Source organism: Tursiops truncatus, chromosome 4 (genome assembly GCF_011762595.2).
Source record: "Tursiops truncatus isolate mTurTru1 chromosome 4, mTurTru1.mat.Y, whole genome shotgun sequence".
NCBI lineage: Eukaryota > Metazoa > Chordata > Mammalia > Artiodactyla > Delphinidae > Tursiops > Tursiops truncatus.
Window position 1 is genome coordinate 110930327 of NC_047037.1, and position 288358 is coordinate 111218684.

Below are 288358 nucleotides of genomic sequence, written 5' to 3' on the forward strand. Positions count from 1 at the left end.
CTAATTACTTCCCAATGTCCCCACTCCAAATATAGTCACACTAGGAGTTGAGCCCTCAACATTCGAATTTTGGGGGAGACAACAATTGCCATATATGAATATTAGTTTTAAGGGTTAAAATGTTTAGTACATTAGCATGTTTTTTCTGGATAAATTATTATATATTTCAATCTCTGTTATGTCTGTATCTTTATGTCTCTATCTGTAGAGAGCCATAGAATACATCATTCCATTTATCTATATCTATCTTTTTTCGTATAAAATAGAATATATACAAGTAAATCATTAGAACTGAACTCCCAGACTCCCCTGAGAAAAATATATAAATCAGAATATCTTAGTTATTTTTTTCTTTAGTATTTTGTTTTTCCTATATATTGCCTAGGACCATTTCCTGTGTCACTGTTGTTTTGCTATTTTGAATATCACCTATTTACTGTTATGCTGAGAAACTCTAATCACATATGAAGCTATTCCTCACATGGTTGCACGTATTATAAATAATAAGTTACTCTTCATGGAAAGTCTTTAAGAACTGACAGGTTAAATCTCTAAGGCAGGTCTTTGGGACTACTGGAACTCTTTCATGAAAGTGTATGTTTGTGTATAAGTACATTTTTCTGAAACGAAGATTTATAAATTTCATCAGGTCTTATTAAAGGCTCTTGACTTAAGTCTAGTTAAAACTCTCTTTTCCAATAGCAGAAGTGGGCTTTCTGATGTGTTACTGGGAGAAAGACGATTGCATGGACATCTTGTCCTATGCCTAATATCACAATAAAGAGTATTTGTGCCTGTCTGTTCCTTTTAAGGATGGGACCTTTTTCTATTTTCTGTTTGTTGGTTAAATTACAGAAAAGCCATGAACAAGGTAAAAATAATGCATTTTTACCAAATTCCTATGAAATATAAAGTGCCAGTGATTAGAGAGTTAATTCTTTAAATCAGCATTGAAATGTGGCTCAGAGTCCCAAAGGAATTTAAACTATATTCCCTCTTTAAGCAGCTGTCACAATTTTGCAAAATGCTCATATGACCTCCCCTTAGACTGCATCTGTTTCTTCAGAAAGGTCCTTGGAGCATTTCTATAACTACTGAGAAGTGGAATTATCCTGTTAAATTTGCTTGCTTTTGAATTTATTTTAAGTATATTCAGAACAAAGGTCAGAGTAAATAGATCATGTGAGGTCAGCCACCTACCCTGGCTCTGACTAAATTACAGAAATTCTTCCTAGAACCATTTTATTAAACAGTATTATTATATTTATTTAAAAGTAAAATTAGAAAAATGATGGCCCAGCCCTCCTTTCTAACCCCAGTGCCTCAGTGTAAATCTATTTTATCAGCATATTTCTGGGATTTTATTATCTACAGAAAGACGGGACTTATTAAATCCTTAAAATACCATGATCGTTGTTTCTGACAAATCTGGTGTTATTATGTTGTTCTTTTTAAAATGCTGAAAAGATACACTGCTTCACACTGGTCCTGGTGCTTCCTAAATATTAGCTCTACCTGTTATTAATTTCTCAACTCGGTTAATTAATTAAAGACAGAGAGAATGAGAGAGAGAGAGAAAATAGTAAATACAGTGAGATATGTATTAGCTTGTTTGTGTTGCCATAACAAAGTATCACAAACTGGGAGGCATAAACAACAAACATTTGTAGTGTCACAGTTCTAGAGGCTGGAAGTTCAAGATCAAGGTGTTGGCAGGGTTGATTTCTCCTGAGGCCTCTCTTCTGGGCTTTTAGATGGCTGTAGATTTGTTCTCACATGGTCTTTCCTCTGTGTATGCACATTTACAATATACATGTGTCCAAATTTCTTCTTATAAGGACACCTGTCAGATTGAATCAGAGCCCATTCTAATATCCTCATTTTAACTTACCACTTTAGAGATTCTAACTCTAAATGCAGTCACATTCCAAGATACTGAGGGTTAGAGCTTCAACATATGAATTTTGGGGGGAACACACTTCAGCCCATAAGAACATATACATTATTGTACAAATCAAGATGCTTTTGCAAGTAAACGGGAGAACTATTGACAATTACACAGTAACAATATTGATTAAACAGAACTGTCCAAGGCTAACAGTCTGGTCATGCTTGCATTTAGGAACTATTTATGAAATGACTTCACAATCCAGAATTCAAATTATTCAGTGTACCTCCCTATTGCCTCCATTGTGACTGGAGAAATTTGTTATTTTCAGTAGGCTTCAGGTAGTGAAGTATCCACTTTGGCTGAGAGGCCCAGAACCTCAGAGTTCCTGCCTTTTCTATCGTTTCAGGCTGAGTGTAGGAAGCATATCAGTTCTCAGAGATTGGCCCTAAGTCATCTCTTGCTTTTTTTTTGTTATTACATACTGAAGTGTTCAATGTCTTCCTATGTCATTGGTCCTATAGGAAGTTGCAATAAGTCTTATTACAGCCACATTTGCAAACTGCTTTTATGTGTTTTCCATGGAGCTATGCTCTATCAAATGCTTGAAAGGAAAAATGTCCAATATAATGAATTTTTTTTAAGCTGCCACAGTCCAAGATGGGTTTTGGAATAGATAACTTTCCAAATTTTAAAAATATAAAAGCACATTTATATCATATTTTATGTAGCACCACCAATATAGTCTTAGGAGTACTCCATAATAAAAATACATTAACATTTATGAAGCAAAATGTACATTCTCCTTGAGTAAAAATTAAAAATTATATGAATGCACACATATACATGTATACATATGGCATATACATATATATAGCGCACACACACACACACACACAAATGTATACATGTAGGTCAGTTCAGGTCAAGTTCTGCTACCAAAACAATTTGACACACACACAGACTATGTATTACTTGATTAGTCCTAGGAAATCCTGTAAATTTACCTTTTGGGGGAATGTCCCACATGAAATAGGGCTTAGTTTCTCAAATTTGTGTTTTCCCTTCCTTTTCCTTTGCTCGCCAAATTCTCTAAGGAAGTCTTCTATATAAGATACCTGCTCTTCTTTATTTTTCATTCCTTCACTCTTAAACCCAGTTTCTCCTGCCTACTCTCTCCTTTGCCTAATCCCTACAGAACAATGAGGCATCATTATCCTGTGGGTGAAGATCAGGAATCTTAACCTTATTTATTTATTTAGCCATGTGGCTTGCGGGATCTTAGTTCCCCGACCAGGGATCGAACCTGGGCTACTGCAGTGAAAGTGCCAAGTCCTAACCACTGGACTGCCAAGGAATTCCCAATATCAGGAATCTTGAAGGTGGGGAAACTGTTCCTCAGATTCAAAATATCAGGATTTATTTATTTATGTAATTATTGGTTAAAGACCTCTATTAGACTGAATATTCTAGGAAGTCTGAGATTACGTTTGTCTCTCAGAATACTGTGTCACCTATTACAATGATTAGCACATTGCACTTTGGGGTCTGCAACCATGCCAAGTGTAAGTTTCTGAATGGCAAGGGAAAGGGAATCTTTTATACAGGGGGAAAGGAAGTTTGGAGGGCTATAGTAAGCAAAGAGTCATGGCTTTTCACTGGCTGTGTCCTTGGCAGGAAAGGGGTCTTTCTTCTTCCTCTTGGACTCTGCTGTTGGGACAGGTCATGAGCTCTTCCCCTTCAGGTCTCCCAACTCTGTTTAATGGAGGTTTCTGTTTACTAATGTTTTACATTAGGAAGCAAAAAAACAACAACAACAAACAAACAAAAAAAACTTGTAAAAGGGAGCAAGTACAGATGGATAGAAGATAGAATTAAGTGATGAAATAATGGAGGAGCCAAAGTATCTCTAAACCTTTAAGCCTTTTCCTTAACAGATAGAAAAACAAAGAAATAGTCAAGAAAGAATGATAAAGTGCATTCAAATACACCACATTTGCGATTATAGCAGAAAGTGTAAAACGATATGTGTATTCATTTCCTAGGGCTGCCATAATAAATTACCACAAACTTGGTGCCTTAAAATAGCAGAAATTTATTTTCTCGCACTTCAGGAGGCCAGAAATCCTAAATAAAGTTGCTGTGCTCCCCTTAGAGATTTTAGTGGAGAATCGATCTTTGCCTTTGCTAGCTTCTGGTGGCTGCGGGAGTTCCTTGGCTTGTGGCTACATAACTTCAATATCTGCCTGCATTTTCTCATGACCTTCTCTTCCATTTGTCTCTTTTCCACTTGTCTCTCATAAGGAAACTTGTCATTGGATTCAGGGTCTGCCTTGATAATCCAAGATGCATGTCATCTCTAAATCTTTAATTATACCTACAAAACCTCTTTTTCCAAATAATGTCATATTTATAGACTCTGGGTTTTAGGATGTGGACATATCTTTTGGTGGGGAGCAGGGGGGGTCATCATTTAGTCCACTATAATTTGTCTAATAGGAAATTAGATCTAAAATTTAGGAAATAGTTCAGGACTTGGGCTATCAATTTTGGATTTATATGCATATGATTATTAGCTTATTCTCCTCTAAGTATTAAAATGCAGAATTAACTCCTAATATTTATTTCTGAAATCCTTTATAATAAAACTAAGTGCTGACCTAAGGTAAGTAAGTGTCCAGATTTAGAACATACATTTTATCCAAGCCTTACTTGATTGGATTACTTTTAGCACAGTACCATGGGTGTTGGTTTTATACCTAAGCTGGTACCTTGATGGTTTGGATACTTTAGGTAGTCATTTGGGAACACAAAATCTAGGGATCTTTAGGAATCTGTCACTAGTAGATTTGGGAAACACCTTTAGCAACCAACTGAATAATAAAATCACGGTGTATATGATTGCAGCAGAAGATATGGTGGGTAAAAATATGAATTTGCAGGCAAACAGGTCTGGGTTTGAACCTAGTCTCCAGCATTATCACATTTCACACCTTGATAAGTCACTAAATACTCTTGAGTTTCCCTCCTATCAAACTGTAATACCCGTATCTCATGAGATTGTTATAAATTTTAAATGATTAAGATATCTTAGGGCTTCCCTGGTGGCGCAGTGGTTGAGGGTCCGCCTGCCGATGCGGGGGACGCGAGTTCGTGCCCCGGTCCGGGAGGATCCCACATGCCGCGGAGCGGCTGGGCCCGTGAGCCATGGCCGCTGGGCCTGCGCATCCGGAGCCTGTGCTCCGCGGCAGGAGAGGCCACAGCAGTGAGAGGCCCGCGTACCGCAAAAAAAAAAAAAGATATATTAGCATACTTTTTTGCATCTTGTATATATTCAGTTTTCCATGAGAGTTCTAATGGCTATATAAAAAGGACACAAACACAATTAGCAAAATATATAAGCGCATCCTAGAAAATTATGGGGTGAATGGATGTGATTTTTAAAAGTCCTTAGCAAAATTGTGAAGGAAGTGAAATGGGTCTTCATTGACCTAATTCAATAATTCCACTTTCCATCACATTCCCTCTGCTCTCGGGGTCTCTCTAGACCAGTCTGTCAAACCAAACCCCAACCAGTCGAATAAATCCATGCGAAAGTATAGTAGTACTATGTGTAAAAACCTTACCAGAGATGCTTTGGAGGGAGCAATCCTGAAACTGAAAGAATGCAGATAAAATGAAAGAAATTTAATCACTAACTAAGGGTATGTGAGTATAATATTTTCAAAGATGGTGACATTCTGCATAACCTGTACTGTGTTACATCATATGGTTAACTGGCTACTTTTAGGTATAATGTTAATTTCCATACAAACAAACTTCTTGTTCACCAACAGAACCTAATGTTTCTGGTTTAAGAGAACAGAAAGAAGATTGCATAAAAGAATATTAGGTAGCTCACTAAATCTCTGGGGGATATAGAGTCAAGCATAGCACTTACACAGTCGGGATCAATATCCAAACTACCCCCAAATGACTACAGCTAAGTCACTACTAATCATATTCCTTAGCATGGATGCCATGTGTCTCCCTTGACTCTTGGTCCACTAACAGCATAGTCTCTGAAAGTTGAGCCTCCCCCAGCATTTCTAGAAGAAAAAATTTCCACACATCATCCACTTCCTGCATTATTCTTCTGAAAAACAGGCTAGTGTGGATGCATGAGGTCCTAAGTCACATGCCTATACCTGGATCACAAAGAAGATTGAGATAGAACAGAAATTCATAAATATAAATGAGTGTAATTAAAATGGGAGTTGTTCTAGGTTTGCCATCTCCAAATAGACAGATATTTTGCTCAGTAAAATCCTAAACGGGGCCTGAATTGTCGAGAACTTTACTTTCCTATCATTAGTATTAACCAAATATGAAGTGGAAAATATATTATGATTAAGGGGTTTAAAAAAAAGAAAAACAACAAACAAAAACCCATTTATTACTCCTAACAATATTACTTATATTTTAAGAATTTCTTTGTAACAAAATGGAATTTTTTCTAGATTCTATATTTTACCCTTAGTAAAACCTCGTGTATTTAAATAATAAAATTAAAATCAACATAGGGATATATTTTACTCTTGTGCTTCTGTGTAAGTTATAAACTGCCAATGTGGCCTGCTCAAATAAACATATATATCTAAATAATCAACGGTCAGGTGCTGAAAAAAAAATCTGTTTATATTACCTAATAACTTCACCATGCCTCATAGTTACTTATTATAATTTTGATTGTCATTGGAAGAGATGTAATCTATTGAGATCACTAGAAACAGCTCCAGGGCTTCTGATAAGAGCACTTAAATGGAGTATCCATTATACATTAGCTCAAATAATTTATCTAATAAGGATCATCAAAATGTCTTTTAGGGTAAATTTCCTCCAGATTAATTTTTAAACTATTTTTAATTTTTCTGAACCATGTTAGAATTTGATTTTATCATGTTCTCTTCCCAATAAAATATATAATAATTGACAATTTCCCATGTCAGAATTGAAACCTATGTTCCCACAGCATTTCTTGGATGTCTCTAAAAACTGACCAATAATCCTCCAGCAGCATAATTGTAGAACATGCATTTACTTATAGAAGACAGCAAGAAATGGTAGTTAATAGAGTATACTGATTAAGAAAATGCAGACTGTAATAAATGAATATTCAGTCTTATAGTTTAATGTGATAAAAGTCATAAATACCTATGATGACAGTTTCAAAAGTTTTAAAATTAAATTATATGTCTCCAAAAATAAGAGAAAAATATATGCACATAGTTTGATGCAAGTTTATATTCTTTGGACATTTTCCAGGCACAGTTTTCCATTTGTACTAATAATCTGCCTGACATTAAAATACTCGCTGAGCCGCAAATTTTTACAAGCCATTGGTAATTAAACAGGAATCATTCCTTGTGATATGGGACTCCGAATGTGTTTAAGATGCAAGGGAAAGCCTTTAATTAACTCCTTATAAATTTATGATGTGACAAGATATTGTCTGTTTCGTTTTCGCAGGAGACCTCCCAGAGCCATGAGAGGCCCAGCTCGAGCTATTAGTTACCTTTCAGTGGCAGCAGAACTACCGGAGAGTTGAATGGAACCACAGCATCACGCTGCACATAAGAACAACTGCATAAAATATTAATCACTCCAGCTCCACATGTGAAATGTTACAAAAGAGAAAGTCAAAGAGTAAAGGGGAAAAAAATCACCACAGGGTGCCATACATTAGCATCAACAAACCACTAGTAATGGCTAAAGCAAAATGTGGTGGCCCGAGTCCCACATGCTAATAATTTTCAAACTTTTGTCATGGTTAAATAATGACCTAGCCACAGTGGGATGCCCTGATATAAAGGAAGGGGCTCTGTCCTAATGAAAACAGCCCTGGTGCCCATATAACAATTGAAACAATTCATCAAAAATGAAGCAAAATGCTAAGCTGAGCATGGTGCCTTCCTAAAGCTAGTATGGAAGAGAGTACTTTTTTTTGACTGTAGTAATGATGCTAGCTATTATCATTTTTAACAAATTTATCTCATGTAATCTGTATAACAAGCCAAAAAGGTTGATATTACTAGCCCCAATTTTCAGTTGAATAAACTTGCCGAAGGTTTATAAGTGAGAATTCTGTGATTCAAACACAGGTTTATCCAACTCTAACCCATAAGCTTTTAGCCACTTAATAGAAGATTTAGCTAAATCTTACCTCCCTTTTCTCTTCAAGGAGGTTTAATATAATTTTCACCTTATGAAAATTATGACTGCTTTAAATGCCATACTCATAATGAATATTATTACAAAGGGCCCACAAGCACTTCTGAAGGGATGGTTAGTTAAATTATATTCCAACACTGCTATATGATAATAATGTACAGAAGAAAGAGAAAAAAATATAGATTTTTAATAAAGTTTAAACCTGGTTTAAAAGTAAATTTGTTAGTATCAAATTTATATATTATAAATACATCAATATATAATATATGTTTCAAATATATATTACATTATATATTTTTAGGTTCCAAAATATTTATACATGAAAACTTTCTAATATGAGACAAAAATGACCATTAACAAAAAAGAAAGAAAAACGTTTAAATCAATAATCAGTCTACAAAATATATTGAGGATATATACCTGTTCAGAACTGCCATCCTAACCTCTGCATGAAGTTGCAGAGAGCAAATAGATTGGTAAATAGAGAGAATACCACATATAGAAAGACGTCTTCATAGGCACATGAATGTAAGCAAAAGTGAATTGAGGTTGGAAAGATAAGAGGGGTTGCAGTCGGGGTGGTGGTAAGGAGAAGGGATGTTACTGGGAGTGTTTAAGAATCAGGTTAGTGCCTGACAGCTGATGGGCTTGCTTTAGCAAGGCTTAATGGAATAAGGAAGAAGAGTTCCTTCAGGTCACAAAGCTATCAAACCTGAAACTCTGTTCCTGGAGTTTAAGCATCTTCTCTTCTGAGAATACAAGTCCGCTAGATTGTTGACTCAGTCTACTTAGAACCTAAAAAAAGATCTTTAACTAAAAGCTTTTCTTTATCAACTCAAAGGTCATATTTGGATGAATTGAAGCAAATACTGTTTGACTTAATGGGAATTAAGAAAAGAGATCCAGAGTTCTACAAATCAATCAGATAATATTCAACTGGCCAAAGCATATCTATTGGTATAATAACAATAACATAACTCAACACTTAAGTATTTGCTACTTGGAAAACACTGTCCTAAGCACTTTACTGGAATTAGCTCATTTAAATACTCATGTTATTTTTATTTTTTTGATAAAGTTAAATAATCTACCTGAGGTCAAAATGTCAATGTAGAGAGATGACCAGAATTCAAGTTCAGGCAGTCTGAACTTGATTGTACTTAGATTGTATTTTTAACCACTGTACTATACAGACTTCCTTGGCAATACCTTTTATAATTAGGAGTACTTCCTTCTCTCAAGCTACCTTACTATCTATATAGAAGACAGAATGACAACCCATAAATATATCCAGGTATCTTAAAAATAAAATAATTATAATTACTTTATGTTGGCAGAAGAAAGAATGGGTTAGGAGAAATAGTGTTTCTGATAAGAGAAAAGATTAGGATGGAGTCTGAATATGTAGGTCTGAAATTATGACTGAGTGAAACAAAGAGAAAATTCAATCTATATTAAAGGAAATTCATTCCTTTATAATTGTTAGATACCAATTCAAAGTTAGGGAGAAGGCATCAAGGAAAGGGAAGATTTCCTGTGATGAGGAAAAAAAAAATATCTGTCAATACTGTGGTATATATGGTGAGTTATAATTGAAGGAAAATTCCATTTTGACTCAGCATGACACTGTTTATGAAGTTGGAGACTGTTAGGTCTCTAAGAGAAAAATTAAGATTACATGAACACATTTTTTACACAGCGATTTTCGAATTGGAAAACATAGTCAATGTCTTTAAGGAAAAGGAATCCTATGTTAGAGGTTCTGGAATTAAAACTGTTGAAATCCCAATTGAAATTTGTTAGTATTCTACAATACAGAAAGTTGAATTTGAAATTTGGTACTTGCTTTCCATATTGGTAACAAAATGTACTTTATATAAAATTAAATATAAGTTTGGATCATATGAAATTGCCTCTATTCAACCAATTTGGTCTACAAAAAATGGTCATTTCCTATATTTCAATTTAATAGATGTCACAATATGCTTGTCAAACCTTGTAATAGAGACACATTTGAACATATGAATTGGATTCAAGTAAGAATGTGTTTGGCTTGGTTTTACTAATTTCTTGATAACAAGCTAATTTTCAAAAAAGACTAATAGTTAAACCATGAGGTTATAGGGTCACCATGTTCGAATTATTTTAGCTCTTGTCACCCAATAAACCCTGTGTTTATTGACTTAACCATAATGGAACTTTACTTCTTGATACAGAGCATGCAGGGCTCTGTTTGTGGGTAATTTTCTGTCACTTAAATATTCATGTATTCAGTCAAGTTCATCTTTGATTCTGCTACCACCCAGGCCTCATCATCATCTGGCCACCTCTTCCCAGAAGAGTATAAAGATAATAATATAACACACTTTTCAAAAGCACTGTCTTGGACATGATCCATATCACAGTGCTCACATTCTATTCATGAGAAATAGGCACAAAGCCGCACTTAAGTGCTAAGGAAACTGGGATATGCGATCTAGCTGAGTGCCTTGGAAGAGAAACTAGACCGTTGAGAGAGGCTAGGAGGACCTGCCACATAATGATGTAGAAAAATTACATATCTTATATATAATATGACATATCTTTCTTAAAGCATTTCCAAAAGTAATGAAATGGTTTTTACTGAGAATTATTAGAGGTTTCTTGTTCACACTGTCATTTAATCTAACTCTTAATTCACTAATGAAACTAGTTCTCTCTTCAACAATGTGTGTGATGGAGAATTATTGCCATTACCTTTCACTAGTGACTTTCATTGACCAAACTGTGGTGTGTAAACATTTCTTAAATCTGATATGCAAAATATGAAATTCATACTTTTTCATTTTATAAAGAAAGTGAATTTGAGAACATATACTTAAGCTAGTATTTTTAAAATAGTGTTGTTAGTTATTTATAATCATCATTTCATAATAAGTAGATTCAGATTCTTAGTGGAATATGTAACATGTAGTAATCAACTTAATTAATTAATTTATTTTTTGGTCATGCCTCGAGGCATGTGGGATCTTAGTTCCTCAACCAGGGATCGAACCTGTACCCCCTGCAGTGGAAACAAGGAGTCTTAACCACCAGACTGCCAGGGAAGTCACAGTAATCAACTTAATTTAGAGGGTAAATTAAGATTGGTAAATGATAAAAATTGCATGATAGAATGTCTTTCAACAGAAAAAAATTCATATGTATAGCCACTATCTTTAAATCAAAAACTCTTTTTAGTCCTCACTCTGTCTGCTTCTTCTACATTAAAGTGTGAAAACTTCATCCTCATTTAGTACACTAACAATTCTGAATTTTTTTTAAATTTCCATTTCCATTTACCCAGTTCTTCCAATTAGTCTAAAAAATCTAAACCCCAGAGAATACTTATCTTACAGAAACAAGTTACTTGCTTTTCAAATTATATATATTTATGTATTATATATTGCATATATATTCTCATGTATATTATATATTTCTCTTCTTACATATTCATATATATATATTCTTTCGTTAAGGTCAATTCCTGTTCTTCAGTCCTACACATTTTTTGTTGTGTTTGCTCTTTTTTGTTTTTAATTTTTGTTTTCTTTTACTTTGTACCAGGACCATTTATTTTAACCTCTGCGGTCAGGTTCTTTCTCATCTACTCACCTACCCTCTCTTTTTCAACATTTAATGGAGAAAAACAGATAAACAGCAGATCCATTACCATATACACATAGCATCTGATATACCTTAGGTGTTTCATTTTCTGGCTCATAAACACTTGCCTTTCCCTCTGTGGTCTTCCTGGAGAAGAACTGGCAATCAGAAAAGTAGGTAGCTAAAGGTAGAGCAAAGAAATGTACAGAACTCACAAAAAGTCATTGGTAATTCATAAATCCTGTTCTAAACTGTGAGTACTTTGGAGAGGCAAAAGCTTAGTCAGCTTTTTCCTGTGGACCCAGCATGTTGATTAGTACTTAGCAAGTAACATAATAAATGTATACTGGAGAAATAAATGAACAATTTGACTCTGAATAATTAATATTTAAGTGATAACAGAATACTGGAAAAAAATGACTCATGTAGAAATACTTTATCTTACTTAACTCTCTTCTATCAGATAATCATACTTATTTACATCACTGTAAAATATAACGTATAAAGAAATATTTGTCTTTTTTACCTTTGAAAATTATTATGATAAAGATTTTAGATCCTCTAAGAGGCTATACGTTCAATTTAATGAATTTTGTAAATGTAAGTTACTTAGCTAGAATATACAGGACTGATTTTGCTAGAAGGTTCTAACTATATATATTTCCTTAAAAAATGCTTTCTTAATCCAATAGTACTTTTCCATAAATGTATAAATTAAGCCAGCCATTGTTCGTGTTTTTGGAGAAAGTAAAAGATATATTTTTAGGAGTTTTAATAATTATAAAGACTGTTGTCAATTAGAATTTAAGTACAAAATATCACCCAAGATGTTGACATTGACCTTTAGAAAAAGAAATCTAACTAGGTCATAGTTATGGAAGTGTGTGTGTGTGTGTGTGTGTGTGTGTGTGTTTTATTTGGTTACTATCTTAATGACTTTAAACTATTTATTCTCTCACTATCATAGGTGTTGTCCTACATCCTAGTTTTCCCTCTAATTTTCTTCAGGTGTGCTCAGCACTCTTTGCCACACTGAAAGATCTCCATAGATAAATGAAGATATTAGAAAGGTCCTCTTGAATACTGTTATATGAATCAAATATTTTCATTAAGAACTATTATTATTAGCAAGAAAAGTTCTCCTATTTCCTGTCACTTGAAAGAATTTCATTCTTTCCTTCACTGTCTCCATCAATCTCTAATCAATGATGGAATTAAAGATTACTTTCTCCATAAACTGTAATCATATGTGATGAAATGATTAGTATTCAGTCAAAATATAAAATAAATTAAAACAGAATATGCATATACATTACTACATATGTGTACATATAAATATATATAGGAGAGAATATACACTTTAAATGCACTCTCAATATTAACTTCTTATTCCTTCTTCACCTCTAAATCAATCATTTTGAAATCTTAAATATTCTAGTGTTCCCTTCCCAAATTATTTGAATTAGTCTAAATTACCTCACCCATAGAAAAGAGTCACCATATGAAAACAAGTTGTTGCAGGATATATATTATTTTGCTAAGATCAATTCCTTGCCTTCTCTCGTAGCACTTTTTGTTTGTTTGTTTAGTTTTGCTATTCATCTTAATAAAGAACAGTCAGCTAGTGAAAAGAGTCTTGTGATTTTAGTAGAAATTAATTTCACAACTGAAAATAAATCTTTTTTCACTGCAAGTAGGTGAATGGCCAGAATTTTTTTCAGTGGAATGAATGAACTATATTGGATACACAATGCATTTATTCCTGCCTCAGCAGACTGGGATTTTTCTTTCTTTTCTATTTCTCTGTATGAAATGTAGATAAGGACGGGTGTAATAGGGCCTGGGCAAAAATTCAAGGTAGTTGCCAAAAACACATGTCTGTCCAACACACGAGGGAGACGATAGCCTTTATCTTTAAAGTCCAAAGATTGCCAGTGTTTTATTACAATCTTATTTCATCCTTATTCAATTATAATTGCATATTTTTAAAAATAATGAACTATATACCCACTGCCAGGCAATTATGCTTATTTCACATGGTTCTCAGCCCTAATTTGATCTCGCCAAAGAATGGTTGTAAGGTTTTATTTGATTTGGCTTTGTCTTGTATTCTTTTGTAAAACAGATTAAACAATACACTCCCAAAGCTTGATTTAATTATTTGCAAAAAGCAATCTCTCCAGCTAATGATAGTTTTGGAAGGAGGTTCATAATTTTTGGCTGGGCTATATTTTTTTTCCCTCTACAATTCTTGAGGAAAATGCTTCCAGTTCTGGACTTTAGATTCTTGAAATTGAAGTAGAACAATTTTTTCCACAGGATTCACAGCCAAAGGCAAAAATGTGGGAGCTAAATTAGAAAGAAAATAATCCCACTACTTAAATATCATAGGTAGATAATTCATATTCATTATGAATTAATGAGTAAAATTAAAGTATAAATGTAGGCATGCTACAATTACTTTTGTCGAATTAACCAAGAGAAGACCAAACATATAAACTATCTCGTATAAATGATAGTGATAATAATAATAAAACTTTTAAATAGTCACTATGGGAAAGGCACTATCCTCTATCCATATTTAATGCATTTAATCTCAAAAGCAACTTTATGAGGTAGATACAACTATTATCTTCACGGGGAAAGCAGGGACAGAGGGTTTAAGTAACAGTGCTAAGGTCTTGGCTTCTCATAAATTTGAACTAGATAGTTTGACTAAACTTTTAGCCACATTTCGAATGTTTCCACATTGAACCTAATGCAAGTAAACTTGTTCAAGTTGTGATTAACTAAAATTTAATGCAGACAATGACATGAGATGTTAACTTGATCTAGCAAACTTGTGGAGGTGTGAGGACTTTCTTCATGGCTGCAGAGACTGTCTCTTTTAGCTAAATATATAACTGTGGGGAGAAGACAAAGTCACTTAACACTAAGAACAGAGTTGGTCTATTCAGAGAAGGTCTGTGGATACACCTATCACTTTTCAACTTTCTTTTCTATCTGGTACTAGCCTAGGTATTGATGTGTATGGAAACAATATGAGGTTATTGATATCCACATAACTGTAGAGATATTTGCTAGTAACTGCAGAGGGCATTTTATTTCGGTGATAGGAAATTTTCCAGATACTGTTTTAGAGGGCACTTATACAAACAATGTAGATTGCCAATTTGTGGTATGTGCTGGAATGCATTAGGCTTCTACCAGGATCATATAAACCTTACATGGCCACTTCAATGACTCCTAAAGTCTCCTAAGAGAAGGAACTGATTCACACCCACTCAAGCCCTTAGAAGTGGTGAAGAACCATAAAGAATGAGGAAAGTGACAACTGTTAAAATCATCTCTGTGTATTGGCTAGATCCCTATATGTAAGAATAACCATTCCAGGGTGTTCCCAAAACAAATTGGCAGGAATGTCAGGCTTTCGTACATATATATCTTAATTGTATTATGAACCACTGTCACTGGATATCCTACCTTATAGGTGATATGCAGTCACTGGGAAACAGATATTAGCTGAAATGTCTATCATACCCAGAGCTTTTAGGGCACTAACTTCTTTATGAAATGAAACTATGATAGATGGTTAGCAAAATTTATAACTATGTGTAAGCCTTCTATAGTCTTTTCTCTGCTCTTCTGTTCTAATTTCAGAATGTCCCTTCTATCTATAAAATGTAATTTTAAAAGTTGTTGATAAGTAGTGGATTATATCATCTCAGCCCTCATGCACAATCCAATAACGAACGTGTGCCAGTGGTTCTCAAGAACTATGCAATCCCTGTGCATCCCCAAGAAAATTTCAGAGTCTGTTAGTTCAAAGCCAATTCCATAACAATATTACAGTGTTGTTTGCCTTTTCCGTCATGTTAGTATTTGCACTAAAGGTGGTAAAAGAGTGGGCACGTGGAGGGGGAAGGGTAAACTAGGACGAAGTGAGAGAGTGACATGGACATATATACACCTAGTGGGAGGCAGCTGCATAGCACAGGGAGATCAACTCCGTGCTTTGTGACCACCTAGAGCAGTGGGATAGGGAGGGTAGGAGGGAGACCCAAGAGAGAGGGGATATGGGGATATATGTATATGTATAGCTGATTCACTTTGTTATGAAGCAGAAACTAACCCACCATTGTAAACCATTTATACTCCAATAAAGATGTTAAAAAACATTAATTAATTAATTAATTAAAAAAAGAGTGGACACTTTAGCAGGAGTCAAGGCAGCAGTACCAAATTGTACTAAGGCATTGAATTCTTCACCAAACACACACACTAAAAAACAAAATTTCAGTTTCACTTAAAAGTGTTCTTGATGAAGCAGTAGAAATTATTTAAATATTGACTTTTGAGTAAGCATATTTTTAACGTTTTGTGTGATAAAATAGGAAATGCACACAAAACATTTCTGATGCATACTAAAGTAAAATGATTGTCTCAAGGAATACGATTTGGACAACTGTTTGAATTGCGAACTAAACTAGCTGCTCCTCTCCCACCCCACGGAATAACAGTTTACTTGTGAGAACATCTGTAAAACTATGAGTATTTGGACTTGACAACTACTTTCTCAAAAAAAGAACAGATTGAATCAGCCTATCACTTTAAAGAAAAAAAAACTAGCATATTGATTTCATGCATTTGGAATTTGTGGAATTTGGAATTTTCTTAACATTGAGTTTCCCATTATTTAAGGAATTTTACTATGAGTCTGGTGGTTATAATAACAAAGGTAATTTTATTTGATATTTATACTGAAATGTGCCAAAACTATAACTCAATTCATTATTATTTTCCAAATGACCAATACATGATGTTATACAGTTATATATGGATAAAATATTTATTAAAAAAACATAATATAGCAATGGATTTTATAGGAACAGAATATGAGAAGTTCATTTATGTGGTTTCAGATTCCACATTGAAATAAACCTTTAAGAAACTACTGTTTGTAGAGTTTTGGTATAGTATTAACAGCAAAAGTATTCATAATTATCTGAAAGTATTATGAAAATATTATTCACCTTTCCAATTATATATCTGCATGAGGCTGTATTTTCTTCATATATTTCAGTCTAAATAATACATTGTAATGCATTGGTTGTGGAAACAAATTTGAGAGCCCAGATAGGATCTACTAAGACTGAAATTAAAGAAATTTGCAAAAATGTAAAACGCTTTTGTCATCAATTTTTTTGGGTTTGCAAAATATAGTTATGTTAACACATTATGGGTTCTTTCCTTAAACATATTTATTGGAGTATAATTGCTTTACAACTGTGTGTTAGTTTCTGCTGTATAACAAGGTGAATCAGCTATACGTATACATATATCCCCATATACCCTCCCTCTTGCATCTCCCTCCCACCCTCCCTATCCCATCCCTCTAGGTGGTCACAAAACATCGATCTCCCTGATCTCCCTGTGCTATGTGGCTGCTTCCCACTAGCTATATATTTTACATTTGGTAGTGTATATATGTACATGTCACTCTCTCACTTTGTCCCAGCTTACCTTTCCCCCTCCCCATACCCTCAAGTCCATTCTCTAGTCTGCATCTTTATTCCTGTCCTGCCCCTAGGTTCTTCAAAACTTTTTTTTTTTTTTAGATTCTTCAAAACCTTATTTTTTTGTGTTAGCTGGGTTCTTACTGTTATTTTTTAATGAATTAATAGATATTTTAGAATATTAGTTTTCATTCTTAATCAGATATATAGAGATGACAGATACAAATATACATATAGGTGTAGATATAAATACAAATATAGACATAGGCTAGAAATAGACATGACTCACACAGAAGTTCTTTGAGAGTCCCAGTAATTTTAAGTGGGAAGGGGACCTGAGTGCAATGTGTTTGAGAAATGTAACATGTGCTTATTCCTCCATACATGGTGTCATAGTTGCCTCCCACAATAGATTTACATTTCTGTTCAAAATTAACTGACTGAGAGAGGCTTCCTAACACAACAACAACATCACATTGCATCTCCTTGGCCTTATTTTATTGTTCACCGTAGCATCCAACATTATTCAGGATTTTCTATTTACGTTTATGTTTATTTGTTTATTTTCTGTATCTTCCATTGAAATGTAAACTCCATGTGGGTGAGAATTTTATTTGTTTGTTCACCACAGTATCTGCAGTGTCCAGGACAGTGCTCAATAAATAACTGTTGTATAAATTAAGGAATAAATAAAAATTAATAAAATGGCAACATTCTCTCAAATTTTATCTTACTACACTCAACGTATTTTTCCCAGTTATGCATTTGATCATGTCATTCAAAAACTTAAAATATTTCATTGCTTTTCTGTCAAACTTCTTAACAAGACATTCAAAGCCCTCCATGGTCCATATGAAATCAGTTTAAATCCCCAGATTTACATCTCCCTACTCACTGCCTTATAATGTATGATCTAGTAACTTTTAATTATATGTAGTAACCCACATATCATATGGTTACTGGCTACACTTTCTAATGTTTATATAGCTCCTTTAATTATCCCCAAACCAAAAATGAACAAATGTTTCACTAGCCTTTAATAATGATGATTTTTAAAATCTCAGTTCAAGAAGTCAAATAAAAGTACAGTTAGATAGTAAAAATTTCTATGAAAACAATAAAGCAGAGTGCTGTGGGTATGGGTAGGTATGTGTGTAACTTGGGTAAGGAGGCTACTTCCTGTAGCATAATGAGGAAAGCTCCTCTTCCCTGAGACAATATGTCAGTTGAGTGCCGAATTACAAGAAAGAATCAAACATTTGAAGATCTAAGGGAGAATAAAGCAAAGTCATTGATGTGGGAAAAGGCTTGGTATACATATTCTCATAACAGAAAATGTTCAGGGTGGCTGGAGCCAGTGAGCAAGGAGGAGCATGGTTTGAATTAAGGTCAAAAAACTGGGTCAGGACAAGATGATGTAGTTGGATACAGACTTTGGGAAAGGATTTTATTTCTATTCTAAGCACAATTAGAAACCACTGGAGAGGTTTCAGCAGAGAAAGACATGGTATTATTTGCATATTAAAAAGTTGAAGGATTGGATGTGAGAAATGTGTTAACTGTGTTACTCTGGATAATGTAGCTGTTCATACTGAACAAAAGGATAAGGCCAGAATTGCTCATTTCTCTTTCTGCTTATTGAAGTATAATAGAGTATGTATTATAAGCATTCAGAGTTGAGGTGTTTGATGTGAAGTATATTCATTTAGGAGAACAGAGATTCACAGATAAGTCTGTTAAATTGCTTCTGAAAATATCTCACTCAGGTATTCAATACACACTGCTAATTTGTTATATATGGGAAATAGTTTATATATAATATATATTATATGTTAATTATATATGTGAAAACATGCAAGAGAAAGAGGATAAAGTTGCTTATAAGATAAACAATTTAGATAAATTTTATTTTGCTTTTTCAGTAATACATACTATACCTACTTTTAAGGTGTGTATGGGGCAGTTTTTAGAATAATTTTTGTAGTTTTAGACCTACCAATATTTATACTTAGGGATTCTAATAATATTGTGTTCCCCAAACTCACAGGCATTTAAATGAGAAATATGTGTGCTGTCATACATAAGGAGATATCCCTGGTCCCCACAGAGTCATACTCTTACATCTCACTTCTCACTGACATTCACTATTATATTATTGAAACAAAAGTGTCTTTCAGGAACACATCAAGAGGAACACATGTGCTAAGTACTCCCTGATAAGAACCCCAAGGTCCCTTTTGATCTGCTGTCATTTTCAACCTCTCACACTTTAGACTGTATGCAGGGACTCTTTCAAGCACCATCTGAAGTGAAGGTTTTCTATGAGACATGCTTGCATGTTATTCTACCTTGAGAAATCAGACTGGTCACATCTACTGTGGAGTTTTTACTAGTGGGTTTTCTCTCTCACTTCTCCACCCTTAATTTGAGTAGATTTTAGATACTTATTTTCTTTATGTTAGGGAAATTAGAAATTCCATTAGAATTTCTAATTTCTAATTCCATTAGAAATTCCATCCTTCCTTTTGGTTTTGTCTCTTACAGTCTTTGAGGAGGTAAAATTCTACTTAAACTCTTTATATATCTATCTCTTTGGTTCATTGTGAAAACTCTATATACTTTGATTCAGCCATGGTCTAACTTTTATAATAAAATTAAATTGTAAGAATCAAACTCAAATACGTTGTCTTTCAAGAGTCTGGATCTAACACTTTCATTTCAAAATGTTGTCTTGCCTACAACCTTAAAAACAAACAAAAAAATCTTTCACAAAAAATTGTGAAATTTAATGTTATTTTTTATTCTGTATAGATTCACTTTCTTGGTAAAAGAATAAAGGCCAATGACTCAATGGGTGGAGTGTCTTAAGCAACTAGGAATAAGAATTACTGAGAATAAAATATATTTATTAATATATAAAAATAAAAGCGTGCATTTACAAGGGAAAACTTTAAATCTAGAATTAGAAACAGAATATCTAAAAATATGACAATCTTATAAAGAACATCTTTTAATATTTGAAAATAATATGGAGATACAATGAAGAAAAATATTGAATGTAATGTAAATTTTCACCAAATTAACAACTTCACATCTAAGTAAAATAACAAAATGTTGTAGAAATTTATACTCGGTGGAGATTTTTTTAAATCTTAGACATTTTATATTAGAAGACATAATGATTATTATAAACCTCCAGTGAAACTGATGGGAATCCATGTTTCAGGATTCCCTTTTTATTAAAAAGAGAAAATCTCAAGCTTAATAATTTAATACAATTTTAAAGATACACAATCACTTTTATAGTAGAATAAAAATACAAAGAAGGAAAACATATGAATAAAAATAATAATGAGCACTATAGCTTCCTATAATGCAACAAAGTGTGATAAATCTTTTTATCATCAAAATTTTATATATTGCTAACTGCTTTATAGCTAGTAAGAGATTACCATTATGAACAATTATAAAATTTGTCACTTTGTAAGGCAGACAGTTCATTTTTACAGAGCATCCATCAAATTTCTTGTTCTTCATAAAACTTTTTCCCTGCCTTATGAATATTTCAGTTTTCATGAACATTTATATACCAATTATAAATGTAAATGCTTTAGAAAGAGAATATTATATAAAATGACACCCTATTAAAATGTCATATTTCTTTAAGAGGTCTTAGCATGCAATACCAATAGCACAAATTGTTTATAAATTCACTGTCACTAATATGTCATCTATCATTTATCTGTATACTTGGCCATAGAGTCTATATATTTTCTCAGTCATGTACTATGTATAGCATTATTTCTCTATTTGGAAATGTGGTTTTTTAAGCAAAAAATAATGTAACCACCTTTACACATACATATACTAAGATATCATTTATGTTGCCCCCAGGATTAAATAGAAATAGTTCAATCTGTTTTCCTGCGTTATTTTTTTAAAACATGTATTTGATCCTCTTGGCCTGCAGTAGTGTTTCTCAAAGAAAATTTATCACCAGAGTTACATGGAATGTTTGTTAAAAGCAATGGATTCTTTGTTCTATCTTAGATTTACTAAATAAGAATCTTTAATGGAAAAATCAGAATCTGAGAATGTATATTTTATCGTAACTTTATTTTTTCTTACATTGAACAAGGTTGAGTACCATTACTCTGGAGGGTAAGATACATACACCTTAGTATAGTAAACAAATCCTTTTATTCAGCCTCCAGCCTAGTTTCAGCAAATCAATCTCATATCCCCAAGTACCACCTACCCAAACTTACACAAGCTATAACATTCCATAACTGTCAACTTTCAACAGCTGTTCATGTTTCGTCCAAACCATTCATGTTTCTTTGGAAAGGTAAGTGACTAAACAATGTTCTTAGTAACAAAGTGAAGACAAGAATCTTTGTCTCCTAATTAAGTGCTCTGTAGTATATCTACCCTCCAATTTATTCAAAATATATAATAAAAAATGATGGCAAATGTGCACAGCATTGGAGGAAATTCAGAGAAAACCTCTTTCCAGACTTTTGAGAAATTTTGTTTCAGACCTGATTACAAACTGGAAAGCTTTCATTTATTGCATTTAAGGAGAGTTTTCTGAAATACATTAAACTAGATGTTAGTTTTACTTGTGAATATGCTATTTCTCTGAGTATTAAACCATAGCCCAACATTTATTTATAAACCTTTACTTTATGCTGATTTTATACTTTTTTGTTGCTCCACATGCATTAACCCTGGAATAAATTATTTAATTTTCAAATATGTTTGAGAATATTTGGTTGAACAGACTCAATACAATTTTTTAAAGTTACAAATTGTAAATGGAAACTTCATAAAATTAGGGTGTTATTAATTAATTATATAAAGAGGAAATAAAATCTGATTAATTTTCAGTGGAATAATTTGCAATCTTTATTTTTAAGAAGTTTCTTGACATTGAGTATTTGAATTTTCTACAAGAATTTTGGTTATAATCTTTCACTGCTATGCAAAATACTGTCATGTCAAAAAATATTTTTTCAACATTTTCTACACTTATTTTAAGGTAAGAGATTTTATGTGGCAGTGAGTGATTGCATGCATGGCAAGTGTTCACTTTTACAAAGAAAATTCCATGAACCCAACCAATCTCCATTGTTAGAATGCTCTAGAATGTGTAATTCCACAGTAAGAATTTGTCATTTTGACCTAAGTAATGCCAGTGCCCTGTTGACATTTTCAAAAATACATTAACATGTGAGAACAAAAATCTTATTATTATTAATTTTTACTTATGGGGTTTGACAAAAGAGTTTGGAGGAAGAATTTGGGGACATGGAGTAGAGGATCAGTAATTTGGAGAATGATGAAAGTGATCAGGGCATGAAAAATAAAGGCACTAAATAAAGACACTTGCAGAGGTTCAATCTGGGGATACAGGAAACACCAAAAAGAAGCTTCAAAATCTTTTAAATTTTGGTTAATATTAGCCTAGATTGTAGACAGATATTGTAGACACATATCTGCCATATTATGGAACTGTTTTTACATTTAGAGGAATAGAAAGCCACTGACAGTTTGTAAGCAGATGGGTAATTCTACCAGATTTGTATTTTAAAATCAGCAATCTGGTTTCAATGAGAAAAACTTCCTGAATACGTTTCAGAGTGTTGTGGTTAGCTCATTTAGTGAAATCCGGAAGTAATTCTGATGAGAGATGCTATTTTTGAACTAATAGGGTGAATAATAATGAAGAGTACTAGAAAGAGAAGAGCCATAATATAAAAAAGACTTGATTATGTTCCTGAAGTGGAACAAAGAGGATTCAACAGGCTGAATAAAAGTCTATCCAAAGTGCCCATTTTTACTAGAAAATATTCCTTGAAAAATTCATATAAAAGCAATATGTCTTCTCATGGTACACTATGTATTTGTGAAAAGAGTTATTTTCCTGGAACGAAATTACCATATTGATTTTTCTTCTGGATAGCGTAAGCCTACTGAATGATTAAACCATTCTAAAGTAGTTCAATGTCAAAGTATCACAAGCTATCTGGAAAAATATTTTTTAAAAAGACACAGAAACTAACAGCACAATCAAGTTAGGGCTACTTATTTCCTGATAGTGCTCTAACTAGTCATTAAAAAAAGAGAGTTCTGACCAAACCTCTCAACATTTATTTTTCCCATGTGATTATTAAGTACAGCCAAAGCTGTTATCCATTGTTTTATAAAATAAAACACATTTAATAAAATAATCATATCCTACAAACTATATACCTATATGTATGTAGATAGATATTACAGAGGGTTAAAAAAGAAGAGTCTGGTAGAATAGAGCATAAAAAAGGAATCAAGAAAAGAAACATTCCAACGTGACGTGTATCCTTATTTCTTTGCAGATCCACAGTTACTGGGGGGAATAATCTCCTTAAAATTAATATAGAAGTAGACTGGAGCAGATGAAAGACACATAGTTTTTTAAATTATCTAAGTTTTCATACATCACCAGGGAAATCAAATGTGCAAAAAGTCCTAAGAGTTCAACAAGATAGGAAATTTTTAAGGATAGGAAAAGCATTTGTTTTTTAAAATCTATATAACACAATTTTCTGTGAGTTTAAAAATGCCATAGCATATAGGACTTCTAGGTAAAGTGGGTAATTTGACTTAACTTCTATTTGAACTTTGGACTTGCAAAAATGGTTATAATTTTGAGTAATCTTTATTCAGCTGTTATGAGTTGAATAGTACCTGCCAAAGAAATATGCTGAAGTCCTAACCTGCAGTACCTCAGAATCTGACTTTATTTGGAAATAGGGTCTTTACAAAGGTAATCAAGTTAAAATAAGATAATTAGGGTGAACCTTAAGCCAATATAACAGGTGTCCTTATAAACAAGGAAAATTTGGACCCAAAGATAGACCTGCACAAAGGGAAGACTATGTGAAGAGATATGGGTAAATATTATCTGAAAATGAAGGCAGAGACTGGAGAAATGAATCTACAAAACAAGGAATGCCGAAGATTGCTGCAAACCACCAGAAGCTAGGAGAGAAGCATGGAACGGATATGTGTTATTTTTAAGCCACACACTTTTTTTTTTTTTTTTTTTTTTTTTTTGGCTGCATTGAGTCTTCGTTGCTGTGCATGGGCTTTCGCTAGTTGCAGCGAGCAGGGGCTACTCTTAGTTTTGGTGTGCGGGCTTCTCATTGCGGTGGCTTCTCTTGTTGCGGAGCACGGGCTCTAGGCTCGCGGGCTTCAGTAGTTGTGGCGCGTGGGCTCTAGAGCACAGGCTCAGTAGTTGTGGTGTACGGGCTTAGTTGTTCCACAGCATGTGGGATCTTCCCGGGCCAGGGCTCGGAATTGTGTCCCCTGCATTGGCAGGCGGTTTCCCAACCAGTGCACCACCATGAACTTTTTGGTATTTTATTACAGCAACCCTAGGAAACTAACACATTTACTCAGATGAATATATTTTCTTCAGAATATTGACAGATTGATGAAACACTTCCCTAACACCCTTGTGATATTTCATACTAATTGAACGTTATTATTTAAAATACTATTAATTATAGAAAATATAAAATATAGCCACCCCAGCCACCATTGAAAGCTTTGATCATATAAGTACTTAGCACACTGGAAAAAGTATTATAATTTGAATTTACTTAATACTAGAAAATTATGTTACCATCTTGTTCAAGCAAGCATATACACTTTAAACTCCTTGAATTTGAGATCTCTGAGTCATTTTGGAATCTTTGTCCAAATGTAGCACTGCATCTCATATAATATTTTAACAAATAGTTGTTCAATGTATCAATGTAGAGATACAAACAAGGATAAAAATATGCTATCCTTAAGTTTTGAAAAGTAGACTAAAATACAGTTAAATATATCTCTATTTTTTTTTTTTATTGAAGTATAGTTGATTTACAATGTTGTGGTACTTTCTGGTATACAGCAAAGTGATTCAGTTATACATATATATATACATATTCTTTTCCATTATGATTTATTACAGGATATTGAATATAATTCCCTGTGCTATACAATAAGACCTTATTGTTTACCTATTTTATATATAGTAGTTTGCATCTGCTAATCCCAAACTCCTAATTTATCCATCATCCATCTCTCTACTTTTAATTATATAAGAAACAGATACATAAAGCAGAACTAGTAAGTTACTGTTTCTGTAACTTGTAGTTCTGGTCTTAGAAAACATGTGTACAGTGGCATATTTTGTGGTAAAATCTGACATTTTCCCTTTGTTCTGAGAGATTTTAATCAGTGCATTTTATGCAATAAAAATATTTTTATAGTGAACACATATTTATATGATCTTATATTTGGATCTCAAAATCTATTCCTTTCAAAATAAAAAAAAAAGACAAACAAAAAAAACAGCTGGCTTTTCTCTGACTAAGGTTTAAACGCCACATTTTTTTTCACCCTTACCATGGGGAAGGGCTCCCATGAATCAGTATAAGTAGCATAGACATAAGCAAGTTCTTCCCCAGGATTTTCTCTCCCCAGTGTATTTTCTCTGAGGGTCCTTGAATTCTTTTGAAAATTAGCAGTCCCAGACGTCTCAGTTGAAAAAAAAAAAAAAAGGCAAGAAAACGAATATGTCTTACATTACAAAAAGTTTAGTACTGAAAAAAGTACAAGCCAAAGAAAAAAAGAAAAAGCAGTCAAAGCAAATATGCATTACCATGAACTGTGCTGATAAATAGTCTATGTCAAACAATTACTGAAATTAATTAGTAATGAAAAACGAACACTTGTTTCAATTTAAAACCAAGACCAACTCAAGGCCTTTCTGAACTGACTCAGACTACAATTACGATAATTCCTACTGCATGCATGGGGAGATTTTAGTGGGGTAGGATTTTGAATGAGGGTCCTAGGTTGTATAGATATGAGTGACGGACACATGGTAGGATGTGGCAGATACTGTGATATGCTGCGAAGTCACCTTTCATGGATGGATTTGTTGTCTCCGCTGTGGGAAGTGCTGTCAGCCTTCTCAGATAATGCCCAGAGGCAAGAGTTGCCTTGTCCAAAACCATGCCCCTTCCCAGGACAGTCACACCTGATAGCCACAAGCCTGACTAATGCAGGTGTTTTAAAAGCCTGGTCATTTCAGCCTAATTCTTGCTTCAAAGCTCCTGTATGGGGCTTCCCTGGTGGTGCAGTGGTTGAGAGGCCGCCTGCCGATGCAGGGGACACGGGTTCTGTGCCCCTGTCCAGGAAGATCCCACATGCCGCAGAGCGGCTAGGCCCGTGAGCCATGGCCGCTGAGCCTGCGCATTCAGAGCCTGTACTCCGCAACGGGAAAGACCACAACAGTGAGAGGCCCGCATACCACACACACACACAAAAAAAGTATAAAAATAGAAACAGTGTAAAGTCGCTCTGGTGGATGTGTCTGGGAACAGGTGGAAATCTGCCTGGGTAGAGGCACATTTATTTTGCATTTTTATATGGTATATATTGCCTTTTTATATTGTTCACATTCTAAAAACCATGATTAATGTATACTTATGGCTAATAAAACTTTTACTTTAATGTTCAAAGTAATTTTATTGATAGAGAGAAAAGAGGAATAACTCCTTTACATTTTTCTTTCCAATGTCACTGCTCGTTTGGCCACCAGATCATAATTTTATATGCACAAAACTATGTTTTCTGTTGCAGGGAATAAATAAGCCAACTCAGAATCCAATGTTTCTTTTTTTATCCCAGGGAAACTAAATAAAAAAGAGATGAAAAACATATTCACTACATCATCTTTCCGCTGAGTTTCTTTACCTACAACTAATATTTGAATCCCACTGGAAATCGTGTGTTTTTATCTGTTAGAGGAATGTGGGCTTCTCAACATAAAATTCTAACAGAATTGCTCAAATTCATAACAACTATTCTGTGCATACCTGTTAGCAATCACTTTACCTGATAAATTATACAAGGCAATCAATGACTCACAATTTTAGCCCCGAAATATTAGTAGCAATGACATTGTTCTCATATTCATTATTAAGAAAATGCACTTAAAATTTTTGCCTTTCTAAAATTTATCATACAAGTAGGAATGAAACGGCATATTATTCATTCTCACAAGTTTTAATGGCTCATCTCAGTAGTTGGACTTTGAGAGAGCAGTTCAGTGACAAATCCCAGAAGCTTTGAGAAATAAAATACTTAAATCTTATTTATAGGTTTATGCAATTATTATTACAGAAGTTGATCAATATGTTAATTGAGCTTGATTACTATCTTTTGCTTATTTTAGACAGCTCTGACTTTACTAAATTTATGTCATAGCTGAAATGTTATGTTTTAGCTGGTTTAACTTATAAAAACCTGGGAAATACTGCAGATGTCTAGGATTGCAAATCATTCTAGTAGAATGAATACATATGGAGTATTATATTCAGTTCTTCAGTCAGAAGGCAAACGAATGAATAGTGTTCAGTAAAAAGGTTCATGGCAGCAGTGTACATGTGGCATGCAGGCGTGTAAGTGTGTAATGTCTTGAAGGGATAAAAAAATGATGAAGAGGAAGTGTCACTAGGAGAACACTGGGGGATTTTACTAAAATCAGAATAAATTGAATACCATAAAATGCTGACCAGCAGCAAAAATTCTCTCAGATATGATATTTGCAGTTGGAAATTTTGAAATTTTTATAACCGCAAATTCTTTGAAGATAGGGTACCAATTTCATCACTTGGTTCATGAAAAAACTGAATAATAGGACAGTGGATACTATAGTTTTAAAATATAAAGTATATATTTTACATATAAGATATAAATACAAATTATAAAATGCTGTGCTCTTGCTGATAGATAATAGGTCAAATAAACTTCTCATTCTCTATTTGTTAGCGTCCTATGTTCTCTTCCAGGCATTACGTTTATCATCCATGGAAAATTTAACATACATAACAGTCACACAAATACAGAATCTTTGGCTCTGTGGAGTGAGATTAAGATTCAGTAGATAGCTATTTTTACCCAATTTCCTGCAACTAGGTTTCTCTCAAAACTTAAAGTATATACAATACTAAATCAGTAGGAATAGCAGGTTTGGGAGAAAATGTGATGAATTCGATCTTAGAAATTATTAATCTGAAATGCTTATAGAAATGGAACAGGAGCTTGGAAGGAGAATTTACTTGCTTAGACTAGACTGTTAATGACTTTACAAACTCTTCTATGGAAGAATGACCAAAGGTGTCTCTGTAAAGAAGAGGATAAGGATTAATATCTGTGAAGATATTTTCATTCAGAAGGTGAACAGAGAAAAAAGAGCCCAGATTAGTGACCACAGAGGTAGGAAGGCAAACAGAACGTAAGTTCTATGAGGTAACATAGAATCCAAGGGAAGAAAGTATCTAGGATGAATTGGACAATGTAAACAAAATGATGAAAATTGTGAAGGAGGAAGACTAAAAAGTCCACTGGATTCACCAACATGACAGTTATTGGTTACTCCCCTTGAAAATATATTCAGTGAAGTGGTAAGAGAAATACTAATGTTCCAAGTTGTTCAGAAGTGTCTCACTGAAGGACAAAAAGTAGAGATAAACATTGTACAATTAAAAATGTTACTGATGAGAGAGTAGTACAATGGTAGATCAAGAAATAAGGTACTACAGGACAGATATGAGTTTGTTTACCATTATAAAAGAAATAGTCCCTAGAGAGTGAGAATTTTAAATGAAATTGCAGAAGTTGGTTTATGTGGCATATATACTGAATGTAATATGATTTGGCCAGAAACATCAAATCAGGTAATAATAAGCAATGCAACGACTATTATTATATTTTAATTAATATATGGTTCAAAAGCCAATGGTTAATTAGGTCACTTAGCTAAACCATCAACACGGGTTTAATCTTTAGAAAAATCAAGACTGCAACAGTAATTCAATTCAGTTACATACATTTGACGGTAAGAAGAACCATAGAATGATGGTGATCTTCATAGCATAAGACTTCTCCATGTATAAGCCCTTTTGCATCAAGAATAGTCACGTCCAAGGGTATTTTAGTTCTAGTATTTACTTCTTTGCTTCAAAACCCATTTGCCATTCTTTGTCCATTCGACATTGGAATCTCCATACTATGAAGACTCCCCCAGCTAATGAGGCATATCCAGAATATACTGGATGCTTAGTTTCCCAGTTCTTTACAGTTAAAGTACAAACACCTGACTAAGGTTCTGCCAATCGAACATTGACTCTGAAACAGAAGCTAGTGACCTAAAGAAGAATGGGCATGACAAAATGCTTTCTGGTGACGGGTCTGGAGTGACGGCCACTAAATCCAGAGGCCAATCTCGGCATGGCTGCATCGCCAGGGGCAGTTCCTATGACTCTGTCTCATGAGGCATCATCTGGTTTCCAGAGATAAGGACAGTTACGTCTTTGGTTGGCCAGATCTACATAATGATTTGATAATTGTTTCTGGTTGCGTGGCCTCTAAACCTGGTTCTCTGGATATCTGGAGATACTATGGGCTGTCCAATACCTTTCTAATGAATTCATTTTCTAGAATCATTTATCAAGAATCAGCTGCTCTTTTTTTGTTATTATGATTTCTTGCAATCAACTCTACCTGAGTCATCAATTGGGGCCTTAATATTTTACATTATTTATAAATTACTTTATTCATTTATAGTGTAATAAATGTATGTTATCTGCATATCTGTTCAAACTGAAATGCATTATTTATTTTGCTTATTTTGTGTGACTTCCTCCCCATTCACCAATTTTTGTTCCGTAATACTCCACATTTGGGGGAAAAAGAAACAGCTATAGTTACATGGTGTCTTTTCATTCTCTATTGCTGTATTCACTTCACAGGTTGGCTACTCTAATTCTCATCCCGTCTTCATTAGTCATCATTATTGACTCAGAACTGTGCTGTGCTGTGTAATACATTTCTGCTACAAAAATCATTCTTCTTTGTTAAATCCTCTTCACTCGCAGCTGCCTGCTGAGCTTCACTCTCTGCCAAGCTGCAGATGCTGCATTTTCTCTGATTGTATTTGTGGCACATTCATGAATGCTTCTTGGGTAAAAAATCATTCCAAACCAATAAATCAAATCAGTAAATAAGTCAATACATCTCTTTTGCTCTACAAACATCATCACTCTTTAGCAGAATGAATCACTAGATCTTGTCCCTACATTTTGGACTCTTTGAAACTATTTCATTTACTATTAGAAGCTCTTTTGCTCCTGTGTTAACACTCACATAACGCACTTGACCTTATACAAGATCCAAAGACATTTGACCCTAGGAGTCAACTTCAGTGAACTCTGTTTTTTCTAAGTGATTTCCCATTGGGAATAGAATATATTGAAGAAACAAAATCGTATATATGTATGTGTATGTGTGTGTGTGTGTGTGTATATATATATATATATATATATATATAAAATGTAATTTAATTCTTGGAATATTTGCATTGTATATAATATGCATGTGCATAAATATATGTATTCTATATATTATACCTGAGAATGAAATTGGGATGTTATAGATATTTAATTTTCAGAATATTAATTTCCAAAGAATTAAATTTCATATTTTATGCCTATGATAAAATGTATGGTTAAGCCCATTCTTTTTGGAATTTTATTAAATTAATACAATAGAGTGGAAGTCAATATAAAGCTTTCCTTCTTATATATTAATCAAAAAGTTTAATGGGGCTTCCCTGGTGGCGCAGTGGTTGAGAGTCCGCCTGCCGATGCAGGGGACACGGGTTCGTGCCCCCGTCCGGGAAGATCCCACATGTCGTGGAGCGGCTGGGCCCGTGAGCCATGGCCGCTAAGCCTGCGCGTCCGGAGCCTGTGCTCCACAGCGGGAGTGGCCACAACAGTGAGAGGCCCATGTACCACAAAAAAAAAAAAAAAAAAAAAAAAAAAGTTTAATGACTCAACCACTTAATGATTCCAAAAGATTATTCTAGTTGGACTGGATACCTTTATTCCCACCTCTAATTTGCCACTCCCTACACATACATACTCTCATTCCTTACATCCTCTGCCTTATCACTCTAAGAGATGGATTCTTGCAAATTACATCACCCAGCCTCTCCTGTCCTCTGCATTCCAAGTGGATTTAACAAAGGGGAGGCTCAGACAAAAGATCTGAGGGTTTGAGGACAGAGTTCAGGATATTTCATCCCCATTTCCTCCCTGTTTGTTCCAACAGTGGTTGATCCCTCTAGGTTGGGCAAAAGCTCCTGTGAAACTGCTTCATTTCAGTGGTCTGGCTCTCAACTAGCTCTGGTGATATAGTTTTCTCTCCTTGTCCCTTCAGGGGAATGGGTGGCTTCCTGCTGCTGCTAGTGCCTGGAGGATTGTTGATGTGTGTGTGTGTGTATGCTTACATTACACACACACACACACACACATACACACACACACACACACACACACATTAGCTTCTCTTCAAAATTCCAGTTAAGCGTGGTTTCTGTTTCCTGCCAGGACTTTCACTGATGCAGACTGTACTTATTTTAAGAACCAGAAACAAGGATTTAAAAAATTTGTCAGTGGTTTAAAATTTGATCATGCTTTCAAGGTCTCAATGACCATTAATTCAGCTCCCAGCAATTCCTGACTGGCTGAATAATTCACCTCTTCCACCATGACTGTGTGTAATCAACTAATTATTTCTGAGAATCTCCTCATTCTTCTGCTTTTAATTTTAGTGTCTGTGGTTTTCCTTTCCTCCTCTGTGACCTGCTTCTGATTTCCCAAATGTCTCTGAATGGCAAGTGCACTCTAAATTTCTCCACTCTAAGAGGTATTGATTGGCTCCTGCCTCACAGACTGTAATTTCTCTAGCAAGCGGCATTTTCCAGCTCTCCCAGGAAAGTCCAAAAGCACTATCTACTAAGTTACGAGTTTTTCTTTTCTATAGCTTTTAGCTTGCTCAGCTGGATGCAAGAATTTTAACTTATCTACCTTATCATGCCTTATCATAAAGTCTATCTGCCTCAAACGTTGCTATAGTTCTAGAATAACTCTTAACAATGCAAGATTCTGTACCAATATGACCAAAGACACCTCATCAAAGACAGTTTCGCAGAGAATGAAGTCTTGTAGCTTGAACTCAAAAGGCAGGATGTGACTACAGTGGTATTCTTGATACCAACAATAATTTACTTGTATACATAGGAGACATATAGTTTTTAAATCGCCCGATCAAGAAACTGAGACCTACAGAGGCAAATCTGTTTGCTACTCAGTTAGGCAGACAGAAAGCTGAGACTAGATGTCATGTGTCCCAAGTTCTTAGTCTACAAAGCTGCATTATAAGAAATACATATTTTAACTAACAGTAAATTAACAAATGTGTGTTATTCCAAAATTAATAAACATTTGAGACTTACAAATGTATTTTTCTCGAGGTTTTTCTAAATGTTTTTGTTTGAATATTTTATAACTTAATGTGAGCAAAGTTCATGTAATTTCTCAATAAAGTAGGAAGTACTATATATATATATAAATAATTTCCCTATATACTTATTTTAAATATATCAAATTTTATGCATTAAAGAACTAGTGGGCTTGCTCAAATTATACTTACTATTCCATATTACATGTTTTAATTTTGTAATATACAAATTTGCCCAATGCCCAGAAAAATATATATTTATTAAATGTAGTTGCTAGCATGGCTATTCATTTCATATCCTTATAGTTTTACCCATTTCAGTATGAACAACTGATATTTAAAATAACAATAAATGAACAGATGCAAATTAAAATATCTTTAATTTTTCATTTTTTGCGTATGAAAAGTTAATGGAAATTTCAGAAGTCATAAGAAAAAGGAGACTCATGTTCTATTTTGTGGTGTTACAGCCGTGGGATAGTTAAAATCCTTGGGCAGTTCTGCTTGTGCAAACGTGAACACAGTTTTTAATCTGGTATTGCTGCTGTGGGTTTATCAAGTATTCATGATGTTCACAGATACGGTGGATTGACTTGTGTCCAGGGACTGAGCATAAACCTGTGTGCATAGCTAGTAGTTAACAGTGAGCGATTTTGTTACATTGTTTAATTTTAGTTCTCTCTCTCTCTCTTTCTCTCCAATGTCTTAGCTGTTTTTACAGCTGAGATGTCCTGAAGAAATCATGTTTTAATTAGTTTCATATTTTTTTCCCTTCTGGTAACATATTCTGCTGCTTTTTGTAAGAAAACTTGTAAAGAAATCCAATAGTAAAAAAAAAAAACCCAGAGATTTAGAAAAGGATGTACAATATCAAACACTATATCATGAAAATGTTTCCTTTGAATGACACTTGGAGTCTGGGACTCAAGCCAGGAGGTAAAAGCATTTTGGCTGTGTGGTTTCAAGATCAAAAGATCAAATGTTTTTCATAATCTATCATGCAAAAGTTATTTGTTTGATTTATAGTCTGTTTCCTCCATTCTCAGAGGGGGAAACTTGATGATATAAAGACACAAAATATATTAAGGGAAATGACTTGTTTGCATTATGGAAGTATCAGGATTTGGCGCTCATTTGTATAGCTTGATATCTCTGAAATTATGAAGTGTATGTGGTGCTTTGTCTTTAATCTGTACTCTTAATAATGCCCATAATTACAATATGTAGACAAGGTAAGCAAAAAAGGAATTCTATTCTAGTCTAAATACATTTTAGTGCATTTTACATCCTTTACAATCAACACAGACCTGGCATTAAATATTTTTTCATGGATTTTTTATGTAAAAATAGAATAAAATTTTAGGACTTTATTTTAAATTTTTCAATAGTTTTTTTTAAGATTCATTTCAAGATTATGAAGAAAATCATCACAATGGAAAAAAATAAATTGAGGATTAAAGGTTACTAAAAGAAACTATTGCATTTTGCTGCTGTTTATATCCAGCCTTCTCCCATTTCCACAATTTATTCTTTAATAAACATCTTTAAAAAAAAACCCTCACTTTAAAGTTGATATACAGATAAAGACTTGATAGTTTTCTATGAAAAATTGTATATTTAATAGCATACTATAAACAGCAAAGATTTCTTCAACTTTTATAGGTCTTACTCACATGGCACACTTTTACTTACATGACTAAGTAACTGAAAAATTTCAGTAAGGGAGTAAGAAAATCCATCAGGTCCTTCACTGATGTAACTACATAACTTGTCAGATTCTAAAACTGTCTGTTTAGAATAACAATAATTTTCCCAGAATATGGATGTGCACTGACATCATCTAGAATGATGATATTCTCTCTTGTCAATTTAACTACAGTCCCACTTTACCAGAATAGATTATGGTTTGACCATGCAGCAGCTATATCTTTTCAATAGCTATCATTCAGCAAATACTGAATGGATATGACTGAATATGGTTAAATGCAGTTAAATGGGTATGAAAAAAGTTATTTAATTTTATTATAATTAAAAGTGAAATACTACTAGAAATTTTTTTAGAAGCAATTGACTTGAGAATTTTACGTGGGATTCAGTGTTTAGTAACAAACAGTATGGGACATTAGGGTCCTGCCTTGAAGCTAGTTAAGTAGAATTAAATTTATTAAATGATTTAATTGATGTAATTAAAACAAAAATAATAGATATTATCAGTGTATTAATGCAGTCACACTATTGTTTTTATTATAACTGTTTCAAGTGTTAAGGAAACTGTCCCCAAAGTTTTGCTAAAGGAATTTTAGACTTGAATGCTTACTATGCTGGGCACTGGTAAAAGTACTTTATATGCCTTAATTCATTTAGGTTTCACGACAGCTCTATTAGATAATACTATTATTACATCTATTTTACAGATAGAAAAATTGAGACAAGAAGCTTTCCAAGGTCATACACCTAGTGAGTAACGATTATCAGAAGAGTTCTTTTCTACAAGAAAACTCTGGGAAGTTTAGAATGTTATAAAATGAATTTCATAAACAAATCTCTGTTGGCAGTGTCATCCTTGAATCCATACCCCTTACTACTTGGCTTTCAAACTTTCTATGGTTGAATTCATAAATTATTTACTTGGTTAGAGCACCTTTCGTTGCCCACAAGTAACATTAATCCCAGTAAAAAAGGGTGGTGTGTTTTAAAGAGACATCAGTGTCTCACAGAATACAGTAGCAAGAAGGCAGCTCAGTCTCACAGACTAAACCCAGGATGTGAAAATCATAGGGACCCCAAAGAGATGTTTCCCTCTCTTTCTCATTTCTTCCTTTTTCTGCATGTCTGATTCCTTTTGTATCTCTAGATAGATAGCTTCCATCTCTCTCAGGAACACTTAAAAACAGTGGCAGGATGTCAATGACGTGTATACAAGGAGCCCTATGGACTCATTCCTCTGGGAAACAACCATTACTCGTGAAAATTATAAAAATAACCAACACTTAAAGTCTCTGGAAGTTGTCATAAGGGCATACAGCAAATGAAGAAACATTTGTTTAGAAAATCTACTAAATCTCAGTAAGAACAGCAAGAGTCTATGGAATGTGAAACACAACCCATCCCCTCACTCTTCTCACACCAGCTCCTCACAGGAGTTTCACATTGAGTCAGTGTTGCCAAGATGGCTGTTCTTCTAAGAAGGAGAAGCAATCACACTCAAATACATCACATTAAAAATGCTGAAATTCGAAGACAAACAAAACAAAACAAAATAAAAATAACGTTTGAAAGTATCAAGAGAAAAATAATTCGTCACATAAAAGAATTCTGATTTTTAAAAAATAACTATTTTTATCAGAAGCAATAGAGACAAGAAGTCAAAGAGATTTCCTGATAAGTAAAACCTGAAAGAATTTGTTGCTTGAATATCCACCTTACAAGAAGTACTAAAGGAATTTCTTCAGGCTGATAGCAAGTCACCTCTGAAAACCAACTCCCAAAACAAAACAACAGCACCAGTAAAGAGAATCATGTGATTATAAAAGACAGAAGAAATGCATATTTCTTCTCCTTTCTTTTCTGAACTGATTTTACAAGCAATTGTATAAACAATATGTATATAATTGTAATGTTAGGCCTAAAACATAGTGAAATATAATGCATTTGGTAACAGAAATATAACACAGTTGGATGGGATCAAAACTGTATTGGGATAAGGAAATGACACCAGGTGGTGATTTAAATCTATAGTAAAAATAAAAAGAATCAGATATGGTAAATAAGAAGGTTAGGGCTTCCCTGATGGCGCAGTGGTTGAGAGTCTGCCTGCCAATGCAGGGGACACGGGTTCATGCCGTGGTCTGGGAAGATCCCACATGCCGCGGAGCAGCTGGGCCGGTGAGCCATGGCCGCTGAGCCTGCGCGTCCGGAGCCTGTGCTCTGCAACAGGAGAGGCCACAACAGTGAGCGGCCCGCATACCGCAAAAAAAAAAAAAAAAAGAAGGTTAATATAGCAAACTCTGTAAATATACATTTGTTCTTCCCCCCTTAAAAAAAAAAAAAAAACTTAAAAAAAAAAGCAAAACATAGTAGCCCAAATCTCCTGAGTTTATAGGTTAGATGTACAGGCCAAAACAAACAGATAACAACAAAAAAAAATTACTCATTAAAATTTTTCTGTATCCCCATTCCCCATTCATAGAGAAGGGATTTATTGACTTGGCTAATTCCAGATTCAACCCACCTCTTCTACCAGCCAAAGCAAGACTGACTCTGGAGGTTGGCTCATGTTTTCTGTAAGGAATTTGATTGAAGCAAAAGCCACTGGAGTCAGGGAAGAAACATCTTACCCAGGGATAGGGCTATTCTGAGGAACTGAGATGCCCAGAAATATGAAGACAGCCTTGAGCCTTATGAATATTGTAAGATTTCTTCTGGCAAACTATTTTCACACCTCAAACCCCAGTGAGTGCTTCTGTGCACACAGAGCAAGGGCAACTAACTCTGTCTGGATGAGGACTGGCAGGCTTCCCAGACAAAATGACACATGAGTTAAGTGTTGAAGGATGCACAAGAGCCAAGCAGGATGGAGATACTTTTTCTAGGAATGGGGAGCAGAATAGGCAAAACATCAGAGGAGACATGAATGAACATGTGCAAAAGGCAGGATATGCAATTGACTAGCTTGTTTCTGTATGTCCCTCAGATTAGACTATCAAACCCAACTCAATGGTACTTTAAGCTAGAGGCTGACATTAACAGATTTAAATTGTAGAAGATCACCCAAGCAGCATTATGGGGTATAAAATGGAAGATGACAGAGAAATCATTCCGGGGGCTGTGAGTGATCCCACTGATGTGAGATCATGCTCTCAAATCTCCATATTATGTGCAGGAAGAAGCCTGTGACTGTTTCCTAAGAGCCCACTGTCTCTAGTAACTAGGAACCACACTGGGATGGATATCTTAGGAAATGAAAATAAATATTCACTTCATTAAGTTTGTATATCCTATGTCATATAAGTTATACATTACTCTTGCTGAAAGTTTAATACTGCAAAAAAATTATATCTAATTTTATATTTTAACTACTGATTATTAATTGAGTTCAACATTTTTAACAGTTAATTTAGACCTATTAAAAAGAACTATGAGAGGCTAGGTAGAAAAATACACCTACCACAATTAATGCAAGGAGAACAAATATTTATCTTGAAAAGTAATTTTAGAAATCTATATAGAAAATAGCTTCAGGCTTACAAGAAAATTTTTACATGGTTGAGTTCTTTATGTAACTCACCTTCCAGCTTATCTACTGAGAATTATGTGAACAATTCTTACCAATTGATAGAGTAATTTCAGTGAAAATAAATTCAGATATAGAAATATAAAATGGCCTTATAATTTTCTTTTATTTCCTGTCTATACACAAAACAAAAAGAACAACTGCAAATAAAGAAATGTTCAAATTTTTGTTTAAAAATATTTGTAGTACTGAGCAGAAATTCATTTCAAATAATACTGGAAATACAGTTCTTATATATAACAAACAGTAAGAGCAATTATTGCACTAAAATGTTATGTTTTATAACATTTAAAGGATTTCTGCTTGATGTTTTTCTTCCAGTTTGATTCTTTATTATAGTGTAAATATTTAAAGAAAGAACACATTTCATAAATTGTTTGTATTCCTTAATTTTGAGACAATAATGTACTCATTGTAAAATATGTCACAACTAAAGACAAAGACACTTTAACTTTTATCATTTCTAATGAAAACTCTTGGAATTTACGTTATCGTGAATTTACTACTGTTTCAATAAACTACATGCAGACATTAAGATATCACTAAAATGTTAATATCTGTCTGAATTTTAGAGTCCATATTAAATCCTTTGTTGAATCTTGCTATGAAAACACATTAATCTAGGAGTCAACTATTATACAGTAGGTTATAAACAGAGTAGGGTATAAAATTTGAATGTGAGCACACATAAAAGAGCTGTACAAATCACGATTAGAAAGCAAGGTTCAATTTGTCTATTGCAGAAAATAATGGAACAATAATTCAAACTATGTAGGCTTCCACTTCAAAAAAATGAATAGGAATTTTTTTCAAGTGAAAGCAAAATGTGTAGATTTTGAAACATATTCTTCAGAAAATATTGTAAACAGTGGCTCAAATATTAATATATTTAGTTAGCCTTTTTAAAATTTATGAAACATACAAGGACAAGTTTTTTATCAAAGAAATTTAACTGTGTAAATTTTAAGGAACACTTACTTAAATATATTAACTGTGTGCTGAATTGAGTTGATTGGCCCTTGACATCCATTCCCAAATTATATTTTCAAACAAATTTAAGATTTTCTTCTCCTTCAATATATATTCAGAAAGGTTTATTGATTATATACAAAAAATGTTTTTTATACAGGGTGTCTTTAGTGAATTACATTGACAAAATGTTTGACTTAGGTCCAAGGCATGGCCTGAACTAACTCATTAAATCTAGCATACTCAATATGATCCACCAGTATAACTATTAAGATTGCTTTGGGAAATGACATCACTAAAATCAGCAGTAGTCATGTAAGCAAAGCCTTATTCTCATGGTATGATTTATTATAGATCCAATTATATTTACTCAAAGATTCACTAGGGGCTAGTTTTATATATCCCCAAATTGTAATTTGCTCAGAAAGGGAAGAGGCCATGCTAACCATGACATGTTTAAGCAGGAATGGCCACATTTTCTGCTTCATTCAGTACAAGGTTCCATTTATTGATCATCTCATCCTTAAAAAAAAAAGAGGGGGGAGCGGAACGTGGGCTGCAAATTTATGTCAGTTTTAACGAGTATACTTCCATCTCTTAACAATAACTGGTATTTTTAAATTGATGCACTATGTTATGAGCATAATCAAGAAATAGTTGAGAAAACCTGAACTCATCATATAGAATGAATTTTAAACAGTCCTATGTAATTACCATAAATCTGTGTATGGAGAGACATTAGGAATTGCTAATTTATTCCAACATGTAACTGATTAAAGCAACACTCACTCACAGTTACTGTTTTTTGGATTATTTTTTCCGGCACATTTTTTTTTCATCATATTTCAGAGGTAAGTAAAGGGTAAACTTCTATTCCAATGAACCAAAAAGTTGAAGTAAATTAGTTACTTTCTTTAACATAGCTTGTGAATTGTACTGTATGTATATTGTTCATTTATAAACTCAAGCCTTTTGAATAGGAATGGATGCTGCAACAGCTTGTACAGATTTTACCTCATCTCTGAAATGCTGAGATAAATGGTTTACACATTTTCCCAGTCCCTACTTCGACTCTACTGAATATGCTTTCTCAGCTTAGAGTGGCTAGACAGTGACTTTGTCCTAATTCTGATAAGGACCTTTTCTTTCATCCCTCTGGCTCTACCTTGTTTGGTTCTATAACTTGTGCAGTCCACACTAGGGCACACCAAATTTGTTGCATTCTTGATTGTTCCAAAGTAGTGATTATGAAGAGTATCCTATATGCATGTTACACAACAGACATTGGGCCTACCAGTCACTCCTCCTATGCAGGTCATAGCCCAGGCCCACTTTCTGTAGGACGCCTTCTCTTCCAGGCAGATGAATTGGGTGGCCTTCCTCTGAGTTGCCATGACAACCTATACTTAATTCCATCTAAACCCACATTTCAGTGTCTAGTGACTGTAACTATGCTCTATTGTTGCATCCACAATGGCAGGACCTGTGTATTTTATCATTACATGGATAGTTACTTGCACAGTATATGGACTGGAGCAGATCTGAGCAAATGTTTGTAAATGATTTTATGAATAAAGTGAAATAACACATCCTCTAATCTCAAATTGTTTAGCCTCGAGTTGACAGACAAGAAAATCAATAACAATATTGAGTGCTAATGGAAAAATGCACAGGTGGGAGCACAAAGAATGGGTACCTATCTTAGTCTGAGTTACATAGGCAAAGCTTCCCAGAGGACAGAAGACACAAACTGAATCTTGAAGGATAAGATTTATTCAAGCTGAGAAAATAGAAAAGAGTTTCCAGGTAGAAGCAGCAATACCTGCAAAGACATGGAGGGACTTCCCTGGTGACGCAGTGGTTAAGTAATCCACCTGCCAATGCAGGGGACACGGATTCGATCCCTGGTCCGGGAAGATCCCACATGCTGTGGAGCAACAAAGTCCATGCGCCACAACTACTGAGCCTGCATGCCACAACTACTGAAGCCTGAGTGCCTAGAGCCTGTGCTCCACAGCAAGAGAAGCCACTGCAATGAGAAGCCCACGCATCACAATGAAGAGTAGCCCCCGCTCACCACAACTAGAAAAAGCCCATGTGCAGCAACAAAGACACAAGGCAGCCAAAATAAATAAATAAATAAATAAATAAACTAAAAAAGAAAAAAAGACATGGAGGCTGAGAGACCACAGAGAATGGGCAAACATGAGACTCTCAAATATGCTTTTTTGTCCCATGTTAAAGAGTTTGAATGTAGCCCTTCAATCGGGGAGAATCATATTTTTTAAGATACAGAATATTATTAATCAGATTTTATGCTAATTAATTTTAATTAAATATAATTAGCCAGCAAGGTAGAAGCCTGGCTTGGAAGAAGAATGAGATGAGGATGGGGAGATCACATTCTAAGCAGGTGCCATAGGCCAAGTGGGAAATAATCAGGGTCTTGTACTAAGAAGATTGCATTGGGAATTGATGGTATTAAAACAGAATCAAATGGTCGCACTGGGGATCAAGATATTAAAATGGAAGAACTGATATTAGATGTACAGTAACTATTGGGTGGGCCAAAAAGTGCCTTTGGTTTTTTAAGAAAAAATAAAAGACAATTTTTTCATTTTCACCAAGGACTTTATTGAACAATGTATTCACCCTTTTGTTCCACTACCTTCTGCCATTTTTCAGGCAGCTTCATAATTCCATCTTCCCAAAACCTTTTATATTTTTGAGCAAAGAACTGTTCCAGGTGCCTTTTACAGTCTTCCAGGGAATTAAAGTTTTTTCCATTAAGAGAATTTTGTAAAGAATGAAATAAATGGAAATCTGAAGGTGCAATGCCTGGTGAATACGGCAGATGAATCAGACTTCCCAGCCAAGCTGTAATAGTTTTTGCCTGGTCACCAAAGAAACATGTGGTCTTGCATTATCCTGATGGAAGATTACGTGTTTTCTGTTGACTAATTCCAGATGCTTTTCTTTAAATGCTGCTTTCAGTTGGTCTAATTGGAAGCAGTACTTGTTGGAATTAATTGTTTGGTTTTCCAGAAGGAGCTCATAATGGAGGACTCCCTTCCAGTCTCACCATATATCCAGCATCAACTTCCTTGGATGAAGACCGGGCTTTGGTATGGTTGGTGGTGATTCATTTCACTTGCCCCACAATCTCTTCCATTCCACACTGTTGTACAATATCTACTTTTCATCACCTGTCACAATTTGTTTTAAAAACGGACCATTTTCATTTCGTTTCAGTAGAGAATCACATGTGGAAATATGGTCAAGAAGGTTTTTCTCACTTAACTCATGTGGAACCCAAACATCAAAGCAATTCACGTGACCATGCTAGTGCAAATGATTTTCAAAACTTGATCTGGATATTTTGAGTATGTCGCCTATCTCCCACGTGGTATAATGTTGATTGTTCTCAATTTTTGTATTGATTTGATCACTATCAACTTCAACTGGTCTACCTGACCATGGAGTGTTGTCCAGTGAGAAACCTCCAGCATTAAACTTTGCAAACCACTTTTGACACGTTCGATCAGTCACAGCACCTTCTCCATACCTGGCACAAATCTTTTTTTTGTATTTCAGTTGTGTTTTTACCTTTCTTGAAATAATAAAGCATAATATGATGAAAATGTTGCTTTTTCTCTTCCATCTTCAATATTAAAATGTCTATACAAAAATTCACTGATTTGATAAGTCTCTTTTGTTTTTAAATGCACGTTGCTATGACAGCTGTCACATACAATCTAACAAAATTGTTTCAAATGAAGTTAAATACAACTAAGGGCTACTAGAGCCATCTTACGGAAATAAAAACGAACATTTTGGCCCACCCAGTACAAGTCTGAAGACCTACCCACGCCTGACAATTTTGGAGTCTGGTTCAAGAGTACCAAGGGAGGGCTGTATATCCCATGTCTAAATATTTAAAAGCTTTAAATCAAGGTATAAAATCATTAAACACAATATATCTAGCCTTCTACCTTGGAAATATACCTTCATAATGACCAGGAAGACCAGGTTAAAGATTGAAATTCTAGTAGTCTTTGGAGTTCCATGCTGGAACCTGAAAATGCAAGGAAATCTTATCCTACCTTTGACTCCATCCTACATGATAAAAGGTCTCAAGCAGTCACATGTGGACCTCCAAGTTCTATCCAATCCCCTTTCCCAGAAAAACATTCTTTGGGCCCTCCCTTGGGCCTCAGAAGTCTACCCTCTGGAGGACTGCCCTGGAAAAGAGATCTGCACAGGCCTGGAGAGCAGAATCAGGGTTAATTGGGTGGAGGATTGGGGATTCCAGTTACTAAGAAGATGGTCTATAGGAGGGCTGCCGTACCAATGGGGTCATGTCTGTTGATCCTGCAGACCTTTTGTCCTGACCCTGCACACCATTTGTACTGTGGGGTGGTCTTGGATTTGGTCCAAATGGAGTGTTTTAACATAGAGAGCTTCTTAATAGTATTAAATAAATCTCAGTGCCTACATTATTTGTTTGTTTGTTTTCTCTTTCTGCCTGTTCATTGTCCTATTTTCTATTCTGGTAAATGCTGGCAGTGAAGCTGCCTAAGTATTCCATTTGAATGTGAGTGTTCTGTGCTAATGCTTTCTACAAAATTCCTTAAACAAAAACACTGCATCTCCTGAGAATGGCTGTTACTGTTGCAATGAAAAAAGTGAAAAGCTAGCCTGTTTTAAGCAGGTAACTATGATCTTGCAGCTTGTTTTTGTCCTTTTAATTCATTCCTGAGTCACTATCACATGTCACAGCTGCATAAACGGGGGTTAAAAGCCCTTGGCTTGCTTTCTCATTGTGTTTTTCCTGTTTAACTATCATCTAGTCAATTATATGTATGTTACATTAATCCAAAGATTTTTGTTTTTATTCTGATCTCCTTTATTAACTATCGGGATGACCTTGGACAAGTTACTTAATTACTCTGTTTTTAACCTGTTCTCTTATATCTGCTTAGTCTTGTCAAATAGTTACCATACTAGGAGAAAGCGAGATAGAAAACCTTACTTTTAGAAGTTTTATGAGGTATGTACAAATGCTGTGAAAATTGTAAAACACTATTCAACAAAAGAGTTTTTCTTTTTTTAAAAGAAGAGTCATGTCTCTCTATTGTGAAGAATGTTCCTATGCTAGATTTTAGATTTTCTTTTGCTTTATTTACTGAGAAGGGTGGAGATTCATACATACTATGGAATTAAAGCCAATAATATTATCCTGGTCTTGCTAACAAGAGTGGCTGTAATGGATTAGTATATTACTAAAAGCCAAATAATGATTACCATTGTTAATAATATAAACATGACTTAATTAATTTGTTATTTTACTAAAATTAAACTAATATAAAAGTGTTTAGACTTCACAGGAATTTTCTCCTATTTAAGCAGAAAAAAGTATATTTTATTGAACTAATTTTTAGAAATTCATAATTATCTTCAATAATAAAAAAGTCTAAAATAGAAACATTTAGAAACTTCCAGAGATTGTAAAGTCAAAATGAATGTTCCATTTTTATATTAGTTTTAATAATATATTCCAGGGAGCTTTATATAGTATATCAATGATTTCATCAATATTGATTCAAGCTATCAAAGAGATAAGTATGGACAATCAAAGGTAACTACAATTGTTCCAATCTCTCTAAAAATATAAAAACTTTGTAGGTACATAGGATTTTCCTGGTGGTGCAGTGGTTGAGAATCCCGCTGCCAATGCAGGGGACACGGGTTCATCCCTGGTCCCGGAAGATCCCACATGCCGCGGAGCAAATAAGCCCATGCACCATAACTACTGAACCTGCACTCTAGAGCCCGAGAACCAAAATTACTGAGCCCGCGTGCTGCAACTACTGAAGCCTGGGTGCCTAGAGCCTGTGCTCCACAACAAGGGAACCACCGCAGTGAGAAGTCCACGAACTGCAATGAAAAGTAGCTCCCGCTCCCCGCAACTAGAGAAAGCCCGCACGCAGCAATCAGCAATGAAGACCAAACGCAACCAAAAATAAAGAAAAATATATTTTAAAAATTTTTTAAAAACTTTGTAGGTACATAAAAAATATGATGCCATTTAAATTTTACTTATGCAGTCTCTCTCCCCTCCCCTATTTTCTTTATGGTTCTGAAATGTTTGCTGCGGGAGATTCCAGATAGAGTTTGAAATTAAAGTGGAGAGTCATGAAATGGATGTAGGTCAACTTGTTTGATAGAAGGGCGTCAGAGGTGAAGCAGTGGTCCAAAGTGCAATTCTCAAACATTTCAAGAATCAAGATCACACTTTGTCAAGGAAAAGAAAAGTTTGCACTGGTATGACTCATGACAGTACTTGTACTTTTAATATATATTGACCAAAACAAAACAAAAACCAAAAACAAAACAAAGCAGAAAAAGATATTTTTGTGGAATCTGAATTTAACACTTGACTCAGATGTGCCAAAATTAAATGAAAGAATAAAATAATTAAAGAAAGTTTTTTTTCACCTATAATTAATCTCATTTCTGATTTTACCCACAAATGCCCTTAGTGGGGTACAAAAAAGTGAAAAAACTTGTTATTACTATTTTTTTTTAGGGTGTATGCTCAGTCTTTCATGATTTTTCTTTCAAATAGCCTTCTTTTTTAAAAATTTTTCCTGTGTGGCATTTTGGTATAGTGAGAAGTTTATGCAAAATCATGGTGGGGTTAATCTGGTCTATATGTTGTCACCTGTTGTCTCTTCTGGATAGTCAGTGGTGAGGAAAGCTCATCTCATCCTTTTTTGGGCATTGGTATCTGTCCTATAAGCATCCACAAGGAAGTGCCTGCAGCTGGTGTGACTGATGGTTCTCTTGGAAGGAGAAACACACCATGACTACTCACAGAGAGCTCGGCTATTACCCCTTGCTGACTCTACTTATTTAACAAGCAAATACACAGCGCTTACCATGTACCAGGTACTATTCTGTGTGTTATAGTTATAATTGATTTAGTTTAATAACAGCCCTAAAAGGAAGGCTCTATTAATAATCTCACATAAACAATGGAATGGAAGTCTAGTGAGTTTAAGTAACTTGCCCAAAGTCACACAGCTAGTAAGAGGCAGGGCTGGATTTAAACCCAAGCAGTCACTCTTTTGAGTCCACGCAGTTAACACTCTGCTATGATATCTCTAGGCTCCTTTTCATAACCCTCTGGCACTGCTAAAACCAAAGACTCCATTGTGTTCTTCCTGTAAGTATGGCTTACATCTGCCCAGACAGGTGCCTCTGTTACGGACTCCTCTCCTCAGCCTTCAGCTGAAACCTGGGCAGACCCACCACTCAATCCTCAACTATTTAAAAGCAACCCCAGAGTTCAAGTGTTTATTCGATTTCACATGCAGTCTATTTGGAAACAGAACTCTTGTCTCAGGTCTTCTTTCTGCCTAAACGTGTCTTGTTATCACCTCTGTTTTAATGCAGCTACCCTCATGAGCTCCAAAGAGTAAATGGGACAAAGCCTCTCTCCTTTACACTTCCTCTACAACCTATATGGAAGGATGAGTGTAGTTGGTGTGTGCTAGGACCTTTCTCAGAGATTCTGGCAAAATCATCACCTGGTATCATCACGTCCAGTATAGGCTTACCTTTCAGGAATTATCAGGACGTCACACTCCTTCCTGTGGGGAAGAAACATTCCTTAGATTTATACTCTTCAACTAATGACATATAGCAAGATTTATTCTTGAAGATTTTTAAGAAAAAATATCTCTGTATATAAATAGCCTATTTTAGGGATCTATTATTTCTCAATTGACTCAAAAAAGCAAATGAAAATTCAAAGATGAGCAATTCTTTGTTTATAGTTCTAGCCACTTCCTTCAGCCCATTGGCATTTACTCAATGGTTGGGGGGAAGGTAGGATCATGAGAGTAAAATGTGTTGGTTTCATATCTCAAATATCTCTATAACACCATTGTATGTTAGGGATCACTTTTAAATGCATTGGCATATCGTATTTCACAAAAGCATCTTATAGTTGAGAAGGTTTGATACTAAATGGATGAGATAATACTCCTTTAGTCTATGATCAATATTTGATGGTTGCAGGTATTTGAAGACTCCTTATAATAACCCATGACCATCACCTTTACTCAGAGTCTAGTGCACAGGATGGAAAACTGGTAATGCATGAGCCTCAGCGGCACAAGGCAGCTTCACAGAGTGGGAAATTTGATCTTCTGTAATCAGGAAGAATGAAATGAGGGCAACTGATTGCATCCTTAAAGAAAAGGTAGAAGGATACTGGACTCAAGTTTACTTTTTATCCACATTTAGAAAGCTATATTTTTGGATCAGCTATTCCAAAGCTAGCCAATATATACTTAGGCAACTAATTGGTTTGGCTAAGAAAGAATGTAGAAATCATAGTTTTATATTGTCAGAAGGATCCTGGTAGGTGACAGCAGGGACAAAAGCAGCAACAATTTGATGGCAGTTCTCCAAAGATCTTGCTTTCCTGTTTAGAGCCCTCAAAATGTTCCACATGGTGTGAATGCTTTATTAACATTTATACCTCACAAGGTGGTTTCTTTCTGTGGATAAGAAACAAAGGCACTCAGGGATTCCAGCTTCATTCACATCTGTAGCTTCTGCTTTTGTCTAAATTTGATATTTTTGACAATACACCCTTTAGCAAAAAGCTTCAACAGCTTGTGTAATTATTAACATGAGTGTTGCAAACCTTTTGTACTGTACTTAAGAGTTGCCAGCCTTCACTGTCAGGAAAATCATGGAAAATTAAATTAGGACAATAGATGAAATAATGGATGTGAGGGAGTAAAATCTCTAAGTGCTTTGGTCATGCTGCTAATGAAGAAAGACTCCCCCGCTTTTCTCTCAGTTGTGAGCGTCAGATCTCAGCCATAAAATTTACCTTATACGCTGTTTTCTTTTACATATAAACTGTTAATGATTTCTTGAGTGGTTGATTTAAAATAGGCTCTTTACTAAAGCGTTTCAAAAACACTGTTGCATTAACAGACTGCTTTAAAATAGACCAAATTTCAAAAATAAATAAATAAAAAGCGAGAGAGAGACAGAAATAAAGACAGAAAGAGATGAAAAGAAAGCTATCAGATCAGGCCTGTCTTTAGAGTTTGTGTCTAAAAGCATTTTTATGTGACCCTCTATTAAAAATTACAAACAAAATGACCCAAACACAACTATGATCCTCCAATAACCTGCTGCATGAGACAATATATTACTGATTGAGTCAGGAATAAAAACAGAGCTTCCCACAGAAACACTGAAGGAAATAATTCATGTAATATTAAACATGATGATCAGGGATTACAAGCTCTCTTCTAGAGCTTGCTTTATTTATTTTTCTAATTTTATATGAGGCTTTATATCAATTTTATCAATTTCTAATTAATAGTGAAACATTAATATAAACAGAAAGGGACAGTTTTATCATTTTCCGAGTAAATGTGAACCATCAGTGAAAGGCAAGTGAATTCAGTTTGTGGTTGAGTTTAATAAAAAACTAGAGACATAATTGGAGAGTTCAAAAAAAAAAAGAATATGGATAAATGATTGAGGAGAGGGATAATATTCATGTTTGAGAAAAACAGACACATTCTGTCCATTACCAGCATGAACTTGAGTTAATATAGCATCCTGCTAAGTGTTTTTGATACCCCTTCCAGAGTGCTTAGAAGTACAAGCCTAGCTAGCACTCAGCAATATGCCTCTTTTGGCGTGTGGCACAGTGACAGGGGAGAATAGGGAGGATGGTGACAGAGTTGATGGTACAGCTTCATCAAAGGTGTGCATAGTCTGGGAAAAGAGTTCTCAGTTATCTCAGAGCAAAAGCCCCCTTTTAATAGAAAATATTTTGTAACACCTTATTTATTGCACACACATATCTTAAAAACACACTAATGTAAGGGAGATTAAAAGATAATGTAACTTATAACAAAATAGTTTCATTTATAAATGCTCTAGTCTGACTACAGTAGAAAATCTAATGAATGATGCCTGTACACACAGACACACACACACACACATTTATAGGCATCATGAAACCCAGCTACAAATACATAGAGGCACAGGAACGTTCTACTGAAAACTCAAGTTCCGTAATTACCATTGACTTCAAAGATGCAGTTTCTTGAAATGAACACTAATTCTTGGTAATTCTGAAAAATAACAACAGAATGCTATGTTCCCCCCTCAATGTATTTTGTAGTAGTCTACTCTTGAATTTTAGTATGTACTAAAAAGTCCAAAAAAAATAAACAAAACTTTATGTTTGAATACAAAGCATGCTACGTATCAGATAAGATTTCACATAAGTGATTAGCTGGGGGGAAATTTTAAATTTTGTGAAATCTGGAGTAATTCTTCATTATGAAGAATTGTCCCAGACATTTCAGAATGTCTAAGATACTTGACCTCTGCCCATTAAAAGCCTTTAGCGCCAAATACCTACCCCCCAATTCATTGTGGCAAGGAAAATAGTGTCCACAGATTTCCAAAACTTTCTTTAGGGGGTGGTACCTTCACTGTTGAGAATCAATGTTCCAGAAAAACGTGCAAAATACTTTCACTTGGAATTCAGTTCTATATTTCACACCATATGAAATCTATAGTGAGCAGATATTCTGGAACTGTTAGGCAGCTTCTCTTGGTAGAAGATATCTGCAATATGCCCTCTGACTGCACTTAATGAATGGATATCCAGTGCATGCCCACCTAGCATCCTCAAATTCTGTAAGAAGACCTGATCTCCATCTGCTGTTTACAGTACCACATCTGGGAGTTCTTGTCTTTGTTGTTATTGTGGCACATTCCTGTATGGTACAGTCATGAGGATCTTTGACCTTGTTCTTTAACTATACTATGTGTAACTGCACTAACAAACAGTGAAATCCCCTCCAATTAGGGGAGGCAATTCCCAGCGCTTCCTCTTGCTTTTCGCTTCTTCTTCTCCCTGATTCCTGGGAACCAGTGAAGTGAATGCTATCTAAACACAGAAACATGTCAGCTGTGATATATCAGATCCAGCTCTATTTTCTTCCCAGTTTCTATTTTACACACCAAAACATAAATGAGAGGCATGGTTGAACAATATACCCCAGGGTATCTGTGAAGTAGCAAATTCTAAACTGAAAATAGTTATAGTTGTTTCCCTGAGGCTGGACACATAACACAGGTAACCGTTATTTCTGACAACACAGCAATTTTCTCTGTAAATTTCAGGGTCATCATAAGTACACAAGAATAAGTGTAACATTATTCAGGCTTTCTGAAGCAAAGGTTATTTTCTATAGAATGAATAAGAGCCATTATATGTGGTTTGAACATTTACCAGGGATCAGTGAAGTGTGTGTCTTGGGCAGTGGGGCAGGAGAAATGTTTTCTATATCTCCGGTATTTTCCATACCTAGATTTGCATTCTTTTCCAAAACTTAGAAAAATTTCCCTAGGAAGATGCAGTTCACCATTCTTTCCACATCAGTATCAAAATACAGGATGCCTTTACTAAGGAGCTCCATGAACTCCAAGGATAAGACTTAGATTTCGATGCCTCACCGGCTTTTTCAAAACTGACTTGCTCTCTAAGGCTATTTTTTTTTCTCTTACAAGGGCAGTAATTGCTTTTCTCATTCTACTTCTTTCTGTATCTTTTCATTTTCAGATAGGTTCAGTTTGTTCCTCTCTTGATAACATTATTTAAATCAATAGGGAAATGAATTAAGTATAAGTCAGACTGACCCAAGGGGTAATGAAATCTTGAATTCCAACACATCACCACTTCATAGTTAAGTTTCTTCAAATTTTACATCACCCTTGTGTTTCTCAGTGTCCAAGATATTCCTTTCTGGTTATATTTGACTTTATTCAATAAAAATTCAAGTTCCTCTTCCCTTGGCTATGATCTGAGTTCTCCACAATAATTCTAATTACTAGTATCCAACAAGGACAGTATCATTTGTCTCATCACCCACACAAGACCATCTGCAATTTGGGTAAAAAGGCTGCTGTCAGATTTAAGACTGCTTAGGGCCTCTTATCATCTCTTCTCTTTTGTTCAGCTATCTACCTTCCACTTCTACAACAATTTAGCAACCTATCAAATTCTGGAACCCATAGTATTGGCATAACTACTATTTCCTATCAGTCATCATATCACAGTATTTTCAGTGGGAAGTCATCTGTAAAGGTTTGTCAATGCAAATAATCAATATACAATCTATAATAGGAATAGAAAAGAGTTTTATTCAAGCCAAAATGAGCACTATAGCCTGGGAGACACAGATTCAAAAAGTACTTGAATTGTGTTTTGCTGGACTACAGAATAGGGAAGGCTTATAGTGGCAAAATCCACAAAGTTACATAAATGTTTTGCCACGAATTAGGATTGGAGCTTGCATGAAGTGAAGCTGCTTGTTAAGTAAGGATATGTTGGGGTCCAAAAGTGTTGCATAGTTACAAGGGGAAATCTTAAGACCATAAGTTTGCAACTAGGAGCTTCTAGTAGACATTGTTTTGAGAATCGCTGGTGGTGTCATTGAGTTTGAAACAGTTCAGAAAATTCAAGTTCTCAATAATACAGGAATGTGTCTGAAATCATAACCACAATGGCCACCCAGCTCCATTTTGAATGCTAAACCACAGTTACTCCATTTTGATTTTTAAATTCATTATTTTCTTTAATGGTTAAAGCAGATCCACAATGAATGTTTGGCAGGCTGTAAAATAGGCTGTTCTATTTAGCATAAAGTTCGAGCCAAATCATGTATGAGACAGAAAGACTTCCCCATACCTCAATATGTGAAATTTTCTTTTGTCAGCTTCTCATGTCACATTACCAGATCTCTGGTTAAAACCTCTGTTTCTCAGTTAGATAATTTATTCCATAGAAGAGGAAATTTGAACTAGTTTTATGGCATCATTTAGTCCCCACTCACAGCCAGAATGATGACCAAATCAGAATGCCCACTTCCTTCCTTAAACCAACACTAACAGTATTCCCATTGATAAGAAAAGGTTACGGAATGGTACAAGCAAGCTCTTAATTCCTTCATCAAGCATCAACACCCATTTCTGAAGGATGTGCAAAAGAAACTTTATATAACAAGTATGCCTTGTATTTCACCTATTTAGAGCCCTCATGTGATAAAGAATTGGAAGTAGTGCTTAAGCCCAATTCTACCAGAGTCCTTGGCTCCTTAACAGTTTGGAACCTTAAGCAGTCTACATAACTACACTTATCCAATGCAATTTAAGTCTCTCTGATTCAAGTCAATTCAATATTCTTTCTTCCCCTAGACTGCTCAGTTTCTTTTCCACTTTTTGTCATGATATAGACCTGTGAATTGTTTGAGATGTCACTCTACTTGCCAGCTTACAAGTTAATGTGCCATGGTTCATGAATGCTGACGGAAGACCCTGGATTCCTGGATCAGAGGCAAAGGACTTTATTACTCTCAGCACAAGTTTCATGCTTGTGTTTGCTCCCTTGACCCCCAAGTCCCAGGTCCCAGTGTGGAGGGATACAGATGGATGCTGTGTGCAGAATGGGTTTGTGTCACTGTTGAAGAGCCTCAAGCTTAGGGAACACAAATCTTTTATAATGGGCTATACACCTTCTCGACCTATGCTCTTTAGAGAGACATTATCTTTAATAAGCGGGACAATAAAATACTTTGGGTTTGCTCCAGATGTTGGCACTACAAACGTTTTTGAAGAAATAGTCCAGAATAAAGACCACCAAGGCACCTACTAGCAAGACATACAGAAATGCAAGAGTCCCATGGAAATGTCCCTCCCAACAGAACCTCCTTGCTCTAGCTCTTCAATACTGCTCTCCATAGCCTTCTCCTGCTTCAAAATAGAGAAGTGCTTTTTATTCTGTAAGTAACAGATAATATTCTGCCCAGATTCTATGTCCATTAGAATATTCCGATTTGAAGTTATCCTAAAAAAGTTCCTCTTTTTCACAGCCTTAAGGAATGAAAAATAATTTTGTAATTTTGGAAATGTTTCATAGATGTCAAATAAAGTAGAATGGGTAGAATTAGCCTTAAATACAACAAAACTCCATTCCACTTTTGCTTTATCTGCATTCAACAAGTTCTAAAAGGCAATTGTTTCAATGTTGCTTATTTCTAAGAAATTTGAACTTTTATTATGATTAGTTCTTTTATTTTATAGAAGTATTTTGTTTTGTTTCTTTTTATTTAATTCTTTTTTTTTTTAAATAACAATCCTATTTTGGTTACTGTGTTCTGTAAAACACCGATTCTTTTATATTTATTGAGGTTATGTCAAATAAGTCCAGCTAACCAAAGACCACCAAAAGCACATTTATGCTCAAGCTAAATTAGAATTTTCAATTTGATACAACAAAGGAGAACACACACAGTTCTATATTTTTGTAAATATAATTTTTGGGAAAAAACAATGATTGCTTATTGCACAAATTAAACCAATACATAAATCTAGAAGATATAAATCATAGAAAATTAACCCCACTGTTGTACTAATAGAATATTGTGTTCACATGATTTTCACATGGTAAATAAAATGGTGTGGGGGGTATAAAGCTTTTTTAAAACTAAAACTGATTTTGTCAAGGTGGTGTTCTCTTTACCAAGAATACTATATAAACTCTTTTTTGGATAAGTCGAAATTGTACAGACACTGTAAATCATGCCAAAAGCTCTGAGTGTCTTGGTTTTCTTATCTTGTATCCTATAACAAAGGCCATTAATTAAACTCATAGATAAACTTTTCTTCCTATTTCTCAGTTGCAGTTTTGCCAAGAAAAATATTTATAAGAAAGCACATATAAAGAGAAGTTTCTGTTTCTTTTAGTTAAAATGGGGCAATTAATTTTCCAATAAGTCTAAGAAAAAGTCACAAAAAATTTAGAAAATATTTCGAACTGAATGATAATGACAACACAACTTTTCAAAAGTTGTGGGGTGTAGTTAAAGCAGTGCTTAGAGGAACATTTATAGCTTTAAATGTACCTATAAGAAACAAAGGAAGACTTAATATCAGTCTTCTAAACTTCCACCTTGAAAAATAGGCAAATTCAAGCAACATTAGTAGAAGGAAAATACTAATAATGGAAGAAGAAATATGTTATATAGGGCAGAAAAAAGCAATAGAGAAAAGTTAAAAAAAAAAGTTAAAAATGGGCTCTGTGATAAAATTAGTGAAGTTGATAAGCCTAGAGAAAGACCCATCAAGAAAAATAACACAAATTGCCAATATCAGGCAAATTACTACAGATCCAACAGCTAGTAAAATGATGATAAGAATATATTAGCAACAACTTTATTTCAATAAATTCAACTAATTTAATCAATTGAAAAATACAATTTATCAAAACTAAAACAAGAAGAAATAAATGACCTGAACATACCTTAATCTATTGAAAAAACTTAATTCCACAAAACAATTCAAAGCTCAGAGAGATTCACCAGTGGAATTACTCAAACATTAAAGAAGGAAATAATACCAATTTGAGAAAAACCCTTTTAGAAAAAATGGAAGGAATTATGAAGTCCGGCCTAACCCTGATACCACAGAACTATGACAGAGAAATGAGATATTACAAGAAAGAGGAAGGGAGGGTTGGAGAGAGAGAGAGAGAGATTGAATTATGGTCAAGTGGGTTTCATCCAAGGAATTCAAGATTGAGTTATTCTTTGAAAATCAATCAATGAAAGTTATCATGTTAGGAGAATAAAGAATAAAAATTATCTTAATAATGCAGTAAAAGTTATTGACAAAATTCAACACCCTTCCATTATAAACACTGTCAGCAACCTAGGAATATGAGAATTCCCTTAATTATTTAAAAAGTATCTACAAAAATACTACAATTAATATCATACTTAATTGTCCTATATTACCATAAAGTGAAGGTGCTTGCTCTCACTAACCCTATTCAAAATTGCACTAAAGATACTTACTTGCTAATGCAATAATACAAGAACAAAAACTTAATTACATAAATATTGGAAAGAAAAAAGTAAGTCTCTAGTGACAGATGGAATGATTGTCTACTAAGAAAATCTTAAGGAATCTACCAATAAAACTACCATAATAAACTAATTTAGTAAGATTACAAAGACAGTTTATAATTTTATTTATAGTTATAAACACTAACATAGAAGATTTACTCAAGATCTATGGCATAGATTAATTTTACTCAAGACAGTTTAAGAAATCGACTCGTAATACCCAACACTTTTAAATAACTCAAACGTCAAAGAATAGGGAATGAAAACAAATTTTGTTTTATTCATATCAACAAAACAAGAAATGGATTAGAGACATATACAGCACATGGATTAATCTCAAAGATATGTTAAACAAAAGAAGATATACATAAAAATTCACTCTAAGTGATTCCATTTCTATGAAGTCAAAGTCAGGCAAAATGAATCTATGGTAGTAGAAATCAGAGAGTGGTGACTTCAGGTAGTGGGATGGTGGTAGGAACTGGGGGGAAAGGAGAATGAGAAAACTTCCCTGGATGATAGAAAAATTTTAGTGATGGTTACCAGGTGTATAAAATTTCCAAAACTCATTGAATTGAACACTTGATATTCGTACATTTTATTGAAGGTAAATTACAGCTCATTAAAAAAAAAGAATAAATATCTGAGTTAAAGAGACTTTGAGTGACTCATTCAGTACCAGAACTATCATCCGTCATTCTAACTTTATTGTCCAGAAGAGTTTGAACAAACTACAAATTTATTATGTCCATTACTGTAAGGTTTAAATATGAAATATTAACACATATATTAAATGGCACTATCATACTTTGAAAGATGTCAAGTGCTGTACCTGATTACTTGATTACCTGTCAGATAAGAGGATAAGTGATGTGATTTCAGAACAGACAGAAGTCATGTAAGATAAAAAATCCTACATGGAATATCTTCATGCTGGAACAGAACTTTAAGTCAAGCTTTGAAAGTTGAGCATGCATTTGAATTGTTATCCAACATTTTAATTATTGTTATTGGTATACATTTTTTACTTATTATAAGCAATGTTTGCCATTTAAGTTGGTCAAAAATAAGCAAATTGGGTTAATCCTAGATTAAAAAAGAGTTTACATTATAGAAATTAAAAAATAATAATAGATATCATTGGGAAAGACTTGAAATAAAAATCTTAGTTTTCAATACCTGACATCTGCAAGTGATGTCATAACAGTGTCTACTAACATCAGTGAAAGTAACCATGTTTAAAAATGTAGCACAAACCTGTATGTGCCCAGAAATCACTTGACTTTCTCCATAGCTAAACAAAGAAAATATAAAACACAAACAAAACACAAATACGACCACCTTCAGTTTTTTCACTGAAACACCATACTTCTCTTTCCCTGACATCCAAATGTTATTACAGTATTAAATTTAACAACTGACTAAATACAACACTCACAAACTGATGGATGATAGGTAGTAATTGTTGAAGAATATCTTCAGAACAACATATTTTACAGGATACAGTATCCAATTTCCTGAAGTGACAGTTTTCAGTATCTTAATAGTGAAAGGACAGTAAATTGTTCACTTCATGAACATTTTTGGCACAAACTTTTAGAAGCAATTTTCAAAGGAGTCATATAGGATGAATGATATGATACTTAGTGTAGCACTTGAGTACAGCATTAAACAATCACTGGGTGCAGAATATGAATTGATATGACCCTAACTGCAACTTGTGTGCAAGGAGAGCAAGAGTTGCTCATATTACATGGAATAAGTTTTATCCCTGTGACAAGAAAAAAGAACTTCCAGCCACTGAACACTTCTAAATGTTAAGGCTGATATTTACCTGAAAGTTTACTTTCTGTGATGGGTGTTTTCAAATTACTTTTTTATCACTAACCAAACAAAGCTGTGTATCATGGAAAGGTAGAGGTGCAATGTGTTGCTATTGAGATGAGTCTTTATCTGCACATATGCCTTAAACACACTCAGCAGTGGGTCTGCCCTACAGGAGTCATTTCTCCTATTCTCTCTAGGAAACTCACCCCTCTAACAGCTTCAGTCTCCAAGGAAAATTTGTTTAAGCGTGTAAATTGTGGCACATAAACCTATCTTAGCTAGTAAGATATATATTCAGAGTGAAGGGGCTGAATGTTTTCTTTGAGATAAAAAAGACAGTATATTAATTAATATTTGGTCATATACTAATTCCCTTTTTACTTAACCTCCAATTTATCTGTTACAAAAAAGTAACTCTTTCAACATTACTTTCTATGCAACATGAAATACTTTGAGAAGAATAGGCATTTGATAATCTTTAGAAGGAGGAAATATGTGTAATTAAGAATTAGGGATCCAGAGTCATTTATCTAACATTAAATCCTAGATCTGCCATATATTATGCCTGTGATTTTGAGCAAGGTTATTTAACTTCTATGTGCCTTCATTTCCTCATTTGAAAAATTAAAATACTATTAGTATATATGTCATAAGCTACTAGGAATATTGGATATATTAACACATGTAAAGCGCATTCAAATGAGAACATCACATAGGAAGAAGTCAAGATTTGCTCTTATTGGGTAATACTTGGATCTTTTTCTCATCTGTCATGTATCAGAAGGGTTGTTTTGGAAAGCAAAATTTAAGAAATAGTGTAGATAATGGTACTTAACTTTATTCTGTTGGTATTATAGATTGGTGTGCTATTATTATTGTATTCAAATTGAAAAAAACTTAAGCTGAAATGCCATCAATAACTGATTCTAGAGTTCTAAAATTAGTTTTAAAACAAATTAAGTTGTAAATCAAGACATAAAGAATGGGGTAAGTGAGGGGAGCCAGGAATCAGAATATATTTCTTGTCACTTGGAACCCCTCACTCCTTCTGAAAGTCTAAAAATGTCACAAGGATCTGTGCAGATTTCTTGAGGAAAAGCTAATGCTTTTCCCTCCCTTACAGAAAGAAAGGGAGGTACCAGTAGGAGAAATTTCAAGGAAACTCCCTTGGACAGCTCATATGGGTCCCCCTAGAATTACCACATCATACTGGATGGATATGCAAGGAATGTCTAAAGAAACTCAAGATATGAGGATGTGGCTCTCAGCCTGAGACAGCTGGGCAGAGAGAGAACAGAAGCTTACAATTAGCAAGTAACTGCCTTTCCAACAATGGCAATGTAAAATATGTAACAGTGTGGCTCTCATGTGTGGGTCAAACATGGAAGTCAATCTAGACTCATTTAAAATAGGATTTAACCCTAGAGAGTCAGAGAGTATGAGGAAAACCCTTGAGAATGAGAAGCTAAGGAAGACTGGAGAGGTGGCTAAAGGGGAGAAACCCCCATCCCATAGGTGTATAGTCAGAGAAATCCAGCAAGCGACTTCTGAAAATTTCATGACATCACCAAAGAGCAGAGAGTGAGCTTCAAACATCTGCCATTTCCAAAGAGCCAAAGCCATCTTAAGACAGTTTCAGTTAGGATGAGTACATTCCCTTTCTTCTTTCCAGATATTTCCAAACCAAGAGGGATCAGTTACTGCACCAAGTGAATTCATGGATATGGGGTAAGGAAGGCCAAAGGCATCTCCTTCTAAAAAGTCAGGCAGCCCACCAACAAACAGTATCTCTATGAAAAGAGGATATTGGGAAGAATAAATATTGAAATGTTAAATACATTGGACTCAACATTCTACTTTTGGAATCAAGACTTCATTTTGTGAATAAAATAACCCTGGGATTCTTTATTACCTAAGGGTGAAAAAAAATCATGAGGCTTCCAGAGTTATCATTTACTGGCAGAAGAAAAATGTCTCCCCAACTGAGGGGAAGTGGGAAAATTACAGTTTCATTTTGATAACATCACACCATTTACACTTGTCCAAATCTACAGTCCCACTAATATTAATAATATTGTTTGCCATGGGCAAGTGTTCCTCGGGTCTCCCTTTTCCTTTACTCCTACCCACATGAACCTGATTTTGTGTGTGGGGGGGAAATGTGTCCTTCTCCCAGTCTTATTTGTGTTATTACTATGAAAATTATTTTATTCTCAGCTCAAAGAATGTGCCATGTTTGACTTAAACCAGTCAGCATATCACATTCTTCTGGTCATTGAGTGACAGGCAAGATTTGTGACTGTAGATTTCAGGAGCTATACCTATGCCACAGGTACTGCAGTTAGAGAGACGCATCTCTTTCCTCCAACTAATTGATGACATGGGAGAATGTGGAATATAAGATAGCTGTAGTTGCTTAGCTAACACACTGGAGGCCCCTTAGCTTGGTAACATGGGATGTGGGAATAGAGATGAATAAATAAGGTAAACATTGTTTGAGCTACTGTTTAGAAGTTAAGGAAGCTAGCTTTCTTGACCCTTGAGAAGATTGAAGCAGTAGATTTTACTTCTTATTTAATACAATTTGAGTTATCCTTGTGTCATTTGTAACATAAAAGGTCCTGATAAAGAATTTAAGATTTTTGGTTCCTCAATATGAGCCTAATATTTTTGTAATAACAAACATATTCTAACATGTCCAATTTTTTCAACCAAATTAATGCTATTAAATAAATGAAAAGTTTCACAAAATTTATATATTTGGAGGTATACATCTTGAATTACCTATTTCACTGCAAATAACTCCTATTACATTAGAGAGGTTTATTTTTACATATTTTACATATTTTTTAAATAATTAAAACAAGAACAACATTACAATTTTAACTTCATTAATGTTCTTGCAGGAAGTCAATTCTCTGAGGAAAACTGAGAAAAAAGTAGTCATGTTTATAATAAATTAAAATTTAGGTCATATGTTAAAGTAATTCAAATAAACTTTAGAAATAAAGAAAAATGTATGTGGATGAAATATATCTAAAAAAAAAAAAACCATTGATCATTCCTATACACTAATGATGAAAAATCTGAAAGAGAAATTATAGAAAAACTCCTATTTACCATTGCAATAAAAAGAATAAAATACCTAGGAATAAACCTACCTAGGGAAACAAAAGACCTGTATGCAGAAAACTATAAGACACTGATGAAAGAAGTTAAAGATGATACCAACAGATGGAGAGATATACCATGTTCTTGGATTGGAAGATGGTGTCAGATTATTTATCTCTTGTAAAAATAAAATACAGTGTGTGTGTGTGAGTTGTGAAAAAAAAAAGAAACTTTTAAATAAATAAATAAATAAAAACCATTGAGATTTGAAGGGAGAATTTACTGTAATTCTACCCTCCCACAAGTCTCTATATATTATAGAATTGTTTGATTTGTCACATTTGGTCCCTAGTCATTTATTTCTTCCTCATTACAAATTAACATAATTGCTGAATGTTTCTCAATTTTGGATGTATTACTTGATTTTTAAAGTTATTATTTTCTCAGTCATAATATCCAGCAAATGAATATTAATCCCCAGAAAGAGTACTGGATATCATTTTGCCTTCTTTTGAGACCGATTCCTGACCACCCAGCTCCCACAGCTTCAGAAAAATAGCACATTTTCTATTTGCCCTGATATTTATTTTGTTTTGCTCTGCTTTCTGGATCGAACATTAGGCCGTAGCTTATGGTCCTTGAGGGGTAACTTCTTCCAATTTCATGAATGGATAAATAATGCTGTATAGAGAATTTTAGCTTTTTTAAGATTAATTTTTATGTAGACTGTATTTCAATGGAAAGATATGAACAATATAACAACATGCCACTAGTTTAATGAATCCATAAAAATGGCAATAGCCTTTTTCTTAGGCTAGCAAGGTATAAATAACAGTATTTGAGAGATGATATTCTTAGGTTATTTACAAGGATTCTTATTTATCAGGAAACTGAAACTCATTTGGACTTGTAAACCAAAATAACCTATACATACTAATATCATTAGCCTAGAAAAATAGGATAGTGAGTTATTTCCCTGTCAGAGCCCATAAACTAGAGAAAGATGAAGTGCAGCAAAGTATGATTAGGAGGTTACTCAAGAAAAATACTTGTGAAATGGCCTTTGTATAAAACAAGATAGCTACTTGAAGAGAAGGTTTAAATATATACTGTTTCAATTTTCAACCCTATAAATATTTCAAAATTTAGACATGAATATAAATCTAACCCAGCTAAATTAAATATTAGGGAACACTTTGCTCTCCCTCCTTGAGGTCAAATTTACCAACTATTTGCTAAAAAAAATTGCCCAGGTTCATGATTAAAGAATAGGCTGGTGGAAGCCAGAACTTTAGCTGGCCTGATATTTAGGAGGTGATATTGGTCCTGACATCAATATGGCTTTCAGAGCCACCCAATATTGGGATGTCTCTGACAAGAGACACTATTCATGAAACTTTTTATGATCTACATATGGATTCTACAGTTGACGCTGTACATTCTAATTTTGAAACTTCTAACCAAGAATATTTTAATCAACTGTCGCATACAATGTTCTTCATAAAAATGAACAGACATCTTATCAAGTAATTGGCTATAGCACTTTTATTAATCGTCATATTTTCCATTTCTTCTATTATAACATTAAAAATAAAACACTGCTAACAAGAAAAAGGTTAAATCCTTAAAAGTAAATTAAATTTAGTGTGCTCAATGTTTATCCACTTTGTAGTATGTGACAGGATTTTCTTCCTTTTTAAGATCAAGTAATATATTCATAGTTAACACTACTGAACCTACACTTAAAAATGGTTAAGATATTACATTCTATGTGATGTATTTCATCACAATAAAAACTCAAAAAATAAATTAATTAGTTAAGATAAAAATAAAAAAGAAAGTACTTAATATTAAAATGGCAAAACATGTGACTAGAAGTTACTTTTTTCATAAAGAAAATACATAAAAGATAAATGCATCATAAAATATTAAAACTTATACATAACTCTTTCAATATCTTCTTAAAGAGGTGGTGATGCAATGAAATAATATATGCAAGTCCTTAGAACAGTGCCTGGCCTATTAAAACTGTTCATCAAGGTTAGATGGTATTGTTAGGAGTTGGATTTAGAACTGGAATAAGAGTGGGAGGACAGTGAAAAAATATATATACAGAGAGAAAATTGTCAGCCCATTGCAGCTAATCGAACACACACTCATGAACACACACACACGCCCTCTTATTATACCAAAGGTGCTGGCCACAGAGACCCACTCCAGTGAGTGCATGAGTGCACACATACACCCACACACACAGAGAAGCATACACACACGAACGCACACACGAGCCAGCCTGCATGTTGGCCAGAGCCTTGAAACTGCAGATTCCACTAGGAGATCGCCAGAGGCACCGAACTAATTAGTAATTAGTTGCCCCTACACTAATTATTACTTCCCCAAGCACTTTGGTGAAGAAATGAATCCCACCCAGCTCGCCAGTCCAGCTAGGTCTCTGTTCGGTCTTGCTCTGCAGACTCATTTTCTTCATGAAAGCCTGATCAAGGGAGAAATCAAGCCAGTGCCTGGCCTCGGACTCTGAGTGGAGTGCAGCTTTCTCCCCAGCTGGGGAACGCTGAACCTGCGAAGTGCTCCTCAACACTCCTACCAGGACAGGCCAGGGATATTGTAACCCAGGGAGGCAACTGGAGCTAATCCAATGGCAGCCATGTGACTGACAGGGTCTTGGTATTCCAGCCTGGGGTCAGGCCTGAGCCTCTGAGGTGGGAGAGCTGAGTTCAGGACACTGGACCACAAGAGACCTCCTGGCCCCACGTAATACCAATCAGTGAGAGCTCTCCCAGAGATCTCTGTCTCAACGGTAAGACCCAGCTCCACCCAATGGCCAGCAAGCTCCAGTGCTGGAAGCCCCATGTCAAACAACTAGCAAGACAGGAACACAACTGCACCCATTAGCAGAGAGCCTGCCTAAAATCATAGTAAGTTCACAGAAACCTCTAAACACACCATTGGAAACAGATCTGCCCACCAGAAAAACAAGATCCAGCCCCACACACTAAAACATAGGCACCAGTCCCCTCCACCAGGAAACCTACACAAGCCACTGAACCAACCTTACCCACAGGGGACAGAAACCAAAAACAGCAGGAACTACGAACCTGCAGCCTGAAAAAAGGAGACCCCAAACACAGTAAGCTAAGCAAAATGAGAAGACAGAGAAATACGCAGCAGATGAAGGAGCAAGGTAAAAACCCACCAGACCAAACAAATGAGGAGGAAATAGGCAGTCTACCTGAAAAAGAATTCAGAGTAATGATAATAAAGATGATCCAAAGTCTTGGAAATAGAATTGAGAAAATATAGGGAACATTGAACAAAGACCTAGAAGAACTAAAGAGCAAATAAACAACGATGAACAACACAATAAATGAATTTAAAAATTCTCTAGAAGGAGTCAATAGCAGAATAACTGAGGCAAAAGAACGGATAAGTGACCTGGAAGATAAAATAGTGGAAATAACTACCACAGGGCAGAATAAAGAAAAAAGAATGAAAAGAAATGAGGACAGTCTTAGCAACCTCTGGGAGGGACAATACTAAGCACACCAACATTCGAATTTTAGGGGTCCCAGAAGAAGAGAAAAAGAAATGCTCTGAGAAAATATTTGAAGAGATTATAGTTAAAAACTTCCTTAATGTGGGAAATGAAATAGTCAATCAAGTCCAGGAAATAGTCAATCAAGTCCAGAGAGTCCCATACAGGATAAATCCAAGGAGAAACACGCCAAGACACATATTAATCAAACTATAAAAATTAAATACACAAAAAAAAAATTAAAAGCAAAAAGGGAAGGCAACAAATAACATACAAGGGAATCTCGGTAAGGTTAATAGCTGAACTTTCAGCAGAACCTCTGCAAGCCAGAAGGGAGTGGCAGGACATAGTTAAAGTCATGAAAGGGAAAAACCTATAACCAACATTACTCTACCCAGCAAGGATCTTGTTCAGATTCTACAGAGAAATTAAAACATTTACAGACAAGCAAAAGCTAAAAGAATTCAGTACCACCAAACCAGCTTTACAATAAATGCTAAAGGAACTTCTCTAGGCAGGAAACACAAGGAAGGAAAAGACCTACAATAACAAACCCAAAACTATTAAGAAAATGGTATAGGAACATACATATCGATAATTATCTTAAACGTAAATGGATTAAATGCTCCAACCAAAAGACATAGACTGGCTGAATGGATACAAAAACAAGACTCGTATATATGTTGTCTACAAGAGAACTACTTCAGGTCTAGTGACAGAAACAGACTGAAAGTGAGGGGATGGAAAAAGTTATTCCAAGCAAATGGAAATCAAAAGAAAGCTGAGTAGCAATTCTCATATAAGACAAAATAGACTTTAAAATAAAGATTACAAGAGAAAAAGAAGGACACTACATAATGATCAAGGAATCAACTCAAGAAGATGTAACAATTGTAAATATTTATGCACCCAACAGAGGAGCACTTCAATATATAAGGCAAATGCTAACAGCCATAAAAGGGGAAACTGACAGTAATACAATACTAGTAGGGGACTTTAACACCCCACTTTCACCAATGGACAGATCATCCAAAATGAAAATAAATAAGGAAACACATTAAACACATTCAATGACATGTTAAGCAAGATGGAGTTAATTGCTATTTATAGGACATTCCATGCAAAAACAACAGAATACACTTTCTTCTCAAGTGCTTATGAAACGTTCTCCAGAATAGATCATATCTTGGGTCACAAACCAAGCCTTGGTAAACTTAAGAAAATTAAAATCATATCAAGTATCTTTTCCAACCACAGCACTATAAGAGTAGATATCAATAACAGGAAAAAACCTGTAAAAAATACAAACACATGGAGGCTAAGCAATACACTACTAAATAACAAAGAGATCACTGAAGAAATCATAGAGAAAATCAAAAAATACCTAGAAACAAATGAAAATGAAAACACAATAACCCAAATCCGATGGGATGCAGCAAAAGCAGTTCTAAAAGGGAAGTTTATAGCAATACAAGCCTACGTAAAGAAACAAGAAAAATCTCAAATAAACAACCTAAACTTACACCTAAAGCAATTAGAGAAAGAAGAACAAAAAAAAACCCAGTCAGCCGAAGAAATCATAAAGATCAGATCAGAAATAAATGAAAAAGAAATGAAGGAAACAAAAGCAAAGATCAATAAAACTAAAAGCTGGTTCTTTGAGTATATAAACAAAACTGATAAACCACTAGCCAGACTCACCAAGAAAAAAAGGAAGAAGACTCAAATCAACAGAATTAGAAATGAAAAAGGGGAAGTAACAACTGACACTGCAGAAATACAAAGAATCACAAGGGATTACTACAAGCAATAAAATGGACAACCTGAAAGAAATGGACAAATTCTTAGAAGAAGCACAACCTTCCAAGACTGAACCAGGAAGAAATAGAAAATATAAACAGACCAATCACAAGCACCAAAATTGAAACTGTGATTTAAAATCTTCCAACAAACAAAAGCCCAGGAACAGATGGCTTCACAGGTGAATTCTATCAAACATTTAAAGAATATTTAACACCTATCCTCAAACTCTTCCAGAGGAACACTCCCAAACTCACTCTACAAGACCATCATCACCCTGATATGAAAACCAGATAAAGATGTGATAAAAAAAGAAAACTACAGACCAATATCACTTATGAACATAGATGAAAAATCCTCAATAAAACACTAGCAAACAGAATCCAACAGCACATTAAAAATATCATATACCATGATCAAGTGGGGCTTATCCAGGAATGTAAGGATTCTTCAATATACACAAATCAATGTGGTACAGCTTATTAACAAACTGAAAGATAAAACAATAAGATAATCTCAATAGATGCTGAAAAAGCTTTCAACAAAATTCAACATCCATTTATGATAAAAACTCTCCAGAAAGTAGGTATAGAGGGAAGTTACCTCAACAAAATAAAAACCATATATGACAAATCCACAGCCAACAACATACTCAATGGTGAAAAACTGAAAACATTTCCTCTAAAGTAAGGAACAAGACAATGATGCCCACTCTCACCACTATTATTCAACATAGTATTGGAAGTTTTAGCCAAAGCAATCAGAGAAGAAAAAGACATAAAAGGAATCCAAATTGGAGAAGAAGAATTAAAGCTGTCACTGTTTGTAGATGACATGATACTATACATAAAGTATCCTAAAGATGCTACCAGAAAGCTACTAGAGCTAATCAGTGAATTTGGTAAAATAGCAGGATACAAAATTAATGCACAGAAATCTCTTGCATTCCTGTACACTAAGGATGAAAAGTCAGAAAGAGAAATTAAGGAAACGCTCCCATTTACCATTGCAACAAAAAGAATAAAATACCTAGGAATAAATCTACCTAAGGAGACAAAAGACCTGTATGGAGAAAACTATAAGACACAGATGAAAGAAATGAAAGATGATACCAACAGATGGAGAGATATACCATGTTCTTGGATTGGAAGAATCAACATTGTGAAAATGACTATACTATCCAAAGCAAGCTACAGATTCAATGCAATCCCTACCAAACTACCAAAGGCATTTTTCACAGAATTGGAACAAAAAATTTCACAATTTGTATGGAAACACAAAAGACCCCGAATGGCCAAAGCAACCTTAAGAAAGAAAAACGGAGCTGGAGGAATCAGGCTCCCTGTCTTCAGACTATACTACAAAGCTACAGTAATCAAGACAGTATGGTACTGGTACAGAAACAAAAATATAGATCAATGGAACAGGATAGAAAACCAAGAGATAAACCCATGCACATGTAGTCACCTTATCTTTGATAAAGGAAGCAAGTATATACAATGGAGAAAACACAGCCTCTTCAATAAGTGGTGCTGGGAAAACTGGACAGCTACATGTAAAAGAATGAAATGAAAACACTCCCTAACACCATACACAAAAGTAAACTCAAAATAGATTAAAGACCTAAATGTAAGGCCAGACATTATAAACTCTTAGAGGAAAACATAGGAAGAACACTTTATGATATGAATCACAGCAAGATCCATTTTGACCCACCTCTTAGAGAAATGGAAATAAAAACAAAAGTAAACAAATGGGACCTAATGATTTTGTATAGCAAAGGAAACCATAAATAAGAAGAAAAGACAACCCTCAGAATGGGAGAAAATATTTGCAAACAAAACAAGTGACAAAGGATTAATCTCCAAAATATATAAGCTGCTCATGTGGCTTAATGTCCAAAAAAAAACAACCCAATCCAAAAATGGGCAGAAGATCTAAACAGACATTTCTCCAAAGAAGGTATACAGATTGCCAACAAACACATGAAAGGATGCTCAATATCACTAATCATTAGAGAAAGGCAAATCAAAACTACAATGTGGTATCTCCTCACACCAGTCAGAATGGCCATCATCAGAAAATCTACAAGCAACAAATGCTGGAGAGGGTGTGCAGAAAAGGGAACACTCTTGCACTGTTGGTGGGAATGTAAACTGATACAGCCACTATGGAGAACAGTATGGAGGTTCCTTAAAAACCTATAAATAGAATTACCATATGACCCAGCAATCCCACTACTGGGCATATACCTTGAGAAAACCATAATTCAAAAAGAGACATGTACCACAGTGTTCATTGCAACACTATTTACAATAGCCAGGACATGGAAGCAACCTACGCATCCACTGCCAGATGAATGGATAAAGATGTGGCACATATATACAGTGGAATATTATTCAGCCATAAAAAGAAACAAAATTGAGTTATTTGTAGTGAGGTGGATGGACCTAAAGTCTGTCACACAGAGTGAAGTGAGTCAGAAAGAGAAAAACAAATACCATATGCCAACACATATATATGGAATTAAAAAATAAAAGGTTCTGATGAACCTAGGGGCAGGACAGGAATAAAGACGCAGACTAGAGAATGGACTTAAGGACATGTGAGGGGGAACGGTAAGCTGGGATGAACTGAGAGAGTAACATTGACATATATACACTACCAAATGTAAAACAGATAGCTAGTGAGAAGCAGCTGCAATTGTACAGGGTGATCAGTTCAGTGCTCTGTGACCACCTAAAGTGGTGGGATAGGGAGGGTGGGAGGGAGATGCAAGAGGGAGAGGATATGGGGATATATTTATACATATAGCTGATTCACTTTGTTATACAGCAGAAACTAACACAACTTTGTAAAGCAATTATACTCCAATAAATATGTTTAAAAAAGGAAATAGAGAGTGCGAGTGTCATACCCAAGTAAGTAAAGGTTTAAAAATTCGTGGTGCTCAGTGTAGAAAAGTGTCACCCTAAAACGTTGTTGGAAAAATGTAAATTTTTATAACCTTAGAAATTAGTTTGATAATGTGTTCTCAAAATCTTAAAGAGGTTCCTTACACTTTACCCAGTAATTCCATTGCAAAGATTCAATTTTAAAGAAGTAGTGAGACATGTAGAATATCGCTATTGTATTTGTATTATTAAAAACTTTAGAATATAGAATTATATTCCATGGGGAATAAGAATCTTTCATTTTACTTACATACATTTAATGCAGTCTAGTTGTCTGTCCAAAAATTTAGTTAATGATGTTGGTTACTTAATGTATTTAATAATACTATTCCTTAATATGTGAAAACAACTGATTAAAATTTTATTGGTTATAATTCAAAATAAAAATAAAGAAGAAACAAGTAAATGAAATACAGTAACTTTGAAATGTGGGTGACAGAACTATGGAAGATTTATTTTCTAAATGGTTATAAATGTTTAACATTTTAACAAGGAACATGAGTTAGTCACTTTGATATTAAAAAGACAAATAGTTACACAGAGGTTCATAATATATTTCTAATTAATTAATTACCCTCTTACAGACTGCAAAACTTAAAAGCTTAGGGCTATTAGAGGTATCATCTCTTTTTAATCTAAGTAATTATTTAATGAAGTTTTTACTCTGATTCTAGTTATTTAAAGGGTAAGTACTATGGTATTTCTAAAGGGAAATTTTAAAAAAATCCATGACTCACTGATTTTGTATCTTTCTTATAGTGTCATTATCATTTTTCACCTTTTATTGGTGTTTTTTATAGAATGGTTAGGCACTTTTATATTCATTCATTCAACATTTATTGACTAGTTTTGTACCGGAATCTCCTCAAGGTGAAGATGTTGAGTTAAGACCTCAGCTGAGTCAAGGAAATTCATAAATAAATTGACAAATATGTTGGAAGTGTAATGTAGGTATAAAGTACTTTGGGAATCCAGAGTAATTATTACTTAGCTTAGACTGAGCGAGAGGAGTTGTGAGTTTTTAACAGAACCTGGTGGAATATGAGTCATACTTTAAAATATTAGCTAAACATTTTAAGAAAAGTAAGTTTAAATAAAAATCCAGGAACATGAAATTATATACATTTTAAAGTTGTACATATCAATTATGTATCTGTATACACATATAGTACAATGAAATACAATGTCATTTCCAGTGAATAGTGGGGCCATTATGACTAAAACATAAAGCATGCAGTTGGAAAAAGTGATGGACAGATGCTGTGGTGATAGATGGATTTAAACCAAATAGTTGGAAATTAGAAGATAATTTTTTTGCACGATATGCTTAGACTTCTAGATATTATTCTTATGCAAACATTACCCAAAAATCCAACATATGCTTTCAGTGAAACAGAATAAGAATTAGAAAATTTTGTTGGTGATAAAAAACTGGAGACTGATGTGGAGATGAGAAGCAACTGGAAGTACAGGTACCACTTGAGAGACAGCTATGATAGCTATAATAAAAACATATAATATCCTGAGCCAATTTTTGTTGGCAGGCATAGAATGAAGAAAGTCTTTCTAAGGTATATAGGGCTCATTATCTGGCTTTATGTAGGTGGTAAGGAAGATAGAAAAAAATAAGGATGGTTCTGAGGGTATCTGAACATACTGTAGGCAATTGGGTGGATGATTGTGCCTTCAATTTAGAAATGAAATATTAGATTTCAATGAAAAATTGCAATGAGGAACAATTATACAAAAATATGTTGAAATGCTGCTCCAAATAAGTTTGTCAGCAATATTTGAGACCGTGTGCTGAGACCATGGGATTGGGACAGAACCAAAGATGTCAGTGGAGGAAAATGAGTTTTCTACTTAAATTATTCAGTTTCCAGAGTTTTATTTTTAAGGTATAGAATATAAGCTTTTTAAAATATTAGAATATTTACAGGACCAGAAGAAGAGCAAATTAAACAAAAAGTTGCCAACTAAGTAGAAATTAATACACTGAAATTTACCAATAGGAAACAATTTGAATGTACATTCTCAATATTAATGAAATGTTTAAATAAAAGATACTTATAAAGAAAACAGCCTTATTTTTTCCAGTTACTTACAATATCTTAAACTATGTAGCCGTGTAGAGTTGCCAACATATTGGCTAAAATTATATTTATGAACAGATATTTTGTCTAGTTAGCAAACAATTATATTCAGAATGATTCTAAATTTTTTTTAAATATTTGAAATATATTTCTGTTATGATTTGAATATCTCCCTCACCCACAAAAATATCTTACTCAGATTCTTAATCTACTTCGCAAACCCTTTCTTAATATGTAAAAGAAAGTAATATCATCCTAACCCTTTTCAAAATTAGCAAAAATCAAATTCTAGAGTTCAAATATATGTGTTATTCTAGTATCTTAGCATAATTACTAAAAAATGCAGAGAAAAAGAGCACTTATAGTAAGATGTGTTTATTCAGGGAAAGCCTCTGTATGGAATAAATTTAGATCAGATTTCTAAGGAGATTGCAATGATAAATAAATATAGCTGCCAAGATCTGGGGGAGGATGCGAAAATAAAAGAAACCAAGGAATCGCACAGTTTGAGTTTTGTAGTTCAGTATCTCACAACCCTCTTAAAATGGCAGTTTTTGAATCTATTACAACAATTGAGGCAAATGTTACAGTTCTTGTTTTGAGATCCCTTAGAACCCATGCTCAAAAATGAGACAGTGTATAGTCCCTTTAATGTCAACAAATATGCTCAGCCTCCCAGTGAAAGAAGGAAAATAACTGCAAAATGACACATCTAAAGATAGATTTAAAATACTGAAAAATGTTGGACTCGCCAGGTAAAGACTGAAAAAGAGGAAGTGAGAAAGCAGCCATTCCATAAGCATCTACTATGTGCCAGGCACTGTCCAGGTGCTTTGTGTATATTGTGGTATTTACTCCTTATAGCAACTTGCAAGGTTAGCATGATTGTCTTCATTGTACAGAAGACACTGAAGTTTAAAGATTAAATACCCTTCCCAAACTGACCCAAACGAGTAAAATTGGAATCTCTATCTGGGTCTGCCTCATGAAATCTGTTGGTTGTTCTCCACTACTTGCTGCAAATACTACATTTTACATATTGTTATTGCTTGCTTAATCTCAATGTTGCTTTCTACATGAAAAAGATTAGCCATTATATCGATATTATTGATGTGTAGTGATTTATAGTAAGCCATATATAAGTTTTGTTAGAAATCTTTTTTGGGATTCTATTAAAAATTATAAGAATCTTTTATCTCACAAAATTTCTTAGAGTAGAATGGTTTTAAATAGGGATGAACTAGATACATAATTAACAAAAAATATTATTCATCATCCATCCCCCACCTTTTAGTTCATATATCTTGAAATATTCTTTACCTTCAGTTACTTTACACTCAGCGTGAAATTATTCAGTTGCTTTGAAAACATCAAAGAAATAAAGGATTGCATTCACAAAATACAGGAAAGGGCATGCTGAAGGGAGTATACTTACTTAATCCTCAGAGCCAAATAATCATTAGCAGTGGTGATGGTTAAAGTCGAATATGTGATAGCTACAGGGTCAGTAATACATTTATTCAGATTCATAAATGAAAGTAAGGAGTAATCAGGCTCTGAGCTGATTACTCGAATAAAGGATAAAATTCGTAAGCCCATAAACTCTGACAATAATGGTGAAATCACATACTCCCTTTCTGTTATACAATTTTAATTTTAGTGCTTTAATGATATTATCTAGTATTGATAACTCATGTGAAGCAAAATCTAGATAAAATACTTTCACCTAGAAATTACGTATACTTTGATTCAACAAGTATTCTTTGAGTTCATTCTATGCACAGGTAAAGTTTGAAATAACACTTGTATTATGTTAACTTTAGATAATTCTATTTATTGCATGAAAATTCTAGTTTTGCTATTTCTTTTCACAATATACAAATGCAACACACTTACATCTATACAGCATGCCGATCTATTAAAACTCTGTCATCAACATTACAACTTAAAATTGTTTGTAAACTACAATTAAAAAATAGCATTGTGAAAAATTCACTTTGAAGTTCTGTGAAAGACAGCATACATTTTTCTGTTCCTTTTCAAAATCAAAAATTTAATATTAAATTAGTTAAATTTAATATTAGTTAATGTATTATTTAATAATACACTTCTAAATAAATTGGATTTCAGGCTGCCATTGCATAGTAAAATAGTTACAAATACAGGTTCTTCTATTTCAAAAATACATATCTATTTCACATAAAAGACTTTTTAAAAAAACTAACGTGTATCCTATTGTATAATGCAATTATCTTTAGTTTGAATTGTATAAATGGTCAGTAAATCTTCTCCTTCAGACAATGTATAAATATTTAATAATGTAAAGATGGTCAATAATTTAAATTCAAAGAGATTTGTACATTGATCTTCCAGATAAAATGCTATTAAGCCAAACGATTTCCCACAGGTTCAGTTCTCTCTGAGACCCTCTGTGTTATACATTCAGATGTTATATTTACAATGATAACTAAGGAACAAGTCTTGCTCAGTAGGTGAAGCAAATTAACTGAATGTTGTAGATTACTTCTGGTGCAACACTGATGGGATCATACTTACTGCTACCTGAGGTCAAATCCTGCCTTAGGCAAAAATCATGAAATAAACCCAGGTAATCAGTATTCCTCTTCTATACTCCTGATCTACCTCATTGACCCTTGTTTTCATTCCCTCTAGGTGGGATAGCTCTTCCTGGCTACATTTTGGGTACACAGTGCCTAACCAGGGGAACCCTCTTTGGACAAAGTTTCATGCTTCCAGCTTACTGATCTCCCCTGTGTCAAAATACACTGTGTTAGATATTAGTGATCAGCTGGAATGCAAGTCAATAACTAAATACAACTAAATAAAGTCATTAAATGGTTACAAAATGAAAAGGTTGCCTCCTCTGAGGGTATTTATGGTCCAGCTGAAAACACTTTTTAGAATGCAAGAAATGACTCCTGAGCAGTGAAATATCAAGTGACGGTATGAAAATATCTTCAGAAAAGTGAGTCTTTTCCTGTGCCTCTAGATCATAAAATCTATACACCAGTCCATTCAAAATTAACTCAATTGTATTCTACGGAGTTTTGTATTATATTTATTCCCTAGTGGTCTTGACAGTGAAACAATGAGACAATAAAATGAGATTCAGAAGATATATCATCAAATATGTATTTATATACTCTCATAAATCCTTAAAATCTGACTTCCAAATTAGGATTAAAATAGAGTTCTCAGTTCTTGATTATTTTTAAAGTGTTTTTTTTTCAGTTTTATTGAGATACAGTTGGCATATAATATTGTATTGGCATATATCAAATCATTATATGTACAACATAATGATTTGATATATGTATATATTGTGAAATTATTACCACAAGTTAACACCTTTCACTCATATAGTTACAATATTTTTTATGTTGAGAAATTTTAAGATCTACTCTCTCAGCAACTTTCAAATATACAATATAGTACTGTTAACTATAGTCACCATGTTGTACATTATATCCCCAGAACTGATTTATTTTATAACTCGGTCTTGGTTACTTTTAACCATTTTTTTAAGTCATTGACATTGAGACGATGAATAATACTTGGGATCCACAGTGGTTTTATAAACTAAATTACAATATAATGGAACTTGAAATTTATATTTCATAGAAACTACATTGCTAAGACTATAATTTATATTATTTGAAAATGTATTCTTTCTTATTACTAATTTCTAGTAAAATAGGTTGTGGGTGACATTTGAGAAATATAATTTACAGAGAGAGACCAATATTATTATAAATTCCTTACTACTTTCCTACACCTGGTGTTAGGGAACTACATGGTTAGGTTTCATATAATAATCATAACTATATCCCATGTTTCTTATTATTCTTGATAGATAAATAAAATTGAGACCAAACCAGATTTTTTTCAATCAATAAAATGGGACCGTTTTGTTGCCCTTAGGAAAACAGACCAGTAAATATATAGAATTTAAATAGCATTAATTTGAAAATTAGAAATGGTTGCATTAAATAGACCCTTTGTATAATCCTGGTCTTAAAAACTTAGTAACTAAGATGTTAAACATTTCCCCTTTGCTGTTGAGACAGTACACTATTCCATAGTATACACCCTCAATCTTCACTTGTCAAGATAAGGATAATCAATCTCAATTCCCCATAAAATGTAATTTCCATTAAAGCCAAGCAATAAACACTACCAATTTCTTGGTAGCATTGGACTTCTACAAAATAATCCCCTTTAAAAGAGACAAGGGGAAAAATTCTTTATTTTACCACTGAGATACTGGTATGTGGAAGTAGAAATGTCAATTTGTCTTCTTATCTACCTGAGATGCCTATAATTAATGTTTCTTTAGGTTTACTTTTAAAGGTTAAAATAGAATTCAGTGAAACCGATCTTTGCTAAGGAAAAGAGCAGCAGCATTCACAAAGAGAGACTATTTCATATTAAAACTGCATTCCATGTAATCTGGCATGCATCCTAACATCCCCAAACAACGGTGACTGTCAATCAACTCAAAACCTGGTCATTAATATTTTATTTTGTAAAATATTCTGTGAGGAATAAAAGTTATGGCCTCCATCCTCAGGAAGCTTATATTTTACTACAGTGTAGAAAACGCTACAATTCAAAGCAATGTATTTTTCTTTTTTCCAAAACATCCAACAAGGAAAGCATATTTCTAACAAAAAATTCAAGTGTTACTAACATAGACTGACACATGAGTGCTCACTATGGGTATTGCTGACGACTTTTCTAGAACTCCAATCTGGATATCATGTCCTTGTTGCAATCTTTCAGAGGTTCTGCATTGTTTTCAGGGTAAACTTCAAAGGATCATAAAATGATCTTCACTTGAACATTATTTAATTTTAGCACAATTCCCATTCCAGTGTCCTCTTTTCGTTTATTCAGGATCTGTAGGCATGTTACTCTCCCTTATTGCTCTGTCTCCCCTTCCCAACAGTGTTCTTTTACCTTATTGGCTCGCATGTATCTTGCAGAACTCATTTTAATGCCTCCACCCCCTGCAAAGTGCTAGGACCCTCCCTCAGGCCTCCACCAAGGATTGATTTCTCTCTTCCAAAATTCCTCCACTGTGTATCTTTTTTTTTTTTTTTTTTTTTTTTTTTTGCGGTACGCGGGCCTCTCACTGTTGTGGCCTCTCCCGTTGCGGAGCACAGGCTCCGGACGCGCAGGCTCAGCGGCCATGGCTCACGGGCCCAGCCGCTCCGCGGCATGTGGGATCTTCCCGGACCCGGGCACGAACCTGTGTCCCCTGCATCGGCAGGTGGACTCTCAACCACTAGCGCCACCAGGGAAGCCCCACTATGTATCTTATATTGTGCTATTTAATATTGTAGTAGCTTGTTTGTTGACAATCCTTTTTACTATCTTGTGAATTCCTTGGTGACAAGGTTGTATTTTAATCATCATATTATTCAATGTCTAACATGATACTTAACATATTTGCATGCAACAAATTTGTGCTTACTGAATGAAAACTTGGTCAAGCTTCATAAATGTTCCCAAAAAATACACTAACAACGAATAGAATTAAAACATATTGACATGGGTATTATTTATTAGAAATTTTAAAGATAGTGGTTTACCTTATAGGTTATTTGCAGTGTTTTGATTTCCACTTATTTGTATCAATGTTCTCATTTAAGATGGATTCCACCGTTATCAAAATAGTAACATTTTTGTTAAAATGTTTGTGTAATTTTAAAATGAATTGATGTAAACACATGGATAAAAATATTTCCCTAAATAGAATAAATATATGTAATATAAATCTTATATGTTACTGTACATCTTCAATTATTTTTATATTAATCCAGTATTCACCACCAACAAAAGGCTAATAAAAGGCAAGATTATTTATCTTAAATAAATTAGTATTGGATATTATATCCAATGGTGAAAATATATCCAAATGGTGAAAATCAAACAAAAAAAGCAGATTTGTGAAGTAGAGTATATAACAAAATGCTGAGGAAATAGATGAGTTACAGTTGCTGAGTACAAGAACATTTACAGTTTAATTATTATATCATACACCCTTTAATATAATAAAACATATCTCTTTCATTTTGTTCTATTCCTAGGACAATATCTTGTAAGCAATGGATCCTCACATAGTATTAATAATATTAATCAAAATTCTATTTTATTATAAGCATCACATAAAAAATATAAGAAAAAAAAGTCAATTAAATTGTGGCAATAAAATATTCATATTATAAGAGGGAACTCAGAAATCAAAAAACCTAAAGTGGGCTTCCCTGGTGGCACAGGGGTTGAGAGTCCGCCTGCCGATGCAGGGGACACGTGTTCGCGCCCGGGTCCGGGAAGATCCCACATGCCGCAGAGCGGCTGGGCCCGTGAGCCATGGCCGCTGAGCCTGCCCTTCCGGAGCCTGTGCTCCGCAACGGGAGAGGCCCCAACAGTGAGAGGCCCGTGTACCGCAAAAAACAAAAAATAAAACAAAAAAAAAACCCTAAAGAATAAGCTTATTCCAACAGGTTGCATCACTCAATATTTATACTTTTTAAATTCATTAAGTACTTCAAATGTTAATTGAAGAAAATTTAATCTGAAAAATTTTATACATTTAACTTTAAGTTATTCTTAAAACTTTTAAACTTAGATAACTTTGTTCCCTTTTGGTAATTTTCTTTATAGTTAAGGATACTATTTCCCAATTTGCACTATCAAATTACGATCCAAAAAGTATTTTAAAAGGAAAGCAATAACTTTTTAAAAAGGTCATCTAAATCAAATTTTATTACTTCAAAGTTAAAGCATAATCCTTTGGATACCTTGTTAATAATCTTATAATATTATTTTATTTTAATAACAGAACTATTATGGAATAGTCTTATCAGAAGTAGGAAATGCATTTTAGTAAATTATTCTTGAGAGTGCTATAACAAAGAAAAAGTACAAACACAAGCACACATATACACATGTGTATTTATATAGTTGTACTATATTTGCAATAATGTAGTATAGTAGCATCAGATATGCACAGATGACAGGGTGTGTGTGTGTGTGTGTGTGTGTGTGTGTGTGTGTGTGTGTGTAAGACAGAGAGAGAGAAGAGGGAGGTGCCAAATAACCAGCTTTCACATCACTAAAATGTAAAGCTGAAGAATGGCTTTTCCTTATAATTTAAGGTGTAAAATTCTCCTAAAGGATATTAAAAAATTATTCCACCTTCTGAAGTCCTTTTAGGTCAGGATTTTTGAGACATTTTAGTAAGGTAATAATTCTATATATCTACCAAAATATTCTACTTTATAAAAAGAACTTAGAAAATATAGAGGATAAAAAAAATCCTTTCTGTCTTATTTTCACAGTCTGGAATGCAGGCCTGGTTTATTTCCTACATTAGAATGAACACTCCTATTTTATTTAAGAGGGGAGCACACATTTCTTATATACTTTTGCCAAGCTTTCAGGAAGTAAGCTCTTAATATCATGACATATGATCTGTGGCATTTCCTTTAGGGAAGCTTATTCTCACAGGACAACAGACCTGTCTTAAAGATAACTTTATGTATTACAGCTAATATATCACCAAAGAGCCATAAAGCTTAGAAGATGAGAGAAAATGAACATCTTCTTTTGAAGGCACTCTTGAGTATTCATGTAAAGTGGTTTAAGTGTATTTTGTTAATCGTTAAATGTCACCAAGACTTTTCCAAGACAGGTCATTTATATATTACCAAATTATCATTATAATTTTCTGTATTTCTCTCTTCTATATAATCAAGTAATTACTGATATCTTAAGATTCCACAAGACAAATTTCTGGTTCATTAAAAAGGTGCTAAACCAAAGTAAAACGTTGTCTAGGGGAATTAGTTAAATCAGCTTAGCAACTGTTCTTTACATCATTGCCTATTTCATTTATGTCTCTTTCTTTCAGTTTCTGAGTCTCTCCCTCCCTCCCTCGCTCCCTCTACTCACCACTTGGATGGAATTTATTTTCAGTGTAATTCATATGTTAACGTGTAATTCTCCCCCATAATGTCATTTCATTGCTTGAATTCAAACCCTACTCACCACACTTCTGAAATTGACCCCAGGCATGGCTCCTACTTGCAACACTTTATAATGTTGCATTAAGTCAAATATGACATTTTCCAAATAAAGCATGCTAGTATGTATTGAATATCGTTAATGCCAGGCTTTATCATCTTTGTTATTGTCGTTTTCATCATTATGATCAATCAACGACCATTCCTTCAGCACCTCCATTTTTCAAGCCCTATGTTAAGTGTTTCACAAGTGGTATAAATGCTACTTTATTCAATTCACAAAATAATTCTAAGAAAGAATAATATGACTTGAATTCTGCTGATGGGGAAAATGAGTATCAAACAGGTTAACGAATCTAATTAATTAGTCCCCAAATTATGTGACGGGTTAATATTTGAATATGTATTTGCATGTCTACAAAATTCAGATTTCCCACTATTCCATTCTGAAACAAGGCATTTAGAAAGTCCATTTAAACAACAAGGAACTACTATATAGCACAGGGAACCATACTCAATATCTTGTAATAACCTATAATGGAAAAGAATCTGAATAAGAATATATATATATATATATAGTATGTATATATATATAACTGAATCACTTTGCTGTACACTTGAGATTAACAGAGAACATTGTAAATTAACTATACTTTAATTAAAAAATGAAAGAGTACAAGCTAAAAAATTAAAAACTAAAAATATGCTGTTTAAATGTTTTCATCAATTATATCTATTAACTGAAACATTTTACTTCTACCAATGGCTAATTTATAACCCAAATACACCATGATACTTCAAGAGGGAAAAGAAAAGAACATTTCTTTTCTCTGATTCCCAAAGCAATACCATCCATACATATGTTCTAAAATTTAACAAAATATCAACTTGTAATTTTTTCTAGTATCCCAAATGACTCAGTAAGACTGGAACTTCAGAGTACGTAAATGTGACCCAGCAGGGAACTGCTAACATGTTAGTAGGTAAACTCTTCAGTGCTAGCGTGACTCTTTCCCTATGGAAGAAGCCAGCTGTAACTCTGGGCTCGTCTGAACTTTCTCTGTTGGCTTGTGTTGAAAACTCACTTTGGTTAAGTCTCTGTAGAGAAGCTGGGTAGCACTGGAAAGCTGCAAACACCCATTTAGTTGTATGTCTCTGCACTTGCCTAGCTCACACTTAGTAACTGATTAGATTTTAAATATTTCAGAGGATAGACCAGATGGTTTTCATCTTTCTTCTTTCCTTCTTCCTTCCTTCCTCCTCTCTTCCTTCCTTTATTTATTTCTTTATTTCTGACTTTCTTTCTTCCACTTATCTTTTAATGTCATTTTCTTTATCTAGTCCATCTGTCCTCCCCTCTAGTCAAGCTCAATACATATACTAAGACAAAACTTAGCACACAATATTTATTTCTTAACAGATTAATTGAAGTCAACATAAGTAGCAGTAGAACTTAGCTAAAGTTTATATTTGGTCCACCTTACAATGGATCATTTTGATATATGCTAATTAATAAGCCAAATTTGTTTTCAAATTAAGTGTCCAAATTCAATCCATTCAGAACCTTAAATCATGACCTGTACAATGTCTGACACATAGTATGGTCTAATGATTATTTATTGAAAGTGGAGAAATGAAAGGAAGAAATGAATGTTTTGAACCTTGCTCATTTAACCATGTATTTAGTTTTCACTGTGCATGCAACATATATAAGCACAATGCTGGTTTTGAAAGTAAAAATCCTCCTCTGTACTACAGCCATCAATATTAATATTTTGTTTCAGTGACTGTTGAGCCAGAAAAGGGAAAGTGCATATATTTACCCTAAAGAGAGGAGAAGATGAAGAAGATACCGCTGAAGCATAATAGAAAAGAATAAGCAAAATATGTAAGGAACCATAAGAAACCTTAAGTATATGAGGAAATAAATTCAAAATATCAGTTAAGTATTAAGAATGGGTTTCCATTTGATATTTCTGTTTTGATTGTAACGGATTAAATATTCTTTAATAGGAGAATAACCTAAAGCAGACAATGTCTGTAATAAAAGATTAGTTCCCTAAATAAAAACAAGAAAAGTAGAAGTGAGAAAAGCCTGAAAGCAGTGTTACCTGTCAGTAAGTTATGGGGATTCATCCACTGGTGATGATGAGATTCTGACATAGAATTGATTATATATAATGAAAGGCATGAGTGCACCTAAAGCTAGTTTGACAGCATTGTCAAATTTAATTTGGTTTTTACTCCTTTTCATATTTTTCCTTTTTCTTATCTTCTCTAACATAATAACCTTTGTTTCTGCATAGCTGCATTGCAAGAAGAAGAAATGTGTATCATTTCTCATAGCATATATACATTCAAAGATTGTACTTATGTTGGGATTTTTTTTTCATCATTTAGAGACTAAGAAATTTTATGTCATTACACAAGATTTAAATTATTGTGTTAAGACAGTGAAAGTGTTTAAGAAAGATAAAAATCTGCCTTCTCTGTCTATATTTCAAATAACTATAGTCCAATAGAAGTTCTATCTTCTCTACTTCCTAAGGGTTTAGTTCATATGAGGGATCAATAAGGCTATATTTAGAAATTCCTATCAACATATGACATGATTATGATGAAAACTTCCTATTGCTGATAATGTGCCAACAAAAGTGTCAATGGGTTAAGGATACAAAAAGATTATAGTGTTAGCAAAGAATAGCACAAAAAGACTGTTATAATAATGGAATCCTTAACTTATACTCAGCCTCAGGATATGTGGATTAGCGATGAACACTGCTGATCATACCAAAATGAACACAGTTTTCCTGAAGAGCATCATTTGTATCTGAAAATGAGAAAAATCTTATTTCTGAAAAAAGTCAATAACTTACAATATAGGCTGAAATTGAAGAGTATGTGGGCTGGGCTGCCATCATGTCTCCTTCCCTTCTTACTTGCCTTCTAGCGTGCTTTTCTTATATTGAGTCCTAGACCATGTTGGTTCTACCAACACTGCTATTTCATTTAAACAGAGGATTACATTTTTTACTCACGTGGGTGATTTACAAAATTGCATATAAATATAAGTTGAATATGTAAGAGGCTGTTCTCTGAGAATGAAAATGAAATGAATCAGAAGTGCAAACATTTACATTTATTTAAGCCACACTTTTCTAGACTCTAACACTGCCTTACCTTGGTAAGCAATATGGTGCACTACAGAAAAGATATCATTTGATCTTGGAAACAAGCATATAGGAACATAGCCAGAAATATCTGCATAACTGTGTGGCATGGGGGTAGAGTCAAGTCTCCATTTTTCAATGATATATGCTTTATTGGCTTGGCCAGTTGTCATCTTTCTTTCCTATTGACTCCATCTCCCACCTTTACATCTCGCCCCACCTCCCTAATAGGTAAGCAGATAAGTAGGTAGTAGACAGATAGATGATAGATAGGCAGACAGGCCAATAGACAGACAGGTAAAGACATCCATGAATATGATGATGATGGAGCAGGGGAAAGTTTTCTCTTTTCTGTTTTACACATGGGAGCAGAAAAAGTAATTAATTTCACTTAATCTCCTTTAAAGGCAGAGAGATTTCATAGCTCAGAGCTAACAAACATCATTATTAAACAGAAGGAAATGGTGTCTTCAGAGTTCAGTGAGGGAAGATTAACCACAGGATGGAAGTTTAACAAACTTGCCTGCTTAGGAGATAACTAAACTGGCACCACATAGATGCCATAGGCTCTCATAAGTGATTAACTTTAGATTTTGATAGAAATGCAGATCACAGTTATATAATCATAAGCCTTATTTCAGGGTGACATCTAATAACATGTGATTCATGGAGTGCCCTGCAAGTTTCACCTTAAATGTTTTCTCCATTGAGTGATTTTTCCTGATTCATAGACTTTATTATTTCTCCCATTTTTATTTCCTATAATACTATGTATATTTCTTAAGTATATTTCCATATTAGAATATTATCATGGTTATGCCGTCATTTAATGCATACCTTTAATAATAAAGTCTACAAACTCTTAGAACAAAGACATTTACTTTTACTTCCCTGCAGTATTCCAGTACATACTAGAAATCCTGGTACATAGTAGGTTCTCAACTAATAGTTAGTGATCCAACACAATGATACAACTCAATTCATCCTTAATCAAAAATACATGTCAGGGCTTCCCTGGTGGCGCAGTGGTTGAGAATCTGCCTGCCAATGCAGGGGATATGGGTTCAAGCCCTGGTCTGGGAAGATCCCACATGCCGCGGAGCAACTAGCCCCGTGAGCCAAAATTACTGAGCCTGCGCGTCTGGAGCCTGTGCTCTGCAGCAAGAGAGGCCGCGATAGTGAGAGGCCCATGCACCGCGGTGAGGAGTGGCCCCCACTTGCCGCAACTAGAGAAAGCCCTCGCACAGAAACGAAGACCCAACACAGCCATAAATAAATAAATAAATAAAATTTAAAAAAGAAAAAAACAAAACATGTCAGCTATCACTTGGAAACAAGAAGCCTAGCTACTGAACACTTTCCTTCTCCCCAGTAGCTGTTACAATGCCTTTGATTTACCATTTTCCTCAAAAATTAATGATGTCTCTGTTGCCTCAATTCTCTTTATAATTTCTTCATTATCTCTACAAACATTTATCAATTTAGGGTTGCTTCTGATTCAAAACTAGAGACATTTCTTTATAGTTAATTAATTTTTAGACTTTCAAAACCTTTTGGAAGTTAGGATTCTACCAACCTATTTTTGCAAAGCATTTTTATGACACTTGTATTTAACCTATTGTTGGTTTTCGGTCATCTGTATTATCAAATCCAATTATCAGTGATGGAATTTGGGGAGAGTTGTTTCCTCAGGGCATAATGTTAGTGGAGAATAAAAAACTTTCCAATCATTCTACAAGAAAAATTCATAGGCTAAACTAAAATAATTAAGGGGGGTAAATGCAGCTACCAAGGTTTCCTTTCTGGTCACTCAGTATTAGGAGGGGGAGAAGAGGATGTAACGCTGGGAGACCAGCAAAAAACTTCAGAAAATATAACTTATTAATCAGAGTCTTAAATATTTACCAGATACAAAGCACTGCTTCTCCCTTCCTGGCACTCAAATCCTCACCATTTCCTTTTTCAAGCCTCGGCTAAGTTTACTACATGCCAGGACAGTGAAACTCTTGAAGATTAAAAAACAAAAAACAAAAAACAACTACAATTGTCAATGTAAGGTCGGATCTTAACAAACGGCACCGCGAAACAGAGGAAAGCTTCAAGTGAGCTTTATTAGGGAGCGCTCCCAGGCGAGGTTCACTGGTCCGAGAGAAAGGGGCCAGAGAAGTCACACCCGGGCGAGGGCTGGGCAAGATTTTATAGGGGAAGAAGGGAAAGGGGTGTGGTGAATCTGGGAGGGCGCAGGGTATTCCTTATTTGGTGGTCTTTTCGGGTATCCTGGGGGACCGTTAGTCCCGCCCCTCGAAAGGCGGGAAGGCTGGGCTGGGTTCAAAGTCCCCAGGTCAGTTCCTGGAACTGGGTGGTCCGGAATGTCTCCAAGGCAGTTTCTGGAACTGGGTGGTCCGGAGAATTTTGGTCTGATGCAACCTGTGAATCTGATTGTGTTCCCCTGCCTCGGGCCAGTTGGCCTTACAGTCAACTCTTTCGGTTCTCAAAGAATAAAGAGAGTCTCTGGCTATAAAAGTGTGGTACTATTTGAAGAACATAAAGAAAAGAAAAAGAAGGCACGAAAGCATCTTTTAAAGTTACTAGATTAGACCCAAGATGGAGTCACTCATGCTAAGCAAAACGAAATTTAACTGAATTTCTTTGTCCCACTCTTCCAGAAAAGGAAGGCCAAAGGCAACCCATCAGCTCTTGTCTGCTCAGCACAGGTTAGCTCCCCCTGCTCCAATACACTGCTCCAATATAAGGATAGTAACCCGGCTCTAACCAATCAGCAAATGCATAACCTCCTTGTTCCTACTCACTTTGGTCTATAAAAATCTCTCCTTGTATGGCTCCTTCAAACTCCTTTCTGTTTTTTAGACTGGATGCTTCTTGATTCATGAATTGCTAAATAAAAGCCAACTAGATCAGCAAATTTTTCTTTTAACAAATCTCATTAGTTCCAAAGCCAGATCACCTGGAGAATCAGAAATCTATTCTTTGCCTTTAAGAATAAAACAAATGTAATAAGCTGGAGAGAAATGCTAGTGATCCACATAAGCATTAGTCTTTCTACTCCTATCTTGCACTCTATCAGAGGGAGGGAAAAAAGTAAGGTCATCAAGGAATCTATCAATATATCCAGGCATGCTGACCACAGGATCACTTCAGGCTGCTGTGGTCCTCCACCAAAGGCCCTGTCCACATCTATCCACCTTTGGGATCCAATAGTGGGGAGCCACTTCTTCCCTGATTCCTTCTGGCCCAGAGTAAGAACAGCACCAAGAAATGGATTATCTTTTTCTTTCCCCCTGCCTACATCCATCCTTTTGTAAATAGTACTGTAACTCTATTGGCTTCAAATGATCCAAAGCCTTGTGCCAAGAGCGTAATGGAAATATGGGGCAAATGTTTCCAGGATACTCACCTAAGCTTTTTTTTTTTTTCTTTTCTTTTCTTTTTTTTTACGGTACGCGGGCCTCTCACTGCTGTGGCCTCTCCCACTGCTGAGCACAGGCTCCGGATGCGCAGGCTCAGCGGCCATGGCTCACGGGCAGAGCCGCTCTGCGGCATGTGGGATCTTCCCAGACCGGGGCACGAACCCATGTCCCCTGCATCGGCAGGCGGACTCCCAACCACCGCGTCACCAGAGAAGCCCCTCACCTAAGCTTTAATAAAAGCAATGCCATTCTCATCTGTTTTTCATCTTGGGTTTATGAGTACAAAGACTAATTTTAATAAAATGAGGAGTATGGTCTATAGCGAATATTTAGCTAGTAGTCACATATAAATCCTAATACTGTCTGTAATGTACACACCTGCAAGTATATTTTCCCTAACTATCCTATTAGGGAGCTACTTGAGGCTAGGTATCAAATTTTTGATACAATACAGCTCAAATATTTGTTCCATGAATACATAAAAGAAAGAATGAATCAATGGATATATTGCCTAAAAGTTAATGTTTCCAAGCAAAAGATTTTTTAAAAGGCAAAGATTTGATTTTTTAGGGTTAACAGAATGTAAAAGAGTTTGCTGATTATACGTTTTCACTAAGATCTTGAGTTAGCATGAGTTTTGTCCTCTTTAAACAAAATTTCTGTATTTCAACATCTAGGGAAAGCTATTAATTTCTTTTACTTTCCCTTTTCCTTTGCCCTGCTTTACTTATTAAATCAAGACCACACCTACATGAGAGAAGAGGGACAACCTATTTTGGAATCAGCATTTGCATTGACTGTTTGTAATGAAAATCCTGGTCAAGTCCAAAATTAAGGTCTGAGCAAGGGCACCATAATGAGGCCTCTCTATTCCATTCCTAGATTGCAATGATATTGATGCCCCTTATATATCATGAAACACCAACTATGATTAAAGAACACTTTAATCAGAGTAACATTTCATTAAAAAGGAAAAAAAAAAAAAAACATACAAAAATATATTACCGGGCTTCCCTGGTGGCGCAGTGGTTGAGAGTCCGCCTGCCGATGCAGGGGACACGGGTTCGTGCCCCGGTCCGGGAAGATCTCACACGCCACGGAGCGGCTGTGCCCGTGAGCCATGGCCGCTGAGCCTGCGCGTCTGGAGCCTGTCCTCCGCAACGGGAGAGGCCACAACAGTGAGAGGCCCGCGTACCGCAACATATATATATATATATATATATAACCAACTTTAGGGATGAAGTAAATTCTTTTGTGTTTGTGGACAAAAATCTATTTTTTTAATATGTTTTTAATTTATTTTTACTTTCTTTCCTTATTCAATCACATTTGAATGGATTTTACAAAAATTAAAATTCTACTTTTTCTAGACTGTTAGCCCCTTAAGGGGGCTGACACACGACTATACAACCAGCAGAGCACTATGCAGAGAGTTAAATTTAAAAAATCTTGACTTTAGATAAACTGTGGGTTGTCTTCAGGATTCCAAAGAAATTGGAGAAAAGCTATTGCATTTTAATAACCGCTGCCTCTAATCCATCCCAGTAGTGGAATGGAGATTCTCAGAAAAAGGAAGAGATTGGGAAAAGGAGCCTGCTTTTGATAAGAGGAAATGACTCCCATAGGGTGGAAATCTATCTCGAGCACTTCAGCAATGCTATAATAAGCTCTTTGATTGGGGATGATGGAGGTACAAAAATAGCAAGGCTGTGAGCAGTAAATGAAGCTAGAGAGACTTGACTAAACGCCACAGCCCCAGAGCAAAGCATACGTCTCAGGATGACTTATTAAAGAACATATTTACCAAAGCTGCAAATAAAATTGGGATTTGGAACAAGTTGGTTATAATGTTATAATGATAACTGTACTAAGTGATAATATTTGGTGTTTTTAAAATAATTTTATGATCAGTTAACCAATATTTATTGCTGAGGTACCAGGTATAATTTTCTTTTAATTAAAGAAAATTTCTGTGCATTGCTTTTGTCTAACACCTAATTAAGAAAAGCAGTTGGCTTCAACTGTGAGTTCAGTTTGTGCCTATGATTCTTTTTCAAAGTTTCTGCCTATTAAATGCCTTACTGTGCTTTGATCTTAGAATGCTTTAAAAATCTCATTATGTATTAAATGGTAGAAATTTTCTTCAAAGTTTTACCTCTTCAACTTAAACCACTACAATGGTAGCAGTAATTTCATAGTTATAAAGGTATCTGCTGAGTCAATGGAAATAATTCATTTTATATATAATGACTAAAAATACTTATAGCTACTAAATACTTAGAAACATAACTATTTTTATAATATTTGAAGAATACAATCAAGATGCATTTGTTATATATTCAGTATGTTACATTTGGGAAGAAAAGGTAAAAAACCTAGAAGATACATAATATTAAAAATGAATATATGAATTTTCAGACATAGTAAGTAGAGCTACTTCAAAAATATCTTACAATTTCCTTTGAAACTGTCTTAGTCAACATATTGCTCTTTGGTACATACAAAATATGAGAATTACTCATTCTGAATGATAAAGGAAATTTGAATTAGAAGGGGTAAAAATGTAATTGCAAAAGGTTCATGATGGCAATGCGACTGTTAGTGGTATAAGGCTTATATCTGCTAAATGATATTTTAAAGGGATTTATGTGCATTTGCTACTGTGATCTACACAGTATTTTTTTCCTTCCTTTACATGACTTCATTATTCCTCCAACATATAATCACAGTGGCTTTTCTTTCTCTGAGCTCCTGAGTGGCTGCAAGGCATAAATGTGTCTAAAGCAAATGTGATGAAGCCCCCTCGTAGACATCCGAGCTCTCACTCTTAGCAGCACTGGAATGCAAGCTTGCCTCCCGTGAGCCTTAAGGCCACAAATTACTCATTTGGAACTAAAACGATGATGCTGTTTTCTTTTGAAAACAAGATAAATATTACAACTCTAAACTGCACGAAACTATTTGAAAAACATTATTTCCTAGTCACTTCCATGTATTTATTACTCTGCGATCTACTTCTGAACAAACATTTTAGTTATAGTGCCTGTGATTGGATCCACGAAGATTCGTGGTCACGATGCTAGGATTTCTAGCATCTGATCTAGAAAGGGCCTTCTTAGAGTATAGATCTCAGAAGCCAGGGCTGGTTCAGCAGTAACAGCAACAAAAATGGGAGGACCTAAAGATGATGTTTATTTATTAATATTATCTCATTTTCTTTTTCCAAATAAAAACCATTAGAAAACTACCATCATTTACCTCCACTAATTTTTAAAATGAAAAGACAATATCAACATATAAATTTAGAGAGAAAATATTCTTAATTATTCTTATTGGAATGGATTTAGCTTATGAAAACTTGCTTCATTGTTTTTATGTTTAGGTTTAATATCTTATCTCTGTCAGGGGAAATCTTCGTGTTCAATCTAGTTGGTGTCAGGAGCAGAAGACTAGGAAAAATACTCAAGCTTTTCTGAGATTGCAGAGAGCATGATGTTCCTGTTTCAAGTTCCTTAAATCTTTAACGGAACTGAAAAATCACCTGATAGAACAGCTAGAGAGAAGTCTTTTCAGTAAAAGAGATACCTCTGTGTTAAGGAGATATTAACTATTTTTTGTAATATTTGAAGAATACCATCAAGATACATTTGTTAAATTTGTATTTAGAAGGAAAGTTAAAAACAGAAGTGACACAGAGATTAAAGAATAAATATATGAGCGTTGCTGGACACACCTAGGCAGTAGGTGGGGAAAGTCCTGCTATCATGATAATTAGACTAAGAGAACAGGTAAGTGCAGCGTGGTTTGCTGAAGGGGCCGATAGAGCAGGTGCAATGGATTTATTACAGGAGCCTGCATGCTACAGAGCATTTAGGATCACAGAAGTGCTTCCTTCTAAGTTCCAAAGGAGGAATTAGTGTCGCTTTCCCCCCACATGGGAGGTAAAATGAATTCCAGAAAGAAGGGACATGAGCAAACCCCTGAGGCTATAAAAAAGTAAGGTAAACTTGAGGAAAGTAGATAAAGTGCTCCATAGTCTTCCCTAGAAATTACCCATTCTTATAACTGGAATTTGGCCGATTAAATAGCAAGCTTGAAACGTCAGGCGGTCTACTCAAGTCAATGGCAGGTCAGACCAGCGTCTATGTACTTGATTGCCTACGAAGCATCATTGAGATGCTTGACCATAGCAAGAAGGATTTGTATTCTCCTTGGGGCACCCTCTATCTGATGACATTTTGCGTATATGACAGCACATCCTAACCTTCCTGGCCTCTTTAGATATGTCTATAGATTACAGGATGCTCTTTCATGGGGAAGCAGGATATGAGTAAAGGTCAACATGGGATTACTTACTACATGAGAATAATATAGAAAAAATAAAAATGGCATTGATATAAATGATATAAATTCTCTAAAGTGATTAGATCAGCTATCTCCATTAGTGACAGGAAAAGTAATAGGCAAACTGCAAACATTCTCCTCAACTTGTAAAATTTTTGCCAGCTTGAAAATGTAAATGTAAAAGAAATAAGTAAATCATTTCAAACATTCACATCAAAATATTTGATAACACTTTTAAAGAACATTTAAATATATTATTCTTATTATGCAGGGTATTTTTAGTATCAAGTATCCCTATGAGTAAGTAGAGTTGTTATGAGTTTATGAATATGTGTACCTACCTATTGACTATTTATAGAAAATAATCCTATCACAATTATGGATTTATGTTAGCAAAAAAATTCCCTTTTATATTTAACATAAAATAGAGTTTCTTATGTATCTCCCTCTTGTTTTCACTGATTCATTTTATGGCTAAATCCTCAAAAGGGCAATGAATGACAACCAAATTGATTTTTAGTTTCAAATCTGTTAAATAAAACATCTGGCACCATGTGCAGGTACCGTGTTTTGGGAAATTTCTACTGTTTTAGTGGTCATTAACAGTACCAAGTAATTTGTTAAACCAAGCCTGTGGAGATTTTTTAAGTAGATTATATGTTTTCCTCAGGATTTCTTTTTAAATATAACCTGAGCTTTCCCTTAACTAATTACAGGGACTTAGCAAATAATAACAGTATCAAAGAAAGTGACTAAAACATGGAAGAAGACAAAACAATTGCTGCTTTGCAATGTACATTGCAGCTAATTACATTAGACTATTAAAACTTAATAATAGAATTTATGCCATCAGCATCTGTAGTCATATTATATCTGTAACAGTATAGGATGTCACATAACTGAAGTTCATGATAATGAGTCCAAGTCATCAAGAAAGCATTAAATTATATTCCGTTTCATCTATTGAAGAAGCAGGGAAGCACAGAGTATGTTATATGTATACATGTATATATATATGCATTTTTAAGACCAGTATTTTAGTACTTAGTCCTGTGCCATGGGATTCTACATATTTTCTAAGTATTATGGATTGTGAAGGATATATTATGTTATTAAGCCTTCATGTCTAAACATACTTAGAAGTCTATTTGGTTAAACTTTGTGGTTAATAGTAGTTTGAAGGATATTTTCAGTTTCTGTGAAATGTGTGTAATTACCAGTGGAATTACTAACATATCAGAGTTTTAAAAATATGAATACCCTTAGTAATTATCTTGAATCTTGAAAAGATCCTCATTGCAGATAATAGCAGGTAAAACCGGATTTGCTCCTGCATTCAGCAATCATTTACTGAGCACCTTCTATGTGCCAGGAACTAAAGAAATAAGATTTAAAATTAATAAGTTACAGACTTTGTCTTATCTGTATAATGCTCCTCTCTCTGCAGTGGTGACGGGGAAGGTGCTAGCAGGAAACACACATTTAAAATAGAATATGAAAAGGCTTAGGAAAATCCATAAGGAATATATGAAAACTGTAAGCTTTAAGCTTCCGCGTCACTTAAAACTGTTTTGTTGTTGAATTAGCCTTGATTGAAAAGAAATTAGATAACCTTCAGAATAGTAAACGCTTCTACACTTTTCCTCTCCTGTGGATTTGTCCTGCTCTAGAGCTCGTGAGCCACAACTACTGAGCCCATGGGCCACAATTACTGAAGCCCGCATGCCTAGAGCCTGTGCTCCACAACAAGAGAATCCACCACAATGAGAAGCCCACGCACCGCAACGAAGAGTAGCCCCCACTTGCCACAACTAGAGAAAACCTGCGCGCAGCAAAGAAGACCCAACGCAGCCAAAAATAAATAAATAAATTTATTTTTAAAAAAAAGATTCAGAGGTACCAAGAATAATACAGAAATCTACTATATATATACTTCTAAAGCTAAAATTTATATCCTTTTCTAACATTTCATGTAAGTTTGGCAATAACGTTATTTTTAAACACTTTATCATATAAATGTTATGGCTGCAAAGACAATGAGGTGCCCCCAAAAGACATTTAAATGTTTTTCATTTTTTAATTTATTTTGTCACTACTAAATATTTTTGTATATTAAAAATGACAATCATTATGGCACAACATGCATCAGACAATTACCCGATTATGAACAAAGCAAATATATGAGTCAGAAATAATTTAATACTTTAAGAACTGGGATTAATTTAGATGACATTTTCATATAGAACTTTTTCTGGTTCCATTTGTTAGAGTTTAATTTACTTGCAAGGATACTCATAACTGTGCTGCATCTCCAGTATTTAGTTTAAATGTATTTTTTAGAATATTTATTATTGGAAAGATATTTGGTGATATTTCTTTTGGAGACATTTTTATGGAAATTATAGTTCTAAAACTGTTTTACATATATACATATAAGAACACATTGAAACTTAATCATAGGTCAAGTAACTTTTCGTTTAATTGCTAATTAAAACCTGGAATGGAAGCTAAAAAGCTTCATTTTTTGCTACTTTCTAATAATTAGCATCAATGTGATTATATTCTTGTTTAAAGCCTATCTAAATTAGCTCATTAGCCAGCATGGTTACTTACAAACCTCAAAGAATGAAAAAAAAAAATCAATTTCATCACATTTTTATACTGATCTCAGGGACTATGGCAAGTAAATTCGTCACCATCTGCGTCCATAGCCCTGTACAGTATGGCATATGTGTCACACCAATTACTATGCAAATCCCCAAATCATCCCTGCCTTAATTCCACAGTGACATTGAAGTATTATCTGGCTTAAATGATCACAAGGAAAAAGTTTATTCTTGAAATTAGTAATGCAGATTTTCCTCTAGCTGGAATTCATAGGCAGCTAATAGTCTCCCTTTTGAAAGTAGACACATTTTAAATACAACATAGTTAAATATATTCTCAAAATTAAGCAATAAAAATATAGAAAATGTGCCAGGTGACCTAGTATATTAAATATGCAAAAAATGTTTAAAAATATTGTTATAGAGGTAGTATAGTATAGAGGCAGTAAGTTAAAAAATGGTACCGTGAAAATAATTTTGTCAATATCCTCTCAAGGTAGACTAGAATGTAATGGGGATTGTATTCAGTTTAATTTAAGATTGATAAGTATATTAGTTAAAAATAAAGAGGATTTGATACGCTCCCTTTTTTAAAATATTGAGTAAATGATGGCTCTTCACTTAATTTCATTCGCCCTTTTTATCTCATGCTCTTCTTGATTTTTGACTTCTTTTATACAATCCATTTCCCAGTATCCATAGACTTCAACATGCTTCTTCAGCCTGTTATATTCTCAATCTATTGTGTCCTTATCACAGAATTATTTTTCCTATGAGTTTAAAATTTTTTCTAAGCTGATTTGTGGTATTTTCCTGCTAACTCTAATTTTGCTTTAGATTATCTACGGCAAGTGCCTTTCTTTATTTATTAAGTGTTGTACTAGGTGCTTTTTACATAAATAAGAAAGACACAGTTCCAATCAAGCCTTCATGACTAATCTTTTAGTGCAAATAGACAAATACTCCACTGTGCTAGTGCTTCCATTTTATCTATGACATTTCTCTCATCATAACACCAAAATTGCTTCTCAACTGTTGTGATTCATTAATGCAGTCATTCAACAGTGAATGAGCACCAGTCTAGACATTTAGAGTACAATGCTGAAGAAGAGAGACAAAATCACTTCCCTCAGGAAGTTTACGTTCTAATGGTAAAGCTGACAGAACTGGACAATAAAAAATTAAATACACAGGGCTTCCCTGGTGGCGCAGTGGTTGAGAGTCCGCCTGCCGATGCAGGGGACACGGGTTCGTGTCCCGGTCCGGGAAGATCCCACATGCCGCGGAGCGGCTGGGCCCGTGAGCCATGGTCGCTGAGCCTGCACGTCCGGAGCCTGTGCTCTGCAACAGGAGAGGCCACAGCAGTGAGAGGCCCGCGTACCACAAAGAAAAAATAAATGAAATAAATAAATACAGATTTTCCTCAATTTACAAGAGTTTTGTCCTGATAACACATTGTAAGTTGAAAATATCTTAAGTAGAAAATGCATTAAATACTCCTAACTTACCAAACAACATAGCTTAGCCTAACCTACCTTAAACACACTCAGAACATTCACATTAGCCTACTGTTGGGCAAAATCATCTAACACAAAGCCTGTTTTAAAATAAAGTATTGAATATCTCATGTAACTTATTGAATATTGTACTGAAAGTGAAAAACAGAATGGTTGTCTGGGTACATAATGGTTGTAAGTGTACTGGTTGTTTGCTCTCTTGACCCCGTGGTTGACTGGGAGCGGAGGTTACTTCTGCCCAGCATCATGAGAGAGTATCTACCAGATGTCACTAACCCAGGAAAAGGTCAACATTTAAAGTATGGTTTCTACTGAATGTGTATTGTTTTCATGCCATAGTAAAGCCAAAAAAAGCATCAAGCAGAACCATCATAAGTTTAGGGATAAACTTATGGATTCCAGGACGGCCCTTTGTGAGGTAACAGTAAGCTCCATGAAGAAAAGTTAAGCAGGATAAGACTTTTGTGAGAGAGGCTCATTTAGATAATCAGGTAATTGAAGAAGGCCTCAATTACCACATGCAAAAGCCTGATTACATTAACAGGTGACAATATTATAGACCATTATTTTTTTTTTGCCCCTCTGAAATTCGTTATTAAAAAATCAGAATCTTTTAATCAATTTGACGCTCTTCAGGTTTTTTTTTAAATTCTCCAGGTTTCAAATTAAGGTGTATGTTGAATTTACACCATTATACTACAGCTTTTGGAATAAATTCCAACATCTTTACCAAGGACTCCAGTATCCAATGTTGTCCGACTTCTTCAATCCTTATTCCTTCCACTGCATACACATGCTCATCCGTATCAATTCCTTGACGTTCACACAGATATGCCATGTATGCCCGGCTTTTTTTCTCAAGACTTTTTCACTTGGTTTTTTCCTTTTTTCTTTTCCTGGATGCCTTCTTCCAAATATTCATATGGCTCTCCCCTAATATCCACTCCCATTTTCTTCAGTTCTTTGTGACTGCTATGTCATCATATTTAAAATAGCAGTACTGTCAAACTCTGAGCTCATATACTACTTTATATATATATTTTTCACAACACTTACAGCTACCTGATATTTCATATCTATTATTACCTGTTCCATTAAAATACACCCTCTGCTGAGCCAGGAGAAGAGTCTTATTCATTGCTGTTTTCTCTGCCTAGCACATAGTGGTATGTAGTAAATATTTGCTTAATAAAGGAATTAATGAATAGATATTAAATGACTTTTGTAACCACTATCATAATTTCTTCTTTCTTCTACTGTGGACTTAGGTGTCCATTTTAGATCTCCCTTTGTAATTGTCAACTCGGGCTGTCATAACGAATTATCATGGACAGAGTAGCTTAAATGACAAAAATTTATTTTCTCACAGTTCTGGAGGCAGGAGGTCTGAGATCAGTGTGCCAGCATAGATGGTTGAGTTCTGGTGAGAGCTCTCCTCCTGGCTTGAAGACTGCCATCTTCTTGCTGTGTCCTCAGCTGTTGAAGAGAGTGAGCTCTCTTGCATCTCTTCATTTTTTTTTTTTTTTTTTTTTTTTTGCGGTACGCGGGCCTCTCACTGTTGTGGCCTGTCCCGTTGCGGAGCACAGGCTCCGGATGCGCAGGCTCAGCGGCCATGGCTCACAGGCCCAGCCGCTCCGCGGCATGTGGGATCTTCCCGGATCGGGTCACGAACCCGTGTCCCCTGCATCGGCAGGCGGACTCTCAACCACTGAGCCACCAGGGAAGCCCCACATCTCTTCAATTTTAAGGGCACTAATTCTTCAAGAGCCCCACTCTTATGACTTTATTTAACCTAAGTTACCTCCTAATATATTCTGTTTCCAAATAAGTCATATTAAGGGTTAGGATGTCAACATTTGAATATATAGGGAGACAAAGTTCAGTCCATAGCACCCTTCAATCTTCAAATTTCTTAGACTGAAAACACCTCCTACTATAATCCTTAGTAATCAAAAGATGTTTCTTCCAAATGGTAATTTAAAGCTGTTATACTGAAACACAACTGTTTTAAAAAATAAAAAAAAAAGTTATGCTATTCTTAACCAGTTAGTGACAAATTTAACTGAATCTTGCCTAAATAAGTCACTTCACAGACTTCTGTGGGGAAGAAAAACAAACAGGAAAAGGTTTATTTTCAGAAATACAAGATAAAAAATTAAGATAACTGTTCTTTAGTAAACTGTAGGTTTTCGACCCACCAATATTTTCATTATAATTATGGATGGGGAAATTCATTCTTTGTAGATCAAGTTTTCTGTAGGATAAAGTATATGAAAAATATTCTTCTGTAAAATAAAATACAATGAAAGGAAAATATTTTGCATATTTTATTTTGAAATATATCTAAAATTAAAACAAACAGAATAGATAGCTAATATTATTTAACAAATAATGGTTAGCTAATAATATTGAAATAAGGCAAGGTCTTTTGGAAATTCCTGACTCACAATTGTCTATTTAGTGTTGATACAGTGTAAAAAACCAGCATATTTATTTTCAGCAAAATCCATAAGTAATAATATTGGAATGAAAATAGATGCGATGAGTTATAATATATTTCCAAAACATTATTACCTGCTCTCTGAGTTGGAGGGGTTTTTTTTTCTCCTAATTTAATTGACTTTTTCTCTTTCTATTCAAAAAAAATCAATTCTGTTAAATTATTAATCATTTATAGTAGTGAATGTTATACATGTATATTCCTTCAAGCTCAGGTGGTAGAAACCTGTATTTTTAGTCACCATTAGTTAACCTCACATTACCTCAGAAATGTCATTCCCTTGACACTTAATCATGTCAAAACAGTGGAATGTATGTCACATATCCCGTGTGGCAAAGGTTTCTATAGGAACAACATAGAGTCGTTGTGACATTTTTCTAATTATCAATAATTTCATTTCTGTGTAGGTAAAGGGTACTTGTTAAACATAAACATTCAGTTCATTTTTTGTATTCTAGATTGATTATGCAACTAGAAAAACGTATGTTAAATGTTTTTACATTTATTTCCTACTAATCTCTAAATTGCTTGTTCACTGTATCTGTGTTTAGTGTCATTAAAGACTGTGTGCATGTTGGAAGAGAACTAAACTGTAAACTCTGTGAGCACAGGTATTTTTACTTGTTCAAATTTTTATCTCCAGGGTAGACATACAGTAGATGCTTAGTGAACATTATTAAACAAATATGTAAGTGGATATAACCAATCCCATCCCAATCTTTAAGCTTTCCTGCATATTTCATAACAGGAGTCTTCTAAGGCATATTCTCTTTACTATCTTATTTCAATAGCACTTGAATTTAAATATCAATATTAATTGTGGGAGAGAAATGGCAGAATTCTATGTCAAGGTTAACTGAGTCAGTAAGATTGTGGTTGGAGAAGATTTGGAATGGACAATATATACAGTTTTATCTATACTATGTATTTATTTATACTGTGGGGTTAGTAAAGCATACCTTGTTTATTGACATGTATCAAGTTGGAAAATTTTGTTTTCAAACAACAGAAACACAACCCAAACAGGCTGCAATATTTAAAGAAAAAATTTAGCAGAGACATCTGAATAGCTTAAATAAGGAATAATCCTATAGCGCTGTTTACCTGATTCTGTTTATGTTTTGTTTCTAAGATACATAAACTAGATTCCCCTCATGATGATAAGATGACTTCCAACAGCTTCAAAGGGCTGCATTCTTCCTTGTTCACCTTTAGGAGAAATATATGTTTCTTATGCAGAAGAATAAGGAATTTTTCTTACTCAGAAGCCCCCACCCAATATCTCCTAGGATGGATGTGCCTTTGTGTGTCAGGTGATCTACAAACCATTCACAGGTTCATGGGAAGAAGCTGTTGCTGATTGCTCTACGGCCCACACCTGGAGTTGTAAGGAAGGGAGCAAGCCCCAAACTTGGAGTGAACCCTTGTTTGAAAAACCAGGGTGTTGTGGCCAAAGAAAAGGGATAATGAATGTGAAAGACTAAAAGCAGAACATGCCAACCAATGGAGTTTCAGTGATATTCATGTCACTTACAGCATTATAAAAATGTAGGCTCAGGAATCAAATGACCTTAACTCCTACAAAGAATTAGCAGTTTTTAAGTGTGAAATGTCTTTTTGCCTCACTTTTTGTGGTTGTTGCTGTTGTTGTTGTTTTACGTGGGCCTCTCACTGCTGTGGCCTCTCCAGTTGCGGAGCACAGGCTCCGGACGCGTAGGCTCAGCGGTCATGGCTCACGGGCCCAGCCGCTCCGCAGCATGTGGGATCTTCCTGGACCGGGGCACGAACCCGTGTCCCCTGCATCGGCAGGCGGACTCTCAACCACTGTACCACCAGGGAAGCCCCGTTGCCTCACTTTTTATACCTGAAAATGAGGATAATGGTAGGATCATAAGACATATAACAAAGTTTTATTGTGCATTTTAATTTAGTTAATAAATGCAAACTGCTTGGTAAGTTGCCTGACACAAAACAAATGCGTGATAAATGATCATATTGATGATAATAATAATAACAACAATTGTTATTATCATTACATGTATATATGTTCTACAGTGGGCATACATTACCTTATAATTAACAAAATAAACATAATACCCATCTCTAGAGTATTATTGTCAGGGTTGTATACAGTAATAAACAATGTGTTTATTTCCATTATAGCAGTTGTTTTATAGGGCTATAATCATTTGTTTAGTTGACACTAGACACTTTATTAAAGTTCTTTGAAGACAATGTCTCTATTGTATTTATCTTTATAATTCCAATGGTATCTACAATGTTTGTTGTATAAGAGATCCCAGTCAAACGCTAATTGAAAATGTTGACTTAAAACAAATAGACTGCCAGTTATTTCTCCAGCAAAAATGGGTTTGTTTGGGATCAGCAGAGAATTGCAGTTTGGGTCCGCAACCAGGGTGAGCCACATGCAAGTCCCCAGCAAATATGGAGAGGAGAACTCTTAAAGAAGGGAAGAATTTGGGAGGTCTATAGTAAACAAAGAGTTCATGGCTCTTCAATGGCTGAGTTGTGACTGTGACTTCATTGGCTGAGCTCTTGCCAGGCAAGAAGAGGAGTCTTCTTCCTATTGGGCTCTGCTATCTCTTAGGGCATGAGAGCTCCCCCTTCTGGCTCCCAACTCTATTTTAATTGAAATTTTTATTGATTAATTTTCATAAAAACAAGAAAAGACGGGCTTCCCTGGTGGCGCAGTGGTTGAGAGTCTGCCTGCCGATGCAGGGGACACGGGTTCGTGCCCCGGTCCGGTAAGATCCCACATGCCGCGGAGCGGCTGGGCCCGTGAGCCATGGCCGCTGAGCCTGCACGTCCAGAGCCTGTGCTCCGCAGTGGGAGAGGCCACAACAGTGAGAGGCCCGCGTATTGCAAAAAAAAAAGAAAAGAAAAGAGGGAAAGAGAAATAAAAGAAAGGGCAGAGGGAACAAGAGAGGAAGGATGTTGAAAGAGAAAAATGGGTTAAAGACACGAGGATGAAGATGATTAGCCTGAGGGAGCCAACTCTGAAAGGTCATGAAAGGTATCTGTATACATTTTCTGTGCTGTCACATGATTGCATGTCTTCTTTGTGTACTCACAGGCAGAACTTGTAAGGGTCTACTAAGCAGAAATTTCAGGTAGGCAGTTATGTCAACATGAAAATAACAAACAAAACAAAACACCAACTACCTCAAAAAACAAAGTAAGGGTTATCCAACAATAGAATGGGTAACTTGCTGCCAGACACTTACAAATCTGGTGAGTGTTTGGGAAAACTTTCATAAAGGAGTTTCATCCATTAGAAATTCCTTGTCTTTCTGAGAATTAAGGTGCTTTTCAACTCTGAGATAAGACCTATAACTTGTCATATTTGGACATTAAATATTGAACACTACTAATGTTTAAGTGCAATACACTCTATTTAACACCAGTGCTTTTTTTCTAGTATTTGTACTCTGCTTCTCCACTACTCATCCTGCCATCACAGCTCAAGTGGAGAGAATTTAAAGCAGGTTTACGAATGTCAACACTGCATATTTGAATGCAATATAATTGCACTTTTAATTTTTATTTAATTAAAATTCTTTCTGAGTAAGAAAAAAATTTTAAACATAATACTTCAAAACCAAATTCATTTTCTTCAGGACAAATCGTTATTAGAATTTTTTTTTTAAATACTAGAAGGGACTTATCACAAAATAAACTGCAAAAATGTAGAATACTTGCCATCTCATTGTTTGTTTGTTTTATTTTTTTCTAAATAAAAGATAGCTGATCCAAGAATTCCGTACTCTCTCTCTGTATTTGTGGAACAAAGACTATATTTCACATTTGCTCTACATGAGGCAATGAATAAAAGATCATAGATAAAAGAAAACCCATAAATCATCATTTGCATTGTATTGATGTTTACTGAGGTATAAAATCCCCTAGAATTTAGATGTGCTATCACATTATGAAAAAGGTGTTCTCTGCAAATAACATGGGATTCAAACCATACATTTGTGCGTGAGGATTGATCCGAGATGAGTGCTATCAGAAATTCCCAAGAAAGAAAAATATCACTGTGTTCTATTATACTGTAAGAGATGCAGAATTTTCTATATTATAAGCTTTTGTTTTTAATCTTATTTTATTATTTTTAAAAACACATATACTAACAAATAATGGCTAATTTCTAAGAACTTTTTAAATAGTAAAATGTGAAATTAAAATAGGTAAAACTTCTTGATTTATTAAGAAATTAATGTATTAATTTAATACTTTGTTTATTTTAATGAATTACAATTTAAAGAAATAAATTATTCCCCAATCTTTTCTCCAGATGTTGATGTTGAAACTTCAAAAGAAAATGATCAAAAATTAAATCAGATTCAATGAATATAACAGTCAGTTAAAAGTGTATATTACCAATTTATAGGATTAGTATCTGCTAATACTTTTCTCCCAATCCAATGCAGAAAAGCAGCTTATAATTGATGCATGATATTGCTACTTTGGTCTGTTTAACACTTAAATTATAAAGCTTTATTGGAGGAAAAAAAAGGGATTGTTAAGATGAAGTTGAGAGTGGGGTAGTAGAAATTTTGAAGGCATAACTGTGAGACAAATTATTCATTGAAGTTTTAGGGAATTGCCAGGCATGAGGATAATTTATATTGACTGGGAAGCAGATGAAGCAAGGGACAGTATATAGACATAGACAAGAAAAATAATAAGAATAGGAGAGTAATTAAGGATTTCATAGAATCATAGAATTTTAGATTTGGGAGAGGTAATAGAGAAATGTTCTGCATTATTTTTATTATTATTAACCTATTTATCGAAGTATAATCTGCTAAAAGTCACATATCATAATGATACAGTTTGATGAGCTTTTATAAATATATAAAACTGAGTTAATTGTCACTGGGATTAAGATAGAGAACAGCACAACATATCAGAATCATTCCTGTACTCCTTTCAGACACTAACTTTCCCTAAATGTAACACTTAGTCTGAATTCTATTACCTTAGATTATTTTACCCTGTTTTTAAATTTCATAATTTTATTTTACTCAGTAATATCTTTGAAACTTCTCCATGTTGTTTAATGTAGCATAATTCATTCCTTTTACATTGCTGTAAAATAATCTATTTTGAGACATTCTTCATTTTATGCACATTTAGCCATTTTAAGTTTTTTTTTTTTTAATGTGGTTTCTGTTAGTATTTATTTATTTATTTATTTATTTATTTATTTGTGCTGGGTGTTAGTTGCAGCACGCGGGATCTTCACTGCGGCATGTGGGCTCATTTATTTGCGGCATGCGGGCTCATTTATTTGTGGCATGTGGGATCTAGTTCCCTGACCAGGGATGGAACCTGGGCCCCCTGCATTGGGAGCTCAGAGTTTTAAACCACTGGACCACCAGGGAAGTCCCTAGTCTTCTGAAGTTTTAAACTGCTATATCTAATACTGATATAAAGTTTCTTGTGAATCATACTACTGGACCTAAACACTTATCTGTCTTTGGTATACACCTAGCAGTGGAATTTACCAATTTGAGTAAGGGGCAGAGAAGTGAATTCTAATTCAAATTAAAAACTATAAACTGTCAGCTCTAATCACATTCTTTAAGAAACAATTGGGTTAACAAAAGAAAATATTTCCATTTAAATGCAAATTTATATTGGTTATTTTTAATTTTATTATACTTTTATTGAGAGTAAACCAAAGTAGATTTACATTTTCAGGTGTTAATTATTAAATAAAACTAGATATCATTATTGTAAGAATATCGCTTTGTTTTATGAGCTTTTGAAATGAACTTTTTCATCAAGTTTCTTGATCTAAAAGTAAATAACCTGTTTAAAGAAAATAGAATTGGTAGATTTAAATAACATGCCTATGTTTATGGGATTTTCTTCAGTGCTTTTAATGGAGTATTATGAAATGTCAAAGTAAAACTATGTGTAATTTGCCATTAATTATTGAATACTTATTTAATTTCCATGAATAGGTACTTTATCTGAAAACCAATTAAATATGAACACAGAGAGGATAGTTAACCATTAATATTTATCATTTTTTTATCCTATCAGCCAGTTAGCAGTTCCTTTGGTTATACTGTAAAATACTAAGAAAAGATGATGTATTCCCTTATTTTCTGAATGTGATTATAAAGCAGATTGTAATTGGACACATTTTAAAGCTTACAATTTATAATATATTATAAAACAGGCATCATTTATTATTCAAAAGTTATCAGAATGGCATCTTACAGTAGGTATTAAAAAGAGTGTTTGTCACCAATGTCCTTAAACTCAGAAATTAGAGTAGAATTTAGTTACTGTTTTCTCCAGTTACTCAGAAGAATATGATAGAATGAAGATATCTTGATATCTATCAAAGGAAAATAACACTTAACATTCATTAGTATGGCTATTACAAAGAACACAGAAAATAACAGGTGTTGGTGAGGGTGTGGAGAAAACTGAACCCTTGTGCATTGCTGGTGAGCATTTAAAATGGCGCAACCACAGGGACAAATGGTATAGTGATTCCTAAAATAATTAATCATGGAATTACCATCTGATCCAGCAATTTCACCTCTGGGTATATACTACTACCACCCCCCAATTAAAAGCAGCTATTCAAATAGATATTTGTACACTCATGTTCATAGCAACATTATTCACAATATCCCCAAAATGGAAGTAACCCAAGTGTTCATGGACGAGTTAATAGATAAAATGGGGTATATACATATAACTGAATAATATGGTCTTAAAAAGGAAGGACAATTTGACACATGCTACGGAATAGATAAATCTTGAGGATACTTAACTAAGTGAAGTAAGTCACAAAAGGACAAATATTGTGTGATTCCATTTATATGAGGTTCCTAGAGCAGTCAAATTCGTTGAGACAGAAAGTAGAATTGTGGTCAGAAGAGGGGCTGGAAGAGGGAAGAATAGGGAGTTAGTGTTTAACTGGTACAGAGTATTGTCTGGGGAAGATGAAAACATTCTGGAGATGGATTGTGGTGATGGCTGTACAACAATGTGAAGTACTTGATGCCACAGAACTGAACACAAAAATGATTAAAGTGGTAACTTTTATTTTATGTATATTTTACCACAAGTTTTACAAGGAAAATAAGTTGTAGAAAGTTTCATTTCCATAGAAAATGAAATTATCTATCAATACATTTAATTATGATTAGGTAAGAAAATAAATTTGAAAGGTTTTCGTTGTTGTTTAACTAAGATTTGACCCAATTACTCATATTAAATGCAAGTTACTTCTATTAAATGCAAAAAGTAAAACTTATGTACTAGAAAAAATATCTGATTGTAATAAGTACTACAATAAAAACTGTTTGGCAGTGTATGTAGTTGAATAGTTAGGCATTACTTCTTACTTCCATTTTTCAAGGTAATTATATTTTGAAACAAACACTTTTTCCCTTCACTATAACGGGAAAGATCAAAGACTTCTACTGAGAAAACGTCCCTGTACATGTCAGTCACATGCCATCTCAAGCTCTCACTGATGAAATTATCTTGCCATTCTCGATGGCAGGAATCATAATGTATTTTACAACATACTTCCATGTACCTCATGTTGTTTTAGAGGGATTAGGATTATTTGCTTGCTTAGTTAATTGGTGGGTTTTGTTTTTGATTTTTTGATCAGCTCTATTTTTTTTTTTCTCATGTCAAGGCCTGGTTTCGTACTTCTTTGTAATCTTTTAGGTGTTTGGTCCAGTTGAAATTTAAATGAACTGATTGATATCTGAATAAATGAATGGCTAACCATACTTATTGAGAGAAAGCTATAATGAGCAAAAAGATTTCCTTGTGATTGAGATAGAGAGAGAGCTGGTAGTAGATGTATAAGAAAATCTCTCATTTATTTGGTGACTAATATGTATTTTAATATCTTTACATATTATATTTGTCCTGAATACAAAAGGTTTCTGGAGCAGAGATCAAAGTTACTGTCACTTACAGCACTAACAGCATTGGATCCCCACCTCCCTACCTTGCCCCTTCCTTTGGTGTTGCTATGAGAGTCAGATGGACTCCACATGTGCACAGAAGGGGGTGGTACACCACAAGAAAGGAACCAAAAGATAAGAATCTGTGTGCTTATATACGTGTTGTCTCCCTGTTAAGGAGAGGAAGAGAAGCTCTTCTTAATGTAAATAACTTCTCCTCAGGAAGAGAAAGGGAAGTCCCCTAAATTCTATCTCTTTGGGATATAAATAAATGACTTTGTGGAAAAAAGTGGGTAGAAAGATAAAATGATTGTCTCCAGATTTACAACCCCTAAAAATGGCTCCATGGCTCCAGGCTCCATTCCATTTTGATATGTAGAAACACAGCTCTGAGAAGTTCAATCTTTCCAAAGTTCTCACTATGGGTCTAGTCATCTTTTACATTCCAAGCTTATCCCTTAACCGAAGTTCCTGTAAAATTTGCTCAGAAATCTCTAACCATGCAGAAGCATAAAAGTATTTTCTCTACAGTCCCACAGTAAAGACTGTTTTTATTCTCTTTTTGTTTTGCGTCAATTTTTCTCACCTACCTTTAGACTGACACTTCTATATTTTATTATCCTATCCAAATGTCTGTGTACTCTTTTGCCAGCCACTAATTCTAATATTGAAGGCAGAAGATGTTTCCAGTGATTTATAAACTAATAACCTTTATAATTTGATTATAATTTTACAAACTTTAAGTTGAATTCCTCTCCCCTTATCACAAACCTTGTTTAGACAGCATAACCCCTTACTATTATTATGTATTTATTTTCAAACACCTGTTGTATAAGTCCTGACACATATGGTTGAATGGCATATCTCTGTGGCATCTTTGTCTAACTACTTCATGAATATTTGTTGTATAAGAAAACAAGGCATAAAGTTAATATATCACTGGAAAAAATGAAAGTAATTGCTAAAGACATTTTAGTGTAGTATTTGTTTACATTGAGTGGAACTAATATTGTTATCTGTTATATTATTGTCAAAGCGAACTATAGTTTGTCTTTACTTTGAAAAATTAGAATGCGGAGGACATAGTTTAAGGATATTTTGTGGGAAATAATTCTTTTTTTGGGGAAATATATTTTATTAGGTTTCTTTATTTAAATTTAAGCAATACAAATGAACATCCACTCATGCATTAAACATTTTTAGCTTCCTAGTATGTATGGCACTGTGGTTGTCCGTGAGATAATGTGAGATAACTCAACCACAAGTAGTCATACATAATTAGAGAATTCTGCAGTTTGAGAGCCTGAAGGCATCTTCGTGATCATCTTAACAAATACTCCTATTTTACTGATGTGAAACTGAGTTCTAAGAGAATTTAAGTGATTCAGGTTAAGGAATGATCTTATAGTAATATTCTGAGTATTACTTATTAAAATAAGCCAACATTTACCCCAGAATTACTTATGTTTTTTATGGTTCATTAATGTGTTTTGATAGTTTAAGACATATATGCATGTGGTAAGTATATAAAGCAGGAAACTGTTTTATATCTAAAAGGTTTTCTTTTTTAAAAAAACCTTCCAGTATTTCTATAGAGATATTTCAGCAGAATTACATTGGTTTAATTTTGGTTGTTAAACCATGGATAGTATTTATGTGTTAGGCCACACTGCTCTCCATCCCCACTCCAGAATTTTCCTTTTAAGACCAGCATGGTCGGATTTAGAAGTTCCAAGCCAGCCCTCAGGAGAGCCATGCACTACCTCATAATTCCTCCATTCATTTTTCACTAGTCTTTAGAGCAGCTCTGGCCTCATCTTCCTCTGTCTTATATCAGGAAGCAGATTTTTCTTTCAGTTCAACCTTTCCAATATTGTTCTCAGGTGAGTGTGTGTGTGTGTGGTGTGTGTGTGTGTGTGTGTGTGTGTGTTTCTTTCTGGCTTCTGGAAGAAAGTCCCCAATTCCTGGTGAACTTCATTGCAGGATTCGGTTAAGAATTTTATGACAATCAGTGCATACCATCTTTATGGTAATCAATGTTTTGTGTGTCTCGCATTAGCAGAATCAATGCAGGCACCATGCTGGACTACTCAGCTCACCATCTCTCCCATTCCTGGTTGATGACCAAGTAATTTGATCTTCTGCCAGGAAACAGTACCCTTGAACTCAGGCTGAATTTAAATCTTTGTGCTGCTGTAATATGAAAAGCCAACTTGTAAAAGCCCTCAGAATATAAAACTACTTTCACTGTACTACAAAGCTCATCATCCTACCTGACTCCTCTACTTCGTGGTTTGCTTTAGACAATAACCAAGCTTTCATTGTTGCCCTTCAGTGACAGGACAGAATCATTTCCTCTATACACTTTTCCCACCATCTAATTTCTTCCTCTCTTAAGGTTCTCCTTTCTATTTAAATTATTTTTAACTCATAACTCTGTTGATTTCATGGTTAAAATCTGTTTAATATATTGCCCACGAATCCATTTTAACTCATGTCAACCTTTCTCTCTCATGCAGTTTCCCTGATTCTCTCCACCCATCTCATATTCACTGAAATATTCATTCATTCATCAGGAAAGAAAAACTTTAAAACTGGCAATAGTATAATATAAGTCATGATGATACAAAAAATGAATTAAATGCAAGAAAATAAGTGAAAAAAAAAAGTATGATAAAAAAGAGATGAGAAAAATAGAGGAATAAAATTAAGACAAGGGCTTCCCTGGTGGCGCAGTGGTTGAGAGTCTGCCTGCCGATGCAGGGGACACAGGTTCGTGCCCCGGTCCGGGAAGATCCCACATGCTGCGGAGCGGCTGGGCCCGTGAGCCATGGCCGCTGAGCCTGCGCGTTTGGAGCCTGTGCTCCGCAACGGGAGAGGCCACAAGAGTGAGAGGCCCATGTACCGCAAAAAAAAAAAAAAAAAGAAAAGAAAAAAAGAAGAAACTCCAATAACCAGGTCTAATGTGGAAGAAGATGATCGTATCCAGGTATGGGATGGAAAATACATGCCATGTACATCCCTCACTGATGGCATCTCCAGGGCTGATGGTGTTTGTCTCTTTAATTGATTGTTAAATCCTGTTGCCTGGGTGCATAAGTAACCCCAGGGGACCACTTGGTAATCAATTGAGCATGGAATTTGAGTAGAAACCTGGATGCTATCAATTTACGTAAGCCATAGATGTTCTGTGTGTTCTTCAGTCAGTACTCCATAAATGTCATTTTTCTTTACTGATCTTGTATATGTAATGAGAAGAAGTGACAAATACCTACAGTGCAGTTATTCTAGACTGCTTTTTAGTAAGGATTCAGTCTTATTCTTCTTTGTGGATGGAAATAACTTTCTCTTTTTAAAATGTGGCAGTATAAGTGACAAGACATATGCCTTAGTATAAAGCCATTCTAACATTGCTCTCAGGTATAATAGAAAGTACTTTCAATACAATATCTTAAAATCTTATAATTTATTTTTTTTGATGGGGAGGGGTGGGAGGCATTGACAAATTATAAAAGTCATATGTAAATACAAAATGCAAAAATCAATCAAGAACAACCAAGAGAATTTTAAAGAATAAAAAAGCTAGGGCTTCCCTGGTGGCGCAGTGGTTGAGAGTCCGCCTGCCGATGCAGGGGACACGGATTCATGCCCCAGTCCAGGAAGATCCCACATGTCGCGGAGCGGCTGGGCCCGTGAGCCATGGCCCCTGAGCCTGCGTGTCCGGAGCCTGTGCTCCGCAACAGGAGAGGCGAGGCCACAACAGTGAGAGGCCCGCGTACCGCAAAAAAAAAAAGAAAAAAAGAAGAAGAAGAAGAAAGCTAGAAGAATCATGTTCTAGATATGAAGACCAATGATAAAACTATATTAATTAGGTCAGTATTATATTGATAAAAGAATTTAAAAATTGATCAGTGGAACAGCATGGATACTCTAGTACTCATATGTCAATGGTTATTTAATTTATGATAAAAATGATGCTGAAAAATAATGAGAAAGGATGGTATTTTCAAGAAATGGTGCTGGGTCAATTGACTACCCACATGGAAAAAATTTAATCTTGACCTCTACCTCAAAATCAACACAAAAATAATTTCCAGATGGATTGTAGATCTAAATTAGAAAATTAAAATATAAAGCTCTTAGTAAAAAATATAAGATAATATCAGCCACAACTTGGAGTGGGCAAATATTCTTCAAACTGAACAGTAGGCACAGAGGAAAAAAATGATAAATAACTAGTCTAGTCATTAAAAACTATTTTATAGATTAAGAACTACTCAACTCAAAGATCGTCATTAAGGAAGTGAAAAGTCAGTTAAGAGTGGGAGAAAATATTTGTTATACATGAATCTGACAAAAAATACATTCAGAATACTGTGTATAAAGGGTTCATAAAATTCAGTAAGGAAAAAACAGACAATTCAGTTTAAAAATATGCAAGAGTTGAATATGCATCTCACAAAATAAGATATTTAAATAAGCAATAAATATATTATTCATTAAGAAACTTCATTATTCATTAGGAAAATGCAAAGCCAGGACTAGGCTGTGGCCTAGGGCACCTAATTTAAGGAAGCACTCACTTTCAGAGTCAAGCAAATGTCAAGTATAAATTGATACAGCCACTTTTGAAACTATTTTTTGTATCTACTCTTGCATATCCTTTTAGTAAACAATTCTCCTTAGATATACACCCAACAAAAATAGAAGTACTATATTCACAAAAACAAGTACATGAATATTTATAGGAGTATTATTTTTAATAACAAGGACACTCCAAGCTGCTATCAACAGAAAAAAGGATGAGGAAATTATGGTATGGTAATAAAAAGGAATCCTATACAGTCGTGAGAATTTTGAACTACAACTATACATAGCAAACATGAATAAATCTTATAATATAGAGTGATGAAAGACAGACACAAAGAAATATGTACTGTGTTATTATATTTATATACATTTCAGAAACAGTAAAACTAATCTATAGTCAAGATATTGGTCAACCCTGAAAGGGGATATTGTTGCAAGGGGCCAGATTGGGTTCTGGGATGCTGCTAATATTCTGTTTATTGGTAAGAGAACTGATTACACAGGTGTGTTCATGTTGTGGAAATTCACTGATTTGCACATTTATTTTTAATGTACTTTTTAGTTGCATATATTCAATTTAAAGTGTATACCAAATAAGTAAACAAACAAACAAGTCATATTAGAAGTTCTTCGAAAGAAACTAAACTACGGGAGTCTCTGAAAGCCTGAACACAATATCTACAGTGTCTTTACACAAAATATCTTGATCCGTAAGGTTCAATACGACTGGAGGCATTCACATGGCACCAGTCTCACATTTTCTACACTTCCATAGGCTTTCATCTATATACTTCTTCCACAGACATCTTTGACATCAATATTTCAAACCTGGTCCTTCAAAGTCTCTAAGCATGCTTAGTTAACGATAAATAATCAAGCAGATTAGTAGTGTAATAAACAAATATTAGTACTGTTTATTCATGGCCATTTTGCTTTTTCCTTAATTACCTACTTTGTTGTCAAATTTTCCAATTTAAAAGTCACAGCCAGATGTTTAGAATGACAAGGAGTAAAATAATGTGTGTGAAATTCACTCTAAAATATATGAATAACGGTTTTATAAAATACAAGGACTGTGAAGGGCTTCCCTGGTGGCGCAGTGGTTGAGAGTCCGCCTGCCGATGCAGGGGATATGGGTTCGTGCCCCGGTCCGGGAAGATCCCACATGCCGCGGAGCGGCTGGGCCCGTGAGCCATGGCCGCTGAGCCTGCGCGTCCGGAGCCTGTGCTCCGCAACGGGAGAGGCCACAACAGTGAGAGGCCCGCGTACCACAAAAAAAAAAAAAAAAAAAAAGAAAATACAAGGACTGTGGAAAAAATAGACATGCCAGTGTAAAATCAACTGCTTTCTATACAATATAATGGAAAATAAGCATCTGATACTTTGCATAGTAGTCAATACAGAAGCATCCTATGGTTTACTCATACTTAGATAAAATCCATTTACAATTAGGATTATCATCGGGGAGTACTGGCCATGAAAAAAACAAGGTATCCTAGGATCTCCAAACACTTCCCTTATTATTGACACAATAAGTTAAAAAAGATAAATAAGAAAAATGTGGGCATAGGAAACAGGAGGTGCTAAGGGACTCTTTAGATGTAACAAGCAAAACCAACAGAGGTAGAAAGGCAAAATACAGACTCAGCTACTCAAGAGAACAAAACATGGAGGGGGTTAAAGTTTTATATAAGTTATGTATATCAAAGCATGTGTGTTTGAGAAAATCAAGTCATTTCCCCCTTAACCTAGTTTCCTGTGACCATTAATAAATCTGTAAATAAGCAGTGTTATGGAGCTTGAGTTGTTTTATCTCCTCTACCTATTAGAATTGCTTTGACTGGTCCTAAGAGGGGAATGCAGGATTGTTCATTTCCTTAGCAATGCCCCCGAGTTGAATAGGAATTCCAGCATTATAACCGCCTACTAGGATCACAGAATATTCTCCCTCTTCTTTGCAGCAACCAGGAAGATTGAATCCATTTGGTATAAAGGGTAAAGAAAGACATTGTCAAGACAGACACTGGAGCCTGTGTAAATCACACAAACCATGAAGTCTTGATCTTGGGGCTTAAATACAGGACTCTGGAGATCGGTTACCTGAACAAAATCAGTGCTCCAACAGTAACCTTCTGTCATTAGAGAATTATCATGTGATCTAGATTTATATACAGGTAAATGTTTCATACAGTATTTTATGATGTTTATCTTCCAGAAGAAAGAGTTTGTTGTCTTATACAAATATCTTTTTTGTTTTCTAATAGTTTATACTACATTATAATTGGCTACACTAAGTTTTAAAGGCTGGGGTTAATTCTGCCTGTTGTATTCTCTTCATATAACCTATTACGTGGCACATAGTAGGTGCTAAATAAATATTTGTTTAATTAACATTGTGGAATATTGAAAAATCTCTTAGTTTGAGTAATTCATTGTATTCAAATAATGATAATTTCAAAGCAAATCAGTTTTCTTGTTAGTTGTTATTTGTTCAACTTATATAGGATGTAGTGAAAGAACTAGCCAATATTTGTGATTAAATTGCCTGTGTTAGAAAGATGAAATTTATTTTTTTAATTTTATTCCAGAAAGGGGAGATAAATTTCTATTTATATATTATTTAATTAGTTTTAACTGCCTTCCATTTGACTGATCACATTGAGAATAATATTTTTTCTACTAGCAAATTTTACAGGTATCTTAAGGTTCATATATGAACATATGAAGGTTCATTTATGAATGTTATTCATATATGAATATCAGATATGAATAGGTATTTTAATGTTCATATACACACCTCGTATATTATTACTTGATATATAAATTTTAAATGAAGTATTTTAAACAATAGTGCCAATAACTAAAGTCCTACTGCAACAAAACGACACACCACAGATCAGGGCCTAAAACTATTGACTTCAATAGCTTCTGCTTCTCGTTGGGCAGATTGCCTGAAGCAATAAGTAGAGAAAGAAAGAAGGGTTTCTGCAGTTCATGTGATCTGTGTCACTGCTGAGAGAGGTGTCCTTATCCTTATATTTCTATAGTTAGCTCTATTTGACTTGAATTCTCTCCAGGCTTTGTAAGCAACGTAGCCTCTTCTAGTTCCCTCTGAGAATAGTCTGAAGGGCTTTTTCCTTTCTCCATATGTTAGCCATAGTTGTGGAAAAGCTGCAAAGCCGTGACATTCTTAATACTGATGAGACACATCTCTTTCACAATTTTCCGCCTGATAAATTCTTCACATTTCCTACGGGCAAAAACCATAGGAAATTGTGTAAGGGGGAAAAATGATTTCACTGTTATTTTATTTTCATCTAGATGGAAAATTCTTCTCTACCAGTCCATTGATATTCAGACCATCTCAGAACAGAATTCTCTGAGCTAATTATTTTGTTCCTGAGTGAACAATAGGTATTAGAATTTTTTAGTATGCAGTGAATGGACTGTTCCACAGTTACAGATTATACACTTGACCTATGCTTAATTGTTTTAAATATGTGCTCCGTTGCTCAAGAAGCTAAATGTGGTGGGAGGAAGAATGAAGTTATCTTTAGAGAAGCGTGACAATTCTGGCTTAACACATTGTCCTGCCCATCCAGAGATCCAGATGCAAGATAGATAAAATGAATATTCTGAGAGTAAAATGTATTATAAATTGATGGCAACTGCCAGGCAGGTAAGCAAACCTCATGTACCACCTGGTTGTTTGAAGGAATGGGGATTACATGAGCCTCAGGGTTCTTGTTTTTATTTTGTTAACACAGGCTGATAGGAGACACATCTTTCTCAATGAAACTCAGTGGATCACAGAGGCATATGCTAAGGGCAACACTGAGAAGAGTAGGATAGCATCAGCACAAATCCATCATTCCACACAATACCACTCTATACATCTCCTTTTTATGGTGGGTCACAAGGAACATCTTTTGTCTGTGTACACAGCATTATTTCTAGTTATGTCATTCACAGCAGTGAAGGAAATAACATAACTTACCTGAAAAGGTTAATGGTTTTCTTGGACACCTAATTTAAAACATTCATCTTTCTGGTTGAAAGCATCGCTGTAAAGAGTTAGTATAAAAGCTAAACTTATAGCTCAGAAGTTCAATAAGCTTCTAAGAGCACTTAATGCTTAAACAGACTAAAAGTGTTTTTATGGAGATCAATGGGCAATTCACTCTTGCATTTTATTTTTCTTGTGAAGTGGAATGGTGGTATAGTTCCCTGTAATATTTAAGACGCATGAAAATCTTGGTTAAAATCTATACACTGATGAAATCTTTCAACACCATGTGTTACAGTGACTGCAGGTTGATATAGGAGGTTATAGAAGCAGTTAGGCATATGGTATCTCTTATGGGCCCCAAAGCCAAGTGAAATGAATTTTAACTCATTACTGCAAATTCAAAAAGATATATTTAAGAGAGAAGGGGAGGCTGACTTTCCTGAAGCGTCCTCACTTGACAGGAATTCCATTTCTAGGGCATAGCACTCAGTTTTTTAGTCTAAGAAATGTGATTGTCGGTGCACCGTGAGTCCGTCCGTCTCCAGGGCATGAAGTCAGGCTAACCACACTCACAAGATTCTAATTTACAAGACAACCAAGTGAGACCTAATTCTTATTAAATAAAACATATAGCTATCAAGAGGAATGAATACTTCTATTTACAGATCAGCATGTTCCTTCCCTATAGGCAAGTTAAATTATAATTATATGATTTCACAGTCAACATGGGAATAAAGCAAGAGCAGTTAATTGGATATTTTATTGCCTAATGTCATCAAGCCCTGAGAGCATGAAGTATTCATCTCAACACAGATATAGCAACAGTGGTCAGTCGCTCCTGGGTGGAAGCTAGAGTTCAGATGGAAAGTCCCTAACAATCTTCCAAAGGAATAAAGATATAAATCAGTTGATAGTGTTTGGCACACTGTGTTAGATCTGAATATGCATCTTGTTAAATTTAATGTGCTCATCTGTGTGTTGCACTGATAAATATCACCTCTGCCTAGCACACTTCTTCAAACAAATCTGTAGAAAGTTTCTCTATATCTAGAGACTTATGAGTCTCTCACAACTTCTTGAAGCATCTGTCACTCTACAAAGCAGCAGTTATCAATAATTTTGGTCTCAGGAACCCTTTATACTCTGACAAATTATTGAAAACTCGGAAGAGTTATTGTTTATTTTGGATTAAAACAATCAATATTCACTGATTAGAAACTAAACCTGAATAAGATTTACTTATTAATTTAGTTAAAAATAATAATAAACCCCTACCTAACATAAATGACACATTTTCAAAATAGCTTTATTTTTAAAACTTGGTGAGTATATTTTTACAAGAATTGTTGAAGTCTGGCTTAATAGAAGACAAGTATATTCATCTTTCTGTTTCTGCTTTCAATCTGTTGATATCACATATCATGTAGCCCTTGAGAAAATATACTTCACAGTCATGATAGAATAAAAGTAAAAAAGGTAAATAAATGACCTCATGTAAATATTATTTAAATAGTTTTTGATCTTATGACTCATTGGAAAGGTCTTTGAGGACCCCCAAAGTTCAGAGATCACTTTTTTTGTTACCCTTACATCTAACTTCCCAACTGCTCTAACAGTAGTTCTCATTCCTGTCTGCACAATAGAATCATGTGAAACTTAAAAAAAAAAATACCCAACTCATGATTAAACACAGATCACTTTTGGGGAACTGGTACCACAGAAGATTAAGGCTTCTCTGATTGCTATAGTGACAAGTTTCTTTAGGCTGTTGCCTATCTCTTCTCTGCATTCTTCCTCACCTCCCAACCTATCTCCTTAAAGCTAAGTAAACCGTTGCTTGCTTGCTGGTGCCTGATAACTGGGTGAGCCCCATCATTTGCTGCTATTCGGTGGGCCACCCATTTAACAATAATTATAAGGCCATTCAACTAAAATTGCTGACTGGGAAAGCCAAAGAGGTCAGAAATGTAAAAGGACAAACAAGGAAGAAATATCTGGGTATATGTCAAAAGCATACACATTGGGAAGAAATCATATGAGAATAAGAAAATTCTAAGAGACGGACTGCTAGATCAGGAGAAACTGCTTGAGCTATGAAGATTTAAAGGAGAAGGAAATCCATTCAAATTGTCAACAGGTTTTTAAAAATTGCATAGTATGGGCTTCCCTGGTGGCACAGTGGTTGAGTCCGCCTGCCGATGCAGGGAACACGGGTTCGTGTCCCGGTCCGGGAAGATCCCACATGCCGCAGAGCAGCTGGGCCCGTGAGCCATGGCCGCTGAGCCTGCGACGCGTCCAGAGCCTGTGCTCCGCAACGGGAGAGGCCACAACAGTGAGAGGCCCGCGTACTGCAAAAAAAAAAAAAAAAAAAAATTGCATAGTACAACTGAGCAACACACCCACATTCTGGAGTTCAGCACTGTGGTATTCATGCTAGTTGACACTGGTTTAGCTTAGTACCTGTTTCTCAATCCCAGCATAAAACAAACAAACAAACAAAAAAACCCAAAAATATCTCTTTTTCCCAAAATCCACTTTCTATATGAAACTATCCTCAGATTTCCTATCCGTGCTCACAGTCTTTTATTCTTTAATCTTTTAATATATATATTTTTTACATTTCTTGCAATCCTGTTTTCCTAGTAGTATGGCTAAATCTGCTCCTCAGGTAGGTAAGTAATAAAAAATTATGGTGCCCACTGGTTAACTACTGGGCCACTTGCCACTGTGTACTTCTTAGCAACATTTTGCCTGTTTCTTGAGGTGCCTCACCACCATGGTTTGGCTTATTGTTAATTCCCAATTTGCCATTGTCCTACTGACAGATTAAGAACCTAGAGATTGAACTTTCTCTGGAGAAGTATCCATGGTCCCTGTCATTTGGTATCAAGTCCAGTCTCTCCTGTCCATTCTAAGTAGTGGGGTAATATTCAGCAGAGTCCCAAGATGTGCTCCAGATGGATGAGTGTGACATTAGCATACTAATTCACTGAGGAAACTATTTTTTTCCAGTATGATTGGACAGACAGAGCCATTTGCAACACTCCATCTAGAATAACTTGGCTTTAAATTTTTTGTTATAGTACCTTAGTGTCCATCAAAGCTCTAAGGTAATATAATAGTAAAGTGATGAAAAGAACAATAATTCTTCTCAGGTCACTGATATCTCAGAGGATGTTGTGCTTCAATATTTGTGCTTCTTCCATTTAAAGTCCCTGTAGTAACATTCTATAGTGAGCTAGGACCTACTGTTTCCTATCTACTAACACCACAAGAGTCTCCCCATAATAATTTATATCATTTTAATCATCAAACCTGATTAACATTAATTCATCATCCAGAGAGGTTCTGATCGACACATGATACAGAAAAATAAAAGGGCTGTTTTTTTTTCACTTGTAATTCATGATGCAAATTCATCATGTTCAAAATGTTGCTTCATGGGTAATATGAAATAACATTAAGAACCAGGGGTCTGTAACAGAATTTTCCAGACAGTCTACATTTAAGTTTGTTTATTTTGAATGGTAAGGATTTCTGCCATGTTTTTAAAATAAATTACTATTCTTATGCTTTAAGTCTTATTTGGAAGTAGAATCAAAGTATAAGTTTTCCATTACAGAGTTTCTTTCCTAAGTTATTTTTGATGTAAAAACATTTCATAGAGAGATTTCATCTATGTTACATATGAGTAAAGTTACTATAAATTGATTAGGTTGGCTGAATAAAATCTAACCAATTCTACCATTTAATAAAATTTTTGTAGTGCTGATTCCCTTGGAATGTTTGAACATTTTGTTCAAATATTGAATGTTTCAATATTTTCCTGTGCTGAGTTGCAGAAGTGTTTCTGAGTGTGTAGTTGACTTTTGTTGCTTCTGGGGTCCTAGTTTCTGTGACCCATTCATAGCAGCACTTGATTTCCTTCTGGAACATCATCTCTTCCACACCATGTACCCTGCAGTAGTGGAAACATAAAGCCTGGTATTGTTTCCTCTCATCGTGGAAGAGAGAGAAATGTCTGGAAGCTCCTGACATCAGATTCCTCCTGTAAATATCAATCTCGCGTTGAATTTCAAGCATCCCAGTGGTGGCTCTTACATCACTAGCCATCTTTATTTCTGTCTGTTCCAAGCCTGGTTCTTAGTTTTTAACTTTTATCTCCAGTTGTTTGTTGTTAACCTTTTAGGCAATTTTCTCCTTCCATTTTTGTTAGTTGGTTAGGGTCATTCTGTGCTATATGCAACCAAAGTACCCTGAATTGCATAATGGAAAGATCAAGAACAGAGTTTTTAGATTGTAAGTTTTATTTCTAACATATTTTGAGTCTAGTTTAGAGATAAAGAACATAGTTAGATGCCAATGTGTCTGAACTCCATCCCAAAGTGTTTATTTTTTTCCTTCCCTTCTTAGTGTTTCAGCAGAGACTCAAAGTTGAAAACAGTATAGTAATTCCCAAGTACATAAAGCAAGACGCTAAATCATCTATGCAGTCAAGGCCAAACCTCTGTAGCAGCAACTCTGTCCACATTACTCAGTATCCACCCGCAGGCTATATAAGGGAGTTGAACAACTTGGATAGTGGGGGCTATTTTGGAGAGAGTTGTCAGTGTTTTGTGAATTAAACACACACATACACACACTCACACATACACATGCGAAGGGTGGTAATTTTTTCCTCTATCATCACTTCAGGCAAAGTAAAGCTTTAGAATCAGTTCTTGTAGAGCTTAATAAATGTTATCTGAAATTTGGGGGACAGAAAGACCCCAAATATAAATCTGAAATGTCTATATATATAGGAACTGGAGATTGGGTAAATAGCTATTATACATCCATTTCAAGGAACACTGTTTAGTTATTTAAATGATGGCACATTTATAATCATTCATACAGAAATATTCATAAAATATTTGTAAATGGAAATCGACTATCAGCTATTCTTTCTGTATATTCATAATTTATGTATACAAATAATTTTATAGCAAAATAATAGAAGAAAATAAAAATGATAATGCAAGTAATCTCTTAATGTTTTGGTCAGGTAATTATTCTTTTCAATTTTGTTTATCCAAAAGTTTAGATTTTCTATATAATAAGTTTTATGTGTAAAAGTGTATATGCTTATCTTTCAAGGCATTTGGCATTTTTAAAACAGTCAGTATGGCTACAGCAGCCATCCCAAAGTGTAACAGCAAAAACAGAGAAATGATTGAAGTTTTCTTAATCTCAATCTGAAACACTGGTTCTGAGAAATAAAATCACAATTATGTGCTTGTGAAACTTTGGAGTTAAGCAGCCTAGGTTTCGTTTATGATTCTCAGTTTCTTAACAGTATTTCCCTGAGCCAGTGTCTTCACCTCTCGGTCCCAGATCCCTTATGTGTAAAATGGACATGCTAAGGACAGCTGCCTTACAGAACTGCTGTGTGCATTAAGTGAAGCAATGAACATAAAGCGTCAGCCCAGTGCACGTGATAATATCACCAATCATGTGATGACAGTGATGATGATGCTCTAATGATGATGCTCACTGATTTTGCTTCATGAAAACATGGTGATACAGATCTCCAGAGCAATCCAAGAGGGAATCTGATCTTCTCCTATCTCTCCTGGGTTCAAAATATCTTCTGTTGCAATCACTTGGCACAGAGGTACTACATGACAATTCCCCTAATATAACTTTAAAGTACTTGCAGTTAAAGGACAAATAGAATGATCTAACTGTTTAAGAGTTGGATCAGTTTTATAGTTCTTCATGTTGTTTTAATTAACCAGAGGTATGTTACTTGTTGTATTAGGAAAAAGACCTCTACGAATGAATATGTTTGGGCAAACTGTTTTGTGTTTTTCTTTTTTTATTACATGTCTCCTGAATGTGATTGATAATTCAATGCAAGGCATATGTGTCTGTGAATGAAGGTCAATTCTTCAGCATTTTTCAAACTTATTTTTTCAGGAACCATCTGAAAGGAGTATGGGAAGCACTAACTTAAAGTTTCACTTAAATGTTTTAGAACTTTTATTATTAACAAAAAAATCTCATCCCTCAATGACTACTTGGAACTTCTAAGAATGCATTGCCATCCTAAATGATTGAAATATTGAGTAGTTTTGAAATATATTTGCAGATGTCAAGGTAATGTTGAACATGCCAACTTGGTACCAGGTCCTTTACATCTTCAGAAGAGGAAAAAAATAAAAAAGATGGAAATACAGTCTATACTGAATTAACATCTATAAATGGCTTAAATGAATTCTACAGTAAACCCCGAATAATCAGGTTATTTATTCCACTAAAATATTTGTCAAATACTTTTTTAAAGAAATTGTTGGTCTTAATTAATTAGTTTCTTAACACTACCTATTTGAAAAGAAACGTGACTCTGGCTAAAATTAAATATGCCATAATTTATTTTGAGCCTCTCAATTCTCTCAACTGGAAACTTTAAATTACTTAATGAAAAACCCTAAAAATTTAAAGCCATTCAAAAATCACATTTGGCTTCTTTCAGTTTCTAAAGTATATTGATTTGTTTCCTATTTCCTTAGAGACGCAAGTCATCTTATTAATGTCTTCTGTTTATTTTTGAGGATCAGTTGATGTGTATTCAGTTTGCAGCTTTTCCCTAGACACAAACAGCAAGGGTACCAATTAGGTTGGCGTTTCCTGCAAGGCAGGCAGTGCTTCACAAAAAACTGGAATAAAACCAGCTGAGCTCCCTAGGATACACCACTGAGTCTAGCTTCTGCCTCAGGCTACATTCAAAATTAAACTGAAGTACAATAACCACAAACCCAAGTCACCAGACAAGAGCTAGAGGCAATTTCATAGTTTTGGAACTAAACCGGAATGAAACACAGTTTGTCTTAAAATCAAGAAATATTTATATATGAAAACCCCAGACATACAATGAAAATATCTCATCCTACCTTGTGTTATTACTAACAAATAAGATGACATGAAACTTAAAAGATAGAAATGATTCTATGGATAGGTTTGATATACTATTTTACAACAAACACTAAAAAGCCACAATGAGGCATTCTATATAAATATTCAAAAATCAATGTGTTCTTCATGCACAAACTAGAAAATTTAATTATATTCACCATTTTTTCTCCAAGTTTTTGATGTTTTCAATCCCAATATTTTACTGACTTCTACACTTCCTCTGGCTACTTACAGAGATTTTTAACTTTTTTCAGTTATGAAATTTTTCAAACATATGGAAAAGTATAGAAAATAATCTAATGAACATATATATGTTTCTACCCAAATCTAACTGCCTTCATATATTGAGACTGCTATTCCAGACCTTTTATTAAACAAGCAAAACATTAATGATTTAACAAGATTTCAACTCCATTTCCTTCCACTCCCTCATTCCACAGATAGTTTTGCATATACTTCAGTGTCGGGCAGTATGTTAGAAGCAAAGGATTCATAGCAGTGAATAACACAGGCCAGGTCCCAGATCTCATGCAGCTTCGTCCTGTTTTAGGGGAGACAGAAAATAAACGAATGAAATGTAATTATATATCAATGACTGGTGAGTGCTAATGCCAAAAGGTATAATGGAACAAGGGACTCGGGTTTGAGAGAGGATTGTTTTTAGAAGAATTTGTTTTTATTTTCTATTTTTCCAGATTCTGATTTGAGACTGTTGGTGACCACAGACAAGTTATAGGTTCTTTATCCTTCCAAAGTCCAATATTTTATGACGTAAACCTTCAAAGATAGCTTCTTTCTTATGAAAAATACCTGGTCAAGATATAAGCTCTGGTAATCTTTAAAAATAAAATAAACTCTATTTTTAGAATAGGTTTAGGTTTGTAGAAAAATTGAGCAGAAAGTACAGAGAGTTACCATATACCCCCTGCTCCCACACCTGCCCACTCCCCTCCATCAACATCTTTCACCAGAATGGTACAACTTGTTATAATTGATGAACTGTATTGATACATCATTATCACTCAGAGTTCATGGTTTACTTTAGAGTTCCTTCTCGGTGTTGTACATTCCATGGATTTTAACAAATGTATAAGGGCATGTATTCACCATTATAGTATCATGCAGAATAGTTTCACTGCCCCCAAAATGCTCTGTACTCAGCTTATTCATCCTTCCTTTCCCCCAGCCCCTGGAAACCACTGATCTTTTTACTATCTACGTAGATTTACCTTTTACAGAACGTCATATAACTGGAATCATACACCATGAAGCGTTTTCAAATTGACTTCTTTCACTCAATAATATACACTTAAATTTCCTTCATGTCTTTTCATGGATTGATAGCTCTTTTTTTTAGCACTGAATAATATTTCATTGTCTGGACATAACATAGTTTATTTATTCATTCACCTACTGAAGGACATTTTTCTTGCTTCCAAGTTTTGGAATTATGAATAAAGGTGCTATAAACGTCTGTGTGCAGTTTTTTATGTGGACGTAAGTTTTCAGCTCCTTTGGGTGAATACCAAGGAGTGTAATTGCTGGATTGTATGATAATAGTATGGTTAGTTTTGTAGAAACTGTCAAAATATCTTCCTAAGTGGCTGTACCATTTCCTAAGCGGCATACCACTCATTCATTCATTCAATAAATGAGAGTTCTTATTCTCCACATGAACACCAGCATTTGATATTGTCAGTGTTTGGGGTTTTTGTCATCCTGATAGAAATTTAGTGGTCTCCTATTACTGTTTTAACTTGGCGAATCTCTAATGACATATAATGCTGAACATCCTTTCATATGCTTACTTCCTGTCTTGTATACCTTCCTTGGTGAGGTATTTGTTTAGATCTTTTGCCCATCTTTTTCATCACTTTTTTTTTGTTGTTGATTTTTAAGAGTTCTTTGTAAATTTTGGATAATAGTTCTTTATCAGATATGTCTTTTAAAAATATATTCTCCCTGCCAGAGGTTTATCTTCTAATTCTCTTGACAGTGTATTTCACAGACCAGAATTTTTTATTTTAATAAAGTCCAGCTTGTCAGTTATTTTTTCATGGATCATGCACTTGGTATCTTATTAAAAAAATTGTTGCCACACCCAGGGATGTCTAGATTTCCCCCTATGTTGTCTTCTAAGATTTTTATAGTTTTGCATTCTACATTTAGGCCTATGGTCTATTTTTAGTTAATTTTTGTAAAGGAAGGTCTATGTTGAGATTCCCTTTCAGTTTTTTGCATGTAGATGTCCAGTTGTTCTATCACCATTGTTGAAAAGACTATCATTTATACACTGTATTGCCTTTGCTCCTTTGTCAAAGACTGTTGACTATATTTGTGTGGGTCTGTTTCCGGGTGCTCTATCCTGTTTCATTGATCTATTTGGTATTTTTTTTTTACCAGTACTACACTGTCTTGATTACATTAGCTTCATAGTAAATCTTGAAGTCATGTAAGGATTTTTTTAAATGAATGATCAATTAAATCTTTCTTGTGAGGTGAACTTTGAAAAAAAAGAAAGGAGCAAACAATGCAAATATTTTGAGGACAAACAGTTCAGGCAAAGGAAACTGCAAGTGCAAATATTCTGAAGAGAATCATCTTTGATTTCTTCAAAGAAAAGCAAGGTTACCTGGGAATCTGGGAAAGTGATCCTTAGGAAGAGTGAGAAGGAACAAAGTAGGAGTAGTTGCAAGCACTAAGTAAAGTAATGTAAGCTCTGTTAAGGGCCCTAGATTGTATTTACATATTTAAAGATATGTATTTACATATTTAAAGATAACAGAACCCAGTAGAGGATTTGAGTAAGCAGTGAGTGAAATTATCTGATTTATATTTTTAAAGAATCATCTGGCTGCTTATGGAGAACAAATATTTTGTCTTGCATGGGACCAAAATGGAAATAGAGACACCATTTATGGTACTCTTGCCATAGTCCAGCACAGAGATAACAAGACCACAGATTAGAATGACAGCCATGGAGGTTTGGGGAAGTGATTGCATTCTGGATGTGTTCTGAATAGAATGCAGAGAAGATGGGTTGAATGTCAGAAGATGAGACATGAAAGAGGAAACTAGTATGACACTGTAAATTTTGGTCTAAGCACTTGATGAAGGTAGATATTATTGAATTAAATGGGACATATGTATGGAAAAGCAAGGTTGGTGAAAAAAAATTAAGTTCTATTTTCACATGTTAAGTTTCTTAGCTTGTAAGAAATCCAAGTGGAACTGTCAGGTAAGCATTAATATAGAGGTCAGCACGGAGATACATATTACAGAGTCGTCAGCACATGGATGACATTTAAAGCAGATAAGAGTCTGGCTCCACCAATCCACATTTGCAAGAGATAAACAGTTATCCCACCAATATTTCTTCAAGTTTGAAAATTAGCAACTTAATAGACTAATAGCTTACTATCAATCCATTACTATGCCAAAGAGTAGTTACATATGCCACACCGGAGCTCAGATTTCTAGTTAAGCATATACTGTCTTGTGAACTTAGCCTTCATTCTTCATAATAGGAGCATTCCCTCACTCTTATCTGTGATTTTCTGTTTATCCCTGTTTTATCATTTCTGTGACTCTTAAGACTCTTAAGAAAGACCAGGAGCAGAGGTATCATTTGGAGAGACAACATGGAAGCCAAATTGGAATCAATACTAGAGATGGAAATGAGGGTATGAATTCAAGAAATATAAAAGCAAAATGGACAACTCAGTTTATATTAGTTTCCTAGGGCTACTGGAACAAAGCACCATGAACTGAGTGGCATAAAATAGAAATTTATTCTCACACATTTCTGGAGGCAAGAAGTTTGAAATCAAGATGCCAGCAGGACCATCCCATCTCCAAAAATTCAAAGGAAAATCCTTCCTTTCCTTTTCCTAGATTCCAGTGATTGCTGGCAATCCTAGGCTTTTCTTATATTGTAGCTGAAACCTTCTTCTCCCTGCTTCCTTCTTCACACGTCCTTCATCTCTGTGTGTGTGTCTTCTGCATCTCTGGATCTTTTTCTCCTTTAAGGCAATTAATCATTGAATTTAGGTCCACTCTAATCCATTATGACCTCATCTTAACTTGATTACATCTGTAAAGACCCTATTTTCAAATAGAGTCACATTTACAAGTACTAGGAGTTAGGATTTCAAAATATCTTTAGGAGGGAGACAGTTTAAGCCAGTTGAATGTGGAAGGTGAAGCAGAAGAGATAAGGGGACAAGGAGAAGTAGAGGGAAAGAGGTGCATATTATTCCCAGGATTCTACCCAAGGAGAGGTTAGTTGGTGTCAGACAAGCAGCTTTGGAAGGGTGAGAGATAATGCCAAGTGTGTGTGCTTATAAAATGTTCAGTCTCAGATATCTACAAGTTCTGGATATATGTATCTGAAGCTTGGAAGACTTCTGGACAATGAATAGAGTCATCAACGTATTGGTAGTAGTGGAAACCATGAAAGTAAATAAATAGCTGAGATAAATTAATCATAGCTAGCATGCGTTAAACACTTACTGTGCGCTAGCCACCGTACCAAGCATTTAGTGTGTATTAACTAATGTAATCCTTCACAACCTTATAACTTGGTACAATTATTATCCCTGTTTCACAGATTTGGAAACTGAGTCACAGAAAGGTTAAATAAGTTACTTAAGCTAGTAACTTGGGGAGGCATGATTCAATTCCAGGCTGCTTGAGTAGAGAGCACACGTGAAGAGTAACTTCTTCAGGAGTCTCTTGACTTCTCAAAGGAGAGCAAACAGAAGCAGAAATAAACACAACCCCCTACATAGAGTCATTGATGAAATGATAGATCTTTAGCCTGGAGATAAGATTCTCCTACTCTGAAGAATTTTTCATAGGAAAATATAAGAACAGAAGTATAGACAATGGGTGGCAGTGTTGTAAGTCTAACATAAAATTAGAGCTATCTGAAATGCAATGTCATATCTTAAGGCAAAATCATCTTCTTACCCTTAAGATACTGGATACTGAGAAGTTTTTTAAGGGATATTATAATATTGGACTGATGCTAGGAATACTTTTGAAGAATGTTATAAAGGCATATAATAATGAATAATTATTAAGATGCATTCCAAATATGAAATTCCATAAGCTATTAAATTTGATTTATTTTTTGGTTGTGTCACATGGTATGTGCAACATTAGTTCCCCAACCAGGGATTGAACCCATGCCGCCTGCAGGGGAAGCACAGAGTCTTAACCACTGGACCACCAGGAAAGTCCTGACATTAAGTTTTTTTTTAATTTTAAGAGTAATTATTGAATAAGTATGAAGGTACAATATGAAATACTATACAAAACATGCTATTGTAACCATGTCTATGCACAGAAAAAACAAAAATGACTATATCAAAATTCAAACAGATTATTTATGAGTTGTGGGATTACCTTTGATTGAAAATATTGTTTTTAACTTTTTTAATAGTTATCCAGATTAGCTAATTTTGAAAATAGATTTTAAGAAGTTGTAATCGTAAAAAGAAATATTTATTGCTAAGAATACAAGATCCAAACAATTGTTGCAACATGATAATAAAAATAATTTGTATTGACACAGTTGTATTTACAAAGCATCTATTTATAGAGGGTAAATGGAGGCCATGGTATTTTTTAGGCCTAGAACTAGTATATGTTTGCAACTCTAGTTCTGCAACTGATGAATGTGGGAGAAATATTTATCAGAGAATTTTTCCCCCTGGATAAACTAGTATTGCTGAGTGGGAAGCAGTGACTTGTCTTTTAAAAAATATATTGTGTAGTGGAAATTGCTTATTCAAACTTACATATTTCATTGAAGACCTGATGTTAGATCCAGGAGTTCCAGAATACAGAATATCGTTAAGAAACAAAGAAAAAGACTAGAAAATTTTTTAGAAACCCCAATGTGTGTGCAAAACCCACCCTGAATTAAAGACCTAAATGTAAGGCCAGACACTATAAAACTGTTAGAGGAAAACATAGGCAGAACACTCTATGACATAAATCACAGCAAGATCTTTTTTGACCCATGTCCTAGAGAAATGGAAATAAAAACAAAAATAAACAAATGGGACCTAATGAAACTTAAAAGCTTTTGCACTGCAAAGGAAACCATAAACAGGACCAAAAGACAACCCTCAGAATGGGAGAAAATATCTGCAAATGAAGCAACTGACAAAGGATTAATCTCCAAAATTTACAAGCAGCTCATGCAGCTCAATAACAACAACAACAAAAAAAACCCAATCCAAAAATGCAGAAGACCTAAATAGACATTTCTCCAAAATGACATAGAGATGGCCAACAGGCACATAAAAATGTGCTCAGCATCACTAATCATTAGAGAAATGCAAATCAAAACTGCAATGAGGGATCACCTCACACCGGTGAGAATGGCCATCATCAAAAAATCTACAAACAATAAATGCTGGAGAGGGTGTGGAGAAAAGGGAACCCTCTTGCACTGTTGGTGGGAATGTAAATTGATACAGCCACTATGGAGAACAGTATGGAGGTTCCTTAAAAAACTAACAATATAACTACCATATGACCCAGCAATCCCTCTACTGGGCATATACTCTGAGAAAACCATAATTCAAAAAGAGTCATGTACCACAATATTCACAGCAGCTGTATTTGCAATAGCCAGGACATGGAAGCAACCTAAGTGTTCATTGACAGATGAATGGATAAAGAAGATGTGGGACATATATACAATGGAATATTACTCAGCCATAAAAAGAAATGAAATTGACTTATTTGTAGTGAGGTGAATGGACGTAGAGAATGTCATACAGAGTGAAGTAAGTCAGAAAGAGAAAAAAAAATACCCTATGCTAACACATATATATGGAATCAAAAAAAAAAAGGTTCTGAAGAACCTAGGGGCAGGACAGGAATAAAGACACAGATGTAGAGAATGGACTTGAGGACATGGGGAGGGGGAAGCTGGGACGAAGTGAGAGAGTGGCATGGACATATATACACTACCAAATGTAAAATAGATAGCTAGTGGGAAGCAGCCACATAACACAGGGAGATCAGCTCGATGCTTTGTGACCACCTAGAGGGGTGGGATAGGGAGGGTGGTAGGGAGGGAGACGCAAGAGGGAAGAGATATGGGAACATATGTATATGTATAACTGATTCACTTTGTTATAAAGCAGAAACTAACACACCATTGTAAAGCAATTATACCCCAATAAAGATGTTAAAAAAAAACACAAAAAATTCACTGAACTATGGAATTGAATATAATCATCTTTTACTAGGATAGATAAGGTCCAAAATTTGTAATAAAAGACTTTACCTGGGCAAGGAGGCTTATTTTATGAAGAGAGCCTTTAATAACATTAGTTTTATTTAACTGTCAGTTCTAAGGACTCTAAATTAGATGATGTCTGGTGGTTATCACATTAGCTATTAGAAGTAAACAGCACTGAATCACAGCTGAAAGTCTTTCCATTTGTAAACAGTTTTTTAAAACAGTGAGCAATGGAATTTTGTGTGTGTGTGTGTGTGTCTGTGTGTGTGTGTAATGAAATTAAGAGGGAGATTGGTGGCCTGAACTTTGTTCAGGTCAGGAAGACTTATCTTCTCTTTCAAAGCTATCTTATGTAAAATTAAATTAAAACAAGCTCAGTTTTTAAACCCTCAGACCAGAGATGTCCTATAAGCAAACACTTTAAATTATTATGTACATATATTTCCACAGTTTATATAGTCATACTCAAGTAAAATACCAGATCTGACTAGATATGTTATATGGAATCATAAATCAATGTTACATAGCATCAAAATTACTTGTCTCAACTGCATTTATATAGTATGTTCTAGTGGTATCTGTAGTTACATATTGTTTCTTATCCACTTAATTTGAGAATCTGTATTTGAAAATATTCAGTTGAAAGTATGAGAGATAATGGAAGATAAATGTATTTCATTAGACTGCACAATAGAAATGGAAATGTGGTCTTATGAAGTAAATAGATCATTATCATTAAAATAATATCTTTTTTTATAAAACAGTTGTATTTAAAGTAGATAACCGACCACACAGGTTTCTTATTTAAAATTTCCAATGGTCTATATTTTGTCTAATTTTATTATAATTCTCATTCTGTATTATTATTCCAAGGCAGTAAGACCATATAATTAAATTAACTGTGACTTTGCAAGTAATTTTCATATTTTTGAGAACATATGCTACTTTTCATCCTCTAATTTATTCAAACTTTGACCTGGAAAGTTTTCCCCCCTCCTAATTAACCTAAGGATCAATTTCACAGAATAATAACATTTTAATAAAACTGAATAGCATAGTAGGGATTATCATAAATGAATTCCAATATTTTTTTGATTATGAATATTCCTGAACACCTGGCAGGAGAGAGCGGCAGATTTGAAATAGCAGGACACCAGCCAAACACAGTCCTTCTTTTTAATCAGCGAATTCACTATTAGGTCTTTTCAGTCATCTGAGAAGTCAGATTTTTTTCCTTAAGACGTAAGTTTTCCTCAACACTACCATTACAACTGGTTCCTTTTCCAGTGAGAGATCATGTTTGTCTGCCTATAACAGATAATTGTCTATTGTGGCTTAATCACATAAGGGTTAATTTTACCATATAGCAAGAGGGTCCAGGGGTGATAATAAAGTGGCTTCTCTAAACTGTCCGAGTCCAGGCTTTTTCTAGATCTTTGCTCACACATCCTTAACCCAAGGCCTTCATCTGAATATTCAAAAGTAGGCTTCCGTGCATCCAGATAGTGTCCTTGTTCCAAGTAGTTAAAAGAATAAGGGCAAAATAAGTCAGTTTTCTTTAAAACACACACACACAAATAAACAAAACCACTACAAAGAAACCTTTGGGGGAATGCCCACCTGGCTACTTCCAATTATCATCTCAATGGCGAGAGGTTAATCGGACAGCCACATTCGGCTGTAAGACAGGCTTGGCTTGGCTGGGGTCACTGTCACGCAAAACAAAGTCACAGCTCTCCTAGAAAGGAAAAATGGGGAAATAAATATTAGGCAGCTAGGAGAGTCCGTTACAGAGCCCAGGTCTGATCGATTCAAGAATTCCTCAACCTAGACTCTGCACATTAGTGGAATGAATTTTTCTACCTTTAACCTACCTTCCACATCTGTTACTTTGATCACTGCCAATCAAAAATGTTGCTTTGAAAAGGAGCTCGAGACTTTTTACATCCCCTTTATTCCACTGACCTCCCAATTGCCCAGTTCCAGTGATCTCGGCATTCACTATGCCTAAGCTCCCACCAGCCTGGCTGTATCTCTTACCATGTAAAATTGATTCACTTCCAAGACTTTGATCTACAAGTCCCTCTCAGATTACCATCTCCTGTCCTTTCACTTTCCCGATTCCCTCATTCTCACTGAATCAGATCTATGCCTTCTTTGTGATTTGTAGGCTTTCACACCTCTCCCAAGTCTGATGAACAGTCAGTTTCTTTCTATTTGCCAGCTTTCTTCTCCTGTTCTCACATCCCCATATCACTGATCCGGCAATCCAGTTTTATCAATGCACTCATTTTATCAGCACACTCAATTATTTTCAAGTCCCTCTCTCACGGACTTTTCCACAGATGCCTATCACTAAGACCATATGTAATAAGACCATATGTTTTGCTCTGTCCCAATGTACTGTGAATCTCTAGATGGTTCTACACAACCCTGCCATCTTTATTCCCCAAGCAACTAGGAATGAAAGGGTTGGAAGGCCTTATTTTCATATCACCGTCATCCCACCAAGTGCCTGAGGCATACCCTCTTTATATTAATATCTGGTCCATTTTGTGTACTTGTGGGGGGTGAGTCATAGGATTCTAGCAAGTAGGTCTAAGCAAGAACTGAGTAAAGGTTTAGGGAAAACATCGTGGTCAAGAGAAGAGAGATTTTACCTTGTCCCTCTCAAAGATTTTCTCCAAAATGAATATTCTCTATATCTCTTAAGGAACCGGAGACAGTTAAAACTCTGCTTTTCATGTCATCTCAACACTTACTTAAAGCAATGAGCCCGAAAAGCCTATGCGTGTGAAAGGATAGGGATCAAACAGGCATAGGGAGGAGGATAATTCCCAGGGGATGATTAATACCTCAGAATAGCATCCTCCCATCCCACAGTAATGAAGAAGCCATCTTCTTACCATTAGGGTCTGGTTCCCCAGTGTCAACATTTTTGATCTCAGAAAAAACAAATATTTGACACTCAGTGTTCACCTGTCATTTATAATTCAATGATACAAATATAGAAGGAAACATTTTATGAAATTTCAGCAATGGAAAGAACTCTTTCCACTCTCCCAGACGACAGAAGATATATATCCCCCTTCCCTGAATCTCCTAGATCTGCAGAATGTGAAATAGTATAGGAAACTTTTGTTTTTTTTTATTGAAGTATAGTTGATTTACAATGTTGTGTTAGTTTCAGGTGTACACAAAAGTGATTCAGTTATATGTGTGTGTATTCAGTTATATATGTATATATATTCTTTTTCAGATTCTTTTCCCTATATTGAGTATAGTTCCCTGTGCTATATAGTTCCCTGTGCTATACAGTAGGTCCTTGTTGGCTGTCTATGGAAACATTTTTTTAAATGCTGAAAATTAGGTAGTTCGGCTGTACTTCTCACAGGAAAAAAGTGATCAATTTCTCAACAAAATCACAAGCAAAGAACTCACAATAGAGAATAAAACTTTTGGGAATTAAAAATGACTATGACTCCAGGAGATGTAAACTTCTTGATACAGTTACTCAGTGGTAGGGAATTCGTTCTCAATAGATCTGTTCTGTTAACATGGGCAGCCAGCCAGCACTTCCATGAACTTTTTGTTATGGTGAACTTTTTATTGCAATGGTGCGTGTAGGAGGGATTTGACCTGTGTAGGTCCCAAGAATTCTTTTCCAGAATATAACTCACTTTGACAAGGCATTTAGATACACAGGTATACCTTAAATAGAAATACCTCCAGGCTGCAGGATCCTATGCTGTCTAAAACTGCAACCACTCAAAGGAATGATTGTTTGACTTCAAAACAAAATAAGCTTAGAAATGTGCTTAGTAATTTTATCAATATAATTAATAATTACTACTCATAATATATACTGTTTATTGGATATGATGCCAAAAATTTGAATTCAAGATCTCCTTCTTGGTACAAATGTCATTTGAAAAAAAATGTGGGGTTTTTTTTTGGTATAAATTCTGTATATTTACTGTCCAGATGCTTGTGAAGACCACAGGGCTATTTAATTCTGTGATCTTATAGTTACAAATTTGGACATAACAGGAAAAAAGAGCTTTCAAATAAAATTTCTGTAATATTGTGTTTAAGATTCTAGTAAAGTTTGACATTAAGTAGTAAGAAATCTGAATATGATCTATCTTATCAGTAAGAGAAAGTGAAAACTTACAAATTACCACCAATTATGTGCAAGATGCTCTTCTAGATGCTTCTTTTGCTTGGGCTTGAAGTGAGTTGTTAAATGCATGTATGTATGTGTATATGTACAGGTATGGCTATATATAGATATATATTTAATTATAACTCAAACATTCAAAGCATCACAAAATAGCCCAGAAGATACACTTGTCATTTGTTAAGTTCATGCTTGTGTTACTCAAGTATGTGTTGTACCTGTCATAAAACTAGCAATAGACTTTTCATCTGGGGTTAAAACACATCCAACGTTAGAATTAGCAGCATTGGGCTTCCCTGGTGGCGCAGTGGTTGAGGGTCCGCCTGCAGATGCAGGGCACACGGGTTCGTGCCCTGGTCCGGGAAGATCCCACATGCCGCGGAGCAGCTGGGCCCGTGAGCCATGGCCGCTGAGTCTGCGCGTCCGGAGCCTGTGCTCCACAACATGAGAGGCCACAACAGTGAGAGGCCCGCGTACCGCAAAAAAAAAAAAAAAAAAAAGAATCAGCAGCATTTCATGCAAGAAACTGACCCTACTCCTCCCCGACCCCCCCACGCACATTCTTTTTGCCAATGTGAGAGATGGTGAAAGATCACTAGATTCTGATCCTAATGTCCTTTGAAAATAATTTGGTGTTGTAACAATCATTAGTACTTTGGCCAAATATGCTCAGCTTTGCTCTTTCAGGCACATGTTAGGATGCCTTCCTTCCCTTGGGCTTCTCTAATCTTGGAATCAAGTTTGGCCTTGTAATCGGTTTTGGCCAATCAAATGTGAGAAGTGCTGTTAGTCACTGTAGAAAGAAGTTTTTAAAGCTAGTATGTGATTCCTCGTTCTCTTTCTCTGACAACCGTCAGGACACTGGTGTGCCATCAGCCTGGGTTATTTACGGACCACAATGAGCAGGGACTCCTGCCAACCAGGATAAACATGGGGCACAAGCAAGAAATAAACCTTAATCATTTTAAACCATCAAGACTTTCAGATGTTAATAGTGCATCCTATGTTTAGCCTATCCTGACCAATACAAGTGGGAAAGTAGATTTTCTTCTCTGAGATTGAACTGCCATCTAAAACCTAGAGAAACAATCACAGTGAATTATTACTTTAAGATCTGGATTCTTTGTATTTATTCCTTCATTCAGGAAACATTGGAGAGTCACGATGGTGTTGATCACTTTGCTAGGCCTTGGGGTACAGAGATGAATGAGGTGTGGTCTTTTGACCTCAGGGATCTGGCATTCCAAAACACATTTCTGATATGTGATCAGATAAATAACAGGAAATCAATCCCATGCACTTGAGTTGGCTGTGTAGTTGGTCAAGCACTTTATGGGAACCTTGGATATAAAAGCATCGTCCTAATTTGAGAAAATGTGTGCAAAAGAAGAAATTATAAAAAAAACTGTTCAGGTTATGTTGAAAGGCTCACTGCAGCTGAGAAGCATGTCAAAACATTAACCTAATCATATCATGTATACCAAGAGAAAAAGAAGAATTTGAAGTATGTTTTTATATTCTTCTATTATTTCCACTTACTTTGAAATAACGAAACAAAATATTTGGAAGTTGTGCTAAGTTCCCTCGGGGTCATTCAGAGCTATACTTTTTAATATTCTTCATTTCCAAGGACATTTTATGATCAACCTTACTTGGATACAAAGCTTGTAGACTCTTGGCCAGGACCGGCTTAAAAGAAAAATCTCTTGGTGTTAATTTAGTGCTTCTCAAACTTTCACATGCATACAAACCAACTGGAGTTTTGTTAAAATGCAGATTCCACATACCTAACAAGCTCCCAGGTGATGCCACTGCTGTTGCCTGAGACCACATTTTGAGTAGCAAGGTGTTAACCCATCAATATTTGACATCATGTGGTAAGGATATAATCAATTATTCAAGCTATTTACTGAACATCAACTATAACAGGAACATCAAGCGTTTCACTATGCCAGATTCTAGTGATTAAATGGTAAGCAGAAAAAATCAAGGTTTCCATGTTCATGGGATTTAAATTTCGGTGGAGAAAACAAATGAATGACAATATAAACATTTTTAAATTTTTGATAAGAACAATAAAGAAAATGAACATTATGTATCCTATAAAGGGGGACTATCTGGCCATATGAGATATTTAGGGAAGAACTGAGGAAGTAGCAATTAAACAATGAGCTGAGGGTCTTCCCTGGTGGCGCAGTGGTTGAGTGTCCGCCTGCCGATGCACGGGATGCAGGTTCGTGCCCCGGTCCGGGAAGATCCCACATGCCGTGGAGTGGCTGGGCCCGTGAGCTGTGGCCGCTGAGCCTGCGCATCCAGAGCCTGTGCTCCGCAACGGGAGAGGCCACAACAGTGAGAGGCCCGCGTAACGCAAAAACAAAACAAAACAAAACCAAAAAAAAAAAAGCAATAAGCTGAAAAAATGAAGGAGTCAGTTACACAGAATGGAAGAAAACAGCCTCCAGAGGAAGTACAACATCTTATCTAGTAACATTCAGAGAATTTGACTAATTAGAAAGGAGACCAATACAGCTAAAGTCAAGTAAGCATTTGGAGAACTGGACTGGAGACAGACCCTGCAGTATACTTTAGATTTTGGAATTTTTTTAGAATTCTAAGATAAATATTCACTAAAGGAACACTTGTCTATTTAACTAATAAATGGACACAACCTTTACTATTTAGAGAACACAGGGCAAGAGCAAAAGTGGGGCTATGGAGCCCATTGAGAAAGGGGATTTAGGAAGCTACGTAGTGGTGGTAGTAATAGCAGTAGTAGTAGCCACAACAGCAGAGTAGTTGAGATCAGAGAGGGTATCAGGAGCTGACATTGAACCCAGGGAGAATAGGAGAGTTGGAGGTGTATTTCTGATGAAAAGAACGATACAGAAGATGACCCACGTGTTTGGCTTGAGGAAACAAGTGGCTAACAGCATGATTTACTGATGTGTGGAACACAGGACTAAAACAGGTTTGTGGAGGAAAGGCAGCATTTCAGTTGTAGATGTGTTGACACATAGAAATAGTAAGTAGTCATCTAGTTATACAAGTCTGGAGCTCATGGATGGTTCTAAGCAGTTGATAGAAACATAGAAATCATTAACCATGGGGCCATCGTGTCACTTAGGGAGAGGGCATAGAAAAGAGAGAGGAGATCCAGCCCTGGAGTATTCAAATTTTACATATTTAGAGATATCTAAGGTATTTTTTGCAAAGAATACCTGGAAGGAGGAAACACAGGAGAAAACTGATTTTGTTTTTTTTCTTTGATAGGACAGAGATAGAGCTTCTATCTTAATAAATGGCAAAACAAAGAATATGTGCATAAATATAGGTGGGTGTGCTGATTTCAAGGAGAATATCAGTCCTCTGATGGTACCTATTCACTGAGGAAGAAGGAACAGGGAGCTGTGAGGGTAACTAACGAGTAGGGTGAGAGAACGGAATAGCTGTGTTCTGGTAAATGCTGGTAAATATGCAGGTAAATAACTATATTTTCTCAAAAAAGAGTGTCTTTTACATTTAGAGCTACAAACTGGAATTGTTTCTCATTTGTGAAATCGGAGCCAATGTGCATTATTTTTCATATAGAAATCCAGTTATAATAAACCTGTATCAATTATTCTAATTAGCACTCTTTCCCCACTAAACTGTAATATCATCTTGTCAGTTAGCAGTTAATTTTATACATGTGGGCCTATTTCTGGACCCTGTACTCTATTGGTCAGTTGAAAGCCTTTGTTTCTCAGCTAGGTTTTCATTCTATATAATGAAGGCTCAAGTACAATCTGTTGGTATATTCTTCAAACTACCAGGACATCTACTGAAGTTGAGTGTCAATATCTATGTGTAAATTGGATTCTCACACATTATGTTCTCCAAACAGAATGTGAAGTAGATATAACCAAAGTGGTATTATAAAACTGGTCCATACACACAAACATTTTATGCTGAAAAGCAACATGTGAAAATCTTCAATTACAGAAATAACAAGTACAGTTACTAATCCTTTAAATATCCCATTGCAAATGCACAAGCACCAGAAATAAGACTTTGTTAAACAAAGGGATCAACAAAGTAAATATCCATTAAATAACCAAATTTTTGAGTTTAAAGCCATCAGTAAAATAAACAATAAATTATGACTCAAATTTTACACAAAACCTTTCAATACAAAAAATCACCATGTCCTTGTTTGTTTTGAAGCTATGCAATAAGGGTAATCCTTTATTATTCTCTCACATCTGGAACTATGTCAAATATTACTTTGGTAATTCTAACTATAATGCAAATGCATTTCTAGAACAACTTAGTTAAATTGACATAGTGCCCTGAGGTACCCTGATGATTTCATATATGATATATTCTTTGAAATGTTGACTATTTCCCTTCATGCTTAAATGTTATTTCCCTTGGTTTTTACATTCATGATTTATTCTGCACTGTATATTGCATTAAAGATCTGACATGAAAGCCAAGAGATAATGTCCTATAAAATCAAATAAAGACTATTGTGAACAGTTTTATTTTATTTTGTTTTAAATGGGGATGGATAGGGAATCACAGTATACAGTTACAACAAACTTTTAGTTCAAAAACATGATTGAATTAAATGGAACATTTATTTGAGTTAGAGAGATTAAATCTTTTGACAAGGTGAAGTCGAGTTGTTTTCTGTTTAGTCTACCTTGCTAGAGAGTAGATTTAAAGGGCAATAGAAATTTATGAGAATTCATCTCATCCTCAGAGATTCTGGCCCTAAAGCAAATGCAGTTTCTGGTAGATTCTCCATTTCTATTATCTTACTTTCCATTTCAGTGTAGTATTAGAAAATTGCCCTCAAATCACTGCTTGCAAAATATTAACTGCATTTTTAAGCATCTTAATTTCACGTTGGGGAAGAACTGTTCTTCAACTTTATTTTTAAATAAAATTAAGCCTGACAGTAAATTCAAGGATAAAATTTAGACTTTTATTTTTGGCCTCTCCATTCTCTAAGCACCAAATTTCTTTCTTCTTGAATCAGAGACTATGTACTGAATATGTTTAAAACACAGCCAAGTGTCATATTTCTCTAACATGTAAATATTTTAACAGTAAATTTGAAATGCATGTGGTCCAATGAAGAAGAACAAAGAAAAAGAACCGATAATGATCTCTTACTTCCCATTAACAGAGGATTTCATATATTGTGGGCATTGAGCCCGCAAATCACTTCCATCAGATATTCTGAGCTGGACTATTGTTCAAAAACATTAAAAAGGAGAACATATTAGCAGTTTTCATAACCCACAGATATTACTTGACTTCTTGTCTCATAAATGGAGACCTGGGAGCTGGGAATTGTCCTTGGGGACACCCAGTCCCCAAGGTGGCCCTTCATTCTACTCACTTCAATTGAAACTCAAATATTCACAAACCCTGATTTTGTAGCTTCCTAGCTAGCTAAGAAAGCTTATTTCTGATGGTAAGAGAAGGATAACAAAACTCCAAGATTTCTGCTTTTTGTCAGAAACAAGAAATGCATTTAAATTTGGGCCTCCAGACAAAATACCACTGTGATGGTTAATTTTATGTGTCAACTTGTCTAATCTGTGGTGCACAGTTATTTTGTCAAACACAGTCTGGATGTTGCTCTGAGACACTTTTGATGTAATTAACATTTAAATCAGTAGACTTTGACTAAAGCAGATTAACTTCCATAAATTAATCTCATCCAATCAATTGAAGACCTTTAGAGCAAAAAGTGAGGTTTTTAGAAGAAAGAATTCTCAAGATTGCAACATCAAGTCTTATCTGAATTTCCAGCCTGCAGCTTGCCCAACAAATTTTATACTTGTCAGTATCCATGATCGTGTGTCACAATTACTTAGACTAAGTCTATAAATATCACTCTAGATGTCACTTCTACAATTGGCCAAAAACACCACCTGTGTATGAATCTCAGCTTAACTGCAGAAGTTCACAGAATAAGTGTTTTAGAAAAAATACATGCAACAATAATGAAGTGGAAGTTACATAACTTTTTAATAGGTTATTTGATAAGCTTTATCAAATACTTTATCATAACTATTTTTGTGGAATATCCAGTAAAGACTACTTGAATTTAAAGAAAAAAAAATACTAGTCCTTTAGCTTCAGCTGCCCTTCTCCAATGACATATTACTTCTGGTCTCAAGAGTGTATCATAAGGAACAAAGAAAATTGGATTATGAGTAATTTCACTCCCTTCTCTCAGAAATCATATATAGAACAAAGCATTGCACATTCAACTGAGATTTTTTGCATAGTAACTATCTTGTAGGCACTCTCTTAGGCAATAGGGATAAAATCATGAATACTGTATAGGTTGTTTGGGTCATTTTGTCACAGGTATATTTGTCTCACTGAGAGAAAGTTGGGAGTGAAAAAGTTTTATGAAGAAGTAACACCTGTGAAGGAAAAGGGGAGGAAGAAGAATGGGATAAGAGAAGACCTCAGATCATGATACAGTCTCTGCTAGTCAAATGGAGAAAAAAGTTGAAAGTTGGGGAAAAGTTGGCCCCCTTAGAAGAGTTTTTCCTTGGCAGAAATGGTTAAGACCTGCACTAACGCCTGGTTCAGCCACTGTCCAGGCCTTCCCCTGAGATGGGCAGACTCTCACCTAACACTACTGTATTCAGTCTTTGACTGGGGTCACCCACAGAAGAGCATGACCTCAACTCGAAAACCAGGGTGGATCTTGAAGGAGCTAACAGCTGGACACACTCCTCACTGCTGGGCACTGAGTCTTTTCTTAAAGGGATACCTGAGCAGAACATCACCATGTCTGACATGGTCTACCCATTGTACTTCACTGATCCACTTCTCTGTGTAGGTTTGGGATGAATCCCCTCCATGGTTCCCGTGTGAATCTCTTCCTGAGGTGAAACTCAGAAGTGGGAAAAAGAGGGAAGAACCAGAGGCTCCGGTAGTCTCGGGGCTATAATCCGTACTCATTTCTCCCTCTTTTACTGTCCATTCTAAATTCTCCCCACCCTCAGATATACTCTTTTTGCTGGTCATAGTGGTTTATCTGGTGGGGTGAACCAAGTACTCATTCCTGAATTGTCTGAAGCCCTAATAGTCATGCCCATTCCAGGCTGGAAATGATGCACTTTTCTGTTTACAGTTACAATTAGACGAGGGAATATCATGAGTCACCCAAATGAGTCAGCCAAGCTCCATACATAGTTCTCCCCGTCCCTGTTGTGAAATAGCAGCCTCATCGCCTTCTGATAATCAGGTTCAATTATCCCTGAAAAGAAGTGACTCATCTTCTTACCCACTGATCCCTAAAAGGTCTAGGTGGTATTCTAGCTTATAGCACTTTGAGACTCTTTTTGTGCTCCAGGCAAGACTGCATCCGTGTTTGGGACCAGATTCACCACCTCTAACTCAACAGCATCCAAAGTTTGAAGGGACGGGAACCATAAAGTCGCTTGTAAGTCATGGGGCGTAGTGGAAGGTAGGGCAACTTCTGCTTCTATACCTTGGTTCCTGAATCTAACTATTGTTTCTATGGGGAGTTACAGTGCCATTTAGTGACCTCCAGTTTAATGCTTGTACTGCATCTTGGTGAGTGGCACCTTACCCTTACAGGCAACTGCCTTTAGGCTATCACTTCACTTTTGGCAAGCCATTATCATGCCCATAGTTTCCGGGTAATGCAGAATGTAAAACCAGTGGATCTCATGGTGATGGGTCCAATCCCACATCCCTTTTACTGTGAGGTTGTTCCCCTGATTGAATGCTGTTGTGTGTGGAATGCCATGCCTGTGGATCAGGATTTCCGTAAGTCTCTAGACAGTGGTTCTATGGAGAGAAAGGACAAACACATGCATGGATTAAGTGTTTATTCTTGGGGAACCAATGATTCTTTCAAGACAAAAGGGGCAAGTGTAGTCACCTTGTCACCAAGTGGTCACAGTCTGTTTCTTTGAGGAATAGTGTCATAAATCTAACATGTCATTGGCAGGTTGGCCTCAGTGGCAGCAGTGGCAAGATGGCCCCAAGTGGAAATCTATGCTGTTGAGCCTTTGCATTGACTCATCTCTTCTGCCGTGGCCCCTGAATTAATGTGCCCACCATCCCAGCATTGGGGTGAATTCTAGCAAATATTGGTTGATACCAACCCAGTCATTTTGTCTACTTGGCTCCTTAGTGCTTCTTCTCTGGTGGATGTTCCCTGGTGGGGATCAGCCTGTGATACAAAGATCCTCACTTTATACCCACTCTTATGTCCATGTATGTGCCCTACCACAGAGCTCTTTGTCCCTGATCTTCCAATACATTTCCTGCCAGACCCCCTAGCCAGCCAGCCAGGCAATTTTCCGCTTTCTATAAAGTTTACATTATACATATTTTTAAACTCAGGCCACTTCTCCTTCAAGTGATGGACCACTTGAAGTTCTTGAAGATTTTTTTCTCATGATTTTTTTTTTTTTTTTTTTGCGGTACACGGGCCTCTCACCGCTGTGGCCTCTCCCGTTGCAGAGCACAGGCTCCGGACGCGCAGGCTCAGTGGCCATGGCTCACGGGCCCAGCCGTTTCGCGGCATGTGGGATCTTCCCAGACCAGGGCACGAACCCGTGTCCCCTGCATCGGCAGGCGGACTCTCAACCACCGCGCCACCAGGGAAGCCCTCTCATGATGTTTTTTTTAATACCATTTCTGAGTGGCGCTGCACTGCAGCTGCCATCCATTTTTGGACTGCTTCCTCCTACTGAGCTTACCCGTCCATAAACCAAGTTACACTTTTTTTCTTCATTTTATGTCAATTATACAGAACCCTTCAGAGATCAATGTGTGTGAGCTGAGGGAGGGATGCTGATACAACAATGGTGGTTACCCAGGAATCTGGGGTAACTGCACAGGCAGCTTGTTGTGCCTTCTGACTGAGACCTTGTGCTTGATCCCAGATATATCATTTCCAACTTACGATGCATGAGCACTGTGCCTACTTCACTTTATGACTTATGAGTCCAAAATAACCCAGCCCATTATGGCAGTTCCAGATGCATGGTCACTTGGTACCCTATGGTCAAGCGTTTTGTCTCTATAAGGGCTCAGTTAAACCCCAGAAACCATCTTTAAAAGGTGCATATTTCTATGCTGCAGATAGAATGTCCTTGCTCCCATAACTCAAGATTCCATGTTGTATTTCTCCTAGTTACACCTACTCTCATTTGTACACTACATCTTTTTTTCATCACTGACCCACGTTATAGGGTCTGCAGATTGTATGGCTCAAATAGCAGAACTGCGTGTTATGCAGCCTGGATCTCCTCTTTATTGCTTCAGGCCCAGCTCAAAACTATCAGCCTTCCGTGTCATCCAGTATAAAGACCAGAACAGTATTCCAAGTTATGCAATATATTATCTTCAGAACCCAAAGACATCTACATCTTCTCTACATTTGTGTAGAGAATACAAGTTGCATCAATTCGTCCTTTACTTTGGAGAAGCTGTTCTGGCATGCCTTGGATACCTGGACTCTTAACACTTCACTGAAGTAGGAGAGCCTAAATCTTTATCAGATTTGTTTCCCACCCTTAGGACTAGATATGTCTTATCTAGACCTCCAGGATACTGGCTACTTCTTGCTCCTGCCTGATTGACATGATGCCACTGGTGTAATGGATCTATAGATTTTTAGTTGGATACCCCAGATTGTTCAGATATCCATATGGTCAAGATCTCTTTGGATTATATCATGGCAGAGGATGGGAGGGTTACCATAGCTCTGGGGAAAAATAAAAATGTATGTTGCTGTGAATGTGAATTTTTATGGTTCTCTTTCCTGATTGGAATATAAAAGAATACATTTATATATTCAATGGTCACACATCATATACCTGAGGCCTTATTAACCTGTTCTAGCTAGGGTATCACACTTGTTACAGCAGCTGTGATCAAGACTCCTAGAAGTCTGAGCTTGCAGTAACCCACAGTCATTCTCTAGGATACACTTGATGTCTGTAGGGCATCAAAAGGGGTATTAAAGGAAAATATGATAGAGGCCATTATCCTTGAATTATTTTTGAGATTGGAATTATTCTCTGCCATTCCCCCCCTTCCAATATAGTATTGTTTTTATTTATTCCCTTGCCCTGTGACTAGTTTTAGAGATTTCCACTTGCTTTTCCCCATGATGATACAATGTGGGAGTTACTCCAGCTACCAAGTGTGTCCAGCCCATTACATACTCAGGGACCAGTGAAGTGATCACCAGGCAAATCTATAGACACACTGAAAACCAGACTTAAGCCAGGAGTCCACTTATTTCTGGACTCTATATACCCTCTAAATGAGGAGCCGTGATGATGCTTCAAGTTCCCAGGTGTCAATGTCTACCCAGAGCTCGTGTTCAACAGTAAATTTTGTGGGAATTCTTTTCTCATTTTAGATTTACTTAAGGTAATGCCATGGATGTCTTCGGGGAAGGACTAAGGAAATCCTTTACAGTGTATACTTGCCCTGACCTTATCCCGTCCTCCTCAGTGGAGAACCAACCACTTATTTCATCAGTGGGTTTAGTGTCAGAAAACTGGATCAGTTTCAGAAACTAGGCAAAAGATTTTGAACTTTTTAATAGTGCAACTGCCCTCAGCTTCCTGTCCATCCAATACTGCTCTCTTTTAAATAACAATGTTAAGCAATGCCTTGTTTACTGCTCACCTATTTTATGCCTAGGAACACCATGCTTAACCATCACCATAACTTTCTATGTGTCAGGTCCACTTGGCTGCCAGTCTGAATTCTCAGGCATTAGAATAACTATCTGACATACCTGGCTTCCACTGTCTAAGTGCTGATACCTGACCTCTACTCTTTCAGAGCCTCTAAAATATCGATTATCAGTGAGTTCAATTCTGTTCAGAGGAAAGGCGTCACTGAACTTCTTATCGATGCTGGTGTCTTTTCACTAGCACATTTCTGATGGTCTTACCAAGTCGTATGTTCTTCCATTTCCCATGGAATGTAGTTCTCTGGTGGGATTTTATGTCTTTCATAATATATCTATGCCAGTTTACCCATTTCCACGAGCTCTTAGCCCCTTCTTCTTTCTCACTCAGGTATTTCCACCTTGCTCAGTGTGAGCCATCCCTGTTCCAAGGTTTCTAGGAGTCATCCTCTAACTTTGAGCTTATATTTACACAAATTCAAGACCCATCCTCTTGGGTCTAAGCCAAGGATTCCAATCCCTTTATCCCAAAAAATGTTTTCACAAGTCAATAAACTCTCCCTAGATGGGTCTTATTTTCTGGTCTCCTTATTTGAGCACTTTCAGTATCAATACAGTCATGTGGATAGTCCCAGGTCTCTACCAGTACATGTTGGGTAGATTTCATTCCTTTGGGATTATACTCCCTTCCCTCCCTCAGCAGGCCCAACACTTCCCTGAATGGATTATATGTTCCTTAACCTGATTATGAGCCTGGCAGCCAGGGGAGAAAGTAAGGTCAGCTGAAGACTGCAGTATCTATTTCTTTGTGGGATAAAGACCTCTAAGCATCTTCCAGCTTGGGGGGTGGAAAATGTTACCTCATTAACAAAAGACAGCTACATCACTCTCATTGCTTAGGAAATTCCAAGAGTTTTAGAAACTCTGTGCCAGAAATGGGAATGAAGACCAAATATATTCATCTTCATATAATAAATCACAATATCACAAATACATTTTAAGAAATGAATCAAAAGATGAATAGTCAAGCCCTGAAACTTGGCACTTAACTTCAAGTTACACGTGATTTTTAAAATTTTAACACCATGAGAGCATAGTATACTAATTCAATTGATGTAGAACAATAAACAGGCACATTAATGAAGCAGCTTTTTACATTTGTCAAAAGAAATTAAATTGGGGCTGGCAAACGAATAGGAGAGTTTCTATGAGTCTCCTAGATAGACTAACAAATTCAAATTTATAAACTTAATATCATGGTAGGTGTAAAAGAAAATTAATAAACAAAAACTTCAATTAAATAGAGTTGGGAGACCAGAAGGGGAGCTCTCAGGCCTTGAGATGATAGCAGAGGCTAAAAGGAAGAAGAAAGACTTATGTTTTTTTTTTCCTGCCAAGGACTCAGCCAATGAAAAGCCACAGACTTTTTGTTTACAATAGCTCTCCCAACTTCCTTTTCCTCTCCATTAAAGTGTCCTCCTTCCCTTGTCTTGTGGGAACTTGCATATGGCTTGCCATGGTTTCAGACCCCAAGTTGCAATTCCTTGTTTGTCCCAAATAAACCTAACTGTGCTAGAGATATATCTGGCAGGCTATTTGTTTTAGGTCAACATACCAGAAATTCTGAAATTATTAAGAGCAGAAGAGATTTTGTAAGGTATTATTATGAAAACACTTTTAGAAAGAATATGTATTGATTATAGGAATGTAACAATACTTATTATCATTCATTCATGCCAACCTAAATAAAGAGGTAAACTGAGGCAAGCTTGAATTACCAGAAAATGAGTTTGGGGAGGAATATCAGAGGAATTGCAATTCAGGAAACTCCAATTGTGACAAGCTGCAGGCCAGTCCATTGAAAGTTTGGGGGTGGCTGTACTTATGGGCAAAGGATTTGTGCAAAGAAGAAATTATTTAGATAGCAAAGAAAAGAGTAACAAATAAGTTAACTCATTTTTTAAATATTTTGATACAAAGTATTTTAAGTTCTGAAAAACTGTATTGATTTCTAGCCAATTTATTTATTTTCCTTGAGTGTACTTGAGCCTTGTCAGATGAATAGACATCTCACAAGACATCTAAAAAATTGTGATATAGTTAAAGTTAATTTTTTTACAGAAATTTTATTCCTCCAGAAATCAAGATATTTTATGATGTTGAATTTTCATAAAATATATTGCAATGGATGTATAGTACTGTTACTGTGTCGCCGAGGTCATTAAATCCTTGAATTTCCTAAGAAAAAAGGACTATTGCATAATTTAGAGGTGCCTAAGGGTAACTCATTTACACATCATGTCTGTACTTACCCAATGCTAAGAATAACTTGTCTGTTGGCTATATGCTGTTCATAAAACTTCATTTCTTTTTTTTTAAAAGTTGATAGCTAAAATTATATGATAAATTATGTAAATTATCCTTACAATAAACCAGGAAAATATGTATTACCTATTGATACAGCACACATTTAACTCTAAATATAAACATACTTATTTAGATTTAAGAACAGAAAACTCATCCTAAATTGGCAAAAGTGCCACAGGTTAAGTTAGTCCTCCCGGGAAACTCCAATAATTTCCTCATTAAGTTGACCTTCAACATGCTATACAATAAATCGAAATTAGTGACATCATTTTAAGTCTTCATATTATAAGAATAATCTTCATTCCCCAGAACATGCTACCTTAGTAATTCTTGAGTAAAATATTTATCATTTTAACAAAATTATAACAGCCACTACATATCACATGTCTCATTCTATAATTATAATATTTAAGGTAGAAAAATTTTAATTGTTTCTTGTGGTTTTTGCCTGAGCCTTTAATTTAATATGAAGAAGTACATAGTTGGGGGCTTCCCTGGTGGTGCAGTCGTTGCGAGTCTGCCTGCCGATGCAGGGGACACGGGTTCGTGCCCCGTTCCGGGAAGATCCCACATGCTGTGGAGCGGCTGGACCCGTGAGCCATGGCCGCTGGGCCTGCGCGTCCCGAGCCTGTGCGTCGCAACGGGAGAGGCCACAACAGTGAGAGGCCCGCGTACCGCAAAAAAAAAAAAAAAAAAAAAAAAAGAAGTACATAGTTGGTATAAGTTCTGCACCTTTGTTATATGGTTGCTCAAGGCATGTAGGTTGGACCACTATTGAAAAGTTAAATTATATTGCCCTAGGGTTCTGTGAATAGTTCCATATATGTGAAGATTATCATAACATTTTCTGTATTGTATTTCATGAATATATTTTTAAAAGTCTTAGGTGAGATCAAACATTGAAATAACACAGTGCATGATTTTATTTCAATGTTTTCATATGTGAGATATTGAGAAATCACACGTTTTAAAAGAATATTCCTTCATTTCCAATATGTGTGTCACTATAAATATAAATATTTTTGAAGGCAGAAATAATAATCATTGCCTGTAAAACATTGTTTCTAGAAATACATATATGTAATATTTTGGTGAGAATGAGTTTCAAATTTTCCAACATGTTATTGTCACTGAATTGTCTTTAATGTACTGAAGCAGAATTTATCTAAAATCTCAATAAATTCAGGTCATAATATGCTCATCTCAGAAAAAAAGAAGTCCCCTTTTTTCTATCAGAAACTAATATACTGTCATCTTGGTATTTAAAATCAAAGAATGCAGGAAACCTATGAGGATAATTATCTATTCCGCTTCCTTTCCTCTGGGTGAGACCACATCCAAACAAAACCAAGAGGATTGCTTTCTTTAGAAATGAATAGGAAAACAGACTAAATCCCTCCAGAATATCAGTGTTTATATTCAAGGGCATCTTCTAATATCTTGCCTACATCTTTTATTCTGTTTATATATGATATTATTTTACTGGACTTCATGAAAAGCAGAATAACTACCTTGTTTTCTCTGCTCTCATAAAAATAACTTCAGTCTCTGGTTTCCCCCCCAGCCAAGTTGCTTCCAGCTGCTACCCTGCTATACATGAAAATGGTAATTTGGCCTCAACTCCTAACTAATGCTCTATCTCTCTGATTCTCTTCACCAACAAACTTTTTTCACAAGCTGTCTTACATCACAGCCTTATTCTCTTAACTCCTCAGGAACTTCTCAACCTACCCTAATCTGTCTTTTGTTCTTATTACTCCAATGAAATTGTTCTTGCTGAGGTAAAAAATGGTTTCTTTGTCACTAAAGCCAATAGACATTTAATAATCTTTATTTACTTGAACTTTTTGTGGCAGTTAAGACTTTGACATTGCCCTTCTAGAAACACTCTGTCTTGTTTTCTATGATACCACTTTCCTGATGTCCCTGGCCATTCTAAACAGTGTACTCTGTTCATTTATCCTTCTCAACCTAGTAAATACATTTGAAGTTCTTTAAGATTTGATCTGGAACCTGTTACCTTGTTACTGTATTTTTTCTCTAGGCAATATCAATGACATTCATGGATTCAATGATTATCTATTACTCTACACCCATGTTTATAGCCTAGGCCTATCTCAGTTTCAAACCATATATAACTAAACTCTATACCGAACTTGACAATTGTATATTGCATATGAACCTGAAACGTATTATTCCTGAAACAGAATTATGATCTTAGCTCATATAACTCTTCCAGTATTTTCTATATCAACAAACTGACATGGCCAGAAAATCAAGTACACAAGCCAGAAATCTGGAAATCATCTTAGACATTGTCTTTTTGTCTACGTCTCCCCAATATTGTTGATTAATAACATTTGCAGGTATTATTTCATTAAAGTCTTTTCAATGTCTCTACTTCACCCATACCTTTATTACAAATCTTATCCTTTTCAATCGACTCGAAGCTGGCCTTCAGGAGTAGTCCACTAGCTGTTCTCTTTGTCTCTTGCAATTGGGTCTCCCTTTCACAGTGTAGCTGGCATGATCTTTTCCAACTAAAAGGCTAACCATGCCATATACCACCCACCCACACATTCATGCATGTAAAATCCTTTATTGGCTTCCTATGACCCTTAAAATGTTGTCCAAAACTTTAGCATGATCTTTAAGATACTTAATGAGCTCAATCTTTCAAAATGTCTTCAGTTTCATCTCTCCCTATTCTTTTTATTTTCTGGCTTCAGCTGTATAAGACTTAGTTCAGTTTAGCAAATGCTCACTGCTCCCTTCAGCTACTCTGTTACTACATGTTTTCTCCTTTGCCTGGAATGCTCTTTTCCTTTTCTCTGAGTTAAATTCTTAGTCATTCATTCCAAAATCAGTTCAAATTTTCTCATAAATATCTTTCTTAATCCTTTATAGTAGGAGGATCATTATGACATATGTTCTCTGATTAATCTGAACATACTTTTTAGATTCTGCGTCATAGTTCCTGTGGCTGAAATTATCATAGCCCCTCCACTAGGACGTAAGCTCCACAGTGGCAAAGTGGGATCTGTATTTCCTGTGCCTCGAACCATAGCCAGAGCATAGCAGATACTCAATATTATTGAGTATTAATATTTCTTTCACTCTGGGTAAACACATGAATGAACTTCTGATGAAGGGAATGCCTGTAGCACAGCTACAGCATCAAGAAAACAAAACCTCAGGTTGACTTGCAGCTGGGGTTGTCACAAGCACTGTAGAAATTATCAAATTGTTGAGATAGTTTCAAGTACACCCAGGGCAATGATAATAAAGTCCTTGGCATCTGGTTTATTAAGGATCAGCCTGGTCCTTCTAATCCAGTGGGGAAACTGTTAGAGAAAAATATCTTCCAAGTGTCAACTACAGACAAATTGTAAAGCTCTAAGGATTGCTCTATGAAATGTTGCACTTATGCTAAACAGACGATGGTACATAAGGAGGTGTACTCAGTTATTCCAGAGACCAGGGCACAATTAATTTGCAAAAAGCAATTGCCTAGCCTGGAATACCAGACCAAGAATACTTAAAACTTTGTCATCAACCCATAGCTCTACAGAATTGTGAAAATGTGTAGGTTAAGCAAATAATTAGGAATAAGAGGTCAGGAGAGTACTTTTATTCTGTGGTAACAATTTTTCATTAAACGTATAATAAATACCAATTATGCAATATTCTGTATATGGAAGTATGGAAAATTCTAACATCTAAAGAATAGTGTTACTGCCTTTAAAGGACTTATAAATTGTAGCATTCCTGAACTCAGACCTACCAATTTGCTCTCCACTGGTCCTAGATGTATAAAGTTAACAAAATATTTGTGTGTGTATTTATATATTCAAATATATTGACAAGATATATACTTAAATTATATATTATTTTCATATATCATAATATATTTATATAATATATTATATATACATATATATTTATATATCATTATATAATTAAAATATATATGATTTATAGCTATATATAATTATATATATACACAAATATATTTATTTTCTCAAATGCATTTATACCCATATTTAACCAGATCCAACCAAAAAGATCATGCTATCAAGGCTGAAGAAACAGAAGGTATCTACTTAATAAAGTATAAGTCTCTGAAAATTGATGCACACACATATACATCATCTAGTCAGTTAATTTTATTTAATTCTCACAATAGCCCTAGGAGTGAAGAATCTGAAGTACAGAGAGGTCATGTAACTTCTCCAGTTACCAAGAAACCCTGAACTACTTTATTCTAATTGCAATGCCTTTTTCACCCACCATACTAATAACAGTGTTTCTGTGTCTCTGACACATATTAAATATTTTATAGTAACCCATATATATTAGTATTGTGAGAGGAATACAGTGCATTATTTCAATGAATTTTAAAATGTTTTCGGATTACAAATTGGCTGTTAAACTGGTAAGAGAGACAGAGAGAGAGAGTGTATATATACATGCATATGTGAAAATAATTGGAAATAGGAGAGAAAAGTTGAGAACATTAACACCAGTCTCCTTCATTTTACAGAATGGAAAATTTAAATAGTTGCCCCAAATTATGCTCTATCTTTCTCTGTATATCTAGTTTAGCCTACTACTATTATTGTAGGCATGATAAAATTGTATTGTGAGTCTCCAGGTAAAGTTCCTGAAAGTTAATTCTCTACAATAAGTGTCAAATCTAAAAAAGCCAATGACATTCTGTAGAAGGAGCAGAAATGTTGAAAGAGTCTACCATTAATTAGTTCCTTTTCTCTGGTTAGCCAATTAACAAATATCAAAGGAAAATTATCAGATCAGGAAAGAGAAGTATATTTACTAGAACCCTTGGTATCTAGTTACAAAAACACTTTGAGGACTATCTTGTAAAGCCCAAGAATGGAGATCCTGTGGAATTTTAAAATGAAGTGTAAGCAGGACCTTAAAACTCTTTTCTTTTTCTCTTGCATAACCACTCCCTACTAAAAATAAACAAACAAGTAGTGGAGTACATGCAAATTGTGACTCAGTTTCCTTGTTACGGATCTTGTTGCTTCTTTTTCTCTTTCTCCTTTGTCCCAAAATTCCCTCCCCACCAAGAGGGTTCTAACCCTATTGATTATATTGTTATTTATTTATTTATTTACTTATTTATTTTTCAAGTATGCAATCCTTTTCCTTGAAACTGTTTAGGAAGATCTATTGTTTTGTGAGGAATAGATACCAAAAATGACGAGAGAGAGATCAACCAATTAGATCCACTATTATTAGGTGACTAGCAAGTTGCAGAGAAGCAGACCCACCCACAGCTACAGAGCTATAGAATATGCTCTGGTCAACATAGTGATAGAATTTTGTATATATCGGTGGCTGGATATTTGTGACAGATGTGTCAAGCTGTGGCTTGACTCTAGATTGCAAAAGTACCCTGTATTCTTGCTTGCTACTGCCCTTTTGTACTTTCTTGCTTGCGGGTTTACTTTTATATTTTCATAACAGAGTGATCTGGAAAATCTGAATAAATTATTGGAAATGGGGGATTTTTCCATTTTGAAGCTAGAATACACAGCAGAATAAGAGTAGCCATTAGCAGCAGGCAAAGTGGAGGGTATGATCATCCTATTTGGAAAAATGGGGAAATAATGACCCGACTAGGTTTGAAAGTAAACTATAACCTTGAGAGGGAATGCTTAAGAGATAGTAGTAACTAAAGGTTTTATCCTACTCATGGTGTTACTGTATACAGGATGCCACCTCACACCATGTCCCCAATGCACATAACCAAACATATCCTAAAACTGAAATGAGTCTATTTAGTTGAAGCTCTAATTTATATTTTTAAGCTTCCAGGGATTAGAATTAAAGATATTTATATCTTGTAATTTCCCCCAAGACACTAAAGAATAGAAAAATAAGCAATCATGCTAGGGTCAGCAAATATATCTATTCATTCTATCACGTGTGCTAACATCACATTGGTCCCCAAACCAGTAGTACCAACATATGTAAAGTTACAATCTAAAAATTAGACCAAGGAGAGAGTAAAAATCAGTGTTACCCAAAAGGTAGTTGAAAAAATAAACAGAGTAAGATACATTCTAGAAAGTTTGATAAATTAAAAGCAAGAAAAAACATAGAAGAGCAAAATGTCCTATGCCCAAAGACCCAATATGCCAAATTTACCATTACCATTTCCACACTCTCTTCAAGCATCTAGAGAAATCGTATCCTCTACCAGATAATATACTTTCTATTTATACTCACACAGTCTTGTTATTGATTATGACAAAATATTGGTTCATCCTTTTAGAGGAAGAAGAGTGTCCTTCACTTCTTCCTTATTCCCTAGAATACCAGGTACCTAGCCTGTGTTTAATAAATCCTTTCTCATTGATAGATGTAGATGACTCTATCAGCATGAACCTATAGATTATAAGGCAGACTACACAGACATTTGAGAATACTATCAGGAGAGGTTGAAAATCAGTAGGAAAACTAACACTTCCATTAGGAAATAAACAAATAAAAATCACTGCTAAGCTCTTTCAGAATTAAGGTCCAGAGCTCTAGCATCCTAGGAAATTATTTTTTGGTTTGTCTATCGAAGATATTATGTTATTGAGGATGCTGTCAAGATGTGGTTTGCTTAGTTTTTCTTTTGTTTTGTTTCTCCTTTAAAGCCAGTGGATAAGACATGTATGCTATCTCAGGATAACTGGAAGGAAAAAAAAAAGTGGGGAGGAGAAGTTTCCTAACATCTCTGTCATAATTAAGGAGACACTTTGAAATGACTTTGGCTTCAGTTAAGACCTGTGGCTCTTGAATTTTCTATGCACAGCTGGAAGTAAGAAAGACCAAGGGCAAAGATTCTATTTTCTAACTGAATTGACCTTGGCATCTTCTCCCATTTGTGCTGGCTTATGCTCTCTTTAAACATTCAAAAATATTTTAAGGTCTAATGACTGGGAGACTTATGTTAACTGTTTCCATACAATCCTCCAGGTCTCCTTTAATGTCAACAAGCACCCAGTGTCGTAGCTCCCCTGTACTATTTTCATTTGCTGTATTTGTCAATCCATAGAACTTGATCCCTACTAGGACATGCCACATTCTTCCCAGTGATTATAGTATAACCCCTAACACAACCCACAGTCTACCTACTGACGTTGAAGAATCTAAGAAAATGGAGTCCCCTTCACCTGATTCCTGAGAAAGAAACCTTCTACTCAGCTAATTAAAAACCCAGATGTTGGCTAGTTTTACTACTCTCCTCCAACCACAGGGAGTGCTTATATAGTTGGATCTCTTGGCAGCCATAAACACTGATCCACATCCCAGATCAGACAGCAGGTGCCTTCTCTCCTGTGCTCCATGTTGCTGAGGACTGGAATTATCATATCTAAACCATCACTTTTTCTCCCAAGATACTGCCATCAGTTGTATTTTTTCCCAATGAAGTGTTTTTGAAGTAGCCATTTTTATCATTTGTATTGTGTTTTTACTCAAATCTTTCAGTTGACTAAATATTTAACACCAAAGAATTAAAAAGCAATTATTTCCTCATATATAGTCTATAATAATCTTTTTCAAAGATACACAGATTTTTCAGTCTAAACCTATTCTTATCCCTAATCCTAATCCTGACCCTACCATGGGGATAGAAGAGTGACTGACAGTCTCCTTTACTTGGATAAGCAAAAAGCTGTATTGTAATTCACTAATGTTAAAAGCCTTCTCTATGTTGTGAGTTGCAGATACAGGATGTATAGGACATAAAAACCTTTTCTCCTCATAGAACATAGTAATTTATAAAGGTCAGTGATGTTATGAAAAAGACTTTAAAACCCTACATTTTAATTTCTAATCATCTTTTAAACAATGCTTCCCATATCCTAAGTAGTACCAGAACTCTATTACAATTTTGATATTGTCACACTTTGTATTAATTATGATAAAAAGTTTACAAGTACGTGAAAAATAAATGCAATTTTCTAATTCAAAACATAAGTAGATTTTTATAGCTGAAGAATGCTTAAACCCAAATAAAATTAATTTTCGTTTATTAGTTTAGTTTAGAAATTTTCAACACGTGTAGCCAACAATAATGGAAATATGCATAAAATATTTGCTATTAATTTGCTCTACTTATGCACACAACTTTGTCATAACAATTGCAAACATGAGAAGCATCGTCAAAGTGATGGATTCATGAATAATTAAACAGCTAAAGGACCAAAATAATATAGCCAGTAGGGAGAGTTATAGATCTCATGTGCAACTTGGATATACAACTCCTGGATAATAGCTGACTGTATTTAAGATGGAGTTTTGATATATGTAAAATTTATTTAATAATTATATTAGGAAGTGTAATTTCCAAATTATAGACCTATCAGTTCAAGGTCATGGGCTATTTAATTACAACAACGCTTGTTTTAAGTGCTATTTCAATAAATAAAAGTGTGTAAAACTGGAAAATTGTACTGCCAAAAGTATGATTAAATATAAACCTGTAAAATAATGTAATTAAAAATAATAACCATTTCTTTCATTTAACTAAGATGATTCAACAGAGCTTGAATGACTTATCCATGGTCAGAGATGAAGGTTAGAATTATGAATTCACAAGATGTAGCACCAATATTCTCCTTTGCCTCATCTCATTCAGCTGACAGAAGGCTGAATGTGAATTCAAACTCACATTAAAACTCACTTTGAGCTCTAGTAATAGTCTGGTAGATTGAGTGTCCAGGCCACTCCTCACAGAAAAGTTTACTGAAAGTTGAAGTTAAATTTGGTTAAAAGCCAAAGAAATGTATGTCCTTTGGGGTTTCTTTTTATGTTATTATTCAAAATCTACGACATCTTCCTTCCTTCTTTGTGGCATTTTCCTCAACTCAAAGTATTAGAATTTCAGTGAGTTAAGTATAGTTCTTACATTGTTATCATAGTAGCTTGTTCCTGTGTGGGTGCTTGCCTGTGTGTGTGTGTGTGTGTGTGTGTGTGTGTGTGTGTGTGGTGAGAAAAGTAAACAGAATGCTCCATTTCTCTGAATTCCTGGGGGATACGCCCACCTAAACCTTTGCTATCTTGCACAAGTTCTATAATTTCCCCCGAATGCTTACATCCTTACAGTAGGTTCTCTCTTGCCCTACTTTTGCCCCCTTGACCTTCTCTTTTTAGTTTCCAGATTCTTTGGAGTGTCAACACTTCATTTACCTCTGAGTTTCGGATTCATTCACAGTCCTCCTGTGCCCTAACATATTGAAAGACTCTTTCATTCTTTACTAACTGCCCTCCTCTTTAGTATCATGAAGCATCTCAGGCTGCCTTAGAGGTGCATAGTATTGTCTTACTTACATGTTCAGTTGTAAATTTAAGGTTACTATTCTTAAGGCATGAATTAACATATTAAGTGAAATTGCCTAAAGCATGTGTCATAGCTTACAGGTGTTTGTTTTGAAATCAATGAGATTGTAGTTGACTTTACAAAATAAGGAGAGAAGTCATATATTTATTAGGAAAGTAAAATTAATTGGGGAATTTTGAAATCCGATTGCAGGCCAGTTGTAATGAATTTTTTCCTTTGCCCATTTTCTATTTTATCTAGAGTCATGAGTTAATAGTTAGCACCAATGTACTTTCTTGGCACCAAATTTTTCCTTTACCTTCTAGGTCCTATCCCTCATTATAAAAAACACACTGACTGTAACCTTTATCTTGGCCCATTTCCCAGACTCATGTATCCTCTCAACATTGTTGCAGTTAATTACTTATGTTTTTTATTTGATGGTTATGTTTGCCAACCTCATTACTTATTGCTAATTCTGAAATGCTATGATATAAAACACACATGTCACTTTTCTCTAGGCCACTGCTAGCATTGGATGCTTTTGGTCAAGTATTCTAACTGGTAATAATGGTGACTTCATAAATGAACAATGCTTCATACTATTGATATTTAGTTTGAATAAGTTTTGTCATTCAAGTTATTCTGCCACTTTTGAGTATATCTTTTTTTTTTTTTTTGTGGTACGCGGGCCTCTCACTGTTGTGGCCCCTCCCATCGTGGAGCACAGGCTCTGGACGCGCAGGCCCAGCAACCATGGCTCACAGGCCCAGCCGCTCCGCGACATGCGGGATCCTCCCAGATCGGGGCACGAACCCGTGTCCCCTGCATCAGCAGGCGGACTCTCAACCATTGCGCCACCAGGGAAGCCCAAGAACAAAATAAAATAATGCTTGCCCTAAGAATCATAGTTGTGATTTTTCTAATACTTTTGCTACTTACATTAGTATTTAGTATATATGTTCTTTTTTTCTTAAAGGAAGTAATAATTGTATTTCTTTATCATGATTACAATATTATGTTTTATACACTCGGTTTTCTTCAACTTTCCATTTTAGGCTCTAAAGATCCAATGGTCTGATTATGGAGCTTTCCCTTGGGACAAGCTGATTAAGTTTTATTTTAAGTTTATATACACGCTCTCATATAATGTTAGCTAGTTACATGTAAAATGCTATTCTGGCTGATCCATAAGCAAGATTAAATATCCTGGGGACTGGAAGAGTCCTTACACCTACCCCATCCCCATCCACACTTACGCCTCTGTTTACAAGATAGATGTGTATGTATATATGTATATATTTATATATGTACTATATATGTATCTGAAGATGAAAAGATGGTTCATAAGCTCATGGGAAAAAAACAATGAGAGTGATAAGAACAATCAAAGAAAAAGCATGACATCTACTTTCTGCTAGACTCAGTGTTGTAGTTTTGAGTACTGATGGCAAAGAACTGTTTTTATGAGACTTTTTGTCAGATTGAAAGCAGGAGCAATACTGCTTTAAGCCTCAGGTAACTGCTATGAACTGAATGTTTGTGTCCTCTCAAAATTCACATGTTGACACCCCAATACACCATGTAATTATACTCGAAGTTAGGGCCTATATGGAGGTAATTATGGTTAATGATACCATAAGGGCGGGGCCCTAATATTAGTGTTCTTATAAGAGGAGACACCCGAAAGCTTGCTCACTCTCTCTCTTTCCACCATGTGAGGATCCAGAAAGAAGGTGGCCAGTCTTCTGTAAACCAAGAAGAGCTCTCTCACCAGAAATCTAATCAGCTGACACTTTGATCTGAGACTTCCCAGCCCCAGAACTGTGAGAAATAAATTTCTGTTACTTAAGCCACCCAGTGCATGGTATTTTTGTACAGCAGCCTGAGCACAGAGGACTGAAAGGGTGCAGTGACATGTGACACAGGGTTGTACCACGTTGGGGCCACAGCGGTGCGCAGCTCAGGCAGAGAAGCAAAGTTCTTTTCATCTAGGACTCTGCCAGCAAAGGGATTGCAGACCCACCCTCCCCATTATCTTGTAGGCAGCGAAACCTGAGGAGCACATCAGGGTAGGAGAAGGAGTTAATAACTAGTTCCTGAGTGCCGCTGACCACTTCCCTCCACAAAGGCTGCTAAGAGGAGGTGAGGAGAGAGACCCTGAAACCAGGGAGATATGAGCTGAGAAGTCTCCAAAATGTGGGGATAAACTCACTGTCTGATCAGGCCACTCAAGATGGCTACTCTCTTGCTCTCTGTACATCCCCTCCCAACCAGTGCTTGCTTCACCTATATCCTACTCACATGACTGATCTTCGCACATACATGCCCCAGGCCCCAACTAGAACTTATCAAAGGAGCAGTGAAGTAAGTGCCCCTCTGCTGGTTCCCTTGGTAACTGATGAGCCAACCTGATGTCAATTGCCCCTATAACTGGCAATCTCCCCTCCCCCCCAAGAGTGAAGACTGCTGCCATGTCCTGCCCGCTGTCCACAGCACCTGGTGGGGTGTCACTCCAGGACCTTGCTTCAGACCCGTAAGACCCCACATCCATTAAACAATTGATGTCTTTATTGCTGAATCCAGGTTCTTTTTTGTTCTTAAAGCTAGGCCTGCAGGGTGCAGCCCGACATTCACTTATGCTCACATTACTTTAATAACGTCTGAATTAAGTTTAAGTCTGCAAGGTTTTTAATTTCTCCCTTAAAAAATGTATAGCTGATTGACGTTTATAGCATTTTCAAAGTTATTTTGTAAAAAGCTCATCTACCCATGCAATTTTTTAACCATTTAGACCTTAAAATTGCAGAGAGTCAAATCAATCTACTTGTAAACTAAGGTCTCCACCTCTAAGACTCAACAGCTAACACTCTGTGGAGAAAATGCAATAAAGTTTTAAAAGAAATGCATTTTAAATTGAGCATTGATCATTTTAAGATAACTTATTTTAAACAATGTTTAATATAATGCATATTTGGGGCATTCTAAGTATCATATGTATACATACATACATATATATTTTACATATAATATATGTAATTCTCAGGTAATTCTGTCTTTTAAAGAATACAGATTTTGTTTCCTTTTTTGCTTGTCTTCTTTTCATCTTACCTTTCCCTTTTCTTCATATAAACTTTTAAAACTACTTCTTAGGTATATTTCCATATTTTTTCTCCAAGCCCATATAATTTTACACAAATATATGACCTGCATTTATGTACCATATATACATACCCTGTATATATCTATGTAACTATTATATGAATATAGAATATTTTATATATAAAAATCTTGACATTCTCGCCTTTAAAATAGTAACATACTTGTTAAATTCCATTGTAACTATCTTTTTCTACTTAACAATATCTTATGGATATGTCTTTTCATTAAATGAAGGTTTCAAAATGATTATCTTTAATGGCTACATAATATGCCAGTTTGCAACTATATCAAAATTTTTTCAATTACTCACATGCTTTGGACTTGCCAATGTCTGCAGTTTCTTGCTAGTAAAAATAATTCTGCAATAAACATCCTTCAATCTATATTTTCTCCTATTGTTGCTTACTTTTCTAAGAGTGGTAGATTCCCTGGAAATGGATTTGCTTTGTTGAAGAATATTTGTAACTTTAACTTAATTTATGAAATCTCACTTAATTTATGGATAATAACAAACTGTTTTCCAGAAACTAACAATTGTCATTAGCACCTGGGTATGGGAGAGTATTGTTTTTCCTAAGCCCTGGCAGAAATATGGTATATTGGGTCTTCTTTTGTTTTTCAGGAAGAGATAGGACATGATTTATAGTCAAGTTAGTCATAGTTTTATACATATTTATTTTTCTTTGATTTAATTTTCTGCAAAAAGCTTCTTCATAAACATTGAACATTTTTTCTATTACATTGTTGTGCTTCTCTTAGCAATTTATAAGAGCTCATGGTTCATTGAAATTCTTAACTTCCTCTGACAATGTCTATGTAGATTTTGTTAAAATTAAACATATACATACATATTACATTTTACAGTATTATATTGGTAAGACAAACCTGAAACATTTTAATACAATTAAATGAAAATGACTAGCACATTTTCTGATAGCTACAATCAATCTAATTAGATCTTAGTGTGGGTAAGTAAAATTTAAGAAAATCATGTAGGTGTGTTTACTTTTGTCCATATAATAAATGTACCAAATCATCAGATAAACTGTGCCACCACTAACCACTAATACACGACTGTTGTTAAAAAACAACAATAAACAGAATATTCCATTTTAGGCAGTATGTCAAATTAATGTTTCTGAAAATGTCTATTGTCAAACCTCTAAAAATGTTGGATAAAGACTTTAAAGAAAACATTTAAAATTCATTGCTGAGCTAGCAGGAAAGAACGGAAATTCTCAAAGGCAGACGGAATACAGTAAGAAAGCCTGAGTCCAGAGAGATGAGTGCTCAAGCAGGCAGCTGTCAATTCCTTGTAAACTAAGTTTGAAAATTTAACGGACCACTTCTGGAGAATAGAACAAAGGCTGAGTATCACAAAACGTTGGGACCTTATATCAGAGACCTGAGTAAAACCCAAAACTCCAAGTTTGACATGAACAGTTTAAAATAGAAAAAAAAAAAAATCATCTGTTCTGTTCAAGGGAGAAGAAATCTTGCTTAACTAGGTCTCAGCTCTGGATGGTAGGGGAAAAAGCCTCAGTGAGAATTCCCACCCAAAAGACATAGCCGTATAGAAAAGTAAAAGAACGCATTTGAAGTCAGGATATTTAATATTAAATCATATGATTGTTTAGTGTGATCTTAAGCTTGGTTTAAAATATCCACATGCCTCAGGTTACTCATCTCTCACACAAGAAAAACACCATTTCTCTCACTGAATAATTTTATGTTACAAATGCCTTAAATCTGTAACAAACTACTGGAATGTAAAATTATATGCTTATTCATACATACACTTTTACTTCCAGCCACCAAGCATTTCTATTTGTAACCCTTGGTAGTTATGCTTGTAGTTTTTGTACCTTTTATTTTTTTGTAATTTCCAACTTAGAGGAAATTTGCAAAACTAGCCCAAAGAATACAGGTATATCCTTAACTGGGATTCACCAAAGAAGACATACAGATGGCTAAGAGGCACATGAAAGGCTGCTCAACATCACTAGTTATTATAGAAATGCAAATCAAAACTACAGTGAGGTTTCACCTCACACTAGTTAGAATTGGCATCATCAGAAATCTACAAACTGCAAACGCTGGAGAAGGTCTGGAGAAAGGGGAACCACTTGTTAACATTTTGATCCATTTAGTTTATATTTCACCATAATTAGATTTATGTTCACAATTTTGGAAGAAATACTACAGAAGTGATGTTGTCTTTCCCTGTGTTATATTAATCTCTTGGACAAAGTAGTGTCTGCTAGGTTTCTCCACACGAATATGTGTTTCCTCTTTGTAATGAATAAATAATTTGTGGGGAGATACTATGAGACCACAAAAATATCCTGTTCCTCAACATATTTTTACCCATTAATATTAGCATCTGTTACTTATTCGTGACAGCATCAATTAGTACTGTGATTAAAATAAAATATGAGGGCTTCCCTGGTGGCGCAGTGGTTGAGAGTCCGCCTGCCGATGCAGGGGAACCGGGTTCGTGCTCCGGTCCGCGAGGATCCTACATGCCGCGGAGCGACTGGGCCCGTGAGCCATGGCCGCTGAGCCTGCGCGTCTGGAGCCTGTGCTCTGCAACGGGAGCGGCCACGACAGTGAGAGGCCCGCATACCGAAAATAAATAAATAAATAAAAATAAAATAAAATAAAACATGATTTTCTAACTCCATCATTCAATTTAAATTTATTGTTGTGTTTCTGTAATGTAAAGCTTTCCCCATCCCCATTTATTCATGTATTCATTTCTTTGCTTATGTCAGTGTAGACTGATAGATTATTTTATTCAGTGGGGGGTTAAAGCCTGTTACTATCATTATTTAATTGTTCAAGTTAATCCACATTTGGCTAGTGAGAGCCCATACAAGCTGATCACTGTGTCCTTTGACATGTTTTCAGCACTTTGTGAGCACTTTTTACTCTCTGGCCTAATTTCTGGCATATGATATTTCAGGCTTATCTTATTATTTTCCTGCTCTAGTCCAGGAATGTCCATTTCTCCAAGAAGCCCTCATTATTTTAAGTGACTATTAGGTGTATTCAGTGACATTGGTATGTCATTGGTTTTAGGCCCTTTTAGTGAACTGAGCTTGGAAATTATTCCCATACACACACTTACACACACACATGAACACACATACATATGGGTATTAGATAGACACAGATAAATATTATATAGATACAGATAAACGTACTATGAATTCACAAGATCATATTAATACCTCCCATTCCAATCCAATAGCACAGGATTCATTCTAATCTTCCTTCTTTATAATAATTTTCAACAGGAAGAATGTGGCTTCCATTATTCTCAATATATTTTACTTATATACTTAATTATAGACTATGCAGAAAATATTATGAGAATTGCTAACCCTTATCACTACAAATAAAAATAAATTCTTCATAATTTATTTAGAATAGTCCTGTTTTGTCCCCATCAATGTAGTGATGATTCATTGGAAACAAAGTTGTGTATTACTGTTTGGAAAATATTTTACTTTTTAAACCCATATTTGTTGGTTTTATTTTATTTCTTGAATAGTAAATTGTTCAGAGTGCTTATATGTTAGAGCCACTAGCTTTTTATCAGTAGCATGTATTGCAAATATTTTCTGCCAGTATTTTTTTCTTTCTTTTTTTTTTGACTTTGCTTCAGGTGTTTTTGCCATGCAAAATTTCTTATTATCATCGTTAATATTATTATTAGATAGTTATAAGTATCAATCCTTACTTTTATTGCACCTGGATTTTGAGTCATAGTCAGAATACTTTTCCAATATACAAATTATAGAGCAATTTGTCCATTTTTCTCTAATTCATGGTATTATTCTTTGCATTTAGAGCCCTGATTATTTTGAGGTTTATTCTTAGGTTTGATGCTTAATATGAGTCTAAACTTATTGTTTCCTAAGTGGCTATTCAGTTGTCCCAGACTCATTTCTTAAAATATTCATTTTTTGCTCTCGTTGTTGAATGCCACTTTTATTATATACCAAATTTCTGAATATGTATGACTCTATTTCTGAATTTTCTATTCTATTTTACAAGTTTATATGTTCATATCTGTGCCTAGTATACTGTTTGCATAGCACAGGCTTCATAACATATTCTGGTTATCTTGTAAGGTAAACCCCTCCCAGTAACCTCTATTTTTCAGTACTTTCCTAGCTATTCTTGAATGTTTCATAGCTAGGCTTGAATTTGTCTATAGTACAAAGTCCATAACAAGACTTTTCAGTGAAGTGGAACTGATAAGACCTAAGAGCCTTTAGAAAGGAGACTTGGTTTTTAAATTATAGATTTAAGAAAAACAGTTCTCCCATCAGCAGTCCAGGAATCTGCATGGTAGACTAGCCTGACCCCTATCTTGATGTTGGACAGGGAGGGAGAAACAGGATTGCTGAGCAATGGTGTGGGATTATGATGCAGCAGAAAAGAATTTCCTCTGCTTACGTACATGTACATATGTTCACATACATATATCTAGCACTATTCTCTCAGTCTGCTAAGCTACAAAGAATTAAGTGAAAATAAGTGATAGCTAGACTCAAAGTGGCTAATGAGACCAGTTACAGAGTGTAGCGTGTGTCACAAGTCATTCATTTAAGACCCATTTTCATGCAGGGCATGGAAAAATCAGAAACTTCTCTCATCCTTTAAATTAAAACACTCCAAGCAACACAATTACCTGTAAAAAAAAGTATTAGTTCAAAATATTGGCTTTAGGCTTCTGCTAAGTTAGGCCGTGGGGGAAACATAGGTCAGGTCTTTTGTTACGCCCCAAGCTCTAGTCTGTCAGAAAATCTCTGGCAGAAGAAAATTCCTAATTGAGATGCAAAAAAAAAGAAAATGTGATGAGGAACTTAGTAATTGGAGAACTTCCGAGAGTGAGCAAAATTCCTTCTTAAGCCTCTGATATGAGGATGATGGGGTGTTTTTCTTCTTGTAATAAACTCTGCTTTAGAACTTGACACTGTGTCATCTGGGAAAAAAGCCTTTAGGATTTCTACCATGTCTGCAAAGTTCAGTAGGTCTGGCATATAAAAAGAAGGTTTCTGGTAGAAGCCCAGGCACCAGTATGGAGATTTCTTCTATGATGCTGCTAATTATAGAGCTGTAAACATTGGATCCAAAACATAAGAGAGGAAATGTTTGAACCCCTCAGCTGCCATTTCTTTAGCAAGCTGGCTGTGCAGGTGGCCCAGCTCCTCCTACAATTCTTAGGATTGGCTTAGCACTGGTACCTTAGCTTCTTAAGTACCAAGAACTTCTCCTTAGCTGTGTAAGCTGGGCACCAAGACATTGCTCTGCATGACAAATAAGAGGCTGCACTTCTAGGTGTGTCTCATATCACTCCTGATTCAGGCAGAATTCCTTCATCTACAGAATTATATGCAATATCAGACAGGGTATGTCCTGGGAAATAAGGAAGGAACATCACACAGATTCAGCTCAGAGATGTTTGGCAGGGTATGGAAAGACACATGCACGTATGACTATAGAACAGGTGGATCCTAACTCTTGTTTTGCTTGTTTGGCTATATAGGAATGGTCACAAGGGCTTTAGTCCACAAGATCTATGGACTTATGTCCATACCTGCACTTGAAGAACCAGGAAGCCACAGAATGGATCCTGGAAGTGGGAAGCTTGGCTCCATCCGAGATCTTCAAGGGGACGCCATTTGTCCTTCCTTCATTGACTGCTATTGCCTATAATATCTTATATGATGTTGTAAAATCAGATTTGTCACATCCTTCCCTAATCACTATGTAAGTACAGGGATATGAAAAACCTTTTGTCTTAAGGACTCACAACTATTCTTTTAAAAATAGACTGAGAAAATATCTTGTTAAATGATCCTATCCACTTTTCCGCTGCATTGTTTTTTTCCTTTAAAATGGAGTAAATATAAAATTTATTATTTAGCAATGTTCTCTTGCCTTTGGCTTATATTTTGCCTTTATTCTTTAAGAAGCAGATACAAATCCAAATAAGCCATACAAAATTGCTCCATCACAACCCAGCTATTGGGCATATTAATGTCCTATTAATTACTCAGTTAGTTACAGATTCATTCCACTTAGGTATTAAGAATGTCAATGTCTGTCATAAAATTGTTCAGACATTTTTTTGTACCTGGTAGCTATTATATCTTTACAATGGTATGAATATTTCTTCTCTGCAGTAGAAAAATCACCAGGGATATTGAACTAGCAATTATTTTAAAGAGCAGTCCCAACTTGTAAGCTCAGATGGAATAGGGTAAAAAATTTTAGTTAAATTTATAAATGCTTCTAAATAATGCCATCATTGTTATTTCTCTCTTTTTCTCTTCTTCCAAAGCAATTGTTATTTTCATATCACCCATGTTAGGTTTTTAAAATGTAAATGGGATAGTAAACTGTCAGCTTTTATTATATCACTATGAGAGACTAGTAAGCATATATTCACAAACACGAAGAATCAACCAAATCAAAAATAAATGTACCAGAGGGAAGAGAGCAGAAGAAAGAAGAACCACAATCCTGCAGCCTGTGGAACAAAAACCACATTCACGAAAAGATAGATAAGATAAAAAGGCAGAGGACTATGTACCAGATGTAGGAACAAGATAAAACCCCAGAAAAACAACTAAATGAAGTGGAGATAGGCAACGTTCCAGAAAAGGAATTCAGAATAATGATAGTAAAGATGATCCTGGACCTTGGAAAAGAATGGAGGCAAAGATCGAGAAGATGCAAGATATGTTTAACAAAGACCTAGAAGAACTAAAGAACAGAGATGAACAATACAATAACTGAAATGAAAAATACATTAGGAGGAATCAATAGTAGAATAATTGAGGCAGAAAAATGGATAAGTGACCTGGAAGACAGAAAGGTGGAATTCACTGCCATGGAACAGAATAAAGAGAAAATAATGAAAAGAAATGAAGACAGCCTAAGAGACCTCTGGGACAACATTAAACACAACAACATTAGCATTATAGGGGTCCAGAAGGAGAAGAGAGAGAGAAAGGACCAAAGAAAATATTTGAAGAGATTATAGTTGAAAAACTACCTAAAATGAGAAAGGAAATAGTCACCCAAGTGCAGGAAGCACAGCGAGTCCCATACAGGATAAACCCAAGGAGAAACACGCCAAGACACACAGTAACCAAATTGGCAAAAATTAAAGACAAAGAAAATTTCTTCAAAGCAGCAAGGGAAAAATGACAAATAACATACAAGGGAACTGCCATAAGGTTAACAGCTGAGCTCTCAGCAGAAACTCTACAAGCCAGAAGAAAGTGGCATGATATACTTAAAGTGATGAAAGGGAAGAACCTACAACCAAGATTACTCTACCCAGCAAGGATCTCATGAAGATTTGATGGACAAATCAAAAACTTTACAGACAAGAAAAAGCTAAGAGAATTCAGCACCACCAAACCAGCTCTACAACAAATGCTAAAGGAACTTCTCCAAGTGCGAAACACAAGAGAAGAAAAGGACCTACAAAAACAAACCCAAAACAATTGAGAAAATGGTCATAGGAACATACATATCAATAATAAACTTAAACGTGAATGTATTAAATGCTCCAAGACACAGGCTTGCTGAATGGATAAAAAAAAATAGACCCATATATATGCTGTCTACAGGAGACCCACTTAAGACCTAAGGACACACACAGACTGAAAGTGAGGGGATAGAAAAAGATATACCATGCAAATGGAAATCAGAAGAAAGCTGGAGTAGCAATTCTCATATCAGACAAAGCAGACTTTAAAATAAAGACTATTACAAGAGACAAAGAAGGACACTACATAATGATCAAGGGATCGATCCAAGAATAAGAAATAACAATTGTATATATTTATGCACCCAACATAGGAGCACCTCAATACATAAGGCAAATAGTAACAGCCATAAAAGGGGAAATCGACAGTAACACAGTCATAGTAGGGAAATTTAACACCCCACTTTCACCACAGGACAGATCATCCAAAATGAAAATAAATAAGTAAACAGAAGCTTTAAATGATACATAAAACAAGATAGACTTAATTGATATTTATAGGACATTCCATCCAAAAAACAACAGAATACACATTCTTCTCAAGTGCACATGGAACATTCTCCAGGATAGATCATACCTTGGGTCACAAATCAAGCCTTGGTAAAGTTAAGAATATTGAAATCGTATCAAGTATCTTTTCGACCACAACACTATGAGACTAGATATCCAGTACAGGAAAAAAATCTGTAAAAAATACAAGCACATGGAGGCTAAACAATACACTACTTAATAACCAAGAGATCACTGAAGAAATCCAAGAGGAAATCAAAAAATACCTAGAAAAAACTGACAATGAAAACACAATGACCCAAAACCTATGGGATGCAGCAAAAGCAGTTCTAAAAGGGAAGTTTATAGCAATACAATCCTACCTTAAGAAACAAGCAACATCTCAAATAAACAACTTAACCTTATACCTAAAGCAATTAGAAAAAGAAGAGCAAAAAATCCCAAAGTTAGCAGATGCAAAAAAATCATAAATATCAGATCAGAAATAAATGAAAAAGAAATGAAGGAATTATAGCAAAGATCAATAAAACTAAAAGCTGGTTCTTTGAAAACATAAACAAAATTGATAAACAATTAGACTCATCAAGAAAAAAAAGGGAGAAGACTCAAATCAATAGAATTAGATATGAAAAAGGAGAAGTAACAACTGACACTGCAGAAATACAAAGGATCATGAGAGATTACTACAAGCAACTCTATGCCAATAAAATGGACAACCTGGAAGAAATGGACAAATTCTTAGAAAAGCAAAACATTCCGAGACTGAACAAGGATGAAATAGAAAATATGAACAGACCAATCACAAGCACTGAATTTGAAACGGTGATTAAAAATCTTCCAACAAACAAAAGTCCAGGACCAGTGGGCTTCATAGGCAAATTCTATCAAACATTAAGACAAGAGCTAACACTTATCCCTCTCAAACTCTTCCAAAATATAGCAGAGGGAGGAACACTCCCGTACTCATTCTACGAGGTCACCATCACCCTGATACCAAAACCAGACAAAGATGTCACAAAGAAAGAAAACTACAGGCCAATATCCCTCATGATTATAGATACCAAAATCCTCAATAAAATACTAGCAAACAGAATCCAACAGGACATTAAAAGGATCATACACCATGATCAAATGGGGTTCATCCCAGGAATGCAAGGATTCCTCAGTATCCACAAATCACTCACTGTGATACACCATATGAACAGATCGAAGGAGAAAAACAATATGATCATCTCAATACATGCAGAAAAAGCTTTCGACAAAATTCAAAACCCATTTATGATAAAAACCCTGCAGAAAGTAGGCATAGAGGTAACTTTCCTCAACATAATAAAGGCCATATATAACAAACCCTCAGCCAACATCGTCCTCAACGGTGAAAAACTGAAAACGTCTCCATTAAGATCAGGAAAAGACAAGGTTGCCCACTCTCACCACTATTATTCAACATAGTTACAGAAGTTTTGGCCACAATAATCAGAGAAGAAAAAGAAATAAAAGGAATCCAAATTGGAAAAGAAGAAGTAAAGCTGTCACTGTTTGCAGATGATATGATACTATACATAGAGAATCCTAAAGATGCTACCAGAAAAGTACTAGAACTAATCAATGAATTTGGTAGAGTAGCATATACAAAATTAATACACAGAAATCTCTTGCATTCCTATACACTAAGGATGAAAAATATGAAAGTGAAATTAAGAAAACCCTCCCATTTACCATTGCAACAAAAAGAAAAAAATATCTAGGAATAAACCTACCTAAGGAGACAAAAGACCTGTATGCAGAAAATTATAAGACACTGATGAAAGAAATTAAAGATAATACAACTAGATGGAGAGACATACCGTGTTCTTGGATTGGAAGAATCAACATTTTGAAAATGATTCTACTACCCAAAACAATCTAGAGATTCAATGCAGTCCCTATCAAACTACCACTGGCATTTTTCACAGAACTAGAACAGAAAATTTCACAATTTGTATGGAAATGCAAAAAACCCCGAATAGCCAAAGCAATCTTGAGAAAATAAACGGAGGTGGAGGAATCAGGCTCCTGGACTTCAGACTATGCTACAAAGCTACAGTAATCAAGACAGTATGGTACTTGCACAAAAACAGAAATATAGATCAGTGGATCAGGATAGAAAGCCCAGAGATAAACCCACGCACATATGGTCACCTTATCTTTGATAAAGGAGGCAAGAATATACAATGGAGACAAGACAGCCTCTTCAATAAGTGGTGCTGGGAAAACTGGACAGGTACATGTAAAAATATGAGATTAGATCACTCCCTAACACCATACACAAAAATAAGCTCAAAATGGATTAAAGACCTAAATGTAAGGCCAGAAACTATCAAACTCTTAGAGGAAAACATAGGCAGAACACTCTATGACATAAATCACAGCAAGATCCTCTCTGACCCACCTCCTAGAGTAATGGAAATAAAAACAAAAATAAACAAATGGGACCTAATGAAACTTCAAAGCTTTTGCACAGCAAAGGAAACTATAAACAAGACCAAAAGACAACCCTCAGAATGGGAAAAAATATTTGCAAATGAAGCAACCGACAAAGGATCAATCTCCAAAATTTATAAGCAGCTCATGCAGCTCAATAACAAAAAAACAAACAACCCAATCCAAAAATGGGCAGAAGACCTAAATAGACATTTCTCCAAAGAAGATATACAGACTGCCAACAAACACATGAAAGAATGCTCAACATCATTAATCATTAGAGAAATGCAAATCAAAACTACAATGAGATATCATCTCACACTGGTCAGAATGGCCATCATCAAAAAATCTAGAAACAATAAATGCTGGAGAGGGTGTGGAGGAAAGGGAACCCTCTTGCACTGCTGGTGGGAATGTGAATTGGTTCAGCCACTATGGAGAACAGTATGGAGGTTCCTTAAAAAACTACAAATAGAACTACCATATGACCCAGCAATCCCACTTCTGGGCATATACCCTGAGAAAACCATAATTCAAAAAGAGTCATGTACCAAAATGTTCATTGCAGCTCTACTTACAATAGCCCAGAGATGGAAACACCTAAGTGCCCATCATCGAATGAATGGATAAAGAAGATGTGGCACATATATACAATGGAATATTACCCAGCCATAAAAAGAAACGAAATTGAGCTATTTGTAATGAGGTGGATAGACCTAGAGTCTGTCATACAGAGTGAAGTAAGTCAGAAAGAAAAAGACAAATACCGTATGCTAACACATATATATGGAATTTAAGAAAAAAAAATATCATGAAGAACCTAGGGGTAAGGCAGGAATAAAGACGCAGGCCTACTAGAGAACGGAATTGAGGTTATGGGGAGGGGGAAGGGTGAGCTGTGACAGGGCGAGAGAGAGTCATGGACATAGACACACTAACAAACGTAGTAAGGTAGATAGCTAGTGGGAAGCAGCTGCATGGCACAGGGATATTGGCTCGGTGCTTTGTGACAGCCTGGAGGGGTGGGATAGGGAGGGTGGGAGGGAGGGAGACGCAAGAAGGAAGACATATGGGAACATATGTATATGTATGACTGATTCATTTTGTTATAAAGCAGAAACTAACACACCATTGTAAAGCAATTATACCCCAATAAAGATGTTAAAAAAACAAATAAGTGGTGCTGGGAAAACTGGACAGGTACATGTAAATGTATGAAATGAGAACACTCCCTAACACCATACACAAAAATAAATTCAAAATGGGTTAAAGATCTAAATGTAAGGCCAGACAGTATCAAACTCTTAGAGGAAAACATAGGCAGAATACTATGACATAATCACAGCAAGATCCTTTTTGACCCACCTCCTAAAAAATGGAAATAAATAGAAAAATAAACAAATGGGACTTAATGTAACTTAAAAGCTTTTGCACAGCAAAGGAAACCATAAGCAAGAAGAAAAGACAACCCTCAGAATGGGAGAAATATTTACAAATGAAGCAACTGACAAATGGTTAATCTCCAATATTTACAAGCAGCTCATGCAGCTCAATATCACAAAAACGAACAACCCAATCCAAAAATGAGCAGAAGACCTAAAAATAGACATTTCTCCAAAGAAGATATACAGATTGCCAACAAACACATGAAAGGATGCTCAACATCACTAATCATTAGAGAAGTGCAAATCAAAACTTCAATGAGATATCATCTCAAACTTTCAGAATGGCCATCATCAAAAAATCTACAAACAATAAATGCTGGAAAGGGTATGGAGAAAAGGGAACCCTCTTGCGCTGTTGCTGGGAATGTAAATTGATACAGCCACTATGGAGAACAGTATGGATATTCCTTAAAAAACTAAAAATAGAACTACCATATGACCTAGCAATCCCACTCCTGAGCATATATCCTGAGAAAACTATAATTCAGAAAGAGTCATGTATCAAAATGTTCATTGCTGCTCTATTTACAATAGCCAGGTGATGGAAGCAACCTAAGTGTCCATCAACAGATGAATGGATAAAGAAGATGTGACACATATATACAATGGAATATTACTCAGCCATAAAAGGAAATGAAATTGAGTTATTTGTAGTGAGGTGGATGGACCTAGAGTCTTTTGTACAGAGTGAAGTAAGTCAGAAAGAGAAAAACAAATACCATATGCTAACACATATATAAGGAATCTAAGCAATACAAAACAAAACAAGAAGGTCATTAAGAACCTAGGAGCAAGACGGAAATAACGACAGACCTACTAGAGAATGGACTTGAGGCTATGGGGAGGGGGAAGGGTAAGCTGTGACAAAGTGAGAGAGTGGCATTGACATATATACACTACCAAACATAAAATAGATAGCTAGTGGGAAGCAGCCGCACAGCACAGGGAGATCAGCTCCGTGACCACTAGAGGGGTGACCACTAGAGGGGTGGGATAGGGAGGGTGGGAGGGAGGGAGACGCAAGAGGGAAGCGATATGGGAACATATGTATATGTATAACTGATTCACTTTGTTATGAAGCAGAAACTAACACACCATTGTAAAGCAATTATACTCCAATTAAGATGTAAAAAAAAACATATATATGTATTACATGCATTTTTATATACACATATGCATGTTACATATACATATGTTCTATCTTCCATTACAGATTGTGAGTACTTTTCTCATTTCTAAACACTCTGTGTTTTATAAATTGCTTGGCCAACGAATTAGTATACTTTAATAAATATGCATTGAAAATTTAACCCACAAAAACTTTTGCATAAATATATATAAAACAGATATATTTGAAATTCAAAGAGAAGCTGGCAAAATATCAGTCATAGTGGGAAAAGATGATAGAGAGATATTTATCTGGTGGCACATGGATCCAATTTGGCCCACTATTATCTTTGCTCTATCTGCCTTACATTACCCTTCATCTGTTTTGTTTTATTTTAAATTTGATTACCTGCCAATATTTTAAAATCCAAGGCGAGATTTCAATGGGCAGCAATGAAAATTTCTGTGGAAACTAGTAACTTCAAAAATGTAGTGGCTTAAAACCACAAAGATTTCTCTCTTTCTCATGCCACTTATCCAACGAGGGTTGGCAAAAGCTTCTGCTCATTCTAGTCATTCAGGGATCTGGATTGAAAGAATTCAATCTCTTTTCATTCTTCTAAGATCACCATATTCAAAGGAAATATATGAATCAAGTTTTAGCAATTAAATTTTTCAACCAAAAAGGAGTGACACATATCACTTGCCCTAATATTTCATTGTTCAATACAAGTGACTTGGGTAAGTCTAATTTCAAGTGAATAGGAAAGAGCAATTTCATCTCATGCCCCAAATAAAGACAATCCAATAGCTATCACGCTTCTCTATCAAAATATAAAATAATATATTTAATAGAATATAAATACAGACATGGGGTTGGAATAAAACAGTGAAATACCTAATTAGGTCTATAGATAACTCTGCACACAAAAATAGAAAATATGCATGTTCATAGAAAGTCTATGTATCATACTTTCACAGAATCTAAGGTAATTTACCACAAAGAAAATTCCAGCAACTTTAATAGAACTATTACAAGTCACATTCTCTGATCATATCACACAAATATTAGAAATAAGTAACAAAAGTAAGACCAACAATTTTAGCAACTTAGAAATTCAAAAACAAGAGAACAATCTTGTAAATATCTTTTGAACAAATCAAAACTAAGATGACAAAACCAATTTACCATAACTAAATGCAAACATAATTATAAATCTAAAAATAAGTATAATAATTTAAATCAAGGTCATACATAGTTGATAGCTATGCTCTAAATAATTTCTGATTTTAAAGAAAGACAAACTATATACAAAAGATTTAGATATTAATGACAACATGTTAGGTGCACTAATGCTAATATTTATTGGACACTTCCAATATCATAGGGAAACAGTCATGTTAAATCTGTTTATATTTTAAATGAATGAAAGTAACAAGCACTATGTTCAAGAAGCTATAAAAATAAATAAGCAACATAAGCTGAAAGAGCTAATAAAGACAAAGACATTTATTGGATATAGGGATTAGAATTAATTCATTAATGAGAGAAGAGGAAAGAAAAGAAGGTAGAATTTATGAATTTACATGAGAATTCTTTGAATTGACCGGTGCAATAGTTAGACTTCTGGCTATTGTGATCAAGAGGAATAAGAAACAAAAATGCAGGCAGCAATAATATTCATAATATAGTTTTTAATAAAATAAAACTAGCAAAACTGTAGTGGGTAGTTTGAATTGTTAAATATATCAGTCAAATAAATAAATAATAAATTAGATATTTAATAAATTAATATAACTGGTAATTTTTTAAACCAATTTCCTATCTCACAACATATACCAAAACACATTAAGGTGAAGTAAATGTTTAAACATATATTATGCAACAGTAACAATATGTAATTTTTAGGAAACAGAAAAATTATAAGTAAATATTTACATAATATATTGATAAGGAAATATGTGATAAAAATTATATCTGTGTCAGAAATCCTAAAGAATAATGTTTTGTAGACTGGAATACATACACTTTTTAGGCTTCTGAATCATAGATGAACTATTCATCAAAAAGATAAATGTCCCCAAATTCTAACACTTAATGATAAAATAATGCAAACTAAACCAATAATGAATCACTAAAAGTAACAGTTCAGATTATTCAGCAAATGACGCTACTCCTCTTTGGGCAGGGTGGATGTCCTTTCCCAACACTTTTCCTTTTCCAGCCACTTTCATGTGACTTTGCCGCCTGACCCGTGCTCAGATAGGGTATTGGCAGAAACAGCAATACGTCAGTCATTTCAAAGCCAAGGCTGGAGGCATCAGGTATTCCTGTTAGTCCGTGTGCAATCTGTGGTCATGAAAAGAACATGCCCAGGTAACAAAGTTCCCAGAAGAATTGAAGAGACATGTGAAGTAGACCTGGACCAGGAAGAAGCCTGAGCGCAGTCTGAAGCCTGCATCCAAACCCACCACCCCACAGCATGGATAAATGCTGTGAACAAATAAGTAAAAGGAGGTTGTTAAAATCCACTGAGTGTTGAAGTATCATATTATGCAGCATTATTGTGGCATAGCTTATTATTGTACCTGGTTTCATACTTAAATGATACTATGCAGTGAGGTCAAAGAGAATGGAGTAAAAAAATTCTTACACTGCAAATAAAAATTTTCAAGGACAATTTATGCAACAAAAATCTTAAAGAGGTAAATACAGTTTAGTCCTGAGATTATCTTCTAGATATTTTTGTAAAGAAATCACTGTATAAACAAAGATATAGTTACAATGATATACACTGAAACTTTCTTTTCATCATAGACAAACACCAATAGTTAACCGTTGACTAAAAAAATTATTCTGTATCCACTCAATGGCATACCATGCAGCCACCGAGAAAGAGACCATAAGAGCACATTTTCTAATGTGGAAATATTACTAAATATGTTTAATTTTTAAAGCCAGGGTATAAAATTTTATATTCAGTATAAAATTGATGGGGGGATCCAGAATTGGTTAAAGCAAAATATTAAAAGTGGTTGTCTGGAGTTTCTTTTTTTCAAAATAAATGTCTTTTATTTGAAATAGTATTTAGTATAAAATTTTACAATTATTTGGTAATTATAATGATAAAATAATTAAGATAATTTGAAGAGTTATATATGTTCCTAAAAATGTACAAATAAGGTAATTCTTTTTAATCTTACATTTAAGAAAATTTTGTGGTCATAGCTGAAATAGATTCCCAACATCACCTAGATACTTGACATTTCAAATGTATACAGTAAATTAGTTTCTTTCACAAATCATGGAGTATAATTTTTAAGTTTTTTAAGTCTAAATTTTACATGTAGTTATGTTTTGCTGAATACTCCATCATACTTTTAATCCAAAGTTAGTACTTAAAGAAAAATTTCATCTGAACTTTTTGAAAAATAGTATTAATTTAACACTTCTACGTACAATGAATAGTGCTGTAGATGTTTACTTTAAATGGAAAGTTTTCTAAAATGAATCTGGGTAGAAAACATTTATCCAAATTCATCATTTTAATGTGTTTACTTTAAAGCTATGTTTAAAAATGATTTCTGAATCATCTCAGTTTATGCAAGTCACACCTGGTTAAGGTTTGAGTTTAATGTGTTTAGATATGGCTTACAATTCAATTCAACCTCAGAATAAAATTTCAATAAAAAAATGCCATTCATATAAGACAGTCTCTGTTTTCATCTTCTGACTTTGCATTAAACAGTATTAAATAATGAATGCAATATAAATAGATTTGTGAAAGACACAGCCACTGCATGTTAATGTTCAATGTTATTCAATAATACATTGGACAGCAACATGATAATTTCTGACTCTACTTTTACTATACTATTAAAAGGATTACTCCAAAATCAACCAACCACTTTTCTCAGTTTTCTCTACCTATTGAAGTAACTAATACTGCTGATGTCCGTGTTTCCTCTTTCATCTTCTGATATATTGAAACCAAGTCCCCCTTGGAGCCTTCCTATCTCTCTGAAAGCTCTCTTTGTAACTACTTCCTGGGTCCTCTTTTCCTTGCTCCCTAAAGGAGGGTCTTACATAAAACACAGATCAATGATCCAATAAAGTCGTTAGAATTACATATAAGAAATCTCACCCTCTTATAACATTTTGGACAGTTTGTTAAATTTTATAAACTCATCAACTTCCATTCAATAAATAGTAGGAGAGTGCCTACTCAAAAAACAAAAGAACAGATCACCATATTCTGGAAATCGATACTAGCAATTTTTTAATCTGCTTAGCTACTCCACCAGGAAAGTAGAGAAAATACAATAACTTAAGTAAATAACAAAGCAAAAATAAACAAAAAAAATCATAGATAATATCTACAACGCTAGATGACAAAAGATTTTGTGTATCTCCCCAATATCAATTAAAACCCAGCTTTGTGCACTGAGAGTGAAATATACATGGCATTCTTAGCAATTAGAAATGAGGCCAATATGGACAGAGAGTGAGGTAGTAAGAAAGTAAAAAGTGATGAGGACTATGAATTAGAGGGCTTGGGAAGTGTTGATCATACTTGAACTAACAGAGCATAGCAAGGATTTTGACTTTTACAATGAGACATAAGAGGCAATTGGAGAGTTTTGCCCAGGAAAAGGATGTAAGGTTAGAGCTGTAAGTGGAGTGGAGAAGAATTAAGGCAAGAAACCAGTTAAGATTCTCAAATAGGGACTATAGATAGGGACTTCCTTGGTGGCACAGTGGTTAAGAATCTGCCTGCCAATGCAGGAGACATGGATTCGATCCCTGGTCCAGGAAGATCCCACATGCCGTGGAGCAACTAAACCCGCGAGACAGAACTACTGAAGCCAGTGCGCCTAGAGCTGGTGCTCTGTAACAAAGAGAAGCCACCTCAATTAGAAGCCCGTGCACCACAATGAAGGGTAGCCCCTGCTCTCCACAACTAGAGAAAGCCCACTGCAGCAACGAAGACCCAACACAGCCAAAAATAAATAAATAAATTTTAAAAAATTTTATAGATACTACAAAAATTTCTGACCTAACTAGAGCATAGCAATAAAGCCTGGAAATACAGGCAACTGTACATAATAAATGTTTTCTTGGTATTACATTATAATACATGTTCTATTCAATTTGTTATTTAACTGAGTAAACTTACACTTTTAACATATCCCCCAAGACCTACTCATGGTGATTTAATCTATAAAAAATAAAAATAATAATTATTATTAATATATTTTTTCTGTGGTTTCCAATTCTGTGGTTCACATTGTTATAACTTTCTTTTTTGTACCTTGTTCTTTGTGTTTTGGTTGTTTTAGTGTTTAATTTGAAAACTAAGTTAGGTATAAAAGTAAAAAACCTCTGAAGTTAAAAACTAATTGAAACAACTAAACTTGGAAGAATAGAAAGGCAGATAGATAAATGATAGATAGATAGATAGGTGATAGGTTTATCTCATAATCTTTAATTTGACTTATAAATATCAATATAAACTCATTTACCTTTCTCTTTCTTGAAAAAAAAAGTATTTGCCAATATGTTTCAGTGTACACTGAAAAGATCTAGAAAAAATAAAATAAAATATTAAGTAGCAATGAGAATTTCTAGCACCTAGGTACCTAGATTGTAGACTCTAATAAATAAAATTTCCACTAAAATAAATCAGGATTCCATGAAAAAAAGAAAATTTCATTCCAGAAAACAAGAAGCTCTCAAATACTACCCAAGATTAGTTAAAGGACACAAAAGTCAACTTGAAATAGCTCTCTTTGGCCAAAGATGCATCAGAAAGAATGTGTGCATTAAATTTAAACATATCAGCAACTATATTTTTAAAATCCTTGAGCTAATATGTTAAAAAATATATCATTGGTCAACTTTGAAAACTGTTATAACCTGACTCTATTCTAAAAATTAGTAAATAAGGGGAAAGAATAAAAATGTATCCTGCTCCTCCTGTTTGTCCTGTATTTTACTAAACCCAAATAGTTGATGAGAGGAAATCTTTGTTTAGAGAAGAATTCCAAATAATAAATGTGGAAGAAAAGGTAGAACTAAAACAAAACAAAATAAAACAAGCAATAACAACAGCAACAACAAGCTACTGTGAAATAACAGATCTAGGCAACATCATCAAAGAAAAATAAAACCATTAGGTGGTGGAAGGTTAATAGAGAATTTTATCATGAATAAAACTGGCACATGAAAACTGGATCCACTAATCAATTTCACATCAAGTGACAGAAAACATCCAGATGTAAAAGCAAAACATCTAGAAATTATATAACTCTTAATGTGAAGGAAGGTAAAACAAAAAGCTCATCTACAAAGTATTCTCGTAGAATAAAGAAGAGGAGATGGAGGAAGAGAAGGAGAACTTAAATCTAATCATTCTTCTAGATCTAACTATCTTGTATAGTAAATTCGGGATAAAAAATGAATGATGGCTTACTACAGGGATGTAATTTACCAGATTCAGAATGTGGGAAATTCTCTAAAACAAATGACACCAGACTGAAAAAATAAATAAATAATGAGTAGCAAAGAAGAATAAATGCCCTCTGTTTGTTTCACTGGCCTTTGAAATATAGCAGTCTATTGCCACATCTCTACCTGCCAACTACCCTACCTCTTTTCTCTGGGTTCCCTGTACTGTTTTATGCGTATCTAGAATTGAACACAAGAAATTCGTTTTGATTGGATTGCAGAGCTAAGCGAAAAAGGTAAAAAACAAAACTTTTAAAAGAAAATTAGGAGAACTTCTCATGTTGTAATAGGCAGAGATTTCCATGCAAGACACAAAAACACTAACCATAAAGCAAAAACTGTATAAACTGGACTGCATTTGATTTAGAACTTCTGACCATCAAAAGGCTTCATTAACAGAGTGGAAAAAAAAAAGTCACAGAGTAAGAAATGATATATGTAATACTACATCCAACAGAGGACTCATTATACTCTAAGGATTACAGAGCCATACCAGATCTGTCTCTGGTGTATTTCCAGAAACAAAGTGAATAAAGAGAGAGAGAAAAAAAGAGAGAGATGATTTTATACATCAATACATGAAAATATCTGAATAAATATTTCATAATGTTATAAATGGGAATTATTGATTTGAAACACCAGGGAAGTATTTTTGGAATTACATTTGTTGGGGCCTTGATTAAGATCAAAATTTCTGATGAGGCCCTGGTATCTGAACATTTAAGTGGGTTCCTTATGTACGGCTGTTGTAAAATCCTAAATACAAACACTATTATAGAAAGCTACTTCTTAATTTTGTTCTTGTCTTATGCAACTTTTGCTTATTATCTTTTTAAGTTACTTTGTAGAAAAGGAGCACACATAAATGTATATCTAGTTTTTTTCAGTTAAATAAGATTAACTTTTTAATAAATTCTGTAGGTACGCTATGCATAATATTGGCATTACTTAGATCCCTTGGAATCTAACCTCTAGTTGTGTACCAGAATAATAAAACATTTTGAACATGTGCAAAAATATGCATAGTTATTTGTAAATTATAAGCAACTACTACAATATTAATATATTATTTATATTATTAAACATACACGGATGATATACTTCTAAGGAGGAGATTAAAATATTATAAGCAAAATTGTAAAAATATTTTAGTAGTCATTATGGCTTCATACCAGTATTAGATATGAGAATGAATATTAGTGTTAGGGTGAAATTTATAATTTGCCATAAGGCATGTAATTTTGTTTCAAAGTGTCCTATTAAAAATTTCATTTTTCCAAATTATTTGCCAATATTTTTCATCATTTTATTTTAAGATTCATTTTTACCTTTCTAATGTGACTTAAGAATGACCCACACTAGCAATGTCAACTTTGCCATTGTTGTTTGCTTATGCTCTTGTAGTTGGTATGAACCTGCATTTTCTAAGTGTCTATTTCCAGTTTTAAGTTATTTAAAACCAGATAATATAATTTAAAAACACAGTTAAAGTATTATACAAAAAAATGCAACATGTTGCACTATGCTGAAAGTGGATGAATGAATCAGGATACTACTATCAATTCTCACCTTTCTGGAATTCACACACTTTCCTTAAAATGAATCATCTAGCATAGAAAACACATGGATACTTGCCACTGAGACTAAGTAGGGAAGCCATGTCAACCCATCCATTATGAATTAGAAATCTTGACTTTCACTTTATCCAGCAAAATATAACCATAAGTACCTTGCTCACACTATGGGATGTGTTCATGCAACTCTTTCTGGTAGCATGATCTGGAGGGTGTTATTATTAAGGTTAACAAGAGAAAGTTGCAACACAACTTAAGTAAAAGAGTTTTTAGTATTCACAGATATATTCAGCAACTGTCTCACTTTTTTAGTAAATTATTTGTTAAGTGTGTAACTTTAAGTGAAACCATGTAAATGGTCAGGTCTCAGCATCAGGGGCCCTGATGGGGAAACACAGATGGACTCATTCTTTTTATCCTTTTTCTTTTTTTAATTCACATTTCCATGATGAGGTTGCTTCTTTTCATCTTCCATATTAGCAAAACTAAATAAATACAATGTACCTCTGGAGGTTTTTTTCAAGACAGAACCAGTAGAAACACTTTCCCATAGAAAGACTCACAGTAAAGACACTGGTCACAGTATTTTCAAAAGTTGTTTCCAAAATAAAGTAGCAAGAGATTATACTTCTATTGCTGTGCTTCTCCATTTTTGTCTCATTGGAGCCAAAACTAGTAACCTTTTCTTGGAAGTTATTAAATCTAAATTTAAGCCAGGATGGGAAAAAGGGAGAATTTTTTGATTCATGTGACCACAATGTGCATTGATGAGTTAGAGATGATCATAATTTTTTGAATTTTCTAGACTTTCTGCCCATTGTCTGTAATCTTTGCATATGAGTTTCATTCTCTCCCCCTGCAGACTGGTGTTTTCCAGAAGACCAGAACTGGCACACCTTGGAATTTCTGTGCTTACATATCTCAGCTTTCTCTCCAGAAAGAAGCAGTCCCTTCCCTCAGCTCTGGATCTAAAAATGTAGTGGGATGCTTTAGTATCCTTAGTATCCTTAAGCAATCAGTTTGGTCAGGCATGTGAATATGTTTAAGAAGAAGGGTAATCCTATTTGGACATGTTTAGATACTACAGTGAAAAGAGAAGGAAGAGTTGTTCCCTGAAAAATGTATATACTATTCCTGTGATAAGGAAGAGGTATTGGGAGGAAAAACAATGTCCACAGTCAGGGCTATGTGGTCAGGAGAATGTGTTTCTGCAGTGTTTGTCATCCCTGCAAATAGTCTGTTAACAAAAACCATGTCTCAACGTCACATTCTCAAGATGGATGAAGTGACTCACATACATCATTTTTACATTAAGTAGTTGTTTGGACTGAATTGTGTCCTCCCAAAATTCATGTATGGAAACCCTAAACATTTGGAGATAGTGTCTTTAAAGAGGTAGTTAAGTTAAAATGGGATCATTAGGGCCAGTCTTAATCCAATAGGACTGGTGTCTTTATAAGAAGAGATTATGACACAGACAAACACAGAGGGGAGACCATGTGAAGACAGAGGAAAAAGACGGCCATCTGCAAGCCAAAGAAAGAGACCTCAGAAAAACACAAAAATTCTGTGGACATCTTGATCTCTGACTTCTAGACTAGAATTTATTTTCTTTAGAAAATAAATTTCTGTTGGTTAAACCACCTAGTCTGTGGTACTTTTTTACAGCAGCCCTAGCAAACAAATACAGTATTTCACCCATATTTGTTTCCTTATTACGCTGTATTAATATTAGACAACTCTTAGGATTGGTTTAAATTGTGACATATCTTTTGTCTTGCTCAAATACAGTGCTTTTTTTTTGGCTGAAATAGTTTTTTTGTTTATTTGTTTATGAGGTCAAAATTCAAAGACTTTTTTCCTTATGTTTCCATTTCTCTGAAGTCAGTGACTTTGTTATTCATTTCTTTAAATAAGCTTATTTTGGCAATAAAATCAAGAAGTAGAAATCTAAATTGTCATGCAGTGCCCCTAGGAATATCTAAATCAGTTGTGAAACAATCAAATTCCTTTTCTTTGCAATACAGAGAATAAGATTTGTATGCTTTCTAATGGAGCCCCAAGTAATGTCGGAATGAAACAATTTTATTTTGCATTAGGGTTCTTTGCTTTAAAGCAGAATTCTTATTTCTTAAGATAATTCATTTAATCATTGTGGCAAAGGCAATATATCACAGAGTTTTCAACATTACATTAAACAGATAATCAATAGTTTGAGACAATAAAATAAAATGTTTTCAGCTTTATTAAACTTTGGGGACATGTGGAGAGCAACTGGGAAGTAAAATAGCATTAAAAGTCAGTTAACATAGCTATTATTGCACAGTGTGTCTGATTCATCACTTAGCATGGGGCTTCTGTGGTTATTCAGGTGAAATCAGATTGAAAAACAGCCCCACACACAAAAAAGAAGATAGAGCTAGCTAAAATATTTAATTCATCAATTTCCAGAGAATAAGCAATAATTAACTTTTGTATCAATGTACCATGCTTCATATTTTAATATTTTTCATTCTATTTAAATGCATTTATCTCTCTTAGAATTAATTTTTTAATACAGTATAGACAGAGTCCAACAAATATCACTGAAAAAGCAATTGAAATTTGGGTTGAAAAATAGACAATTAAAAGGCCTTGGTATATAAGATAGTATGTTTAGTACTTTTTATGCATGAATGTATTTAGTTCTCATAGCAATATAGCTAGGGTTATTTGACAATTGAGAAAAATGAGGCTTAGATGGCATGCCTCACCCAAGCTCAGCCAGCAAATGAAAGCCAGCTGGGACTGGTACCAGTAAAAATAAGCACTCTATTAAGGCAGATGATACTAGAATCTCTCTGTTATCAATTAGTCAGAATGTCAAATCAACAAACTTTTTTGGTAGCTAACTAGAAGTCCATTCAAAGCAATACTTTTACAACAAAGTTGAACTTAGTTTTATAATGCAAACTTTGGTGGCCAATCATCGATCATCCCCATCCAAACGGTATGTCCCTTGGTGCCTTGCTCATCATCAGAAGCTGTTCTAACTGGGAGAAAAAAAAATATCAATGAAAACATGTCATATAATTTCAGTTTACTTTTTTCACTCCCCTTCTAAGACTTTTAGGTCATAAGCCATAGATATAACAAATATGCCCTGAATTCCTGGGGCAATAAATTCTCCTGGGTCTTTATCCCCAATGCCTATACTGGACCTGACACATATTACTTATCACTTGTTTAAACAAATTAATAGTAAATATTTGAAACCACCGACAAAAATTTCAGACAGCAAGATAAATTCTGTAAATAACAAAATGTTAAGGGAAGAGAAATTCCAGAGAGAATTTCCAGATGCTTTGAATTCCCCGAACATCAATAGTACTGGGTCAACTTCATTAACTTTCTTAAAAGAGTAGAATTTTTAGAGATGGATTGCACCTTGGAGTCCATACAGCTTAACCTCTGCCTGCCTTGATAGGATGCCTAAAGAGGATGCACATGAAGAGAGTAACTGCAGTTGGGAGAACTACTGAAGCCAGTTCCGGTGACGGCAGAGTGAAGAATTAGGACAAAATGCTATTGCATTGGAGTCTTAACTCTACCGTCTCTCTGCAATGCAAATTAAAACCCAATGTAAAAGAAAAGGGAGGCTGAGAGTCTATGGTAGGGAAGCCCATAAGACAGGATCATTGGATGTATCTTATGTTGTTCAAAGGATTGGAGTTGAGAGTAGATATTCCCAAGTTTGAATCCTAGCTTCGACACCCACCAGCTATGAGTCTCAGTTTATTCATCTGCAAAATAGACATAAAAATTCCTAGTTCATGAAATGTAAAAATTAAATGATGTTATGCCAATATGTTATGTGCTAAATGAATTATAGCTGTTTGTTCATTCTCTACCTAATTCCAAAACTATTTCAGTTATGATAGTTATGGTCCTCTTTATTATTACTGTGATTGTTATCATTGTCTTTAGGCAGCAATAGTAAAGATCACCTAAGTGATAGTGCTGGAGGTACTATGCATGAACAAATAAAACCTTATGTAAATAAAATTCAATATTCACCTGTATCTGGAAAGCTCAGAGGAAATCTTATTATTACACTAGAATTCTGCGTGATGATGCCCACACTTGGTCTGCACTTAATTGAATAAATGTTTTTGAGGGTTTTATTTTTTCAATGTTGACTACCATAGGCATGAAATTTATGAAGGTTTTCACACTCTCTGTCTTTGTCATTCTGTGAAAGATTTCTAAAATTCCTAGCTGGCCTTTACTCCAAGGTCACAGAACAGAATGAGTAACCCTATAACCCTGGTCTTATTAACATCATGTTAGTATAAGTAAATTAACTGTCCCAGAGTCATATTATTTATGCATAATATTAATCTAAAACTATAATTCTTTAGGAATAACTCTTTCTCACCAATAATCTATCATGCTTAAAAGAAATTGGCATCTGAGTATGCCTCTACCACAAACTATATCTCTTACTACAATGTCTCTTATCTTTTCTACCTAATATCAATTTCTCCTCTTTAATTCATTCTTACATTAGTGTCAGATGAATCTTTTAAAACATTAATTTTTCTTTCAAGACAAAACTCAGATATCACCTATTCTGGAGGCCTTATTGTAATTTCTCTGGTTTAGTTGTGCATTTATATGTATCTGTTATTATATCTTATAGGCTATATTGCAGTAATTTATTTTAGACTACTCTTTAACATTGACTGCTGGGCCTGTGCATGAAATGTTTATAGAAAATTTGTATAAGTCTCCCAAATAGTCAATACCTCCCACTTCTGAGTGCAAAATCTGTAATTTTTTACGGTCTTGAAAATCAATAAAATTCTGACCCTATTAATCCTACTCAATCTAGACTCATCTCTTCCCCCAGTTTTACCATGCTCATATGGTAAAAAATTTGGTCTTTGCCATAGGCTTTCCAGGCTTGTTAATACTATCCAAATTTGCATTCTTCTTTGAAACCTAAATCAAGGTCCACATATTGCATGAAACTTTTCCTGACCATCTAACATAGGCTGAGCTGTGGCACAGTGTATGAAAGCTTAGATGCTGCAGTAAGCCTGCTTGAGTTCATGAGTCTTTGATCAGGGCAAGCTTATGAATATGTTTTGATTCAGCTACCATCCATGTAGTCAGGAATCAGAAGAGTGCCTATCAAATCATAGGGCTGTTGTGATAAAGAAGGTAAAGCACTCAATAAAAGTTAACGATTGTCATTGCACAGAATATATGAATTTAACACATAATAACAGGTTATTTTCCCATTCTAAACCAATTACTTTTGTCTCATTCTAAAGCAGTTATTTTTTTCTCATTCTAAACCAATTATTTTTTTCCTACTAAGTTTGTGAGCATTTCGAGGACATAAATTTACACTTTCTTTGTATACTTCACATTACGAAAAATTCATTCTACTCAGCACATTTTTTTTTTTTGCTGTCAGTGAATTAAAATGTTTCATAAGGTAACTGCTTAATCCTTTTAATATTATGAAAGTGATTTGCAAAGTCATTACTTTACTCATTCACCATGTATTTACTAAGACCTCAAAGCTTTTGCTAGATAGACTCTTCAAAGTTATTGATTTGGATTCTATTCTAACACAGTTTGTGGTAACATTTGTAAGCATAAGTCACTTGTTTCCCAAGAATGTGTATGTATCTTCTAACTGCATTCGTCACTGCAATTTTAAGAGGCATAATATTCTGAGACAGCACAAACCAGTGTTCATTTCTCTTTATTTTTTCAGCAATAATCACAGGGATACCCAGTGAAATATTTTTAAATTAAATTCTATATAGTACTTGCTGGCAAGCTTCAAGGGATCAACACGAAAAATGTAGGTGCTTTGTTAAAAGTAGGATTTTAGTAAAATGTACAAAGTAAGGAAATTAAAATAAGAAAAAGGATTTAGTGAAAACCTCTTCTTTCATTACCAGCTCAGGTGATTTTCTATTACTAGTACTCAGAAAAAAAAAAAGCAAAAATCAAAAACGTCAATCTAATTGAATATTAAAGGGAATTCTTGATTAAATGTTACAGTTAGAAGGAATCTTAAATGTAAAAAAATATATTTATATATGTATATATCCTTCTTTTACTATGTCCAATCAATTCATTATTTTATTATTTTTTTATTTATCCTCAAACAGCTTATTTTAGAGGCTTATCTTGCCACTATTTGTTTTGTATTGTTACACATCTTGCCTCAGTAGAAATTTCACAAAAACCCTAAACTGGAATTCATATCCAAGCTTAGAGGTTTCAAATTGAAATTCTAAGCACAGTCAAGGTCATTTAATGTATTGCTTTGGAAGAAATCCAGAAAAACATTTGTCCTTTAGATTTTCTGGAAAATAAGTTACTGAAGAGGTGAAGCAAATAGCTTTAGAATTATAGAAAAATTGTAATTTAGTTTATATACCCAAATCATTGACATTTTCAGAAATAAATTTTTAACCTCTAAGATAAAATTTGTAATAGTGATTTTTTTTTTTTTTTTTTTTAGCGGTACTCTGGCCTCTCACTGCCGCGGCCCCTCCCGTTGCGGAGCACAGGCTCCGGACACGCAGGCCCAGCGGCCATGGCCCACGGGCCCAGCCGCTCCGAGGCATGTGGGATCCTCCCGGACCGGGGCACGAACCCGTGTCCCCTGCATCGGCAGGCGGACTCCCAACCACTGCGCCACCAGGGAAGCCCAGTAATAGTGATATTTTTATTATTTGTAGGAATGATTCCTTTTTTTTGTCAAACCAAGGCATGTTTCATCTAAAAGTGAATTATTTGGACTTTTTGATTACTATAAATCTATCATGAAAAGCCATCAACATTTAATGTCATTGCCCTTAACATTCATTTTGAAATTTCCTGAAAATGTATTGGTGCGTTCAGAGCTATTACTTTCTATTATAGCTTACTTTCTTAATTTTAACCAGAAGTGTAAAGAATTTAATGACTATTCATATTGGGGTTAGTTTATATAGTCCACAGCTAGTGGAAAATAGTAACTCTTCTTAATAATAAATAGCTTTGATCATCATTCCTAAGTGTGAATTATATAGGACTCAATTATTACATTTTCATTATTAACCTGAAAAATAAATATGCCCAGACCCTTTATAGATAAATAATTAATCCTATTACAATGACATGTGGATTGTGGAAACAGCCCTGTAAACCAGGATGCGGAGAACTCTGGCAATGAAGAGGCAATGAATAGAAGAATGTTAATATATCAAACAAGATAACCAAAAAAAATGAGAAAACTGAGAGTGAGGACAAAGTTGAAAGTAAATAACTATTATGAAACTTTGGGTCATATAGAAGTAAAACATAAATACAGATAGAACTTATAATAATGAGTTGTGTAGAAGGAAAAGTCAGAAGTCTGAGGCAAGAAGACTTTACAACTGAAAGAGAGCTTCTCTCAAACATCACGTTTATTATATTTTTTTCTATGTGAACACTGCAGTGCATTTATTGCTATCTAGAACACATTCATATTTCAAAATTATTAAGACAAATGTCATCTTCCAAGAGCTAAAACAGTATGGCATTTGTATGAGCCTGCTCTTTGGAAGGCTGGGACAGTTAATTCCATCTCATTTGATTTGACTGTGGATCCTAAAGTCATCTGCAAAATAAATTGTGGCACAAATTTTTATCACCCACAGGGTAAACCACAGTATGAACACACAGATTAATTAATTAGTGGTAGGCTAACAATTCTTGCCTGTGGCTTAGAAATCTCAGAATTCTAAAAGGGATATAATACTGTGTTCTCCCAGAAAAATAATCTGAGGCTTTTAAACACAGAGACACAGGACTTTTGCTAGTCATGATATTAAGATGATATCATTTCGGTGAAAATTTTAATTGCACCCTTTTTAGATTTTTCTTTGCATTTGTAATTTTGCATGGAAAATTTCTCTTTTCATTCATCTATGTTCTTTTTTTTGTCCTTATTTTATTTCTTTCTAAAAATTATTTTATGTAAATTTAAAAAATGAGATACCGGCATAAGAAAGCAGGTTTGAAGATATTTCGAACCCTAAAGAAAAGATGCTTAGTAACATTTTTTTAATCCCAGGCAAGTCTACAGAGTTCTTGAATTTTATTCAAGGTTCAAGTTTCTTGAATTTTACTTCTCATTCTGGCACCAGTTAATCTTGGCTCTAAAGTCAGCTCCTAGGACAGAATGACAGTCTCACATCCCTAAGTTTCTGGTAACTCAGCAGAGCCACAGGCCAAAGTTCTCTCCCAGGAGAGCAATGGGCCCAGACCCAAATACAGCTGAGGAGATCATTTGTAATAAAGCTACTATTTCTTTTTCAGAACTATTCATTCTTTCTTCTTCTTCTTTTTTTTTTTTTTTTTTTTTTTTTTTTTTTTTTTTTTTTTGCGGTACGCGGGCCTCTCACTGTTGTGGCCTCTCCCATTGCGGAGCACAGGCTCCGGACGCGCAGGCTCAGCGGCCATGGCTCAGGGGCATAGCCGCTCCGCGGCATGTAGGATCTTCCCAGACCAGGGCACGAACCCGTGTCCCCTGTATCGGCAGGCGGACTCTCAACCACTGCGCCACCAGGGAAGCCCAGAACAATTCATTCTAAAATAAGGAAATGTTTGAACTAAAATCCACGGTCTGCAACATATATTACTCCCTAACTTTTCCCAATCTTTTTGAACAGTACAGGATGAGAAGGACACTAAATTGGGAAATTTCAAAGAATGGCTTAATAAATAATTGTTAAATAAATGGATGAATGAGTGAGTGAGTGAGTGAATGGAATGCTTACATAAGGATGACCACCTAATGCAATTATTCAAACCAAATTCAGGTGAAAAGTCAAATATATCTTAAAGATCCTACATAGTTCATTAGAAGGAACCTCAATAGAAAATCCAAAAAACAGTATAATTGTATTCCTGTTGTTCTGCCTGCTTATCAACTAAATGAGAAAACATTTATCTTCTACTAAAGCAAGATTTCATCTACATGAAGTTCTGTTCACTTCTTACTTTTTATCATTAACACTGAGCAAATATACTCTACCATATCAGGATGGGATTATCTAAAATATGATAATCTTAGCCTTAGCAGGATTCAGTTTTGTAATGTTTCTTTTTATGCAGTGCCTTCTGATAACCAGGATTATTTGGAAACTCAAAGTCACTGAAAAATAGGACATCCACATCCATCCTTATCACTAGAAATTCTATTCTACCATATAAAAGCAAGTTGAAAAATGTCTTCTGCTACCTCTGGAGACTGGGGCTAGAGGATATAGGAATTAGGGCAGGAGCAAAAGATAAGTAGTAGGTTAAGAGGGATTTTATGTATACCATTTAAACTATGGTCATTTTTCCTATGAGTATTTTTATACTAAAAATGACTAGTTTAGTACTGTACTCAGATCCAGAAGCATAATACTTAACTAAGGGATATGTGGTTTGCTTATGTATAAGTTGAATCTTTTTTCTGAAACAAAGCTATGACATACTTCCTTCCAGCGGTTCATGCTGGATATACCCATCAGAATATCCTGGTTGTTGGTGACCATGACTCTAGGAGGTTGTGCACTACGTAGTTAATGGTCTTACACACACAGAGGCAAAACACAACACACACACACACAACCCCCCCACACACACACACACACAAACACCATCTGGAGGATAAGGACCCATTGTAATGTAGAGACTTCAGTTAACATTATCCACTGCTGTTAGAGCAAGGTCCATGGTCGTTGTGGGGCATAACACTGAATTCCATGACACTTCACCCACATACTCACTGTGATAACACATATATGTGGATGAATCTTGTCCATTTAACAACATGCCAGAGATTCCCATTAGTGCTATTATGCTTATTATGGTCATTGTTCAATACACATCAGTTGAATGACTATTATGTGTCAGTCAAACATGGTCTGGAGATGCCAAGATATAATATGATTTCAGTCCTATCTCTTAAAGAGATTTTGCATTTCCATGGGCTGATCTCTCACACAGCCTCTTAATAAATAAATTGCCCTAATTTGTAACCCTGATGATGATTTCTACTCCCTTCTCTCATAATTTCTTTGTCCGCAGGCTACTAACTCCTATGATGAAGTCAACATTTTAATGAATCAAAGTATAATTTTACAAAAGAAACACACTGACTTCTACAAACTCAAGAAAACCCCTGAGCCTAGAATATTAAAATCGCTGATGTTTTAGCTCCATTTCATTGATTACTTTCCATCCTTCAAGTACTTAAAAAATAAATAAATAAACCTTTAAACATTAAATACCGTAATTCTGAAAGATGCACTTAGACTTTCATGCTTTCATTTTCTTTCTTGCCAATTTGACTACTACAAAATTCCTCACAGCCTGTACTAATCCATTTACTGAGAAAAATGAAGACTCTGTAGTTTAAAAAACTATGAAGACTTGCTTATATTTATTATGTTCATGAGAATTTTCATATCTGGTAATTGGAAGTTTGCAGCCCCTTTCACAATACTTCCTTGTGAAGTCAGCCATAAACAATGAATAAAAGAATGCACGTGTTCTCCCAGCTTGACAGAGTGGAATTACAAAAGGAGGAAGGATCACAGTCCTGTGAAGTTTTGTCCTTCTAAAGAATATGAAAGGGGGGACCTTGAAGATGGCGGAAGAGTAAGACGCGGAGATCACCTTCCTCCCCACAGATACACCAGAAATACATCTACACGTGGAACAACTCCTACAGAACACCTACTGAAGGCTGGCAGAAGACCTCAGACCTCCCAAAAGGCAAGAAACTCCCCACGTACCTGGGTAGGGCAAAAGAAAAAAAGAAAAAACAGAGACAAAATAATAGGGACGGCACCTGCACCAGTGGGAGGGAGTTGTGAAGGAGGAAAAGTTTCCACACACTAGGAAGCCCCTTCGCAGGCAGAGACTGCGGGAGACGGAGGGGGGGAGCTTCGGAGCCGCGGAGGAGTGCACAGCAACGGGTGCGGAGGGCAAAACTGGGAGATTCCCGCACAGAGGATCGGTGCTGACCGGCACGCACCAGCCCGAGAGGCTTGTCTGCTCACCCGCCGGGGCGGGCGGCGCTGCGAGCTGAGGCTCAGGTTTCGGTTTCGGACGGAGCGCAGGGAGAGGACTGGGGTTGGCGGCTTGAACATAGCCTGAAGGGGCTAGTGCACCACGGCTAGCCGGGAGGGAGTCCGACGAAAAGTCTGCACCTGCCGAAAAGGCAAGAGACTTTTTCTTCCCTCTTTGTTTCCTGGTGCACGAGGAGAGGGGTTTAAGAGCGCTGCTTAAAGGAGCTCCAGAGACGGGCGCGAGCCGCGGCTAAAAGCGCGAACCCCAGAGACGGGCGGGAGACGCTAAGGCTGCTGCTGCCGCCACCAAGAAGCCTGTGTGCGAGCACAGGTCACTCTCCACACCCCTCTTCCACGGAGCCGGTGCAGCCCGTCACTGCCAGGTTCCCGGGATCCAGAGACAACTTCCCCGGGAGAACGCACGGCGGGCCTCAGGCTGGTGCAAAGTCACGCTGGCCTCTGCCGCCGCAGGCCCGCCCCGCACGCAGTGCCCCTCCCGCCCCGCCGGCCTGAGTGCGCCAGAGCCCCCGAATCAGCGGCTCCTTTAACCCCGTCCTGTCTGAGGAAAAATCAGACGCCCTCCAGCGACCTACACGCAGAGGCAGGGCCAAATCCAAAGCTGAGCCCCTGTGAGCTGTGAGAACAAAGAGAAAGGGAAATCTCTCCCAGCAGCCTCAGAAGCAGCAGATTAAAGCTCCGCAATCAACTTGATGTACCCTGCATCTGTGGCATACCTGAATAGACAACCAATCATCCCAAATTAAGGAGGTGGACTTTAGGAGCAAGATCTATGATTTTTTCCCCTATTCCTCTTTTTGTGAATGTGTATGTGTATGCTTCTGTGTGAGATCTTGTCTGTATAGTCTTGCTTCCACCATTTGTCCTAGGGTTCTATCCGTCCATGGTTTTTTTTTAAATTTTTTTCTTAATAATTAATTTTAATAACTTTATTATACTTTACCTTTGTTCTTTCTTTCTTTCTTTCTTTCCTTCCTTCCTTCCCTCCTTTAGACAACGAATCATCCCAAATTGAGGAGGTGGTCTCTGAGAGCAAGATTTATGATTTTTCCCCCTTTACCTCTTTTTGTGAGGGTGTATGCTTCTGTGTAAGAGTTTGTCTGTATAGCTTTGCTTCCAACATTTGTCCTAAGGTTCTATCCGTCCTTTTTTTTTTTTTTCTAAATATTTTTTAATTCAATAACTTCATTATACTTTATTTTATTTTTACTGTATCTTCTTTCTTTCGGTCTTTTTTCCTTCTTTCCCTCCTTCCTTCCTTCCTCCCTCCCTCCCTCCCTCCTTTCTTTCCTTCTTGCCTTCTTTCCTTCTTTGCTTCTCTCTTTCTTTCTTTCTTTCTTCCTTCCTTCCTTCCCTCCTTTCCTTCTTTCTTCCCTCATACTTCTACTAATTCTCTCAACTTCTTCTCCCTTTTATTCTGAGCTGTGTGGAAGAAAGGCTCCTGGTGCTCCAGCCAGGAGTCAGGGCTCTGCCTCTGAGGTAGGAGAGCCAACTTCAGGACACTGGTCAACAAGAGACCTCTCAGCTCCACATAATATCAAACGGTGAAAATCTCCCAGAGACCTCCATCTTAACACCAGCACCCAGCTACACTCAACGACCAGCAAGCCTCAGTGCTGGACAACCTATGCCAAACAACTAGCAAAACAGGAACACACCCCCACCCATTAACAGAGAGGCTGCCTAAAATCATAATAAGGTCAAAGACACGCCAAAACACACCACCAGACGTGAACCTGCCCACTAGAGAGACAAGATCCAGCCTCAACCACCACAACACAGGCACTAGTCCCCTCCACCAGGAAGCCTACACAACCCACTGAACCAGCCTTAGCCACTGGAGACAGACATCAAAAACAGCAGGAACTATGAACCTGCAGCATGCAAAAAGGAGACCCCAAACACAGTAAGATAAGCAAAATGAGAAGACAGAAAAACAAACAGCAGATAAAGGAGCAAGATAAAAATGCGCCAGACCTAACAAATGAAGAGGAAATAGGCAGTCTACCTGAAAAAGAATTCAGAATAATGATAGTAAGGATGATCCGAAATCTTGGAAATAGAATGGACAAAATGCAAGAAACAGTTAACAAGGACCTAGAAGAAATAAAGATGAAACAAGCAATGATGAACAACACAATAAATGAAATTAAAAGTACACTAGATGGGATCAATAGCAGAATAACTGAGGCAGAAGAACGGATAAGTGACCTGGAAGATAAAATAGTGGAAATAACTACTGCAGAGCAGAGTAAAGAAAAAAGAATGAAAAGAACTGAGGACAGTCTCAGAGACCTCTGGGACAACATTAAACTCACCAACATTGGAATTATAGGGGTTCCAGAAGAAGAAGAGAAAAAGAAAGGGACTGAGAAAATATTTGAAGAGATTATAGTTGAAAACTTCCCTAATATGGGAAAGGAAATAGTTAATCAAGTCCAGGAAGCACAGAGAGTCCCATACAGGATAAATCCAAGGAGAAATACGCCAAGACACATATTAATCAAACTGTTAAAAATTAAATACAAAGAAAGCATATTAAAAGCAGCAAAGGAAAAACAACAAATAACACACAGGGAATCCCCATAAGGTTAACAGCTGATCTCTCAGCAGAAACACTACAAGCCAGAAGGGAGTGGCAGGACATACTGAAAGTGAAGAAGGAGAAAAACCTGCAGCCAAGACTACTCTACCCAGCAAGGATCTCATTCAGATTTGATAGAGAAATTAAAACCTTTACAGACAAGCAAAAGCTGAGAGAGTTCAGCACCACCAACCAGCTTACAACAAATGCTAAAGGAACTTCTCTAGACAAGAAACACAAGAGAAGGAAAATACCTATAACAACAAACCCAAAACAATTTAGAAAATGGGAATAAGAACATACATATCGATAATTACCTTAAATGTAAATGGATTAAATGCTCCCACCAAAGGACACAGATTGGCTGAATGGATACAAAAACAAGACTCGTATATATGTTGTCTAAAAGAGACCCACTTCAGACCTAGAGACACATACAGACTGAAAGTAAGGGGATGGAAAAAGATATTCCATGCAAATGGAAACCAAAAGAAAGCTGGAGTAGCAATTCTCATATCAGACAAAATAGACTTTAAAATAAGGACTATTAAAAGAGACAAAGAAGGACACTACATAATGATCAAGGGATCGATCCAAGAAGAAGATATAACAATTGTAATTATTTATGCACCCAACATAGGAGCACCTCAATACATAAGGCAAATACTAACAGCCATAAAAGGGGAAATCGACAGTAACACATTCATAGTAGGGGACTTTAACACCCCACTTCCACCCATGGACAGATCATCCAAAATGATAATCAATAAGGAAACACAAGCTTTAAATGATACACTAAACAAGATGGACTTAATTGATATTTATAGGACACTCCATCCAAAAACAACAGAATACACATTTTTCTCAAGTGCTCATGGAACATTCTCCAGGATAGATCATATCTTGGGTCACAAATCAAGCCTTGGTAAATTTAAGAAAATTGAAATTGTATCAAGTATCTTTTCTGACCACAACGCCATGAGACTAGATATCAATTACAGGAAAAGATCTATAAAAAATACAAACACATGGAGGCTAAACAATACATTACTTAATAATGAAGTGATCACTGAAGAAATCAAAGAGGAAATAAAAAAAATACCTAGAAACAAATGACAATGGAGGCACAACAACCCAAAACCTATGGGATGCAGCAAAAGCAGTTCTAAGGGGGAAGTTTATAGCAATACAAGTCCACCTTAAGAAGCAGGAAAAATCTCGAATAAACAACCTAACCTTACACCTCAAGCAATTAGAGCAAGAAGAACAAAAAAAACCCAAAGCTAACAGAAGGAAAGAAATCATAAATATCAGATCAAAAATAAATGAAAAAGAAATGAAGGAAACAATAGCAAAGATCAATAAAACTAAAAGCTGCTTCTTTGAGAAGTTAAACAAAATAGATAAACCACTAGCCAGACTCATCAAGAAAAAAAGGGAGAAGACTCAAATCAATAGAATTAGAAATAAAAAAGGAGAAGTGACAACTGACACTGCAGAAATAAAAAAGATCATGAGAGATTACTACAAGCAACTCTATGCCAATAAAATGGACAATCTGGAAGAAATGGACAAATTCTTAGAAATGCACAACCTGCCAAGACTGAATCAAGAAGAAATAGAAAATATGAACAGACCAATCACAAGCACTGAAATTGAAACTGTGATTAAAAATCTTCCAACAAACAAAAGCCCAGGACCAGATGGCTTCACAGGTGAATTCTATCAAACATTTAGAGAAGAGCTAACACCTATCCTTCTCAAACTCTTCCAAAATATAGCAGAGGGAGGAACACTCCCAAATTACTTCTACGAGGCCACCATCACCTTGGTACCAAAACCAGACAAGAATGTCACAAAGAAAGAAAACTAAAGGCCAATATCACTGATGAACATAGATGCAAAAATCCTCAACAAAATACTAGCAAACAGAATCCAACAGCACATTAAAAGGATCATACACCATGATCAAGTGGGGTTTATTCCAGGAGTGCAAGGACACTTTAATATACACAAATCTATCAATGTGATAAACCATATTAACAAATTGAAGGAGAAAAACAATATGATCATCTCAATAGATGCAGAGAAAGCTTTTGACAAAATTCAACACCCATTTATGATAAAAACCCTGCAGAAAGTAGGCATAGAGGGAACTTTCCTCAACATAATAAAGGCCATATATGACAAGCCCACAGCAAACATCATCCTCAATGGTGAAAAACTGAAACCATTTCCACTAAGATCAGGAACAAGACAAGGTTGCCCACTCTCACCACTCTTACTCAACATAGTTTTGGAAGTTTTAGCCACAGCAATCAGAGAAGAAAAGCAAATAAAAGGAATCCAAATCGGAAAAGAAGAAGTAAAGCTGTCACTGTTTGCAGATGACATGATACTATACATAGAGAATCCTAAAGATGCTACCAGAAAAATATTAGAGCTAATCAATGAATTTGGTAAAGTAGCAGGATACAAAATTAATGCATAGAAATCTCTGGCATTCCTATATACTAATGATGAAAAATCTGAAAGTGAAATCAAGAAAACACTCCCATTTACCATTGCAACAAAAAGAAAAAAATATCTAGGAATAAACCTCGCTAAGGAGACAAAAGACCTGTATGCAGAAAATTATAAGACACTGATGAAAGAAATTAAAGATGATACAAAGAGATGGAGAGACATACCATGTTCTTGGATTGGAAGAATCAACATTGTGAAAATGACTCTACTACCCAAAGCAATCTATAGATTCAATGCAATCCCTATCAAACTACCACTGGCATTTTTCACAGAACTAGAACCAAAAATTTCGCAATCTGTATGGAAACACAAAAGACCCTGAATAGCCAAAGCAATCTTGAGAACGAAAAAAGGAGCTGGAGGAATCAGGCTCCCTGACTTCAGACTCTACTACAAAGCTACAGTAATCAAGACAGTATGGTACTGGCACAAAAACAGAAAGATAGATCAATTGAACAGGATAGAAAGCCAAGAGATAAACCCACGCACATATGGACACCTTATCTTTGATAAAGGTGGCAGGAATGTACAGTGGAGAAAGAACAGCCTCTTCAATAAGTGGTGCTGGGAAAACTGGACAGGTACATGTAAAAGTACGAGATTAGAACCCTCACAAAAATAAGACCCATACACAAAAATAAGCTCAAAATGGATTAAAGACCTAAATGTAAGGCCAGAAACTATCAAACTCTTAGAGGAAAACATAGGCAGAACACTCTATGACATAAATCACAGCAAGATCCTTTCTGACCCACCTCCTAGAGAAATGGAAATAAAAACAAAAATAAACAAATGGGACCTAATGAAACTTAAAAGCTTCTGCACAGCAAAGGAAACCATAAACAAGACGAAAAGACAACCGTCAGAAAGGGGGAAAATATTTGCAAATGAAGCAACTGACAAACGATTAATCTCCAAAATTTACAAGCAGCTCATGCAGCTCAATAATAAAAAAAACAAACAACCCAATCCAAAAATGGACAGAAGACCTAAATAGACATTTCTCCAAAGAAGATATACAGACTGCCAACAAACACATGAAAGAATGTTCAACATCATTAATCATTAGAGAAATGCAAATCAAAACTACAATGAGATATCATCTCACACCGGTCGGAATGGACATCATCAAAAAATGTAGAAACAATAAATGCTGGAGAGGGTGTGCAGAAAAGGGAACACTCTTGCACTGCTGGTGGGAATGTGAATTGGTACAGTCACTATGGAGAACAGTATGAAGGTTCCTTAAAAAACAAAAATAGAACTACCATATGACCCAGCAGTCCCATTTCTGGGCATGTACCCTGAGAAAACCATAATTCAAAATGAGTCATGTACCAAAATGTTCATTGCAGCTCTATTTACAATAGCCAGAAGATGGAAACAACCCAAGTGTCCATCATCGGATGAATGGATAAATAAGATGCGGCACATATATACAATGGAATATTACTTAGCCATAAAAGGAAATGAAATTGAGTTATTTGTAGTGAGGCGATGGACCTAGAGTCTCTCATACAGAGTGAAGTAAGTCAGAAAGAGAAAGACAAATACCATATGCTAACACACATATATATGGAATCTAAGAAAAATAAAAATGTCATGAAGAACCTAGGGGTAAGACAGTAATAAAGACACAGACCTACTAGAGAATGGACTTGAGGATATGGGGAGGGGGAAGTGTAAGCTGTGACAAAGTGAGAGAGTGGCATGGACATATATACCGTACCAAACGTAAAATAGATAGCCAGTGGGAAGCAGCAGCATAGCACAGAGATATCAACTCGGTGCTTTGTGACCACCTAGAGGGTGGGATAGGGAAGGTGGGAGGGAGGGAGATGCAAGAGGGAAGAGATATGGGGACATATGTATATGTATAACTGATTCATTTTGTTATAAAGCAGGAACTAACTCACCATTGTAAAGCAATTATACTCCAATAAAGATGTAAAAAAAAAAAAAACGATGTGGTACATATATACAATGGAATACTACTCAGCCATAAAAAGGAATGAAATTGGGTCATTTGTAGAGATGTGGATGGACCTAGAGACTGTCATACAGAGTGAAGTAAGTCAGAAAGAGAAAAACAAATATCGTATATTAATGCATATATGTGGAACCTAGAAAAATGGTATAGATGAACCGGTTTGCAAGGCAGAAATAGAGACACAGATGTAGAGAACAAACATATGGACACCAAGGGGGAAAAGCGGGGGGGGGGGATGAATTGGGAAATTGGAATTGACATACATACACTAATATGTATAAAATAGATAACTTATAAGAACCTGCTGTATAAAAATAAAACAATTCAAATAATTTTTTTAATAAAAATAAAAATATTATCTTTGTTAATGCAAGAATCTCTGATTTATTAATTTATACTGTGATAGAATATTCCATTGAATGCATATAAACAAAATTAATTTATTCATTTATCTATTCTCTAAATGCTTATTAGGATGATTTGCAGTTTTGTTTCGTTTTTTTCTATTACAAGAAGTAAGTACTGTTAGGGACATTTTTGTACATTTCTCTAGGTTCACATGTGCAAACTCATCTTTAGAATGTACAATTAGGATTGACGAGTAGTAGCGTTTATCTTCATCATGTCTATAAAATTCAGATTTTTTTTCAAAATATTTTAGCTCCCACCAAAAGAGTAGAAATTTTTCCATAGCTTCTAATCCTCGATAGCATTTGGTTTTGTCTGATTATTAAATTTTTGTCAATCTGGATGTGAAATGATATCTCATTATGTGTTTAATTTGTGTCTAATTTGCATTTCTCAGGGAACTGTCAAGCAGGAGCGACAGATCTGGAGGAAGCAAGAGGCACAGCTGCTGTGAGATTAGCCCCCAAGTTAGAAAGAGGTTATGATATACCATGGCTTTTCCTCTCCTCACAACCAGCATTCAGTAAGTGCTCCCAACTGGAAAAACCTCCCTGGGAACCTGAGATTAAGGAAGCCTGGGGGATTAATTACCTGATATACAGATCAGGGCAGAGAAGGGCAGGAAATGAATCTGAAATTAAGTAAGAAAATGACTATCATAGCTATACGATATTTAACGTGTTACTGAATGTCTCTTCCACTAGAAGACAAACTCAATAACGAAATGCATTTGTGTTTATGTTACTCCCTTTGCTTAGAAGAGTCCCTGGCACGTAAGAAATATTCAGTAAATATTGCATGAATGAATGAATGAAGAATGGTCAAGACCCACACAGATCATAGCCTTTCACATATTTAAATATTATTGTTTGAAAATTGAATTATTAATAAAGTACTGTCATTTAATTTTTAAGACTTTATTTTTAGAGCAGTTTTAGGTTCATAGAAAAATTGAGAAGAATACACAGAGATTTCTCATATACCTCCTGCTCACCACACATGCATAGCCTCCTGCATTATCAACACCCATCCCCCCACCAGAGTGGTACATCTGTTAAAATCGATGAGCCTACACTGACACATCATAATCACCCAAAGTTCAGAGTTTACATTAGGGTTCACTATTGCTCTTGTACATTCTTATGGGTTCTGACAATCATGTAGTGACATGTGTCCCCATTGTAGTATCATAAAGAATAGTTTCACTACCCTAAAATTCTCTGTACTCTGCCCATTCATCCCTCCCTCTCACAACCCCTGGTGACTATTGATGCTTTTGCTGTCTCCATAGTTTTGCCTTTTCCAGAATGTTGTATAGTTGGAATCATACAGTAGTAGCCTTCTCATATTGGCTTCTTTCACTTAGTAATATGCATTTTTAAGTTTCCTCCGTGTCTTTCCATGTCTTGATAGCTCATGTCTTCTTGATGCTGATTAATATTCCTTTGTCTGGGTGTAACAGTACCACAGTTTATCTGTCCATTCACCCACTGAAGGACACCTTTGCTGCTTCTAAGTTTTGGCTATTATGAATAAAGCTGCTAAGAAACATCTGTATGCAAGTTTTTTGTGTAGATAATGAATATGGGGCATAGGAGAAGATGATTTTCAAAAGTCCCTGTACTTCTGAGATAATTTTCCAAGATTTAATAGTATTCTGAAATTCATTCTTCTCCTATCTCTGGCATAGATATCAGGAATCATTCACTCATATCTTACCTCCATGTTTATTTCTGCCACTAATAAAATAACAAGCCCCTATCCATCCATTATCACCGTGGCTCTCTTCCCCATGCATTCGTACAGATCCTCTCTTAGCCCAATCCTCTACCCTAGTTACTGATATTTTTTTCATTTTGCTTCCTAAATCCACTTTTTCTCCTCTTTCATCCCTGTAGAGTTGTGTTTCTTCTAGTTCTACACATGGCTGACTTATTTTTATGTGTAAGATATTCACTTAAGTGTCATTTCCTCAAAGAGTCTTTCTCTGCCCATCTTATGTACTCTGGTCTTTTTTTCTTGATTATCTATCTGCATTTTTTCATATCAACTGTCATGTTCTGTAGTTACTCTGAATTCTATTTGTTTTCATATTTATCTCTTTCAACCCATGGGGGGCAGGAAATGTGTAGGTTTATTTCATGCTGTACCTGCAGAGACTAACATAGTGCCTGACAGCTCCATACATTTATGAATCTTCCAGAGGTACCATTTCTTTCTTTCTCAGATAAATAAATTAGTTTAAAAATTACAGACAATTGTGATTTTCACTAATATACGACTATCATATCATACTGAATTTGTGTGTGGTAGTTAATGTTGCACAAGTGTGTACCCTCATGTTAAGGGGACAGAAAAAAATTTGACCTTGCCTTAGCATGCAACTCTTTGTATTGGTACAATATTTTTTTTCTCCAGGATATTGATCATAGTAAAGACAAAAGTAACTTATCGGCTACCAAAAATTATCTAACTCTACTTTTGCATTATAAACATCCCCAGTTTCTTGAATATTGTAAGCATATTATATTTTGGCTCTCCTTACCCTCCAAGTCATTCTTCTCTAGAAATACCCCAGGTTATTATATTCCTCTTAAAGCGCCAAGTCTGGAAATTGATAGTGCAGAGGAGAACAAGAGCATAAACTCTAACGCTCTGCTACTTTTGAAAAATATAAATCCCTGTATTTTGAAAAATATAAGTCCCTTCCTTCATGTTTTTAGTATCTAACAGGAAAAAATACAAATATTGATCTTACTCATTTCAAAAGCTGAAAAATTTTAAATATTTTAAACATGAAATGTTAGAAATATTTTTACAGAAATTGCTTAATATTCATTATTAATTGCAATTTACTTATTCATTAAAAATGCCTATCATCTAGTGAGTTAATTTAATTTATTGGACAAATGAGGAATATTTCAAGTTTTTTGACTGGCTTTTCAGAATTAAAGAAAGCGTTAAATACAAAATTGTAATAATAAAATTAGATACATAATTTTTAAATGGTCAGGATCCTGTTCAGTGTTCTATCAGTTTTCCCTAAAAAGAGAAAATACAAAAGCTGGAAGCCAATGAGTTATATGCATTAGAGACTTTTTGTGCTGGGAGGGTAGGAGCTATTAGATCATAATGCCCATAATTTTGTGAATATAGGATTGTTTCCTATACCATTACCCACTTTTTTTTCTGGTTTCCATAAATGGCTCAAGCAAAGGGGCTTTTTACTATGTCCCTTAGGAAACAATTCCTCAGCCTAATAGACCTAACAAGGCTGCCTTTTCTATGATAGTCACTCAAAAATTTCCTATACTCAATTCTATTCCATTACTTCTGGTTATTTTCTCTTGACTAACTTAAAATTTGCTCCGTCTCCCCTCTTTTCTACTCTACAGATACTTTCAAGTGATTGAGTTTCCCATTAGTCTTTTCACCAAATTAAATGCATACTATTTTTTAGTCTACACCCATTGATCATTTCATTTACACCCTTAATTATTTTTATTGTTCCTTCCTGAAATTTCATTTGTTCACATTTTTCTCACATTGAGAAATCTATATTTCTTCTCCATATTGTGGTTAATTTTAAAATAAATTTCACTGGTTATATTTCTGCTTAGCCTAATCTCACCTCCAAGAGATGATTCTTTTCTGTTATCCTCAATAACACTTATGCATAGTTGTACTTTACTAACCATGTTATTAATTATGCATCCTGATGCAATTTCATAAGCTTCTTAATAGGATATATTGCTTTCCCACCTTTTTGTGACCCATAGAGTTCACTGAACAGCTATGTACAGTTAATTTTAAAAAGCAACTGGTTCATCAAATTTAGCCAGGAGCTGCTCTTACATAATCCCCCAAAGGAATATCATACTTAAGAATGGAATCATGGAGTAGTTTTAGCTATCTAAATTCCTGTAGCAATGACCTCCTTCTCACCTAAAAAAATATGCTCAGGCTTTCCAACCTAGAGCAATTTCAAGGGAGATTAAAACATACTTAGCCATAGAATCTAGTATTTCACAGCCTATCAAGAATTACTGCTTAAAATTAGAGGACCATTGCATCTGATGAAGATTTCCAGATAAAATGCCAATCTTTGAAGCAGACATAAAACATGAGATGTTTATCAAGTGAAATATTTAAATCTCAATGCAGAGGTCACAGCTCATAAGGAGAATGAAAGTACAGTAGGTTATTTGTTAGGTCGAGCGGAGACAGATCCAGAGTTCCTTTTCCATGTAGGGAAAGATAGTAGCCAAGATTGGAGTATTCCATTGAAGGAACTCTGCACAGTCCTGGATAATAAGCAGGGTCGGAGGAAAACTGAGGGCTTAAAAAAATGTTGAAAATGGAGAGAGAAAAGTGATGTCCATTCCTTTTTAAGATATGCTTTTACCTTAACTGTCTAAATGTCTTCATTTTCTAGAGGCTCAGAGAATTATGGACAAGAATAAATTCCAAAACAAAGAACCCAGGTTGAAATATTGTAAGTCCTTTTTATTTTTCTCTGGCGCATTGTCTGTAGACCAGCCATACGGTAATGATACTATTGTGAATATGATCTATAGTAATGCTGACCATGTTGGAAACTCAATCTGGAGTAGCATATGGTATGAACCACATCCTTCCCGGATAATATAAGAAGACGGGGCTATGATTTTTCCTATGCTGTTTTAGTAACTCTTTGTAAATAGAATTCCCTCTATGGAAAACCACACAATGGATCCAGAAGATATTAATAATAGTGGTATTTCAGAACAGTAATTTGTTGTCATGGGTCAATGATTCATCTCAGAATGCCCTATAACTTGAATGAGCAATAATATAATTAACATATGAGATTTAAAATATTATAGCTGAATTGTTAATAAAAGCCTAATCATTTATTTTCTGCAAAATTAGTTCTCAAAATTTGTTGAGATTCTACATTGTTGCTCTTGATGATGATAATAGCAAAATCATAGATTTTTTCCATTTTACATACCTTTCTCTAACTACTGTTAAAATACATATGCCCAGTAAAAAAGCAGGTCATTTAAATTTTGCAAATTTAAGCAATGTGCTGTTTACGTTCTATATTAGTTCATAAATCCTTAATAAACATCATCACTGAAACAGTGTTTATTATCTATTTTTGCAGCACCCTCTTGAACACTGTATTTCTATGAAACACATTATCACATGATTTTCTATAACTTTTGTTTTACTTGTAGTCAATTATCAAACATACTTTCACAGTAATACTTATATAAACATTTGTATATGAGTTATTTATTTGGTTGTGTCTACTAAACATTGTGTTTTAAATTTTGTAACACAAGCAAATGAATTAGTGGTCATATTTTGTTGAGATTTATTATTTATGATCTGCATCTATTTCTAGTATTTGTTTCCATTATAGTCTAGGTGCTTTCAGATTTGTTGTTAATCCTTTATACTACCTCCATCATTTTCTTCGGTTTTGAACAGGTTAGATTTAGTGATCTTTTTTTAGTGGGGTAGTAATCAGTCTACAATTCTATAATGTGATAAATTTCATTTTCACATAAATTTTTAATCTGAAGGGAAGTTAATTTTATTTTTTAACATCAGTAAGTCCATTGTTTTTGTGTGATTCTTTGATTAGTTTAAAGTAAATATTGAATATAGTATATACAATTTTTTGTGGGAATTTCTTCCTGTATCTAAAAGCAAAACATGATGGTTTTAGGATTACCAGAATTTTATAATCAATTGAATATGTTTCTATCTCCTCTGCCTTCTACACTTTGTATGGGAAAAATAAATGTCTTGAAAATTCAAATCCAAGATGAGCCCAAATTAGGTAGCATGATCATTGTGGCTCCTAAATTAAGTGTTTCTTTGATAGATATTGTTTTCAATTAAGATTCTGAATGGAAACTTCAAATACTGCAAATTTTGAAATGACTTAAAAGGAGAGTTAAGGCTATTCTTGATTTGGAGCTGTTGTCTTTACAATTACACAGATGTAGCTACAGGAACATTGCATCTCAACTACTTTCAGAAGTGGTTACCAAGCACAAGGAACTCTGCTCAATACTCTGTAATGGCCTATATGGAAAAAGAACCTAAAAAAAAAACGAGTGGATATTTGTATATGTATAACTGATTCACTTTGCTGTACACCTGAAACACAACATTGTAAATCAACTATACTCCAACAAAAATTTTAAAAAAAAACAAAGAAATGTTTACCAAGAATAGAATATAGTTTCTAGTTACTGTATACAGAAAGTATTGTTAGTTCATAGAATCTAATTTCTTCAATTCCATATTGTATCAGGATTTCCTAGACTGCTGCAGTGACTAACGCTCCCCAAGTCTCGGGTGCTTACCATAATAAAGGTTTATTTTTCACTCATACAATACGTCCATCATGAGTCATTTGTGGCTTTATTCCCAACCCATGTAAGCCAAGCAGGCTCTATTGAAAACACAACCCATCATCAGGTAATGGGGAAAAGACATTATAAGCCACATGCCATTCTTAAAATCCTGCCAAAATTTCATTGATCATAGCTTTTCACATAGAGATGTGTGATCCTCTTGAAAGGAGAGGCACTGCAGGGAGAAGCGCTGCAAATTAATATTTGTCAAACATTAATCCACTCTAATACATACAGCAAAACTATCTTTCATTTTGTTAGGTGCCTGGAATACTCAAGTTTCTCTTCCATGCAAAAGAATACTATAATAGATGTTCAAACATGCAAAGGTGTTAATACAGGGATAATTCATCCTATAACACACACACACACACACACACACACACACACACTATATGTGTCCTATAACCCATATGTGTGTACATAAATAGGTTGTAACATATATGTTATATATTTTTCCAAATACTTATTAAGTGAACTAAAATTTAAAAATGCAATTCAATCCAAAGTTTTTTCACCTGATATTTTGCTTATTGAATTTTTTATCTAACCATGTTTGGTAAAAACAATTTACAAGCGTGTTTATCTTATTTAGTTTAATTATTTATTTCTCTTGATAAATATATGATTCTTGCACACCTTGGTGATTTTTTAAAATTTTATTTTATTCATTTATTTTTTTATACAGCAGGTTCTTATTAGTTATCTATTTTATACAGATTAGTGTATATATGTCAATCCTAATCTCCCAATTCATCACACCACCACCACCACCCACTCCCCGCTTTCTCCATGATTTTTTTATTAGGATATTTAATTATTTTCAAGGTATAATCATAAACAAAAGTTATTCCCTTTGTTAAATCTAGCATCCTAATATCATTTCAACATGTGTTTTATATTGTTTATCCTTACTCGAATTTGTTCTAAATTTGTTTATTACTTGAATTTGTTCTGGCTCTTTTGTATAATTTAAATTATGGAGTCCATTCCTTTTCAATGAAGAGTTTTATAATTTAGTTCATTGAATAATGTGATTAAACAGTCAATTGGACATATCTATATCATAAAATACCATGTGTAATAATGCCATTGTCTTTACCTTTTTTCCATCTGATCATAATTTAATGTTGATTCTGCATCCAGAGTTCTAGAATGCCCTCATTAAGTAAAGTTTCCAAACAAGAGTTTTCTTCATTAATGGGAATGGATATAGAAATACACACTAATATTTTAAAATTAGTAAATATTCTTGTTAGAAAGAAATAAATTACTGGCTTAATTTGTCAAAGTACACCTAAATTATCCCAGTGAAAAATTTTATATTTATTTTTTAAAAGTAAACCTTCTTAGAATTATCATTTTGTGCCAAGAATTTACAGAAATTTATCATAATTCATGCCCTTATCATTAACTTTCTGACCAAAGAATATGTTTAACCTATTTTGCATGTTTTTGTAGAATGATACAGTTAACATTTTAACTCACACATATCACGTCTTCATCCTTCTTGTCTTCACCATTTCTCCCTTTCTAGGCATTTTTGCACATTTATGTGCATAAATAGAATTGAGATGTATTCATAGATAATTGGCCACTCAGCTTAATTTAAACAAGCATCTTTTGTCCAAATGTAAATTGGATTTTGTAACCCTGCACGGGATCTGAAAAGTAATTAGGTTCAAAGGTCAAATTATGTTCAATATATGAGTGTCTATGGCCAATATCTCTTTTTTGATAGAAAAAAAGAATCATAGACTCGAAGAGTACCAGAGTAACAGTTTTGGGGGTGTCTTACCATCTCTGCTTAATGATAGCTCTGCAAATAGTATAAGTCAGCTATCATATTTTCTAAAAATCTTTTCCCTGTGTTAAACTTCTTTATTTTCTTAAGTCTTTTTTACATGCCACTGTCAGATCCATCATTATCTTGGTTTATAACTTGCTCTCTAGTTTTCTCTCCTTCTTCCCTTCTTTCTTGCTCATTCCGTCCCTCCCTCCCTCTCTCCCTTCCTTCCTTCCTTCCTTCCTTCTTTTCTTCCTTTTCTTTCTTTTTTCACTATGGGGCCTAGAATTTTATATGTTCTAAACTGTGGAGAGTAGTTCTACTACTATCTGCCTTGATCATAACACAGAACTTGGCTGACTGCAACATAAGATAATGTTATTAGGTCTCACATCACACCATTAGCTTGTATTGACCTTGTGGTTGGTGAAAGCATACAGGTGGTTTCTCATTGATCTCTGAACTTAATTTTCAAACATTCTATTACTCAATGTTATATTTCAGCATTAATGCATTTAGCCTTTTTTTTTTTTTTTTAAGTTTTGAGTGTCCATTTTCATAGTCAGTTAGTTTTTCAAGTTGTTGGCTTTCTGGCTCAGCTATACCTCAGCTGTGCGATTGATGAAGATTCTTTCACTGATAATATGTTAAACCTCACAGGATCAAGTGCACAAGCATGTGGCAGGACATCTGAGGTACCCTCAGGTTGATACTGATGAATCAACACAGTAAGTTCAATTGTTTCATTAGCTACAAATCCACCTAAATGCACTATCATCCCGCCAATTTTTCTCTACCTTGTTTACAATGAAATTATTCAACCCCTGGTCAAATGCTTAGCTGGAATCAAGATAAACTTCTTCTAAGACATTATCATGATCTAAAAGCTGCTAAACTTAGCAAAAATAGAAAGTAAGTTTTGCTATATATGATTCCTTCTCAATAAACCTATGTCCTTTCTCTCTGCTCTAAAATATCCTAATTGTTTACAGATTATTTTAAGAGCCTATTCTTGACATTTTCCTGGCAGTGAATTATTCTTGTTTATTTACAATTTTAGAAACTTGGTGTTTTTTTTTTATATCTCCTTGTAAAGTTTTAAACAAATATTAAAGAGAGAGTTAGTGATCATGTTTGTAACTTACAAAAATAGATATAAAAATTTTCCAGTACTAAATAGTTGAGTACATTTACAATAGCTAGGTGCTCTTTATTTATTTTTGTAATTTACTTATTTTTTTAACATCTTTATTGGAGTATAATTGCTTTACAATGGTGTGTTATTTTCTGCTTTACAACAAAGTGAATCAGTTATACATGTACATATGTTCCCATAGATCTTCCGTCTTGTGTCTCCCTCCCTCCCACCCTCCCAACCTCACAACTCTGGGTGGTCACAAGCACCGAGCTGATCTCCCTGTGCTATGCGGCTGTTTCCCACTAGCTATCTATTTTACCTTTGGTAGTTTATATATGTCCATGCCACTCTCTCACTTTGTCACAGCTTACCCTTCCCCCTCCCCATATCCTCAAGTCGATTCTCTAGTAAGTCTGTGTCTTTATTCCATCTCGTCCCTAGGTTCTTCATGACCTTTTTTTTTTTTTTTAGATTCCATATATATGTGTTAGCATACTGTATTTGTTTTTCTCTTTCTGACTTACTTCACTCTGTATGACAGACTCTAAGTCCTTCTGACTTACTTCACTCTGTATGACAGACTCTAAGTCCATCCACCTCACTACAAATAACACAATTTTGTTTCTTTTTAAGGCTGTGTAATATTCCATTTTATATATGTGCCAGATCTTCTTTATCCATTCATCTGTTGATGGACACTTAGGTTGTTTCCATGTCCTGGCTATTGTAAATACAGCTGCAATGAACATTTTGGTACATGACTCTTTTTGAATTACGGTTTTCTCAGGGTATATGCACAGCAGTAGGATTGCTGGGTCGTACAGTAGATCTATTTGTAGTTTTTTAAGGAACCTCCATACTGTTCTCCATAGTGGCTGTATCAATTTACATTCCCACCAGCAGTGCAAGAGGGTTCCCTTTCCTCCATACCCTCTCCAGCATTTATTATTTCTAGATTTTTTGATGATGGCCATTCTGACCGGTGTGAGATGATATCTAATTGTAGTTTTGATTTGCATTTCTCTAATGATTAAAGATGTTGAGCATTCTTTCATGTGTTTGTTGGCAATCTGTATATCTTCTTTGGAGAAATGTCTATTTAGGTCTTCTGCCCATTTTTGGATTGGGTTGTTTGTTTTTTGAAATTGAGCTGCATGACCTGCTTGAAAATTTTGGAGATTAATCCTTTGTCAGTTGCTTCATTTGCAAATATTTTCTCCCATTTTGAGGGCTGTCTTTTTGTCTTATTTATGGTTTCCTTTGATGTGCAAAAGCTTTTAAGTTTCATTAGGTCCCATTTGTTTATTTTTGTTTTTATTTCCATTTCTCTAGGAGGTGGGTCAAAAAGGATCTTACTGTGATTTATGTCCTAGAGTGTTCTGCCTATGTTTTCCTCTAAGTGTTTCCTAGTGTCTGGCCTTACATTTAGGTCTTTAATCCATTTTGAGTTTATTTTTGTGTATGGTGTTAGGGAGTGTTCTAATTTCATACTTTTACATGTACATGTCCAGTTTTCCCAGCACCAATTATTGAAGACGCTGTCTCTTCTCCAATGTATATTCTTGCCACCTTTATCAAAGATAAGGTGACCATATGTGTTAGGGTTTATCTCTGGGCTATCTTATATATACATATTTTTTACATCTATATTGCAGTATAATCGCTTTACAATGGTGTGTTACTTTCTGCCTTGTAACAAAGTGAATCAGTTATACATATATATATGTTCCCATATTTCTTTCCCTCTTTTGTCTCCCTCACTCCCACCCTCCCAATCCCACCCCTCTAGGTGATCACAAAGCACCAAGCTGATCTGCCTGTGCTATGCGGCTGCCTCCCACTAGCTACCTATCTTACATTTGGTAGTGTATATATGTCCATGTCACTCTCTCACTTTGTCACAGCTTACCCTTCCCCCTCCCCATAGCCTCAAGTCCATTCTCTAGTAGGTCTGTGTCTTTATTCCCATCTTACCCCTACGTTCTTCATGATCTTTTTTTTCCCTTAGATTCCGTATATATGTGTTAGCATACGGTATTTGTTTTTCTCTTTCTGACTTACTTCACTCTGTATGACAGACACTAGGTCCATCCAGCTCACTACAAATAACTCAATTTCCTTTCTTTATATGGCTGAGTAATATTCCATTTCATATATGTTCCACACTTCTTTATCCATTCATCTCATGATGGACACTTAGGTTGCTTCCATCTCCTGGTTATTGTAAATAGAGCTGCAATGAACATTTTGGTACATGACTCTTTTTGAATTATGGTTTTCTCAGGGTATATGCCCAGTAGTGAGATTGCTAGGTCATATGGTAGTTCTGTGTGTAGTTTTTTAAGGAACCTCCATACTGTTCACCATAGTGGCTGTACCAATTTATATTCCCACCAGCAGTGCAAGAGTGTTCCCTTTTCTCCACACCCTCTCCAGCATTTATTGTTTCTAGATTTTTTGATGATCGCCATTCTGACCGGTGTTGGATGATATCTCATTGTAGTTTTGATTTGCATTTCTCTAATGATTAATGATTAATGATTAATGATGTTGAGCATTCTTTCATGTGTTTGTTGGCAGTCTGTATATCTTCTTTGGAGAAATGTCTATTTAGGTCTTCTGCCCATTTTTGGATTGGGTTGTTTGTTTTTTTGTTATTGAGCTGCTTGTAAACTTTGGAGATTAATCGTTTGTCAGTTGCTTCATTTGCAAATATTTTCTCCCATCCTGAGGTTTGTCTTTTGGTCTTGTTTATGGCTTCCTTTGCTGTGCAAAAGATTTTAAGTTTTATTAGGTCCCATTTGTTTATTTTTGTTTTTATTTTCATTTCTCTAGGAGGTTGGTCAAAAGGATCTTGCTGTGATTTATGTCATAGAGTGTTCTGCCTATGTTTTCCTCTAAGAGTTTGAGTGTTTCTGACCTTAGAGTTAGGTATTTAATCCAGTTTGAGGTTATTTTTGAGTATGGTGTTAGGGAGTGTTCTAATCTCATACTTTTACATGTACTTGTCCAGTTTTCCCAGCACCACTTATTGAAGAGGCTGTCTTTTCTCCACTGTACATTCCTGCCTCCTTTCTCAAAGATAAGGTGACCATATGTGCGTGAGTTTATTTCTGGGCTTTCTATCCTGTTCCATTGATCTATCTTTCTGTTTTTGCACCAGTACCACACTGTCTTGATGACTGTAGCTTTGTAGAATAGTCTGAAGTCAAGGAGCCTGATTCCTCCAGCTCCATTTTTCTTTCTCAAGATTGCTTTAGATATTCGGGGTCTTTTGCATTGTGAAATATTTTGTTCTAGTTCTGTGAAAAATGCCAGTTGTAGTTTGATAGGGACTGCATTGAATCTGTAGATTGCTTTGGGTAGTTTAGTCATTTTCACATTGTTGATTCTTCCAATCCAAGAACATGCTATAGCTCTCCATCTATTTGTATCATCTTTAATTTCTTTCATCGGTGTCTTATAATTTTCTGCATACAGGTCTTTTGTCTCCTTAGGTAGGTTTATTCCTAGATATTTTATTCTTTTTGTTGCAATGGTAAATGGGAATGTGTTCTTAACTTCATTTTCAGATATTTCATCATTAGTGTATATGAATGCTAGAGATTTCTGTGTATTAATTTTGTATCCTGGTACTTTACCAAATTCAAATTAGCTCTAGTAGTTTTCTGGTAGCATCTTTTGGATTCTCTATGTATAGTATCATGTCATCTGCAAACCCTGACAGCTTTACTTCTTCTTTTCCGATTTGGATTCGTTTTATTTCTTTTTCTTCTCTGATTGCTGAGGTTAAAACTTCCAAAACTATGTTGAATAATAATGGTGAGAGTGGGCAAACTTGTCTTGTTCCTGATCTTAGTGGAAATGGTTTCAAGTTTTCACCACTGAGGGCGATGTTGGCTGTGGTTTGTCATATATGGCCTTTATTATGTTGAGGAAAGTTCCCTCTATGCCTACTTTCTGCAGGGTTGTTATCATAAATGGGGGTTGAATTTTGTCAAAAAGCTTTCTCTGCATCGATTGAGATGATCATACGTATTTGTTTCCTTCAATTTGTTAATATGGTGTATCACATGGATTGATTTGCATGTATTGAAGAATCCTTGCATTCCTGGGATAAACCGCACTTGATCATGTTGTATGATTGTTTTAATGTGCTGTTGGATTCTGTTTGCTAGTATTTTGCTGACGATTTTTGCATCTATGTTCATCAGTGATATTGGCCTGTAGTTTTCTTTCTTTGTGACATCTTTGTCTGGTTTTGATATCAGGGTGATGATGGCCTCATAGAATGAGTTTTGGAGTGTTACTCCCTCTGCTATATTTTGGAAGAGTTTGAGAAGGATAGGTGTTAGCTCTTCTCTAAATGTTTGATAGAATTCGCCTATGTAGCCATTTGGTCCTGGGCTTTTGTTTGCTGGAGGATTTTTAATCACAGTTTCAATTTCAGTGGTTGTGATTGATCTGTTCATATTTTCTATTTCTTCCTGGTTCAGTCTCGGAAGGTTTTGCATTTCTAAGAATTTATCCATGTGTTCCAGGTTTTCCATTTTATTGGCATAGAGTTGCTTGTAGTAATCTCTCATGATCCTTTTTATTTCTGCAATGTCTGTTGATACTTATCCTTTTTCATTTCTAACTCTACTGATTTGTCTTCTCCCTTTTTTTGTCAGTGAGTCTGGCTAATTGTTTATCAATTTTGTTTATCTTGTCAAAGAACCAGGTTTTAGTTTTATTGATCTTTGCTATCATTCCTTCATTTCTTTTTCATTTATTTCTGATCTGATATTTATGATTTTTTTCCTTCTGCTACCTTTGGGATTTTTTTGTTCTTCTTTCTCAAATCGCTTTAGGTGTAAGATTAGGTTGTTTATTTGAGATGTTTCTTGTTTCTTAAAGTAGGATTGTATTGCTATAAACTTCCCTCTTAGAACTTCTTTTGCTGCATCCCATAGGTTTTGGGTTGTCGTGTCTCCATTGTCATTTGTTTCTAGGTATTTTTTGATTTCCTCTTTGATTTCTTCAATGACCTCTTGGTTATTAAGTAGTGTATTGTTTAGCCTCCATGTGCTTGTATATTTTACGGATTTTTTCCTGTAATTGATATCTAGTCTCATTGTGTTGTGGTCTAAAAGATACTTGATACGATTTCAATTTTCTGAACTTTACCAAGGCTTGATTTGTGACTCAAAATATGATCTATCCTGGAGAATGTTCCATGAGCACTTGAGAAGAATGTGTATTCTGTTGTTTTTGGATGGAATATCCTATAAATATCAATTAAGTCCATCTTATTTTATGTATCATTTAAAGCTTGTATTTCCTTATTTATTTTCATTTTGGATGATCTGTCCATTGTTGAAAGTGGGGTGTTAAAGTTCCCTATTATGATTGTGTCACTGTCGATTTCCCCTTTTATGGCTGTTTGCATTTGCCTTATGTATGGAGGTGCTCCTACGTTGGGTGCATAAATATTTACAATTTTTATGTCTTCTTGGATTGATCCCTTGATCATTATGTAGTGTTGTTCTTTGTCTCTTGTAATAGTCTTTATTTTAAAGTCTATATTGTATGATATGAGAATTGCTACTCCAGCTTTCTTTTGATTTCCATTGGCAAGGAATATCTTTTTCCATCCCCTCACTTTCAGTCTGTATGTGTCCCTAGGTCTGATGTGCGTCTCTTGTAGAGAGCATATATATGGGTATTGTTTTTGTATCCATTCAGCGAGTCTGTGTTCATAGTTCGAGCATTTAATCCATTTACATTTAAGGTAATTATCGATATGTATGTTCCTATTCCCATTTTCTTAATTGTTTTGGGTTTATTATTGTAGGTCTTTTCCTTCTCTTGTGTTTCCTGCCTAGAAAAGTTCCTTTAGCATTTGTTGTAAACCTGGTTTGGTGGTGCTGAACTCTCTCAGCTTCTGCTTGTCTGTAAATGTTTTAATTTCTCCATCAAATCTGAATGAGATCCTTGCTGGGTAGAGTAATCTTGGTTGTAGGTTCTTCTCCTTCACCACTTTAAATATGTCCTGCCACTCCCTTCTGGCTTGCAGAGTTTGTGCTGAAAGATCAGCTGTTAACCTTATGGTGATTCCCTCATGTGTTATTCATGGTTTCTCCCTTTCTGCTTTTAATATTTTTTCTTTCTATTTAATTTTTGGTAGTTTGATTAATATGTCTCTTGGCATGTTTCTCCTTGGGTTAATCTTGTATGGGACTCTCTTTGCTTCCTGGACTTGATTAACTACTTCCTTTCCTGTATTAGGGAAGTTTTCAACTATAATCTCTTCAAATATTTTCTCAGACCCTTTCTTTTTCTCTTCTTCTTCTGGAACACCTATAATTCGAATGTTGGTGCATTTAATGTTGTCCCAGAGGTCTCTGAGACTGTCCTCAGTTGTTTTCCATCTTTTTTCTTTCTATTTTTGGAAATAGCAGTTATTTCTGCTATTTTATCTTCCAGGTCACTTATTCGTTTTTCTGCCTCAGTTATTCTGCATTGATTCCTTCTAGAGAATTTTTAATTTCATTTATTGTGTTGTTCATCATCGTTTGTTTGCTCTTTTGTTCTTTTAGGTCCTTGTTAACTGTTTCTTTTATTTTCTCTGTTTTATTTCCAACATTTTGGATCCTCTTTACTATCATTATTCTGAATTCTTTTTCAGGTATACTGCCTATTTCCTCTTCATTTGTTAGCTTTGGTGGGTTTTTGTCTTGCTCCTTCATCTGCTGTGTGTTTCTCTGTCTTCTCATTTGCTTAACTTACTGTGTTTGGGGTCTCCATTTTGCAGGCTACAGGTTTGTCATTCCCATTGTTTTTGGTGTCTCTCCCCAGTGGCTAAGGTTGGTTCAGTGGCTTGTGTAGGCTTCCTGGTGGAGGGGACTAGTGCCTGTGTTCTGGTGGATAAGGCTGGATCTTATCTTTTTGGTGCGCAGGTCCACATCTGGTGGTGTGTTCTGTGGTGTCTGTGGCCTTATTTTGATATTAGGCAGCCTCTCTGCTAATGAATGGGGTTGTGTTCCTGTCTTGCTTGTTATATGGCATAGAGTGTCCAGCATTGTAGCTTGCTGGTCGTTGAGTGGACCTGGGTCTTGGCATTGAGATGGAGATCTCTGGGAGATTTTCACCATTTGATATTATGTTGAGCTGGGAGGTCTCTTGTCGACCAGTGTCCTGAAGTTGGTTCTCCCACCTCAGAGGCACAGCACTAACTCCTGGCTGGAGCACCAAGAGCCTTTCATCCACACAGCTCAGAATAAAAGGGAGAAAAAAATAGGAAAATAGAAAGATAAAATAAAATAAAATAAAGTTATTAAAATAAAAATAATTATTAAGAGAAATATTTTAAAAAGTAAAAAAAAAAAAAAAAAAAAAAAAAGGATGGACAGAACCCTAGAACAAATGGTAAAAGTAAAGCTATACAGACAAAAATCACACACAGAAGCATACACATACACACTCACAAAAAGAGAAAAAGGGGAAAAATATATATATATGTCTTTGCTCCCAATGTCCACTTCCTCAATTTGGGATGATTCGTTGTCTATTCAGGTATTCCACAGATGCAAGGTACATCAAGTTGATTGTGGCGATTTAATCTGCTGCTTCTGAGGCTGCTGGGAGAGATTTCCCTTTCTTTTCTCTGTTCGCACAGCTTCTGAGGTTCAGCTTTGGATTTGGCCCTGCCTCTGCATGTAGGTCGCCTGAGGGCGTCTGTTCTTCGCTCAGACAGGACGGGGTAAAGGAGCAGCTGAGTCGGGGGCTCTGATTCACTCAGGCCGGGGGGAGGGAGGGGTACGGATGTGGGGCGATCCTGTGGTGGCAGAGGCCGGCGTGACGTTGCACCAGCCTGAGGCACGCCGTGTTTTCTCCCGGGGAAGTTTTCCCTGGATCCCGGGACCCTGGCAGTGGCGGGTTGCACAGGCTCCCAGGAGGGGAGGTGTGGAGAGTGACCTGTGCTTGCACACAGGCTTCTTGGTGCCGGCAGCAGCAGCGGCCTTAGCATCTCATGTCTGTCTCTGGGGTCCGCGCTGATAGCCGCGGCTCGCGCCCGTCTCTGGAGCTCCTTTAAGCAGCACTCTTAATGCCCTCTCCTCGCGCACCAAGAAACAAAGAGGCAAGAAAAAGTCTCTTGCCTCTTCGGCAGGTCCAGACTTTTTCCTGGACTCCCTCCCGGCTAGCTGTGGCACACTAGCCCCTTCAGGCTGTGTTCACGCAGCCAACCCCAGTCCTTTCCCTGGGAGCCGACTGAAGCCCGAGCCTCAGCTCCCAGCCCCCACCCGTCCCGGCGGGTGAGCAGACAAGCCTCTCAGGCTGGTGAGTGCTGGTCGGCACCGATCCTCCGTGCGGGAATCTCTCCGCTTTGCCCTGCGCACCCCTGTGGCTGCGCTCTCCTCCACGGCCCCGAATCTACCCCCTCCACCACCCGCAGTCTCCGCACGTGAAGGGCCTTCCTAGTGTTTGGAAACCTTTTCTCATTCACAGCTCCCTCCCAGTGGTGCAGGTCCCGTCGCTATTCTTTTGTCTCTGTTTTTTCTTTTGCCCTACCCAGGTACGTGGGGAGCTTCCTGCCTTTGGGGAGGTCTGAGGTCTTCTGGCAGCGTTCAGTCGGTGTTCTGTAGGAGCTGTTCCACATGTAGATGTATTTCTGGTGTATCTGTGGGGAGGAAGGTGATCTCCGCACCTTACTCTTCCGCCATCTTGAAGCTCCACCGCTAGGGGCTTTTTAAATATTGATTAACCTTACTTTTAAGAAAATTTATTGTCGCATTGGGTCTTCATTGCCGCATGCAGGCTTTCTCTAGTTGCAGCGAGCGGGGGCTACTCTTCGTTGCAGTGCATGGGCTTCTCATTGCAGTGGCTTCTCTCTTTGCGGAGCACGGGCTCTAGGCGTGCAGGCCTCAGTAATTGTGGCTTAGTTGCTACCTGGCATGTGAGATCTTCCCAGACCAGGGCTCGAAACTGTGTCCCCTGCGTTGGCAGTCGATTCTTAACCACTGAGCCACCAGGGAGGTCTCAACATTACTTTTAAAATGTGGACTCTAGAAAACCTTATCACACATTTTATTCTTACCATAATAAGATTTCATTCTCACATTAGAGAGCAGTGATCTGAGGTCCAAAAGGCTAGTGACCTTCCTAAGATAATAGGAAATAAAACTGAACTATGTTTTATTATTTGATTTAATGTTCAGATTTGCTTTTTAATTTACTTCTTTAACAAGAAAATTAATATATGTGCCTTATGGAATTTTAAGCAAACAAAAAAGAGTAAAAGGAAAAAAAGTCACCCATGTTTACAATACACATATATCAATGATTTTTAATATGTTTAATCTCTTCTTTTTTTTTTTTTTTTTTTTTGGCGGTACGCAGGCCTCTCACTGTTGTGGCCTCTCCCGTTGCGGAACACAGATTCCGGACGCGCAGGCTCAGTGGCCATGGCTCATGGACCTAGCCGCTCCGCAGCATGTGGGATCTTCCCGGACCAGGGCACGAACCCGTGTCCCTTGCATCGGCAGGCGGACTCTCAACCACTGCACCACCAGGGACGCCCTAATCTCTTCTTAATCATGAGTATTATATCTGTTCAAATTTGGAATTGTTTTACCTCAATGAATAGAGTAAAAGCAAACTTAGGATCTAAGTAGCTCCCAATTTTTAGGTACCTATTAACTTTGTACTGTATCTCTCAGGAAATAGAGTATGGCTGCTCTACTTTGATTCTTCAAGCCTTACTTCTAGCTTTTAGCCTTTCCAAAACTATTCTTTCAGGGCTTCCCCGTTAGTGCAGTGGTCGGGAGTCCGCCTGCCGATGCAGGGGACGCGGGTTCGTGCCCCGGTCCGGGAGGATCCCACGTGCCGCGGAACGGCTGGGCCTGTGGGCCATGGGCGCTGAGCCTGCGCATCTGGAGCCTGCACATCTGGAGCCTGTGCTCCGCAGCGGGAGAGGCCACAGCAGTGAGAGACCCTCATACCACAAGAAAACAAACTAACAAAAAACTATTCTTTCAGTCTGAACCAATCTTTATTTTTAAAATTTTGTTATTCTTATCCTATTTTTTATTTTTGAAATTAATTTGCTTGGCTGTCAGAACTGAATTACTAGGATCTCCAGCCCTTTAAAACCCATGTTCCATTTTTAGAGCTCTGTGTTTAAAACAAACATTACGAATATTTAGTACTTTTTTTAAAACTTACTGAATGTAATTATATTACCAAAATGTCACAGCCATTTTCCATCACCAATTCCAGAGTCCAAATCTGCTCTTAATCTACTTTCTCAGTTATTTCTCTATTGCTCTTTATCCATCATCACCTCTCTCTCGCCCACTCTACCTACCTACCTATGTAATCTAGAGCAACTATTATTTAACAAGTGGATCATACAATTGAAGACTAAGATGTATTTACTACATGAAGAAAAGAAACCAAATAGTGAGAAAACTGATTTGTTGGGCCTAAGTATTGCACAGATACTTCGACTGAAAACCACTAAAATTTGATTCTTTGCTCTAAACTAGGTATACATTGATTACCTACATTTGAACGTTGCTTAAGAAAAAAGCTCCTTTCTGGGAGATATGACAGGGGAAGGTATTTTAAAAGTAGTGAAAACAAGGAACAGAACCTTATTTGCAAGGAGACTTTCTGTTATTAATCTCCCAGCATAGGAAACGCAGACTACTATATTTACTATTATTTAACACTAAAATATATATTTTGCAATCCCTTCCTTCTTAGAAGATCTTGCTATTGTATTCATTTCTCTTTCCTTTTAAATAAAAATGTTTGTTCTTAATTTCTATTGTAGCTTTATCTACTTTTATGTGTCCAACATAATGACATATGAAAGTAGACTTAGTATTCACTAAATGAACAAGTGACCCTTAACTTTAATATTAGCTTTTGTACAGGCAGAGGTTGGTCTAGGACAAAAGCAAATAACATTAAAATTTAACTGAATTTAACAGCCTAAGAACTATGGTATATAAATAGAACATAGTTAAAATTATTTTATTATGCAAGTCCTAAAGGAGTCCTTAAAACAGACTAAATGAGTGGCTTTTAAATATGTTAGAATTTGATTAGTACAAAGTTCCCTCTAAATTATATTTTGAAGGGCAAACCACATCTGACTATTAGCCTTGCTATAACAAACATACAGAAAATTGATTGGATGTTTATCCCCCAATATGTATAAGTGGTGTTTTAGATATCTACATCCATATTCATTTGTTTGTTTGCTGTAACTAAAAAATATCTGATAGTTTATAAGCATTTTAGGTAAGTTTACATTTTTTGTCATTTTTTAAAAAATATTTGAAGTTTTATTCACAGATTTTGTAGGAAAATAGGTAACAATATGCTTAAGAATTTAGTACTTGAATAAAAACAATGTTTATTAACATTTTCTCCAATCTCAAGGTACTATAACAGATTCTTACCCAATTTCTCTTTTGTTTTGTTGTTTGTGTTTTCATCTTTTGCCAAAGTATTTCACTTCTACATTTTTATTGTCAACTTTTATCTTACTTGCTTTATAATCCTGTTTGATATAGAGTAAACTATCCTCCTCCATGCCTCTTTTTCTTGCCAATTTTTATTAGAATTCTACATATTACGAGCATTCCATTCATGGTGATTGTCTTACCAAAATTATGGTACCATGAAGTTCTCATCTCTTCTACTAAGTATCAAATTTAGTTCACCTTTTTTAAGTTCCTTATTTCTTCTCAAGTTTACTATCTTATACAGATTTATTTTTAACTTTTGAGTTGTACTTTCTTTACCTGATTTAGCAATTAATCCAAATTAGTATATAAACTGCATATGTAAACATAACCTCTTGCAACTTTCTACATTATTTAGAAGGCATTTTAGCACAATTATTTAATATATCATAGCATCCTAATTAGCAATTAGTATACATATTGCTGATTTACACCTGAAAAAAATGCCCATTTAACCACATTCTTACTTTTATGTTTCTACTTTCAAAGTATAATTTATATGTCTGCTAATATTCCTTTTCATCTGTCAAAAATCAGACATGAATGAATGTTCTATTTAAAGTAGACAAATGAATTATTCTCTATGGCTTTGGAATTTTTTAACCTATACATATTTCAAAATTATTAAAGACACAAAGAATTGTTTAAAATAGCTTGACTAGTAGCTGAATGTCATTAGAGCTCATTAAGTTTTACCTAATGGTATACTATTACATGTTTACCTATTTAAATTTAGAAAGTAAGCTGATTATAGTAATGGCATACAGGAATATGCCAGGTGTGTTTTGCTTTCCAACTTTTATAGATGTTCACATTAGCCACAGTAAGGTATTGTCATCATGATCCAAGGGCATAATGGAAATCAGTTTTTGACAGAGCATATATTGTCCTTGAAAACTGCACCAACGAAAAGAGGAAGCCAGTAATACTTCAGATAGCAAAGAATAGATCAAGGATATTCCTACATATCTGAGGCTGAAAACTGTTGTGACATCAATATTATTGTTTAAAACAATTATTACCCTAGTATCCAATAAGGTAAAATATTTTCAATAGTTATAAATATATATTATATACAATCATATATATTATACATTTCATAACATATAAGAATAACTGGGATAAACACCAGTAACTCATTGAAGAGATGTAGAACATATTTTTTCCTGAAAAACTAATAAGTTGAATTTATGATTCTAGTTACCTTGCTGTATATTTGCTTCAGCCTTTTATGTAGAAAGTGAGAACTGATCAAACAATTTTATGCTAAATGTGTTAATAGGCTTGTTTTTATTTATTTATTTTCTTTTATGCACTATCATATTTGTCCACTATTCAACTTCTCTATTAAATTATAGTCATAGATAAATTGCCTTAATTCTGTACAAACTCTGCCTGAATAAAACACATATTTTCTCAGTTCTAAAAAAGAAATTCATTAAATGCAGAACTTTCAATTTGCACTGAGACTGCAAACGATTATTTTTTCAAGTCCACTTGTAGCAAGAACTTGAAAGACCAATAATATACTTGTTTTAAAAAAAGAATTGACTATCAGTCATCTCCATTCAACTTTGCCTGGTCATTGTGCTTTCCTTACTAGACCAAATAACAGCCTTTTTTTCTTTTACAGATAATGAGTCCTTTAAACTCTTATACTGAATACAGTAATATCTTGAAATTTTTATGTTAACTCTATTGTAAATTGAAAATTTCTTAACCTGGGCTAAAGTGATTGTAATAACTCTGTGTAAAATGTCATTTCAAAAGACTATTCCAGAGACATAATAGTAATGGGGAAATGCAGCAAATTGACTCTGATGTAATGCCAATTGATCATGTCTTTTCACTCTGAATTAGTGGTCACGGATGTTTCAAATATATATGTTTGATGAAAACTTTGGAAATACACCTAACAATGCTGGATTTTCTAATTGCTGAAGGAAACTCTTCTTTTACATCTCAGTCCTGTAAGAGTTAATTCTGTTCCCTACAAGGATGTAATCTGTAAGGTAGGTCTGGAAAGCAGCAAAAGCAACCTGGACTTGAAGTAACACTTCTGTTGTCAAGGGTTACTGATGGGGGAAGGGAAGAGGCTACAAGGGGAAGGAGTTATGGAAATGAAGAAGGATCGTAGCACACACTACATAAATTCAAATGCTATACATGTGTTTGGAATAAGATCTCAATTCTGTTGTATTTTTGCATTTTGTGTTTTCATTTATTTACTTTACACATGGCTGGTGAATTTATGAGTTGGTTGCTACTGACCTTATTCAGCGTATCACTTTCTAACAGCATTGAGCTGTAAATTACAGACATAATTTTGTAATTAAATTTACATTACTATTTACATCTAAAACCCAATAAAATTATGTTATTTCCTAAGTTGTAATATCAGCAAATATCTTAGATGGAACTTGGTGGAAAGTCTGTGTCATTTCAGGCAGGATTTCTTGCCTTCCACAAAATTAAAGGTCAGGGAAAAGCATGCTTAAGGGCTTTAAATTTATATATATTAAGATTCAGCTATTAATATTCTAATTTTTAAGATAACTACCTTTAATGATGATGTACTGGAGGGTTTTTTGCACAACATTACAATATTTCAAAATTGCCAGTCACCACAGGCCTGCCTCACTTTAAATCTCCTTGTGCCAATTTGCATCACTAATGGGCTTGCAAAGAGAGAAACTGTAAAAAGAAAATGTGGCAATGAATAGTGAATGCTTGACATATTGTGACATCGATATCTTTATGCTGATTTATATTTTTGTGTCAATACTCACTAATAAAATGTTTCTAAATTTCCTATTTTGCAAAATAAAAAAGATGCCCATGGCATCGTCATGGATGGCATTTTTTCCCAGTAGTCTTTAAAAAATATATCCCAAATATCTTAACGTTCATATTTTAGCTTCTGCCATTTTAACCTGTTTATTTTGAGTAGTCATGCACTTTCAAGAATAAAATTAGATGCTATTTTATTTAAGTGAAAGGCAGAAGTATCTGACTATATAAATATTTCCTGGATTTACATCCGAATAATGCATAACAGAAAAAAACAGAGGGTTTTCCTGCCAAATGTATCTGTGTGGATTTTCCCCAGAAAATGTTCTTTCAAAAAGCCTTTGTATGTTCAAAGCCAATCCACACAGGCAATTAAAAGCAAATATGAAATGATAGATCACATGACATGAGTTTAAAAGTGAGGGGTTTTTTTCCTCCGTTAAACATCTCAGCAGGCATTACAATACCAGAGGTAACGAGTCAATTAAATCCATTTTCCCCTCTGCGCCTCCGAAGCTGCGTGCGTAGTGTTGCTGCGTAGTTTAGCGCCAGAGCAGTAGGACCCAGGGGCCTCCGCAGCCACCAATAGAAGCGCGCACTTGGACCTATTTGCATGCAATGCCCTCTGCTCTGCTCATTAATAGTAATACAGATAACGGGGTTGAAAGAATCCTCTACTGAAGAACGACTGGATTCTTCCAGGGTGCTGATACTGAGAAGAAACCCGACTTCACTCTCTCCCTATTTCCCACTCTTATATTTGTAAGTCACAGACAGCTTTTGCTTGGTTGAACTCGGAAGGTCTCCGTGCCCAGCAAAGTTGGAGAGCTGCGCCTGCACCGCGGAGCCGCTAGATTGCTGAAAACAGTCTTATCAAAGGGTAAGTCTCCCAAATGGTGGCAAAGATAGTGACAGCCGGCTTTCGAATTGTCTAGAGGCACACGCTCGGTTTCATAGCGGTGGTGATTGGAGTGCAGAATGGGTGCGGAAAGCACTCTGCAGTTTGTCCAGAAATTGTGACTAGTGCACCGGGATGTTTGTGGGTAGAATCAAAAACCTTCAGGCTAAATCGGAAATTGCAGCCTTTCGCTCGGCGGGATTCAACAAGTTTCCCTGTAGGAGTGAGACGTTTATTTATTTCCTTGCAAGTTGTGCTGAATGTCCCTTCAGAGTGGGCTTGAGCCTGCTTCACAAAGAAGTTTCCGGGATTTGTGTCTGTTGTGTGTGGTTGAGTTAATCCTTGTTGGGGGAGGTTACGTCGTGCATTTGGGCTTCCCAGGGACATACAGAAGAGCTGCCTGTTAGGATGCTCTTAGCATCAGCGGCCTGCTGGGTTGGTGCTGGGCAACTTTGCCGCGTAATCTCGGTGTCTCTGACCGCACCGCGGTTCATGATTGGGGACTGGGGTGCAGAAACCACCAGGTCCAAGACCATTTGAGCTCCCAAACTTTGAAAGCATTTTCCAAGAAGGAGGATGAGAATGGGGGCTTTGAAAATCAGCATTACTAGGTGAATTTTGGTAAACTCTTCGTGATATGTAGTGGGGTCTTTCAAGACCTGTGTTTTCAATCTGCGGTTTTTGCCTGGAAATGGAGTGCTGATGTGGAAGAGATGGAGGCTTAAAGCTAAGAGAGGGGGAACTTTTTCTGAGGGAGACAAGAGGATGAAGCGCAGATAGATGAATGAACAAGGTGCGTCCCATCTTTCACACACAAAAACCACACGCGTGGGGACGTGTCAGGAAGCGCTCTTGTTGGTAGCGTTTAACTGTAAAACGTATTGCAGGGAGGTCCAGGTGCCTCTGCATTACGGATGAAGCGCTGTGCCCTTCTCGGTCCTTCTCCCTGCCCCCTCTTCTCTCCCGGTCTCCTCCCGCCTACAGCTCGGGGGTTGGCGCGGATGCGGCGGGCGCTTGGCTCAGCCCCGCAGCACTGCGGACACAATGGGAAGAGGCGGGCAGAGCTCTGCGGGCGGGTGGAGAGGGAGCTCGGCGTGGCAAGCCGGCTGCCGCTCCGCAGGGGGTTACGGCGCTGCGGAGGTTGCGCCCAGCAGCCACGCGCCACAAGGTCCCCGAGGGGCCGGAGCTGGACGCGCACGCCTGGCCGCAGAGGTCCCGGGTTATCTATCCTTACAGGGGCCACAGGTGGGATAGGCAGACGGAATGCTAAAGCATCTCATTCCAGCCCCGGGTCAGAGCTGCAGCCGCCAACCGAAAATCCCTAGGGTGCCCCCCAAGCTTCCGAGAGGACTTGTACCCTAAGGGGAAAGAGGGCAAAGGGGAAAGAAGGGAAACGCTAATGAGGCTGCGAGAAGAGAACGGCAGCAAGCGATTTGGGCCAATTCTGGTCATCGGCCAGGCTTTTCTTGGCCCTTTTAAGTGGGCTGCTTTAGATGCGGCTTTGAAATGCGCTTCCTAACCTCTCTGCGGCACGGAAGGGGCAGGCTTCCAGACGCGGGCGCTCACTGGAGACTCCTTCTAGAGATGAAGGAAGGAGGTGGCAGGGCAGGGGGCTTCATTTGGCAGTGTCATTTAACCCTGACCTCAGCACCTCCCACCCTTTCACGCCCCCACCGGGGAGTGCCCTGACCTTGTAAATTCCTCTGGGTCATCTGTCCTGTTTCTTTTTAAGTGATTGTACCAGGCTGTGTGTTACGAAGGGCTGTGAAGAGATGGTTTGTGTATTTCCAAATAGCGGTGGGAGATTGTTTAATTCAAGGTGGATTGCCAACCCCCGCTGAGCCCTTGGAGGAAGGGGCATAGATTAAGGACCCTAAGGAATGGTCCACATGGGGATGTTGGTTGCTTGAAGGGGATCTTTCAGAGGAAATATACTCCTCAGAGCACATGGGATAAGACAATAATATTTCATTACATTTGTGCCCTTCATTGTGTTTGTTTGGCAAGTAGGATGTAATACTAAACAAATTATTGTGAGAATCCACCTATTTATTAGGCAACCAACTAGAAGCCTGGCAGCTAGGCTTTCAGACCCAAACTGGCTGCTCCTAGCACCGAGTATTTTGAGACTTAGTTTTCCACCCATATCCCGGTATCTCCTCTTTATCTTGAGGAGGTACTTGTAGTTCTTTTGAAAGCGTTCTGGAAGGCATACAGCATGTTGAGTTTATTAAAGGGGTTTATTAAAGGATCCACGGGTGTTCCATCAACCCCTTTCCTTCCTCTCCCCAAACAGAAGAAATACCAAAATCATCAATAGCAGCAAGCCAGAACAAATGTCTAGTTAGTAGGAGGACTTTGTTTCTTAGGCATCTAGCTTCTTCCCATAAGAAAGGGAAAAGGTGAAACTGAGGAGTAAGTAGGGAGTTAGGGCATATCATTGCCATAGATTTTGGACTGCCTTTAACCTTTCTCCACATATCAATTTTGCTCCATGAGTCTTCCAATTTACCCTTGTATAATCTGCAGAACTGAAGCACAATGACACAGCTGCAGATCCCTGATGGAAGCTTGCTTCAGAAAACAGCTGTTAATCACGTTTGCTCTATTTTCCCACTTACTTCCTTTTACTTCCCTTCCCTTCCCTTGTCCTTGAACCAGTGTTATCATCTTCTAGGCTGTATCCTGTGAAGGGTTAGTAATTTCCAGTGATCCAGCACCTGTGCTAAGTGTGGGGTTGGGGGGAGAGACGCACAGCTGCCCAGAGAGTCCTGTAGGTTTAAAGCTGACTTTCTCTTACCCTGTACTGTACAAAATAAAGAAAAATACCCTAATATCTCCCCAAAGAGAATTTTGTTGTCTATATAGTTCTTTTATTTTAAATTATAAGATTCAATTCAAATACAAATAACATTGATCAGAAATGAAAGGGAAGCTATGCACTTGCATGCAACATTTGGAAACTAACGTTATACTCAACTGTGAGATCACACCTTTTGGCATTATCTATACTTGGTACATTAGGAGCTATTTTTATTTAAGCAAGTTTTAATATGTTACTTACATTATGAGGCTGAGCAACTCAAAATACTGCAAGATGTGAATTTTAAAAGAAAAAAGCAAGACAGCAGGGGCTTCCCTGGTGGCACAGTGGTTGAGAGTCCGCCTGCCATTGCAGGGGACGCGGGTTCGTGCCCCAGTCCGGGAGGATCCCACATGCCGCGGAGCGGCTGGGCCTGTGAGCCATGGCCGCTGAGCCTGCGCGTCTGGAGCCTGTGCTCCACAACGGGAGGGGCCACAACAGTGAGAGGCCCGCATACCTCAAAAAAAAAAAAAAAAAAAAGCAAGACAGCAAAGCCAGCCCTTGGCAGCTTGATAAATGAGCAGGTGCAATGCCCCATTTGGGGTGGGGTTCCATCCAATCCACTAGAGAATGAGCACCTCCTTATCATCCAGAAAACTCAACTGATTTTTCTCTTTCTCTGAGATCTGTGAGTTCAGAAACAAAAACATAATTGCATATAGTAGGCTAGAATTATGACCTGGTCACATTATCATTTATCTCTCTAAACTTGCTATTGAGTTGAGTGAGCAGTAGTATTGTTGATGCATTCATGTTTATACCTAAAATATATGCTATAGGGACCAGCCAATTATCCTAATTCTATAGGAAATAAAGGTCCTAGAAGAGTAACTGGGGAAAACTGTAGTAACTGGGGAAAACTGTCTAGTGTTAGACACCCTAGCTGCAATTGATATTTCATTCAATCCTCACATCACGCTTTTGAAATAGACTATTAGATTTCTTTAACTTATGAAGAGACTGAATCTCAGAGAGGTTAAGCAAAATATACATAACCATTCAGCAAATAAGGGGCAGATTCACCATTGGAAACAAGCTCTTTTTCATGATATAGTACATGCTTTTCCTGCATGTCATGGACCTATTTTTCCGTCATATTTAAATAAAAAGTTATTATTTTTTGAATTTTGTTTCAGAAGTCATAATTTCTGAACCTCTTAAATATCTTTTTCTTGTCCAAACCACTCTTTGCATTTCCCCCAGACCAATCTTCTGTAAACAGCAACTTTCCAAGGATGTCATAGCCATAACTTCCTTAGTAAGAAAGCTCCACCTCTATCCCCCACCCCAACTGTATCATCATCTTTTGAGGTCAGAGAAGAGGGGTGAAATGGGGCCTTCATCATTTGCTTTGAAATGTGGACAGATATGGCCAAGCAGTCTGGGAAGACTCCATCAAGTTATTTTCAGATTGAAAATTGTACACCTCCACTTTCGCCTTTCTGTACACATGGCTTCTCTGATCTGGAAGAGCCTCCCCTTGGCCAAACCCTGTTCACTTGTAAGAAGGTTCATGCTTCTCCTCCACCATGAAATTTCTCTGCCTATTCCAATCCTCATAGTTTTTACACACCTCTGAAATTCCCAATGAATTACAACGTCTGCCATCTAATTTGGTTTTAATTTATATTATATATTTTACATAAATTATCTGTCAACTATAATTTTCTATTTGCTAATTATATTACTAAATTTAGCCCTTATTGTCTTCTCATTCTGTTCAGTCACCCCAGATGGTGTGATGCAAATCTAGTGTTTCAATAATGAAATCTAAATTTTATATCTTTATTCCATGCGTTGCTCCTGATTGCCACATTTATATGGCCAGGGAGCTACTTGACATCTCCACGTAGAGATGAATTACAAATATTTTAAAGGAAAATATAGTAAAAGAAATCATTTGAAGCCACATGCGTTATCCTTCCTGCCAAACTTGCTCTTCTACTTGAATTTCCAATTCATCAATAGCACATCATGTATCCAGAAAAATTCATCTTTGACACATCCCTCTGTCGTATCCACTACATTCAAGCAGTGAAAAAAATATGTACTGATGATTTTCTTTTTCTTGAACCCAACCTCTTCTTCCCACAGACAGACCTGCCCTCAAATCCTACTCATGCTTCCTAGGATCAGCCTTCTAAGCGATCACCTCACCTCCATTCTTGCCCCACTTGAATTCGTATGTATTATGCCTGCAGAGTCATCTTTCTAGAGCACAAACAATGAAGTCCAAACTCTTTATCATGTTATTTAAGGTACTCTTATCATCTGGACCCAGAATTCCTCTCTTTTCAGCCTCCAGCTTTATCATTTGCTGTGAAAATCGACTTGCATTTTCTCACATACACAGGATATGACATTACTCGCTGCTTTTGTTTATGTTGAAACTTCTGCCCAGAATGTTTCTCACTTTCTTGATCCTTGGGTGATCTTTGAAAACACAAAACAGTTGTCACCTCTTCTGTGAAGACTTTCATGTCAAGCAAATCGATTTAAATATGTCTCTTTCTAATCCTTTCTTAATAATATCTCCAAAATTCCATTGCATTTGTTTATTTCATTTCCACCATGAGACTGAATTCCTCGAAGCAGTATTTCTCAAACTTTGTCCATTGAACCAAGAAGACCTCCAAATCAACAAAAATAACACTTAAAATACCACTCCCTGGACTCCCCTCCCCCACTAAATTGAACACATTAGAACATATGGGAGTGGAATTCTGGAATCCACATTTCAGCAAGCATTTCAGGTGTAACCAGGCACTTGGAGTTTATCACAATGCTTATTCCTCAGCTCAGCCAGGTAATGTGGAGATTAATTTGGCAGTTGGGGGAGGAACCATCAGCATAGCTTCTTAGATCTTATTGAGAGCTGTGAGCATGGCTTCCTGGATTGTTGTGCTTCAAAGAAAGATTTGATTACAGAGTACAGTCAGTTAAATCATGTAATTCATTCTTACTGAAATTAAAGAGGCCTGCATCAGGAAGGCACACTTCTCAAGAGCAGAATTTTGAAAGATAACCTTTAGAGTTGAAGTGCTGCTGTGCAGAGTTCTTGGAGCTTTTAATGACTCTGACTTTTTATTAGTATGTCACGTTCATTTGGCAAAACCAGAGAAAACAGTGAAATGAATATTTATGAATTACCACCCAGATTAAGTACATATTAAAAATAAAATTGAACTTCTCTATGTACTTTTTCAGATTGTATCTACCTCTGAGGTAACCAGCATTGTAAATTTGCAATTATGGTTCCCATGCATTTCTTCTTGATTTTACTAAGTATATGTACACCCTTCAATCATATGTAGTATTGTATTAAATAACTAAATATTTATATAAATTGTAACATACTATATGCATCCTTGGAAATATTATTTTATGTGATTTATTGAAGTTGGTACAGAGAGATCACTTCATTAATTTTCATTGCTGTATAGTATTCCTTTTTAATAAACCTACTACAGTTTACTTTTCCCTGTCTCATTAATAGGCATTTCTAATTTCCCACTATAGTAGACACTGTAGAAATGATTTTTTTTGGAGGACATGTATTACAGTGCCAATATTCAATACTTTTTAGACATATGACTATGAGTACAATTGCTTGATTATGTGGGTTTTACTTCTTTCCTTTATTCAGATATTGCCCAAATCCTACACAGTGCTTGCAGCATTTACAGTTTGCAAGTACATTCATGTGATCTACCAATCTGTCTATCCTTGTCAACATTTAATATTGTCACATTTCCCAGTTTTATCATTTGAATGGTTTTAATATGTCTTTTCTGATTATATGTGCAGTGAGCATCTTTCCTTTACGGTAAATTGCTAAAACATATATTTTACGCATTTTTCTACTGAGGCATTTGTCTTTTTCCTATAGATTTATTAGAAATCCTTTATATATTCTATATTCTAATTCATTTTTGGTATGTGCATTGCAAACATTTTTCCATAGGCTGTATCTTATCTTTTTTCATTATGGCTTCTCCTTTTTACATCTTCTTTTAGAAACCATTCCCTATTGTGAAATCATGAACACTTTTCCTAAAAGTTTTAAAATTTTGCTTTTTACATTCAGGTCTTTGATTGATCTGCAGTTGATTTTAGTCTTCCTATGCTAAGAAATGTGACAGTCATATACAAATGTTCCATATGTGGATGGATTATAAGACTACATGACAACTGTCCTCATTTAAGACATGTTTTTCTGGTCATTTCTGCCAGGTTGGTATGTGTCCTGTCATCTTACTGAATCATCAAAATGTTAATGAACCAGAATGAAAAGCATTAATTAAGATTTCAACCCAAATAGGTTTATATTCAGCCATAATTAAAGACGAATGCCTTTTATGACAATCTCTTTGAAAGGTATGGGAATTGTTCATGTGTAATGAACCCTTAGCTATGCCTATAATCATTTACTTTAGTTTTAGTCCTTTATAGAGAATATTAATGAATATCCCAAAGACACACTTTCCTTGTTTATAGGACAGAGCAAAGTTACCTTAGAAATGTACTTCAATAGATCAAAGGAAGAAACATGGAACATTCTAGGAGTGAAACATGATTGACCATTTGCCAGGTGAATTATAACCTGGAGGCAGAACATTTTAGCACAACAGCCAAGAGCTTCTTTTTTTTTTTAATTTTTAAAAAAATATTTATTTATTTATTTTGGCCATGCCAGGTCATTGTTGTGGCATGTGGGATCTTTAGTTGTGGCATGTGGGATCTAGTTCCCCAACCAGGGATTGAACCTGGGCCCCCTGCATTGAGAGAGTGCAGAGTCTTTACCCACTGGATCAGTCCCAGAAAGAGTTTCTGATCAATGTTGTAGCCCTTGAATAAGTACCCTAAAATATTAATCCAATCAAAAAAATTTAGAAAGGAAATTGTTTCAGTGCACTGTACATATTATATTGAACTTTACTCTGGAGTCAGGAGCTAGGAAGACTGTAAAACAACTCCACCTGCTTATTTACTGTCACAGGCAGTTTCTGTAATAATTTGCTTTTTATTCTGCAGTGAACAACAGAATACCAAACAAACATGGTTTGTGCTAAACAAGTCTTAGATTACTTAAGTATTGGCTAGTAATTTAAAAGAGTTTAAGAATGGCCTGCTTTAGCCAATGAGAGAATCTTCTATTTATAACCTTCCCTGAAAAAAGATGAAATTTTTTTAAAGCCTCTATGTCAAAAAAATAATTACACCCAGGCCATTAATTTCAATTCCTTTCAATTAATGCTCTTTATCATTACTCTGATCAAGGAAAGGAACTATTTTAGGAAATGAACAAATTCATGATGTAGCCTTACTTATTCATTATTTTTGTTGACTCTTTATATGATGCAAGTCTGAAGTATTCAGTATATCACCCTTCACACAGATTCTGGATTACTCTTCTAACTTTTTTCCATTTCTCTCACTTCTCCCTAGGCATAGTGTCTCTTTTAATACACCACACACTTCACTATCCCTGAACACACCATTTTGTTTCCAAGTCATTGCCTTTGTCTTTCTATCTACTTAAAATATCCTTTTCCTTCTCTGTCTAGTGAGGTCATGATCATCCTTCAAGATATAACATAATTATTACCTCTCTTTTTGAAGCATTTCCTAATTTCCCCCCAGGAAACGTGTCTCTCTTTCATTTGTGTTTCAGTAGGTCTTAGTACTTACCAGTACTACCCTTTATTACAAGCAATATTTGTGTGTTTTAATGACCAGACTTTGACTAACTAGGAGAAAGATGATAAGCAATTTCTCAGTGTATCCATCTAAACCTGCACTAACACTCTAACCACTAGCTGTTTGTGCCTATTGAGGACCTAAAATGTAGCTAGTGTGACAGAGGAACTGAATGTTTAATTATATTAATTAAAGTTTAATTATTTTAAGTTTCAGTGGAAGTAGTCACATTTTACATAGTCAATAGCCACATATAGCTAGTGGCTAACATATTGGATAGGGCAGATGTAGAATACCTCTATCATCACAGAAACTTCTGTTGCACAGTGTTGGGGAGAATAAACTCACAGTAAAATCTGGAACAAATGAATGAATGAATGAATCCTATAGGATATGCTGGTAACATTTGCTTTTCAATGGAAAACTGCCATTGTGTTGGATTATTCTTATGATTGTGTTGGTGAGGATAATTTTGCAGCTTTATGGAAAGAAACAGATAATCTCAACTTGACCAAGAAGATAATGATGATATGAAGCACCAAAGAAACCAAAGGGAGTATTAAAGTTTATCTTTGGTGAATTCCTTATATATTCTCCCAAAACTTGCTTGCCTGAGGTGGCAGTATAGCAAACATCACCTTTTAAGACAAAGGCATATAAGAAATAGGATTGAGGCAGAGGTAACAATTCTATCACTTAAGATTTAGATTTCTTCCGATGAGGACATAAATTCACCACTCTTTTTCAAATTTAATTTTATATTAATACCGATTAGGTGACTATAATCAAAAAAGAAAAAGAAAGCGAGAAAAATGAAAATATCAAGTGTTGGTAAGGATGTGGAAACACAACAACTGCTGTGCATTGATGGTGGGAATATAAAATGATGCACCCACTGTGAAAAATAGTATGGTGGTTCCTCAAAAAACTAAACAGAGTTACCATATGATCCAGCAACTCCACTTCTAGGTATATACCCAGAAGAATTGAAAACAGAGACTGGAATAGATATTTTTACTCCCATGTTCATACTAACATCATTCACAATTCCCAAAAGATAAGAAACCAAATTCATTCAACACATAAAGGGATCATCAAAATGTGATATATACCTACAAGTGAAGATTATTCAGCCTTAAAAAGGAACGAAATTCTGATACATGGTGCAACATGGGTGAGCCTTGAAAACATTATCTTAATCGGTGTAAGTCAGACAAAAAAAGAATAAATACTGTATGATTCCACGTATATGAGGTACCTAGCACAGTCAAATTCATAGAGACATTGAGTAAAATAGTGGTTATTGGGGCTGGAGTAGGAAGGAACAGGAGTTACTGTTTAATGAGTATAGACTTTCAGTTTGGGATGATGAGAACGTTCTGAAAGTGGATAGTAGTGACGGTTGTACAACAATGTGAATGCACCAAGTTGTATACTTTAAAAGGTGAAAATGGTAAGTTTTATGTTACGTGTATTTTACCATATTAAAAAATTACATTGTTAAATATTTATTAAGTTCATTTATGGTTGGATACCTTCATCTCTTAGAAAAATATTTATCCTTCTAATGTGGTGTCTTAGTGCCCTTTAAAATGTTAATTTTAACGCAGCTCCACAGAATAGTCTCTCTGCCTATTAATAATAAGAGAAATGTGATAAGCCAAAAGAAATTTTATGTAAAATGAACATACATACAATGCATCTGGTCTGTGGTATGTACTGTACTAAACAAGGACATTTAATGGAGGAAAAAAAACCCTTAACAATGAGCATTGTGCTTCTGGATACCACAGCTGCTGAGGTATGATGGAGGGTTTGGAATGAAATCACTGCGTAACTGGATGCAGTGAAGTAGATGTGAAACCCCAGGAGGACTTTGTGCTGGGGCTGATACAAAGTGGCCAATAAGGCAATGTCTTAGCCACCTGCACATGCAAATTGCTAGATCAAAGACTAAATGATCAAATGGGACTACTCCAGTGACACAAATGTATGCGGATATCGTGAATTGAAGATTATGGAGCATCTGCTCCTTTGCTGACTCCTTGGGGGGCAGGATGTGTACAAGGAAGGGTCTTACTGTAGTGATGGTGAGAACACGGATTGCTCTCAGTGCTGGAAAATAAAGAAAAGCAACAGTCCTATCCTCCCCTTTTATGTTTTCTTTCCTTAGTGTGATGATTCACCTTCTAATATAATACTGCTTTAATTCACCCTCCTATTCTATTACCAGTAAATTTTCTAGGCAGGTCCAACTTGGAATCTTATGGATAACTCTTCTTCATGGCTGATGATCTATCATACTTAAAAAGCATCCTGAGCACACTGCTATATTTAAAATAGATAACCAACAAGGACCTACTGTATAGTACAGGGACCACTGAACAATATTCTGTAATAACCTAAATAGGAAAAGAATTTGAAAAAGAATAGATACATGTATATGTATAACTGAATCACTTTGCTGTACACCTGAAACTAACACAATATTGTTAATCAACTATGCTCCGTAAAAGTGAAAAGAAAAAGCATCCTGAAATTTACTTCCCTTCGTACATTACACAAAGATAAGGCTATTCATGTACCATGCAAAGGGCATGAGCTGGGTAAATTGTTTATTCAGGAGAGTAATACATTGTGTTGACCCGGTCATGCTCTTTTGCCAGATGCTGTTGATTGCAGGTTTTTTTCCGCCAAATTGAATTCAGGTTAGTAAGTGCAAGAGTGTAGAAAGAAGAGCCTGATATTATTAGTTTATTAGAATAATATTCTGACTAGACAAATTAATTGATTATTTTAATTCTGAGAATTGTGAGTATATTAAAAATTATTATTATTTTTTTGGTGGTACGCGGGCCTCTCACCGCTGCGACCTCTCCCGTTGCGGAGCACAGGCTCCAGACCCACAGGCTCAGCGGCCCTGGCCCACTGGCCCAGCCGCGCCGCGGCATGTGGGATGTGGGATCCTCCCAGACCGGGGCACAAACCCGCGTCGCCTGCATCGGCAGGCAGACTCCCAACCACTGCGCCACCAGGGAAGCCCTATTAAAAACTATTTTTAAAGTGGTATCCTGGAACGAGAGCTTGAGCAGAGGTAAGGGAAAATATCAGAAAAGAATTTTCTTGTTTGTAATTTTTTTGTTGTTTTTCCTAGAGCTGTAGTTATAGCTAATATACTAGTGCATATATTCTTTATTTTGCCTTGGTTGCTACTGCCAGAGCAGCAAAGAAATGTTTTTGTCATAGAACTGCACAGCTTTGCCTATCCTTCTGCAGTCCAGGCACTTTATGGATTTTTAAAAAAATATTTATTTATTTATTTATTTTTGGCTGTGTTGGGTCTTCGTTTCTGTGCGAGGGCTTTCTCTAGCTGCGGCAAGCGGGGGCCACTCTTCATCGCGGTGTGCGGGCCCGTCATTATCGCAGCCTCTCTTGTTGCAGAGCACGGGCTCCAGACGCACAGGCTCAGTAGTTGTGGCTCACGGGCCTAGTTGCTCCACGGCATGTGGGATCTTCCCAGACCAGGGCTCAAACCCGTGTCCCCTGCATTGGCAGGCAGATTCTCAACCACTGTGCCACCAGAGAAGCCCCCACTTTATGGATTTTTAATTGAGATACAATTGTTATATAACATTGTATAAGTTTAAGGTGACAAAATGCTGATTTGATAAACTTATATAATGCAAAATGATTACCACCATAGCATTAGTTAACACCTTCATCATGTGACATAATTACCATTTCTTCTTTGTGGTAAGAACATTTAAGGTTCACTCTCTTAGCAAGTGTCAAATATATAGTACCATGTTATTAACTATAAACACCATGCTGCACATTAGATCCCTACCTGGCACTTTCTTTCATCTTTCTTTCTTTCACTTTCATTGTTTCTCCATTAAGTTCTTTCACTCTTCCTGAAAGAATTTTAAAAATATAACATAAAGAAGCCTGGAAACTAGGCACCACTGTGATACTCCTGCATTCACAGGATCTTCCCATTGGATCCTTGTTTTGCTTTGACATTCTTGTCTTCCATTACTTACTCTCCCAGAATAAGCATGAAAAACTCATAGTTCACCTCATCACATGTGTATTAAATACCAATCTCTATGAGTCAGGGTACTAGACATTGAACCTCAAGGCAGTGAATGTAAGTGATCTCCACCCTCAGTAAATTCAAGTTCTAGCATAGAGTAGCTTCAGCTCCACAGCATCAGTGGGGTTCTCTCTCTGCTTTCCTTTTCTCTTCTCCAATTTTGTGTAACACCTGCTCACACACTCTTGTCTCAGAAAAGTATCTGTTTCTTCTCTTCTGAGACAACTGTTCTCATTGGGGCCAGAACACACCCATTTTCCCCTTTTGTGTATCTTCAACCTTTCCATTCCCTGGCTCCTTTACTTATTTTTATAATTATTTCCACTCTAGGAAAACAAAAGGTTCTTCAAAGTTTTCATAATCCTTCTTTCTCAAGTTATCATCGTTTATCCTCTGCCGTCCTCTTAAAAATTAAACTTCTTGAAATAGTATCCTTCCCTTGTCTTCCTGTGGCTGTCTCTAATTCTTCACCCCTCCACCAATGGTAGATTGGTACAGCCCTAATCTGATCACATTTAGACCCCATAGATTCAAAATATGCCAAATCAATGGCCAAGCTTCAGACTTTATCCTAATTCAAATTTCTGGGACATTTGAAATTTATCTAATAAATTCCAAGACGCCATCTCTTCTAGATCCACCCCCATACATTTGACCATTCAGCCTCTTCCTTTGCTGCTTCCTTCTCCTCCACCAGTCCCTTAAGTGCTGCATTTTCCCCAGGTTCTGCCCCTAGAACTTTTCCGTTCAGATTCTGCGTATTCTCCCTCCGTGATCTCCTTCACTCCCAAGACTTTACAAAATAGAGAATGAGAGGGCTTCCCTGGTGGCGCAGTGGTTGAGAGTCCGCCTGCCGATGCAAGGGACACGGGTTCGAGCCCCGGTCCGCGAAGATCCCACGTGCCGCGGAGCGGCTGGGCCCGTGAGCCTATGGCCGCTGAGCCTGCGCGTCCGGAGCCTGTGCTCCGCAACAGGAGAACCCACAACAGTGAGAGGCCCGCGTACCGGGAAAAAAAAAAAAATAGAGAATGAGATTATGTGGTATTAATAATAATTGATGATGATACTTGTCCATGATATTTATAGATGCTCATTCAGCATTGTGAGAAGCACCTTTATATAATTTTTGTGCATAATCCTACAAATCATTGAGTAGACAGTATTACCACTGTCATGCAGATAAAGAATCTGTGGCTTTCAAGTGCAAAGTTGCATGGATAACTGGGAGAGCTTCAATTCAAATACTGTTCTGTTAGACTTCAGAATCCAGCCTCTTAACATTAAAAGACCTCACGTATATATGTCCCTCCACGGCAGAGGTTCTCAACGTGGCTGCACATTAGAATCACCTGGGGAGTTTTTCTAAATCCTAAATGTCCAGCCTGCACCCCAAATCACTTAAATCAGAATCCCTGGGGATGTGAAACAGGCATCATTTTTTTTTTAATGACTTAGGTGATTCTAATGGGTAGAAAATATGAGAACCACTGCTCCATAGTAAATATTTTGATGATACTCAAGTCTTTTTCTCTGGCACAGAGCTGTCTCTCCGGCTTTAAACTTATATTGTTCAGGGTTTACTGCATCTCTTCATTTGTCTGTCCTCACTCCCACCCCACCTCAGGATTTCTCCTGTTCCAAGATGAACTCATCTATCACTACCCGAATAGTTGCCTTCTAGAGCCTATATGTTATTTAATTCTTCACATCCACTACTACCCTAAGTCTTATAAGTAAAATTTGTGGAACAGTCTCTCAAATTGGGACTTCCCTAACTCCTTATATTTGGGAATCTCTGATTTTTTATTGTATCTCAGAAATATTTTTCCAATTTTCCCTTCCTCTCCTCTTCATCACCTCTGTAGTAAATTTACTCAGGCCGTCCTCATCTCTCTTGTGGAATTTTGTGGCAGACTCCCTGTTTTCCATAATTTTTAGTCTCTCCTTGATTTATTTTCCTGTTTAACGCTGTCAGTGATACCTTTCTAGTATCGCATTAGTTGTGTCACTTTTTGATTAAAAACTTCTCTCCACTGACTGCAGAGAACATACTTTATGAGACCTTTTACCATTTGGACACACCTCTCTCCCTCACCAAATTTCCTTTCCCTTAATGAAAATACCCTGCATTCTGAAGCCCCTTCTATACTCTACTTTCCCTTAAAAGAAAAAAAAAAAATCACAATTATGCAATGTCTGTCTTTTCCCCCAGATTGTCGGCACCAGGAGGGAAGGATGGGCATCTGTATTTTAGTGTTTTCCCCATTGCTAGCTGAATGCTTTTCAGAAAGGAGTTATTAAAAAAAGATGTGTTGAATGTATATGTGAAGGGAAGCATGCAGGAACTTCTCACAATGCTTGTCATTACACAAGTTTTCCTCTCTGAATGAAATGACCAAATACTCTCCCTCCCCTGGTTAACTCATATTTTTAATGTGACATACACATATGAAATACTTCTGGAGATCGCCAGACAGAAATAATGTAGTAGCTTTTCCTCTTTGATTTCACAATGCATTGTTCCTATAACTGTAATAGGAGTTATATCAAATAGCGCACTGCATAGGCATGTGTCCCTTCTAAACTAAGAATACTGAAGAATTGGAGGTATATATTGTTTCTATTTGTTTCCTCTGCACGTAGGATAGTGCCTGAAATATAGCTGATACTTAAATTGTTACCTTTGTTGAATGGATGTCTGATTTCATGTATTACTGAGCGGACTCAAAGACTCTGGCTAGCAGGTTTCTAGCTTCTAAATTTAATGGTAAGATTGCATACTTTTCTTCTGAGAAAAAAGAAAAATATAATAATATCTAATACTCTGTGACCATTCATTAATGATCCTATGAGTAAGGAAAATTGTTGAATTTGTTATCTGAGTAATTAGCTTGTCAATGCTTTGTAAGCCCTTGTCCTTATTATTGTAGACATAAATTACAAGATAATTGAAGTATGGCTGCTATCCTCAAATATTAAAAAAAAAAGAAGAGCTTGGCTTCCCTAGTGAGAGAGGAATGATCTTTATTCTTCATTTACACGTTTAATAGTGTGTACTAGTCCATATACAGACCACAGGATACTGTAGATATATACTTGGTTCAGTGGCCTTTAATTTGTGCCTTTGAATATCTTCAGTTTTGCCAACCTACTATAGGTCATATGCACAGCTGTTTACTCGTCTGTGTATAATTTATAGTTTATCTGCATAATAAGACTTAGCTAAATTATCAAACACACACAAGGGATTTTAACTATTGGATTTTACTAATACCTTTCACGTTGATGGGGATTTATTGAAAGAATGAAATTTTAGATTTCAAGTAAATAATAAATTGATAATCCTACATTTAGATTGCAGTACTGTAGAATTATATTTTTTAATGTTCAGACATCTTTGTATTTAGTAGTGAATCATAGTAGTACAATAATATAATAACAATTCACATTTATTTGAGAATGCAAGGCAGTATAAATAGTGAACCCTCTATAAAATTTGTATTTAATTACAGAGATTTAATGACCAACTCAGTTTCCCTTTGTATATTGAAGTATAGAATACTGAATGAATTAAAGGAAAATATTAAAGTATTAAGATTTGGGCTTCCCTGGTGGTGCAGTGGTTGGGAGTCCGCCTGCTGATGCAGGGGACACGGGTTCGTGCCCTGGTCCGGGAGGATCCCACATGCTGCGTTGCGGAGTGGCTGGGCCCGTGAGCCATGGCCGCTGAGCCTGCGTGTCCGGAGCCTGTGCTCCGCAACGGGAGAGGCCACAACAGTGAGAGGCCCACGTACCAAAAAAAAAATAAATTAATAAAATAAAAAATAAATAAATAAAGTATTAAGATTTAACAGTAAGAGAATTTTTCCTGTGATGGACAAAATTATAAAACTAGCACACCACTGTGAGCTCAAGCATATTTTATTTCCTCTTCCTCTTGTGCATGAAGAGTAAAACCATTTCCATACTTGTGTTCTCTACCCTCACTGTCAGCCAGTGTTTCCTACTAGAAAGAATGATATATCCCCAAGCTACTGCCCAACGTACTTAGACCACATTCCTACATAAGAAAACTCATTGAAAAAACAAAATCATCTCTCCGGTGCACTCTGGAATAACTAAATATTGATAGATTGCAAAATTAATTGTTTTAGTCATATAATTTTTGATATAATACACAGGTTGTTTCATTATACCTGCATGTTACAGTGGCCTTACCATCTAAAAAAATGCAGATAATTTAAGAAAAGAGAAAAGACCTGAAAAAAAATGTGGGTCTTTGCCATTTGGTAACATATCTGTTTTTTCAAATGAAAACTTTGGAATAAAATCAATCGTATTTAAACAACATAATTTAAACTTGCATGCAGATCCATACTAATATTATAATTCCACATGTATAGACTACAAATCCTTTATAGTCAATCTCTTCCATCTGTTATAAAGATAATAAAACTGTGCTTTTTATGATATCATTGAGACTTATTTTTTTTAATATTTGTGACAATTTATCACACTTTTCCCTTTTGTTCGCTACTGCTTCTGAATACTCCAAACAGCATTTCACTAAGCATATAACTCACTATTAGACAACAGTTTCTTGATTTCTAATTTTACTGTAATATGAAGATCTATTTAAAATTTTACCCCTATATGTTGTTCTTTGAAATAACTTATATATGTAAATATGTATATAAAGCTCATTAAAACTTTTTCAAAATGGGAAGTACCAATATCTTTGAATCTAATAAAATAAAATCTAATAAAATAGTTTTCATGGTTATTAAACAGCTCTGTTTTTTATGAGCAGTCAGAAATCCAAGTAATAAAGTAAAAGAAAGTATGAGAACAGTTTTTCCAACCAGATTATAAATAATTTTACAGTATACAATACGTATACACATGTACAGAAGCCTATTAGTTTCCATTTCCAAACTCCATGTAGGAGTTCCAATATCCTATTATAAGTCCAGATAAACATATTTCCAAAATAAATTAAAATGAAGGACTGAATGTTCTAAAATTCCTTGAGCACATTGTGTTTCCAGCTCACATTCTCTTTAATCAAATGTTGAAATTGAGAAATATATCTACAACTGAAATACACTTGTGTCTGGAAAAAAAAGAAAATCCAATTTGTAAAATGAAAGTGAGTTTATACTCTCTACTTAAGAATATATGATTTATGGGCTGAAATTCTCCTTTGTATGAAGAAAATAACATTGAATACATGACTTAGAAATTAAATAGCAACTTAAGTTCAGCTTTTTTACTTAGGAGATGATGATGATGGACTTAATCTTACTTTGCATAAAGAAAATAATGTTGAAGTAATGCATAAATTAGAAATTAATTTATACTAGGAATCTAATTATCAACCAAGTCTTATGCAAATATAAGCTGTTACTGCAACAAATGTGTATTTATTAAAATTATTACTTTTGACTATCTGTTTTTAAATGCTGTGCTTCATTGTAGGTTCAGTGATGATTTTGAAGGTTTTTGGTGATATAAAACATGCAAATTAAGCAAAAATATTAAGTATAAAATTCCAGAACATTACAGGTGGAAGAGAATCTGGGGTGGTATTCCTGATCCTATTACTTTATGTCTGAGAAACTAGAGACCCAGAAATGGAAAGTGACATCAAGGGAGGAAAACTGAAGTAGAAATTGAGCTAATATAAACATAAATGTATATTATAAACTGATGACTGAAATGATGTTTGTTTTGAAATACCTTCTATAAACATGTTTTAGAAGATGTTGGAAGAATTCTAAATTAGAAGATGGATTGTAATAATTTATGGTTTAAGTGTACTAAAGCAGTAAAGTGGGCAGAAATTGATGAATAGAATGCTTGTATCAGAAGTTATTTGTATCTTTCAGTAAGTCATCTTAAATAGCAGCCTATTTCTTTCTTCCTAAAAATTAATGTAGATTTTTAAACCTTTTATCTCCAAAATTTCAGTATTTTTAAGGATTAAAGAGAATGTGTTCATCACATCTATGTTTTACAAATTGTACCATTTCATTTCTGGATGGGTGGATTGGATGGATGGAAAGGGTAGACTTGAATATTTTTTTCCATAAAGTTAGTCTATGATGAACTCTGAAAAGGATAAATCTAACCAAATGTCCCACTTTCTATAGAAATAAGGGGAAGTTATATGGATTGATTCAAATATTTACTTTCCTTTTTACACTTCACTATAAAAAAGCATGTTTTTGTATTCTGTTGCCAGTGTATCTATAAAGTAGCACAAAAGCAAAGCCGAAACAATTTACAGTATTGCACCTTTATATGAATTATAGCTATGTGAAGAAGAACAGCTAATTATATGAAGAAAAACATGGATTCACAATCAGGAGCATTTTTAAGGAGGAAAACAAACCCGTAGATGAAGAAAAAAAGAATAAATTAGTTTGACCTTAAGCTAATTACATACATATACAGTTCCATCGGTCCTTAATGGCCTAATTAATTTCCTTAAAATTGTAACGATATTCTAATTAACTATAATTAAGTATTTTGTTCCAAAAAGGAGAAGGCACATGGCATTTGTTGAATCTTTGCTACTTGTACCGTTCAAGGGTTTTTTACATGGTTACCTTGTTTAATATTTTCTCAAGCTTGTAGAATTGATATTATTACACTCATTTTCAAATAAAAAAGAAACAAAAGCCTAAAGATACAACGTGTAAGAAGCATAGGTAGGCTTTGCTCCTCCCTCTGTGTGGCTCCAATTTCTCTAAGCCTTACTGCCTCTGTATTGCTTCCTTTGAATATGAAGTAATCTCCTTATAGACTGCTCTGATACATTTGGCAGTCAGTGACAATTATTATAAGAACTGAAGAATCACGTTAATTTATTTGGCCTGTTTAAAAAAAAAAAAAGCAAGAACTAGATTTTATTTTTTCCAGAGTTGGTAACTGATAAGAATGTACATTAACAAATTAACATGATTCTTTTTCTTCTTTAAAAAACACCTGATAAGTAGTATTCTATGTAGGTGTTATATCTCATAACACAGTATCTACCAATGCTGTGATTAAGAATTTGATCTCGGCTAGAATATTCCAGGACAAAGCAGGGGCAACCAATGACAATGTGGCAATAAGCACCTTCTCTGCGACTGACTGGGTAGGATAATGGATGTAAGCTGTACTTAAAGCAAAAACACTCTGAGTGCTTGCAGGGCCACCTTTTAACCTTTTAAATCACAAACACACTTAACTAGCACCCTTCTGACTGAAATAGAAGGTTTAAATAGGAATAATCACTGGATCTAATTTATATCCTGGATTATACAGATGTGGCCATTTAAGACATTTAGCCTTTGGAGGAGGATATATATATGTGTGTGTACATGTGTGAAGTGTATGAATAATATGTTTTTTCCTTGTTCATCATACCAAAAGCTACTAGGAGTTTTAAAATATAGTAACTGTGTAAATTTTTAATAAAGGGCCCCTTGCTAATATTTATTTTTCTCCATGTGTAACACATTTTCTTGTGGAAATAGTGAGGGTAAGTTTTCCTTGAGGGCAGGATTTCTTTCTTATCAGTCTTTGAATGTGCAGCACCTCACACAGGTACTTGCTACTAAATAAGTGTCTCGTATATTATTTTCTTAAACAAATACATGGGTGGATGGATGGTGGCAATGAAACAGAATTCTACCTCAGGAAGAGAAAGTTACTTTTTGGCAAGATGTTTGCTGAAAACATGAAATGACAGTAGACGCAAGAGATTTTAGTATTGGGGACAGTCTCCTTGGCTCGGCCTGACCCTAAAAATATTGCCTGATTAAAGTCACTTGGGGGCTTCCTGATGACACAGTGGTTAAGAATCCGCTTGCCAATGCAGGGGACAGGGGTCCGAGCCCTGGTCCGGGAAGAACCCACATGCCGCGGATCAACTAAGCCCGTGCGCTACAACTACTGAGCCTGCGCTCTAGAACCCGTGAGCCACGACTACTTAGCCGGTGTGCCTAGAGCCCGTGCTCCGCAACAAAAGAAGCCACCGCAACGAGAAGCCTGCGCACCACAACGAAGAGTAGCCCACCTCAGTGCAACTAGAGAAAGCCCACACGCAGCAACGAAGACCCAATGCAGCCAATAAATAAATAAATAAAATTCATTAAAAAAATTTAAAAAATAAAGTCATTTGGTCCCCTTAAGCATTCATCCCCAAACCCTGCAATGTAAATACATATATATATATATATATATATATATTTTTTTTTTTTTTTTTTTTTTTTTCACCATCAATGCTTAGGGCAGAAAGCATTTCATCAAGCACATTTGCTTTTGAAGGAAGTCCCTGTAAGAACAATTGCTAATGTTGCAGTAATAATTAGAGAAGGAAATAGAAAAGGAATCATAGAAATAGCTGTTGAATTCTGCAGCAAGCATAGAGAACTTTTTGTTTACAGGTTAATTTTTTAATTAGTGAGGGAACAAAAGCTGAGCTCTGATACCAGGAAGCAATCAGTCTAGTTTGGGACAGAAGCTTAAAAAAAATTCTGATTAGAGACACAGAATTAAATAGACTTAATAATTAGAATTAAATAGACGAATATCTGGATAGAGAAGTACCAGGAGAAACACATCTCCACTGCAATGCCCTACTAAGTGTTTTACCAGTACCATCATGAAGTGGATCTGATATTTACCACCAGAACTTCTAACTGGCTAATGGCTGGCTGGGGGACATGACTAAGTTGAGATGGGTTATCTGTGTGCCAAAGGATCTCTCATCCTCCATCAGACTCCCGGAGCTCGTCAAGTGGTGGTTTGGGGTTTGCAAAGAGAGCAAGTCCCAAAGCACAGTCTGTTCCAGGGGTGCTTCTATCAAGTTTGCTAACGTTTTCTTGGCCAGACCAGGTCACATGGCAACCCAGATTCGGAATTTGGGGGAACAGACTTCACTTCTTAACTGGAGAATCTGCAGTATCTTATTGGGAAGGTTTGGGTTTAGGGAATGGAGTAATTTGCAACCATTTTTATAATCTACCATGTAGTCTTTTCAAATCTATCTAGTAGCTATTTTTATAATTTTTTATAGATGTTAATATAGTCAGTCCTGCTGTGGTATACAAAAAGTTGACAGGTAGAAGGAACTAATTTTAACTTTTGTGCATAAAAAATAAGTGTTCTCCATTCAAAATATTGAACACTGTTTCCTTATAAAAATTAAAAACTAAGAAACTTAAAAGATGAAATGCACTGATATATATTTAAGGAATTCCTATATGCAATACCACTTATTTATATGCATCATATGAAATTTGAAAATTCATCAGGGTATGCAGTTCAATATAATGTGCTTCTTGTATAACAGAGGATGAGGTAAAAGGGAGATTACCAGGTCTGAAGGGGTGACTTAAATGGGTATAGTAGGACCTCCTGAAGTGCATTCAATTTTAGAAGTGGTATACTTTACTGTTTTTATATCAAAGTTAATGATTAGAACTTTAATATATTTTAGAAATGCATTGTCATAAAACTTAGAAGTAATTTAAATTATATGAGATTGTCAGCATGAAATAGGTCTTAGTGTTGTTGAGACTTCCATTCTGAACAGGATCATGTTTTTTCCTCAATACATGAAGATAATGTAAATCTCAAGTAGTAATCTGGAAACTTGAAATCATCAAAATTGAGTGCGTATTTACAATATGCCTGATTTAATGAATGGTGCATTGCTTTAGGAGTGTAACCTAGGAAAATTATTCACATATACTAATCTGTGATCCTCCTATTGGTGTGAACAACACAGCATGGGGCACTGTATCTCCAGTGCCTTGAAGAACGGCTGGCTCTTAGTACATTTCCAGAGAGGTTCCTTGAACTTCTTCCAAAAAATTCTTTTCCTCAGTTTTTTTGTTTTTCTTTTTTATTGTCTTTTTGCTCTTAGTCTTGTTTTTTAATATATTTTTTTCAAAATAATAAACATGGATTGACCTCAGTTTATCAACTGAAATATTTTATTTTCCATTTTGTGGCAATTTAGTATATTAACATCATTCACATATTGTTTCTTTTGACTTGATGACAATTTCTTTGTGTTCCCCAAACTTGAACTCCCTCTTAAAAACTCAAACCCCGAGAATTCCCTGGCAGTCCAGTCGTTAGGGCCTGGCGCTTTCACTGCCAGGGGCCCGGATTTAATCCCTGGTCAGGGAGCTAAGATCCCGCAAGCCACACCACGGAAAACAAACAAACAAACAAAACAAAACAAAACAAAAATCTGATTTAAAAAAACTGGTTATTGATTTAGAAAATGTTACTAAATTTCTAAAAAAAAAGAATCTCAAACCCCAACCCAGACCATATAAAAAGAAAGCTTAATGTGGGAGTAGTATTTCCAGAATTAGCTCCATTAGAACCACTTTTTAAAAAGTATACTTTATTTCTTCTCTCTGTCTGCTCCATCAACCATTAAACCTTTTCCAGAGATCCTTCTGACTAGCCACTCTAGCTCTGGGCTCACTACTAATTGACTATTTTAGCAGCTCTTGTCTTTAAAGTCTCTTGATCATGTTACTCGTGTGCCAGAGATAAAGATGAATGACTTCAGACTTCAGGCAATGTGCTAGCTCTTATCCTTTGTGTAAAACCTTACATTCCCCTGCCTCAATTCTATAAAACTTCATACACTGATACATCCTGTTAACAAACATAAATCTATCTGCATTCTTTTCCTAAACTCTGAGTGACTGTGAGAAAATCAGAAACAGTTTGTGTGCTACCCATTAAACCACCATATGTATGTGGTTTCCTATGCACTTGCACAAACAAGTAAACCAGGACACGATTAAATTGCTTCTTCCACAGTGTTCCAGCAGCAATCAGCACATATTTCATAACATGTATGGCATTGTACCGGCCGTATCTGTTTGGAGAGTTTGTCTCTTCCGGTGGTCTGTGAGTAACTTGTAGGCAGGGAACTAATTCCTCAGGATGCCTTGTGCCTGAGATTGCTTACAAGTGAATGAATGATAGGAATGAAAAGTCTAAATGACATTGAATACACAATGTAACAGCCCTAGTATTTTTTTTTTTTTTTTTTTTGCGGTACGCGGGCCTCTCACTGTTGTGGCCTGTCCCGTTGCGGAGCACAGGCTCCGGACGCGCAGGCTCAGCGGCCATGGCTCACTGGCCCAGCCGCTCCGCGGCATGTGGGATCTTCCCGGACTGGGGCACGAACCCGTGTCCCCTGCATCGGCAGGCGGACTCTCAACCACTGCACCACCAGGGAAGTCCATCCCCCCACCCCAGTATTTTTATTACAAAACTCTGTGGCAAAATAGCATCACATTTCCTGTGAATATTTTCCCCCATTTCTACTCAAAACAGCATAATGGGGCTTCCCTGGTGGCGCAGTGGTTGAGAGTCCGCCTGCCGATGCAGGGGACACGGGTTCGTGCCCCGGGCCGGGAAGATCCCACATGCCGCGGAGCGGCTGGGCCAGTGAGCCATGGCCGCTGAGCCTGCGCGTCTGGAGCCTGTGCTCCGCAACGGGACAGGCCACAACAGTGAGAGGCCCGCGTACCGCAAAAAAAAAAAACAACAAAAAACAAAAAAAACAGCATAATGCAATTAACCAAACTTGTGCATAGACATCCTGCTAGTCATGAACTGTTTGTTGTTTATAACTTTGGAGAAAATGATTGCAGCTCTCACACCTGTACGTTTTCCCTCTGAGTGTAAATACACCTGCAGACCTTCTATGATTTTCTAACTGGAGGGCTGGTGAATAAGTTCAGTGTGGTTGAGTCGAAAATGTTGGAGGATAATTGGATCTGCAGGCTAAGATGGCGGGGATGTTAAAGGTTTTATGCGTGAGATTTATTTGTATCGCCTACATTATATTTGGAAACTTTAGATTTATTTTGGCATTTCCATTCTGGATTTTAAACCCCTAGTTAATTTTTAATGCCTTTCTGGAGAGTCTCTTACCTTACATTGTCTTTAAATCTCAGTTATAGGTTTCTTTTCTTAGTGGGAAAATCATTTATTATAGAAGCTGGGATTCTGAAATAGCACAGTACTGAATTTAAAGGAAAAACCATCCTATCATTTTATTTGGTGTTAAACTTACTCAATTATTCAAGAGAAAACATGAAATTGGCCCTGTGAAACTTCTGAGCATCCTCCAGGATGAACGGTCCCCTCTGGTTCACCTGAAGAAATACGTTGCCAATCCTCAAAGGGATCCTGGGTCAATCTTTGACAAGCAAATGGCTAAGAGGCTGGTTGCCAGTATGGGTGTGGAAGTGGAATGGAATAAGACGTGGGGATAGATGGCAAAAGGAAGAACTAATTCAAGTCAAAGGGAAAAAAAGAAGAAGAAGATACTTGGGATGGTAGAAAGACTCCAGGGAGAAATAATTAAAGCAGGCTTATTCCTGTGACATTCCTCATTGGGTGAACTGAAAAGCCCTGACAGCCTGTCGTATGTGTTTCATGTGCTTAGCTCTGTCAGTGATTTTATGAATCACTTACTTTCTGACAGACCTGTTCAAAAAACTGTAGGCCGTCCCACAGGTGGGATTTGTGGATAGAACAAAAAACATCTGTTATATTTTTACACTTCTGACTTTAAACAATGGACTGGGGGAAAAAAAGTGGCTTTTTTGTCCACTGACTGCCTGTCCACTGTCTCCCAAGCCCTAGGAAAGTTAAGATTGTGGGGAATTTTTCTCTTGCTCACTTCTGTGTTTCCAGTTACTAGTGTCCAGTGTGTGGTAAGCACTCAATAATATTTGTTGATTATTTAACATATGAATTAATTAATCTTTGTCTCTCCTCCTGCTTCAATGAAGGTAGGCTTAGATTAGGTATCAGCCATGACTCATGGCAGGTTTTTATACATACATTTAGAAAATGTTGATGATGCCATAATCTTTTTCAATTCTGGATATTGTTTTCTTTCTCTCTCCTCTCCCTTTTTTCTGCTTATTATTTAGTTCACAGAACCTTCCTTTCTATAGTAAGGCTTTCCTAACTTTATGTCATGGAAAGTACCCCTTATGGCACTCTGTTGGGATTGTCTGTACTTTGGATGTATTCTCTTAGTAAACAATATTATCTATGAAGATAACCATGTATGTTATCTTTGCCACTGAATTTTCCCTAGTATTTAGTTTAGTACCTGGATATATAAGCAAATTAAGAAATAGTTTTGAATGAATAAATGATACACACAACATTTTTAAAACTAAAGCTTTTTTTGGAGACTAGAAGCAGAGAAAAGAAACAGTTGAATTATAGTCAGTCAACAATTACACTGAATATAGTTTGTTTATACAGTTCTCCAAATTGGTAGGGAATTAATTAATAATTCAGGTACATTGCCATTAACTAAATGCCTGCTGAGTCACAGAGATGGAGCTATATATTTAGGGAAACCTTTGGAGCTCAGCTATAACTCACCCGGTAGTTACTAGTATATGAATGTATTGAAGTCTATATGGTCGTTTCTCATAACTAGACCATAGGATAGGAACCTGGATGACCCTACGAGTAGTCTGACATGGAATGTCACTAACACTGCCCACTGACCTACTAGACAAGGAGGCACTGGCCACTTTGAGGAGGTACAAGCAGCAAGTACAGAATGAATGACAGACATTGAAAGTTAGGATTTTTTTGGTCTAAATGATCATTTCTCACTTGTATTGTTACAAGCATATAATATCATAACTGGCCCTAGTATTTTCATTTAAACCCCCCTCACTATAGTCAGTTCCCCTCACAGCAGCCAGAACAATTTCTTAATAATGAAAACAAGATCATATCTTAGTTGAAAATTCCCAGATCTCCCTTTTGCAATTAGGATAAAATGCAAACTCCTTGCCCTTTTCTTGCAGACCTCAAATGATGCAGGTCTTTCCTAACCCTCCAGCCTCATTCTTATCATGCTCTCCTTTCAGTTGCTAGATGTCAGCCTCAGAGGCCTGCTCTCTGTCTGCTTGGCGTGTCTGGGGCACACCAAGCCCTTTCATGCTTCAGTCTTTGTGGTTGCTCTGGTCTCTACCAGAGCTCTTCTCCCCAGATTTACACAGGGGTGATTTCTGTCCCTATCATTCAGGCCTCAAAGAAAACTTGACTGATTTCCCTTTATAAAGTAGACTCACACTTTCCTAAGCCTTCTCTATCACATTTTCTTATTTTATTCTATACACGCACACACAAAGACATACACATACACACACACACACACACACACACACACACACACACGGGAGCTCTAGGAGAAAACAAAATCTTTATTTCTTTTTTTAATTTCTCTATTACTTTAATTATAATATTAAGTGCTTAATAAATAATTGTTGGATAAATAAATACCTGAATGGATCTATGGGTCTTTGATTTGAAGTGTCAAGCATTTTTGCAAAAATTTTCATTTAAATTCACAGTGGTATCCCCAAGATATCTATTCACTTTAAAATTAAGAAAAGTAGAGCTTCTCTGGTGGCGCAGTGGTTGAGGGTCCGCTTGCCGATGCAGGGGACACGGGTTCGTGCCCCAGTCCGGGAAGATCCCACATGCCGCGGAGCGGCTGGGCCTGTGAGCCATGGCCGCTGAGCCTGCGCGTCTGGAGCCTGTGCTCCGCAACGGGCGAGGCCACAACAGTGAGAGGCCCGCATACCGCAAAAAAAAAAAAAAAAAAAAAAAAAAAAAAAATTAGGAAAGTAATGTGCAGGAGTTGGATGACTTTCTCAGAATAACAGAGCAGAATAATAATTGAAATGCCTGTCTGTCTGACTTGAACGTTTCTGCTCTCCCTGCTCCACCACGCTGCCTCCAGACTATTTCAATAGGAATCAGCGTGCAGTGTGACGAGGAAAAGGGATAATTTGCAAACATATATTTAGGCACACGCTAGATGAAATTAGTAAAAGAATTCCTTATTGGGCTCCTGAAGGTATTGCCCTCTAGCTTAATAATTTTTGGTATTTTAAATGCCTATCCAAATATTTCCAGATATGAGAAATAAGTCCTGGTGATATAATGTGACTACATGGTGACTGTAGTTAATACTCTACTGCATACTTGAAAGTTGCTAAGAGAGTAGATCTTACAAGTTATAACAAGAAAAAAATTATAACTGTGATAATGGATAACTGAAATTACTGTTGTAATCATTTCACAGTATATACATATACCAAACCATTATGTTGTACCCCTAAAACTACAATGTTATATGTCAATTATACCTCATTAAAAATGTGTCTAAATAAATAAATAAATAAATGCCTATTTGAAATAATAAAGTGCCTCAATCCAGCGCTTCTCAAATTTAATGTGCACAGAAACCACCCGAGCATCTTGATAAAAATACAAATCCTCCCAGGTGGTGCAGATGGTGTGGATCCATCCACCTATGCTTTCTGAGAAGCAAGAGCTGAATGAATATTAGTTTACGCTCGTAATTCACATATTCTATTCTGCAATGATTAGAAGAAGGACTTTATGGAGGAAGAGGTTGTCACGACTTAGAACCGTGGTTCGCGAGCTTTGGGCATATTAGAATCACCTGGGGAGCATTGAAAACTCCCAGGAATCAGCTCGCACCCAGACCAATTAAATCAGTTTCCAGGGATGCCGAGCGAATGCAGTTTTTAAAGCTCTGTAGTTACTCCACTGTGATTGTAGATACTTGCTGCCAGCAGCTTTGGCATGGGAGTTTGTTACAGAAGTGAAGACTCAAGCCCCAATCCAGACCTGTTGAAGTCCTGGCTGCATTGCAAGAAGACTCCAGGTGATTTTCAGATACTTTTAAATTTGAGAAGTACTGGTTTAAAGCAAGAGGTTGTTTGTTTGTTTGTTTGTTTACTAAGCTCTCTATTCTTGGGTATGACTAGGAATACTGGAAGTCAGTGGAGCTTTTTAGTACTGTCCAAGAAAGAGTTTTAGGGATGATAGCCAAAATACAAAATATAAATGCTCACTTCATTTGGCAGTGGTAATTTGTGACTTTTTGCACATTGTTTTAGTTTTGGGATAAAAGTGGGAGTGAAATTACAGTCAGAGAAATATTCAGTGTAAGGTAAAACAAAAGAAAACTAGAGATAGCCAGTGAAATCAAAATTTTCATGAAGCTTAAAAGGTTGGTGGTACAGAGAGGGGGTACTGGGTTGTGTGTTTTTTGTTTTGGTTTGTTTGTATCTTTTTAATGAGATGTATGTATATTTATAAACTAAGAAGGAATCAGAAGAAAGTGGTTAAAATGGAATGGAAGGATTAAATATTGGTGGATATGGTGGATCTTATGGCAAGATGATTAGGCACAAGAGTGCTATAAGGGGGAGGGGAACCTAAGAATTGGGCACAGGTGAGAACAATAAAGCCATAGTGTCTGCTTTCAAGGGGAATACACAATAATACAGGAAAACAGGCAACCACAGAGCAGTGTGATAAGCAATATAATAGGGTAAGAACAGAGAGTATGATAATACAGAAAAAGCAATCCTATACCATGACTGGGATTGGTCAGGGAGGGCGTCTGGAAGAACTAACCTCTAAACCTACACCTGACTAGAAGAGAATGATAGGAAGGGGGAATCTGGCCAGAGGAATACAAAGGGAAATGGCCTGGAGTTGAGAAGGAACAACGTGTGTTTAAGGATTTGAACTGAGTTCAGCCCAACTTTAGCACAGAGTGCTTTCATAGGTAAGTGAGGGAAGGGGGGTGGGCAGAAAAAGCAGAGGAGGTAGGTGTGGTGAAAGATTAAATTGAAAAGAGGTGAGTTTATGGGGAGTTCTTTCTCCTGAGGGAAAATATTATCATGCTTCTCCCTTGACTAAAAGATTTTAATATCAATGGAAATAACATTATATTTGCACATGAGAAAGTTTTTCTAACTGTAAGGTTAATGGGAAATATAGAATATAAAAAGATAATTGGGCTCTTGCAGTAATTCGGAAAAAGATAATGGTTCCCTAAACTAGGTGGTGATGGAAGAATGGGAAAATGGTGAAATAAATCCAGATTTTAGGAAGTAAAAACTGTAGTGCTTGCAGATTGATTAGATTGGGAATGGGGAAGAGTCAAGAATGACACTCAGGTGTTTGAATCAGGCAACTCCATGGAAGATGCCATTCATGGAATAGGACACACAAATCTTTTTGTTTTGTTGGTTGGTTATTTGGGAGGCTGGTAGGGTGGTATAGATGATGAATGGTTTTTTGGAATAATGGTGTTCAGTGGATAGTGATATGTGTGGATCTGAAGCTCACCACGGAGATACAGGAAAGAGAAACCTATTGGGAGTCTTCAACATAGATATAGCACTTTAAACCATGAAAATGGAAGCACTAACCTAGGAGTACCATGTAAACTGGAAAAAAAAAAAAAAGTAGAAAAAAAAAGAAAAGGCCTAGGACAAGATCTTTAGGATTGTCAACTTTTAAGGGATGATTAGAATTTTAAATCAAGCGGAGAAAGGTAGAGGGAAAATATAGATATAACAGTCTCACAGAAGTTTATCAACGCTTTTTGAAATGTGAAAAACGGGCAAAAGTGGCTATTGAATTTCAAATAAAGGAAGTTCTTGACCATAGATAGAAATTTTCACTGAGTAACAGGGGAGCATAGGAGAGATGGATTCAAATTTGTGACTTGTAAACCACAAAAGTAGAAAAAATTTTCAACATGTTTAGCTGAGAATGGGAGAGAGAGAGAGAGCACTGAGGTTTAGAAGGGTATATACAGTTGTGGCAGAATATTTATTCCTGCTTTTTTGTGTCTGCCCGAGGAACTGCTTTGGCCCCTTTTTTGGTGAATATCTGAGGAATTTTTGTTCTCTTTCCTTGTCATAAAATAACCATTTTGAAAATAATAATTTTAAATAAGGAATACTAACATCTTTACTTTAGGTTAATATAATTTAATGTAATTTTAAAATAACCTATATATAATATTTATATTTGAATAGCTGATCTAGTCTCAAATTTTAAATATTTTGATTTTACCCTCATCCCTAGGAACTTAATAAGATTAAAAATATCTTATTTCACCCACATATTTGCTTTCAAAACAGCTGAACAGATACACATTCTCAAGGTTGAATTTTATTAACAATATACACAACATACACATTCGAAACCCTTTAGGCAGAGGTTATAATTCCTGTGTCACTTGGGTATACTAAGTGCTCCATCTATATTATATTCTCATATAACAATTTGGAAAATTTGCATATCAATCTAACATGTAGTATAGGTTTTGCTAACATTTATGCCTACTTGATATGTAGTGTTTTTGTTGGTTTGGGTTTGCTTTGTTTTTTTGAATGTGACACAGATTACAGACTTCACAGTGACTGGGATGCTTCAAGATGGAAAGTGTTTGGTAATCTTATTTGCTTCCTCTCTCGGTTACTTTAATCTAATGGCTTTTAATCAGATGTCAGCATCCAAGCATAGGCATTTAATAGTATGTCTTTATTGTTTTTTCTGATTACAAAAATATTGGTATACATATTATATAAAAGTAAAACATTACAGAAAAATGTAATCCTGGAAACGAGTATCCCCAGTAATTCTGTCTCCAGAGATAACTGTTGTTTGGCATGGTTTGGGGCAGAATTTTTCCCATGCAATAATAATATAAATAATAAGAATATGTAAATAAATATTTTAAGGGATCTTAACCACACATTTTGTTTTATAATTTTTCAAACAATATATCCTGGGCATATCTCCTCATCAATGTGTAGAGATTGTTTTTAAAATAACTATAGTTTTCTATTTCCGATGCCGAAGTAGAGCCATCCTCTTCATTGCTGTTATTTTTTGTTTGTTTTTTGTTTTTACTGAAGTATAGTTGTTGTATGATGTTATATGTTACAGGTGATTGATTTACAATTTTTAAAGGTGTACTCCTTTATAGTTATTATAAAATATTGGCTATATTCCCTGTGTTGTACAGTATATACTTGTAGCTTATTTTATACCTAAAAAAATAAATAAATAAATATTCATATACTTAAAAAAAAAAGATGTCAGCATCCACATCACCTAGTTGGGCTTTTAAAAACTTAAATACCCAGACCTTATCCAAGCCTTGGAGAATCTAAATTAGTAGGTCAAAAGAGTCTAGGGACATATTTCAGATGCTTTGCAGATGATTCTGATGCATACAAGAAGGTTTTCTTTTTTGCAAAACAAGAAGATCCCATAAAAATACCATTTAATTGCCTTTTATTTTGCTATTCTAAGTGGAATAGGAAAAAAAAGGCATTTAAGAATTGCTCACTGTCCCTCCCGTATACAGTTTTTAAAATATTACTTTCTTTCATTATAATCTGATATCACAATTTCATCTCACAAAAGATAAAAGCATATTAAAGGGGGAAAATTATATGAAAGGAGCATCACGTTATTTTAAAAGTCACCAGAGTAGCATGTTTTCTGACTGTCAAATGTGGAAGAGGAGATGACCTGACTTTGAATATAGGAAACAGACATTTTCACAGTGATTGCAAGTCATAATTTCAACTGCCAGTCTTTGGAAGAACAGAACTTTTGATACATGTTTCTGCCAGATGTTAGAGATTTGATAAAATATATTCACTCTAAGGAAATTGAATATGCTTTGAGGAAAGCATTCTCAGATCAAATATATCTACCTTTTAGCTCTTTTTGTACCAATCTGTTCATTCCAGGTTAAATTTCCCTACTGTTCAGCACTGGGGTCGAGGGGGTGGGGAGTGAAATTGCTTTGTAGATATCTCAAAATGAACAAAATGGATACTAAATTAAAATATGAATGGTTTATGGGTAATAACTAATTATGATTACATACCTCACTGATTTTTCTGTATTATAATCACTGATCAGTGGGGTGACTATAGAGTTATATAGGAAGTACCTATCTGTGATTTTGGCAAAGAGAGTGTCCTCTGTTGTTGATTCTTGATTATCATTTCTAATAGAAGATAAAAACAGCAAAGATAATTGAGAAGGGGATACTCTGTAAATCATATCTTCCCTTCCCTCATTTAGGTACTATGATTATAAAACAAAACAAAACAAAAGAAAAAACCTATGTATATATACAACCTGAATGAAGAAGTATAAAATTTCCTGGATTATAGTGTATATGATAATGTATAGATAGATAGATACAATATATATTAGAAAGACTTCTCAGAACCATGATAGTTAGGGAAGGATCCTTGACACCTGTTAGACGAGGGAACAAAAATGTTAATTTTGGATCAACTACAGAATCCTCAGTGGGTAATACACAGGTGAATGCTTGTTAATTTGCTATGTAATTATCTCTGTAATGAATTTAGCAAAGTATAGTTTTATGTAAGGGCAATGGTTAGCAAGCTCTTTCACAGAGAAATCATGGGTCATAAAATATGTTTCTGGGAGGTACTGCCAATTTATTAACTTTAGTCACTCTATAATTAAATCTACATATGCAGCAGTAGAATCTACCAAATCATCAACTGATGCGTATTAAGCCTCTAGACTCAGTGGCATTTAATTAGTTAGCACACAGCCAAATACCAACCTTTCTTTTCCAGTGGCAGACTGTTTCTTCTTCACAATCTCTCTCCCTTATTTAATAAAGCTTGACATAATTTCCACAGTGATGCAACAGGAAATGAAAAGCAAATTATGAGTAAAACTTTGGGAAATTGAAAATAAAATAAATATAGAGATTATATATGGATATAAATATAAAATGCCCTTCTGAATTTGTTTTAATTTACTGAAACATTGCTCTTCCAAGGACTTCAAGCAGTCAGTAGGAAACTAATAAGGCATTTTTTCTAACCAAGGTTGTTTTTCTCAAAGAGACATATACTAACAAGTCTTGATTGTGGCCTTTTGCCTCATATGGGAATTTTAATTAGCTTTATAGAAATTTCCATGTACTCTAATTCAGGCGCTCCTTTCAGCCGGGAAAATTGCCTGTCAGAGTGTAGGCTTTGATGCAGATCTCTGCTCATAACCTCGAATTTCCCCTCAGATACAAGTTGACTTAATCTCCTAGAGCTAAGCCAAGGGATGCTGTTAGAGCCACGCACTGGACGGAGAGGGCAGGCTGATTCTCTGACAGAAGTTAGTTGTAACAAGCAAAATATTGATATATCTTGAAGAACTGATTTTTTTTTTAAAAAAAGAACATTAATTCAGAAGTAAAATGAGCACAATACAAGCATTCAAAACTAAGAATAATACCTGATTATTCATTAAGAATTGAATTTCAACAATTCCCAAATAAAATGAACTGTGTAAGAGCAATAATGGAAATTAGAAATATATCTAATACATAAAAACTATTTTATTTTTCATATGGCCATCATTTGATGATGTATTTTTTATATACTTAACATTTTACCCAATTATGTATGATTTCCTTAAAATAACGTATGACACTATTTCATATTTTTTATATCATCTGTGAACTTTTTCAGTCAGAAATAAAGGAAATCGTGCCAAATTATAGTGATTTATTGGAAGAGGACTTGCTATATAAAGATTTTCATCAAATAGCTTAATATAGAACTTGAAAAAAAATTAGTAAAATCCTGATTTTTAACTGGAAACAATTTCTAGTGACTGAAATTAAGTTTTTTTGAGGCATATGCTATTGAAATTTGATAGAAATGATTATATAAAATATATAGCAAGTTTATGTACACATTTTTTTTACACCAAATGGGAAAATGCAGTCATATTTTAGAGGTAATATAACTCTGATATGTATAATTATCAATTAAAACTTGATTTATTTTTAAATGAGTTTGTCATGGCTGGTATACAAATATTTCACCTTTTTAATTATAATTTTTTACCTTTTTAATCCCCCTCAGTTAACAATAAAGGTTAGCATTAAGGTCAGAGGTGATAATGAAATAAAGAAATATAGATGAAATATGAATAGAGATGAAAACAATTTACAGTTTTCTAGGATGTGGCATTAGGTGTCTAAATATTCCTTATTAAGTGACAACCCAGTATTGCCATATTGTCTGCTTCCTGACATAGCTGAATCCTCATAAATTAACTGTGTATAAGTGTGATAGACACTTAAAATGTGATGATTCTGGGCTTCCCTGGTGGCGCAGCGGTTGAGAGTCCGCCTGCCGATGCAGGGGACACGGGTTCGTGCCCTGGTCCGGGAGGATCCCACATGTCGCGGAACGGCTGGGCCCGTGAGCCGTGGCCGCTGAGCCTGTGTTTCCGGAGCCTGTGCTCCGCAACGGGAGAGGCCACAACAGTGAGAGGCCCGCGTACCGCAAAAAAAAAAAAAAAAAAAGTGATGATTCTTTTTAACTTTGAAACCACTACAAAGTCTTGAGGAAAACCAGCCTAGTGATGACTCAGCAATTAAAAATAATATTTAAATTTAAAAGCAGGTTACAATATATGGAGCTTTGCTCTACAGAAACACATATTATTAAATTTTGGGAGGTAATATATGTTGTCTCTAAAATCTGTCTTGAAAAATGTGTTTATTCTCTTTGTAATAGGACATATTACATATTAGTCATGTTAGTAGGAAGAATCATGACCAATAGTTTATATCTCCACTGAGATGTGGAAAAAAGGGGGAAAAGGATTAATTCATTCCCAGTATAAAGGATTAAAATATATAAAATATATATTTTTTATGGAAAAGGTTTTTATATCTTGCTACAGAGGCAGGTTGTAGAAAATCCTTGTACCTGTCTGTATAAATTAGATGATGTTTGTATGCAATAGCAAGATGGCTGAAATCTAGCACAAACATAGAAACACTTACGGTTTTACTTTACAAAGTAGGTATTTAATAAATATGTGGGCTTTGATGAATGATTTTTATTACTGGCTGAATGTGAATTTTAGTTGTTTAAGTGATTCCTGGCTAAATATGAGACACTCGGGAAAACCTGATTTAAAAACCATGTCTCCAAATTATGATTTCAGTATTATCACCTTTTGTATGAAAATTATACAAAACTAATTATATTATCAACATTGATGTAATTAAAAATTCAAAACTAATATTACACATATTTTAGGTAAAAGTATATCTGAATGTAGTTGGCAATTAATGTAGCTGCAGTTCCCAGCTTTTCTACCTGGTTTATTGATGGGCTTCAATTAATGTTTGCCAGAAAGTAAATTAACATAGCACCTGAGGCATAATTCTCTAGTGGATCACGGACACTGAGTTTCTCCCATTTTTGCTGGTTTAACTCCACCCGAGCACATTGCTAGTAGGTACATTTTAATTCAGTCCAGACATGGATATTACCCTTGACTTTAATGACAGGTCATTTACAGCAAACTCATGTTTCACTGCAGAGATGTCTCTTTAAGTGACATCTTATCAATAGCAATTCAATTAGTCAACCCTAAGACTATGAGGTGGAGCTTAAACTGTGTCACAAAGTGCTCTTTGAATTTGCATTTGAAATGTCCTTATTACCCTTCTTTTCCCACCCTGCACATAAACGTAAGCACTGAAGTTTAATTTCAGATGTACCCTGTATGGCTCTGATTCCCTTTTATATACCTTATTCTCATAGGATTAGATATCAATTGAAAAATATGTTTTCCCTTTGCAAGAAATGTAAGCACAAATATATTTGGCTTAATTAAAAACACGATGGTGTTGATGTTGGCAAATAGAATGGCGTATATTGTGAAAGGCCATTTTTTTTCAGACATGATATCAACAAAATAATTAAAAAGTAAAATACATGTGAACAATAAGATACTGAACTATTGAATAACAAAATCAATTTATCATTCCTTATTTAGCAGAAGTTTGGACTTTGCACTCTGCAATAATCATAATGGGCTAACGTACAAGCTGTCCCTTTTTGATCTTTTAACATTGAGCATTCATTAATATCCTAATACATATCAGGCATTATAACATAGATTAGAATCCCTATATGATGTCATTATAAAAAGATAATTCTGGAAAAGCTGACTGGGTGAAAGAATTTTATACAAAGTCTTATCCTGAGAACAGAGAGATCAAGAATATTCCACTGCTACAGGTTTTGTTGGAAAAAAATAGATAAATAGAATAAAAGGTGAAGGGGAGCTAGTGTAGCTGAGGAAGTATGGGATTAACAGCCAGAATGTCCTTTCACAACTGGTGTCCCAGGAGTGATTTAAGTCCAGATGCCTGCAGGCATCCCTTGTCTGTAATGAATTAACTTCTATACTAGCAAGGCAATAGCACAATACTTTTGTACTGTTCTCCACAGAATTGATAAAATAGTCATTCACATCACATATTGTGCTCTGCAATTCAGATGAGGAGACCAGTTGAGAAAAGCTGCTAAAGGCTTGTTGAGTTTAGTCTTCCATTCCTGATTTATCTGAATGAGATCTCTTAAAGTTCTAGAGTTGCAAGTTGTGGTTGAGATCAAATAAGTGCTGCATATAATTTTGGGGTTTAAAGAAAAATTTTCAAAACAAGTATCTGTATGAGCTTGATTGTATTATGTGATTAATGCTGTTTAAAGACAGCTGTTGCCCTGTCCTGGTACATGAACAGAAATCTCTGCATATATTTAGTATCAGTTAAAAGTCATACATTCTAGCAAGATGTAAGGATGCTCTTAGCTACAGGTTACAGAAGACCCATATAAAATTAGCTTAATTGTGCCACATAAAATAAAAGATGGGAGGCAGGGTGATTCTAGGGTGATAATTTAGTGGCATCATAACGTAGTATCACAGGCATCATGTTCATCTTTTTCTGCCGCTCTTAAAATGACAGTGGCTCTATTTGTGGTTGCACGATGGTGGCATAACCTGCAAATATGAGTAAGAAGAGAGGTGTTTCTTCCCACTCATTTTTTTCATTGCATTGGGAGACCATTCCTATGAGTGCTCTAGTCGACTGACACTCAGATCTCATTGGCGAGGATGGAGCCATACACCAGCGACTTGTCAGCGGCAGGGAAAAACAATCTACGGTGATTGTTTTAGGTTTATACTGATACAACCCCAAGGTATTGGAAAAGGAATCATCTTCCTAGAGCTTATGAGGTAATGATAACCAAAGAAAAATTGCAGTCTGGGTTGGCAAGGAGGAAGGGTAAGGACTGCCAGTGAAAGGGGTCTACCACTTCAGTGTGGGATTACAGGAACACGCTAGATTTTTGAAAAGTGGCAGGAAACCCCAAGGTAAATAAAGTCTAAGGAAATGTGTTATTTATCTATTGATAATTAACCAATTACCCTCAAAACTTAGTTGCTTAAACACGTTTATTTGTCTCAGATTCTCTGGAGGTCAGGGATTCAGTCATGCCTTAGTTGTTCCTTTGTTTCATCATCTCCCATGAGACTGCAGTCAGGATGTCTGCGGGCACTTCGGTCTCATCTGAAACCTTAACTTCTAAGTTAACTCACGTAGTTGACAGGTTTATTGGACTGAGGGCCTCAGTTTCTTGTTGGCTGTTGGCCAGAGGCTACCCTAAGTTCCTTGCCATATGGGCCTCTCTAACATGGCTGATTGCTTCAGCAAGCATGCGTGCCAAGAAGGAATAAAGAAAGTCTGTTGACAAGACATGCATCCCAATATTTTGTAACCTAGTCATGGACATGCCATCTGCTTAACATTGCCACAGTCAGTTGATTGGAAGCGAGATGTTTGAGGGGAGGGAATTACACAAGACCATTTACAACAGGAGGCAGTGATCATTGGGGGCCATTTTAGATGCTGCCGCCTCTAGGTAAAAAGATAATAGCATAGAAATACAAAGACGTAATAAATCTACTTAAGGTAAAATGAGTTTTAGGTCTCTTGATTGCCTATGATTTGGTCCATTAACTATGAAAAAATAAAGTGTCTAAAGGGATTTTTAATACTTCTAATGTTTGTTCTTTGTCTTAACTAGAGTCAAGGAGATGAAATAAAAGAGGAATTTTAAATACTGACATAACAAGCAGAGAGGTCCAAAATTAAGCTTTAGAAATAGTATCAAACGTTAGTGACATGCTAAAAATACAGTAAGAAATGGACAACTCTAAGAGATGAACATAAATCTAGGACAATTATATTTTAAACCAAGATCCTCTATTAGTACAATTCATTAGAATAATGTAAGCATCACTAGAGAGCTTATAAAAACACTTAGTATGTTTTAATCTATAAAAGACAGTTAAATGCTTTTCTTCTCTACTTTTAAAGTTGGCATAACTTAAATAATACTTGTCATATAATAATTTAATTTCCAACTGAATATGGCTTATAACACAAAAAGTTAAACTTAGTATTTGTCACAGAAAATAAATGTCATAGAAAAAAATTCTTAAAGTAAATGTTATAGAAAAAATTCTTAAAATTACTCTAAGTTTTAAATTTCATATTACTGAGAAAAGTTTTCTGCTGCTTCTGGCTGTATGATTAAAAAGAAATAATTGTTATTCATGTGATTTGGATACAGTATTATTGTCTTAACAGAGATGCCAAAGTATCAAAATATCTAAAACACTGAAGCTCAGTATGACTAATATGTTATCTAAATGAAAGCATTGAAGCATATAAAGCACAGTATGTCCAATTCTCTTAAGAGTTGTAATGACCTATTTTTAGGGGGGATGGGGCTAACTGCATTCACTGTAAATTTATCTTAAGGATCTGTTAAGTATTATCTAATGCATCTGATCTTCCTTTTATTGCCTATAAAATATTGTCACTTCATTATTCTAGGATTCTTTTTTTTATTATTATTGAAATGAATCTGATTAAAGTACAGTCTCAAGGGAACATCAACTCACGTTTCAAAACCATCATATAATTCAGCAGAAATGTAGCAGAGTTGATAGACTCTGCCTCAGAACAAAGAGTTAGCATGGAAAATAACTTCACCTTTGATCCCAAGGGAAAGAAGGATGCCTTTAGGTCATAATAAGGGCACTCCCATAACACATTCCATCTGTTTAAATCCCAGTACATCTCAGCATTGCCGGGGAATAGTGGGGGTCGTGCTATTATTGGTGTAGAATGGGCTTTCTTATGAACAGGAAAACTTATAACACTAATGATATTTTATCCAAAATTACTGTGGTTGGTGGTTAAAAGTATAAACATCGTCCATTAAGTAGACTGGGCAACATATCACTATCTTTTTAAAATATATTATCGCACATCAAATGCAGTATCGTGAGCAGTAACTGATGATTAAAAACAGAGCTGCTGGCGCTTGTTCTCTAGACTCAGGGCATAGGTGACCTCTCGACATGGCATTGATGGTAATCCAGATCATTGAGTATGCTGTGTATTGTTATTCACATCTAGATGCTATTTTTTTTTCAAGCACTGCTGTTTCTAGGTAAGCCATGAAAACACTGCTGTGAAAAAGACAGTGGAAATGAAAAGATAAATTGATGGGTAAAGAGAAAAGGAGACTACACAAATGTAATGATTTAAAAAAGTCAGCTGCTGATTAAATGACTTCAATTTGTTTGTTAATAATGCTTCTGAAAGCTATAGGAGATTATCTGTAACCAAATAAAGAGTCAGAGCCTTCACTATGCAACAGGAGCTTTTTCTGAGGATCGTGATAATTAACTTGAATGACCAGCCACTGAAGGATAAACAAAATGTTGGCTAAAAGCAACAGTTGGCAATTGAATCATGATATCTCCATGAATGCCTGTGGACCTCACGAGGAAATCACTAGCAACATATATTTAGTCCACTCTTCTTGTACACAAGGCATCGTTGCTTTTAGTTCTATATTGAGGTCAAGTGGAAATGAAGCATTTAATAAAATGGTAGTTCAGAAACTTGGAAATTGGGAGAAGATAGGAGAGAATGAATTGAATTCTTTGACAGCAAACTTAGATTTTTGAAAAGCAGGAGAGGTCAATTTATTTTGTAGTTTTCTCTTAGATACCTGAGCCTCTGATACATACTGACAGATGAGCCAAATCTTTCATATATAACCTTTAACATTTTAAATTAGTTTTCCAAAGATGTCATATTCTCTTGGTTCCTTGAAATATGCTGTGGTATTATTTTTTGAAATGTTTTCTGTAGTCTACTATTCTAATGAATAACAGTAAAAAATAAATTTCCTGTCTAACCTGGTGATCTAACCTGATATTGAAAAAAATTCTGCAAAGATTATGAATTTGAAGGTGGTTATGGGACTCTGGGACTCTGATCTGGCCTTCAAATCATTAGCATAAGATTCCAGGTTCAGTCGGCAGTCAAGATTAACAATATGTGTCATCATACATCTAGAATATGTAGGGGGGAAAATGCGAAACATGGGGGTAGTGATAAAGGTGCTGTATCATTTAATAATTTCAGAGATATAGTTCAGTAAAATTTGAAAGTGGGCCTAGAAAAAGTAAGCATAGACATATGCTAACTGAATGGATTTAAGTTTGGTGACAATAAAGTGTCAATCTAGAACTTTTGATATTTTCCTAGTTCTAAAATCAATATTTGAGCTGCTGATTCAATTAAATAGTCAAGAGGGATTTATCATTATGTTGGTGCATGATACACTTAGTTTTTACATCATAAACAGTGGTCTTATAGTTTTCTTCAAAGTTTGGATTAAGTATCTTGCTGCAATTGTTTTCCTATTTAAAAAGCAAAGCTTATGTAATACATAAGAGTTATCCTCTCCACAATTGTCACATCTCCAAGCAGTGGTTTAGCTCAGGAGTTCTTAATATGGAGTCTACAATCATGCTTAGAATTCAGGAAGAATCCATGAATGTGGAAACAGGGGGAAAAATGGTTCATTTTTTATTTCTAAGTTTTAATTAAATTGAACATTTCCTTAATTACTTATGTGAGCAGTAAACCAGAGTATTGTATGGCAGTATCTGTGACTTTAGCCTCAATAGAAATTTCAGATATTTCCAAAGAAAACTATGGATGTGACAAAAACCTTGAATACCCTCATCACTGATTTGAAATCACTATGGTTATTAGATACGGCGTGATCTTATTATTTACTGCATTAATAGAGAATCATAGTTCTCCAGTTATTTATGACTGTCTAATGAATCACCCAAGAACTTAGTAGCTTAAAGCAATGATTTATTCGTTCTTACAGTCCATTGCTTTCACTGGACTAAGTGGTTCTTGGGGGTCTCTCATGAGATCCCAGACAGATGTCAGCTGGGACTGCAGTTATCTGAAGACTCAACTAGGCTGGTTGTTCCACCTGACTCACTCACAAGACTGACAATTGATGCTGGCCGTAGGCTGCTAGATTAGTGGCGACTGACAACCTGAGCACCTACACCTGGTTTCTCTCTGCCCTGTAGCAGCTAAATTCTGAAAGGGAATGTTCCAAAACATTCCTTGGTCTGCAAGACCAAGGCAGAAGCCGCAAATTTTCTGATGACCTAACTTTACTATTCCCAGTAGCCCAGATTCAACATGAGAGGCATCTATACAATGGCATGGATCCTCTGGAGGGCCATCTTTGAAAAATAGCTACTACACATTATAATAGTATACATCAAAAATATTTTGAAAACTGTATTTTGATGTAGTTTTCTTTGCAATGTTATTTTTAAATATTACACATTTTTAAACCTTATTCTGAGAAGAGTGTCTAGTCTTTATGTAGCTGCTAAGGGGATATGTGATATCTGCCAAATATTAAAAAGCCCTGGTTTGGGCTTCCCTGGTGGCGCAGTGGTTGGGAGTCTGCCTGCTAATGCAGGGGACACGGGTTCGAGCCCTGGTCTGGGAAGATCCCACATGCCGCGGAGCAACTAGGCCCGTGAGCCACAGCTACTGAGCCTGCGCGTCTGGAGCCTGTGCTTCGCAACGGGAGAGGCCACAATAGTGAGAGGCCGGCGCACCGCGATGAAGAGTGGCCCCCGCTTGCCACAACTAGAGAAAGCCCTCGCACAGAAACGAAGACCCAACACAGCAAAAATAAATACATTAATTAATAAATTCCTACCCTAAAAAAAAAAAAAAGCCCTGGTTTAACAGAAATATCGTTTAATAGCACAGTGTTGTTGTTTTTTTCTGAGATAAACTATGAAAAAGCTCATATCAAAATCATCTTAGTAATGCTATTAAATGCATTAAATGTAATGCATTTACATTAGTAATGCTATTAAATTATTAGTAATGCTCCATTAGTAATGCTATTAAATGCATATTGTGTGGCTTATTAAAAGTAAGCCACACAATGTTTTATTAAATTTATTGAGCACTTAATTTGTACAAAGCATTTGGCAAACATTGATTATTCTGCTGAGTTATTTTCCCTTTTGAAAGAATGCATAATACATTTTTAGTGTTAGAATTAATAAAACTTTTTGTCTCTCTGCCTGAGTTCATGTGCTTTTTGTAATGTGATACGAAAGCCACATAACCGCAAAACTTCGTTTTCCCTTTATTACTTTGACTGCCAGGAAGCTCATAAGCATTGGTTAATGCTTATATTTTAGCATTATACGAAGACAATGAGATTTACCTGTTTTGTAGAAAGTTTATTCCTTCATGAAAGTTCCCTTTTTTAAAGAGTCCATGAATAAAAGTAAAGTCAGTGTTTTGTGTTGTTATTTATTGCATGGCTAAATATTTCTGAAAAATTTATCTGATTTAAGATTTAATTCTCATAGTCTATTATGTCAGTGGAACATGATTTAACTTTAGTTTGCTCAAAATAGTTTTTATGGCAAATAAACATTGTACGAAAATGGACCTAAATTAATGTTATTGAAATAGTGGACTGCTGAAGCATAATTGTGCATGTGCGGTCATTCTCGTTAGAAGGAATTAGAATTTTTCTACCTATATTTAATCATCTCACCCCAACTGATTCATTTTTAGACTAGTTTCTTAGAACTCTACTTAAATTCTTACAGGAGCCCATAAATCATCTCCTTTTGACTTTTCTTGCCAAAATGCATTGTGAAACTGCCATTGAGTGTAAATAATGTCTTTATTTTCCACACACATTCAGCAAGACACTCTTATTTATGCTTGCTGCAGTGACTGTCAATATTCTTTCCCTTCCAGATACCTTCTGCTTCAGCATTTCTTGTAGTTCAACAAGTGACCAATACAAAATCAATCGGTCTCCCACTAAAACAGAATCTTTTAGCTGAAATTAACTTTATAGAAATGTTAACTTCAGCTTGGGGTTTTAAGCCATAAATATAATATTTCATTAGCTTCCTTTGCAAAATGTAACATTATTATTTATTTAAAAGAAATGCTGCTACATTCCTTCTACTCTTTAATGAAAATATCTTTAAAATTTACTTTTAACCTCTTTCAATTAATAAGAAGTATTCTATTGCCAGACCTACCTTATATTCATTGGTGGCTGCAGGTTATTTAGCATCCTTGCTATGCTCAAGTCATTATTTCTTTTATGCTTTAGACACAGTGTAGAGGAGATAAATAATTACACAGTGGCTTATCACTGTGACCAACAGATAATTATAACACTACAAATGGCGAGAAAAATCAAAGAATGGGTACACATCCTATTATAACTTGTTAGAATATTCTTTCTTGCACATAGTTTATGGTTATTTATTCCCTGTCAAAATTTAACACCCCCCAATGTGAAAGATAAATGCAGCAAATTATATTTCATGCTGCTTTGAAAATTTTCTACTGATAGATTTAGTTTATCTCAGGTCATAGAAAGAAAGAAAAATTCCACTGTTTCTTTGATGATTCTCTTATTTAAAATATCATAAACCTGGATATATTTTAGGAAGGGTATACAATGTTGGAAAATACTCTGATTCCGTGCTTAAATTGTTTTAAGTGTTGGTAGAAATTCGGAATATATCTATACTTGGTAGTAATTCTATCATTGCCTTGAAACAGGTCCTTGTCATTATGGGTAATGAAAATTGAATATATTTAAGATGAAGGCAGTTTTCTGAATATCAGAATTTCTTTTTATACAATACTCTGAAATTAGTATTAAAACAATGCTATTAGAAGACCTTTGTAAGTAGCTCAAGTACTTCATCTCCCTTTTTGTTTGCCTATGTCCCATTCCCTGGTACTTCTTGACATTTCCACTTCCATTCCCCAATTTATGCTTTTCCTTGTTCTGTCGCTTTATGACATTCCACTTTACCCTTTCAATGATAGTGCTCCTTTAAGAATTGGTGGAACTGCCCAAAAGTCAAACAAAAGGCATTGAAACAGCTCTATTCTTTTCATTTTCTCCTACTGAACCCACGAGACAAACAGACTGACCACAGAAAGATACATGAATACACTCACACATAAACACACTATCTAGTGTAATTATTTGTGACTATTCTTTCTCTAAACCTTTGCAATAGAGTACTGCTAAAGTTAAAAAAAATGAGCATGCACTTCTAATATGTGTGCATTACATAACATGCACAAAAATGCAGTTGACAGAAAATTTTGTAGTACAGATAATTCCTTTGCAACTGATAAAACAATTGACTTGAGTAGTATTTAAAGGTTGAATAAGATATTTGAGAAATAAATAATATTGTCTCAAATTATTTTATAATTATCTTTTTGAATGTGCACGTTTTCAAGTCGAGCAATGAGAGTTTGAAGTAAAATAGTCAAACATGTATGTCCAGTGAATATTCATTTTCTGCAATATGTTTTCCTAGCTCATCAAGATTGTTTAGGGTCTACAAATGGTTTTAAAGATTTTCAACTAAAAATGCATTTGTTTGACATTTGACTATTCTAAGTCATTTACCAAATGAATTCAGAGATGCTGTCTATAAAATCGTGCTTTCTTAGAGCAAAACAGGTAAATTATTTCATCTATTCTTACCTCTAAATCCTGCAGATAAAAGCTTTTATTCAGAAGATTTCAACAAAATTACTAACATTTAAAGTAGAAAAAAAACGTATACTTTCTAGGGGAAAATAGTTGGGAGAACTCTAACACTATTTCTTTGACGATAAGAAGGAATCAAAATCTATAGCTTACTTTCCTTCAGGCTTTTTGATTGATATTAGCTGTCACCGTTTTCATAAATGGTTCTCTGTGTGATGGACTGATTAACTGTAAGCAGAATCGAGCTCAAAATTTCTATGATTAGGTATCCATACATCTTTTTTTTCTTTGCGGTACGCGGGCCTCTCACTGTTGTGGCCTCTCCCGTTGCGGAGCACAGGCTCCGGACGCGCAGGCTCAGTGGCCATGGCTCACGGGCCCAGCCGCTCCGCGGCATGTGGGATCTTCCCAGACCAGGGCACGAACTCGTGTCCCCTACATTGGCAGGCGGACCCTCAACCACTGCGCCACCAGGGAAGCCCTATCCACACATCTTTGTCCAATATTCTAAGCTATATATTTTGCCAATGGTATTTATGTAATATTTTATTACTCGCAATTGGATTTTTTGTCCCACACCTCATTCTTCTTCCACCCTAACCAACAAAATATCTTTGACTCTCCTTTAAATTTCCATGAGACTTCAGGCATCTCTTAATAACCTAGTTAATTTTAGACCTGAATACTCTTATATTCGTGAGCTGTGCTATTAAATTTTTTGTGGTTTATGGATTTCACCTGCTGTCTTCTAGTTCTTGAGCACCTGGTATTATTGGCTGATGACCAACATAGTTGGTATCAGGTCAACTGAATTTATATTTGCTACATCTTCATGTTTGCCATTGACAGACTGACTCTTTCTAGTTTTCTATGCCACAACTGAAAACATTAACCAAAGCTGGCTTCAGTTATGGTCAGGAAGTTTAGAAAATTCTTATGGTATTGTTTTGTTTATACAACAAATTAATGAAAAATATATTTAGTTACAAAGGCACCATCAATAAAAATGAGAATATAACATACCAATGCTTTACTGTACTAAGACCAAGTCAAAAAATATATATTTGAGAATCACAGATTTTACTGTTCATCATATCTACATCACATGCCCAAATTATTCCTGAATATATTATATACTATTTCATAATGTACCTATTATTCATATATTAATCTAAACTGTCTTGATATTGTATATATAATCCAGGGTATCTAGATTGAAAAGATCAGTGTGCTTATTTCCTATAATGTAATATAATACAATATGGCCACATTTATCTTAGCATTAATAACAAATCCTATATAATAATAATTTAATTATTAAATTTTCCAGATATATGAAGTCAGCCACTTAAGAAAATTTATTATTTTTATTCACACTTTTCTACACTGTTGATAGCCTGCTGCCTCAATAACTTTTCTGGAGGGGATTTGACTCAATGCATCTTGAGCTTTATGTTTATACCATTTGGAAAAAACTTCATTCTCTTTCACCTTGAAGGAAAAATAGTAGATTCACACAAAGATTCTATAAATGTTTATTTTCATATTATTTTCATTAGTAGGAATTGAGAAAATACCTATATCCAGTAGAAGAGTACTTAAATATAGTTACTTCATTGCAATGCAGTGTTGTCTAGCTATCTAAAAATAATGTAGAATGAGAAATTTTAAAACTGTGGCATATTTTCCACATGGAATGGTGTGTAAAAAAGCACAGCATAATACATGATACATAGCATAAATATATAATTACTATAAATTAAATACAGCACCATGTATATAGGTGTGTTTGTGTGTCTGTGTGTGTTTAGTAGCATTAGCAGCAGTGGTCCCAATAGATGGAAGAAAGTTGACCACAATATTATCAGTATTATAATGGTTATCAGTGCATGCTTGGATGTCAGGTGAATTTAAATTTTTCCTTTTTTATACTTATCTGTTTTTAAATTTTTCTACAGTACTGTAATTACTTTTTCTCATCAGTGCACAAACAAGAGATATTTACATGCTATTAAAAGTGATTTCTTGGGCTTCCCTGGTGGCGCAGTGGTTCAGAGTCCGCTGCCAATGCAGGGGACACGGGTTTGTGCCCCGGTCTGGGAAGATCCCACATGCCGTGGAGCGGCTGGGCCCATGAGCCATGGCCGCTGAGCCTGCGCGTCCGGAGCCTGTGCTCCGCAACGGGAGAGGCCACAACAGTGAGAGGCCCGCGTACTGCAGAAAAAAAAAAAAAAAAAAGTGATTTCTCAATTAAAATAATCCCTATATATAATTTGTGTATAATAATGATGATGATTTACTTAATATCTTCAGTGTTTTTATAACTTCCTAAACTTTTTCTTATACATCAGTTCATTTGCTTTTTCATTATAATAACTCTATGAATAGTATAGGTCAGCTATTACCCTGTATTAAGCATAAGGAAACTGAGACACAGAGAAGTTCAACAACTTCCATAGCAGAACTGTAACTGAATCCAGATCTACAGAGGTCAAACTGAGTGCAATATCTACTATGCCACCTCAGTAGTCACTAGTAAATTATAAGCATTCTTTATTTTTTATACAAAGTAAATGAAATTACATCTTTGGTTCATAAATTCTGATTTCAGCTCTGATTTGGTATTTAAATCATCTATTTTTACTTCTAAAATTGTATCGTTATTTTTTACAAATGTGTATTCTTTTGCAATATCTATTGACACCTGTCTTCAGGTGTGCTTATCGCTTTCAATTTCTTCCCCTGTGTTTTCGTTGATAGCTCCAGTTTTAGGTCTTGGCTTTTTCCTTTTATCGCCCAGGCTTGTTAGACAATTATCTTAACTCTCTGGGTAAGCAAAGACAACAAAATTGTTTTATGCAGAATTTAGTTATTGAGGATTTGGAGTACCTAATAAAAATAGATGTCTGGCCTATTGATAGTTTACATGTCTTCAGATATATTTATTATATTAATGTCATTTTATGTCAATATATAATGATAATCTTCTGAAACATTAATACTTGTTTAATAAAAAAAATCTTTCTATATAATTTATTCTCTTCCATGTATTATCTCTCATATCTAAATGGAGACTATTTGTTCATATACTTGCTCAAATAATTATGTTGCTGCTGATTCTCTGCATTCTAAATTCCAATATATGTTTGGAAATTATTGCTTACATATTAGACTCTTCTATGTAAACTACAAAAAATTAGTCTTCAACAAGTTAACATTTTTTAGCTATAATATAATGAGTTAGACTATTCTGGGGAAACAATTCATATCTCTGGAAATAAAAAGGAGATTAGGTAGGACATATATTGACATGAGACAGTGGTTCTCACATGTCAGTCCTACATTAACTGTTGGTCTACACTGTTCCACTGAACATTATTTAATCTAATTGTATATAAAGTTAAAATTTATCTATTTTGTGGATTATAGACTTCTTATTCTTCTACATTAAAAAAGACTGCGTGTGTGCTTCAGTTCGAAAGTTTGTAACTTTCCCCTTAACAGCTTTGAATACTTTATGTAATTACTATCATTTTGACTGGCCCAGCATTAAAAAAAGTATTTTCAAAATATAATATGACAGGTAGGAGATATGGCTTACAGCTTGATAAAAGCCACCTTACTATGGTCAGGAAAAGAGTAAAAAAAAATATGATTGCAGGTGTCATCTGCAAAATAATATAACTGTCCAAAATAAAAATATTTGCTGAAAAACATCATCTATCCATTTCTCTTTATCAAAGCCCTTCTTTGGACCAAGAATTTCAATAACGTAAGAAAGGTATTTGCTTTCTAGCTGTAATGTACATAATAACATTCTACAATACCATAGCAATGAATAAAATATCGTACTAAATCTTCAATTATTTTCATACTGGTACAGTGATATACAGGAAAAAAATCTCAAAGGCATCCAATGAAACTTTTAAAATAATCTTGAAAAATTAGGTAAATCTGTCATCTAGTTTTATCACAAAGAAAGGCTTAAAATAGTTTCATCATTCATTCAGAGATGTCCTTTACCATTCCATTTCTGTAAATTGGCATAAAACGCATTCAAAAAAATTATTTCCATGTTAATCATATGAGACCATATAGATTTTTAAAAATTAAAATTTTCCAAGTAAAACTTGAGAGAAATCGTATTAACAGTACACATGCTAAATGCTGTTTCTCTCTTTATTGTGATGAGTTATTTAAAATTATAATGATAAAGTAGTTTTTCTTAGACAATGTGACATATTTTTCCAGAAACATTATTTTTCTCCAAAGTATGGACAATTCACAAATTTTTCTACCCTAGATATTAATAAAATAATTATTTTGGTATTAAGAGATTCAAGATTATTTAAAATGTTTATCAGATACACATTGGACTAAAAGTTGTATTTAAGAAGAGAGATAAATTATTCTTAAGTACTTTAAAGGAATTAATTACAATTAAGATTTTAAAACAAAGCATTCCGTTCTAAGATTCGAAGATAATATATGATATAAATCAAACTTTCAAGTTAGGACACTCTGCTGGGATTTTGGACCCTCTAGAATTTTTAGAATTTTGGATCCTCTAGCTCTATATTTATTTCTGTCTTCTCTATTTTTCTTGATGCTAGATGTTAAGGTTACATGCTTCCTAATTCATAAGCAAAAGAATAGTTTGTCACCTTGTTTGTAGGCAAAGTCCTGAGAGACACCCTTGTTGACCTGCCTTAGACCATACACCCAGTATTGGAAGAATCATTGAGATTAGAAGCGAAGAGTAGGTTCCTCAAGAGTGGACCCAGCTGTCCAAGATCCACAGGGATTCCAAAATATATTTCAACTTTTGGTTAAAAAAAAATAGAGAATGGATGCTGGGAAGTAATCAGTAATTGGCTACTAGGCCAGAGACAATAGACCATAAAATATTAAGTGCTTGAGGTTAAAGCCACTTTACCTGGATTGAAATCTAACTCTGCTACTTCCTAGATGTGTGAACTTGGGTGAAATATTTTAGTCATTTTGTGCTTGGTTTCCCCATCTTTAAAATAGAGATGATGATAATAATAATAATACCTTTCTCTTAGGCTTGTGTGAAGACTATTTGGATAATCGATAACAAGGATAGAAGGGGGAAGAGAAGGGAATGGGTTTTGGATCCCAGGGAAACTAGCTGGGTATGCAGGGGCTACTGAGAGAAGCAGTGGACTTCAATAGGTCAGAAAATATCTAGCATCAGCATTAAGATTGAAGAGAAATAGGAAGCAATGAGAATGAATAGAGAAAATGTAGTATGTACATATAGTGGAATATTATTCAACTCTAAACAAAAAGGAAATTCTGCAATATGCAACAACGTGGATGAACCTTGAGACATTATGCTAAATGAAATAAGCCAGTCATAGAAAGACTAATACTGCATGATTGAACTTATATTAGGTATCTAAAATAGTCAAATTTGTAGGACTAACGAGTGGAATGGTGGTTGCTGGGGGAAGAAGGAAATGGGGAATTACCAATCAACAGGGCTAAAGTTTCTGTTTAACAAGATAAATAAGCTCTAGAGATCTGTTATACAACATTGCACCTATAGTCAGCAGTACTGTATTATACAGTTAAAAATTTGTTAAGAGGGTAGATCTCATGCTGTGTTCCTAACACAAAATAAAATTAAAAATGGAAAAGAAAAAATGAATTATAAATTATCAGAATTAAATGTCATAAAAATGGGTTAACCCAGAACTTTACAAATTTCTTTACCACATCATCTCAGCGTTTTCATCTCCTGTCCACTTAAGCAAACCATGCCCATTCATTCCACCTAGACATTGTCATTACTTAAAATTTTACCAGTTTGGAAAGCTTATCATCCCCGATTCTATTATCTGACCATTCCATCTGAGGTCGTGCTGCAAATACATGTTCTTCGAATTATTCACATCCTTCTGACTTGGGCCCTTTTTTAAATTAGAAGAAGTCATGCTTTTTATGTTGCTAATTTCAATCCTGATGACATCTACCAACATAACCCAACTGTACCCCTTACCACACAGTAGAAGTTGTTTGGCCTGACAAAGAAAGGTTGTAACTGAGACGCAGGAGTTCAGATATCTTGTCTGCTTTGTAACCTCTAGAAAAGCTCTGCCCAACAGAAATATAAGGCCATACAAGTAATTTAAATTTTTCTAGGAATAACATTTAAAAAATCCCCACATATTAGGTGAACATAATTTTAGTTGTATATTTAACATAATATATCCAAAATATTATTATCATTGGTCTTCAAAATGTGCTGTATATTTTACACTTACAATACATCTGAATTCTAACTACATGTTTCAAGTGCTCAGTGGCACGTGTGTCTGGTAGCTACCCTGTTGAGAAGTGTACCTCTGAAGGCACTGGATACGTGCAGGCTTGTATTCTCACCTGTAAAATAATAGTTAGAATTACATTTGGCAGTAAGTTTCACTGACCTATAATAACAGTGGCTGATCAAAGGGCAGAAATGCATTTTTGTCTTTTGTAAATGGCTAGAAATATGAGGTTAAGTGTTAGTAACCTGGCTCAGCTCCACGAACTGCTCAGGAACCCAGGCCCCTTTTAGCTCACAGTTCTTCCATCTCTGTGGTGTGACCCTTGGCATCCTTGTCAAAAAAAAAAGCAGCATTTATCTTCCAGGCAGCAGGAGAGAGAAAGGAAATGTGAGAATGGGCCAAAGGCAAAATAGCAACCATGCTTCAGAGAATGTTCGCAGAGTCTAACACCTATCACTTCCACTTATATCCCCCTGGCCAGCACTTAGTTCCAGAAAATAGTCTTTTTTTGTAGTCAGCCAGTTAGTCAGCTGAAAACTGAGAGTTCATTAATTCTGAAAGAAAGGAAGAGATACAACAACTTAATACATTGCTTCCTCTAGAAAAGTTCATATTTAAGTATGGATGCATGCCTCACTTTGATTTAGATTGTTATTGTGTTCATGGCATTTCAGGGCTGTGGGTTGTCAGAGAAACCTTGATGGCACACAAGTCGTGCTCTGTTGCTAAATAGGGGAGTCCCTATTCTTGTACTGTGTTGTTTAGTAGTTACCCTGGAATTGAGGAAATTTCCATACTATAGATTATTTTCAGGCAAAAAAAATAGTCATCAATTTTATTAAAACTTTTCAAATTTGAGCCACTGGTATTCTTTAAAAATGCATTTGTTCACTCAAAAGTATTGTCTTTATTTTAGATTCTGTTACATTTCTTGCCCTACCTAGAAACAGATATGTAATCATCTTAGTAATAAGAAGAAATCTTATTAATAAGTACCATCAAATGTTCTTTCTTTGAAAAAGAATATGATTAGACTTTGCACATAGTCCATAATTATGTTATGAACAGAAAGATATGTTCTAAATATAAGACCTTTCTTAAATTTTCATTTTGTGATCAAATGTGGCAACTGTTTAGAGAGGTCAAAAAAGCCTATTATTTTGAAGCTTATCAGCACTCTCAACATCTCCTCAGCAGGTTTCTTGATTTATTCTATTGTGGTTGAAAGTCAGCTCTTTCTGCTTTATGTGCTGACTTACTTTATAAATTATTAATGTCCTCACTGCCTGATTAAACACTTTAATTCCTCAAAAAATTTTGTTCGTGCCAGCAATTCTTTCTGTTATTAGTGGTTCCCTTTAGGAACACTTTCAGACTGAATTAAGTAACTTGATGGCAGTTTAGCTACAAATCCACCTCTTTGTTAACTAAATGGAAAATGATTCAGGAGGGAGGGAAATGCAGACAAAATTGACAATTAACCTTCTGGATTTTCTCAGTTGAAGCATAGTTTGGGAGCACTAAACCATATTAAAAATAATCTAAAATTCCCTTCTAATTAAAATTTTATCTGTCATATATGTTTACCTATGTGTATTATAAAGAGGAAAACCAAATTAAAAGAGGTGAATTTACCTCCTTTACCTATCCATCTGCCTGTGATTGTTTATTTAACTAATAATAAAAGAATAATCGCATGAAAAAAATATGAATGACAAAACGAATCATGTCTTCATTAACTAATCACACCTGCTATTACAATTTTGATATATGTTCTCCATTGTTTATTACTATTAATAGTTTTAAATAAGTTTTAAATAGTTGCAGTCAGAATCTATATACTCTGGAATACTATTTTCTATTTAAGCTGTGTCAAAGAATATTTTCATGCCACATTAGTTTTCAAAATCCCCGTATTAGCTGTGTACTCTTCCTTTGGGAGAAAGTAGTATAAATAATTGTTTCCTAATTGATGGAAAGGTAAGTGGCTCCTAATTTTTGATAATTAAAATAATACTGCAATGAACATCTTCATTTAAAACATATTTTGGATTATTTTGTTGTGATAGACATTTTGCAATGGAATGGGATGAGTATATAGTTAACTCTTCTATTGTATTACCAATTTGGTTTTTGCAAAAGCTTGACAATATTTGCAATAAGACCTCCCTCCACAGAATTAGCCATAATTATTTCCAAGTTTTAGGAGTTAATAAAATACTAGCATATTGTTAAGTAAATATTTTTGTGTTTCTGACTAAAATTTTCTGTTTCTTAATTATATTTCCTTTTCATGAACTTTGCATTTCATCATTCATGAGACTCAAAATTTTATTATTAATATATGAACTCTTTATATATTTGTGGTGTATAACTTTACAGGTTTTTGTCACTATGTTTTGGTCATGTTTTTTGTTCTTTGTTTTTCCACATTAAAGTCCTTTAGTTTTAAACAATAATATATAGGTATATCCTTTTTGCCATTATTTGTAGTCTATATGGCATTTATTCTCCCTTTCCAGATGATCCAAAATGATTGAATAATTTTATTCTCCTTAAAATACCTTAACCATTTCAAATAAAAATCTAGTTGATTTGAAATTACTTGTGTCATATGTATGTGTGAGGTAGGTATTTACATTTTTTTTCAAAAACTGTGTAATTCTTTAATTAGTATTGTTAAACTTCAGAACAAATGGTGAATTGATCCATCTGTCCCATCCATCCATTCATTCACTTATTTAGCTATTCATTCTTTTGTAATAAATATTTTTGAATGACTACTTGTAAGCTTTCTTTTATTATACAATGAGAATTATATGTCATTTCAAGTCATTTTTCTTAACCACTCAGTTGGAAATAGCCCTAGTCCATCTATCTGCATAAAACCATCTGCCTGCCTAACACCAGTTATAGCTAGTTGGGTAGTCAGAATCAAGGAAACCCACAAGGACCATGCTGAGAGCTCAAGAGAGCTTTTCTTTTTCTGGACATTTACCTCTGCCTTCCTCTACTTCTAGAACTTGTCTGACACTAGATCTCTTGGTTCTCTTCTTAAAGAAATGAACCAGTATCCTTTTTGAGATAATATATCTATCTGTGATTTTTTTCATTCCCTAAGGAGGGATCAGAATAATTTTCAGAGAAAGATAAAACAAAATTTGTCACCTCCTCATTCAAAACACTAGAAGGTAAAACAAACAAACAAACAAAAAAACACTAGAAGGTAGTGATGACTTTATGTAATCTCAATCTGAGAATCTCTGTGAGACCACTACAGATGCCTCTTTTTCACTGTGACCTTGAAGTGATGACAATGTATAAGGAAGTACAACTTGGAAAGAGAGACTTAATGAGCAGGCAGATTATCTAGGTGCCATTTTCTTCACCTCTACTCAATTTTGGGAGATCAGTTTAGCTGAAACCATTGCAGATATCATGATATTACCTTTTACTCATTTGAATTACAGCTGATGAGAAAACAATACAAATGCCTAGAAGCTGTTTCTAATTTGTTATATGTGATTTATTGCCATGGGTATTTTTTTCCCTTTTAGCCTCTGTTTATATAAATCACTCACATATACTGAGTTATAGCTCAGTTTCTAAATACAATCTGTTATTATAATAAGATTTATTATTTACATCTTATACACAGCAAAAATAGGCTTTCCTGTTAGAATTAGAATAGGCCACACTCTTCTTAGGACAAGTAAGCAATTAGGAAAAGCCATAGTATCCGGAAAGAGGAGGGAATAAACATACAGGGCCTTGGGAATTGGCGAAAGGGATTGACCTAAAGCTGACAGCTCTCTTCTGGGGAAAGTTAAAGGCTATACAAATGTACAATTGAAAATTTTAGGAAAACATACAAATTATTACTATATCGCAAATATAAAAATATACTCACATATTAACATTGTAGTGACAAAAATACCGAAGTATCTCCTCAAATGATACACTGATGTTATTTTTTAATTTTAAATGGGGGGGGGGGAAGCCACAGCTACATACACTTAAATTTTACTGAGACTAAATTCTCCATAATAAAATTATTTTCCCAACAGTGTTTTAGATTGTGAACACGACAACGCATTTTTCGTATGCTGAATATTTCACTCCAGTTCCTACATTTAGTAATGAGATATTTCAACATGTACTTTCTTGTTAATAGACTCTTAATCCACCCCAAATCACTTTAATGTTATTCAGTAGCCCTTTTCAGGCTGCTGGAATTTTCTGCACTTTAAGAGATTTTTTTTTTGTTAATAAAATAAAAGAATAATAGAAAGCCAACACTGTTTCAAAGGGGTATATTAAATTGGTTTCAATAGTACACATTGGATTAGTATAATTAAATTGGAATTCAAGGTAACCTTTTTATAATTTTGTATCAAACAGAGAAAAGCAAAGCTAGCGTATTGAATGCCCCACATATTCAATGGGTTTGTTTAATGGTGCATTGATTTGTTATGCACTATAGAGAGCTAAAGTCCTTTATTGGGCTTATTTTAAATATTTTTACTTTTAATAAGAAAGACAACATATACTGTTTATCAGGTGTTCATATTTTACCTCACTTGCTTCTAATCTCTGAACAAAATATAACAAATAGCTTGCAGGCCTCAGATTCCATCTCCTTCCTTCCCCTGCTAGACCTAATCAGTATACTGACAAGGGCCTACAGTTTTAAAAATGTGTTTTCCTTCCTTTGCTTTTCTTTTTCTTTTTTTTTTTTTTTTTGGCGGTACGCGGGCCTCATCACTGTTGCAGCCTCTCCCCTTGCGGAGCACAGGCTCCGGACGCGCAGGCTCAGCGGCCATGGCTCACGGGCCCAGCCGCTCTGCGGCATGTGGGATCTTCCCGGACCGGGGCAGGAACCCGTGTCCCCTGCATCGGCAGGCGGACTCCCAACCACTGCGCCACCAGGGAAGCCCCCTTCCTTTGCTTTTAAAGTAATTGATTTTCTTCCAAGAAGTGGGAAAACAGAAAAGTCTGTATTTTTATTATGTTTATTGTCATAAGATAGACTCCTAGAAGCAAAATTACATGGTCAAAGTTTATAAAATGTTTTAAGCTTTTAATATTTATTACCAAATTGCTTTTCAGAAAGAAATGAAGCTATACTTCTAATAATGGATTCTTTATTTTTTGTACTCTAAATATTTTCATGATTATGTTGCTAAACACTTGTAAATGTGAAGAAGTGGTTCATGTGAACTATATGTTCTTACAAATATCACTGCTAGCAGCACATTACTTAAGGTGAATGAATACAGTTTCAAAAAGGCAGATTCCAGAACTTACACACACCCAAGTATATATGAGTATAAAGTATGTACTAACATCCCTTCAAACATTATTTGAAAGATAACATTTGAAAGTCACATAAACTTCTCTTTTAACTTGAAGTTGATAGAGAAAACAGGAGCCATTTAATTTATTAGTTTGAAGCATTTTGTTTCAGATAGGAGAATGTAAAAGCAGGACAGAAAAGCTGATCTTGAGATAGGCCAAGGTGGGTGGCAAAACACATTTTATCCTATCATGAGATACATCATTGTGTCACTAATACCTCTGGCTTAAAATCCCTTAATTTTTTTTTTTTTTTTTTTTGGTAGGCGGGCCTCTCACTGTTGTGGCCTCTCCCATTGCGGAGCACAGGCTCGGGACGCGCAGGCTCAGCGGCCATGGCTCACGGGCCCAGCTGCTCCGCGGCATGTGGGATCTTCCCGGACCAGGGCACGAGCCCGTGTCGCCTGCATCGGCAGGCAGACTCTCAAACACTGCGCCACCAGGGAAGCCCCAAATCCCTTAAATTTTGTCATGACATTATACAAATGTGGATTTAACAACAAATCACAGCTCCTTTTATTTCTCCTAAACATGTTACCACATCTCTTTTTTCCTATTTTGAGCTATTCTTGCTCCCTATGGCAATAATAGTTTCCCTCCCCAACCTTGTTTTTTCTAGATAATTTCTGCTTTTCTTCAGGCATATACTTGGTCCTATCTACCAAGAAGTTTTCTCTCCTGAAATTCTATAAAAATTTAATTATGTCTGTTTCCCACACTGTAGAGTACTCTCCATGAAGGCGAGATTCAAAACAATTTTGCTCTCTGATATTCTGTGGCTAATACAACACTAGACACAAAAATGCTTTCTTAAGAATGAGCGTCAAATATATGATTCACAAGCTGAAGTGTTTGAAAAAGAAACATCAGGTCCATCAAAAATTACTGTAGACATATAATAGAATATCACAATTTCAACGTGCTACCATTGAAATCATGATCTTACTAGGAGCTCTTGGCTAGAAATTAACTTTGTACTCATTATTAAAAGAAACTTTCTAACAAGCTTAACAAGATGGAATTGGTGAGAAACTTGTTAACATAGTAAAGAAAACAATTTCTAAACACTTAAATTCACATTAACTACACGGTAGGTCTTAAGAATAGAATGTAAGTCTGTTAATTTTTTGCTTTTATTTGTACTGAGAAAACAAATTCTTCCACCTGGACACTTTTGTCTAAGATAGTAATGATACATTTTTCCATGCTCCAATTATATCCTATTGCAATAAATACATAAATCTTTATATCTAGTCTACAGAAAACTATATATTCTATAAAAGGATATCTATTCTATATATCCAGTTATCTCATAGATAATGTCCCACCTTATCTACTAATATCATGTGCTGTTGTTTCTTTAATAACTTTTGTAGAATTAGGCTTTTTTAACCTTTCTCCTTGTGTTCTGGAACATTGAGATGATATGTAGTGATTTTGTGAAGGGCAGAGTTGATGGCTCTGATTTCCCTGAAATTCCGTGCTATGGCTGTGGATATGTCTGGCTTTAGAAATTCCACAGCTAGGGAGCTATTTCTTTAGGTTAGGGATCATCTGATTAATGCAAAATGTTATACAACATAAGGATTTGTTCTCAAGCAAGTTGAGGTTTCACAGACCTGGGTTTAAATCCTCTTACTGGACAAAGGCAAACTATGTCTGTTAAAGCCACAATTTTTACACCTCAAAAATGTTTATAGGGCTTCCCTGGTGGCGCAGTGGTTCAGAGTCTGCCTGCCGATGCAGGGGACACAGGTTCGTGCCCCGGTCTGGAAAGATCCCACGTGCCGCGGAGCGGCTGGGTCTGTGAGCCATGGCCGCCGAGCCTGCACGTCCAGAGCCTGTGCTCCGCAACAGGAGAAGCCACAACAGTGAGAGGCCCGCGTACCGCAAAAAAAAAAAAAAAAAAAAAAAAAAAATGTTTATAATAATACTTATCTTGCATTTGACTGTGAAATTAGGAAATTACATATATAAAGTATCTAGAACATACTAGACATCCTGTAAACAGTAGCTGTTTTTAAAATGTTATTACCAAATGTCTTGCTTTTCATTCATTTATCTTATAACTGATAAGGTATGTGGTTGGGATATTTTGGGTACAGTAGAAGAAATGAAAAAGTACATTGGAGATCTAGCATCTGAGACTTGTCTAATTTGGAGAATGTTTATTAAATGAATAAGTGAAAAAGTATAGAGACGTTGAGGTTAAGAAGTGCTATGCAGCTGGAAGTCGGTATAACAGTACTAGTTAACTGTGGGATTATAGGTTAGGACATGCCCAGGGGAAAAGATATATTTGTACCTGTTTTCTATTGCTGCTGTGACAAATTATCACAGATTGAGTGGCTCAAAGCAATGCAAATTTATTATCTTAGAGTTCTGTAGGTCAGAAACCTGATACAGTCTCACTGGGCTAAGATCAAGTTGTAGACAGGGTTGTGTTCTTGTCTGGGGGCTCAAGGGGGAGAATCTGTCTCCTTGCCTTTTCTTGCTTCTGGTGACTCTATTCCTCCTTCTTCAAAGCCAGCAATGGCAGGTCGAGTTCTTTTCACACTGCCATCTCTCCTCTATCATCACATCTCTCTGTCTGTCCCCAGCTGAGAAAGGGTCTCTGCTTTTAAGAATTTATGTGATTATTTTAGATCCAACTGGGTAATCTGGGGAGAATCTCCCCATCTCAAAGTCCTTAAACTTAATGACATCTGGAAAGACCTTCTTCCATATAAGGTAGCATATTTACAGGTTCCATGCATTAGGATACAGACATTTTTGGGGAGGGCACTAGGGGCTTTGTAAAAGTTTCTGGGGGTGATCAGAACAAACAGGCAGTGTTATGGTTTTTCCAGAATCCAAATAAAATATTGATTAATAGCAGATGATGTTTATAATTTAAATCAATTTGGTTTGTCTGGATCCTCATTCAATAATCACTGTTCTTTCTACAACAGAAGAAACAATTATTTGATAATTCAGAATTATTTCAACTTTACACAGACTCTCCCTTTAACCGATTCTAAATTAATGAGATTTTAAGTTTGGGATTTCATTTCGAAATATTTCTTTCTCAAAGTGTGTTATTCTAATCTAGCCATTCTGTCACCAAGTTTTTTTTTTTTTTAACGTCTTTGTTGGAATATAATTGCTTTACAATGGTGTGTTAGTTTCTGCTTTATAACGAATTGAATCAGTTATACATATAAATATGTCCCCATATCTCTTCCCTCTTGTGTCTCCCTCCCTCCCACACTCCCTATCCCACCCCTGTAGGTGGTCACAAAGCACTGAGCTGATCTCGCTGTGCTATGCGGTTGCTTCCCACTAGCTATCTATTTTACGTTTGGTAGTGTATATATGTCCATGACACTCTCTCACTTTGTCCCAGGTTACCCTTCCCTCTCCCTGTATCCTCAAGTCCATTCTCTAGTAGGTCTGTGTCTTTATTCCTATCCTGCGGCTACGTGCTTCATGAACTTTTTTTTTTTTTTAGATTCCATATATATGTGTTAGCATACGGTATTGGTTTTCCTCTTTGTGACTTACTTCACTCTGTATGACAGACTCTAGGTCCATCCACCTCACTAAAAATAACTCAAATTCGTTTGTTTTTATGACTGAGTAATATTCCATTGTATATATGTGCCACATCTTTATCCATTCATCTGTCAATGGACACTTAGATTGTTTCCATCTCCTGGCTATTGTAAATAGAGCTGCAATGAACATTGTGGTACATGACTCTTTTTGAATTATGGTTTTCTCAGGGTATATGCCCAGTAGTGAGATTGCTGGGTCGTATGGTAGTTCTATTTTTAGTTTAAGGAACGTCCATACTGTTCTCCATAGTGGCTGTATCAGTTTACATTCCCACCAACAGTGCAAGATGGTTCCCTTTTCTCCACACCCTCTCCAGCATTTATTATTTCTAGATTTTTTGATGATGGCCATTCTGACTGGTGTGAGATGATACCTCATTGTAGTTTTGATTTGCATTTCTCTAATGATTAATGATGTTGAGCATTCTTTCATGTGTTTGTTGGCAATCTGTATATCTTCTTTGGAGATGTCTATTTAGGTCTTCTGCCCATTTTTGGATTGGTTTTTTTTGTTTTTTTGATATTGAGCTGCATGAGCTGCTTGGAAATTTTGGAGATTAATCCTTTGTCATTTGCTTCATTTGCAAATATTTTCTTCCATTCTGAGGGTTGTCTTTTGCTCTTTTTTATGGTTTCCTTTGCTGTGCAAAAGCTTTGAAGTTTCATTAGGTCCCATTTGTTTATTTTTGTTTTTATTTCCATTTCTCTAGGAGGTGGGTCAGAAAGGATCTTGCTGTGATTTATGTGATAGCATGTTCTGCCTATGTTTTCCTCTAAGAGTTTGATAGTGACTGGCCTTACATTTAAGTCCTTAATCCATTTTGCGTTTGTTTTTGTGTATGGTGTCAGGGAGTGTTCTAATTTCATTCTTTTACATGTACCTGTCCAGTTTTCCAGGCACCACTTATTGAAGAGGCTGTCTTTTCTCCACTGTATATTCTTGCCTCCTTTATCAAAGATAAGGTCACCATATGTGTGTGGGTTTATCTCTGGGCTTTCTATCTTGTTCCATTGATCTATATTTCTCTTTCTGTGCCAGTACCATACTGTCTTGATGACTGTAGCTTTGTAGTATAGTCTGAAGTCAGGGAGCCTAATTCCTCCAGCTCCATTTTTCTATCTCAAGACAGCTTTGGCTATTCGAGGTCTTTTGTGTTTCCACACAAATTGCGAAATTTTTTGTTCTAGTTCTGTGAAAAATGCCAGAGGGAGTTTGATAACGATTGCAGTGAATCTGTAGATTGCTTTGGATAGTGTAGTCATTTTCACCATGTTGATTCTTCCAATCCAAGAACATGGTATATCTCCCCATTTATTTGTATCATCTTTAATTTCTTTCATCAGTGTCTTATAATTTTCTGCATACAAGTCTATTGTCTCCTTAGGTAGGTTTATTCCTAGGTATTTTATTCTTTTTGTTGCAGTGGTAAATGGGAGTGTTTTCTTCATTTCACTTTCAGATTTTTCATCATTAGTGTATAAGAATGCAAGAGATTTCTGTGCATTAATTCTGTATCCTGCTACTGTTCCAAATTCATTGATTAGCTCTAGTAGTTTTCTGGTAGCACCTTTAGGATTCTCTATGTATAGTATCATGTCATCTGCAAACAGTGACAGCTTTACTTCTTCTTTTCTGTTTTGGATTCCTCTTATTTCTTTCTCTTCTCTGATTGCTGTGGCTAAAACTTCCAATACTTCGTTGAAAAATAGTGGTGAGGGTGGGCAACCTTGTCTTGTTCCTGATCTTAGTGGTTTTGGAAGAGTTTGGAAGAGTTATATTTTGGAAGAGTTTGAGAAGGATAGATGTTAGCTTTTCTTTAAACGTTTGATAGAATTTGCCTCTGAAGCCAGCTGGTCCTGGGCTTTGTTTGATGGCAGACATTTTTTTTTTAACATCTTTACTGGAGTATAATTTCTTTACAATGGTTTGTTAGTTTCTGCTTTATAACAAAGTGAATCAGTTATACATATACATATGTTCCCATATCTCTTCCCTCTTGCATCTCTCTCCCTCCAACCCTACCTATTCCACTCCTCTAGGTGGTCACAAAGCACCGAGCTGATCTCCCTGTGCTATGCGGCTGCTTCCCACTAGCTATCTCTTTTACGTTTGGTAGTGTATATATGTCCATGCCACTCTCTCACTTTGTCACAGCTTACACTTCCCCCTCTTCGTGTCCTCAAGTACATTCTCTAGTAGGTCTGCATCTTTATTCCCATCCTGCCCCTAGGTCCTTCATGACCTTTTTTGTTTTTTTTACATTCCATATACATGTGTTAGCATACGATATTTGTTTTCCTCTTTGTGACTAACTTCACTCTGTATGACAGACTCTAGGTCCATCCACCTCACTACAAATAACTCAGTTTTGTTTCTCTTTATGGCTGAGTAATATTCCATTGTATATATGTGCCACATCTTCTTTATCCATTCATCTCTCGATGGACACTAAGGTTGCTTCCAAGCCCTGGATATTGTAGAGCTGCAATGAATATTGCGGTACATGACTCTTTTTGAATTATCATTTTCTCAGGGTATATGCCCAGTAGTGGGATTGCTGGGTCATATGGTAGTTCTATTTGTAGTTTAAGGAACGTCCTTACTGTTCTCCATAGTGGCTGTATCAGTTTACATTCCCACCAGCAGTGCAAGAGGGTTCCCTTTTCTCCACACCCTCTCCAACATTTATTGTCTGTACATTTTTTGGTGATGGCCACTCTGACAGGTGTGAGATGATACCTCATTGTAGTTTTGTTTTGCATTTCTCTAATGATTAATGATGTTGAGAATCCTTTCATGTGTTTGTTGGCAATCTGTATATCTTTTTGGAGAAATGTCTATTTAGGTGTTCTGCCCATTTTTGGATTGGAATGTTTGTATTTTTGTTATTGAGCTGCATGAGCTGCTTGTAAATTTTGGAGATTAATCCTTTGTCAGTTGCTTCATTTGCAAATATTTTTTCCCATTCTGAGGGTTGTCTTTTGGTCTTGTTTATAGTTTCCTTTGCTGTGCAAAAGCTTTTAAGTTTCATTAGGTCCCATTTGTTTATTTCTGGTTTTATTTCCACTTTTCTAGGTGGTGGGTCAAAAAATATCTTGCTGTGATTTATGTGATAGCATGTTCTGCCTATGTTTTCCTCTAAGAGTTTCCTAGTGTCTGGCCTTACATTTAGGTCCTCATTCTATTTTGAACTTATTTTTGTATATGGTGTTAAGGAGTATTCTAGTCTCATACTTTACACTTACCTGTCCAGTTTTCTTAGCACCACTTATTGAGGATTCTGTCTTTTCTCCACTATATTCTTGCCTCCTTTATTAAAGATAAGGTGACCATATGTGCGTGGGTTTACCTCTGGGCTTTCTATCCTTTTCCATTGATCTATATTTCTGTTTTTGTGCCAGTACCATACTGTCTTGATTACTGTAGCTTTGTAGTATAGTCTGAAGTCAGGGACCCTGATTCCTCTAGCTCCATTTTTCATTCTCAAGATTGCTTTAGCTATTCGGGGTCTTTTGTGTTTCCATACAAATTGTGAATTTTTTTGTTCTAGTTCTGTGAAAAATGCCAGTGGTAGTTTGATAAAGTAGTCCTGCTACTTAACCAAATTCATTGATTAGCTCTAATAGTTTTCTGGTAGAATCTTTGGGATCCTCTATGTATAGTATCATGTCATCTGCAAACAGTGACAGCTTTACTTCTTCTTTTCTGATTTGGATTCCTCTTATTTCTTTTTCTTCTCTGATTGCTGTGGCTAAAACTTCCAATACTATGTTGAATAAGAGTGGTGAGAGTGGGCAACCTTGTCTTGTTCCTGATCTTAGTGGAAGTGGTTTCAGTTTTTGACCATTGAGGACGGTGTTGGCTGTGGGTTTGTCATATATGACCTTTATTATGTTGAAGAAAGTTCCCTCTATGCCTACTTTCTGCAGGGTTTTTATCATAAATGGGTGTTGAATTTTGCTGAAAGCTTTTTCTGCCTCTATTGAGATGATCATATGTTTTTTTCCTTCAATTTATTAATATGGTGTATCACGTTGATTGATTTGCATATATTGAAGAATTCTTGCAATCCTGGAATAAACCCCACTTGATCATGGTTTATGATCCTTTTAATGTGCTGCTGGATTCTGTTTGCCAGTATTTTGTTGAGGATTTTTGTGTCTATGTTCATCAGTGATATTGGCCTGTAGTTTTCTTTCTTTGTGACATCTTTGTCTGGTTTTGGTATCAGGGTGATGGTGGCCTCGTAGAATGAGTTTGGGAGTGTTCCTCCCTCTGCTATATTTTAGAAGAGTTTGAGAAGGATAGGTGTTAGCTATTCTCTAAATGTTTGATAGAATTCGCCTGTGTATCCTTCTGGTCCTGGGCTTTTGTTTGTTGGAAGATTCTTAATCACAGTCTCCATTTCAGTGGTTGTAACTGGTCTGTTCATATTTTCTCTTTCATCCTGGTTCAGTCTTGGCAGGTTGTGCATTTCTAAGTTTTGTCCACTTCTTCCAGGTTGTCCATTTTATTGGCATAGAGTTGCTTGTAGTAATCTATCATGATCTTTTGTATTTCTGCAGTGTCTGTTGTTACTTTTCCTTTTTCATTTCTAATTCTATTGATTTGAGTCTTCTCCCTTTTTTCTTGATGAGTCTGGCTAATGGTTTTTCAATTTTGTTTATCTTCTCAAAGAACCAGTTTTTAGTTTTATTGATGTTTGCTATTGTTTCCTTCATTTCTTTTTCATTTATTTCTGATCTGATCTTTATGATTTCTTTCCTTCTGCTAACTTTGGGGTTTTTTGTTCTTCTTTCTCTAATTGCTTTAGGTGCAAGGTTAGGTTGCTTTTTTGAGATGTTTCCTGTTTCTTAAGGTAAGATTGTATTGCTATAAACTTCCCTCTTAGAACTGCTTTTGCTGCATTCCACAGGTTTTGGGTCGTCGTGTCTCAACTGTCACTTGTTTCTAGGTATTTTTTTTATTTCCTCTTTGATTTCTTCAGTGATCACTTCATTGTTAAGTAGTGTATTGTTTAGCCTCCATGAATTTTTATTTTTTATAGATCTTTTCCTGTAATTGATATCTAGTCTCATACCGTTGTTGTCAGAAAAGATACTTGATACAATTTCAATTTTGTTAAATTTGCCAAGGCTTGATTTGTGACCCAAGATATGATCTGTCCTGGAGAATGTTCCATGAGCACTTTAGAAAAATACGTATTGTGTTGTTTTTGGATGGAATGTCCCATAAATATCAATTAAGTCCATCTTGTTTAATGTATCATTTAAAGTTTGTGTTTCCTTATTTTTTTTCATTTTGGATGATCTGTCCATTGGGTGAATTTGGGTGTTAAAATCCCTGACTGTGAATGAGGTGCTCCTATGTTGCGTGCATAAATATTTTTGATTGTTATATCTTGTTCTTGGATCAGTCCCTTGATCATTATGTCGTGTCTTTCTTTGTCTGTTGTAACAGTCTTTATTTTAAAATCTATTTTGTCTGATATGAGAATTGCTAGTCCAGCTTTCTTTTGATTTCCATTTACATGGAATATATTTTTCCATCCCCTCACTTTCAGTCTGTATGTGTCCCTAGGTCTGAAGTGGGTCTCTTGTACACAGCATATATATGGGTCTTGTTTTTGTATCCATTCAGCCAGTCTGTGTCTTTTGGCGGGAGCATTTAATCCTTTTACATTTAAGTTTATTATCGATATGTATGTTCCTATTACCATTTTCTTAATTGTTTTGGGTTTGTTATTTAGGTCTTTTCCATCTCTTGTGTTTCTTGCCTAGAAAAGTTCCTTTAGCATTTGTTGTAAACCTGGTTTGGTGGTGCTGAATTCTCTTAGCTTTTGCTTGTCTGTAAAGATTTTAATTTCTCTGTCAAATCTGAGTGAGATCCTTGCTGAGTAGAGTAATCTTTGTTGTAGGTTTTTCTCCCTCACCACTTTAAATATGTCCTGCCACTCCCTTCTGGCTTGCAGAGTTTCTGCTGAAAGATCAGCTGTTAACCTTATGGGGATTCCCTTTTGTGTTATTTGTCGTTTTTCCCTTGCTGCTTTTAATATGTTTTCTTTGTATTTAATTTTTGGCAGTTTGATTAATATGTGTCTTGGCGTGTTTCTCCCTGGATTTATCCTGTATGGGACTCTCTGTGCTTCCTGGACTTGATTAACTATTTCCTTTCCCATATTAAGGAAGTTTTCAACTATAATCTCTTCAAATATTTTCTCAGTCCCTTTCTTTTTCTCTTCTTCTTCTGGGACCCCTGTAATTCGAATGTTGGTGCATTTAATGTTGTCCCAGAGGTCTCTGAGAGTGTCCTCAATTCTTTTCATTCTGTTTTCTTTATTCCGCTGTGCAGTAGTTATTTCCACTATTTTATCTTCCAGGTGACTTATCCGTTCTTCTGCCTCAGGTATTCTGCTATTGCTCCCTTCTAGAGAATTTTTAATTTCATTTTTTGTGTTGTTCATCATTGTTTGTTTGCTTTTTAGTTCTTATATGTCCTTGTTAAATATTACCAAGTTATGTTTTAAACTAGGTACATATGAACAGAGAGTTTGTAACTTCATAAATGCAAAGATACTTTGGGGAAAAACTGTTAACATACTGTTGTATAATAGATTGGAAGTAGAAATATGAGAAGAAAAGGCTAGATGCTTTTCTGGAATGTATTGAACTAATTGTATTCTCTACTGATTCATATATTTTTCTCTTTGGTTGATTAGCAACTGTTGCTGCAGTTGACTCTATTCCTGATTAGTTTTATTTGCCTCATGGGGAAACGAGAGTATGGTGATTAATGTTTACTATGCAACTATATTGGACTATATATCTCACCTAATTCTTATATCAGTCTCATATAGCAAATTTCTTATTCCTCTTTAAA